The sequence below is a fragment of the Anopheles coustani genome, chromosome 3 (genome assembly GCF_943734705.1).
Source record: "Anopheles coustani chromosome 3, idAnoCousDA_361_x.2, whole genome shotgun sequence".
Lineage (NCBI taxonomy): Eukaryota > Metazoa > Arthropoda > Insecta > Diptera > Culicidae > Anopheles > Anopheles coustani.
Window position 1 is genome coordinate 34,952,559 of NC_071288.1, and position 273,839 is coordinate 35,226,397.

Sequence of the window (273,839 nt, forward strand, 5' to 3'; positions counted from 1 at the left end):
TCTACATCTCGTCCTCGCACACTACAAAAACATCAAGTAACGGCGCGATATACGTTCCATCAAACTGTTGCTCGCCGATGAGCACACACTTTTGCAGCTCGAGAACTTGGATGCCGCCATGGTCCTGCATTGAAGGTTCCAGCTGGCACAAGTAGGACGATCGAAGGACGAAATCGAATCCCGGACGCATTACACGGCTCGTATGTTTGTGGCTCATTGCCCGGGCGATAAGAAACGGGATGATGGCCATCCGCTTGGCTTCGGGTTTCGCCAACCATCGCCCGGAAGGGACCGGTCTTTGTTTTGGTCACCCCGCTGTTATGTGTTTGCTCTTGGATGGGTTGTTTTCCTGTTTTCCTTCCCGCTTAAAGTGCGCCTCCGTACGATTACCTCACACATTCGCAGCAGCAGCAGCTGTTCGGCGACGTTGTCGATATTTTCCATCCCATCACACACGGGACGATCAACAACCTTTGGCGCGGGGTGGGGGGGGGGGGGAGGTTTTCTCGACCCTTCTCGGGGACCATTCGGGGCCTGGTGAACCCTTCTCGCCCTCAAAATCTTCCTCACCGTGCACCGCGTGGAGCACCGAACACAAAGTTTTCCTGGCCTTATCGAGGCGTCCGCTTTCGGTTTCCGATCGAGCGAATATGGCGTTGGCGGGACTTCTCCATGGAAATTGTGTCGCTTTAAGTGTTTTCCACCCTGCCTTCAATGCCCTTCTTTCACTTTTTGTCTTCCACACGCACACATACACACACACACACATGCACGCACAGTTACAAAACAACAAATCCTTCCCCTGAGAGAGAGAGAGAGCTTCGTCCCGCGTCCGGCATTGCTGGTGGCTTCAAACTGCAAGCAGTGTTTTCATCCTACGGACACACGGAAAAGGATATAAGGTGGCGGGACGGGCGAACGGGAGCAGATCCTTTTTCCGGGACAGATATAGCGGGTAGCAAGTGAACTCCAGAAAACTGAACCGTGATGCTGGGATAACACTTGTCCGGTGGCGCAACGTCGGCGGGGCAACCGTTTTTCCGAACTGTACAACCACTTACTACGACTACGGCTGAGGGTGGAAGGATGACGGAGTAACTAACGGAGTAAGGGTTAATGGAACGGGAACGAGAAGTTGGGGGGGATACAGGAGCTTTAGCGTTCCTATTTTGCTCGGAGATGGACAATGTTTATTTGCTGGCGAGTTGTTCGACACTAAACCTGCCGATGCGTACTTATGACATGAATGATTTGTTTCATTGAACGACGTCGACTGATTTGGAAGTTTTTCAATACCTCGTCTAATCCAGAATCTTCTTTTGATTTACGTTTTACCTTAATATTTTTATCATATATTAATTTAAATTAGATTTGTTATTCCCGCATTAAAAGGCGGTTTATTAATGTATCGTTATTAAAAATTTAACTATACGTAGAACAATTTATACGTGTGTAACTGTGTGTACACAGTTTAGTGCTTTTTTTAAACTACTGAGTGAGTAATTATTACATTTATGCTTTAAGTTCGAGTGATCCGATTGAAAATTTATAACATGCCGAATGTTTACGTGTAACCACATTTTACATTCCAAAATAAAAAAGCGGTGGTATGAAACACGCAAATTAGTTGTTAAGCTTTATTTTTGTACTAATTTTGATGCTTCCATAAGTTGAAATTAATAAATATTGATAAGGTAAAAATTATAATATTTTACTCTGCATTTATGCAAGAGCTATTTTTAAAAACCGCTTTCTCAAATTCTACCTGGTTTGGTAATTTTATTATCAGTATAACTGATTCCCAGCGCTTTATGGCTGGAATGTTTTACCAAAAATATTTAAAAGTATGCACTTACACAAGAAGATTTCCTGCAGTCAACATTGTTTAAAAGCGACGTGTTGGTACTGTTAGTGTGAAAGTTGTCTAGGGTGGGCAAGGCACACCGCACCTTCGGCATCAACCGGGCTGGTGGGAAGTGATAAACTATTACCACAGCAAAGGCAGGGAAAGGAAAGGGCACCGGGCGAGCAAAGAGAAAGAGAGAGAAAGTGTATGCACTTGTCGACCCGATTGACCCCTTTCGAGTTGGTCTGGCTTGGTTTCACCACCCCACCAGAGGTGGAAGTTGCAATGTGTGGGAAAAAATGCAATCCCGAGAGCGAGATTCGGGCGAGAAGGGATAAAGAAGAGGCAAGCGACGCGGGAACGGCTGCCCCAGCGGACCATCTTCACCCTATTCGCCATTCGTTAAGCTAAGTGAACATAATAAACGGAACGTAACATAAACATACATACATACAAAGACGCCACACACGGGCTGCTAGTGGAGGTGGAAAGCGCGCGTGTGTTTTTCCAACAGAGTTCGCGGAGGTTGGGGCCCTGGACGTTGGTGGCCAACATGTAAACCAACACCAGACCAGAAGCCGCACCAGAAACAAGGTGCGGGAAGAAACAATCACGCTTCTGCAAAGTAAAACCATAAATTACGTACTGCATTCCCCCGGAAGGGCCGGCGAAAGACATGAATCATGCCGAACCCGGAGCGCTTTCCACGGGGAAGGGCAAGGGAAGCGGGACGAGGGACGAGTCCACGAGTTTCATATGATACGGAAATCACTCGACACCGTAGCGCTCTACACACCTTGCAAACTCCAATCGGCTTCCAGTGTATATTCCTGCACGTTCGATGGACCTCGTTCCGGAAGTACGCTGTAGGAATCCCCTTTTTCGAAATGTGACGAGGATGGTGAGAAAGTTTCCCCAGGGGATGGCGGAAAAGGGTGACCCTACGGTGGCAGTCGCACGTGTGACTATTTATTTTCTTACTTCCACACTCACTGGATGCGATTTCTTTGGAGCACTACCGGACACTTAACGCGAGCTAATGAAATCGCTCGGTGGAAAACGGCTGCGTGGAAAACTATTTCAAATTTTCCTACTGCTCCCCTGACTCACTTCTTCTCATTCACCCCGATACACCCCCGGTCGGATGGAAATCTTCGACAACAACACTGTGTCTAGGGCTGGCTCACCTATACACCGACCGCCAGCAAACCACACGGACACTCGCACAAGCACACTATCCCTGGAGTGACCCGGAAGGGGAAGCAGACCCTCGGAACCAACTGTTGGCGCGGCGTGCAAATGGACAACTGCGAGGCTGCTGATAGGATAATTCAATTGAACGTCCTTTTGGCGCTCGCGCTTGCAGCCACCCAGTATCACCTTCACCTGGCCTGTCTGCTGGCCGAGGGGCTGAGAGTGGCCGGGACCGGAAACGGGATAGCCACGGACACAGCTCGGGCACAAACACCACACAGCACTCGCAGGACGGTCAAACGCTGGACAGCACCCCGGGGTCGTCCGTATCGCACGAGCTGCTCACAGGAACTGAAACTCGAATGCTGTCACACCGATCCAGCCACCGCTTACAGCAGCCACCGTGCAGGGCAGAAAGGATAATGATCCGCCGTGGCGTCCACCGAGGACTACAGCTGGTGCGTTCTCTCGCTTCAATCCCGGAAGGATGCAGGGCGCCATACGCTCTCGCAATCCCTTATCTCGAACCGGCCAGCCGAACCACTCTCGAGCTTCTTCAGCTGATAGCAGATGGCTCTTCTCTTGGTCTCTCTCTTTCTCTCTATTTCTCCAGCTGCTTGCCCAAGGAGAGGGATCTCCGCGACCGCTCTCGCACGCTCCGGACACCTTCTGGGATATCCTTGCTTTGTCCGTGCTTGACTGTTTTTAAGAGGATGAGCCGGAATGGCGACGTCACTCGCCGTCGCGGAACCGTGGGCTCAAGTCGAGCCCGCCGTTCTCGGAACCGGGCACAGATCCGCTGGTAAATCGCTGCATCCGCTCACGTTCATCTTATCAGTGGAAGCCGAAAACGCCAGACCAGCAATAAGGAAGCTAAACAACGAAAAACAGTGTTTCACGGACGCTTTCGAAAGCAGTGGTAGAAGAAATGGAGATTATCGAGATTTTAGTATTTTTCATTGACAAGTGAACATTTTATAGCGATTTTACACCCGATACAGTAGGATAATTGTTTAGCAACTATCCTTTAATTTTACTAATACTAATCCTACTAAAATTTTAAATAAAAGCACTACTAACAGCTAAAACATGAAGTATTACAACGCAATGAAGCTAAAAATAATAAATATTACCTTAGAAATAAATAGAACACATCAAACACTTTATTTAACCAATAAATAACGAGTTGAGTTCCAACAAGAGCTTTATTAGCTCAATGCGAAAGGACATCACGATCATATTTTACTGTTACTATTATCTTAGCTTGTTAGTTTAAAAAACATGCTGTTCTAAACAATGTTTTGACTGATTTCAGCCTGGCAGCGTCAACCATCAAAATACATGCTTTTGATGTCCATAAATTCACTTAGAAGTCGCAATTGTACACTGAATTTAAGTAGTTTTCATCTATTTTTTCAAGCTATTCAGAAGTTGTATGTAAAACAATGCTGTAAACAATCCAAAATAAAGAGAAGTGAAAATCTGTGAAATTATTGTATAGCCTAATGATATCTTCATCATCACCAGAAGTGTTCAACTTTTGAAATAAGTTGATCGATTAGAATATGTTAAAGCTGATAGATATTCACTGCCTTAATACTCCTGGTAAATAACAGTAAATTAAGCTCTAAATCTTTCAACTATTCTGAGGCGATGCTAAAGTTATTTTGACGATGATCCGTGGTATTGACAAAATTATTCGGTTCGAACATAAATTTCCTAATAACATAGTTTTTCGGTTGGCTTTCACTTTCAGTAATATATTCCACATTTCGGATAAAGCTGGAGGCTTATTTCCCATAATCTAATTGATCGATGCCCCATTTTATTTCATCGACTGTGTGAAAAGCTCATTCGAAAAGGGATATTAGAAAGCTTCAAAGTTTACCGTGCTATCCTGTGCTTTAAAGTTGCAAAGCACTGCAGCTGAACAAATCTTTATTCCTTAAAGCTTTCCTTCGTCTGTAAAGCTCTTTTAGAAAATAAAACCATTGGTTGAACATGTTGGCGCAAAAACAAATCAGATCTGGAAAACGAGGCATTTGTGTTGATCATTCAATCATTAAATCAAAATTTAAGTTGTTGCTTAGATTGAACAAAATTAGATTTATGCTGACAAATACGAGGGAGATATCATTACATTATCAGAAATACAAAGAGATCGATCATTGTTGTCCTCTACTTTCACCACGAGTTGGATTTGAATTCTTCGGCTCACGATGATAAAATAGAGTGAACTCCTTTTTCACCAACAATGCGTTTGAACGGGCGGTTCAAAATGGTCCATTGATTGGCCAGATGTTGCATTACGTGGAACAAGCACGATGGATTCGGCAAGTCCATTCCGAAAGCTGAATCACGTCAATACCGTCAGATTGTTTCCCCCCGCTCCCCGCCTAGCACACGATGGATCAGTAAGCGGGAAAAACCAGCCGAGAATGTTCTACATTTTCTTATCGAGATTCTTTCCGGTGTATTTTCCGGACCTTTACCGAACGGTTTGCAGGCAAACAAATGTGGAGTTTTGCTGCTCAAAAACACGTGCTTGAAAATAACATCACACAGCGTCGCACACACGCAAACGAACAGTTTTGTGGCATAAAAGCATCCCCTCTGCCTCGCGCGCCCCATCTGGCAACGATGGTAGCTGGTCGAGTAGGGAAACTTTCCTTCCTCAATGAGCCAATTTGCCGGACGATGAATGGCCGGCGTGGCCAGCAACCGTTACCGATTCGACTACTTTTTGGTACCACGCTCGACGTGACAGGGCCACGAACTGGGGCAGGCGGAAGTATGGAAATGGTAGCACTTTTTCTACCCAGTTCTTTCCCACCAGTTTCCAACCGGTGCAAAAACCGGAGGACGGACTGTGTGGTGGGAAAAAAACACGATGGTTTGTTTGGATATTTGTTTGTTTGTTTGTTTATTTGCGAGCTGGTCGGGCGGAGAGGAGAAAAAAAAATAAAAGAAAATCCATCCCAACCGAAACGTGGCGTGTGTGTGTGTGTGTGTGTGAGTGTTTGTGTTGTGGACACAAGGGAAAAAGGAAACTCCAGCTTTGCAGTGACGACCGTCGGCTCCGTCGTTCCGTTCCATTACATTCTGGCGCTCGTTTCGCTTTGAACTTCGAGGAGTTGGGGCCATGTTTGAAAATAATTGTCGGGACAATGTTAGTGTTCGCACTTCTCCTCCTTCCCTGCCTTCCGCTCGGATGGGAAAAACTCACCTACGCAACATACAACGGCAGCTGGCATCACTTTCCCTCCTCAACGCACCCACCATTCACGGATGAAAATGCCTCACTTGTGGACTTGAACTACTTTGAACGTAAACTAAATTTCTTGTGATTGCTTTCCTTTTCCGCAAGGTTCTTTTTCCCTCACACGTTTCAATCGGGGCTAATATCTCAGACCGTTGCAAGAAGGTAAAAGCTTTAATTCACTGGAAAAGTGCAAAGTGCTATGCTGCCGGTGTGCAAAATTGTTACTATTTTATGTAACACGTAACCATCGCTGCGTGGGTTGGAGTGTTGTATAACTGGTGAAAAGTGTTCATTTTGAACCAAAGGCAATGACGCTTGTGGAGTGTAGTTGCCAATTTCCTGCCCTTTACGGTTCGCTAACTTAGAAAACTCATTAGGAACCCTTGCACACTTGCAATAAAGGACGGTTAGCATCCTTGCAACGAGTCAATAGCTGAACTTGAAACATAAGTTTGTAAAGGACCCCCCTCCTAAAGTTGAAACAAAACAGAACCAAATTATTATATCGTGGTGAATTTATTTCCTCGTTTACGTAAGTGGATACATTCTTCCATTGTTAATTAACTTCCCTGCGATGGCTTTTGATCGTGTGCCAGAAAATGAATTTTTTTTTTGGTTTTCTCATCATTTCATAAGCATGAAAGGTTCAGGAAGCAAAGCAAATAAGCTCTTAAAGTTGGTAGGACTCTTTTTTTTTGCAACACCAACAGGACGTCGAGCCATGGGTTGACTCAGGTTTCGTTTACCGGGTACGTCTAAACGTGGCGCCAAATAAACTACGCCAGCCTCGTGCTGGACCGGGAAAGATTTTACAAAGTTATCACAAAGTTGAATGGAAGCCAGGTTGGGCGGGAAGAAAACTGGTAATAGATACTCTCACAGATAAGCGTGAACGCGCAGGAAAGAATGGAAAACATCAAAAACGAACAATGAAAACGAACATCCTGTAGACCAGTGCTGCTCCGAAAATCCCTGGCCTAGTGGAACTCGTAAATATGAAAAGGATTTTCCCGGTCAAGGGTTAACGCTAAGCGTAAGCCGCCCTTTTGTTAGCAGAGGACCATCGTTTTTTGCATTCTACGCGATGCTTACGTGTATTTGCAAGATTGTTTAAAAATAATAATCTTCCCAAGTAAATCCAACACTCGGGACTAGATCAGTACTTCATCCGATGCTGGTGCTTGAGTTAATTATTTTACCGTCCGAACATAATACTATCAGCTACGCTCTAGCGCAGGTTACAGATATCAGGTTTATCGTACTTCGGTCTGATCGGTTTATCGTAGTCCTGGTATAAATCTTTCCGACGCTTTTCCACTCAAATGTCGAAACGCTTTACTCCGCTCATCGCCTTTAAGCCTTTTCGTGTAGAAATAATTACCATTAATCTACTTCCGTTTGGCGTTGAAGTGTTTCCGGTGCGTTCAAGTGAGCGATTTTCATTGGGAAGAGTTTGACGGTGAAGATATCCGTTGTTTTCCCAGCTGATTTTCGTTTACAGTGTGACATATACGCCGGTAAAACATTACCCAAATCTGTGAACACCGCGACAGTTAACTTAATAAGCGAGTTGACAGGGTTTGCCCTTTGTTTATGCCCGCCTTCTCGGGCTCGGTTGAATAAGTGATTTCGGCGTGGGGTTGGGCTGACTCATCCTCATCCGCGGGAAAATTGATAAATTATTCATCGTGCCTTCGTCGCTTGTCGTGGGCCACCCGGGGTCCTGCAATGACAATGTGTTTGTGCCAATTTCGTCGTCCCATGGTGGCTGCGCTTTTTGCAGCTTCTTCGTTGGCGACCACGGAAACCGCTTAACAGCGCACACAGCCAGCCACATTATCTTCGCCACTTGACGCCACGGGGCTAAGTGTCAAACGCGTATTTAGTCAAACAGCTCTTGACAGCGCGGAATGGAAAATATTTATCCACAGCTGATACGGCGTGCCAGGTGTGTTCCAGCGCTTCGGGAAAGTGTTTGTTTACTGCTCGTGCCATCGATGCGTTAAGTTTGGTGTCACTAGGTTGAGTTTAAAGCTGAAATGTCTGCAAAGGTGACTTCATCTTCGCTTTTTCAACATACCCGTCGCTTCGTCGTTGTATATAGTAAAAATGAAACCTTTGAAAGAATTTTGTTTTCGGTTTGTAAAAAACGTATCAATGGATTCATATTTTCTATGATTGATGGTTATACAATTAAATTATTCCTCAAACGCAATTATACATCATACTTGGCACAGAATCGATCGCCAAACTGATGAAATTTGTCTCGGTGTTATTTTCACCTTAACTTAGGGCTATCTTATTTATTAACTTTGGGATGGCCCAATTAACTCTCTCTCAGTTTGTGCGTGGGGTATTATTATCATTTTTATCGTATTTTACTTATGTGGTAAATATGGGTTTTGAAAACACATTTTATATTATTATATAGTATTATTTGATATTTAAAATATGCAACAAAGATTAAAAGAAATATATGTCAAAAAACGACTGCAATATGTCAAAAAACGACGAAAGAATTTTCAAACGAATTTTTTAAAACATATTTCAGAATTCGTTGATTGTAAATGTTGCATAAATATGGATAAATTTAAAAAGTAATATGTTGTATGTTATGTGCTAAAAAGTAATATTGAAATAGTGCTTTAGCTTTTCCTACCTTTTTGGAATTTTTATAATTGTTTCAAACATTTGGCACGTAAAGTAAAGCAAAAAAGGCAACTTTAAAGGCGCCTCAACGAAATGTAGGTTCGAAACGTTGTCGGAAAACTAATGGGCTTGCAAATATCCTGACGGTTTGCTCCGGCACGGACCTATATTGATTAAGCGACCAGCACTATGCTCAGGCGCTTCCCGCACACGCTTCTCGATGCCAGTCCACTCGAGTCTCGTCGCCATCGTTACGGTCGCGTTGGTGGCACAGCAGAAAAAGAGTTGACCTTCGCCCCTTCGGCATCCTGCCGAGGCCTCATCGATCCGCACGGTAAGTCGAAAGGGAAATGGCGTAAAAAGAAGATCGATGTTGAAGCGCGCTGCGAATGTGAAAAACTGGGCACCGGGAAAGATGTTGCTGGTGCCGGTGGCGTTGTAGGTGTATCGTGTGTCGGGAAGCCGGAAGGAGCCTGGTAGTTTCCTGCAAAGCGGGACACATCCCAGATGCAACAGCAGATGCATCCGTCGATCGCATGGCAAAGAAACGAGAAGTGGAGGAGGTTGTTTGCAAGCCCAACCTCGGCTAGGTTGTGGTTAAAATAGGGTTTTAATGAGTTTCATGAATTTCTTATCTGCCCCAGTTGTGAACCAGTGCTCGTGGGTAGCCAGCCTTCGAGCGGCGTGACACTTCGAATACCATACATTGTGGGATCCTGGCATTGGGAGAAAAATAAACCAGAACCTCACCAACGGGTCGTATTGAATTCAATCATATGCCAAGAGTGTTTGGTACGGTCGCTAGTATGGAATGTTTGCTGATAAATGAATGTTCCTGGGTTCGGTTTCGGTCAGCTGAAAAGGTCAGTCGTTTTTCATGCAGCTCGCATCCAAACAAATGCGGATAGTTTTGAACCGTATGCCAAACCACGCACGTGACTAGATTTATTTTAAAATACTCGCAGCATTATGACTGCCATTGATAGTACAGAAAACTTTTCTAGCATAATGCAATTCCTTCAATGAATGCTTTTCTTTCGGAAGATGATAAAACTCAGCCGGCTCCATTTGCCTTTTGGTATGTGGCAACAAATCGCTGTGCTTAGTTTAGCACGATTTTCGTTCGAATTCTAGGCAAGCAAAACGCGTCTTCATCGATTACTATGCGATCGCACACACAACCTTTCCTCAGTAGACACTCGCTTCATCAGACGAGCACTCTTTTCGACATCGGTTTTGAGTGTCCCGAAGCGCACTGTGAGATCGCTACTGTGGCACTCACTAGCGATGAGTGCAGGGATTTATAATTCCAATTGTTTGTTCCTGACTTGCAGCATCCTGCAACTGGTGTAAATGCGAAAAAGCAACCGTTCTGGAATGTTGTAATATCGAATTGTTTGTAAAGTGTGTTCCGATACCGCTAATGCTCCATAAAGCATGCGGTAAAGCCACGGTTTCAACCGACACATGCCCGTACAAACGGGGAAAGAACAAAATGGACCATTATCGCAATCGAAACTCTGCTTGGGGTGATGAACAGCTCAAGTTTACAATTTATAATCATATCGCTTGAGCTTCTCGTAACAGAAAATGTGTGCGACAGTAGGCGCGAGTCGTCAGCTTCCACGGAATAATAAATAAAATTAAAAATTTCCGCTGATCCGCTCGACGTGGGGGAAAAGTGCGCCGTGTCATAACAAACGGTCGAAACGAGCGCGTTTGCATATCGCATGCCATCCCGTTTGGGGACCTTTTTGTAGCCACCGGAGGACGGTGCTGACTGTTATAATTATTTACGATGCACCCTCATCAATCTGTCGCCTTCCCAGCCTTACCTGCCTCCCATGCCCACACCGCTGGCAGAAGACGAAAACCCACTTCATTCGCATCATATTCCACACTTCATGAAGAGGTGCGTAAAAAAAAAACTGAAATGGCGAGACACTAGAAACGGTTCACGCTTATTACACGTTTCGATTCGATTCCGTTTCGCTGCCATTAAACGTTACGACTGTCAATATATGGGATATATAGTACGCACCGATCGAGCCACTGTATGAGGCGACATCCAAATAGGGGGGAAAGATGAACGCTCCGGAAATTGATGACACTTCAGCGGATGCGGCAATGGGGACACAAATACATGTGTGTGTGTGTGTGTGTGCGTGTGTGTCGCGTTTACGAGCGGACATTTTCGGGTGTCCGGGATCGGGAAACAGATGAGAGCAGTCAGTGAACCCGGTGCCATTTCCGTGTCCGGGTCGTTACGTTGCGAGGCGAAAAACTATTCCGATTACCATCATTAGGGTGTACGGTTTTCGGGGGCCGACGCTTTGAGTACTCCCCGGTGCCTACGGTGGATTTTCGGAAAACTCGATTGTTATATCGCTGGCAATCTTCCACACACATACACACACACACACATTCACAAACGCACAACTGTTGGAACGGGTTGGAAAAATGGGTCGATTCGAATGGAAGAACGATTCGCTTACCGTCAGTTATAACGAACTGCATTTCTACACGTGATCCTCCCACAGGTCCTTCGAAAGAGAACTTTTTGGCCTTATTCCCCCCTCCCTCGCACTCAACTTTCCCTCCCCTTGAGATGGGATCGGGGTAAGGGATCTAGCCCGACAGCGGTTGTTATGACACGTTTGCCCACACGAAATCGTACGCCGTTTAACCGGGAGATCCGATGCAATCAAGTAAAATTATTTACGAACCCGATCCCCTCCGTCGTCCTGCCCACAGTGACGGTCACAGTTAAACACTTTATCCACCGTGCAGTAACGGCCGTACGTCCTCGCCACCCGAACGAGGCAGACGACAGCCAAATGGACAGCCCAAATCTAGTCCCGACCTGCCAGATTCCGACTAATGGACTAGTTGACCGAACCCGTAACTCGATCATCGAGGCGGGAAACCACCACCCGAACGGGGGGCTGGAAGGTTAGCCGGCATCCTGCATCCCCGACGGTATCCGGATGAGCCTTACGGCATCCGGTTAAAGGAGGAGCGCCAGATGTGAAACTTTTGCACTTCCATTTAGTTGTGCGTAATGGATCGCTGCACGCCGTGCTTCCGGACCTCCGGACCGGTTGTTTTTGCCTCCCGGGATTTGCATCGTGGGGCGGGAAAAAACGGGGAAAAAATGGTCTCGACGGGATGTTTCCCAGTCCTTGGGGTGGGTCAACGGCCATCGGTTAATGGGTGCGCCGGTCCACTAAAAGCATCATTTATGTTCGGCCCCAGCATACCGACCACCGATTGCCATCGATTTATCTGATTCAATCAGCGAATCGAAAAACCAACACACACACACACAAAAAACCTAAACTTCCGATACAGCACAAACCTCGGAGCTACGTGGAGCCTGCCCCCTTCGCATTCCTCACAAGAATGGAAGTTTTTGCCGGTTTCTTTCGTTCGGCCCGCCAGCGAAACAACCGCAGCATTTATTAAAAATATACGTGCCACCAGAGGCCGCTCGGGCTCAATTTATGCCGGGAGGCAACCGTCCGACCTGTGCCTGGACGATGATCCTATCAAATTAAAGTGTCTGCATGCAGGCGTAGCATAATTTTCCATTTCTCGTGCCATTTGCGTGCTCCACTTTGCCCTCCACTTTGCTCCGGCGGCAACAACTTCTCTTCACGCTCGCTGGTTCCTTCCTTTCGCAAACCATTTCGCTGGACCGAGCCAGCGACTTGCCTTCCGGCAGCCGTTGAAAGGATGAGGCTCCAGCAAACCGGTGGACAAATGAGCGCGAAAGCGCCAAAGGCATAAAAATAGGTTCCAAAACGGAAGAGAACCGGTGCCCTGAGGGATACTAAATGAAGTTAAGGAAACGAGGCGAATATAAATGGAAAGGTAAACAAGTAGACTGAAGCAAGTGGCGCGACACCGCTGGACAAATACATCGATTATCGGCCGCACGCCCGCGGAGCGGAACGGCTGGTGGAAGGTTCGCCGCCTGGGAAGGAAAAACTGTGTAGGTGCCATTCCATCGCATCCGCTTCGACGCCTATCCGCTTTCCGGTTCCGAATATAGAAACATGCTGGTGCCCCCTTTCCAAATGCCCTCTCTCACACACACACACACATCCACGCCCACCCGGGTGTTGCGGGGGGTTTATTTTTTCCTTTCATGCCGGCAAATTTTCCCCACGCGCTGATATCCGTTGCGGATGACGAAAATTGAGTTATATCTTCATTTTCTATCTATTAGAAAACTGTGGCTCTTGCGGTTTGTTTCAACTTCCCCCGGACTGGGAGTATCGGTCGCCTGATGGGACCCCGATCGGTACGATGAGAATGATGATGGTGATGATGGTGATGATGATGATGACGGAAAGAACGTTGGAGCAAATTGAGAGCTTTACGCCTGGAAAGGCGCGCCATACAAACGCACAGCAAAATTGTTCACACTCACGAAAAAAAAAAAGTATTATTGCGCGGGAGTATTTTAGATTTGTGCCGAGTCGGTACATTTATCATATTCACTTCGACAGCCTTCAGGGTGCGAAGAAAAGCCACACAAAGAGGAAGAAAAAACACGGATCAAAACGGTCGTTAGTTTCATCACGGTTGAGGATGGAAGTACTGATTACAAAAATGAAATAACTTTTCATCCATTCGTCAGAATCCGGCTGCAGCATCCTCACGCTGGGAAGCTAAACGCGAACGGAAAAAGGAAATTCCGACTAATGTTATCGAGCGTCATAACGAGACCACCGAGCTGCTTGATTAAATTTTAACCTACCGATTTAGATTAAAAAACCAGACCAATTCCCTGATGCAGAACGAATGGTTCCGCATGCATATTATGAAACACTCTGTGGTTTGACAGAACGCAACATTATTAAGTCATTTATACTTGGTTACAGTACAACCAAACCGTGGGATACACAATGCATTGCAAGTTGATTTTACTTTTTCTAAAATTTCACGTGCAACCTAGTGGAAAACCATTTTCATCGGCATATTCAATTAGTATTTCCAGTGAACTTTATACAATTCACCGAAATTAAACCATTCTTAAATAACTTACCTTTTTGAATCACATAGAAATTTGTATACGTTGAGTGATATTAAGTTTCGCAGGAAACTTTTACAACAATCATCTTTTCATAATCTTGTCCAGTTTCACTCAGTTAAACTTTGCTTAAGGTTTAAGAAACACTTCTGGGTTTCAATTCTGGCCTTAGTGTTTTTAACAAAGTGTTCATTACAGGCTATGCAAATAGTAACACATTTCTGAAACTTCGAGCTATTTTAAACTTAACAGTTATGCCAAATTTCTGCCATTCGAAAAATGTAATGTCCTATTTAAGTTATTTCAAGTTTTGAAAATACTAGAACATTTGTTGACTTGTATTTACTTTTTGCCTTTCTGACGCAATATCAATTTGCAGGGGAATTCATTGTCCCACTCTACCAAGATAAAAATGTACGGCTGCCTGATGTAGTTTGGAACATTTCAATAGTAATCATATCTATAAAGAGGTTTTAAAATTAATCAAGCTGCTTAAGATCACATTCTGTCGCATTTTTTGCAAATTCAGCAGCATGCACACGATAAGAAATCCAAGAATTTCTCCGCTCTAAGGCGGTTGATTATTAAAATATTTGATTATTCATCTTTCGCTGGACTAAGCATAAATGTAGCTCTGGGATCACCATGTTGGACATCACATCCTTATGTTTTATGTACTTCGCCGAAAACACAAAGCAGCTATACATGTTTTGAAATAAATTTCATCCAACATAAACAGAGCAAACAACTTGGACTTCGTAAATTAAATTTTATGACATTCCTCTCACGATAACTTTACTCTTAGCAACATTTTGCTTTCATCCTATCTCTACGTGATGATGGGTAATGTTGCGGAATAGAGTACGATGGACATAACTTCCAGAGTGTTTACGATGGTTTGAATAGAAAATTGTTCTTTAAAATATGTTTGTTTGTTGGATGGTCATCATAAAACAGTTTGAAACAATCTATTGTAGAATGGTTAAAATGTCCATTGTGCTTGAAAATAAGTCAATATCAAGGTATATATATACCGAAATATTGTCGATATAAAACCACTGCTGGTTTCCGGAACGATATGAGCTCTTGAAAAGGCAATGAGATATCCCATATCGGCGAGGTTCTTTCAAAATATAGTCCTTCTGCAATTTAGTAGTTGTAGCCGATCCCACAATGCTCTCATCGGTCATCTTGGATGACGGTTAAGTGAAAACTGAAGCATATGATTTATAGGATTATGTGTCAAGCAGTCTGTTGACTCCCATCACGCATCTATTTACTCGCCTTGTGTGTCCACCAGAGGCTTCTTCCGGGACGTGCGAAAAGAAGTTGCCTGTGGAAGTGAGCCAACATAAAAATAAATAAACAACAAGAGCGAGCGATTCGAAAGTTCAGCACCCGGTTTCCCCCAAAACGTGGGCAGGATGAGCTGGACAGGACATGTCCATGAATGGAACCATGTATGGCAGTATCTAGAGCGGCTCCCGGGCCACAATCCGGAAAGCTTATTACCGTCCCATGTCCGTACTCATCTGGCCATGTTTCCGTTTCCTTCATCAATCATCCGCCTGGCGAAGTCACAAGCCGAAGCCCGAATCCATCTTTCACCGATGGCGACGAGAACTTGTCGAGCCGCTCACCGACTCCGTAGTTGTTCACCGCACACAGGCGTGCACACCACGACACAGCCGTGAATCGATCTGTTGGCTTGGTTGTGGTTATGACAGGCCCGACAGCTCCCGTGAAGGAGGTGCTTGCTTTTCATAAGCACAATCCAGACGGATTATGAGCATCATTTAATGGAACGTTATTACGACACCTCACCGTGTGGTGCCGTCCATTGGATGTAAATCCGTCCACCAAGCACACCGGAACGGAAGGATGGCAGACATAAGGCGGACCCTGCACATCCCTGTACAATCAAGTCTTCCATTTGAAAAGCTATCGTGGCCAATCCTTGCTGCCTGCTGGAAGGAAGGGACACTTTTCTCGTTGAAAGATTTAAAATTAGCTTGAGGATTTATTTTGTAGAAGCTGTAAGCAAAGCAGCAATTCCCGGAAATATTTGATTAAAAAGTAATCCGTCAAAATGAAAAATCAGCTTTTATTGCGAATCAATCAGGTAAAAAATTTATAGAACATAATCTAATTTTATTATTCTAAATAGTATGTTAGTCTTTCGCAAAATCCAAAGTTTTATGTTAAAACATATTTCTATTAATAATTATAAAAACATTGAATGAACTAGTCAGAAAACCCCATTTTAAAAGATGTTTCCTCTCTGTACAAGGTATAGGTCTCTCAACAAGGTATTTAACTATGCTCTGCTCCAAATGTTTGCGGATTCTTAAGCATCCTAAAGTGCTGATATTACACCAGCGTTCTAGCCTTCTCTGGGCTGCCCAACCGCAGCACCACCGTATTCACAATGAACGGAAAATGGATTTTCCTATTTCCGGTCTCGGTTGAAAGCGGTACGAAACAGGTCGTACCGTCTCATAAATCCTTCACCACATCCGCACCCGGGCAAGGTGTGCCCATGGGTGAGCAAAGTAGTTGGTGTCCCGGAAGCTTTGGCTTTATTTTCAACCAACCAACCTCCCTTCGGCACGCAGGATAGGCAGGATTCAATGGAGTGAAATCGAATAAGATGAGTTAAAAGTTTTGCCTCAGAGTGTTCAGTGCATCTTCTAGTGGGATTGGTTGGCCGAGAGCATATGCGGCGAAGTGTAACTACGATGCTAATAGTTTCTCGGGCCGGATGAAAGTGGTATTGACCACAACGTCTCATGTGCTTAGTATTTCCGACATTATCCATGCTACCGTACTCAATAGTTTGCTGCGATGGAAAGCTCGACACGGCTCGTTGGTCAAAACTATTTGAGAAGTGGATGGAACTGTATTCTCAAAAAATGTGAACTAATGCTAACCTATGACTGGCAGGTTGATTATTCCAGTGTTGCTTATTTAAAAATGTTATGACAAATAATAATATAGTAGTACAATATTGATATGTTCTGTATGTATGGGGAAATGGGGAAAAAAAATCACAAATTTGAAGTCCTTTTATTTTATATAATGCCATAAATCTGTTTCAAATCATCGAAAAATCTATCCCATGAATGAAGCAATCCTATGAAGCTATGAAGAAATAGGAATGGTAGAGTATATATTTATTTTGATTTTTATTCTCTTATATTTTTATTCTTATTGAAAGTACTCCCTATACCCAGTTCGACAGTGCTTGTGAAAACAGCCTCAATTTGTGGTAAAACATAGTTATCAAAAGACAAGTCGAAGCTCCCTCAACGATGTTGGCTTTTAACAAACCCGACACAATATGTATTTACTTTTTCATGTTTACGTCACTATCACAAGCGCAACATCTGTAATGATCTCTAACTTTCAAACTTACCGATTGAAGTTCCCTTGAACGTACCAAATATATGATTGCTTCTATGTTCTAACTCCAATCTTTTTACAAGTCACAATTCATCATTACATTTCGTTCTACCCAAGACGAAATAATAGTTGTGTTAATTTTATTCTGACAAGCGATCGCTGAAAGAAAGATGATTATCCTGGTTTTTTGTTTTGCTTTGCGATGTACAATATTTTTACAACTGTCGGTTGTTCGTCTCGCAACATATAAAAACTCCCAAATGCAAATTAGATTGAACGGATCGGCGAACTGGCCGCTTTGCTTGGACTTGCCCGAACACACCGAAGCACAACAATGTTCGTGATTTCGTTTTGCAGAAAAACATGGCGGTTTTTGTGAATAAAGCTTCTCCCTTGGAGCTGGACGATACCTTGCGGAGCTCGGGTCTAGTGATGTTTTGCCGCTCGGCCACAATTACCATTAGTTTGGCATTGTAATGTACTGGACATGATAACAAAAACAAAAAATTAAATGAGAAAAAAAAACCCATAATTGAACGCTACAAATTGTTTCCTAAAGAAATTCACCTTAAACGCGGCGATGGAAGTTTGTTCAAGTGGTCAGCAAAAAAAGGCGGTGGTGGGTAAATAAATAAACGATTCTCGGCCCAAGGGTCTAGTGCTGGTGGATTGCTTCTTGTTGGAACAGCTTGCGGATTCTCATCGGGCAAAACCAGCGTAGGGCCACCTGGAAATGAGCTCAACATGCTCGTCGTCTGTAATTCGCAAGCAATTCAACCTAGGTGTCACTCCGCGATATGCCAACATCTGATGTCGATCGGATGACACTCGACGGAATCGACGTACGGAGCAATTCGTCGATCAAGCACGTGGTACAGCTACTACTTCCTACTCTGCTACTACTACTACTATCACTATCGCTGCTGACCACAACCCATCACGACGCCCAGAGGGCGACTCGTTTCACTTTTCGCAACGGCGGAGCAACGCACGGAAGTCGTAGCCGCAACTCCCAAAGCGCTCGAACTGGGCCTGACGGCCGGAACGAATCTTGTAATGTGCTCCAATGACGCTCCAAACGAGTCGCCGTCCCCCTTCTCACAGGCTACGCGACGACGGAAGTGACAGCCGACGCCACATTGCTTCGATGCTGACCGAGCGCGTTCGACGTTTCGCGCTGGTCATACACGCACGTAGCGTTATGCGTTACTGATGTGTGTTCGATATAGCACTTTCGGTTGATTTTTTGTTGCCCCTCTGGGGCAACTGGACAAACTGCGCCGGCTGAAGCCACGCGCGGAAAGGGATGGGAACACGAAACTTATTTCTGGTTGGCATTTCTTCATTTTTCTCTCTCTCTCTCTCGCTTCCATGCCATTCTTTACACGCGATTTGTTTCCCTCGTCTCGGACGGTAATGTTGTTGTTTTGCCCCGTTTGTTGGTTTCGTATTGTTTTTTTTTGCCACTGTTGTTGGAAAACTTTTCAGCAAACGTTCTTCTCGGCCGCCATCAACACCGACCCCAGGGCCACCAACCCCTCCAGTGCCGTAGGATTGATTGATTTGGCAGTTGTTTTGAGCGCCGTTTTCTCGCTGTTGATTTCGCGAGCGCGCGCGCGCGTTCACCCCGCGGCCGCTTGAAGTGCTCTTCACCTTCACCTTGGGCTGGGCGGCGAACGTATAAAAAACCAGTAAAAAAACAGCTCCCCAAAATAAATGGAAGAAATCGCACCGAAAGAAGGAAAAAAAGCGGCAAAACACCCGGCTTGATGGTTTTTGTGTTTCGCCCTTCGTTTGAGATTTCCTAGCGCTGACCCCGTCCGGCCAACCACAAGGGCCAAGAGCTCGAATAGCACCGCGCCGGTTGATGCTGGGAACAGCCACGCGGGAAATCAAGCAGTCGGAAAAGCAACGTACCTTCCCCGGCCGCCGGCTGTGAACCACACACGACCAAACAAAGAGATCACTGGGAACTGGGTCGAAAAGACAAGCGCTCCGAGCAGGTTCCAGAAAAGGACGAAGGACGAAGAGGATCGCCACGACCTGGGGTGTGGAGGTGGGAAAAATCGCACTTCATCGAGCCCACACGACCGGACGAACGTACCGTTGGGCGTTTCTCGACTGAAAGGAAACATCACACGAGCGATAACCCCACGGGGCAACACTACGTCAACCAGCCGGCCAGGTTCTCTCTGGTGGGCTTATCAGGTGTCCCTGTAGGGTTGTATGTGAACGGTTGCTACTGCTACTTTCTTACGTATTTTCCCACCACACCGAGCCTGCTTCTTGGAGTGGCAGTAATCGGAACACCATTAGCAAGGCGTCGTCTAGTTTGTGGTAGCGCCGGTTTCAAAAGCGGCGGGAGCAGAAAGGTGTAAAAATTAACCTCGAGCAGTCGCAGCTCTGGCCACGTGGTGACATAATACGGCTTTCATCTCGTCTCCTTAAGAAGACACATCGCATCCTACACCTCCATTACCTTCATTTCCTGGCGAAGAGGTGCTTTTCATTTGATGTTGGTTGATTGTAACAAAAAAATAAGCCTCGCACGCCTTCGTACCAGGCAGCACTGTACGAGGTTCATGATTAAACAGCGTTCTATCTCCTAATGCAATCACCTTCAGCCGGTACTGCTGCCGTACGGCGGATCCGGCGAAAATAACACACATCTTTTGATTGCTGTTAGGTATTTTTTTTCCCCCGAAATTAATCAGATCGGCCCGAGCATGATCCAACGAGTTTGGTGCGGATGTTTTGCTGATTCTTAATTCGTTCGTTGTACATTATGCTGTGCGAGCAGAGCGTCTGTTGGAGATCTTGTGATAAATTGATTCCACCGGGGAGCCAAACCATGTGTGCAGTGTGTTAGATTTCATTAGAGCCTGCTACGAACTTCTCTCCTTACAAGCTTTATTTTGTACAATTGTTCGACTTTGATGCTTTAAAAATGTTGTCCTCGTTTATTCAAGCACGCTTACCAAACATGTTTCGAAAAAAAACATGCAATGATACGAAATAGACACCTTCAAAATCCAGGCCATCGAGGGGGGTTATTTAATGGGTTGTTTTTTTTATCTTTACCAAATCTTTATGGCGTAAGATTTGAAAACTTTTCCGGGGGTGGTAAACGCATCCATCATTTTCAAGTTTTTTCTAGCAAAATCGTGTACTTTCCGTGTTGCGTCCTCCTTCTTAGGTTTAACTGTCTATGTTAAAATACCTTAATACAATTTGATGAGATTACATTTGATTCGCATAACCACCGGTTCTCTTTCACAACAGCATACAGTCTCTCATTTTTTAGAGGTCTAGAGTAGCTTAGAAATCATAATTATCTCCAACCGAATGTATTATACCAATTTTACTCAATGCTACTAGGATTATTGCTGGACAAAATACGGTTACAGTTGGATTTTTTTTTTCGGTGGAGAGTATTGTTTCTGCTTGATTTTATTTTGCACCAATCAATGTATTATCTATTAGTTTATATTTGGTTTATCGTATGTTGGGCCTAACGAGGCACAAAAATCGAGCAAACAGTACAGAATACAATTGGCAAACCTTTCAGAAAATATATAGAATTTCAAACAAGTTCGGGGGAGTTAAACGTGAATTAAGATTTCCTAAATTCACTAACGCAGAGCCAATTCTGTTTATCAACGTAAAATATGCGGTAAGTTGGCTGTCGTTGTTAAATTTGCTAGTTGTAATTTTGTTTTTTAAATCTTTCTTTTAGTTTTCATTACATTTTCATTTATTAGTAACAAAACACCTCCAGAACATAACCGTTGTTGTAAACCCGTTTTGATTATTGATAAATATATTTCACGCAAGCCGTATGACGATTCTACGCCTACGGTGTGCGTCTTTAAATTCTTACCTTTTCCTCATCGATTACTCATAAACGAGATCGGATGGAAGCAACTTAGGGAAGCAAACACCACCAAGTGAACAGCGAAGCTTTTATTGGAATAGATAACGTTTTCAGCCAGCCACACAAAAGCCGGCGCAGCTGGAGAGAAGCAGCTTTGAGGAACGAAACGAGGAGGAGTAGTACTTTTAAAGTAATCACGTTCCGAGAGTTCTTCGAGAGGCCCGATATATTGATGGCTTGGCATGCAAAGAATCACGCTTCATTCAGCCACGAGGCCGTGTCGCGTGAATCCGGATCGGGACTGGTTCGAGCAGCCCGGATCGACCTGCAAGTAGGGCAGAACTTTGTCCGCTATCGAACTTTTATCCATACTTCCCCTCACCCCCAAGCCCGTGCCCTGATGCTTGTGTTGCTCTGCATCACGGTTGGTGTATTATTTGCAAACGAGTAGAAGATGGAAGGGAGGGCAAGGGGGAACGGCCGACCTTGCCCTGGCCCTGGCAGAGCGATCCGGAAGATATCCCTCTGATCCTTCACCGGATCCTTTTGCATTCCGCCTGGCTTACGCTGGTATTTCTATCGGCACCGACAAAAGGCACGTTTCAAAGATTTGCGCTTTCGGAGGACACATAAATCAAACGCCAACAATGCGCCCGCAATGGCAGCGGCGGCCGGGAGGATGACCATTTGTGGGTTTTGTGTGCGAACGGTGGTGCGAATGTGTGCCTCGGGCTTGGGCTCTGTTCGATTCCGTTCGGTCTCCGCTGCGCCCGCCACCATTAAGAAGCGGAGCGGTTTAATTGAATTTCCTGCGGACCACATTATCCATCGTATTCTAACCGTGAATCGTCAATCCATCGCCAGGCATTCTGGCGGAACGGGAAAACAACCGCAAATAACGATGAAAAGCTGCCAGAACCAAACGGCTACCAGTTTGCGCAAACTGGAAAACTCATCTCGATTTGATGGTTAATACATTCTGACAAATTTCTTCCCCGTCCTCGGTTGCTCAAATAAATGGCCCCGGCCAGGCAAACGCTGCAGGGATGCTCTAACTTATTCCGTCGATCAGGACCTTCGACAGGACGGGCGGAAAAGTGCGGCCATCAGCAGACCATTGTGCCATTAGCGAAGGCGCGTCGTATTTGTAGTAATGATTTGCTCGTTTGATCACCCGTTCGACCCGGTTCGGGCCCTTTACGCGACTATCGCTTCCGGCTGGATTATGGAGTGAAAAGAAGCACAAATTACGGTTGGATTTATAATTTTAACGAACCAGTATCGATTGCGGCCGAGTGTAACGAGCGAAGGAAATTGAACCGTTGCGAGCAATCCGAAACAAGGTAATTTGCTGCTAGGGTTACAGTTAGGGCGTTGTGCAATAGTAGCAACATGGCTAACGAGCAAGAAGTGCACTCTAATCCAATTTGGTAATCTAATTTGCAAGACCGGAAGCATAAATCTGCTAGCAATTTGAACAAAATGCATATTTTGTGGATTTAACGAGATGCAATTAAATACCACAGGTTTTTTTCGATTTGAGCATCGATAATTGATATGCTTTTGAACCAGCAACATAATTGCCACAACCTTTATTATACAGTTTCATTATCAAATCTCATTGATTACGATCGATCATCATTATTTAAACAAATCAGCCACCAAATAATTCCTTTACAACTCTAATATTGTTAATATCTCCAGTTTGGAAAACCAAAAATGAACCTAAAATTGAGCAAAAATTTCTGCTATCAATAACCATCGATTTCAAGAAAGAAAATCTTACAAAATAGAATTAAGATTGATCATATGAATCAATGTAATGGATTATCTCTGGCATTTGTACGAACCAAAAAAATAATCAAATTCCTGTACTTCCACCAGCACTTACAATATTGCCGTTGGCGGAGAAATACTTTGTGTTAAACGATCCGCATCCGAACCGCGCAACATGCTTTACTAAAGTGGCAATTAATCAATCCTCGGCCCAGAGCCTGTGCGCGATTATCTGCACATCCAGTGGGTGTATGCCGTTTCCGCAAAATCCATTCTCTCCACCCGTACCAGGAACGCTGCTAAGAACGAGGCGGTCGAATGCAATCCAGGGCGGGATGAGTGATCACACATGCCACTGCAACATGCCAAGAATGCACAACGGAGCGCTTTCTTACGAACTGGCGGATAAAATTAATGTTTTGTATCGAGTGTAAATTGGATCGTGCGACGATATACTTCATCTCAGTGTTGATGTAAATATAAATACGATAACGTGTAATTTCAAATCATTTGAAAAACAATGGATAAACTCACGAAGAGCCATGACCTCAACTTTTGAAGGTAAGTACTGTAAAATTTCATGATTTTAAATGTTTATGCTCGCCCGGGGATTAATAATCAAATATAAAGTATTCTTTTAAGTATCAAAATTCTGTTTTAAACTACAAACCAAACAAAAATTATAAATACAATTTAAACGACAAGTATTTATTTCTTTACAATAAAGCAACAATTGCTTTTTTATCAAATCAACAATTGATAATTTGACCGGATAATTTGTCTTACTCTTACTGTCTAGTTTTACTCGTAATTCACCCGTTAGATTACTAATAACTAATCTTAATTCAGAAACATGCGAATTATGCAGTCGTTCAAGTAATTTCAATTTCAGATGCTTTAAAATTGTTTCATTTATGTTTTATTTGTATAGTTTTTTATTTGTATACACATATTATGATGTTTTTATCTAGTTGTTTTGTGATTATTTATTCTTGTCCACCACTCTGGGCATCACAAGATGAAAAATAAGTACGTTTATTACAAACAATGCTTACATTCTAACAGTTAGGGTTCCAAAAGTTTTTAGTAAAGCTACATAAAAACATAAGTGAATCAGTGTGCCTCATATGGTACATCAATTTTACATTTTAGTAACCTAACAATATACATCACTTTAGCCTTCTCTTGACGATTTTCGTTTATAAGGTTTCGAAACCTAATAACAGGCATTTCGTCCGTCTTAAGACTTTCTCAATATGTTTGATCAAATGACCCAAATTTGAACTAAACTGATTGAATATAAGATTTCTACTAACTTTTACTCATACTATCTGAAATGTCGTAAACTTTCAGCAATCAAAAATTGGCAAAAATTTTCCTCTCTTTATTGCCATAGTGGTTTCTCACTAACATCACATTAATGTGCATGCTCGTGAATAGCGAAAAACGGCGAACCGCTTGCACCGACGTTGCATTCGCGACCGGGTTTTACCACTTCCACTTCCTACTAGCGCTGAAACCATCATCATCCCATCCAGGGGCGTTTTTCTTGAAAGTAAAGGAATCACATTACTCGTCGGTTCACTCGCTCGGTTAATGTAGATATTCTACAGCTTTAATCGATAGCCGGTGGAGGTGGAAAAGTTGGGCCGTTTTTTTCCCCCTGCCATTTACCAAAACCGAACTAAAAATCCATTCACTCGAAAAGCCTTCGAAATTCTCGAAAGCCTTCGATTTGCGAGACAGGCAGCAATGGAGAAAAACCTATATCTAGCAGATGCTGGCACGGAACGTTTCGTGCCGGGCACCCATCGAACGGTGGTCGTCGCCTTCGTTCGGGTTTTTGGAACAGATTGGAAAAGTCGCTAGGATAAAATGAAATAGAATGAAACCAAACGAACGAACGGGGTACGAGGGGGGAAAAAATTGAATCGAAGGAAGAAAAAATACACATTTTACTCAAAAAGCCTCCAGAAGCATTTATCTCTGTCAGCTCGCTGTGGGGCTTTTCTTTTGCTCCACCTACCCCTCCCTTCCTACCCCCGTTCCATCACCGGTTCGGAGCGCATTTTTGACGGAGGTGGTCTCACACGAACGTAAAGCAGCGGCAAACGGGTATCATCATCGCCGTAAAGCCAGGCTAGTTACGCTAGATGGAAAACCCATCCTTTGACCATCCAGCTATAGAAAAGGCTACAAATCACCGCAACGGCCAGAATTGTTCCTTTCCCTTTTGTGTGGTGGTCTGGGGGGCCACGTGGAAATCGATACATAGCGAAACAAACGGACTCCTCCACACATGCCCAAAAACACAGACACACGCTCTCGCCCGGTCGATTGGGGTCGTTCGAGTGGCAATAAGCAGCCAAAATTGATCCAGATTTAAACACCACCACGTTTCCTCTGCGAGTTGCCCATCAGTGCGGTGTCTTATTTTCCACTTGCATCCTCCTCCCCCCTCACCGCGGTTTATGAGCAACCTGGGCCACCGCAAAACCACGCCGGCTTCTTCTACGGCGGCACGCACACTCATGCACGGGCACGCCGAGGGAGGAAAAAGGATAACACGCCGATCGCCCACATCTGCGGAACAATAAATCGCAGTTTAAACTTTTATTGCCCCGCATTTGGCACCGTGAACATCTGTTGTTCCGGTAGATTTACGCCCTTGCCCGACGATATCGGATTTCGCTCGTGCATTTCGACCGGCAGGGATGCTCGCCATGCAGCAACATCTAACGTTCCGGCCTCCTCCCGGGACCGGTGCACATCGATTGTTCGAAAAAACGCTTGAATGTACTACCGTACGGAAAAAAGAACAGAAATAAATGTAAAAGAATGGCAGCTCTTCGAACTGCCTCAACGGCAAGGATTGGTGTGGTTCGGCGATATGGGGAGGGGGGATAATAATATGATTTTTCAATTCCTCTACCGCACACGCGAGTAGATAATCCACTTGGGAATTCAATTGCTAGCAAAGTGGTAGATCACCGTTCGCGAAATGTGGCAAACGGGTTGTTGATGTTGGTGGACCACATTTGTGTACAACCCGCCCGGTTAATCCTACCGAATCTGCCTCCCCACCCGTTTAGGTTCATTGCACGCTGGGGAAGCCGGAGACTGTTTTACCTGCCTACCAGTGGAATGTTGTACTCACGAGTATAAAACTAAAGGCTAAAAGAAAAACAAATAATTATTGGCATAGATAATAAACAAAGATAATAAATAATAACAAAAATAAACAAAACATTGCTCTCAAAATAATACTAGCTGTTACTACAATACTCTGCTGAAACTATTTTTTCATTGAAATTGAAATAAACGCAAAATGTCTTAAATTCGTAAAGCCTTCTCGAAACTGAACTTCGTAGTTTAAATCGAGCGAAGAAAAATTTACTTGAAAGCAAATAAAAATTCTTCGCGTGTAGCAGAACATACGACAACACTTTTGTTGGTATTTTGGCATGGGCTTGTTGGTTCTGCCCTTTATCTAACAAATATACCGTCGAAACGAGAAAGTATTGAAAACTATCAATTATAACAACCGATAGTTATTTTTTCAAAAATATGTACGCACAAATGATGTTCTCAATCCCAAATGTCGAGTTTTATTAAAATTATGGATTTTTTTCTAATAATTGAATTTCATCAACAAGATATCTAGAACATCTTTAACGATAAACGTGTGTGGCTGTGTGACTAAACAGATTTTTTTGTTAATTTGAATTATGTGTTGCTTCCTTGCAATTATAACCTAATTTAAAGTGATATTAAATTTGACCCGCCTTTAGTAACATAAACATTCACCTTAATTTGATTTGTCTTCCTCTTTACTTTTCGAAGACCGACATTCGCGTACAGTAGCTTTTGCTCTGAATTATTTTGAATGAGTATTGGTTTCTTAGAGTACCAAAAATTATCACAAATAATATGAGTTTTTGGATATAGAACGGCGAACTAAAAACCAATATGATGGAGGCTTCTGCCAACGATTAAACCCAGAGTAGATTAATGTGTGAAAATTTCATTGGGGAAATGTAACATACCCAGTTCTTCGACCAGATATAAATCGACCAAGCTAACAATTTATTTACCAAATTAATGTCGTTTTATGTGTTTGTCAGTTTATTAATGTTTAATTCGTTTCTCTAAGCCCCTCTATTTTATTTTATTTTTTACATTTACAATTACATTATTTTATTTACATATTTCAACGCACCCAACTCGTACTGTGCGTCCAGTTCAAAGCTCGTTACTCTGGACCGTTGGTGAAAGAAGTGCTTTCTACTCACTCGACCGTCTCGCTGCTAAGTAGCCGAAGGCCTTTTTTGTGTGTACTTTCTAGTACGATGAGACTAATTATGGACCACCCTGGCTAAGACGAGCGAAGACGCCTGGGACAGCGATGGGCTGGCCAGGTCCGAGCAACGAGCACGAGCACGAACTGAACGAACCCCAAACCGGCAATCAGTTCAAGCATGTTTGCAATGCTGTTGACAACCCACACCGCATCGTTATGGCTGGTTGCGTGGTGCTTGCGTATCGTTGCGACCGTGTGTTTGGCCGCGGACGGACGACGACTCCGGCGGACAAGCAGCGCGCCATGTGAGAAGTCATTAGAAGGCATTAATGGGTGAAGAAGCATCCGGCCGCGGATAGAAGGGATGGATTTCGGTTGTTTTTTTTGTACACGCTCATCGGCTGCCCCCTCCCCGGTCCCGCAGCAGCGAGGCCTGGTGACGAGTTGATTGCGCCGTTAAGATGTGCCGGTGACTCGTCGAAAGCAGCTTGAGGCGTCTCGGCGGGCTCCGGCAGAATGACTTTGGAGTCTAATGTGCTCCATCTCGATGGGATTTATTTTTTGCTACCTTGTTACATTCGATTAGGCGTGCTCTCGTGCCACCTTGCACGGGCGCTGGTGTTTACCTCATATGTTGAACGGTGGGCACACACCGCGGTGCTACACACAGTGAAACATCGATTCGATTCGCCCGGTACACTTGTTCCGACGCCCCGGAGACGACGGGTGGTATTTCCCAAAAGTGGCAAAAAAAAGTGAATAAACCACCGAGAACAAGACTAATACACAAAAAAGAAAAGCTCCCCGGTTCTCCACACAAACACACTTCGTTCCCTTCTGGTTCAAGTGCGCACACACAACGCCAAGATGCTCCGGGCAGTGACAGAACTCTTTTCCACAGCCGGAGCTGTCCGTAGTTGGTTGCGTGGGCACGCTGGGGGAATTGGGCGGATTTGTTCTTCTATTGCCGAGTGAAATTTGGGACGAAATTGGTCATCGTTTTCTCCCGAAACCCCCGAGGTGGGGAGGTGGAAAATTCGGTTGCCCCGGCCACAGTGGGAGGGTATTTAGCAACCGAAAACGACACCTCCGGAAGGGCGAACCCGACGGGGGCAAGTGATACCCTCACGTTGGACATGCTTGAACATAATTTCGCTGTGCTCCCAACCGGTCACTTAATTTATGGGCAGAAGATGGTAGCAAAGTTTCGCAACCAACGGCGAACAAGACGTCTAACGTTGCTTTGCCCGATGGTGGCCATAATTGAAATGTTATGATCAAAAGTTCTAATAAAGTTCAGATAGTAGGAGTTTGATAAATCGTAGCTATTTATATTATTTTCTTAAGAATATTTAAATTCTCTTCTTTTCATTTCGCTATCGATAAGACAGACCTTTGCTTTTGTACTTAACCGTAGGACTCCTTTGAAATCACCAATAATTATTGGAAGGTTTGTTCGAACTTTTAAAGACGATTTAATCGATTATTTGTTGAAAAACAATCTGACGGCTTCGACTTTCTTTGAACTATACCCTTTGTACCCATTCCTAGCACTGTTATTATTAATATTGTGGGTCTTAAAAAAATCTACACAAACACATTTTTTTTGAGTCTCTTTACTTTTCTTCCATGCACTTTTGATCAAGATCCCTTTTACTGGAACAATCAGAATAATTTGGTTTCTACCTAATGCTTCAAATTTCTTTATGCCTTCAGGTAGTAGACAAAGTTCGATAACAGGTTCAGCAATCAGCAATTTTATGAGACGATGTTTATTTCATTTTTCATACCCACATAAGTTAGTCAAAACGTAAACCTAAGAACAAACGAACCATACCTTCTCGGAACGTTTCCTTCTTTCCGAAAAGCGCCACAACGCGCCCGACCGATCTCGTGCGTTTCCACGAACATCGGAGATCTCGCGGCGTGGAACTCTTCGTCGAGTGCGCTCGCCGCCCGAGATTGCGAGTGGCCGGTGTGAGTGGTCGGCTATACGATTTTGCAGCAGCCGCCCGTCGGACCGTGCGGTGAGTGTTCTTAGTGCAATTTTTCCCGCCGAACGGTGTGGACGTGCGTTTCGTGGCGTGTGGCCGGAAGTGGTTTAGAACGTTACCATTAGCTTACCAGCGCGCGTTAGTCGTCGCGAACTGTCCCCGTCGAACCTAACCGAGTGACCAAGTGTGTTCGAAGTGCGGGGTACCCTTGGTGCAGCGGGAAAAGTGCATCGATCCATCACCAGCCTGGCACGGATACAGCCGCTTGGCCGTGCGCTTGGCCGAACCCAAGAGGTGAAGGTAGAGATTCGCGCGGTGCTGGTGCAGTGCCTGTATTGCGGTGCATGGCGATTCCCAATTTGTCAGTGTAGGTCGTTAGTGCAGCTCGGATTCTCCGTGCGCTTGACGAATTCCCCTCGAAAAAGCGCTTCTTAGGCGAATCACGTTGACAGCGCAGCGGTGCATTCGCTGCTGCCGAAAAACCTTTCGCCTAGTGTCCTCCTTCCCAGGCCGTGGAGTCGGGAGATTATGGGGAAAAGTTAGACCGAACGTAGCGTGTGCCAATGCGAAGGCCCGGCGGCGATCCCCCGGTGAATGTTGCTCACCGCTCCTTTGCGGAAGTGGTAGATGACAACCAAGGGTGATAGGCAGGCCGTGGTCCCCAGAGCGGGGTAGTGGGTGGTGAATTGCAACATCGTTTCCTTCATCAATCTTCAGCATCTTGCGAGCTTCTAGGATGGCGAAAATATGGTGACATGTCGTGAATGCTCCGTAGAGCACAAGTGATCCTCGACGTTCTACCGGATGCTGCGCTGCTTCCAGTTCACCCTGTGTGTATGTGTGTGAGTGTGTTGGTTTGTGCCCACGTGTAGATATGTGCAGTAGTTCACCAAAGCCGGTGGAGCCCGCCGGGCGTGTATAGATTCTCGTCCGCCCTGTCAAGCTTGCGATGATTTCCCACCTGAGTCACGCCGAGTCGAGCGCTCGAGTCGGCCCCTATGAGTTTTCCCCGTTCATACATTGGAAGTTGCCTAGCGGCGTCTGTATTCAAGGGTGTCCATGTGTGTGATGTGTGGTCGTCTCCGTGAGTGTGGAGGATAGTGCAATAAACATCCTGTCATCGAATGCAACCGGATTAATGGGGAAAGTAACCACCGACTGAAAGTGCGTCCCAGTGAAAGCCCATCAAAGTAACGACAGATCGTTCGATTGCATCGAACACATCTCTGTGAAGTGAAAGAAGCGACAGTCTCCATGTAACTGTCCGTAAGGTGTAAATTAATTCGACCAACGTAGTGTTCATTCCAGTGAAAACCAAGAAAAAATTGTCCATCAAATCATTTACAACGTATTACTGACCAACGGGGCTCGCCGTATCGCGACGATAGAAACAAAAGTAGAGAAAAGTTGAATAAAACATAAACACAATTCGCATCGACCACCGTCACCTGCGTTTCGAGTCCAAGTGTAAGTGTATCCGCTCGCCTCAAGTGGCGGCTCGAGTGGCCGGGTTCTGTTTCGACCCAACTCTACAGCAGGAAACGATATTTCACCAGCCCCCCCGCCAACTGCACCGCACAACTGTAGCGGAAAACTGCACCCACAACAATGCACCGACCCTTCGCAACTTCTTTGCGCCGCGGTTGGCGTTCTTATCGTTGCCGATCGCATCAATACCTGTTTGTGGATATGGTTTGTTTGTGTGGACAGGTGCTTGAGCCCACGCTCGGCCACCGATTATTATGAGATGTTGATGAGCTTGCAACGGTGGCGAATGCCGTTGGCGGCACGTTGTCACTATTGAGTGTCGGTGAACAGCTGCCAACCTAGTGCGAGTCAAGCTGGGTCGGGTTTCTGTTACCGATGTTAACAACAAACCTCCCAATCGAAGTTGCTGCTTGTAAAATGAAAATCTCAACAAATTAATATTGTTTTCCCCCTGATCTGCACCGATCAATTTTGTTTGTTTGATACTTGAAGTGGTGTCAAGTGTAAAAGGCAGAACATAAGTCAAACAAGTACAGTGTTGAGTACACGGGTACAGTTTGTTTCGTCTAGATTTGCCGCTTCCCTGAATTATACATTGTTTATTGTATTTTAAAGTTTGATTTTTTTTATGAACACAAGTACCTTAAAGCTGCTTTATCCGCTGTACTATCGCTTTCAAATAATCCACACATGTTGTATTGAAGGAGTAGAGAAGAAGTTGATCGATTGTTTGGAAAATCATCAATATTTTATTTTTAAAGCAATCCTAATTGCACACCATACAAGCAAAAACTACTACCAAATTCTGGTCTAACATGGAATCGAGGATATTGGGTTTTAGCATATTTTTTGCCATAAATTAAAAATTTCAATTTTCGTTGTCGCGCACTGAGTTGGAATGGAAAAATTTATCTTTTTCTGTTGTATTAGCTTAGAAGAATACAAACTTAACGACAATTTAGCAACTGTGGCGTAAAAATTTATCTCCAAACATTGTTTTCATAATCATTCACAGTAGATGTATTATCTGACGATGATTCAATCCGAGGCTGGCAGTCGATCAAACCAAACCGCGCTGTAAAGCAAAGCATCGGCGCTTCGCATGTTTTTGCTCACAAATAAACGATGAAAGCACACTTGTCGATCGAATTAATTAAAACCAACGACACTCAATGCTTGTCGACAAGCGTTTTCAATCGATACCATTAAGTCTTCCGTTACGCATACCAATGGCTCGTACGACATGGCGGGAGGATGAAACGGGGTACGATTTTAAAACAAATAACAGTTTCCCTTTTGAACGAAAATTGAACAACAAAAACGAAAAGAACTGCTATGGGCCTTATAATAAATTTGGTGTCGAGATAGTTTGCGCAGAAAAGCGTTCGATTTGGAGAGCGCGGATTTGTACCCCATTTAAATCAGCGCTTGCCGATCGCCCAAACGGACATCGGACGTACGATAATGCACTTCTTTGATTGGGGTTCATTTTATTTTCCCTTCGCTCCACCGCTTGCACCGATCAGGTCGGCACTCGAAAACTGTTTCGACCGGCTTCCGGTAATCCGTTCGCGTTATCCCTTTTTTATTCGCTTCCCTGCTTTTGGCAGCTGCGAAACCCTATTTTCTGCGCAATTAACTCTGATTATTGCCTCCGATAATAGCCGACAATGATTTCGGTGTCTGCACGAGGTTGTTCGATTTTTTCACAATTTGGTGTGTCGGATTTTCCCGTCCCGGAAGGATGCATGCTGTGAATAGGGAGGGAGTTTTCCCTCGAATTATTGCCACGTGTTTCCCGTGGTAGTGGGATGCTAAATTTACGGCGCCAAAGAGTGAGAGCACCAAGGGCAGTACCGGAATACCTTTTACGCTGCCGTACGACCCAACCAAACGCTACAACGCTCCAGTATCCTTCTCGAACAACCCTTCAGTCTGATCAATAAGACGTTCTTAATACTACCTATTTTGCCGAACCCAAAACCTTCGTCGTCTAACAGGAATTGGCAGGTTTTTAATGAAAACTCCACGGTATTTTCCACTCTCTACCGCTTCAACCAAAGTACGCCGATCAACCGTGTTAGCTTTCTCGCTACAACGAGGATATTGTACTTTGACCCCAACGGGTTAAGCGAGCACCCGATGCTAAGAAAAGCAACCTACTAGCGGGGCCGATAAGAAGTTTCCACGGCACAAACCATCCCGCATCCCGCGGGCTGCCGCGAGCCGTAGGATTACGTCGGATTATGTCGGCGGAGAAGCGATACTCTAAAAGCTGCCCCTTAGGTTGACTTTTGAGGCGCCATGTTCGATGAGATTTTAATCAACGGACAAGGGTGCTATCCGAAGGTCGAACGGCCGTCAAAATGAACCGGGATCGTACTGGAGAAAACGTGGTTTCCACCCAAGATGGGGGGTTGACCCCAAAAAGGGGGTGGTTGAAGGAAAGCACATCTGCCGGACAACTGATTGGTTCGGGAACCTATCGAAAGCAATCAAACTTTCAGTTGTAAATCTCACTTATCCGAAGTGTTTCCAGTGGATAGATGAGGCCAAAAACTGTCCATCATTGCTAGGGTTTGTTTGGAAGTTGCAATTGAATGGTACTACGTAACAGAATATACTACAACCTGAATAATAAAAATGTTTGAGAAAGGATGAATGCCTCAAAATTGCTTATTGCCTATCGCCTGACACATGAACTAAAGGTAAAAGCTTAAACAAAATCTAGGTAATCATTTTAAATATGCCTTTGGTAGATAGAAACGAGTATGTTGTGGCATCAGCTAAGCTTTTCATGCAATTTTAGACTTGTAGCCCATAATAATCTTCACGAATTCAGTAGACCAGTTCTCCAGTAACTAAAATTTTGTCTTTGTAATAACTGTAACTGTAACTGAATTGAAATTATCTTTCAGCAAAATCCACAACCACTATGGGGATCTGCAAATATTGAACGCAGGATAGTTTCTAGAAGCACTCAGATCATTTGATTCTAGAAGGGTTCTAGGTTTCTAGTTTCTAGAGGGTTTTCCATTGAGCCTCAATTGGTGATCTGCAAATATTTTACGCAGGATAGGTTCTAGAAGCACTTAGATCTTTTGGTTCTAGAAAGTTTTCGGTTTTCCATTGAGCTCGATTCGAAAGACAACAATACCATCTAGATTCGGCAAACATCAAACAGACAAATACGATAGTGAAGTGGCACCTTGCTCCACCTGTGAATAGTACGTGGAATCGAGATAAACAAAAGCAACACAACGAGCATCAGTTGCAATAAACCGGCCTTTCGCTACCCGATTGATTGGGCAGGTAACCACACACCACTCGTTACAAACTAAAGAGACAAATCTCGGATAAGGTTCATTGCTCAACATTTCGGTGGATGAGAGCCTAGACCTGTACCCCGTGCCGTTTGCCAGAAAACATTCGCCTTTATTCGGCGGCATGCATGTGCACTATTCGGATAGTAAGTTGATTGCAAACTGTTGTACCAGCAAGCTTCAGCAGCTGACGAAGGATCTGGAGACTTTTTCACAAAACAAACTCAATCGTGCACGTTGGTTAGAGACGGAGTCATTCGTGTTTGTTGGCTGAAACCGGAAGAACAAACTGTTCGAAAAACATACTTCAGTTGAATATTTCATTGCCATTGGCAGTTGGCTCTGCAAAGTGAAACACTGATAAGTTTGTTTTAGCTCGATTGCTGGAACTTGTCGCTACCGAATTAGTCTGCTTGCGTACGGAAACTGTTACGTGTTGGCGCTTCCTATGCCATAGTCTTACAAAAACGAACGAGTACCTTCGGAGGGGGATACAACCAGGACAGCTCTCAGCAAAACGACGGAAAAAGTTTCCGAAATGTAAGCGTGTCAGGTAGAGTTGTTTTGATATGACGATATGAAATATGTATTATGAAATTTTAAATTGGTTGCACGGTTGGAACTTTGATCAAATCAATCTTTATGTACTTTAAATTCATATCGAAAATGATAATTGTGATAGAAATGTCATTAAAAACTGTAGTTAGATAACATCTAAATTAACCAACCAAAAATGACACTGGTGAAAGACTTGTAAAATGTGCTAGTAAACCTTTTCCCTGAGGGTTTGTTTCCTTATCGAATTCACATTCAAAATTAAACGAAACCGCACGCTCCAGATACTTCGAGTACGATCGTCGGTGGTACGACTATTAATAGAGTTGCTTCAAATATTGAACATTAACGCTGCGTGCGGACGTTTTTACATCTTTGTTTTTGTCTCGCTGAAACAGATAGCGGTGTAGCTCGTCGAAACTTTATTTCGGCTGCTTGCACGCCGATAGGCTTGCTCGTTTTTCTTGCTCGTATCAGTTCACTTTCCCGTGGATGGTGTTTCTTGGACAAACAAACCAATATTGATTTTGCTAAATTTTCTTGTTGCTAATAGTGTTCATTAGGCCAGGGCATGGGAAGCGAAATTTCACCTTGAAGGGTAATATTATTAGGAGATTATGACACGTAACCCCATGGCAGGGGAGTATTAAAGAAGGAGAGCTAGTAATCCAGCAAATGTAAAAATATATCCGATACGTGTATTAGAATGAAATAATTTTTATACTGTATATATACGTTTTAAGGTTGGAAGAGCTCATCATACAATCGCAGAGCTTTAAATTTTATGTACCGATTTCATAAAACAATTTACAACTTTTAAGACGATCTCACACTTGTGAAACTTTTCTTTTCTTTTAACAGGTTGACACCATGAGTATTCATTGCACTGTTTTAGTACAATATTGTTTGATAAAATTTGTTTTTAAAATTCATGATGATGATGACATTTATCAAACCAATGGATTTCGAATACCATGCCAAGATCTAAATAATGAGTTTTTAACCATAGTTTTTATGTAACATTTTCAATTACTTACGGAACACGGAACAAGTACTTTTTAGAATTAACAACAGATGACTAGCAAAAATGAAAGTCATGACAATCAATTTGTTAAAGCAGTTTTCTTGAGTTCTGAGCATCTGTTTCAAAATGTTTAAACATTTCTATTGTGGTGACATCTTTTTTTAGGCGCTTATCTTAATGTATTTATAACATTTTTGCACCATATGTTGGAAGTAAAAATAAATATCATATTAATGATTAATCAAGTATGGGTAGGTTTAAAAATACTAGCAACCACACTATCAAAACATTTTTAAGCTATTTCATCAAGTGTCATGTTGAATAAACATGTTGTGTACGTTTAATAATGTATCAAAAGGGAGTTCAGAACACTTACGATTACAGGTACAAAATACAATATTAGACCTTTTATGAAGCATATGGTGAAAAAGCATGTTTGGAAAACAAGTATACGTTATTTTCTACTTCCAAAGCAATAGAATAGCGTTTCACCTCTAATCACATGGATCACACTGGTTAAAAAAAGAGATTAAATCCCAATACAGCGTCGATACATTCAATGATGTAATTACGAAAATGTCACAAACGATAACCATTCTATAGCAAGCTTCGTTAAAAAGTGATTGCAATAAATGGATTCGATAAACAATTATCTCCAACTGGTATGTCCGTTAACACCGAGGGAAACAAATAATAAATCAATTAAAATTTATGGAAAAAGTGTCGAACCAATTCACCGAATAAATTGGAGCTATTAAAATTGTATCGCACTCCACCACAAACGTACGAATCAGGGATTTGCAATCGCCCATTGAAAAGGATGCCTTCCAACGCCGTTCGTTTGTGGGTTCTGTGGCATAAAAGTGTCGCCTAGATAGGGGAAGCTGTGTCGTAGTGGGTGGCACTGTTCGCAAGGGGTTCTACATTCGGTTAATCAATACGGTAGCGACCACACACCGTACGGAAAATCGGACCAACAAAGCGCACCCGATGCATTGTGGTGGGCGACGCTGACCAGAGCGCTGACCGTTCAATGACCAACGGAACAAGGTACGGCGGGACGGCGTTGCATGGCTCTCGACAGTGCACCGGTCATATCGTTCCAGGCCCCCGCAATGATTACCTTGCGCTGAATAAAGTCGCCCGTGGAAGAGTAGGCCTGAAACCTAAACGGTATATTATACAACCTCGAGGTGCGGAAAGCGCCACGTGGGGCGGGGTGGCCGATGGCGGCAGCTCCAGTTTCCGAGCCGGAGGCCAAGCACGTTTAGATATGGTGATAGTCCACAGCCGCCGTCGCCAGTACGAACGCCTCCGCCACCAACCGATGCCGGCTGTGTAGATAATCTGCGGTTATGTTTCCACTTTGTACCTCGTTGATAGGCTGCAGATTAGAGATGGTTCCGGGGGTATGCACATACCAACACATACTCACACACACACAGACATGAACCACAGCTCCCAATGTCGTTGGCAGTTTTGGCTTACACTAGCCGCTTGGAACGAGCCTAGAGGGGTGGGGGGTTCTCACGCCTCGACAAGGGAAATGCAAACTCGCGGTTTTGACTGCAAGACGGTTCCGGACCGGGCTAATGTTACACGCCTGTAAAGGGCCAAAAAGAGTGGTGGGGAGGGGGGGTGGGGGGGGGGTATCATGGCAACCACCAAGATCTCGTGTGCCTCGTGTGGAGTTATGATGCACAGCGCGAAAGGCATTTGCAGCCGGATTTTGCGGACAAAAAGATACACGTGTGAAGGAGGACCGAGGTGGTGTAGATCGATTTGTACTCGGCCTGGTGTATGTGCACCGGATAATGGTTTGCGGTTGCTTGGCATCATGCACGGGCTGGCGACCGGCGTAGGCTTTGCAGCTCGTTTACAACATGTTGACGCTGGCGGTTTCCGCCCGACGAATGCTGGCGCTGCACCTCGCTGGGAGTGTACGGTTCTCTCACCCAACGGCAGAGCAATCTAGACTTCGTCTCCTCTTTCATGTTTGTGTGCGCGGCGTGCTTTTAGCATCACAATAAAATAAAGGAAGAGCCTTTTGAAATAAACAACCAACTCTACGAATAATGAAAATGTAGGAGTAATCAACACATAATTGACTGGGAAAAGTGTCTGACAGCAATGAAACTAATTTGCATTTGTTTTCTTTCCATTTATTACAATAGTAGTGTGGTTGATAAAAGGATTTTTTCAGAACAATATGTCACATGGAGGTTTCTTTTTTGCAGAAACGATCTGAAGGAGTGATCGAAACTTGTATTGTTTTAGTTTTTTCAAGTTGTGTGAACACAACTGAAAAATGATATAAGCCATTGCATATAGTTACATAAGTTTTACTGACGATGGAGGATATCAATAGATAAATTGAAATCATTAGAATTCAATAGCTACTTACTTCAATTTTCAATTGAAAAATGTGCTTTGAACATTGCTATGAACACTTCTTATGAAGCTTTCTCTTTCCAACAGTCTTGTTGTTTGCAGGGTAATATGGGCAACAGTTGGAAAATTTATTATCCTTAACCCGAGACAGTAGTATGATAAGAGTACCTTTCAAAATACCCAACTCTGTAGGTTCGTAAATCTGTCTAATACTCTTTTCTACCCTATTTGAACCCTCTTTCCATTCGTTTCTGTACTAGTTCGAAAGAGTTTAGTTTTACCGTTTACATCTGCAAATACAGTTAGTAGAGTGTTCGTAGAGACAATGTTAAAACAGGATAAGCCATTATTATTTCGTGCTGTATCCGTTACCGAGTCTTCCAGAGAAGATCGATGCTTTCAGGCAGATGATTTGAAAAGGTGAACCAATTAGTCGTAGTTAAAACGAGTGCTTGCGAGTCGTAGTTAAAACGAGATTTAAATAAACTTTTAATGATGTTACGGTAAAGACACATTGTATAAATGCCGAATAAGCATTATTTTAAAATTGCACTCCCCCTCCACTAACAACACATAACTGTGTTTGAAACATATTTTTACTTTGTTTTCAATAGTTAACACTCTTCAATGGGATGAAAGAAGACATAAACTCTTGACGAACTACATATTCACATAATGGCAACATGGCTTAGTTCAAAACCCCCATTCTTGTTAGTTTTGAGTTTAAGCGCCGTGACTAGGAAAACTCAATCACGTCGAGCAGCGTGAAAATAATGGTCGAAATTATAATTTTCTGCAAATTGCCACCCCGTGGCGACAGCCTGTGAACAGTTGTAAGGGATGGGTCGTGAGGTGTTGTGTTTCATAAATTCCATTTATTACCGTTGACGAGTTTATCAAACGTGAGTTGGTCAAATCTCCGTCGTCTACACACAGACTCCCATCGCTCGCTGTGGCTCTCTCTCACTCTTTCCCGCTCCGTTACGATCCGGACCACTTTCACACGCTGGTCCATGCGTTATGCAGAAGGCTGCAGAGGGCGTTTGTTGGTGCATGTGGTTAGCGCAGGGTAATGAATATGGTTGCACGGCCGACGTGTCGGGTCGTCGAGTCGCACTCGATGGCGGTGAAAAAGCAGTTGGTGCAATGGTGCTTGGTGACGGGGCATGGTTGTCGACTACAGGTGCGATTTCAATTTAAATACTTATTAGGCCCACTTTGCCTGCCGTTCGCAGAACTCGGTCGGTGCGCACGCTGCCGGCCTGGCTGGCTGAAGGATAGGGTTAGGATGGATCTGCGTCGTCATCGTGTGCGCGTCAGTGCAGGTAGAAGCAGCAGAGTCCAGAGCGGCCACTCCTCACCGAACCTCGACTAGGGCTCGGAAGCGTGCGTGCGTGCGTACGTGCGTGGCGGACGATGGTCGAGGGCGGGACGACGGGGCCGGGGTGCGACCATTGGCGCACGTTCCGCTACCTCGTGTCCTGCGCCAGCTACAGCAACACCTCCAGCTCGCTGCTCTGGGGTCCGGACGTTCACTGCCGGTTCGGTGACGGCCACGTGCGCTCGGACCCGCTCTCGAGCGAGCTCCGCACCGTGGGACCGCTCGCGGCCGGTGCGGGCCCCACTCCACCCCCGGCGCGCCTCTACCGGGCCGTCACCGAGTGCTACCAGACGTTCAAGTGCGGCCTACGCTCGCTCGGGGCGACCTCCTCCGAGGTGCGATGGAACGACGCCCTGTACGAGTGTGGTCCGGAACCGAGCGCCCTCTTCGACGGCTGGCAGGGGGCGGCGGCGGCCAGTAACGCCTGTAACGCCACGGCCACGCACAACGTCACGCTGGTCGGGCGCCACGTGCTCCAGCCGGTGTCGGAGCTTCTGGTGTCGCTGCCCAAGCTGCTACTGCTGCATGCCGGGGGCGAAAGCGACCGGCACCACCCAGGGGACGTGCTGCGGTTGTCCTGGAACGGTAGTGAACAGCCGCAGTATCGGCTCGTGTGCGGGAACGCGTCCTCCGCCGATGGTTCGTTTTTCGAGAACGACGCGTTCGAGCTGGTGAACGCGTCCCTGCTCGAGCCGATCCAGTGCTGGATGGACGTGCAGCTCCAGACGGCACTCGTGGGCCAGTGGCAGAGCGGGGTGGAGCAGGCGGTGGCCGCGCTGGCCGGCTGGAACCAGACGCTGCTCGCCGACGAGCTGCAGGAGATGGGCGCGGCGGTGGCGACGGCCGTCGATGGGGACGCGGCCGGCCGCTACGACTGGAGCTTCCTGTTTGTCATCCTGTTCATCTTCGCCGGCGGGCTGGGCAACATTCTCGTCTGCCTGGCGGTGGCACTCGACCGGAAGCTGCAGAACGTCACCAACTACTTCCTGCTGTCGCTCGCCATCGCCGATCTGCTCGTCAGCCTGTTCGTGATGCCACTCGGCGCCATCCCAGGGTTTCTCGGTAAGTGGGGCAGTGAAGTGCTGTCAAAAATATTCGATACAAACCTCTTCCTCCTTCGTCCAAACGTGGCAGCGTGCCAATACTGCTCACAAATTAAACATTTCATTTAAAAGTAAAAGAGAGAAAGCGCATCGGAGAAAAGTTAAAGCAAACAATACAAATAAATCACTAATAACATAACTTTTTATGTAGTGTAGCATTCAATTGCACTTCTATGTAGAAGTTTCTGTTCTGTTTAAGACTTTGTTTTTTTATCGTGAGAGGTGTAATTACAACAGTAAATCAGCATCTTGTTTTGCTAACCTACTCAACGGCACTCTACTGATTTTGATAGCTATGTTTCGTAGGAAAACATAAAATGTTCTTATTAAACAATTGTTAAGATAATGTCCATCAACAATAGCTGTTTTATTAGAAACTAGAAACAAATATTAAAAACGCGAATTTTTATTTTAATCACCTGTCATGACTTCGCGTTTTACAACACGCGCTCTTTATTACCGTTGTAAAACAGGAGCGCTGTATTCTACGCCAATTGTTTACCAATTGTTTACTATTTCGTTACTACGTGATACGGTATACAGTGTGCTTCGCAAAAGGATCGTTGAATAAAAGAACAACCCTTACCACTAAAATGATAAAGAAGATGAATATGTTTTATGAAATTGAGTATTCAACATAACTGAAGCTACGATATCATTCCAAGTCAAGTGTTACAGCTAAAGCTTTAACAATCAGCGGGAAAGGAATGTCAAAGTCGTTTTTCTTTCTAATAGCTAACTTTATCGGAAATCATCATACGTTTGGGCTATTTTGGACCAACCTGGCAACAGTATCAAGCCTAAAGATCGCTGGCAGTGTTGAACCAATTAAATACCATCAATATACCCAACACCAATAACCCTCCGATCGTCTTTAAATTATTCATAATAAAAAAAACCATTGAAAAATCTTACCCTCAGGGTATATTTCAATAATTTTAAAGCCCATACGAAGCAGCAGGTGGTCGTGAATGTTACAGAACAGCTGAAACACATGCCAACAAGCATAGTTTGGTCAGCGACGGCAAACATCCCATAAGGCCATCTGACTGGCTATCGGTATAGTGTTTTGAAGTGTTAGACTTGTAAAGGTTTACAAGAAAATTTACTTCATTCGATTATCTTGCGTACTGTTTGCCAAAGCCAACGATATTTGGTCCATTTTTTGTTTAATGTATACGTTGTGAATTACTAGTTTTTTGCTTTTTGATTATTTTTAAAATCCTAGAACCGCAGGTTTTTTCAATCTAAGTCCAAATGAAGATTCTTTGCGATGATAGATGATCGAATTCAATGACATTTGTTATCCCTTTGATCATACAAGATATTGAAACTGATATAAACAACCCAAATACGCTTCAAAGGAACTGTTGCATGTTAAACTTCATGAGCTTTACATAGATAAGTAACTTGAATGCAGAAAGTTTGCATAGTTGCAATACAATTCACATTCCACCAAACATTAATTTATGGAGGGTTTGCTCGTGAATAAATCGTAAAGATTTATTCCATGGCTCGTTTCCGGTTCTTCCAAAGGGCGGACACATGCGCGTGGGAAGAGGAAATGGTTTTCCGAACATTGCCTGCGATATCCGAAAATAGCAAACACAACTTAAAAGAATGGCTTTCATTGAACATATCAACGCCCCGTCAGATAAATACAAATCATCATTAGTGTTGACAGTTTAATGCGCGGGTCATACACTTGGGAACACTCACGAACTTTCGCTAGCGACGGTAAATCATTCTTTCTATCCCAGCTCCGTTTTGGGTTTGATTTCTCTAAAAGTTGTTCCGCTGTTGGCCATCGTTAGTCTTCGACGTTAAGCAATTGCGATATTGCTGGGTTGTTCACGTTGACGATCAAAATGAGGTAGTTGAATAGTGCATACAATTAGCATTGGGAGACGTTGGTGTAGTTTGAAGGGAGCATTCGTAGAGGGTTTTCAATTTGCTCACAAATATGCTCCAATTTATGCAGCATGTAAAATGAAAATCAATGATTTTCATCCACTGTGACCACTGTGTGAAAGATATTTTGTTTTGTTTTTATTCCCAGCTGGATTTATACGGGTCTTTTTTTTGTGTTTCGTAGTGTGCATTTTATGTTTTCTTCCATAGTTTTACCTTTTGTGCTACAAATTTCCCCAAGCAACACAAAAAAAGCATTTGCATCACATATTTGTATTCCTTCCACGGTTCCCTTTAATGCTAAAAATTTCAGTTGTATTGTACGTGTTTCAAAACAACAAACAAACGGATAACCGAACAGAAAAAGCTAAACCGAACCGAAACGAATGCTCCACTTCCATTCTGTTTTCAATAAAAACCCATTCTGTCGGCGATATGTGCCAGGAAAAACAGATTGACTCGACAAGCGATGGGGAAGTGGAGGTACAAAAACCTATGCCCCGCATTCCACAGTTCAGTGCGCACCCAAGGATACGAACAAAAACGAAAAAAAATTGTCGCCATGCCGTGGCGGAAATGTGTACCTTTCATCTACGCGCTGGTCGACGATGGAGGCTTCCGTGTGCGAAACGTAATCACATGGCGTAACCATATCGTGGACGTGAGCAAAACTTACACACACAAAAAAACAGCCTCGTGAAAACAAAGTGACGAACCTTTCCACTCCCATTCGGGAGTGATGGGAGAAGAAATGAGAATTGAATTGTAAATCCTGCCACTCGGGCATGGATGGAGGCGCCTGGTGCCGCACGCACGCTGCCATTCCGTTTGAAGCCACTGTCAGCATATGATGATGGCGCGTAAATCGGCGTTAGTTCGGCGCGCTTCATACAGCGCCTCGATGCGGCCGGGTTTGGCTTTGCCAGCGAAAGATTTATTGCGTCATGTGCCGTTCTTTCCCCCCATGTGCCATTATTTATATCACGTTTGTGGTGAACGTGAAATCTGCCCACCATGCCAGGCGCCGGTTGAGCCACTGGCTCACAACACTGCTGGCCGCCACAATCACCGCCACAGCTTTGAGCACTTCGTTACGGAAACGTTAGCTACGTGCGTCTAATGCCATCGGTTGCGAGGTGGTTACGAGGTGGTTTCGTCGAAAGTTACATTTTTTTTGACTCGTCTTCCCTTCGCAGGAAGCGCGTCGAGAGTGTCGAAAAAATCTGGCACCGGTCCGTGGACTGAGATTTATACACCCAGGGGTGGAGGCAATCCGGGGAAACCCGTACAGCCCTCGAAACTGTCTGTTGCTGAGAACTGTTACTTTTTCTTTGTCATGCAAAATTTCGCGATCAACCGTCAGTTGATCCCTGAGCAAGCCGAACGACTCAGCAAAAATGTATCCCAGCTTGCATCGGGTGTAAGCTTACTCTCCAACTTTCGAGGTGAACGAAGCATCGGGTATCGGTTCGCACAACCCCCCCTAACAACGGCTCCCGGGAGAACACTTTGCTATTCAAAAGTTTTCCGAACCAACCTTTCCAAGCGCAACCCTCGGTCGAAAACAATTTGACAAATCTTTGCCCTGCCTTGCTTGCCTGCATGTGCCGATGTGAGGATAGCAGTAGGTGTTTGTTTTCTGCTCCCGTGAAGGACGGCATAAATCATGACGTATGCAGCCGCCCTCGGTGCGAGTCCTGCGACGGTGTGATTTGGTGCCGGCATGAGATGTGGGTTTTTGTGTGGAGAAAAGTTGTCCCACTCGGTCGGATTATGAGATCCATTAATCAAGCCGCCCAGGGTTTGGCGTGGTGTGCTGAGTGGTGCTAATACGTTTTGCTACGTGTTGCCATACCGTTCGCATCTCGGTGTCTCGGGATGCCTGGTGCGTACCTGTGCGCGCACCAACGATCCCACCGGAAGTGCCAACTATGTCTTCCAGCGAAGCATCTCTCACCCTCCTCCTGGCTTGGAAGGGAAAAATATTATTTGGGTCAGTGCAAACACATTACACCACATCGGTCACGTGCCGGCTTTGATTTTATTCATAAATTTCATTGATTCCGTGCCGAAGTTGGAAGCGCCTTTTGTTCTGCTAAACGAGCTCATCTATTCATAATCAATTTATTTCCACCATTTCGCTTGGTCGTTGACAAATCGGAAGGAATCTGCCGTGTTTGAGCAGCGCATTTGCGTTTTGCTTTGATCGTCCCGTTTGTCACACAACCGGGACACCGCAAGCACAATGGTGCGAATGGTGCAAAGGTGTAACATTTTAAATGTTCCTGAAAACGTACCCGCTTTATGGGAAATTCCCGTTTTACATTTCCCCTAAGCCACGTTTGACGGAAAAATGAATTCATTTCCGTTACTCCGTAAACTCGCCGGCGTGATGACGCTTTTATTCATATTTTAAACCTTCACCGACAGGACTGGTACCTTCCGGGCCATCAACGCCCAAAGATTGGCAGTAGGGGAAGAAGAAGTAATATACACTCCTCGATTGATTTGTTGCATTTCTTTCAGGACATTTTATTTTTCCATCTCTTGTTCCTGACCATCTATAAAAGAGTTTAACATATAACAAAATTCTGGATTTATTAATGTTAACCAAAACACAGTTATAACACAAAAACAATTATACGAATTTTAGTAAGTGAAGAATGTGTTCAAACCAAATACATACTCTTTTTACTACAACGAAGATTTCAGAACATGTTTTGACACGAGAACACGAAATATGATAAGATTGATAACTAACTAATAGTAGGTCCGGTAGTCACAACTGCAATATGATGTGCTATTTTTTAAAAATGTAAATGCTTCATTATTACCTGTTCTATTATAACACTTCTATTCTAATTAAGTACAGGAAAAATATTGAGAGTTTTCAAACCAAAACCCACGATTTCATCGCATAAAAATGCTGAATTTAAATGTAAAATCACAAAATTAGTTTATTGAAACCATACATTTTTCACTATCGTTATGTATTTCCCTACATTCTCCTACATCGTTCCATTGCAAAGGGGCGAACGTGAAACACGTTTTCTGCAGAACTTTTCACCCCCGCCGAAGCCGAACGCGGCAGCGCCGTTGTGACAGGGCAAATGTTTGATTTTCCTCTCGGCGGCGACCGCTTAGCATGCATCGCGGGGCCGTTTTCTTTTCGCAAGTTCATTTTCGCCCCACGCGTAAGCCACCGGTTGGAGGAAATAAATTAAATTAGCTTCCTTCCAGCTCGTAGCGTTTATTTGATTTTTGCGCAACGAACGCCACAAAATCGCACCGAACACAAAGTGGAGCGTTCCATGAATGAGAAAGGCGCTTTGTCCAAACGGTAGCAACAACATTACAAAGTTTATTCTCACGCATCGGCGTTACGAAACAAACCTAAAGTAGTAGTAATAAAAGCTTGGCAACATTCAGTCTCGTAAGCCCTGTGCGAGATCCATACCAACATTCTTTCTGAACTCAATTTTCATTGAAGGATGGACAAGAACATGTTGCTTCTTAAGATGTATTTGACTGTAGCTATGATAATGTCGAAATTTCAAAAATTGCTAAAGTCAGCCTGATTTGCGTCTTATATCAGAATACAAAGTTTGATTTTATAAATATGATTAAAATGTGGCCAGGTTTTATAATCGTGGACTTTAAATAAGTAATAAGAACTAATAATCTATCAATCAGAAATTAATTATTGTTCTTGATGTTCGTTAAATAAGGAAAAAACTCACTAAATATTTTTTTAAATCTAAAAAAATGTGTGCATATTCATAGACTTTAATAATTATATAATTTTTTTTCAAACATTTTGCACCAAATCGTAAGATAACTATTTAGGATCAGTTGTGATCAAAATGTTCTAAAACACAGGTATTCTGTGGAACCACGTTTGTGCGCACTGCATCATAAAACACTTCCTTTGTTTGATTGTTCCATGTTACAAAAAGCCGTACGATAGCAAACATGAAACTAACAAACTAGGAATCCAGGGGTGTATTGCACGGTGTACGAATTGCACGGTATAATTCTTTTATCAGCAGCAGAACTTTAATTTATTTAGACCAACCTGGAAACTGGTTCCTATGCGAGTGAACAGGACCAGACGGATGACATATTCGTTTCTTCGTACTCTGCAACCCAAATTCTACTACACTCGTTACGATTTACACTGACTTCTCCTGGTTACTGAAAAACGTATCCAAGGGAAATTTAGCAATATACATATGGAATACGTTTCCAAATTGTTGAAGGAATGATTATTAGTTTTCCACAAAAATCCGAAAGCAGTTTTATGTTTTTGCGAACCATCTAAATTTTGCTTTAGAATACCTAAATCCATTAAATAAAACTCTTTACATAACCAAATTGAAATTGCCGGGAAAATGTTTTGCCGATTTATAACAAACTTGGCTGCAAGGTAGCACATTTTCCAGGGAAAAGTTATTTGAACTTCAATTGAGCGTTCTTAAGATAAACCTTCCCACTTCGTAGTAGAGTCGCTTCAAAATATATATTTTCTGAACAGGTTATACTGGTATGCTGGATTCCTAAAAAAAATAAATTGGATGCCATAATTTCCTTAATGCTATATCTCACTGTAAAATGCATTGGTCTAAGTCTTAGACTCTAAGACAATAGACCCATAGAGCAACGATGTTTGAGTAATTTTGCCGTTCTGTATCAAAATATGTTTCAAATATAAATCACAGGTAAAATACCACAATTATAAACACAACCGACTGAGATGCACTAAACGATTTTTTTTGAGTATTTTTCATGGTGTACAGTGACAATAGATGCTTTTTAGAAGAATTAAGGTGTTTCGATCATAATTTGTATAAATATGTCCAAATACCATTTCTTTTTCGTTTTCTTGACCATTATACTTTACATCATATTGTTACTTAAATGACTAAATGCGACACCACTACCCAAGAACGGTATAAATGGTGCGAATAAAAAAGTATGTAATTAAACTATGCTCTTACTATAACATTCAAATCAGGCCCGGAAAGCTGACATGGCTTTCAATATGTTCAATTGTAGCAGCATGAAAAATTCCAATGTTTAGCTTTTTCTCTGATATATTTCCCTTTTTCTTTGTTTCAACACCAATCAGGCTACTGGCCGTTCGGAGTCACGTGGTGCAATATTTACGTTACATGCGACGTGCTGGCCTGCTCCGCGAGTATCCTGCACATGTGCTTCATCAGTCTCGGGCGCTACCTCGGCATCCGGAACCCGCTCGGCAGCCGGCATCACTCAACCAAGCGGCTGACGGGAATCAAGATTGCGCTGGTCTGGCTGCTGGCGATGCTCGTTTCGAGCTCCATCACGGTCCTCGGTAAGTTGGCGATCGGTTTGGGAAGGGGGAAGGACCAGCCCGGCGGCAACCGGTGATGCGTCGTTAATCAATCCTAATCGGCACCGTTTCGCCTCCGTCCCGCCCGCACAGGTATGATCAACCGGAACAACATTATGCCCGGCCCGAACGAGTGCGTCATCAACAATCGGGCGTTCTTTGTGTTCGGTTCGCTGGTGGCGTTCTACATCCCCATGGTGATGATGGTGGTAACGTACGCCCTGACCGTGCAGCTCCTGCGGAAGAAGGCTCGCTTCCTCGAGCAGCATCCGGAGGGCGAATTGTTCCGAAGGTAAGGTGGAACGGTGGCGAAAATCACCGCCAAGTCATTCCAAGCGTGTCTATCAGCGGGAAGTATGCATGGAAGTGACTCGTTCTATTGGCTCCGGATTGCAGACAATCAAACAGCTCGCAAACATTAGCCCACTCCAGAGAAATGTAATCAAGTCGTTAGCAGCTTTGCTTCATGTTCTGAAATAAATTAAAAACAGCGCGAACTAACGATGCATTACGAATCAGCGTTGCACGTACAAATTTAGCGATAATCATTTTCATTACACAAAAGACCTTTTGATTTATTTTAAACAGTTTCTTTAAGATAGTATTGTTAGTGGTTAACAGAAGTGTGCTAGTAATTCCTTTTCTCCTTTTGAAGAAAATGTTCTTGCCTTCAAAGTAAGTGGAAATGAAACAAAAATGAAAAATTATCACAGATAAAAAATCCACATCCGCATAGAGAAACGAAATATCACCTAAATGGGTTATTTTCTACCATGACGGCACTCAACGGCAGTTTATAGAATGTTCGTTTTAATTTAAATCTACCTAAAAGGGTGTACGGGTAAAACAAACTGAATGCTACGGCACAATCAATGGAGTGCCTATCGTACACACTCTCCTAAATGGACACTTAAGCAGGCACCTTGTTTCGCTCTTCATTCCGCCACAGACTGGGAGGACGGTTAGCGTCCTCGAAACACTCCAACAACTCTCAAAGCGACGGCTCGTCGACGTCCAACAAGGCGGTCGAGATGAAGAAATTTACCGTCAACAACAACAAGCAGCAGCCGTACGGCCAGCAACACGACTCGTCGCCTCCGCCATCGATGTCCTCCGGACCGGCAAGGCACAGCGCCATCCCGTGGCGGTGGCACGGTACTACCAGCAGCAAAATGGACAGGTTGGTATAGCCGTACACGAATCGGATTGCAGCAAATAGGGGCATCGGAAGAAAACATACGCTCCCACGAAGTGTAAAGTAATGAACAAGCAAATGTTGTAGCGATGCAAACTGTCACAAGTCTATGTTAGAGCAACACCCATTTATACGTGAACTGCAAGCATGGAATCGCGTCATGCGACCTTATTGCATCTCAAGTAATTATATTGACAATCTTTTGCTCGAATGTCGAACAATAAAACTTTGCATTTATTAAAAAACAGATCAAATTTAATTTGTTTGTCTCGTTTTAAGCTATAGAGAAGAAAAGACAGCGCCTCGAGTTTAGTTTTGAGTTAGTTTTCCTTTATTTTTACCAATCGTCTGTATTTATTCTCAACATGTCCCGGTTTGAATTATGTCAGAGCCAGAGAACCAGCGCTAGCTCTGGGAACGCTTATTGGATTTTTTTCTCTGTTGGAAGAAAAGAGGTTCATACGGGAAGATGGAATCAAATATTACAATGGCATCTTCGACTATCCAGAATTGATTACTTCATCCCAAGGGCACTACTCGAATTGCCTCAAATGGTCCTTTTGTCGTTTGGTGCAGAAATAAAATCATGCTCTCCTGAATGAAGTTGTGGTTTTAGAGTGGTTTTTTTCCTTTCTTGACGTAGAATGAAATAAATGTAAAGAAAAAAAAAAACATCTTGAATCCCTACGTTCCGCCAGGGTGCGTTTCCGTTCGGTGTTGGATAGTGAAGGAACTTGCCGGATTCTTGCCATCCGTCGGCACGGACGAAGTGCATGGAAATTCGATTTGTGAAAGGAGTTTTTATCATCCCACGCGGCAAAGCTGCATCCCGCCGCCATGCTTCTATCCATTTTTCCGCGACTGCGGGCATTCTTTTCTCGTCATCCTTTGACTGGCCGGTGGCGAAAGTGGAGCGACGGCTTGCCCTCTGCGCTCGCCATCCTCTTCCCAGTTACGCAGTTCATCCGAATACAATGTCAGGGTGGGATGGTCGGTTTTGAATCAGTTCACTCCGCCAACCCCTCCAAGATAAGGGCCGGTGGGAAAGGTCGCACATGGCGCAGACCAAAACCGCAGCCTGGCGCCAGCTCAAGGACCACCGCAGGTCCGGTGCCACTTCGAACCGTTCGCATGAACACGCAGGCCGGATAGTGCGATGTCAAGGCATCCTCCCGATTGCCGTCCGTTCTTTTGGATGACAATTTCACCGCTGGCTGGGAAACGGAGCTCTCAACAAATCGCTCAACTATTTGGTCCAACTTTCAACGGATCGGTTGAATGAATCGCTTGTCTGTGCATCCTTAGGCGAATGCAATAAAAAAACACTCAAATGGCACACGTACAAACACATACACGCAATCCCACTAGCTTGTCAGATGGTGCAAGGAAGGATTATTTTATACTCCCATCATCCGTGGTTTCACGTTCGTTACTTTGCTGGTGAAAGCAATTTGACCACCCAACTCAACGAACATTTCAACCAGCAAACACGCGGTCTCGTAATTTCTTTTCATCCTGGCATTGGTCAGAGGCATCAATCGAGCGCTGCATTCTCTAGGCAGAATTCTGGACTTAAAACTCGGGATGAAAACTATAGAAAATGCATCACAGAAAATGGTTCAGATTGGTTGGTTTTCATAATATCCTTTCCATATGATTCAGCAATGTTGATAACATTTCATAGCACAATTGTACGAGATATCGTCTTTCAAAGTTTCTAAAAGATAGAAAAAGAAGTTGTTCGTATATTTGTTTCTTTTTAAACAGCCAATTTAAAGTTATTTATTACCTAGTTTCCCATACATTTTATACGTCGTTGCAAAGGAAATTTGGTTGGCTCTATGTTAGTGATGAGAATAACGGTTCGGTAAGGTGAGTCAATTTAGAGTGAGGGAATTTTTGATTTACTCAGCATGATTTGACTCACTCTAAATGAGCCAATTATTTCTGGCGTTGCTTTCTAAATAAGTTTGCACATCACTAGCATAAATATAAATTTTTAAGAAGGTACGCTGAATAAATTGGCTGAAAAATCAACTACCATGGACAGTTATCATGGAGTTTGATTGAGAGTAGCTGCTGGCTTCGTACTCGCAGAAAGTAGGAGCTAGTAGCAAAATAGAAGAAAGATTGTAAACATCAACGACAAGTATAAGGAAAAGTTAAAAATGTTAATAAACTAAACTTTGGACTAATATCGATGTCTGTTCGTTAAACAACCAACCATTTTTTTTAAATAAAAAACGACTGAAAACTGTGTGAAAAATCCAGGAGACCGGACCGCCCCTCTGGCTCAGCCACTGCGACTCAATCGCTGGAAGCTTGAGTCGTGTCGAGGCGAGAATAAGTCCCGATTGAAAATCTTTTCTATTCCACTCAAAACTATAAAGGACCCATTTTGATTTCGTCACCAGAAACTGCGAGCCACGAAGCAAAAAAGGAAAAGCGACAATTTTAATGTGGAAATGGAACGACCCGACGGCACTCCACCAACCACCATGCGCCTCCATCAAACCACCCAGCTTTCGGGTCGCATCCGTTGGGTGTCAAAAAAGAGCGCGCTCCGTACTAATTTATGACTTCCTTCTATTTGCTGCCCTTTTGTGTGCGCTAATTACGTTTACATTCTCCAAGTCATAAGCATTCCTTTCTCTTTCGATCTTCCCATTGCACATCCCGCCTGGCGCGCCCCGCCCCCATCCGGTAGAATGAGCTCCATCAAGGGCAGCATGTCACATCCGCACCTCGGCTACACCAACGGTGGTGGTGCCCGCACCATCGGTGGAGGAGAAGGAAGAGGTGGAGTAGGTGGAGGAGGAGGAGGAGGAGGAGGAGGAGGAGGAGGAGGAGGTGGAGGAAAACGGTCGCGAACCATCGTCTGCGACCAGGGCACCCAGACGCCGGACAGCATCGAGCGGGAAACGCGACGCCAGAAGTTCTGCTCCTTCCGGATACACCTCAACAGCGTGCCGACGCCAGCGATAAATTTTAATTTGAAATTTCTCGGCAGCAAAAAGCGCACCAACCTATCGGCGAACGCGGTCGCAACCGAGCAGAAGGCCACGAAGGTAGGTTGAAGCGGGCCGGGCCAACTGGGTCGACGGGGAAAACTACGTCCAAAATCAATTAACACTACCGACTATAATTGATTTATCCTTTCACCCCTTTCGCCTATGTAAAAATCGAACCAATCGTTTGATCTTGCGTTTTAAAACATGAAGTGCTATTAAAATATTACATTACAGCGATAAATTAATTTCATTAACATCTTTAATAGATGGCGTTAATATATTCGTAGTAGTAGTAGTAGTATAGTTTATTGGGTAGGACATAAAAATACAATAAAATGTGAATAATAATTACATAGTTACTGGGTTCGAAATAAACATCTTTCCTCATTGTTAATGAAGTTTCATAGCTTTGCTAACTTTAAATTGAATTCCTTCTTAGGAGTCTAGAGATTGGAGTGGGAAAAAATTTTTTATACCTAAAACCCACCACAGGACAAAGGGAAAAAAAAAAATATATTTGAATAATATGAGTTTACTCCTAACTAACTTAATCTAACTAATTGATAATCATCTTTTGAACTTAAGATAGACTGTTTTTGGATGTTTATCCTTAGCTATGTTCGCAATAGACCAGTGACTAAGGAATATGGATGGTAATGGATTGTGACTGTGGATGTAACCAGATTTAGGGAGGGTGGAGGGAATTTGTTAGTAGGGAGTTAGGATGTGAGGATGTTTTTTCCATGTACTTAGAGTTCAGTTTATTAAGGAATGTATCGATCTTATCTATGTTGCATATTGTGTGTAAGGTAGATGTTCGATACCACGGGACTACGTTTAGGCAAGCTTTTAGAAATTTGTTCTGGGTTTTTTTGTTAATATATTCAATTACTCGATTCATGGATTAAATGAAAATCAAAACCAGGTTTAATTAGATTTGGCGATAAACGAATATTTATAAAGCGAGATCTACTCGAAGCGCATGTTTTGTTCATCGACCACTCCCTTATCATTGAAACTTTATATAGCTATAGCTATAATATAGCTTTAATTAAAAGGTTTTTGAGATAGGTTTCGCCAATGTGATTTTCACACGACAAATAACCCAAAACGAAAAATCAAATATTTGAAACCTTTAAACGTTACTTAACGCTTCAGGATAGTAAACTTTTGCCACGCCTACCTCAAATAATTGGTACATTTTGCGTTCAATCTTAGTACTATTTCAATTACATATATATAATATACTATTATATAGTATATAGTATATAGTATATATAGTATAAAGTAGTATATCGTATATAATATTTTGTGTGAAATTGTTAAAAAGTGCTGGAACCAAGTTCAGTGCAGTTCTGTATATTTATTCCAACGGTTCTAAAAATATTTTTACATTTTTAAATAGACATAATTCAACTTAAACTTAAAATGAAGAAGAAAGTTTTTATTGTAAACAAGATAATTCTTAACCAGTTCATTCAAGTGCGTTAAACAATCTCAACAAACTATTATATCCTTTTACTTTTGACTGTTACTTGTTTGATGTCCATAAATCAATCGATTGTTGAAGAAGCATGCATTTCGGTTTCAGTTAATTAAATAGAAAACATAAAAAGGTCTACAAAAATAAATGAACCTCATCTGTAGCCATATCCAAACGTACTGGTTACTGATGGTCGTCGATTTTTCAAATATTTTCAATTGCCGTCAGAGAGTAACAAAAACTATATTTTTATGCGAGTCACTCGGTGGCCAACTTACCTCCATCACATCAAGTGTCGCTTTGTCTAATGAAAACGCGAATGAAAACTATTCCAGGAAATGCTTTTCCTCTATGGGTGCTGTTGCAAAAGCAACCGCTTCGTCCCTGTGGTGTAAGTGGTGGTAAATAAAACTTATGATTTTTAGTTAGTGTTATTGTTAGTGAAAACAATTTCTCCTTTGTTCCATTTTCTACCGAGCGTGGGAAAACTAAAAGTTTGTATTAAAAGTGCTGATCCAAAAGCAAAATCCTCCTGGGCCTGAATGATCATTGGTTCACCAGCAGCGCCACAACTTTTCAGCATCCCTTCGTATCCTTTTTCGATTGGTCATCCTTTTGGCTGGCAATTATTTTAAAAACTTCCTCATCCACTCGTAACATCCCAGTCCTACTGGTTGATGGACGTGAGCACGAAACAAAACGAAAACCTTTCATAATTAATGGAATGTTTATGCGAGCTCCTTTTTCGCCGCTTCAACACCAACTAACCGAACACCATCATCCCAGGCGGCCAGTCCAGGCGACAACTGTTGCCGCGAAGGTGTTCAACAGGAAGAAGCAAAATAACAAACCGGGCGACAGGCACTGTGCAGTCCCGACAGTCTATCTTCCGGTATTGTTTGAATTCATAAATTGACTCCGTCCCGAGATGGGTGCAAAAGACGAGGGAAAACCAAAACGAGACAGTAGACAGTCGAGCATCGAGACTGTCAAAAAGAAAACCGGATTACACTGGGAAAATGAAAAATTATTTTCTCTTTCGAATTCACCCATTTTCCAGCCAAAGTGCTACTTCGGGTTGGAATGCAATGGTGCGATGGGGATTTAACTTTAAAGGCTTGGTGAAAATGCTCGACATGAGAGAAAATTGTACAATAATTGTTACTGATCGATCAGTTTAAACATTTTCCACACTGCCGAACCAGGAGCTTTTAAATTGCCCTAGGCATCATTGAAATATTATAATTCATGCATGTTTTAATGTCACTACATACACATTTACAACAACTAAACTGACGTATGCTCATTTGATCTTATTTTTAACTTCATTCAAACAGATTGGGGTGATATGAAAACTCTGATTTTGATAGTTTTTCAGACACTAGGCACCCTTAGATGTCAAAGTTTTGCATTGATTATATTAATCAAATACATCATTTTATGGTCCTGTAAATATCTTAAGCTTTCTTTGAAAACATAATTTAATATTTTGCAATTGCAAAAGACGGATGGATATCTCTAAACTGCACTTTATTACTTTTATTAACATAGACTTAAAGGATTCCAGTTCCAGGAGTCTCGATTGATGGGGTATTGATCAATTTTCGTTAACATTTTGATGAAAATTAAGCCCGATACAATTTCCGCTGTTTTGTGTCAAGATTCCAGCTAGCAACTCCCAAGCGCCAGATTTTTGCTTGTAGTTCGCACACTATAATGGCAACAACGCTACACCCATACCATGAGAACATTAACGTTCTAAAAAGTCACATTCAATATGTTGTTCAACCATGTGGATAGCAAGTACCATGGCTTCCCGATTTTTGCGCTCGAATCAATAGCGAAGTTCGAGGCAACGGCTCTGGTGATCAGATTATTTCACGACGATTCGAGTTTCGAAATTTTACGATGAAGTATTAGCTCTGTAACATGATTGGTGTGGATGAAGTCGGTCATTTTCTCTTGGTAGTAAACATTCAAAACTAAGAAAAATACTAACTGTTACAAATTAACAGTTGCCAAACATACCCTCCAGAAAAGTTTCATTAGATTTCCCCATTGTTTAGAATGGAGAAGCAAGTTCTAACTGGCACCAGCTTTTCCGAGCCCGGCACTCTCACAGGCGTGACCTTTGAGGGACTCCCACAACCTTTGATGTCAAATCGCTGCAGGATACTCCGTGAGACAAACAAAGAATGTTTCCGACCCATTTATCACCTGTGGCCTCGCGAGCAAAGAACGAGCCCTTCGCCAGCGCACTCGAAAACTTGTCTGCAAAACTCAAGCACACAACAACACACGGCAAATCACGCCCGTAAGCCATCTTCCACTTCCACTTTCCACTAGGTTGCATGTTGACGGTCACACCAACAACTCGGGCGTGTGTGTGTGTGTGTTTACGTGTGCACGGGTGGTGCCGAAAATGAAATTAGAAAGTAATTTAAAAGTTTTACGCCACACCGTTCATCGCTCCGGCAACGAGTCGCTGAATATCTCAGCCGAACTCAATGTTTTGGGTGACCTGCGGCCCGAAGGTGCGTGGCGAAGGAAGTTTAGCAAAGAACAATAATATACGCGTTACGAGTTACACGCTTCAAAGTTCCTTGATAAAGACTTTCGCGCCCACCTACTCCCGGGGAGGGTTGAACATTAATTTAGCTCGGCATGATATCCTATTTAACATTTGGGAGGGTGTCGGTAGCAGGTCAGATTGGTGCAATAAAGTCGTCTCCGTGGTGTATCATAGCTCTTTCAAATAAACAAGCACCGGTTAGGAGGGATATACAAATACACGAATACTCAAATATTTGGTATAACACATTTGGTTTTTTGAGAGCTAGTCTGACACTTTAGTAGTTGCTTAAGTTACACTTTTGGGAGAGGAAAATTACTCAGAACAATCTTTCGACTTGGTGAGTTTGCTTGATTATTCATGCATTCTACATTCACTTTGATCCGAACATCACTCATTGAACTTTATTAATTCATCACATTTAACACAAACATAACATTAAATTATTTTATGTATAATTTATAGATTATATTGCACTTGTGTTATTTTATCTTAATACACTCAGTGCTTATGCTACGTCTTCCATCTATATGTTTTTTAGTCGTCTTCTTGATCCTGCTATCTAATATTTTAGTTTGTTTTATGCCACCATGCCATTGAAATTTTTTGTAAATTTAAGTTTTTCATTTAAGAAAGATATATTTCATTGTCACAAACATAAACAGTGTTCTATTAACGATAAACTTTTTTCAAAAAATACCAAATAGTGTATGCTGTGGTTCATGGAAATTTAAAAAATACTTTGGTGAACAATTCGCAAAGACGTGGTTGATGTTTGGCACACTTTTCTAAACTATGTGAACTGATCACATCTTAAATCCTTGCCAATATATAATATTTATATTAATTTAGTAAAAAACGAATATTCGAAACAAACATCTCTTTGAATTCTACCTTTTTCTGCCTTTGTAACACTCAATTTTTAACTTATGCTTATACGTCAGGGTGATAAGTTCTGTATAATATCATTTTTCGAGAAAAAAAAGTGTACCTAAAAACAGTAAAAGCATCATTGGTCAACGCTAAAAGATCCATAAGTCTTAAAGCTTGTATAAGTCTAGATATATTTCATGTCTGAGAAATCCACCTTCATTCCAACCATAATCGAGAATATAGTTCAATATCGCGGAGGAAAGCGGACAGTATGTCAATTCTCTTGGCAACCTCTAAAGTAGACGAAAATAAACACATTCATCGTTGGAGCATTCTCTACCACTACTAACCTGACGTCCCTCTCATCCCCAGGTACTCGGGCTGGTGTTTTTCACGTTCGTCTTCTGCTGGGCGCCCTTCTTCATACTGAACATCATCTTTGCCGCGTGGCCCGAGGCGAAAGTACCTGAGCGCATCGTCAGCATCTGTCTCTGGCTGGGCTACGTTTCGTCGACGATAAATCCCATCATCTACACGATCTTCAACAAAACGTTCCGGGCGGCCTTCATCCGGTTGCTGCGCTGCCGATGCGAACGGTAAGCTTGCGTTTTTCGTCGCATTTTCTGCAGATCGTCATCGCTTGCGACGTTGCGTTGGAACAGAGACTAAATCACTTTTTATTTTCAATCTTCCTTCCACCTACTGCAGCTCCGGACGACCGCCACGATATCGTTCGGTCACCGACAGCCGAGGTGCCATCAGTCTCTGCACACCGTCTGCCCTACCGTTGGCCATCTCGCTGCAGGGTTCGTCGCTGCTGACCCCTTCCACGACGCAGGCGACACCGCTCAGCGACTTCCGAGGAAGTTACGAAATTACGGACGACGACTGCTGAACCGCTCGGGGATGGCACTTCATCCGATAGCTGCGCCATCCGGTTCCCCAGGTCGGGGTCGTGATCCGGACAGGCGCACCGTCTCCTATCTTAGTACTTAGTGGTATCGACGCTCGTATTAGCGTCCGGCACGCAATCTCGTACAAATGTGCACTCATCCCCGCACTGCAACCTCCCCACCCGTCCCTTGGCGATGGCCGGAGCGCCGTCCTTCCTACCGATAGCAGCTGTACTTACCGATGGACGGCAATTACAATCAACTAGGATACCGTAAACTGTAGCCCGCTAAAACGGACACCCGGATTAATCGATAGCGAAGTGAAAATGACAGTATTTTGTAAGGCAATGAGAGCGATTAGCGATGTTGAAAACTGTGCACAAAACCTAAATGTGATTTTATATATATTGAGAAAAAAAAACTTACAATTTTTGCTGGCACATTCTTTCTCACTCCATCCGAAAACTATCACGAAAGGTTTAACAGATTTAGACGCGCTGCGGAATCGTTGCAGCGAAATTAAGGAAGACTAATTTTAGGGTTCCGCCCTCAAGTTTTACGATATTTTCATTCCTGACAACAACGATCAAAACTGTTGAAAAGGATAGAAAAATTATGATCTATCCATATCTACTTCGTTCATTTAAATTTAAAACTAAACATCAACATAGTTTCAACAGTTCCATTACCTTCTTTTTCTTGACGTAACGACCATCTTCGGTCATGCCAACCGAAAGTTGGGTTGTAAGCCTTGCGCGCTTTTGTCCGTGGTTACTTCAGACTTCACGAACGAGGGAGGAACCGATAACGGTTGGGATTCGAACGCCGTCGACGGAGGGCCGATTGGTCGGTTTTCTAACTAGTTAGAGGATAGTCAAAGGTTTAACATTGGTTAAGCTTAATAACGAAGCGATAGATTTTAATTATTCTCTTTTCCAGCACGTATTCGATCAGAGTTACAGCGCTTTGGTATTGGATCAATGCGATAAATCGAATTGAGTGATACCAAAATTTCGAACATAAAACTCCATCTTAGCTTGAAGTACATATTTTACAATGTATGTGAATGTTTTATTTTAATGTTACTACATCTATTCTACAAACCCTATACAAAATCCTTAGCTCAAAACTCAACACGCATGGGACACGGGTTCGTGTCCTGGGAAAAATCCTGAAAAACTAATAAAAGCACACCCTGAAAGCTTCATTACAATTGCAAAAGCTTTTGCGGGCTCATCGCTTTTGAACGGTGAGATGATTTAGAACGAAACAAATGTGTGCCGTCTCACCATGGAAAAACATCAACATTAGGTTTTCCACATTACGGCCAGAATATTTCTCCGTAATCAAGCTGCTAAATTTTACTCGTCGTTACTTTTTTAATTATTGAATTCCAGCATAAAAATGTTTTTTAAATATCTTTGTATTTGTATGTAACTCTCATCTCTGGACGAACACTAAACGAAATACAAATAAACATACTTGCTGAATATGATGAAGATACTCAACAACACATAGACGTCGGTACCAAGGAAATGAAGTACCAGGCGGCTCCATTAGATTATTTTCCGTACACTGCACACTCTCCCGTGTTCGTACAGTTCGGTCCGAATTTCCCCTGAAAATGAACCGAAAGCCGTGAGCCTGAGCGTGGAGGTGGAAATCACGAACACCCGGACGGATGCGCCCGATTTGCGCTGATCGGGATGAATACTCGCGCCTCTCCAGTCCGAACACCGAAGCTTTGAAGCCGAACGTAACATACCGGCCGAACAGCCCGTCGTTCGGTGCTCCAGTTTCAACCCAGTGCGTTTTGGGTAGCCGCTCCAAGCGGTGGAAATGTCACTCGACTTGTCCGGCTTGTGGTGATGTGGGAAATGATGGTTTTTGTTAAACCTTCCGCCGCTACGGAACCTCTCCTTCCATCAGGATAAACTGCGGGATAATGCTTCGGCTCGTTCGTCCTGACCCATTACCCTTCCGCTACCGCTTTTCCGAAGGGCAACGCGTTGGGACGCTGACATCCATCACACTCAAGCAGTTCCCCTGCTGGTGCGAGGGCTTAGCAGCGGCTACTAAGAGCACTCACTAATGCTACTATAAATAAAATAAAAAAGGGTACCCAAGCTATTTGGTTTAAATTGAACCATTTTTTTTGTCTTTGTTTTGGGTTGTCTACATTGCACGTTTTTTCCTTCCCACGATGGTATACGTTCGTTCGCAATGTTTTGTATTTTTTCCCCGAACTTGAACGCACTCTATCGGAATACGGAAATGGCACCTATAATGATCGTGGAGCAACGGCCCGCACCTGTCAGCGTAATCCTTGCATCTACGGTGCCCCCACCGACCATCCACCCACGCACCGATGACGCGATTTTCCAATGGGGCCAGCAATGGGGCCGTTTTGTTGTTTGCCAAAACACAGATGCTTCGAGTAACGAGCGATCTACGGGCTAGCCGTGTTCGGAAACAGATTCAAACGCTACCTGATAAGAATATTAATTAAGACGGGTTCAACCCACACCGTCCTCGTACGCGGTGTGGACCCCCCCCCCCCCCCCCCCCTTCCACCACCCTCCACAATGGTGAGTGTATTTCTTTTCCTTTTTTTTTGTCGTTTGCTTCCTTTTTATCGTTTTGGTTTTTCGTTAGCATTTCCTTTCACGCAGGCTCGTTAAAAGTTCCTCGAAGCCGACCAAACTCTCTTCTTCCGGAGACCTGTTGGATGTGCTCGAATGGCCCAACTTCGTTGCGCCCTCCATCGAGGGTGGTTCGCAAACAAGCCCTCGCCTTCCGGCCCTTCCCCCTCCCCCCCCCCCCCTCGCCACGGGATGGTGGGTCTCGTTTTTGGGGCCGGTCGTCGAAATTGCGGTCTCCACTCCGTCCGTAGGTAGGGAAATATATTATCAAACTTGTTGGACCGTTCCAGACAACAAACATGCGTGCCCGTGTGCGTGTGCGTATTTGTGTGCGGATCCACCCAATGCCCTTTGCTCACTTTTCCCTATTGCTGGTGGCGTATGTCCTCGCGGTTCATTCAGGCGCTTGCATCCGTTCCCAGCCACCGGAAGACGACAGCGAACACTTTCACTAGCGCACGGCGAGTGTTCCGTTTTTCCCAGCGATCCGGTCTTGTAGCCCGCAGCCACGAAACCGCAACGTCGGAAGTGGACGACTCTGTTCTCGTGCCGGCATCGAGACGAAGGCGACACCGTGACGGGGGAAACCGTGGCGGTTCAACGCTGGGAATCCTTGCTACCTTCGCCGTTACGCAAAACTATACGACAGGCGGGGCTGGGAAAACCCAACGCTTCCCGGAACCATCGGGCAAACCGAGCGAAACCTTTGCCCCGGTGCCTCAATCAGTCTCCCGGGAAAGGCGCTAGCGTGGCGTGGCCAAGAAGCGTTGGCGCAGGGAAAAGTTTTTCGTCCTAAATGGATTTCCCTTTTTATTGGCACCCATACTACTTCCTATCTGTGGAGAGGGCTGGGATGGGTGGGAAGAAGCCGGGGTAGGGGGTTTCCCGATCGATTCTTCCGCGAGCGGCATCGCAGATCAGTCATCAATTTTCCATTTCAAGTGGAACATCGCCGTGAGGCAGTGGATGGATATTGAATATCGAATGCGTCAAAATGACGTACTTGATACTACTTCCCTTTCGTTCCTAGCGCTCGCATAGGTTTGTGTGTGTTTGTGTGTGTGGCTGGAGAAAGGAAGGCGTGCGATTGGCCTTCTCGTTTCAAGCATCCTTCGGCTCACGAGGCCCGCTTTCACACTAACACACCGGGCCGGTGGGACCGGGCACGGGTTTGTTTGCATCGAACGAGCATGTTTTGTGCCGTCGTTTATGTTGGGACACATCCTGCCAAACGCTGCCCTTACTCGCCCTTCGCCCCAAACGATAATAAACCAGGCATAAAAATCATTGACCAGGGCTCACCAACAGGCACGTTTCGTGCAGCCGTTCCGTTCGATCGTTCGGAATGGTTTGGATAGGTTTTGGAAGGATTTTCGTACATCTCACGCCTCATACCGACCGCCTCACAAAACCCCACCGGCCGGATCGAATACCACCCTAATATGATGGGCCGAGCCGGAAGTCAACCGAGCACCCGGGTAGCTTTCCGGTCGCATTAATTATTGAAACCGGTTCGCTTTCGGAGTCCTGTGGTCGGGACGCTAACGGTGACGCTGGTTCGAGCAGCACGATATTCGCCTAAATATTTGAGACAATTACTGTTAATTACAACACTAAACCCGGTCGGTTTTGGGCCGCCCTCGGTACCCGGCAGGCTGGGGTTTTCCGCTTTGCTGGTGCCACCTCGATTTTTTTTTTTCTGCTACCAAAGGCTACATTTAGCCTTTACGGCTAACTAGCCCGCTTTGCTAATGCAAAATGAGTGCATAATCGATCGGTCCGGCACGATAATTACGATGCAACGTTCATGCTAATTTGTATCGAAAATGTTGATCTTTCTCGGTTTGTGCTGATGACTTCTACTTGCGGTTCAACCGTCTGTAACCAAAGTGTTTATTTAGGGTAAATGGCAAACAAACATGTTTAATATGCAATGTTTTTACTGAAGATCCACATAGTGGTTTTGCCATTTTAAAATTGATATTGCAGATGGTCTGAAAGTGGTTAAACTTTTAGCATTTTTTACTTTTAACTTGAAAGAAAGAAATCGGAATAGAACGCCAGGAAACACGGATGAAAACATGTAACGATGAAGGAAACAAGTACCTCGGAAACAAGATAAATTTCGAAAGGTTTAAATTTAAAAACATAATCTAGGCATACAGCAGTTCCAGTTAAATAAAACTAAGTTGAAATAACAAATTTATGAAACATAAAAAGACGCTAAATTATGCAATCCAAATAGACACTTTTTTCACCCAAGTTTTTATGGTTGCAGACCACTTTGTGATGAAATGTTGGCTTGTGGCGATCATCAGTTAATGCCTTACTTGCTCAACAATAACGGCGTGGTTAAAGAAAACTAACATTACCTTTTTGTTCAACTGAGTGAGTGTGAGAGATGTTCGAAAAATCTAAACCAGCGCAAAGTTTATCAATATCTCAATATTGATCAAATCAAACCTACTAAAATCAATAAGTATCCTAAATAATTAAAAATATTATAGCATTTCTGGCAAACTTTCCGATGATTGTGGAACTACATTTTTATGTTGTAAAAGATAGCTTCATTGAAGATAAAGGTTGATTTCGACATAAGCTGATGACGAACATGTTTTGAAAATCCGGTTTTATTAAATAAATTAACTAATACTAACATGATAACTGATTATTCTTGTGAATAACCGATTTGATACGGTTTATATATTTTCATTTCCTTTTTCTTTTCTATTCCATATGTTATAAAAATAGCCGACTATGGCTGTTGACATCTTATTTTAAATAAAAAGGATGTTTTCTTCGTCACGGTTGGAGTCGCTTAACGACTAATGGAGCAGCTTTAAGCACCACAGTGAATCAATATAAAATATTATTACTATCCAGCAGAACAACAAGCTACCTCGGTGTATGGCAAAAACAGGTTTCCAAGTCGACGCATGTTGCACACGGATATTTATGGCAAAACTGCTACCCTACCACTCGCGGGTGTTATGTAAGACTGCTGTAAAGCAACATAAATCAGCATCACAGCTGCTGCGGTAGCAATAATTTCAATTTCATCCACCAATTACGGTTGTTTTTAAAACCCATTATTACCGGTGATCCATCAGAAAATGTTCAGCGCAGCGCACGGCAGCCAGCCAGTTTCCGCCTTCGGCAAGGCAGCGCCAGAAACGGCTGATTCACGACCTCACCACCAGAAACCACCACGAGAACAAATGGCTTCGCGCAATTCTTCACCCACCAAAAAAATATTTTAAAAAAATACCCCGATCCTCGGGATTTCCCGCGTGTAACAATATGCCGGCAGCAACGTCGCACCCGCCGCGGGTGAACAAACCATCCTCCCAGTCCTCGGGTTGGACGTGGAAAATTGACCATCTCGGAAGCGATTCGTTTCTCAGCGAAGTCTGATACCTCATTGTTTCGTTACCTCATTGGTAACCAGCAGCGCGCCATTCCCAGCACCATTTTCACGTAGATCAAGATAGGAAATAATGGCCCAACGCAGTGGTTGGCAAACATCGGAAAAATGTTCCTGTCGCAAGAAACAGCACAGAAACATAAAGCAGAAACCCCGTGTTGGTTTTGTCAATAAGATCTCCGGATTTCACTGCATGTCTTTATTTTTAATTTAAGAAACAAATAAATTATAATTTTAATACTCAATTTCTGAATTTTGACGTGTATAACGAACCTCTTTTAAGTCAAAAATGGTCAATGTCCAAGAAAGAGGAACGTTATACACGGGTAGCAACTTCACTATTTGTACAGATTGTGATGAAAAAGCTGATAACATTGACGATTGCCTCATTGATAATGTGTTTGAAAACACCGGTGAGAAAGAAATGAGATAATACTATGAATTATAATGTTACTTATAAATTGAAACAATAAAATTGTTATAGTTTAATTTGTTACAATACGTCAATCTATTGCTAAAAAATCAAATGGAAAGATTTAGTGCGAGAAAGGTCTGTGCACCAACACTGTTCGAAAAATATAAAGAAATACAAACATTCAACAGTAAAACTAAAAAAAAACAGTAGGAATAAGTAGGATCACAAAACCTACTTTCAAATTTTGAAAGACAATTTTAAAAAATATGCCTAGAAATGTCTAGGAATTTCTACAAGAAAGATACATATTCCAACAGGATAACGAACCTAACCACACAGCCTTATATACCAAGCTGTGGCTTTTTTATAATGTCCACGGAGTCCAGATATGGACGCAATAAAACATCTATAGAAGATCTTAGATGATACTATTCGTAAACGAGCAATCATCACGGCAAATTTGGTCAATTCCACGTGTCATTAAATCAAAGGGATACCCTACAAAATATTGAATCTTACCACTTTAATCTGGTTGTTACACAAATAGGACAACAATCCGCAATAGACATAATTCATAATAAATGCATTTTTTTGTAATATTTTTCCTCTTTTTATCTATGTTTTTTTTTATTTTTCTAGCAAATTTTAATGGTATATAACAATTGAGCAATTCTTTCCCGAATATGACAGTTTGAATTAATTTCTTGAGCCTAAAACACTCCAAAATATAGGTTTCCCAAGAAATTTTCGTCAAAACGAATACTTTTTTACTCACTGTAGATTGTAAAAAGTTTTATAAGCTCTAAAATACGGTATCATTTAATATCAAACCCGAAACGAGATATCTCTCAAACATTTTACCAACACAAACAAGAAAACAAGGTTAGAAGAAAACATAAACAAATGCCAACCATACTATCGCACTGGAATAATTGTATTTTAATAAACCTAAATTAATCGGCAACTCAGCTATATCTTAGATGAAGGAAGGTACACTTTCGACAGAAATGGTGGTGCCGTCTGAAATTTTCTGTTCCAAAACGTGTTTGCCAACCCCTGGCGTAGAGAGTCGAAGCTCGTCAATCACAATCTCTTTTGCGACTTAATTGAATCGGACCGCTGTGGAAAGAATAACCCTCGTGAAAATGGCGACCAGAGCACGCTCTCGCTTCTTCGTTGTAAAAGAAGCAACCGAAGTAGAACGACGAAAAGAAACCTGGATCCGTCCGTCGGTATCTGCCGCCGAGGATCAAATGTAAATGCCACACGCAATAGAACGCATCAAAACGCATACGACCAATGCCATACGATTCAGTCAATCATCGTCATCCAAGACCCTTGCCGATGGAGCACCCAAGTACTTATGATACCAAACCCAGTGGACGAGGGGCCCCTCATATCCGCATCCGGCATGACCGTAACGTCTCGTTCGGGCTTTCATTGGGCCGAAAGTAACGCTCTATTTAGCAAATTGCCAACTTACGTGTGATTCAATTGAAAGGGAAAAAACGTCGGAGCTCGACGAATCGATACACCATTCAAGCGAGTACTCAGGGTATCGCTCATATGAGGTTTGTGTTGCGAAATACTTAAAAAAAAACCCCCAGCCCCGCAAGCGATTGTAAATGAAGCTAAACGAACTAGAAACGAAGCAAAAAGGAAAGCACGGCCACTTCCTAGAGCACTGGATTTAGCTGTTTTACTTTTAGTGAATTCATCGTAAAGATACGAGATGGGGAGATGGGCGATAGAAAGTGTTTTCTTGCGGATTTAGTTTTTCCACCGGAAAAATTAATGAAACAACTTCGTTACGGGTGGAACGAGCTTCCTGCACATGCTTCAGTAATCATGGCACAAGAGACCACACTCGAGCAACAATGGAGTAGCGCATGTCGCAAGGTAGCAAAAACAAATTACATACCAACCCTCGGCGCTTGGCACTCGCTCTTCGCTTTCGAAGCAAACCGAGCCGGTATAACCGAGGCACGAAGGCAGAATAATAAACCTCACAAATCCGAACGCGGTACACTAGACAAGACGGGTGACAGGAAACACCAGGGAGGGCCTCAGTTTCGTTCCGCGTCTATGATTCACCAGTCCAGCCGGGCCCCCGAAGGACGGTCTTCGGTCCGTGGGAGTGAAAAAGGAATCCGTTCGGCAGCGAAAGTCGAGCGGCCCGCCATCCGATACGACGTCCCACAGTCCCATCACAAGCTGAGCAGTTTTCCAACCGTCCGAAGGACAAGATTCCGCCCAGCAACGTCCAAATCCATCATGTGCGCCCTAAAAGCGCCTCATAGAGGGTGCGAGTGAATGGAGGGATTTGTTCGGCGATGCTCGAGAAGCATCGAGGCAGGCGGACGTGCAGGCTGGCTAGCGCTGGCTCCGAATTAGTAGAATGTAATAAAAATGAAAGGAACGCCCGGCGGAATGTTGAATCAAACAAAGTGGAAGCTCAAGCTTTTCCCTTTCCCTCCCACACCCACAATCCGTGCCGAAGCTTGCCGCCTGCGTTGCCTTGGTTACAAGCATCGGCACCGGCACCGCGGTTTGGAATCAAGCGAAAGCAAAAGAGAAACCATCGGAACCACATGGCAAACTTAACTCCGACTGTACACTTGTACAATGTTTTCCGACGTCAAGGCAGAGATGAGAGCCGTCACTGAGGCCTTGTTGCGTTAGGCATCTCGTTGCACCAGCGTTTTGGTTGGCACGGTTGCACCAATGCAACGATGCATTAATTAAAACCCAGTAATTCGTTCTCGCTTGACTTTTAACAGTACTTACAAACTAGAGAAGCTTGTGCTTGAAGGACATTCCTACGTGTTTACTCTAAACGTCCATTGACGAGTTTCCCGCACTGAAACTACAATACTGCCAAATGATTTCCATCCGCGTTTATCATTTAGCTATGGGACTAGTTTTCACTATGTTTTGAAATTGGAAATTGAAATGTTTTTCAAGGCACTTCGCTTATTCGTGTGTTTTACCTAGAAAAATTAAATACGTAACGCAAACATTTCATTGTAACAATCTCCTCTCTATCCCCCCTATTGTGACAAACCTAAACCAACTATCCACGGTTAAGAGCATTACTTTGGGTCCAGAAGTTCCTAGGACTTGGTTCCCGAAGTTCCTTCAAATCTTGGGACACGCTGTCTCCAGAGCGACACTACCGTTTTCATATATATCTACGAACTGTCTTGGGTCAACATATTCACAGTACGAGAACAATCAATTCGATTTGTACTACCGTGGTTTTCCATTGCAATAATGTTGAGCTTACTCTTAGTTCGATCTTGTTGTAAAGTTGTAGCGTTGTTCTAAACGCGGGACTCGGACAACGAACTTAAATGATTTCATAACCATTCTGACGAGAATGATGGTTTTGGTTGAGCAAGCCCAGTATGGTTTGATACAATTTAAACCAACCGGTGGTCTACCGTGGCCTTCCATACCAAGTAAAAAATGGCATGTTTTCATTTGGTTCTTGGCAACCATTCTCAAGGCTGCAGCAGGTTGAATTGATAATTGGTTGGTTTTTCTTTTCCAGTGGTTTCTTCCGATATGATTACACTCTCTTTCCTGCGAATAGCCGTTATACAAACCGTTGCTGTAGTAACTAGCGCTGGATTTTCTCGAATTAGTTAGAGTTTAGTCACAGTTCTTGAAATATGCGAAATGTTCGCAATGTTGAGGTTGCAACTGATTCTGAGGTAAGACAATTTGCCATAATGGTGTCTTGGTAACCACCGTTTGCTTTCTTTGCGATTTGCACTCGCTAATTTCAGCTTGCTAAAGCCCTGAAGTAATTTAAATTGATAATAGCCCTGTTCCATTTCTATAGAATTAATTGAAACCATTTTAAATTGGTCAAATTTCAATCCTTTTCAATTTTTGAGAATTAAAAAAAATTGCTACTTTTTCGTAATAATCAGAACTAAATTTAGACCGTACGCAAGTATAAGAAAGAAGTTGGTATAATAAAATAACAGTAAATCGAATTTGCATAATACTATCCTTTTTATTTAAACCAGTTATCTTAGAAGAAAAGGGCGATTATATACATACACACACACACAAATGTGGTCATTCGATTCGTAATTCGCATCTTTTGATACGGGATGGTTACGAGTAGGTTAAAAGAAGTCTTTAATTTAAACATCCTTTGATAACTTAATAGTGTGAGTGTGATGCACTTTGCCATTTGCTACACCCGCCGGTGAATTACATGGCTTTTGAGCCCATTATGGAAAATTTGCATAAAGCTCCGGTGCGAGATCAAAGAGACCACGCTTTTCCACTGCTTCTGCACATAGCGCACCAAAAGCGCTTTTCAAATTTGCATAGGAAGCTCCGCAACTCCCACCGACATATGAAACTCCCTTCTACCTTTAAATGTTTGGCGGAAGGAAAAACTTTAAATTAACTTCCGAATCGTTTTACAAGCTTTTGCTTTTGCTCTCGATCCAACCACCAACAACGGGACGAAAAAGCCTTTTGACTGCACCGTACGTACAGCCTTCCCCTCTTCTCTAGTATGCTTTCTTGTACATTGTGTCACGAAATAAAACAATGTTGGTAAGAACAACAGCTATATTTGTGATGAAAACATTCTACGGTTCTGTTACATTCTCCATCACGGGTTGCCTTATGCATCAGGGTCTCCGGCCGTGACGCTTGGTTGGTCCGTACCCAAACGGACTGCTGGGCAGGAAACGAAAGCAGCTGGTTCCTCCTGGAACACCTCCACCACGCTGCTGTCGCTGTGTGTGTATGTGTGCGCGGTAAGTGCATGCAAATAGCAGGAAACCGCTTGCGAGAAGTGTAACGTTGAGTTATGACAGTACCATGTAGAAATAAATTATTAAAACTGACAGCGCCCGCAGAATGAGACCTCGCCCGGTTCGCCCGGTCGAGGTTCCGGGCCCACGTTCTCAGCACCCACGTTGGGAAGGACCGAAGAAATTTACGGGAACCGGAAGTGTGACGAGCTTGAGGCGGTGCTTTCTGGCGGGTAAGCGTTTGCTTTTTCCTTTTCCCTTTTTTTGGGTTTGCTTTCCTTCATGCAAGAACATCTAGCAAAGAATCAGGGAGGAAAACACCGTTAATGTTGTCCCATCAGTTACCATCAGGGACTCGGGGTGCAAAGGGAAGGGTGTGCGAACGATGGACATACCTACCGTCTTCTGAGCATTCACTGAAATGCTCCCCCACACCGGGTCGCTCTTTGCAAGACTTCACGAATCCGGAGTCCCTTGCCTTCGCCCAGTACGCGGGTTGGTTTTCTGGTTGGGCGGATTTAGGTGTTTCCTCATTCTTTTTTTCTACTTTGTTGTATTACGAAAATCACAAATCCATGACGCGATGGTGGCACTCTACATGACAAGCGAATCGACCAGATACAACTCCCCGGGTCGAACTCCCGCCGGTGATGGTGAGCTTGTACGGAAAGGTTCTAAAATCGGCCTCATTTCGGTTCTGGACACTCAGATGGGGCAGGGCGGTGAAGCGGTGCTGAAAGAAAGTGTGCAGAAAGTCGCTTCAAGCGAATGATAAATCAATTAAACCGTTTTTGATTACCTTTGTTCTGACTTTTCCAAGACAATTAGCCTCGGACGTCGAGTTCGTTGTCACCGGGGCGGAGCGGGCAGGACCGCAAGCGGAAAAACGTCCCGGCTGGGAAGGAAACTGAGGTCGGATCGCTCAGGACCGGGACGACCGGCGTTAGGATTGTTTTTCGTGATTGTTTTCTCTTCTTCCTTTAACTGTAGCACTCCCATCGGTGCCTTCGCCCGACATCGTTACGCAATTAGTACGACGAAGGCGTAAACGCCGCCAGTGGGAAATTGTGATTTCATGAGTTTCCGAAATGGAACTCCCTGCCTTCGGATGGCAAAGCAGTTTCGCTCCCGACCGATGCTCCAATCGGATATTTTAAGTTCACTTCCTTCCTTTCTTGCTTCAATTCTTTCTTCTTTCAGACCAAGCTTCTTTCCTTCCTGCCTGTCTTCCTTCCTGCCTGCCTTCCTTCCGTCGTTTCGGCTCATTTTCCCATTTACCGTTCTGCCGGCGCCATTTCTTTGCACGAGTCTCGTCGAATGAAACCCCCCAGGTCGTGATCGGCGTTTGTACTTTACCGTCAGCCCCGTGCGGTCATTTTAAGTGTTTGGGAAATCAAACTTTTCATCCCGATGCCGGCGGCGAGGATAGCTAAAAAGCCATTATGCCAAATGAAATCCAATTCTATGCAACACACAGTTCGATGTTTATTCGGAGGAGCGCACAGTTCGATGCTCACCATCGCTATATTTCTAAAATGGCATACGAGTAAAGGTATCAGTGATTGGGACTTGTAGAACCATTAGCTCTTTTGTAGTAGAAATGCATTTATAATAATATAATAACAGTCATAGCATATCATCCAAACGCAAATATTTATGTAAAGTCATACTGTGCTAGTGTCCAGTGGCCATTGCGTTGCCCATTCTGTAAATAGTCAAATATACCTTATATTACCATGTTTTTAAATGAAAAAACTCGTTTTATTTATCGTGGTTCGGTGGGAAAATATCGATTCAAATTTATATTTACAGAAACAACAAAGTGTAGAAACCAGAGTGGTTCCATTGAAAAAGGAAATATTTTCTATCTATTCTGACAGAAAAGGAGAGGAAAAATGCATACTGCTGCTAGTTGTATGTTCATCAAACTTCGACCTCTCAACTATGTTATTTAAAAACCCTCTCAGTTCCATTTAGCTTTTGAAGATAAAATAAAGTGTTCGAAAATAATGATGCGGATAAATAATAGCAACTGACTCATTTAGCGAAAATATAAGGATACTTAGATTACCAAAATCCTGCTGAACATTGTTTTTTGAAAAAAAAAATCAAATATTGGCCCGATATCAAGCTCGGGCATTATGAAACACAACGAAACGGCAAGCCCTGCAGTAAAGTAAAAACAACGCGAAACATCTAAGGTTCTTCGTAAAGTTCAATACAAAACCAATAGCAAAACTCATAGCACAAAAAACCCTATACATAAAATAAAAATAGATTATTGAACTTAATCTTTAGAGCATAGTTTGCTAGATTGATTTACAATCGCACAGTTTCCACAACAATGGTTAAAAAAATGACAATTTCTTCCCAATTGAACTTGCAAACAAGGTTGTTTCAATTTTATATTTGACTGAAACTTCATATTTCACATCCTAGATAAATTTTACCTTAAAAAATGCATTCAAGGAAAATAAGAATATATATCATGTTTCATGTGTTTGCATAACTGGTTAGGTGGATCAGTTTTATCACATTCTAGAATTGTTCTTAAATAAATTTTACTTCGATAATAGAAAGAAAGCGAACAAACCTATCTGGTTTTGGTGAAAAATTAATAATCATCATACTATTCTATTTTTAAATTTAGTGCAGAAAGTATTACTAATGTGCTACGGAAATCCTAAAACCTGTACACCATTACAGCAGAAAAAGCATTACCCTGTTGGCTTGTCGAATGCACAATACCTTTCGGCACGATTGGATGTTCCGTGAATTGAAGAGTTTTACTGAAAAATGAATCTACGTATGTTGCTGCCCTTCTTCCGCGACGTTGCGAAAGTAAAAAATCCACCAGGTCATTCTATTGTCGTTAGCGTTAATCGATACGGCGCGATCCTGTCGGCGGTGCTTTTCTTTCGTTTTTCATTAATTACACCTGAACTACGAGTGGCCCAAAGCGTTGCCCGTCGAAGGTGAAAGGAGAAAAATATGCCCATGCAGCCCGCCCACCCCCAGAGCCGTGGCAAAAGAAACGACCCAGCCGGCATATGATTAATTGAAAGCTTTTCCCCGCAACAGGCCCCAACGCCCTTCGCTCGTGAACGGGATTCACCGATGGTAAATGCGATCCCACACCCGAACCCCAAAAATTGCGCGAGCGCTCCGTTTCGAACGGCGGTGGAAAAAAACACCAGCGGCGCAAGGGAAAAATAAACATTGTAAAGCGAAAACGGACCAAACTGGTTTCGCACCGATCACATTTTCCGCCCGCGGGATAAAGGAAAGTAAAATCGATATCCGCCGCTTGCCACGGTTCCGTTTTCATGCTTTCTTCCCTAGCGTTTGAGCGCACGTTTGATGATGGCAGAAACAACTTTGTCCCGCAAAGCTGGTTCCACTCCATCCGCAAAGCCTGTATGGTTAGGTGACTAACGCCTTTCTATCTCGCCGTTCGCTTTTCTTCGCGATTACGCACACAACCTTCCCTGACGGCAACGATTTCCTTCACCGGGACACAACCCTTTTCAACCGGAAGCATCCTTATCTCCGGCATTTCCCCAGCTATTTCAAAGCAGTTAACGAAGGAAAGAGGAAAAAAAACACCAACAAAATTCACGAGATGGCATCTTAATGCAATTAGGCGGTCATTCCATTCCGGGATGGAGGCTGACAACGAGCCTCTGCCGGGACGGCGGTTTGTTCAGAGTTTATTGAATTGCAGCGGCAACTACAATCAATCTCACTTAGTTCCGGTTAGCGTTCAAACATTTTAATTGCACACGAACATCCCTTGGGTCAGCGGTGCGGAGAGCCACGAGAAGAGAGCAATATGTTGCCCAAAGGACAGATTTTGGGTGCTTGCACGTGCGCGGTTTGTTTTCACCCATTCAACCAAAAAAGAAACCAAATCTACAAAAACATTCTCCTGAAGGTCAGCTTTTCAATTGGTTCGACTAGATATATGGACATAGCCACGGAGCCCGCGGTGCAACCAAACACAACCACTCTGGCATCTCTGGTAGCCCCGAAACAGCTGGGCAGCAATGCACGGGTCGTCCATTGCGGGAAACACGTCATACCTTTGAACCAGGTCGGGGCACGAGGCGCCATCGTGACGGTTGCGATGTCTGCAGTCCAGGAAATGAATGGTTTTCAGCTTGCCAAGAAACTACACGGTGGATAGAAATGAAGGGATGGGGGAGGGAAAAGGGGGGGGGGGGGGGGGGAGGTTGGTAGGGAATCAACCGTACGGACAACTCGTAACAAAATCGACGTAGCACAGGCTGCCAATTCCAATGGCAGCCAAGTTCGTGGCCTTAACCCTTTGCGGTTTAGAGAACTTTTATCTACCTACCAAACAACGTTACCGAGTAGGAAAAATAAAATCAAAAACAACTATTCTCTGGTGCAGGAAATTCCGAGCATAAATTCGTTTATTGAAAGCTAAATTCTAAAACGGCCATGGCTAACATTGAGTATAATGGCTCCGAAACCAAACCATTACAAGATATGTATCACTTTCTTTTGTTTACTTGCCTACACCCCCTTACACTGTCCTCGGGAACATCCTTACGTTCGAACTACTAAGCTCAATCGTGTTACCCTCGCTTGGCCTACCCCTAACACCAGGCCGAGTGGGTCGACAATGGGTATATAAAGTTACCTGATGGCTCGACGTAACGTTGCCATCTCTACTAATGCCGTGTTCTGCGCTGCCTCTACCCTCATCCGCAGTCCAGTCCAATCGCTGCCGTTTGCAGCTGATTACCTCCTGCAGGCAGACGATGGTTCGTTTCCGACATCTGCTGGCACTGCTCCGCTTAGCACTGGACAACTTCGGGGTGGACATGTGTGGCTCGAAGTGGTGAGACAATGCAGCACCCAGCGACGGCGATCCTCGGTGTTCAACGTTCACAACGAACTGCTGTTTAAAAGGTGCGATCGGTGTGAATCCATGTACCGTATTGCTAGGGGACGGCTTCTGTAACTCGCTTTTCGGTGTACCCATGAACGCTTCCACGCTGTCCAGCGAAACCTCCTCGTCCGTACCGCATCTGTCCGATGGCCGCGATAGTACGAAATCGTTTGCGGAAAGCGGTTCCATCAGCACAACTGGAAATTTACCCTCGCACCAAGATGTATTCGAATCCTTCGATTCCTCTGAGGCGGGTTTCAGCGATCGGTTTGATTTGGGCGTTCCTGTCGTTAGCGATAGTGACAGGTCGAATAAATCTTTACTGTATTTTTTCGGCCGTGATCGCTTTCGACCAGAGCTCGTTCTTGCGATGCCATCTTCTTCCAGTGAATTGTCCGTGTCGTTGCCACTGTGCTCCGATGGACTTTGCGCAATGAGTGAATGTTTCGTTGGACTTTTCCCAGTGGAGCTAGAGTTGAGTAAAATGTTCGCATCGTTGCCATTTCCTTTCTCAGCTTTGCTAGGAGAACATTTGTTTCTAACCTCATCCACGTTTGGTGTATTTTGCGAGCTCGGTGAGCTAGATGAATCGTTCTGGAAGCTTACATTTTCTACCACAGCAGACTGCTTGACAATTGAACTAACGCGCATATTTGGTATCCACCGAAGACCCATTTCCTTGACTCTGGCAGATTCGGGCGATCGGTTTATACGCACTTGATGTGCCTCCACAGCCCGCCAGTCGATGCAGATTATCGGCCGATTGGTGCGACAGCAACCCTTCTTTTGACCCCTATACTTGATGAAGTGCAGCTTCCTTAGAGCCGTGACAATGTCGCTCACGAACATGCCGGTATCCCGGGATATTGTTTTCAGCGTTAGGGGTGCGTCACGATTGAGGTACAGGTACGAAAGTATAACCGAACACCAGTACTTATGGTAAGATACGCGTCCCATATCGGAAAATGGGCGCTCGGGTGTGCCAGGCTTCCGCTCCACACGACTTAGTAGGTAGCTGAAATCAATCAGAAACCGCCCATAACCTTGCCGTTGGCACTGAGGCATCGTCAGGATGCAGGACACGTTGTAGCTCCGCTGGTTCATCTTTTCCTTCGAAAAGTATCCGACGATATGCTGCCCGAGCCTATCGCGTTTGGTCAGGATGTAGAACATGAACGGTTCGACGTCGAAGTATAGCGTTTTGTGATCGAGAAATAGTTTTGCCAACAAGCATAAGCTCTGGCAGTACAGCTTCTGCTCATTTCCGTCCACCTCAAAAACGGATAAATCATCGTCGCGATAAATTTCACCCCCTGGAGGATGTCGTAAGATACACTTGCCCTGGTGACGGCGCAGCTCATTGTCCGTCTTCATGTACTTCAGGCAGAATTCACACATGTAGAGCACTTTCAGTTTGGCATATTCCTGAGGGAAGGGGCTTGAGTACCACGATTCGATTTCGTACTTGCCGAACCGAATTGCTTCCGGTGTACGAGCGAGATTATCCGTTTGCAGATGGCATGTCTGCAATAGTACCATCCGGAAGATATCAAAATCGTCGGTAGACACCTGTCCAGCTAACTTTATCTTCATCGCCTCAATACGTCCATCAATCAGGTCAGCTTCCTTGGGTTGCGATCGGGAACACTGTGTACCGTGCTCACTGGACTTATTTAAACCAACACTTTTCTTCAAGTTCTCTGCACCGATGCGCGAACAATTTGACCGATGATCAGTTCTTGATTTTTTCGCATCGCATTGCTTATCATTTTGTGAACAATCGTCGCACTGCCAGGGCGTTCTACTTTTCCACTCGCTGGTCAATGGTGGTACCATGCACTGAAAGTGGAACTTTCTTGCACAATCGGCACATTCCAGCAGGCAGCATCGAGCTTGGCTCAAACTTGTGATCCTGGTGTTACAAGCATCACACGGTTGGCAACAGTCATCGCAGAACCAATTATTTCCCACCGATACCAGCTGGGACAGTGGGACGGAAGTTTCCAGGCCATTGAGTTTGTTGGAGCAACTATCGTGTAGCGATATCCCGCACCGTTCACACGAGCTCATCGGTTCCGGCTGATCATTGGGGCCTTTGATGCTAGTTCTGAGACATTCGATGCAGATCGCGTTAGGAAACGAACAGCATTTCCGGGAAAGATGCTCCCTTCGGCGCCTTGCTTTGCCTTGAACCAATCGATATATGGGAGCATCGCGCACAAAACTCGCCTCGATCAGGCCACTTGATTCAGCTTCCTGTAGTCTCGCAGCGATCGTTTTTTCTTCGAATATGTGGCGCTTGCGTATTGCATGGCATATGCTGGCCATCGTAGGACGCTGTCTACTAACTTGAATCTTCTCGATGGCGTCCATTATCCACTCGTACCACGTTTCCTTACTGACTTGCTTCTTTCTAGCAGGCATTATAATTGCGACGCGGATGAAAACTTGTTTTCTATCGAGAACCACTCCGAATCGATGTTTAAACGCCACTAAATAGTTGCATTCAATTGTTTCCATAAATATGCACCTGCGTGTCAGCAACGCAGGTTTTGTTTACCTTCCGATCTACTGTGGTAAAAATTCCCAACACTAGTTACCTCTCTGTCTATATAATACTAGTTATCTCTCTTTCGTTTAGTATGAAATTATTTTATTCGGCATTCTGTACCTTACGATTTCATAAAAAAGGTAATTTTAGCGTAATTGTTTAGCGTAATTCGTCAAAAACTGAACAGCATATCTCACCTAGCGATTTCGCTAAAACTAAAACCTACAGAAATACTTCCTACTTGGGGGGCGTGCTAGATGTGTGTAAAATTGTGACATGATCGCAGTTATACGTTTTTACATCTTTTTGCATCAGTCGCAATCATAGTTGACATCGCGTGATTACATTTGTTTTCTTCAAATATTCCACAGCGGCCAATTCATGTCTGACTTCGACAACATGTTGGCGCGCAAGAAGGAGGAAAAGTCCCGTCTTCGGAAGCGGAACGAAATCGATTTGGTCAATGAAAACGACGATCTAATTGCGCAGCTGCTGCAGAAGATGCAGCACGCAGCAGAGGAAGACCGGCGGCTGAACACTGAGGGTAAACCGGCCACGAAAAAGATTGCCATCTTAAAGCATGTGATGTCCCAGCTGATCAAGAAGGACTTGCAGCTGGCTTTCCTGGAGCACAGCGTTCTAAACGTACTGACCGATTGGTTGGCCCCACTACCCAATAAGGCTCTCCCGTGCCTGCAGATCCGGGAAAATATTCTAAAGCTGTTGGCTGATGTAAGCTACTCGAAGTATCGCATTTGCGTGCGAATCTTTACTAAATTTGGCTTTCGCTTCCCAGCTTCCGGCGATTGATAAGACATACCTGAAACGGTCGGGTATCGGTAAAGCCGTAATGTACTTGCACAAACATCCGGATGAAACGAAAGCGAATCGCGATCGGGCTGGTCGGCTGATCTCTGATTGGGCTCGCCCGATTTTTAATCTCAGCGCCGACATCACGGCAATGACGCGCGAAGAGCGGCTGGAACGTGACTTGCTGCGGATGTCTCAAAAGCGCAAGCAATCCCCTGAGCCATCCATTCCTGCGCACGTCAACGACAAGGGATTACCGTTTGACGACGTTGAAAGGTACGTGAACATGTTCTACTTCAAAACGTCGTCTTCGTTTTGGCAGTAGCTTTGTTTGAGATTTTTCTAATTCAAATTAATTTCAACGTTCCCTTTCAGGGGTGCAATTCGTCCAGGTGATATTGGTTGGATCCATCGAGCCCGTGTACCTATGCCTTCCGATAAAGAGTACATAATTCGGCCGAAATCAAACATAGATACGGATATGAGTGTAAGTACATGCGCTCCCCTCTAATGTGGTACAAGTTTCTATCATTGCGTGTTTTCCCTGGTTGAACATTTCTCAGGTAACAAAGAAAAAGTTGAACCGGTATGAAATATCCCTGAAGAAATTTCTCTACAAGAAAAAACAGAACTCTAGCTGTCGCGCTGCGAATTTTTCGATCAATGAGAGCAAATTAGGACTCTAACCGCTTCACTCCTTTTTACTACGGCTCATCAATCAAATGCTTTGCTGTACGTTAATTGTTTTTTTTTCCCCGAAGCATCCAGCATTTTTAGTGTAGAACCCAAGCACTCTAAAGATCTGCTAAAGTGCCGTGCAGCGTCACCGCTCTTGACCTTATGTTTTGGGATGTAAGATATGGAAGGCCGTAGCTGTATGTGGGAGGTAGGCATTAATAGTAAGTGTGCCGTAGTTCTTTGACATCAGTAAAACTCCAGCAGCAATTTTATGCAGAAACAAAAATTTTGACGCTTGCGATTTCATAATCATCAACTTACGAGGCGCTCTGGTTTGCTGGCCATAAACAGTGCCAAACTCGTGGATACCGCTAATGGGAAAACCCACGGTTGATCTGGCAGAAGTAAGTGAACTCTACCGTTGTGGTGGTAACGCCATCAGGACGCCATCCAATCGGAACGGATTTGAATATTGAATGAGAAAATAATTACTTTGGCCTGCTGAACGTTTTCGTTCATTCATAACGTTGTCCGAAAAGATGAAAGTCCGGCTGTCATGCTCACAGCACGCAGGCCTTTGCTGCCCTGTCCTTCGAACTGTCGCTTGCAAGACCAGCCCCGTTTCCGTTCGGGCCCGCTCTTGCCATGCGGTTGCCACTAGCGCACTCTAGCACTGAGCTGCATGAAAAAACCGGCAGCATGAACGGAAAGCGAGCGAGAAACAATAATCCCTGTCAGAACAGCAGCTCCACCGTTGCGATAGTCGGAGATGATTCCATTGTAATTTTACTTAGTTGAACTCATCCGTAGGAATTGGTAGCAGACATTACTCTCTACCTCCAATGCTGGATTTCAACCGTCCACTGCTGCTTCCCTTTTATTTTTGTCGCATCTTCCGCCACGAACAGCACTTAAATTGGTTCCCGGATTTTAACCTTCAACGTCCTTCATGGCTTCCTTGCCTCGGTGAATTGTTTCCATATTTTGCAGGCGCTTTAATTTAGCCCAAAAGCCGATTCTAAGTTTTCACTCTCCTGTTTTACTTCATACCAGCGCAGCAGGAAAAGTCAAACAATGTTCTTGAAAAGTGGGATCCCCGTGCGATTCAAGGATCCTTTCCCTTTTTTTTCGCGTATCAACCCTTAACAAGTAATTGATTCCCACCGGACGGTTCGGCAAAAATTCCTTTGTAAAATAATCCCTGAATACATTCCCTCGCAGTGGGGGGAAAAATGAACAAAAACGGGCAACGGAAGAGAAAGAGCCATCGGTTTTCTTTAGGAGATCCAAATTACGTGCCAATGAAGATTGGTCGGTCATGTTGGTTGCTGTGGCGGTGCCCGGGGTACGGTTTCCTTTTCCATCCCGGTGCTTACTCATTGATTGGAGCAATCGATCCGGCAAGCTTCCCGGCGGTCGGGTTATATCTGGCGTTCCGTGAATAGAATAGAAGGCTACGGAGGCCAAGCGCGGGTCGAATGAATCTGTAATAATCATCAGCGGAAGTAGATTGAGTTTTAATTATGTCTCGTTTGTGATGCTGTTTTTAGTGTCTTACGTACAAACGCGATAATGATTGGCCAGAAATGGAATACAGTATTGACGCTAGAAGCCTATAAGGACAAGCGCCATTTCAAAATTCAGAATTTAATTTCCTTTGCAATAACTGTTCTATCTAAAATATATTCAAATTATCTTCCTTAATACATTGATATTCCAATTTAGTTGATTATGCTTTAAAATGTCCTCAACAATTTAGCCATGCAAACTAAGCTGTACTCTTAACGGTAAACAAATAGGTTTGCTGCATTAATAAGTGCCAGATTTACGCTACAATTCGTTTGCTACTGCTAATTTGTAGCATACTTATGTTACATTTTCCCAAAAATCTTGAAAATGCATGAATTAACGAGTGGTACGCCTATATATGAATAGCGTATTGATCAACTTGCTAGTTAGCTGGAAAGCTGCGAATAGGTATGGAAAAACTCGAACTGCCGAACTGCTTGTAAAACAAGCTCTGTCTCTTTATTCCACTTGTGGTTATTGAGTGATAGCTTATGTGGTAGCCCAATGAAAATGTTTCAGTAGTCATGTCCGTTTGTCGGGTTCAATCTTCACGAAAGGGACGTCATATATGGGGCATATAGCTTCCGAATAATTGCATCTTCTCCGACAGTGACATGTTCTCGTGGCAGTTTCTATCCATGTCACATGCTGCCATCCTATGGGCACATAGGATGGTGACGTTGATAGTGATGATGAAGACGACTAGCCTGCTAAGTTTTGGTACGGTTCTGGTATCTACCTCCGTTTTCCATGGGATGCGTACCTGATATGAACAGTTTAAATTCCATAATTAAATTTGCTGCCAAGCCTAACTGAATTGCCGTCACGTTTCATTGTGGAAGTGTTAACCGTAGAGCAGATCGGCTGCGCACAAACTCGTTGAAAAGCTATGCACCTTACTGCCAATCGTGAGCCTCGCTGCTCGGGCAACGGCTATGCTTAAGGAGAAAGCACATTGGACTTGGGTTGGCGGTGCGAGGAACGGTGCAGTGGGAACTACTTCATCTTAATCAAATTCAACCCGTCGCACCAGGACCTGTAACGTTATTTACCGAGCAATAACCGGTAGACGACGGTGGCATAGCGACGCGTACACTACTGCAATGTACGGGCATTCTATTTCGACGCAGAAGTTGGAAACTTTGTGGCCAGGTTACCAGGAACAACTAAAAATTTGACTTCCGTGCAATTTCTATCAGAAACTTGCATAATATTTTCATTAGATGTGTACCGGTTGGCCACGAACAATTAACATTATGCACCATATTAAATATTGTGTACGTCTGCCCCACAAAGAATGTATGCGTACTATTTTAATGTGATGTAAACGACTAGTAAATTACGTGTTGCAAATTTTTGTTGTGCGCATTCAGCTAACATACTTGCTAGTTAATTACAATTCAACAGGCAACAGTTTACGGATGTTGTTCGTAACTGCAATGTGCGGTTTTATACTTACACTCTGCAAATAACATAATGACCTCGCTTTCATTCTTCAGCAAACGGTATAAAAAAAACAATTAGCAATAGACTTTCAAACGAAAATTGAAACGTTGCCGCATGGTCATAAGTTTAGAAAGTATAACTCTTTGAGAGCATATGGTCGAATGAAATCACATTTAACGCTCAAAAAAGTGCACACACATGAGCATAAAGCAGACATACTCGGCGCACGAAAACCGACTATTGGTAGCACAGATGGTGAGCAAATCTTTTTGCTAAAGGAGATGAAAATCGACGAGCAACCTTTTGGGCGGCCAACTGGACGGACAATATCAATTTTTCAACGAAACATCAATGGCGAGTTGTAAAAGGAAACCATCGTTTCCGTTTTCTCGCCTTCGTCCGGGGTTGCGAAGCAAGAGGCCCTTCAGTGTCAAACATGCTTTTCGACCTGATGTCCGTCTATTTGTCCTCGGAACGATTTCATCCGACGTTTCCTGCTGCCCAAGATTCGACTCATCGAACATAAAACGAACGTGTCCACGAACCAGTGGCCTGCACGAGCACGAAAAGACAACGGGATGCCAGCATCAAATTACCGGTCGTTGATTGATCCAGTTTTTGCCCACCCTTTCAAACGGAAAGCACAATCGGTGCGTCGTAGCTATTTCAAGTGGAAGGCTAGTGGAAGCTGATTCGGTTGTTGGAAGGAAGAAAAACTACACATCCCAATCATTCCCTGTTAACAAGCGACGGAACATGTGTCGGGAGGATTATTCCGACAACGTTTCTGTGGCAGAATGTGGTGCTTCCGGAGAAATCGGTACATTTTAAAACAGTAGTTACTGTAAGCTTGTCTCGTGGAAGCAAGGACACATTATTAATTACTACCAGCCCGTTCAGTTGTCTTTTCAGCTGACTCTTGTGTAATCCGCGCAGTTAACTGTTTAGTTATTCACGTACATAGTCTGATACCAAATCAAAGCAAACACTGGTTGACATACGTTGGGGCAGGTTTGTAGTCACCGTGGATTTTAATTTCTATACAGATAGTACGAATTAAGTTATTTGTCCTTTCGAACGAAACAGCATCACAATAAGAAGCACGATCGAAACTTGCTGGAGATAACATTTTTGGGGAAACCGGAGAGCATATTCTGCAGAACAGAAGCTACGAACTATAGAAAACGTTTGTGTTGCCAGTACACGTAGCCTCGCAGGGAGTTTGGGATCGCAAGTTATACGAATCAGGTATGGGAGTATCAACTACATTTTGCTGGGTTGCGCTGGAAAAGTTAAAATTATCAATATTAACAGAAACCCGTTTACTTACTAATTGACCTTCAATTCAATGAAATCAATTCAATAATATTAACTGAAAGTATACACACCAGTTGACCATTCGATATGTTTGTTTTCAGAGACACTTTGCAACTCCCTATGATCAGAGTCATAGAACGCATTGTAAATCACCACGATCATAGGAAAACAAGAAGCGGAACCGATTGGACGTGGAAGGAATAGGAAAACCAAAACGTAAGTTTGCTGCCAAGAGAATATAAAACATTTATTACTAAGTAATACTACATACACCGTACACGCTACGAGTTTGGGACAAGGTAGGCCAGTTTCGCCAGGGTGTCGCATACCCACCGGCCGCTAGGTATCAAAAACTATGTGCGTTCGCGATCACGATTTCTCACCGAAACCTTCCGCTGGCGAGTGCGCGGTAGAGTACGTTGCTAGGAAACTAAAGCGGCTCGCTGTTGACGAGCCGCGAGACCACCGCGTACTAGCTGGTCGGCTGCCAGTGGCGCGCCTTGAGGCCGTAGCGGCAGAGCAGCACCTTCCGGAACGCGTCCCGGAACGCCTTGTTGAAGATGGTGTAGAAGATAGGGTTGACCAGGCTGCTGGCGTAGCCGAGCCAGGTGACGAACTCAAACACCCACTGATCGATATTGTCCTCGCACCGCTGGCACACGCTCGGGAGCAGGTTGAGCACGAAGAACGGTGCCCACAGGATGACGAAGGTGAAGAACACCACGCCCAGCACCTTGGTGGCCTTCTGCTCGAGCCGTATGATGCGTCCGTGGCGCGACGAGTTGCGCGAGATCATGCTCGAGTTGCGTGAGTGATGCGACCGGACGGCGCTGCCCGTCGTCGTCGTCGTCGTGGTTGCCGCCGCCGTTCCCGCCGGCGAGCCAGCCGCGCCCACACCGCCCGTCTGGTGCTGGATCAGGCACGGCGAGGAACTGTTCTTCTTGGGACTTCGTCCGCTGCGGAACACTCCAGCCTCGGCGCCGTGGCCGGACGAGCCACCCTCCAGGGTGGACTGACGCAGGTTGATCGAACGCCGCAAGGACACACTCGACGGGCTCGCTTTGGTGGGGGTGAGCAGCAGCGAGGTACGCGCCCCGCCGAAGCTGGAACCGCGCCGCTGATGGCGGCGTTGGTCCCAGGTCACAACCGAGATGCCCTTCGGGGCGCTGCCCTTCCGGCACGGGGAGGCCAGCGCTGAGGCGGGCAGCGTCGACAGACTGCTCGAGATGGAGCGCGTCTGCTGCGAGGTGACGTTCGAGCTGGACGAGATGGAGATCGTGCTGTAAACCAGGCTGTCACCGGGAGCCATGGCGCTGAAGTCGGAACTCGTCTTAACGATTTTGATTTCCGCCGGGCGCAGAAACTGTTGCCGGCTGGCTGCACCTTCGCCGAAGAACGGGCACTTGCACGGTGGGGGCAGCTTAAGCGTTTGGCCGTGACCGCCCGAGCCGGCGGGCACATGTGGGCCCGTCCCCACCGCTCCCTCGCTGCAAGATTCACTATTGCTGCGACTGCTGCTATCGTCATTTTCCGTGCGGTTTGTCTGCTGCTCGAAGTCGACGGTGGTTGGCTCAGGAGGACGCCGGTGGCCAGGCTCTCGTTCCCGCATGCCCGATAGTACATGCTCGATGAACTGCTCGTCCACCTCGATCTCATCCGCCTCCGAGGGTGGGATGGCGTGCGGCAGGCTCTTGAAGCGCTTCCGGACCAGTCGAACCGGCGGTGGCGTGCCCGAGTTTCGACGGTTGATCCAGGTGGAGGTGGAGCTGCGACGCTTCTTCACCAGCACCGGGGACCGCAGGGTCGCCATCGTCCCCACGGCACCCTTGTGGCCGGTTTTCTTTCTGGCGGAAAAGCGAGCATGCGGTAAGAGAAAGAAGAGAAAACAAATGACACATCATCTAACAGGAACTCCTCCATTGTGCGTCATCATATACATTAACGAGCAAACCCGTGAAGGTGCGTCCAGGCACGTTAAACATTACTTTTCCACCAAACCATTCCTCCCCACCGGCTGCTATCCACCCAATCCAGGGACGGAAACGGCGAGTTTATTACCGTCGGTGGTAGAAAAGTATCGCATCAATGGTCATTTATCGAATCATAAGAGACATATTAGTTCTCACGCGATGCAAGCCATTTACAAGAAATGTACATTTTCGCCTTGTGGTAAAGTAATCATCAGATTTTCCACATTTTCCCTGTGTCCAAGTGTTACATATTGGGCACTTATACGATAAGGTTTGTTTACTGCCGGTTTACGTAGCATTTCGAGAGTGTGTGGATGGGAACTCGTGTATCTGAAGCAGTAAACACTTCCCCAAACTGTGGTCCCGATGAAATCCTGATATGTTAAGTTTTGTTTGTTTGTTTGTTCCGTTTCAGAATTAAAGCAAACAAATATAGCATGCAGAACTTAAACATTGTATAAGTTCCATTTAAGTACGAAGCAGAAATCTGCATCGATTGTTTCATAATGTATTTGAGAGATGTTATAGATAAGGCTGGTGTATTTGACAATAATAATTGTTACCGGCAATAATAATTGTTCCGGCACACGAACTCCTAAAAGCTACAGATTTAAAAGGAAGTCCAAGAGTTTTTGACACACAAAAGCAACAAAATAATTATTTTTTATTGTGTTATTTGACGATTTGCTTTCGCTTCGAATATACATTTCCTGCTCTTTCCAATGGTTTCAGTAAAGTATTTGATTTCCCTTTAGCTATTGAGCATGTCAAACACAAATCATGTTGAATGAATCATAACAAAATTGTCATTGTAATGTATCTCCTGAAAATGCACGCTAGGCAGCTACACTCAATGGGAATCAAAAACTTACAATTGGTTTTCCCGGTGTGTAACAAACGCAAACAAAGCATTGAGTTGATTAAAAAGGCTCGCAATTGTCCTTCGAGATATTTGAACAATGTGTACTTTGTATACAGCAACGCTGATTACATTTTCGAAAGCACTTGCAGTGAAATTAACCTGTTTCATGAGATGGCTAATTAAAGTAACAGCCTCTCGAAGTACTGAAAGATGGCGTACACTGACGCCGAGTGGATCACCAGCTTTAAATTAGTACCAGTTTGAGTGTGGAGTCGCTCAAGTTGATTCGTCGAAGGCAATTCCATCCCATGATCGCAGTGCCGAACATGGTAGATTTGCTTTTCAGGCACACAAAATAGTGACACACAAAATACATCCCTCGAGAGCAGGCCATCAATATCCCCGTTCTATATTCTCCGCACCTCTGGTGTCTCGTCTTTCACCGAGAAAATGTCACCGATTCAATTTCAATGAGCTCGTTTTATCCCATCGCAGCGCAGGGGAAAGCGGTAGGAGGCGCTCGAAGCTCGAAACACAGGAAACACGAGGCAGCATTTCAGTAAGAAATGCGAATCAAATTGTCGGAATACGATAACCATCGTGTAGCTTTCGCGCGTCGTACTCACTTCCCGGCCTCGGCCGTCATTTCCGCTACCGCTGACGCTGACGAACGTCGGTGGACGATGACGAATCGGTAAGTGAAATAGCGAATTTGTCACGTTAGGGACGATATAATGAGGTTATTCGTTCTTGGGCGAAGCTTCACGAGCGCCCGCACGGCAAGCGAGAGACATTTCGATGGATCATGATCCGCCGTTTTTTTTCCCGGCGACAAGGAGAAAACAGTCCCCAAAGCGAACTCCCAGCGGGGTAGAACACGCAACAGCCCCCCTAAAGAAGTGAATCCCGGTATCTCGATGGGAAGATAAATGAAAAATGTTTCCATCGTATGTCAACGTATCCATCAAACTGGATATTTCTTCGGAATCAACGGCACAAACAGAGGAAAAAAATCCCAAATGGCTCGTCCCATACCGTTTGGCACGGTGAACATCGGGAAGCGTTTTCCCGGAACGTTTTCACCAGCGACGGGGCCAATCGAACGCATCGAAGTCAACCCTTTCGGTTGCCATACCCGCGTCCCGCACGCAGGATGTAATTTTTTATGACGGTATTAGAGCGGGCTTAGATGGCACGATGAATCGCACATCGTTTCCCATGGTAGCCGGGCGGGTCGGCGCATTTTCACGTCCATTCCGCTCCGGTGGCCAATCGACTCGCACACCATTGCCCACCAACAGCGTCCACATCCGGACGAAGCCGATGTCCTACCATGTAGGGATAAGTGATGACATACCTAAAAGATTGCTGAAATTTTGCTTCCCTCAGCATTAATCTTGTGTCATCAGTCAACCATCGGCGAGCGCACGATAAGACGCTTTGGCTCCGTTGGCCGCGGTGTGCCGGATTTTCTCGGTGCTTTTTTGTTCAAACGGAGCGTTATTCACTCGAGTGAACCAACGGGGGTGGAATGAAAAGGGCGTTGTTTGCAAAACGAACGAGAAGATGAAATAAAACAGAGATAAATCCTTCGTCTCCCATGGCTTCTCCTGCTGTCGGTGTTGTTGCCGCTGCTGCACACAACAGCATCTGTGTACAAAATCGGCACACAAAACCGTTGGTGGCAGCATTTATGTAATGTACCAACGGGGGCGAAAAAAAACATGGTATTTCACTCAACAACTTTTATGCTTTTTGTCCCATTGCTCCAAAAGTGTCATTTCGGAAGCTTTAAGCGTTTTAAAAAACGTACCCTCTCTTCAACGCAGGATAAATGTGCATGAAACAAAAAATAACAAACAAGGATATGACGTAAAAATAAGTCCAACTCAAACTGCACTACTGCTTACATTCGGAGTGGCTTGTTTGTCTCGTGATTCTTTCTCGATTCTCATGGACTAAAGTCGATGTTACACCATGCAGCGGCTGGCTCGTATTGTCACGTTCAGGTTCGAGCAAGGGCAAATGTAAGCAACCCGGAAAATGTCCCGTGGTGTCGTGTGGGTAATGTGAGCAAGATGTGCAACAGTGTTGCAGGGACGGTTTGTGCAATTGTGTTTTCTACCACCCGGGCTCGTTCAACGAGGTTCAACATACGGTTGGGAAAATATGTGATAACTTTCCCCCCCGCGTAGCATTCACTTGCAGAATCATAGATTTTGTCATATGCCACAGAAGAACGGGATGTCATCCCGTTTTGCCTGTCCATTGCCCGCAACTATATGTGTTGTTTGTGAAAGCAAATTTACGGTTTATTTAGTACCGCAGTGCCGTCATTCCTGTGTCGGTGGGCGCACGCTTTTAAACAGCACCTGGAGTAAATGAAACCTTTTCCATCTTTGCTTATCATTTGTGGTTTGCGAAAAAAAAACGGACATGGTATTTCCAACGAAGCGTTACTCTGCAACCCCTTTTTTGGCCACCGGCTGGCGGAGCTGGTGAAGTCAATTTTACAGCAGAACAATTTTGATGCGTCCCACTCGCAAAACCATCCGTCCGTGTAACGACGGTGTGAATCATATTAAAAGCTCGTTTGTGGCGTTGGGGTGCCAATCGGCGTGCGTATTCTGCTGGAAATGTGTGTTTCGAAGGTTTTCCAAACCCAACCCAATGTGTAGTGCCAAGCAGCAGAGCTGTTTGCCCGAATGCTTAAACTGAATCGCGCCAATCTCGTACCTGAATTTAATGCTTGTGCTGTTCTGTAAACCGGCTTCGAAAATTATGTTTCTCGAAATAATCCTAGCCCTCGCGGACGTGCATGATATGGAACGTGATTTTCTCAACAATCAGCCCTAGCGCACACGCTTGGCTACATTAGCGTACTGTTGTCTCCAATTTCAGCTACTGACGAATATGTTTTGAGCATTCATCCCACGTTTGGCGGTCGCCACAGAATGGCGTTTTGCGGGAAGCGCGGAAAACTATCTTCACGCTTACGGTCTGGTAAACTCTGGTGAAACAGGCCCCGCGTGTGTTTACATAATTTTTCAACCCCACATTCTACGAAATTTCTGGACAATTATGCAACAAGATGAAATGTGTAGCATCATAGTTTTCAAAAACAATTTGAAAACTGCATCATAGTTTTCAAAAACAATTTGAAAACTGCTGTGTGAATTAGTAAAGTTTCAAGTGCAAGGAAGGATTCTAGGAATATACCACGCCACATGTTAATGTGAATAGTTGTCTGCTACATATTTAAGCTTTTTTTTATGTATGGAGTTCTGTGCACACTTAAAACTCGACCAATATTGTACCGTGGCTTCTGAAACTTTTCACACATTATTTTTAAGTACTGCAGATGTTGTTGAAGGTTTGTTTGATCACTATTTTTTTTGATAAAATCATCTGAATTTTACAATTTAAACTCAGTTTTACTGACACAAACAAAACAAGCATGTAAACAAATGTCGGGGTCCGCGACAGCCGAGCGGTAGCGCCGGTTAGAAAATCGGCCCATGAGTGCCGGGGCTCACCACCTCGACGGCGTGGGTTCGAATCCCAACCGAGACCGGACCCTCCCCTGTACGAGAGGACTGACTATCCACGTACAACAGGGAAACAAGTCTCGTAAGCCCTTAACGGGCAGGCATGACCAAGAGGTCGTTACGCCAAGAAGAAGAAGAAACAAATGTCAAGGTGTATCCACCATAGTTACACTAAGGTTTATACATCACGGGAAAATTGATGAAATATCATGTTAAATATGTCGTTATTCTAACTATTAAATTCAAATGTATCTCTCAAGTATTATAGTTAAAACCATAATAATTTTCTCAATCCCTTCTTCACCGAGCATCGCCGGGTCGTCAAACTAGTTGAACATATTTGTGTTTATGTGGCACGACATCCCCCTAGTAGGAGTAATAGGGGGGGCTCTCTCCAAAGAGAGTTGCGGTGACCGAAAAACGATATATTATATCGATCGATGGACAGCCGTTCGTAATACTGGAGAGGGTGTCAACACTCGAGATTCGATCCCACACCTGCGGCGTGGTGTTTCCTCGCGCTACCGATGCGCCATGGGCACCTCCAAAGTCATTGAACATATACCACAACCATATTGAACATATACCAGATGTGATTAGTTGTTACACATATATCAACAGATAAACATCGGACAGTTGATGGTAACAATTAGGATAGTAGAGTGTGTAAATGCGCGTTTGACATACCTAAACGGTTCCTGTTCGTTCGCCGATGCGTCGGGTGCAGGCGGTGCTCCATTTGTCACCCGGTTGCGGTCACTATGCTGCGCCACTGATTCCAGACCCTGGGAAAGTTTCAGCATTTCTTCGCCAAACTTTTGCATGGCAGTCATCGTTATCGAGCTAGGTTCCGGAATGCTGGAAGGTGTCACCAGATACGTTAATAAGGCGAAACCACAGTGCAGCCAGGATAACAGTTTGAGTAACTGTTCCACTAAATACCAGAGGAACAAAAGAGAGAAAGGATCCTATTTTCCAAATGATGGTTCAATCGCTGTTGCATGATCGATTAATTAAGTTAGAACGAAATATGACATATTGAAGAACAAAACCTGCCCGCTGGATAGAATACCACACAATTTATAATACTGATTGAAACACATAGTAGAATGACACCACAAAGCTACCGCGAACACCTACCTGGACTCTAACAGCCACAGATCGTGATTGTCTAAGGTGGACAACTCCGTGTCGGTGGACGCCGCCGAATGCGCATGTTGGTTCTGGCCGGTCGGCAGGCTGAGCTTGATGATGCGTTTCCAGGTGTTCCGCCGGTCGAAGGCCGGTGCCTGGCCGAGCCAGCCGCTGGACCAGCCGCCACCGCTGCCCACGCCGCCCAGGTTCTCGCTCTGCTGCGCCAGCAGACGCACCGTTAGCGTGTAGGTGATCAGCATCACGCAGAGTGGTATGTAGAAGCAGACGATCGAGCCGACCAGCTTGTACACCGGATCCGGTATCTGGCAGGTTCCGTTCACCAGGACCGAGGCGTGGTTCTGCAAGCAAGCGAATTGCGTTACGCTCCCGTGGCCGTTCAGCCCCTCTGTAGCCCCGACCCCTTCGCTTACCTTCGAGTACATCAGGCTCAGCGGGAGACTCATCGCGATCGATAGCAGCCACACGAAGCTGATCTTCAGCACCACGCGCCGACGCGTCTTATTACGCCCGAACTTCATCGGGTAGCGGAGCGAAAGATACCGATCGACCGAGATGGTGCAGAGATGCATAATGCTCGCGGTACAAAACAGCACGTCCAGGCAGATCCACACGAGGCAGTACTCGGAGTCCAACGGAAAGCGTCCTTACCAAAGGAAGAAAACGAATGCAAAAGTTAAGCAATAAATGTTTTGAAAAAAATATCTGGATATATTATAAATAGCGGGTCATGAATCGTGTATCGTATTTGGCTAATCAATGTATCCAACCGAACCATTCTCTTATAACATTTTTTTTTTCTCAGCATCTTGAAGATTGGGTAGGCAAAAACACTGTAGAAAAGGTGAAAACAGTATTCAAAGTGTTTGACCACGAGTCACGAGTGCTGTTGATGGTATATTTGAAAACTTATGTTTTCAATTGAGTACTATCGTGTGTCTTTTGGAGCCGGAAACAAGATTTGTGGCATTTGTTGACGCCGTCTGTGAAATATGGCTTGAATGTTGTTAAGCTATTTTAGGTAAAGTTCAATAAGGCTGACGAACAAGGTTGTTCAAATGGCATTACTTTACTCGTAGTTTTATTATGAAATATAAAGCTTACTATTGAAATAGTAATGTGTGCCGTGAATCGTGCGACTCATTGATATGAATTTTGAATCCGAAATTTTATGTACAACCACGTAATAAAAACTGCCTAGTTTGCGTAGTAAAAACTTTCGTTCAACTGGTAAAAATGGAACAAGTTCTAGCGTTATTCATAACTCTTTGAGGAACCACAATTCTGGCGAAAATCGTGAATACCTTTATAAAGATCCAGATTCAATAATTCTATCGAAAGACAACAGTTACCCTACTTCCAACAGTCATTGATTTGCTGTTGATCAAAAATTTAAAATCAAATGAGAATAAGAAAAATAGTCAAAAAAAAATCAACTTTAAAATTCCTATACATTCCTATATATTCCAGTTTTAGCAAATGAAACAGGATCATTACTCAATCTCGTCTCTGTCGAATTGCGAGAAATTTCGGAATTCATTTTGGGCGAGGAGTAAAACTTGGATGGAAAACGAAAACATTGACTAAAGCGATCCCCGTGACGAATAAACATAATTGCACCTCATTTTGTCTCCCTAGAACACCATCATCTACCGGAAAGTGGTAATTTGCTCGTTAAATTATACGGAACCGCTTAACAAGAAAAGTTGTCCTTGGTAGCACCGATTGACCTGGCCCGGAAACATAGCATTCAGTATGTCTGAAATGTTTTCAAATCATGGTTTTCCATATTTTTCCAAAGTTCCAACCTCACCCGTGACCTCGGCCCGTTTAATGCAACGGCGAAGCGAAGGTGGGGCATTCCCAATGTTTGTCTAACTTTTAAGTAACTTTGCAGTAGTGGAACTGCAATCTGATCAGTAAGGGGAACATGTGGTTGCAGTTATTTTGCAACGTGCTGGTTTCGAGCACCCACTGAGCCTGTAGACCCCAGGACTATACAAATTACCCATTTTCCATCGCGACCCTGCCTCTCCGAACGCCAAAGAACCAAATTAGCAAACAATCGGTACGGTCGGTTTGTCAGAAGGATCACAATTTCCGCACAACGATCTTTGAAAATATAACGCTTGAGTTCGAAGGAAATTAATTAATTAGTTCCAGTTTCATTGTTTGGTCGGGCATTTCCCCATTTTTCCGTTGCCCCTTTTGGGCTCCGGTAGGGCATTGTTCAAACGCTGGAGATTGAAATGTGCTCTGCGGTGGGGCTCAATTTCCTGTTAACAAAATGAGCTCGTTGGCGATTTGCTGCTACAACTATTGAAAACGAGTTTACTAAGTGTCGATAATGAATGGTGCGCGTTGCAAACATTCGTAGGTGGAAATGAAACTCAAAGATATTTTTCATCCCATTGAGAAAAAATCGGGGAAAAGTTCGCCATTCGTACGCCATTTTAAAGAAGGGTAAGCGGTTATAAACTAACAGCTGCGTAAGTAATACGCAAATAGAAATGGATTCTGTTTTGATTTGGTATAAATATGGTATCTTTACGGAAATAATTTATAACTTAATATTATTTAATTTTAGCGGCAGAGGCTTTTCGTTCGGATTCTGTTAGATGAAATGAATAGAGCATGCAAAACTCAGCTCCAACAATACGGCAGATTTTTCCACAAAAAGCCGCAAGATGATTAATACCCTTTCAATATTTGTTATGTTACAATCGCTTTTTATTAAGTATTTTATGATGATTAATATGCAACAGATATGTAATGACGTATTTATAACCATTGAGCAACATCGGTGTTTGAGTCATTTGAAAAGTATTTGACTGCGTCCTGGTATAGCGCCACTTTCCCCTATATGGTTTTACACCAGCAACGAGATTAATATCAAGGCATTACACTGCCGCTATCGGGTTGCTCGGCTAGATTGAATGAAACCATAGCGGTGTTTTCAACGAGCAACGAGTTGAACCGAATACCCAACCAATCGACCAACCCACAATTTTATTCCCAGTACGGCAAATATAAAAATAAAAACTACCAACGTGGCATGTAAAAAAGGTGCAACACCTACGAAAATATATGTTCCTCCTTCCGGCAAACGTTACCGTTATCGACGGACGTAACGAAGGTGGGTGCACTCAATCATGGTTAGCACATTTATAATCCATCCAATGGCAAAAACCCTGGGAACCTCTGAACGTCGTACATTATGCGACTCGAGCACGTAGCCAAACGTAACCTTTGCACCCCGGGAGGGTTTTTTTTATACTGGCGTGTAGTCGAAAGGTAAATAAATCATGTTTATCTAAACATAACCATTCGACAATACAATCGTGCATTATTACCAACTTTTATGGCCCATTTCTCTTCTGGTAAACGTTTATGTAACACTTGTCGCTCTCAAATGAGTAGCATCAGTTGTAGTAGTCATTATATTCTCGTACAAATTAAAACATCAATCATTTCATAACACTAAGTTGGCCTATGTTTTAATTGAAAGTTAGTATTTTTATAGATTTATTAGAGCACATGTGTTTGGAATCACACCGCCACCTAACCGTAACATGCGACACAGTAATACGCTGGCACATTTACCAGGTTGACAAATCAATATAGTATATATTGCCAATAATTATTGACTAAAATCCAGTAAAATTTGCCCTTCATCGATTATGTATCAAATAGGCTGCGTTTGATTTTTTTCTTATCACAAGACTCTTAAATTGCATCGGAAAAGACAAACGCTTTGCGAGCGTGTGTCAAAAGTAGGAGAGTTTATTTTTTGATGATTACTCAATCAATTATTGTAAAACTGAGTCAAATTCAACATTTTTTGTCAGCTTAACCTAGTTCAACTATATTATTTTCATCGAGTTAGTACCCTGACGGCCTTAATCCCTCCTCGAGGACTAACTTATCGACCAAAGCTGTTTCTGCTTCGGTCATCAAACCATTAAATCCAACTATACCGTCAAGTGGCTCGATATAAATATTACGTTATATTTCCAGATTCTTAAAATGCTTCAACATACTGAATGGCTGCTTTCCTATCAAGTTTTGTTTTTTAATCTCAACCCGGCACTTTTTCATTTTTTATCATGGATGAACAGTGAATGATAAAAATTAAACATAAGTTTCAATGATATGTGTTAAGGCAAGTAAAAGTTTAGAAAAATATGTAAACATATACGAATTGTATTGGCTCTACTACGGCTCGATGAAAATAGTGTACGGTACTATATTAGACACCGTGTATGTCATTTGGGAGGACACTTTTTGAGGTAGACATTTCCCGGAACTAGAGGTTGACTTTTCCTGTAAGCTTTGACGCAATTGGGGGTCCTTCTCTCGGAATTTTCATGATGCTTTAATGATTTGCAAGCGAAATCTTCGATTATGAAGCAATGGAAGGAACGCTGTTTTTAAGCAGGTTGATTAGTTTATTCTTATACACATTTAAAAGCTGTTTCTTTCATCTCCAATAGTTCCCGACGCAAAATAGTTGTCACCCCAATCGCTTTAAATGCTTATTAATTATCCACAAACTTACATACCCATTCCATCCATGTCGTCAGGATCAAATCGTGTACGGGCCATTAAACCATTATTTGTCCACACCATTATCTCTATTCTTCTCCTCATTCATAACATAATTGATTGATTGGAACCCTGGGGCGAGGAAGCTTTAATGATTCATTTTTCCACCAGCACCGACATATTATCCTTTCCAACGATCACATGAAGTTGTATAATTTATGCACTATCCCTCCCACTGGCCCGATAATGCAATCTCATTTGGGATCGTGAAAATATAATTCAATCGGCGCTATCAAATTGTTTCATCAAGTGCTAGCGTGTTGCTCGCGCTAGTAGATGAAACTCCCGGCCAAGTGCCCGGATGCTAAACGTTCACCTTTCGCTATAAGAACCGATAAGAAGGAGAGATCGACCGGAATTGGATCCGCACCTCGACGGGGTGGGTGGGTGGGTCGCGGAAGCGCGCGTTTCCCCGGTAATGAAGTTATCACTTCGTGATTGAAAATCCTTCACGCCTGCTCGCCCGGAAGAAAAGAACGCCCCTAAGCATGGGATAGGGGCCGGGTGGGCGACTAATGGTGGACAGGGGACTGGCAGGCGTGTGATGTTGCTATTATTTTCTCAGCACGGCACGGCACCATCATTAATTAAACTGGAGCGATGCGAAAACAATTGCTCGTGTAAATGGTTCGCAGCTTTCGAAAGCAGCCCGCAGGAAAACTATCAATGAACATCGTAACTGGAGGCCCGGCGTTGTGGCCTGGCTTTCTTTTTTCGCGGGAAATTCGAACAGCCAGGCGCGAACTAGACACTGGGTGTGTGTGTGTGTGTTTATGTTCGAAAGTTGTGTCTGTGTGTATGTTTGATTAAAGGTTCGCTTCCGGGCACGAGTTTCCGGGCCGCTTGGCTGCTGTTGGAGCGAAATGTAAAGTGAAATCATTTTTCATTCACTCGCTCTTCACAAACTTCCTTCCGGGGGTGAGCTTTCTGAGGTAGGTCAAAGCAGTAGTCAAGCGAGGTTATGGAGAGGGGGGAATCGGGCGAAACGAGAGTGGTGCAAAAATAACACCCGACGGCCGGATGATTCGCCGGAATGTTGGACGGTGCGGTGCGATAAACAACGCCAACACAACCGACAGCAAGCGCAAGATTTGTGTGCTTCGTGTCAGTCAGCGTTTGACAGATTTTTGCCTGCCAGCGATCCGGCGCTGCTGCGGTCTCGGGCCTCGCTGGCTGGGTGTTGTTTGGCCGTGATTCCACCGCGTAGGTAGTCACTTCGTTTGATGCCAATGCTCTGTGCGATTGTTTCTGTCGGCACTTCCTTCCTGCGGCTTATGCGACACGCGCTCGCCTCTCAGTGCGGGCCTCTTGGTTGAGGTTCCGATTTGACTCAGCCTCGTGGAGGCACACATGCCGGGACACTCACGGGGGAAGCGAGGAAACGCTCACCGATCCGCAGGACGAGCTTCGAGAGCCTTCAGGCCGCCAGGCGACAGGCTGGAACCGATGTATAAATATTTCATGATTCGAATTTACATAATATTATTCGTAATGCTTCGCCCTCACACGATGACCTCGTGTCCTTCGCAATCCCGTAACGAGAGGACGGGATGTCTGACAAAGCAGGCAGGCAGGCAAGCAGCCGAAAGGACTTCACTTCGTCCGCACCGCCCGGGCGACAAAGTGTGTATAGATTTTAAACAACATACTGAAAATTGCTTAAAACCATTCGACGGCATGTGACATTCAGTTCTTCCCATGCGTTCCATGCCAAACGGTGGCCAAACCATCGTCTGCTAAAATGGTTTACGTATCGGGGTTTCTTCAATCGCATCATTTGCCCCCACAAGACTTCCATTATCAACCTTTCACATCAGGCTAAAGTTGTCTTGCAATGATTGACACTGTTTGTCGATTGTTTAGCTTTTGTTTTTAAATCCTCATTCATTCCCTTTACCGTTGCACTTCCGAATGCAATCCAATTCACTGAAGGCCAAAGTTTGCCTCTAAATGGAAATTCTTTTCATGCCCGCGAATGTTAGCCTTGGGTGGGGCCATTTTCTCCAATTTCTCCGGTTGGCTGTAGAGCTTTTCAATTAACTTAGTTTTATTCATACCTTAAGGCGCCTGGTCGGGAAAGCAAAAACCTGTGTAATACCGACGTGGCTTGTTGGCCATGATTTCCTTTGGGGTAACAGGACAATTTTGAAAGTGCGGATATTTTTGTTCCTATTACTTTTGACAAGCTCTTGATTCCGGAGTGCTTTATTTGCTCCTTGATTGTAATTTTCCTCTAAATCCTCCTCTTATAGAGATGTTCTAGATTTTTCTATAAATTATTCAAGAGTTGATTGTAATTTTTTACTAAGTTTTCAAAAGGTACTCAAATATTGAAGGGTAGAATCAATAAGAGAAAACCGAATTTTTGGGCTGTTTCGTCTTTGTTTATATCACTGTATATATGTTTAAGAGAAGATGCAAAAACGGGTTTTCTGAAGGTTTTCCATGAACCATACCATCAATCATTACTATACAACTAACAGAAACTGAAATGTAAAATCTTACGGAATTCAACGTGTTTGGAAGAAAACAAATTTTATTGAAAACACGATCACAACCGATAAAGGATGTTAAGTGGATCTTTTTTGGTTAGCCAGTTATAAAAACTAAACTATACTTAAATCTGGAATCTGGCGGAAATCAATAAGGAAGAAAATGCATCATTTGAAGGAATTTTTGCACAATGCCACTTGAACAATAGTACATTTTTAATTGCTTTGCCGACAAAAAGAAACATCAAATAATTTCTTAAAATTGTGTTGTTGCTTTACACGTATTCTCTATGCGAATGTAGAAAGGTACAAATTACCTCATTTAAAGAGCGTAAACCATCAGGTAAAAATATTACACAACAATAGACATCCGGTTCAGCTGATGATATATTATTATTTTTAAGTTTATTATGCTAGCTTTATTTTTAACAAAAGTACTTGAGTATAAGCGTATCGTTGCCACAATACGACATCAAAAAGGTTTCTCTGCAATATTTGGTTCAAAAACAACACATAAAGAATGCTTCCATTTTTATTGTATATCCTATTGCTTTTCACATCAGTACATCTTTTCAACTGGACGGTAAATGCTTTTCCTGGTCAAGCGCGAGGATTTTTTTTATTCCGAACCCAGACTACGAATTGACAAAACATTCAAACCATAATGTAAAACTATCTGAATGAAACTCTTATTACAATGATGTCCGTATATGTTCAGCGTTTAAAGTATTGTTTATCATGTCTTTAAATTTTCCAAACTATCAAGATTATTGTAATGTCGACGGTGCGAAAACCAAACCAGCTATTGCCAGAATGAGCGTTGGCCAAAAGGAGCTCTTTGCGGTGATGAAAATCGTTCCATGAGCATCACACGCCAACGCACGCCGCTGTTGACCTTTGCGTCCTATGAAAACATATTACAGAATCCTCTGCCAGTTTCTTTCGCCGGCAAACAGCGGCACCAGCGCCCGGAGAAAAAGGTCACCGTTAATAAGACCAGCCCCTCGGGAGCGTTTCCCTCGTTTCGGCCGGGGGAATGATTGAAAATGTGTGTTTTAATCGCCACTTCACAGTTACATCGTTGCTGAGCGATCTTTGCATGTGGGAAAGGTTTTTCTCGCGCCGTTACCTTTTTTATTCCGATTTGGAAAATGGGCGCGAATACATTAGCGTGGGCCAGGGCCGGCTGGTGTGACGGAGGAAAAGTTACATTTTCCCATTAGCGCGTGTGTTGGACGTGTCGTACGGAGGAAGTGCTTGGCGATTTTTGTCGGCCAGCGTTTTGCCTTCTTTCCCACCACTTCTCACCCACATAGGGGAGGGTCTGGGAGGGATCTCAGACTGACCGGGAAAATTGCTGCCATATCACATCAACCGGCGACTGCATTCCCGCGGGGCATTCGCCATGGGAACCGTGCAGAAATCAACCCGATGGGAAAGTTTCGTATTCCGCTCCAGTGCCGGCACCGGCCCCCGGAGCACCGGAAAAAACTTCTGCCGGCCCACTTGTGACTAGCAATTCGCACAAGTTGACCGCCGGTCGCGTATGGCGACGCAGCGGGCCGGGTGAACCTAAAATAAAGCAAACAGAACCGAAAGACCCACTTCACCGACGAACGACAACCCAATTAGGGGCCAGCTTGTCGGGTCGGGGGAAGCGTTGCCGGGGAACGGGGGAGTAAACTGATGATGCCCAAAAAGTATCGGAGAAACATTTCCCTCCGGCTGCCGGTGTCCTGCCGTCAGCCAAATTCTACTCCCTTCGGGGCCGCTCGTTCCACACATCTAACGTTTCTCGTGCATTCGATTACGTTCGATTGATTGAGCGATCGATTTTCTGTAGTTTATTCAGTTGTTTTCCAACGGCTCCTCAATGGTATTGTCCTTGCTCGTCTCTGTTTTCCATGCATGCTTACAAATCGTCGACATGCTCGAGTGGACGTCACATTTTCCGGTCACAACATGAGCCCCGGCCGCTCGACGGAGCCGACCGATGGAGTGAAATAACATGATTATTTTACTCCAATCAGCGCACCGGTGACCGCAACAAGCTTCGTTCGGTGTTCGATGCTCGACACGGTCGGGCGGACGAACGGAAATGCGACGGAACGTTCAGCGTTGGCTTTGAAGCATGCCGGGAAAATGGCACACCACCGGCCACCGGGCCCGGCAGGCGTAGGGAAAGCCCCAGGCCGACGTTGTGATGGTTACTCTATCCGTTGCTCTTCCAACTGCTCCAGTTGAGCCAATTATAGCACACAAACATATACACAGCCACACATACGCATAAACACTAGCAAAATGGCTCCGGACGCTAGGCGAAATGCATCTTACGAACGATAAACACAACACAACACATTCGACATGATGAAAGAGCATAAATCAATGGTCTATCACCCAACTTGTGGAAAAGCCCAATGCAACACTATGTGCCAGCGCTGCTTGTGGAACAAATGGAGCGACAAAAGCAATTTCTAATGTACTGCACCGGTGAAAGGTAAAATATTGAAAAAACGAACGCATTGGGAGTTGAAAACAAAAATAAATCTAACAAAGTGTTACTTACGCCTAAGATGGTAGAAGAATTTTCATGATCGACTTTTACGTACATCCTTATTTACCAACGGGATCGGGATGGGATTTATTCGGGATCTAGATTGAAAACCTTTCCATGTGTTTATCTTAGTTTTTGCTTCGAAAAGCATTGAAACGCATTGTTATTGTGTTAATTGACATGCTCTTAATTTAACCTTGATAAAATTCAATCTTGAAATTTAGATTGTATCGTGCGACATAAAATTTACCTTTCACAAATAATCATTGTTTGATTATCCAATTCAATATTCAATAAAATAGTTCATACCAGTTATTCAATACTCATCATCTCAATCATGAATTGATCAACAAAATGCATTTGAAAGATAAATTTAATTTATTTCATTTCATGGAAATCTGGAAAACAGTAATTTTATTCAAGTTAGACTATTCTATATACTCCATTCTAACGTATGCATTAAAAAATAGACAAATTTTAATGACTTGACATGCAAAAACGGAAAACGCTAGCAACTTTCTGTTAACAGCAAAATAGAGGGTAGCATTTCTTTTAAATTTAGAACAAGTTTGACAACTGTACCATTTGAATTGAATCCGTCGTGGTCAAAACATTAAACTAACTACGTTTTATCATGTGTTAAAACATCCAGCTTTATCGCGGACCACGTGACCAAAGATTATTTAAAGCCACATGGCAACAAGTGATAAAAATCCTCGTACTTTATATTGCTTTTGAAGTTTGTTACAGTATATTTAAAATGTGTTTGGGTCCCTTAACTCCCATAGAACGCCATATCGTTCGGCAAAGAGCATCGGAGGAGTTGAACGGGTCAAATATAATTGAAATACCCCACACTGATAACCCTTCTTAAGACTATCAACAACAACCAATCGAAAAAACATTTACTTATTATTATTAAGGTAGGACTTATTCCAACATTTTAAAGTCTAAGCATTAAATGGAGTAGCATTTGGTCGTTAATGCGACACTAAAACTTAGAAGCATCCTTAATTGACCGGTTTTGTCGACAAAGGCTAAAGTTTTGGCCAAGAACCATAAGACCGGCTTACTGGCCATCGGAATATTTTTGAAAGTATTAAAAAGTATTTAACTGTACAATAAAATTTATTTCATTCAATTTGGTTTTGGTTAACTTTTTTCTTATCATCGATGAAAATTTGTCTATTTTTTAAATGCAAACGTGAGTATTTGTCGATAAGTAAAAGCTCATGGGATTATGTAGAATTGGCGATACAGTGTCGACGTCATTTGCATTAATATTTTATCGCTTAAAACATGCTTTAACATTTCATGTGCAATAACATTTTATCTACGTCATTTGCATCCAAAGTTTTCCCCTTCAAACAGTTTTGCTGGGCTCAAAAGTGAGGTTTTCTGCATAATATTATTTTGCCACTTTTCACTAAAATCACCCTGCTTCTTGAATAATGCAACTTACGGTGCACAAAATTGTTGGAATATTTGAAATTGTACGTTCCACAGTGATAAGATTGTTGTAGAATCTGGCACGCTCCCCATAGTGCGGGCTCCACCAACCGAGAGGGTTTCTCGGAAGCGCAAGCGAGGCTACTTGGCGGAAAGCTGGCGGATAGTGAAATGCTGGTCACCGGACAAACAGCCAAGAAACGGATCCTTTGGACGATATTGGCTTACCTTTGACTAGCGTCAGAATGCCGAGTGGCATCACGGACAGGGCGACCATCAGGTCAGTGATGGCGAGCGACATCAGGAAGTAATTGGTGACGTTCTGCAGCCGGCGTTCCCAGACGATGGCCAGGCAGACGAGGATGTTGCCGGCGGCCGTCCCAAACACGAGTATGATCGCCAGCAGGGCCCAGTAATTGTGCAGGACAAGCCGCGCGTCCCCATCCACGTCGCTGTTCGTCGGGTCCTCGCGCCGGTCCTCCTCGCTCGGGTCGACGCTGACGGAGAAGTTGAGCCGCTGCATGTACCCCACGTAAGCGCCGGTCGTTACCGAACCGGCCGGCTCCGGGAACGGTGCCGGCGGCAGCCGGGCGAAGTGCACCGCAGGCCGAATCGTTGGCCACAGCCACACCTCGACCGGATCATCGTAGAGCGCGCGGCCCATGGCCGTCCGGAGGCGACGTTCGATGGATCGAAAATCGGTACCACTACCACCACCAGCTAGCTTCCCCGGTGGTATGAGGACGTTTGTCGATGCACCTCCCCGTTGGCACTGATTTTTATTCTGTTACTGCCGCTGCGTTAGCTCGAGCCACACTAACGAAGATACCAACTGTTGATTGATGCACTTCTAGGAACGGGTCGTTCCGCACGAGTCGGTGCGGCTCGAGGCTTGGCGTGCCATCCTGCAAGCAAACAGCAGAAAGAAAACACACATTTTGATCATACCCACAATGGTTATGTAGTTCACTGTCGCACGTTGAGGGCACGGCGTATCCAGCCTGTTGCTCGAAACGATGCAGTGCCTATGGAAACGGTGTCACTACTCGCAACTGTCGACAATATATCTACGGGGCTTCGGGTTGGATCCCCACGGCATGTACGAATGCATCAATGCGTAGGACCATGGTTCCCCGTGCACGCCGGATATCCGTATTTCAATGCAGGGTATGGCAAGAGTCCTTCGTAATTGAAAGCCTAATGGCACCTACCTTTTTGCTTTTCCGCAGGCATTTGCAACACCGTTGCAAGTTTATTATTCGAAGTGTATCAATAAGGAAGTGTCTCCGGTTGTGGGCTAGACTTGTTATGGGTAACCCTTAATTACATTTGAACTTTAAACCTTCGTATCTTTTGTAGAGTTGTATAATTCAGCTTCAGATTCATAAATCTGAATGATTCTTTGCGTTTTAGAGATTCATGAATCTTTTAATGAGGGATTCATGAATCCCAAAGATTCATCAGCTGATGAAAAGTGATGCGCAAAAAATGGGCGGAGGGATTTCCTTTTTTTCTGTCGCATGATCCAGGGCAATGAAAGAATCGTGGAGATTCGTTAAAGATTCATGAAAGATTCATGATGATTCAATAAGGTTTCGAAAGATTCATAAATCCATCTGAATGAATGTTAGGTGAAAGATTCATGTGAATGAATCAGGCACAACAGCTTCAGATTCATAAATCTGAATGATTCTTTGCGTTTTAGAGATTAATGAATCTTTTAATGAGAGATTCATGAATCCCAAAGATTCATCAGCTGATGAAAAGTGATGCGCAAAAAATTAGCGGAGGGATTTCCTTTCTTTTTTGTCGCATGATCCAGTCCAATGAATGAATCGTGGAGACTCGTTAAAGATTCATGAAAGATTCATGATGATTAAATAAGGTTTCGAAAGATTCATAAATCCATCTGAATGAATGTTAGGTGAAAGATTCATGTGAATGAATCAGGCACAACACTAATCTTTTGAACGTAATCAGCCGCAATACCTAGCGTTAACTACCATTTCTTCGAGCATAAAAAACAAAAATAGTTAAGAAAGGTTCCTGTTTCTAAATTTGATTGATCTCTTAAAGGCGACAATTTAAAACTGCAAATAAGTGTCATACATTACAATTTAGTACGTCAAATACTTGACTTGTATCGTGATGTCAAATTTAAATCAAATGTGTGTGTCATGAAGCTTGGTTGAACAATATGGCTACCATTCCCAGTAATGGGCCATCACTGAGTGTTCTTGGAATCATGCACCTGTGTTTTTGTGTTCTCAGGATGTGTTTGCAATAAAATTATTCTGTTTTTCATCAATTGTTTGACATTTTATTGCATATTTTAGAGTTTCTGTCTTTTTTTAAGATGGATTTTTTTTGTGGTCAAAAACAGCTCTTTATATAAATATCAGCAACAGTTTACTGTTAGTAGTTCTGTATAGTTACATCGGAGAAAAGTTAGCTTTGGTCTCTAGCATTCCATTGCTGTTCATATCATTCCTTAATTAAGTACAAAAAATAAACTAGGATGTTTTTTGAATCTAGAAAACTCAGAGAGAATGTACGAAAGATCAAAGAAATCGACATAATAGGAAATATTCTATGTAGATCAGTACCGACAAGAACTACAACGGTCGGTCTAACGAAAATACACTGCGTCCCAAAATGATAGCCTCACCTAGTTTTTTCTGTGCAGGGCGAATACCGAGCATATAAATTTTTCCAAAAAATTCACAAATATTTGTAAGTATAAAACGACTACTTTGCATAAATATTGTTGAAGAAAACGAGAGAACAATCCCTTTAGTACCAAGAAACTAAAATCAGTGGTGTCCCAAAATGATAGCCTCACTTAGGATTTTGATTAAATTATAAACAAAAATAGCATAAATGGATTCAAATATCATGATTTAATAATCAGTGGGCCCCCCATTACGATTTATTGCTTGGAAAATTCGTGATGGCATGCTCTCCGATAATTTTTCTAACGTATTTACTGACAAGGAACGCCAAGCATTTCGGATAGCAAGTTTAAGGTCCTTTAGGGCCTCGCAATGTCTCCCATCTTCATAAATCTCTTGAACGAGCCTTCCACAAACATTCTCTATTGGATAAAGGTCTGGGGAAACGGCTGGCTAAGACATTGTTTCGATACTAGATCGTGCATGGTGAGTTCTTGTTGTCTTGCTTGCGTGCACGGCAGCATTGTCTTGCTGAAAAATGAGCTGTTGAGTGTTGTGATTTTCCAGATAAGGCTTTAAATGATTGTCCAGGATGTCGATAAACATATCGCTGTTCATACGTGCTGGTATAATGGCCAATTCACTTCTACTAAGACCGCTGAACGCAGCCCAAATCATGACTGATTCACCTTCAAAATTGCGACGGTAGAAAAATCGTGCTTTCGTCTCAAATCTCGCCGGTAATGGATGTAAACATCCGATCCATCAATATTGAACATTTCTTCATCATTATAATCCACCTAACATGACTTATTAATTTAAAATTCGAACAATACTGCAAACGGACAACTTACGTTTCTCCACTGATTCTTCCATGTCATATGTTCTGTAGCAAACTTCAACCTAGCGACTTTTTGGTGAAGTTTGAGGGCAGAAACTTTCTTCATGGACTCTCTTACAATATCAGAACATTAATTCAAAGCTCGCAACACAGCATTTTTGTGCACATTCAACCAGAAATCGTTTTTTGTCCTACGGCAACCTTTGGCTGCATTGAAAGCAACTTAAAAAATCCTCCGATTATCACGCGAGGAAAGATTTTGAAGACGACCAGGAGACTTCTGAAGCCTATATTAACTGGAATCTTTTACATAATCGTTAATTACGTTTGTGAATCTATTTATTTGCACACCAATCTCATGATTTGACTTGCCATTAAAGCGATAAGCATCAATTTGACTTTTTTCTCGTTCCTAGAGTTGTTTTCTGCTTCCAATGTTCAAATTAAATTACAAATTAAAGTAAGAGAACTTAAAAATTACTTTTGGCAACTGATAACGTAGCTAGGAACTGGGTTGCTTTGTTAATTTGAATGATTTTTGAAGTGAGGCTATCATTATGGGACACTCCATTTTTTAAATTTTTGACCAAAATGTTATAATTTTTTTTTTTCTGATAAATTAGAAGTGAAACACATTTCTTTTAGATTAAGGAATATGTTTCTGTCGTTTATTTTACCTTGCGATCATTTAAAATAGCATATGAGCGAAAAAACTGGGTGAGGCTATCATTTTGGGACGCAGTGTACTAGAAAAACGTTCAAAATCATCCTTTTGCATGCAACGTTTGGTGTGCGTTGTTCGAAACGCTAGTCCCCGAAAACATGAAAAAGGTCATTTCAAACAATAAGAACGCGAAAATGTGAAGTTTTGCTCCTCCTCGAAAACTTGAGAAAATGGGTGTTAAACTGGTTTGCAACCCCTATTATTCCCGTATTAAACAGCAAAACTATTAACGGCCTGCCAGGAAAATCGAAAATCGTGGTACAACATAATGGAAAATAATTGACAGAATAAATAAACCTCCTACCTTGAAACGTGGGAAAACATAAAAACTCCACTTTTAACCTTAAGCATACAGCTTAGTGATACGCTTTCATAAATCGAAATTTTTGCAAAAAAATGGGTGGAATGAAAAAAAAACCAATTGTATCTTCGCATAATATTTCCAAAATCAACATGATTGAAAATTGCTGCAAAACAAAGCAACTAAAAGCCCGCCTATATACCAGTTGAACTACAATCGTTGTAAATGAAAATGTAATTTACTCCGATTGCTTGTAAAAGTAACTATCACAAAATAGCCCAATTCCTAGCAATCGACAATGGTGTCTGCCATGGTAAAAGCTCACTTCCGATTCGATGGTTACTCTCTTCCATTTGCGAAATGCGTTGAATGTTGTGCGCTACGCTTCATCTCGAACGGGAAAGTTTAGCCTGTAATCCCGCTTACACGGCGTAATCCGAGCGTCGCGCCGAAAGGTGCAATTAATTTGCAAAGATCACTCGACCACACCGGGCGATGTAAATTCCACTTAATACCAGCTGATGATCAATATCCCGCACCTGGCTCTGGGACGGCCTCTCCACCTTCCTCTCGGTTGGTGCCGGAAGGGCGAAAAGGGGAAACGCTATTAGCGATTAATTTTGTGCTACGTTTCCCCATCCGGGCTGCTTTTCAACACCCCCAGCGTGAGGAGACAACTTTCCCCGATGCGGCAGGCATGAAATATGACACCCGATGGGTACCGGGCGGCGGAAAACCGCGGGACAAAAAGGTCGCTCTGAAGATTATTAGATGGCCCAGTTTTATGGCCTCCGGCCTCCGCCCCGGTGGACGCTTCACGTCTATTAAGGCGGTAAACCGAACCATTAGCCAGCGGCACGTCGTGGGGCGGTCGGCGAGGGTTGGCACGGCCGAAATGCATCATTACAAGCGGATGATCACGTTTAGGCACGTCCTCGTCCACGGGCCATGGTGCCCTAGGGCACCCGGAATGCCTGAAAACGTATCCATCGGGGCGGGTAAGTCGTGTTAGCGGCGGTTCCGTTCTAACTGGAGGCAGCCTATTTTCGATATCTCGTTCGCTGCGTGCGGTTCCCAGCAGATGAGGCACGGACAACACATCTTTCCGGGCGAAGGACAACTTTGTCGGCGAAAGTGAGTGAAAAATACGATTGGGTGCACCTGGTGGATATTGAAACCAACTTTGGACATGAACGAGCATGTTGCACGATGGAGGCGCGTAGTTTTGTTACATGAAATGTGTCGCAGTTAGAAAACTTTTTCCAAACCCTTTAAGGCTTAAATAATAAATTTAATAGCAAACACAGATAAGATTAGTTTCATCAACAATATCGCATGGCCGTTTACGTCTCACTATAAAAACATAACATCCCTATGTATCAAAATTAATGCGCGAACACAAGTAATAGCTACTTAAAAAAAAAAATAAATGAATAAATAAATAAATAAATAAATAAATAAATAAATAAATAAATAAATAAATAAATAAATAAATTAATTAATTAATTAATTAATAAATCAACAAATAAATAACCAAATAAATAATGAATGCGATAAAATGCAAAATTATTTTATATTTGTTTATCTCTGGATTTTATTTGTATATGGTTTTTTAACGATTACACACAAAATATTGAACTTAAATTCTTCCTTTACAGGATAATCCGCGCATGTGTATCATTTCTTGATCGACGTAATATAAATTGTTCATACAATTTCAAACATATATCTTCTCCTTCTTTTTCTTCTTCTTCTTCTTCTTGGCGTAACGACCCGCCATGCCTGCCCGTTTAAGGCTTACGAGACTTGTTTTCCTATTGTACGTTAATAGTCAGTCCTCTCGTACAGGGGAGGGTCCGGTCTCGGTTGGGATTCTAACCCACGCCGTCGAGTTGGTGAGCCCCGGCGCTCATGGACCGATTTTCTAACCGGCTCTACCGCTCGGCTGTCGCGGACAATCTTAACAAGATTGCTGATTTTTTGAACATTTTCAGTTGGGGGGCGCCCAAAACGAGGTTGGCCTCAGTTTCACTAGGCCATCTTACATTATCGCCGATAAATAGAAAATCGTTTTACTGGAAAAATTCTCAAAGGCGAGCGGATGGACTCACAGCAACTAAACTTTGCATACTGATCAACGAAATGCTAAGCTTTTCAAAAAATAATATTGAACCCGATCCCCTTTCCCGCCTCCCTTCCCTACTAAAAAATTCCCGTTACTTCTGGGCCCCCCCTCGTATATACACAATCGTTAAAGGGACAATCCTTTCACATCAGTCAAATTTGCACTTAGTAGAAGAATGTTTAATTTCAAATAGTTTATTGCTTAGTTTTGAGGTCAAATATCGTTGTGACGTTAATAAGTTTCCGGGTCCCAACGTAAGCTCAGTCCACGCAGCCTGGTAAACCCAGTGCCGTAGCATTGCCCTGAAAGACATCCCCATAACCCTCTGTGTGCAGTGCATGACACACACTAACGAGTTGTACGCCGCGACACTTACCATAGCTTAGTTCTTTCACCGAGGGGCAGCATTTCATTTTTCCGTATTCTACAAATTTCAGCACTCTAAAGTGCACTTTGAATTCAACACGTTTCACTGGGATCAAAGCTCTTTGGTCGCACTCCCTAAGTGCGATTACATTTTTATTGACCGATGATGGTTGTTTTATAAGTATCGCTTTACACTTGGTTGGCGTTAACACTTACTGTGTTAATGTAAGTTGGCGTTAACACTTGCTGTGTTTAATGGTATATCGTACCATTCATTAATAACAATGAGAACACACGTAACACCATGTAATGCAATTATTTATTGCACTTCCACTTTTGCTGCACCTTCCTTTTGGTAAATGGATGCAAAAATGAGGATTACTACCCACAAATGCTGGCCACAAACATATCACGTTTCATTTATTCGTTTCCATGGTTTCATTTTTTTGTAATTTAATATCGAGAATATTCTCGATTTTGCTGCCACCCCGCGCTGGTGACGCCATTGAAATTTATTCAGTTTAATCATTCATTATTTAAAACACCTTAAGCTGAAAATAGCACACTCGAGCGTCCTTTCGCCCCACGCAACCTGTGTTCCTCCCCAACCGGTCGGATCTCACCACTACACGCTCATTGGCAGGCAGCTTTTTACTATCACGCCGTGGCCACCAACCCGACAATGCCCCCCAACGCGCCAGGATACACTACTCGAAGCCGGGACGCTCTTCAGTGCCATCCGCACTTTCCCATGTGTGCGTTCGAATGTGGGTGGCCGTGTTGGTTGGCGCGAGAGTGCATACGCGAATGCATCAGCCAAGTGCACTATAAAGACTCTCCCGAGGCTCACGAGCGCACACTGTGCATGTACGATGCACGGAAGCGGAGCTTCAGCGGAACCGGAACCGTATCGGATGCTCTCTTGCTCTCTTCTTTACGTTTACATTCTGCTCCAGAGATTCACAAAGTATGTTGCACTAAATGTATTTCTGTGTTGTATCTTTGTATCTGTATCTTTTTATCTGTGTTGTATGTTGTGTTGTATGTTGAAAAGTTGTATCGAAAAAAAGGTAGTACATCACGTTGGAGTTATTTGTGAATGAATTCAAATGCATTGTTCAATTTGAGCACATTCTTTTCAATCTAGAAATCAATCTTTCGTACGAATACCGTGCCAATCCAAGCGGCATTGATGGATGAGATAAGAATTCGTTAGTGTAAACCGGTGATGTATCACCATTCGATTAATGCCACTCGGGAAAGGCTTACTGGAATCGGTTGCTTTCCATAAGTTAATAGACCTCTTGTAGAGGAGCCTGGGCCTCGAATAGGAATCGCGAAGGTGGACCCGGACCCTCAGAATATCAGATAGCATACATAGTCGCCGGTTGAATCCGTGTCAGTGGATTGATAGGCAATCTCACTTATCTAGAGACCACTAAGTCTCTAAGCTTTCGTTATAGCTTGCTAGTCAAACTCTAGTTGTGCACTGCACATAGGTTGAGAATCACTGCTCTGAGACCACTGTTGAGAGTGTGATTGAAGTAGGATCTGGTGTACCCGGACCCGGAACGTACACGGAATGGCACTTTCGCGGAATGCCAATTTCCGTATCCCATTCACTTTCCTTTCCTCTCACCACTCACTGTTTTCCTTCCCGGTGCACGTTAAACTCTGTTGCAATCCATCGTGCATGGAGAGCGACCGCTAACGAAGGATCTGTCTACTCATCAGTACCGAGCAGCATCCTGGTGCATCGGAAGTGCCTCGGGCCTCGGCGGGTTTCAATGCAATCGCTACTCTCCGATCACCAATCCATCAACTTGTACTTCAGCCATAAGCAACATCCTCCATACGATGTATCCGCAAACACGCGAACGCGAACGAAGAGAAAAGTCCATCCACTCGAGATGCATGTCCATTCCTTTGTCTTCCACGTGCCAGGCAGGCTGTGGGATCGGGGTTTTCTTCGATATAATCCGTCAGCCGTGCCCCCAGCCTGTGCCCTGCATCCCAGACACTCGTTGACGATCGAGCGCTTTATCCAAACGGTTCGAAAACAACTAGCTTAAACACTTGCCACACTCAAACACACATACACACCACCGTTGTTGTGCAGGCAGCTGCATCCAATCGCATCCAATCGGATGGCGTGGCTGGTTCATCATGCATCCTCATGCCCACATACACCTACAAACACACACACACACACACCCAGCACACCTGCACGTACGCAGCAGGATCCCCGGGAGCAGCACTGCACTGGGGCCGACGTGTAAACACGGCGACGGACAACTGAAGCAACCGGATTCGAATCCTTGTGGCACCGGTGGAAGCAAACCGTAGGTCGACCGAGGCGTGTGCCTAACGATGCCGATGATACGGCGCCTCGAACACAACTGATCCATCGGCTCGGAGTCGCGTGCCGTTTATGGCCGCCTTTCGCCTTCCGGAGACCGCGTGCCGAAGCCGACCGTGTCTTCGGTAAGGCTACCGAGGTGGGGAAATGATAAATTGGGAGGGGAGGGGCACACAAATTCCACCAGCCGAACAGGAAAATGAACACCGTAGGTCGGTTTCAGCAGCATCGGTGGAGACGCTCGGTCCTTTTCGTACCGTATTGTTGCGCCTCGGGTAACTGTTATGGTTTGCTAATACTTTTGTGCTGGTGTTTACTTCATTTCGTACCAACTCAGTAAGGGCCATTGAAAACGGCCACAAGCACTACGCGTGTCGGACGGCACAAGCTTCGGAGGCTCCGAGCGTTGCATTGCTCCCAGCCTAAATGAAGAAAACTATTACACTGCACTCTGAAAGGTTATAGACAGAGGCAGACCTACCGATTACACTAGCTAGTACGCGTCGTTTCCCGAATCTTTGCTTTTTTATTTTGCTTTATAATTCCTAATTTTCACATATAAACTCTTGGTATGTTTTCGTTTCTCTGGTTTCAGTCTGATCTTATCGTTTTCCTCCAAATACCTGGTATCTGGGGCCAAAAGTGTGTATTTTAATTCTAAGCTAAATTTTCTTATCGCATTCAAAATTTGAATCAATCACACTTTACAAAACAGACCCTCTATGAATCAATCCAATAGCATTCATTTATTAAATTATAAGATGAAATAGCCTGAAATTTATTGGAGAAAAGTATATAAAAGTGCAGCTTTCAAAATACTTTTTTAGATCCATTTGCATAAACTGAGACGAGATTTGTTGGTCAAAATACCGAAGTGCTTATGTGAACATCATGATTTTTTCATATTTATATATTTTCGATGAATTTCAAAACTAGGCTATTGATGGCATCATATTACAATGTTGTAAACATGGTCCTGATAGAAACATTTAGGGTAAAATGCACGGTCTGGAGAGCCCCCGATTATCCCACCGCTTGGGGCCCCGGAAAGGATCACCACCTCGACGGCGTGGGTTCGAATCCCAAACGAGATCGGGTCCTCCCCTGTACGAGAGGACTGACTATCCACGTACACATAGGGTAAAAAGTCTCGTAAGCCCTTAACGGGGCAGGCATGACCAACAAGGTCGTTACGCCAATAAGAAGAAGGATCAATTATTAATGTATCGGTTAATACTCTCTAAAGGATGGCAAATGTAATAACAAAAAATTCCGGAATAGACAAGAATCTCTAGCAATATATTATTTTTAAAATTTGCTTGACTCTGTTATAACATAAACTGAAGTCTGACAAAATATCGGGATCGGGATACTTGAATCAATTGCATGATTGCAAAAACGTGTACAAACTTTTTATTTATGTATATGTTGTGCTTTTTCAATTTAATTTTTGTCATATAATATGACGGACATAGTATGTTTACTATCAGTATGAAAAACATAAGTGTCATTTTTGTTTTTTTTTCTGAGCAAACCAATCGGTATAAAATCATCTTTGATTAAGGATCGTTTTAATTGAAGGTTTTTTGTTTGAATTATTGTTAACTACATCCTTAATTTCCAATACGCATTAGTTACTGTTAGTCAACAGTTTTATTGAATTTGATCGTTTAGTATATATCTTATTGAATAAGTTAGGACTTTCCTTCAAGTTTAAAAATCGTCTTTAATGTGGTTCATTTTCCGCATGACTTTGTAACAGACTTTTTCTGTTTTTTACTTGGTATTTTTGCTATCCTTGGGGACGCGGAATGGAGCCCAAGAAGATAAGATAGTTTTATTTATTTTTCATGGCTATGCTACGGCATCCGGCTGAAGCATCGTCACTGCAAACTTTATGTTAATCGTGAGTGACGTCTCTCCTGGGGTGCGCAAAGCTGCTACTGCAGCACCTCGAATGGCGTTCCGCGGGAAACGGGCAGCGCAGCGGGATACTGCACGTAGTTATCCACCCACTCCTGCAAGTTTTCGTCGTCCCGGCGGAACGGGTACGTCCCGAGCGTGATCGGGATCCGGATGGCTTCCTGGCGCTCCATGAGATTCGGTTCTATCAGCACCTGCGGCCGTGTGTGTTTGTGTGGGAAAATGAATCAAATTGTATATTATTATACGTTCACCAACGCTGCCCATGATTTTCCCATCCCATGGTCTGTAAGCTGTAGCTCGCCGTAAGGTGTCGATAATCTGTCATGTCCATGTGTGTCCGTACGTAGGGAGCCCGAGACGGGCGCTAGCGAAATGGTGCAACTTACACAAACGCTGTACTGGACTTTGATCAGATGGCAGCCGAGCAGGTTCGTGGGCGGTAGGGGTGGAACCGTCAGGTGGCCATTCTGCAGGACGTCTCGCCCACCCGACTTGATTTTATCTCGCGCGATTGCATCGAGCTCCCGGCGCTCCTGGTGGACCAGCTTGCTGTGGACAAAGTATTTCACCGTCTTCCGGCGGACGTGGACGAGGGAGCAGATTGAGAAAACTTACATTAATCCATCGGCTCGAGCAGGTGTAATCCAATACAAAACGGTGCTCATCCCTTCCCCGGCACAATTAAGTTTTTGTTTTCGTTCGCCGTCGACATCATAGCTTAGATAACAGACACATTTTACACAGAACTTTGCAATTGGGAGTTGCATCTACTAGCTACGAGGAGCAAAACCTGATACATGAAAGACCCCAGAAGTGTAAAATATTCAATAGTCAAGAATGTTACAGTTTGGTTTGTTAGAAGTAGTCTTTATAAATGGTAAACGGTAATACACGCAAAGTAAGTGGTTCAGATCTACTGTTAAGCAACACAACCTATTATATAATTCTCTAATCAATCTTAATTTGGAGTATTTTTTTACCTATAGTATGCTATAGACGCTGAAAAGCAACCCAGCTGTGTTATTTTATGGATTAACCTTTCAAAGTGCAGTTGGAAAGCAGCGTTAACGAAGCTATTTTTTTTTATTAAATAGCGAAACAGAAAATTAGACAATCTTTGTGGCACGCATGTGCCCAGATAATTTGTTACCAACAAACCATTTTTGGTTATTACTCATTTTTTACATGGATTCGATATCATATCCTCTCTGATACCCCTTAATTCCTCTTAAGCTAGTCTTAAGTTGTAGTGTATAGCCTCAGAGGCAAACAATTGTACAAATAAATGTAAATGTAAATAACTTTGCTTTCGTTCCTATTCGTACAAGTATTTGCATGGTTTGCATGGTTCAATCTTTCTCGAAGAAGTTTCGACTTTTAAAAGTGTGAAATGAAGTTTTATACGTCCATGCTAACCAAATGGCTAAGAAGATAACTTATGGTAACATGTGTAATTTGTCATTGGTTCTAATGTTTTCAAAATAATTATTTCAACAATAAGACGGACTAACTACAACCAATAATTATTTGCACTAATAGTTATTTAATTATTAGTGCAAACTTTTTGGTAGCGCCTGACTTGATAGACGTTAAGTTACAATAACACCTTAAGAACCTACATTAAAACAATTAAACGTTAAGTTACAATAACACCTTAAGAACCTTGACAATCGGAGCTCGACAGTTCCATTTCATCAATTTTATATTTATCCATAAAGATCCATTATGTTTATCCATAAAAGTCCAAATCCTACCTAATTTTGAAAATTTTGCCATCTAAATCTGTCTCAAGAAGTAATTTTCAACCATTATAAAATATGATGAAAATGAAAAATATTCAGTAGCTTTGTAATTACGGCGAACCACATACTCGTTTCAAACTACCACAAGGCATCGTTTCGGACTACCAAAACTGTGGGGAACACAGAAAAGCCTATCCACTGGTGCTCATTATAGCCCACCACTTTTTTGTTTGTTGTCGACCTCATTAAATTAGTACCGTTTTGTTTCAGCAGGATACTCATTTGCAATGCAGCATTTCAAATTTCAAAAAATGAGCCAGTAAACTACCTACGTTTTCAAGAACTGGTACTATTCGAAAAGAATCCACAATTTGTCCGGAAGATGGGAAAATTGTTTAGAATGGTGATATGTTGAAGTTCCACTGATTTGCTTCAATGGAAAAAGCAGACATTTTCAATTACTACACCTTACTACAGATCGTGTTTACAATAATCTAAACTTGTCCCTCACAAAAATGCTGTTGAGGTCCGTTATTATTATTGTTGTTGTTGTACTTTTTATGTGAATCTAAGAAAACCTTTCACATTTCTTGACCAAGTAACTTAATCCAAATCCAAAGTTTACCATATAATTTGAACCTCCGTATCAAGCTTTAATTAGTGTACCACCGAATAAAGTTTGTATTCCGTTTTTGGACGCTGTGCGTCGGACCACTCAACACTCTAGGAGGATCGACCCGTAGCGGATTGTTCATCCGCGTATGGTCGCGGCGCGTGGGACGGTTCTCTTACCTCGATGAGGGCATACTTGAGCAGCTTCACGGTCACATTCGTACGGTTGTGTACCTCGCCGGTGAGCAGAATGCTCTCGCCGGGCACGTAGGCCCGCTTGTCCAGTCCCACGTTGCAGCGCACCGTGCCACCAATGTAGCCGACGCCCACACGATGATCCACGTTCACCTCCAGCGGAGTCTGCGGAGCGGGGACACCTCAATATTAATACTCCACCGGGTACCTTCAAACCAACTCGCACGTCACAGCTCGGACGGACGTCGGTTTGAAACTTACGCTCATGATCGGCACTTCCAGGTTTAAATCGATGGGATTCAACACGATGAACACCTGCTGGTTTTTGTGCGTAATGCCGGACGTTTCCTGTAGGCTCGTCTTGCAATAGTACTGCACCCAGCCGTGCCGACCGAGAAAGGTGGAGGGCAGGGACACCGGCAGTCCGAGCTTGAACGGGAAGCAGTGGATGCCGGGCGACAGCAGGATCGGCTTGTTGTCGAAGTCATCCAGCAGCTTCATGCGAAAGTCGATGTAATTCTCCCGGTCGTGCGACCTATCCCGGCGACCCTTCGGCACGTGCACCGTACACTCGCCGAGGACGTGAAAGTGCAGCCCAAGGACGGCCGTGTTGCCCTGCGTTTCCAGCAGCACACGCCCGGAAAGCACCTGCCCGGGAAGGTAGAGCAGGGCGCCCCGATCGAGGATGATTTGAAATTTAGTCAACTTTTTCGACATGGCGATTGGGCACCAACCGAACACGAAACGACGGAAATGGCTCACGGTCGCAGTACGCCGTCAACGATTTATAAAAGTCGAACGCGTCCCGGTGCGAAGACGAACTTTAATACCGTCTCTCGTGATCGAATCCGAACCGACACTGACTCGACGCGCTTTGACGGGCCGCCGCCGTGCCGTCGTGCGGTGGCAAGATGAGAATTTCTGTCGAGTGGGCGTCCACCAACTCCTCCTCTGTCCGGAACCGCTTTACCTTTAGCGCCGTTCGGTTGGAATAATGTAAATGAGAAAATGGCAGCAGCAAAAAGGTAAAAATTGGCTGGTGGTTTCGCGCCCAGGGAACCACGACTAATAAAGAAATAGTAATTAAAAAGCTACCGCGAACGAGGTAAATGCTTTAAGTAGATTTCATTGCTACAGCACCATCATCCTCCGTTGGGCATCCAGTTGGTTTGTGGTGTTGTGGTTTCAAGCGATAGCACTAATGCAACGAAATTCCCAGTATCGAGAGAATTAGAAAATACTCTTAATGACGATTTCTGTATAATTTGGATTCCTCATCATTCGCGTATGATGGAGTTCAACCCAAGCTCCGTTGGTTGGTGATAGTTAAGTGCAAGGTCCATAGTTATGTCTAGTCGTTAACATCGATGGCCAATTCTTAAACTATAGTTAGATATATTAGTTTGTGATCCAAAAAACTTTTCGACACTAATTTCTAAATCGGATGTAACGTGGTTGCTCGGTGAGGGTTCTTCACTCGTCTGCCCTCGTTTTTCGAATGTCGGCATTATGCAAATCATACAAAAAGATAGCCCAAAGTATGGTTTCATATGTTAATTTTTCAATAATGTATTATTTCACAATTTATTGTCGGGATTCAATTTCACATGCATAACATGTTGCAGTTATTTGAAAATCAAAGACCTGTCCAAAATTTAAACGTAGGCGAAAACCACGTTTTCCACCTTTCAATGCGACGTACAATGCTTTTAATTAATACTATGAACTCATCGTAGACAAAATCTCAAGATGGAAAACATTATTTGTACCAGTAAATTGTTGGCAGAGTTGAGCACAACCTTTGCACATCACGCCGAATAGTGGTAAAAGATGTAAAATTAAATTCCTCGTTTTAGTGTTTAAAGTCCCCAGATCAAGGGATGTTGTCCTCGGTCATGGTTGGGCTTAGTCTGAAAGAGCTTTAATTTTGAAGATAGAGGTGGAAGAGGTTATTTGACCTGTTCCAAACTGGGTTCTTTTCTGACAGGAACGGATCGGGTAATGTTTTTCTTTCTAAGAAAGTACTAAAATTGTTAAACCATAAATCTAATCGTATGAAAAAAACATATGCAAATTCCTAGCAACAATTCATGAAAATAACCGTCAATATTGGAATTTCACAAAACTTTCGCTACACCTCCGGCAATTCATCCGGAACGTGCTGAACCTACTGGGTACGGGTCGGAGTTTCCAACACTATCGTATTTATTGATTAAAGTGCGAGCTGCCGGGGTTTTGTTGTGTTGTGCATCCCGATCTTTATGAGATTCTCATTTTTAAGAAGAATGTCGTTCGTAGATCTAGCGTGTAAGTAAATCATTTTTATCCATCGTATTTTTCATCTTGTAATGATTTGCAATTACGTCGTTCTTCCCTCCAGCGTTAAGGATAAAGTACAAATCAGAAAAGGAGATCTTTCTAGAATCCAGCATCGACCGCAAGGAACCGATAAGCCTATTTCGCAAGTGGTTGCAAGAGGCATGTGAAACTCCGGAGATAATTGAACCGAACGCTATGTGCCTGGCAACAGCAACAAAGTAAGAAACGATTGCACAATGGTTTAACCACACTTATCTTAAGGGTGTGGACAATCGCTGCAATGATAACGATGCAAAACAAACTCCCTTTCACTCAGGGATGCTGTACCATCGGCCCGTTTCGTGCTGCTGAAAGATGTCACGGACGATGGGTTCACCTTCTTCACCAACTATGAAAGTCGCAAAGCGGACGAACTGGCCGAGAATTCCAATGTGGCGCTCGCATTCTACTGGCTTCCGCTGAGACGCTCCGTTCGCATTGAAGGTTCGGCGGAACGCATTTCACGGGAAGCGTCAGAGTCGTACTTCCACCAGCGGCCCCGGGCAAGCCAGATCGGTGCTCTGGCGAGCCCGCAAAGCAAACCGATACCGAACCGAGAGTTTCTCGACGCGAAGGAAAAAGCCATCAAGGAAGAGCTCGGCCCCGATCGGGAAGTTCCACTGCCCAACTGGGGTGGCTACCTAGTTCGCCCGAAAGCGATCGAATTTTGGCAAGGACAAACCAATCGCTTGCACGATCGTATTCGATTTCGCAAGGAGCTCAAGGCGGATGATACCATCGATGGGGAACTGTTGCACCAGGGTGAGAACGGTTGGGTATACGAACGTTTGGCGCCCTAATCAATTCCGGTGTGTGTGTGTGCCGCATATTAAAAGAAAAGTCTTCCATCGTTCTCGCTAAGCGCTTTGTGTTATCTACTAGTTTCGGATATTGGATTGAAGTATGTGGATTCCTCTGGTTTGTTGCCTTTCCTTTATTTCAACGGATCGTTTTTAAACTGTGGCCCTCGAGCAGAGTAGGATTCACTATTTTTCCATATTGTTGTAATAAATTTGTGTGATGCTTAATGGAACGACTTGCGTTGTGCAGGAAATATATCTTCTTCCAAATTTGTATTTAAGTATTTGCTTTATCCTTTTGGTGGGAAAAATAAGTCCAAACTATTTGAAACTACTATATTGTTGGTCTTGCATGTTGGACAACATCCATCTCTTATCAGCACTTCTTTTAAACGGTTTATAATAAGTGTCAAGTGAACTTACAAGAGGTGTGGTTTCAGTGCTCGGTACTTCAGGAAGGAATTGTATTGGAATATCGGTGATCGAATCCCACTGTTGAGAATCTTCTATGTGGGCCATTCGTTTCGTTGCGTTATTGCATATTACCATTAACCTTTGGGTTTAAATTCTATAGTTGAAAAGTAGTTGTAGGTTTAAGATTTTCCAAAAACGTGTAGTCTGCAGCATTATGACTAAAGAATACAATTTATCACAGAATAGAATTGTTGAACATGATCGCAAAGGGAGCAAGCACTAGCAAGAATGTATTCACGGTTTTACATCGTTTGTGTGAGGGCAGAAGGGTTCCTTTAGTTACCCTGTGTAACTTAAGAAAGAAGCTGTTTGATCCGCGCAGTGAGGAAAAACAAATTTTATGCTTCTGTTGCATTGATAACTGTATTAGATGATGATACTCGTATGTATGTTAAACGATTTACGGTACTAATGAACAACCACTACCATGGTGCACTAATCTTTACCCATATTTATGACTGAGTTGATACTACTTGTTGCAAAAATAAGTTTTTGTCAAAATCAGTTTGTCGTATTTTTATATTTTACGACCTATTGCAATACGTACGCAAAATAAGTAAATTTTCGTTCGGTTCTGATCAAATCGATTGCAGAGTGTTTACTATTGCATCTGAAAATAATAGAGTCGACAAAACGGTGTCATGGTATGATCAACTAAGTAGGCGGTGTGAGCTAACCAAATACTTCAGACCGTTAATTTGTTTTGTTTTTCATGCTTGACCTTCAGTGAGCCATTTAAACTTAATATAACTCCACACATTTGTTCGATGTTTGCAACTATCGGGATGATAGTAATTCTTCCTCAACACTCCATTCCATATAGTAATTTTTTGCTCCTTAAACAACAACATTAAATGTTACTTAAGTTTTGAAGTAATAATGATCTACACGGATGGTTGTTTTTCTCTCAATCTCTCCCTCTTTTTCTCTCTATCTCTCTCCCTATCTCTTCTTCTGTTTTGTTGTAATGTATTACCCGTAGTACTCGACTGCGTTTTGTTTGCGTTTTACAATCAGACGAAACGTAATGATAAAGGGATGCTTCAAACTATTGCTACGTTTGGTTTCAGCTTTCATTTATATTTCGTTCTTTTTGTTACTTGTTTTGTTTTTAGATCTTGTGTGTTTTTTTGTTTCTGTGTTTTAATCTTTTAGGATCCTCCTATGTAACACGGGTTGTGCTGAGAAAAGCGAGTTCTTGTACTGTACATAAAATTGTCTATGACATGGTCAACTTCCAGGCTGGTTATTTTAGTCGGTATTTTTTTTTCGTTTTTTTTTTTTGGTTCTGACGTAACTCGGTAATGAACGAGTTATATTTGTTTAATTGATCGTGAGTGCGCCGTGGAGTGCATGCGCATGCAGTTTGATTTGGTCCTCGTGGTGAATTTAGACGTGCAATACTATGGCTATGAATGTACTTCATTTATTGCACAAACGGTTGGTGATGTAGGCTGACTAGGATTGTGGTATGAAAACAAACTCGTGAACTTGATTGAACGATCATGGAATTGGATTTGAATTTCATCATGAATCGTATGAACTTACGCACCGACCACTCCATACTGCAAAGATTTGTCTTTGGAACGAAAAAAAGTGTACGTGTGTGGTCAAAGTTGGTGCTAACACAAAACATGTACTAACAGATCCTGCATAATTGGCTTCAACCAATTTCGAACTCTAGTTAAATCTGTTGCAAACAGGTTTGCTCATAGTCACTACTTGCATACATCAAACAGACATTAAAGGGAACATGGTTAAAGATATTTGCTCCTTTTATTCATTCATCTTTTCTCCCCAGTTCAGCTCATTTTCGACCGTTCGTCCACGATACTCTGTGTATAGAACTATCGCTAAGATAATACAATTAAAGCCTCCAGGGCTAGTTTTAGTTGGTTTTATCGTAAAATTTCATTCAACCAAGAGTACAGTGACTTCATAAAGTGTTTTAATTTCGTATTCTTAATTAATCCGTACGTTACACGCTTCGGCTAGCAACTACACGATGCCGAAAGTAGTTTTAGGGAATTTGTAACGTAGAGTGAAAATATCTCCTTCATTTAACTGTCATTCCGACGCAAAACAATATCATTACGGAGCAATCGATAGTATACATTCAAAAAAATATTAGCAAACGATGCATTTGCATTAGCAAAATGCATTTGGTTTATTTTTTCCAATATTTGTTCCCGCCTAGAAAAACATTAAAACTTTACATTAGCTCAATGAATCATTTTTATGCAGTGTGAATTCGTTTGCTTTTCCGGTAATCTTTGGCCTTAGCCATGATAATAACACAAACAAATTCGTGAAAATATTAGAAAAACCCCCTCCTTGTGGCTTATATTTGATTATTATTGCATCATATTTGCTTAACATTTGCTTACACCCTAATCATTACAAGTTTATAAAGAAGCATTGCAATGTAATTGGCCGAATTTAAGTAAACCGCAAACTTGATTGTTCTTGCTTTTCGTTCTCTTGTCGACGTCTCAGCGTCAAAATTGCCTAAAATTTTGTTGCATCAGATATCGTCCACTCAGCCGCCCTCGTGTACTTCAACACTCTTAAACGTATTCCTCACAAAATTACAATTAATAAAGTGGTGGTAGTTGGTTTTGTGTTTTATTTTATCCTTTGGTTGTGTTTTCACTGTTGTTCCAGATGAGGAGGTGTCTTTTAAGTTAAGTGGTTCTGAATAGTTAATGTTACTGCACACTATTGGTTCTACTAGTTAGTCATGTGTTTCTTAATCTAACAAATTTATGCGAAACAGTCAATGATCAACATTTACCTGTTTCTTTGCTAACACATGGGTTCGATATAAGTATGTTGCTTTAGTTGTTTATATTTGCTCATTATTTTCTTAGTAGGTTTATATTCATTTTGTTTTTCTCTGGTAATTGAATCATGCGTTATTCTTATCATCTCCGCGTGTCCTCGCAACGTACGCAGTCGCCAGCTCTTAACTGCCTTTCCTGGCAGAGCGGTCCGTTTTCTACATTACAATTTACTGGTAAAGATAGTTTAGTTTTCCACACTGGAAGTCTTGTGTAAATTTCGAGTCGCAGATGAAAATACATTAGAAAAAAAGGCGTCCATCAGATTTCACTTGTTTGACCACAGATTTTAGCCTCACAGGCAACGTACGTTGTAGCTTTGAAACTAAAGCACTCTTAGGATGCAGAGAACCATTCTGCGGACCGAGTTCGTTTTCACCAATATCTTTCTTTGAATTTTTAGTTAACAACACATTATATATAATATATAACTATGAATGATCGCATAAACGCTCTACTTGCTAAGGGTCGATTTTTGGATTTAAAGTGTTTTTTTTTGTGTTTGTGTTCAGTTGAGATTTTTCTTTTTGCTTGTTGTTTTTTTTTTAATTCAATTGTCAACTACACATACAACGATTGTCTTTTCAAATGGAAAACATCCCGATTGCGGAAAGCGTATTCTTGTTTCAATTGAGATTCTATAGCTGATAACACGCCGTTACTTTTCGTTTTTTTTTTTCGTTCGTGCGTGTGATTTTTTGTTCACTCTCATTAATTTTATCCTAATCTTTAACGCATTTTACTCAACAGGGACGAAGGGGGAGGTTAGCGGTAGGAAAAGTTAGATTATTTTTCATATAGCCACGTGGTCTCGAAAAATTGTTTTCGTATGAATTGGATTTTTGTTCTTTCAGAGATGTACCTTCTTTAGACGGGATCTTGTTGTCTATGAAGTTGATGTTCGTTTCAGTTAAATGCTTCATGCCATGGTTTTGCCGCCAGTTTCAGTGCCAAAAACTCGGTCCACTGCAACACTGGGGGTAAGGGATTTTTTACACGCAATTGATACATTTTAAGGGAACAACTACCAACGGTGGCGCGCTCGTTAGAATATAAGAGAAGTTTTCGTGTGATAATCGTTTTTCTATGCCTTTGTTTGTTTTCTCTCGCCTCACATATCTTCCTCGGTTCCGTTAGAAACTAGTCAGTGGTCTGATCCAAAGGACATTGCATCGTTTGGTTGGTTTTCTTTTAAACTGATATTTTGTTGTATATAGCTGTGTTTTGTTACCGGAATTTCATCATCTAGTTATTACATTCCACTTTTGGTTTTTACTTATGATTTTCTTTTGTATAAGTATATTCTAATATATATATAAGACGTAGTATATTCTTACAATATATATATATATTTAATTATGTAAAGTGTATAAGTAGCATGCTTTGATCTGATTTGTTTTTTCATTCGATGAGATAACATTACTTCCCCCCCCCCCCCCCCCCCTCCCTCCCTCCCGACGGGTCCTAGACCAAGCGATGCCTGCCCCAATCATAGGTTTTCGTTAGTTTTGCTTACTTTTTTTCTCCTTCCTCTTCTAACGGGGATCCCTGTGAGTTAGCCTTCTATTGCTGGCTAGAAACATGTTTTGATACATTCTGCATACTTCACTGTCGGCAACCAACATACGAACATACACAAACACGCACGGAACATGTACACACGCACGCACACACACACACACACATATCTCTAAGTACATACACACTAAACACTCAACAGTACTAAACAGGAACATAAAAGGCAAAGAGTGCGAGAGCGCGAAAGATCACCACCGTTTCCCCGTTCTCGTATGTTGATAGATAAAGTTTCGATGTATCCTAAAAAACGATCAGTGTCCAACCCGGGGGACGCAGGTTGGCGATCCTGGCGAACACTGAAAGCGTATATTGGAATGAAAGTCGTTCCCCGCTTCTCGCTACATTCGATGGTGCGGTCACGTCCTGCGCGCGACCCGTGGGTAAGCAGCAGATTCATCGATCCGTTGTATATCGCACACACACACATACACACATACATACACACCCCACACGCAATTCTGGAGCACACACGCACGCGACATTCACTCAAGCGACGATTAAAGGGAGGAAACTGAAACACACAATTAACAGACGTTTGATCTCGTACCGATCGGTTAAACTATGCGTTGTAAAATGTTATCCTTATCGAGATCCTAGCGATTGAACATGTGACATATACGGTAGGCTTTTGCTTACGTCTCGTTATTCGAAGAACTCTTGCGTTTCGTCTCATATTCACAGCTATTTTTTGTTTTCCTTTGCTTTGCACCACGCTTCTTCTCTACAGTTTTGTAACCATAATAACTACAACTCCAGAAGAGTGGATTTAAATAGTTAGTTATTCTTATCTGCCTATATATGTATGCATGTACAGGGTGAGATGAAAAAACTGCAACAAAGTAACAATTCATATATTTTGTATTTATTGTTTAATTTAATCAATGAATGCAAAAAAATGTTGAACAGAACATCAAATTTCAGAATCAATTCAGATTTGTTCGAATTGGCCACCTTTTTCACGAATTATAGTCTTTAGACGGCCTATGAAGCCATCGCATGCTGCCCGAAAGTGGCTCTGCGGTATTTTGGCCCATTCTCGGCGAAGCGCTTGCTTGAGCTGATCGACACTTTGGTATTTTTTAGTTCCAACCTTACTCTCCAAAATACCCCAGGCACAATAGTCCAACGGATTGGCATCTGGTGATTTTGGTGGCCATTGTGCGGTGGAAATGAAGCGAGGAACCTCATTTCGTAACCACTCTTGGGTGGCGCGTGCTGAGTGCGATGGTGCTGAGTCCTGTTGGAATGTCCAAAGTCTGTGGCCAAAATGTTTCCGTGCCCAGGGCTTCAGAGTTCGCTCCAAAATATTTTCACGATAGATTTGCGCATTTATTTTGACCCCACTGTCGATGAATACGAGCGGTGAGCGACCATCGGCGGTTATGGCGGCCCACACCATCACCATGGCCGGCTTTTGAGTTCTGGTGGCCAACCGAAGTTGCAAATTTTCAGGTGACCTCTTTGGCAAGTAAACACGATCGTTTTGTTTGTTCACAAACTGCTGGATAACAAATGGTTTCTCATCAGAGAAAACCAAATTCGGTAATTCACCACTTTCGGCCAAGCGAAGCAACTCTTTGGCTCTCGTGAGTCTAACTTTTTTTTGTGCATCGGTAAGATCTTGAACTTTTTGGAACTTCAAAGGCTTTAGTCCAAGCTCATTTTTCAATATTTGCCGAATAGAATATTGCGATATGTTAAGCTCACGAGCCATTTGTCGACCACTGCGACGCGGATTTCGTTCAAGCCGCTTCTTCACTTTTCGAACCATTTCTGGGGATGTTGCTGTTATTTTTCGTCCACTTCCTTTACGTCTGGCTACGCTACCAGTATCACGGTAACGAGCGATGGTACGAGACACAAAAGATTTATTAACATTTAAATGCTGGAGGGCTCTAACGATAGCCACTTGGGGTTTTCCAGCCAAATATAAAGCAATAACGCTGTCACGCTTGAACTCAACCATGATTAACTAATCTTCTGATCAATCAACAATAAAATGGTCTGGTGCACTTGTATACAATATACTAAGCTGTCACTGGAAGAAATTTGACAGCTGTCGGACGAGCGGTTCAGAAATAACAGCAGCCTGAATTTTGTTGCAGTTTTTTCATCTCACCCTGTATATGTTCACCGGAGTATCAGATAATTTTTGCTAACCTCTTCCGCTCGAATGTTCCTAGTTCCTGTCTTTTGTTTCGTCATCGTGGCCCCACTCGGGTCCCGATGGCCCTGTCCCGATCGGAGTCGAAGGGCGTTGTGAAATGCTCCACTGATATTTTTTTTTAACCTTTTCCCCGGTCTTATCTAGTTTGTAAGGACACACAAAACGTGCGGCATGCGGATAGTTCGTTCCGTTCGTTTGCGTAGAGATTTTGCTGGGTGTAACCAGCGTATGATACTAACGGTTACTAAATGCGTTCCGCCACTAAGTACGACAGTTTACGAAGTCTTTCGGTTGCTTTTTATCGAAGATTTTCCTCTATTCTTTGTTTCATTTCTTTGTGCTAGGTGTTTTCTAGGTAAACTCGCTGCAGAAATTTGCGTATGCGATCGTGATCCTTAATCTGGATCATTATTACCTGATGGCAATAACCCGAGATCTTCACTGTGTAGTGCACAGTGGTTTGCTTCGGCATGGTTCGGTTGCGATTGGGTTGTAAATTCCAGGGTGGAACCGTCCACCCCGTAGCTGGCCTATCCGGACCCTAGGTCCTTGATGGCCTGCAGAATGCGCTTCACGTGGCCAACCTTGGTGACGCCGAGGTCCTTCAGATCGCGGCGCGCCAGCGTCAGCAGCTCCTTGCCGCGAATGTCGTTCTTGATGAAGCTATCGACGTACTCGGACAGCTGCATCGCCTCGAGCCAGGTAACGACCTCGCCCACGCCCCAATTGCTCACCGTCTCGCGGGACGTCGGCGCCGTCTTGGCAACGGCGCCAGTTCCGGCGGCTCCGTGGTGCGAGCTGTGGCCACTACGGAACCTCAGCCAGAACGGTTTCTGCTTCTTGCGGTGATCGACTTCCTCGTTTGGGGCCAGCACGTTGAGGTAGACTTTCGTCTCGCCCGACTCGGCGCACTGCTGGAGTGAGCATTTGCCCAGCTCCATCTCCATGTTGGCCAGCGAGACGCTCAGCTTCGTCTCGAGATCCTCCCGAAGGATGAGACTGTGGCTGCGCTCTCTCAGCAGCTCGCAGGTGTCCTCGTACAGCTGGCGGGCGCACCGAACCTACGGGAAAGCGCATCAAACGCCGTTGAGTTCACCGCGAACCGATCCGCCTTATTCCAGCCACCACTTACCAATTCGGTCAGCTGCCGGCGCAAGTTGGGCCCTTCGATGATCTTCCCACCGGGATGGATGGACTCCAGTGCGTCGGCTGCCTTCGACGCCACCACGTACAGGTTTGGCTGCAGCGACGGGTGCGAGATGATCAGGAACTTTACCCACTTCACCAGCGTGCTGACGCACTCGATGAAGTTTAGCAGCAGATAGGTTTCGCGCTCGGAGAACATGTCCTCCGACGGCGCTAGATGGTGCTCGGATGCCGACGATGGTTGCTCGCGCGCGATACTGATGCTGTGCTGACGTTGTTTCTCCTGCCAGCTCTTCAGCGATACCTCCAGGTTACGGTTGCGGCACAACATCTGCACCCGGTTCTTGTGGATGATCCGTATCATGCCGGGCGGTTGCAACCAGGCTTCCCCGTCTACCTGTATCGGTACACACTCTTCACCTGACGAGATAAAGTAAAAATTGTATGAACTATGTAGAATCGCTCGGAGAGTGTGAGAAAAAGTGAACGAGATTGTGGACATGGAAATTGAATATTTTACAATCATATGAATCAAATAAAAAAACAAGACTGTAGACCTCGAAATAGCGAACTTTTTCACTGAATTCCCCGGACAGACAGACTGGTAAATTTTCAGGATAATTATATATAGAGTTATTAGTTGAGGTCCGCGACAACCGAGCGGTAGCGCCGGTTAGAAAATCGGCCCATGAGCGCCAGGGCTCACCACCTCGACGGCGTGGGTTCGAATCCCAACCGAGACCGGACCCTATTCACGTACACATAAAGTAAAAAGTCTCGTAAATTTGTAAAGGGCAGGCATGACCAACATGGTCGTTACTTCAAGAAGAAGAAAGAATATCTTAAATAATTGTAACAAAATATTACATTATTTAGAATCAACTTGTTGTGCCGTAAAATTCACGTAGGATGTACTAGATACGTTAATCAATACATTACGGACCATCAGTTTTTTTAATGGCTTCATTCAGCTAAAGCCGGTACATCTTGTTCCACTTTCCCCTATATTATTCAAATAAATTTAACAATTATCGGTTAAAGCAGAGGTCGACATACCTTTCTTAAAAAGGGCCAGATGATAGAAAACAAAAAGAAGGTGCGTTCCGGATACCGTAAACTATGATTACTAGTACTAAGTAGTAGATTTTGAGTTGTCAACATATAACAAAAACACCTCGTTCAACAATTTTAATCTTCATTTTTAGGAAGAAAACAAACCTGACACCATGAACAAATCCGATGAAAATTGAGATGGGATTTTTGTATGAAGCACTAAAATTTTCTTATGGACCGGATTAAATCAGTTTGTGGGCCGGATTTTGCCGACCCCTGGGTTAAAGGGTAAATGACTCGGCCTAGATCGTCGTCCTCTTATTATCGGAACGAAATTGATCAACTCTTTTGGCTCCAACCCCAATCCCAACGAACGCACGACCCAGCCTTACCGAGAATGTTAATCTGCACGCTCTGGCACTGGGCGATCCGGTGGTGCTGCAGGTTGATGAGCCGCGAGGCCGCCATCTGCACCGAGCCGAAGACCGCCACCACCTCCAGGATGCGGTCGTCGAAGCTCTGCGCCAGGAAGCAGTCGTCCTCCTTCTTGCTGCCCCAGAAGTTCGTGCCACCCATGAAGCTCGGGATGTTCAGCACCACGATGCCCTGGAGCGACGGTAGCGGTATCCGCTGACCGTCACACTCCAGCTGCACCTTCTGCTCGAGGTTCTTGTACGTCTTCTGGAGCCACTGCTTCGAGCCGAGCACGCCGTACCACATGTAGTTCTTGGCCCGCGATCGACACTTCTCCGGGTGCTCCTCGCGCTTGTTGTGAAAGTCGAGCGAGATCTTCGCGTCGATGCCGATGCCGAAGTAGTTGTTCATCACCGCCTTCTCGAAGTATCCCTCCAGCAGCGTCTCGTCCGGGTCCATCAGCGGGCTGACGGCGGCGCACAGGGTGTCCGCGTTGGCCAGCAAACACTTGGAGATGAAGCCCGTCCCGGTGCTGACGTCTGCAATGAATGCAAAATCAAAATGAACGTCGTGCAACGTTGGCCGATGCGTGCGAAAACGTTCAGCAAAAACTCACTTGGCCACGATGGCAGCCGCACCAGCGGGTTGATGATCGGTAGCTTCTTCACCTTCTCCTCCTTCTCCTCCTTGGTCCGCCTGTCCTCCTTGCCTTCCGCGTCCTTATCGACGCCGAACAGGCCCAGGCTGGAGCTGAAGATGTTACTCTTCGAGCTGCCCAACCCTTCCGGCTTGAACAGCAGGCTGCCGCTGCTGATGCGCCGCGACGCTGCCGGCGAGCAGTTCAGGAAGCGGATGTGCTCCGAGTCGAACCCGAGCAGGTTGGGGTTGTTGTTCGAGTGCCGCCGGTTGATATCGATCTCGCGCGGTGCCAGCAGGTTGGGCGTATGCTCGGAATGCCGCCGGATCTCCGGAACGCGCAGCGAACGCAGCTCGTCGCTGAGGGCCGGCGATGGCGGTTCCACCACGACGTTGATCGTCGGGATGCCCGGCAGCTGGAAGCTCTTCTCGCTCCGATCGTCCTTATCCAGCTCGTCCGCGCCACCCTCCGCCAGCTCCCCTTCCTCATCCTCCTCCTCCTCGTCCTCCTCCTCCTCGTCTTCCTCCTCCTCCTCGCGGTGCGTGTCGTCTTCGTGGCGCTCGTCGTCGTTCTCACTCGACGACCGCTCGCCCAACTCATCGTCCGGCAGGCTCTCGTCCTCATCATCCGCGTTCGGGGCCGACACGAGCTTCCGGTACTCGAAGCCGGACGAACGCACCGTATCCGTCTCCGACACCGACACGTCCGACGGGGAGCCGTGTACCGGCAGGAGGTTGCGCGCCAGTGACTTGATGTTTTCGTACTCATTTTCGCCCACTGAGAGCCGGTTGGTGAACCCGATGGCGGCGCTACCAACGCTACGGCGAGCGCCCCGGGCCGGTCGCTTGAAACTCTTGCGCGCTATATCGTTCCCCTCGACGAACTTGGCCAAGCTGCAGAAGCGAGGCTCCTTCACCTTCTGATCGTCGCACCGGTTGTCGATGTCGAACACCCGGTTCTCGAATCCGCACTGCTCCAGGTCGACGTTGTCGTTGGTCCGCGACTGTTGCTGCTGCTGCTTGCCCTTGAAGCTGCGCCGTCTCGTGTGCTCGAGCGTGCACAGGGTGGTCGTGTCCTCGGTGATCGTGTTGTCCTGCAGCGCGCCGAGCAAGTCCTGCCCCAGCACCGAGCTGATGTCATCCATCAGGCTTTCCCCGTGCAGCGCCTCCGTCGTGTCGCTCGTTTCCGGCGAATCGATGTGGCTGAATCGATCGTTGTCTAAATCCTGCGAAAGGAAAAAAAGGGGAGGAAGTGAAGTGTGGATGCGACCTGGGTGCTCGCCAACCACCAACCTGTATAATATCACCAACGTGTATCTGGGAGTTGTTCTCTGATTGTCTGTCGAGTATTTCCGAGGTAACGCTACACTCTTCGTTGCTTATTGCTGATAGTATATCACTGCCATCGCCGGGTACCTCATCGGACGACGATCGTTCCTGGAGGGGAGGGATGGAAGCTGTACAGTGAACGGAGCTGCCCTCCATCTCTCCCACCAACCCAATCCTTACCGGCATGTCCGTATCGATGATGGTAATGTTCTCACTGAAGTAAATGTTTTCCGGTGGTTTCTCCAGGCTGGGAATGCAGATGGTCGGCACCTGGAGCATGTTGAAGCTGCCGCTCGGCTTCGAAGTCGTCGGTTCGGCAGTGGCCCGCGCCGCCGCCGCCACCCCGAGGGCTCGCTGCTGCGGATGGTTCCGGTAGTAGTTGCGCTCGTACACCTCGATCGGCTGGAACTGCAGATAGCCGGTGCCCTCCGGTCGCTGCTGGGGTGCCTGCAGGCCACCTGTCGTCCCCTGCTGCTGTTGGAGCTGGTGCTGGTGATGCTGCTCGATGGTTTTCTTGAACGGCTTGAAGCCCAACCGCTCGAACGCGCTGTTCGGGTCGAGATCGAACTTGACCGTCTTGGTGTCGGACTCGAACGAAAAGTCGTACGGTGCTGTCGTCGACTGCGAGTCGGACGTGGTGGTCGTGTTCGAGCGCTGGTTCAGCGTATCGTCCGCGTCCTTCGCCTGGTTGTCGGTGTTCTGCTCCGATTCGCCCTCCGCGCCCATCGGCTCCAGGATGGCCGGTTCGTGGCCCTTCGGCTCGGTGTGGACGCTGTTCTCCTCCAGCTCCTCGATGCTGGAGATGCGGTACGATTCCGGCACGCCCGAGCTGCGCCGGCTGCCCCCGTCCGCGAACTGCTTCGGGACGGGCAGGTTCAGCGTGCTGAAGAAGTGCTCGTCCATCGAGTCGCGGCGCATGTCCGGCAGCGGGGAGATGCAGGTCAGCCGCGATGTCGACACCGACGGCGATATGGTGCCACCCGGGGGTGGCAACGTGGCCGGCGATGTGTTGGCCGAGTTGTCCGACGAAGAAACGTTAGCTATGTTAATTATTATGAAAAAGGGCGAACCGGAATTAGAAAATCCGCGCGAAACAAAAGAAATTTTTCTTAAAATATTTTAAAAGCAGCAAATAGCAATGAAACAGAAAGTATTACCGTAGTTTTGCGTGTATTATATCACCTCGGTATTATGCCACTCCGAACAACTTTTTTAATTTTATAAAACAAAGAGGTTTGTTGTATTTCTTCTTTTAAAACCCATTTATAGAGCTTATCTGAAGAGGCCAAATCGCTTTGATTTTTTTTAAACGCATTGATTTTGACAAAACTATTTGCACAATCGATGCTTTCACTTCGTTAACGGTCATTGTCACTTTCATCATTATTTAAAAATTATTAGATACACTTGAATCCAATTGGGCTCTTTTTAAAAATTGAATATAGTACTTGCGGCTACTGACCAAATAGTAACTTCGATTGATTATGTTGATTTTGTCACAGGCAATTTTCATAATGTCGCTTTCGTTTCATGCTCACCGGAACTTTCTACGTTATTGAAACATTTGCTTTATAATTTTCAATTGGCAGCCAGTAGCTTTAGGCTGCTCCAAAAAAGTTTAAATTATATACTACTCTTTCTTTCCTCGTTTCTAACTGTTGGGAATTTTGAAACTTGTTTAAAATCTATAGCAGTAAAACTTATTTCCATATAAATACTACCGCTACTTTTTAATTAATAATTATCGTTTAAATTTAAATTTAATAAATTTTATAATAAATAAAATAAACCATTAAAACTAAAATGAATTGAAAAGTAATATAAGGTGAAACCACATACGCTTTTAGATAAAGAAGCATCGCATGTACCAAGCGAAGGAAAATGAGTTAATAAACCAAGAAAGATTTGTAAAAAATTAACATACAAATTAGGAAAAAAATAGGACACATTGTAGGAAAATGAACGAAAGATTCGATGCACGCAACTGTTCCGTATTCCCGCTCTTAAACCCAACCTCAACGCATGGGATTTGACCTACCTCGTAGGGTGTTCATGGGCACGGACAGGCGCTTCTGTGGTGCGAACGGCGTCACCTTCTCGCTCATCTCCACGACTTCGTGTATTGCTCGCTTGAGGCTGTTGGCCCGGCATAAAAGTGCTTCCTTTTCCGAACTGCGATCTATTCTACTAATGCGTTCTTTGGAATTCAGTTTATCTTTTTCGTTTTTCTCTATTGTTTTTCTGCCGAGGTGGAAGAGACGCGCAAATGAAAGCGAAGGTTAGAACATTGATATCGACCTGCCACGTGCCGGTTCGCAGTCGACGGTGGAAACTTACGTATCTATTGGTCTTTCTGAGGCACTTTTTTGAGCAATTTCTTTCAGTGTTCTAAATAATTCGTCGTCGCCGTGAAGACCAGCTTCTTCGTCCTTCAGTGTATCTAATAACATTCCTAACTTTTGTCTGCACGGGGCGAAATGAAAAGCGAGAAGTTAGAGTAGCATGCAGGTGGGACATTGTATCCTACCCCGTAATTCCGATGCTTACCTTAAAATATCACATTTTATGCTTAATTGCTCTTCGTCCGAGCTCGTCTCCCTTACTCTAGCAATAAAGTCATTGACCGTTTCGCATAGACTCCGCGTCGACTGTATCATCAGCTGGGTGTCCTCGTTGTAGACAATTGACTGCAGATGCCACAGGGCGCTGTCCTCGAACTGCGACAGCAGGGGATCCGGATAGTGCGAGATCGACATCTTGGGGGTACGCGTCGTCGCGATGCCAATATCGCGCTCGAACACCATCACGCTCCACCTAATGACGGTCGGGGAGGTCGGAGCAGGGGAAAGGGAAAGGTTGAGATTACCTATTCGATTGACAGCATAACCTTTGGGTGGGCTTTTCCCCGAACGAATTAATTAAACATTCTCTTTCAACAATCGTCATCCCAGGTCGTGGAATTTAGAACACATTTAAAATTGTTTACACATTTTAAATTGTTCCCCCGGGGAAGATCGCTCAAATTGGGACATTTCTACACACACGCACAATACAACCACACAACCATCACCCAACAGTTCGTCCTGTCCTTACCTGTCGAGCATCTTCGTGCTGGCCTTCTCGTAGCGCTCCAGCAGCTGCGGAAGATGTGCGTCATCGTCGCACGAGCTGCCCCAGCCGAGGACCCGCGCCAGATCGTTTCCGGTTCCCAGTGGAAGCACTGCTATTTGGCATTGTTTCTGTGTGAAAAACACACAACCGAATGGAATGGGTTGGCAAAGACAAGCAGAAAGGAAACTTGTTAACCTCGGGAAAGATTGACAAAATCTGAAAAGTTAAATGAGTGCGTTCTGCGGAAATTGGAAATTCGAGGTGGAAGCGGCAAATGGGAGTCAAACATGTGGATTCGTCATAGCAGCAATGTGTCTTCACTTGCGTACGGCTGACGTCAATTTGCAAATGATCCGGAAGGTTTATGGCGTACACGTGAAGTTGGTTCCTACTGACTCCTTCTTTCCTCCCGGTGACACACGATGAAACACGGGAAATCGTACGCACACACAAGCAAAAACCAGAAAAGACTACAAACTTTCTCGATCAATTCCCCAATCGAAAGCACAAATTAATTCTGGGAAAAATGTTCATCAAACTTTTGCCAACCGAACGTTAGCATTGACAATGGGTTTACTTCTTGTAGTAAAACGGGTACTTTACGTTTGAGAATTTATATCTCACAGGCGAAACCTAGTCAGTGGCGGATTTACACTCATAGAGGCCCCAAGTGGTAAAATTAACGGGGCTCCTATCCAAAACCGAAGAAAATTATAAATTTTTATCTTGTTGATATGGTTTTCAACAAAATCAATGTTATCTCTTTCTTTTAACCTACAATCAATAAGTTTTCTGGCGGACTCTTCGAAGTTTGATTTTTATCAATTTTGTCTAACAATTCTTATTGAATAAATAGAATAGAAAAATCATATTTATGATTTTTATTTAGACTTTTTCAAATATATGGCAGCATCTAACAGGATATGTCAAAACGCATTGCTCTATATCAGTTAGATGAAACTGATTAAGTTTTTCAACACATCATTTAAGCCCTAAAATATTGTTGTTTCGAGGCAAATGCGTACTTGTTTCCAATTGATTAACTATAAAATATGTTTCTTTTGTTACATTTCAACTCTGATCATAACCGGATCATTCTCTCATTATTTCATTATGGTTCTTAGCATTACCTTTTATAGTATACAGTAAAATAGCCCATTATTGTAAGACTGACCCCGTTCTAATTTATTATTTGCGATCATTATAGAAGACTGATGAGTTCTATAGAATATTTGTTTAACTATAAATCTTACAAACTTTGCCGGGGCCCCTTTCTAGTAAGATAGTGATTTTTTTGGTAAAAAAAATTATTTAAAATAATAACAAAAAATAGAAGGTAAAAAAACTTAAACTTGCGCACGGTTTCAATTTTGGTTTTTGTTTAAAAATATCTACTTCATATTCATATTCATTTCATTTCAATTTTGGTTTTTGTTTAAAAATATCTACTTCATATTGCTCTTAGTTGAACATAAACCTTATGATACTTGTTGCATGAAATGATCTTTTAAAATAATCGAAATTTGATAAACACCTATTTAAACTTGCCAACAAAAGTATTACACACATTGGTAGGTTTCTTTTTGATAAATATTTAAGAATATACTATGTGGTGTTTTCACACCTTTTCCTCCAAAATTGACAAATGTTTACGGTATTTTTTCCATTATTACTCTAGTTGATTTTTAACGAAAATAAAACGGGTGAAATGCTAAGGAAAAGCTGGATATTTGAATGTTAATTTTTTCAAATGAAATTGTTTAAAAATCAATCATAATTTCATGTTTTCTTGTAGATCATGAGAAGAATATTTTCATAATATAAACGAGTTCATGCGGAAAATAAGTATTCTTGCAAACACAGTTGTTGTGTAAAATCTCTCAGTATTAGTTCGTTCGAGATGAGCAGAGCACAATTTAGCCCCGCCGTACTGCACACGCGAGCGGGGAAGGGAAAAAGGCCGCTGTCGCCAAGGTGCTTCCTACCTCGTTGGAAATCGTTCCGATGAGATCAACATTTATTGCTTCCCCCGGTTGCCGGCTTGTTAGCGAGCCAATTGAAATACATTGAGATGGAAACATAACGCGCGCGCGGATAGGCGGTGCCAATAAATCACAATAAACTCCCGTCCCAAAGCATTGCCGAACCAATTCGTAAGCTTCCTCGGGCTCCTTTGGGTGCCCTCCCTTAGGGACCTGATAAACTGACGCCTGAAGCAAGCAAAACCCTAAACCCGGTAGTAGGACCCGGTGGGCTTTTGAATGGAGCATAAATTAAACGACCGGCCCCGGTTTCAATGAACCCGAAAAGAGAGAAAAACCAAAACTTAAACTTACAGATCAACCGGAGAGTGACCGGAGATGGAGAGTGTTGCACGGGGCTGGGGATGTTTGGGACCTGAAGGCCTTTCGGTGTCATTTTTGAAGCGATTGCACGGCGAAAGCGATACCCCACCGGTTGGGAACGTGCCAAGTTCATCGAGTTCGAAGCCCAGAACAGAAACCGTACGATGATGAAACGGGACCTGACGCCTGCCACACAAAGCAGAGACTTAAGTTTTAATCCTAGGGAGTCGGCAAGAAAGAGTTTCGGCAAGCAGCAGAAGAGAAGTCACAAAAGTTTGCGCTTACATTGTGCAAGTAAAGGTCAACTGGTGAGCATTGACTTGTTTTCTTCTATGTTTTCCACCCCGCGGGAACATTTTTATGACGGCTCGATGGTTAATTACCATGAAATGAAAAGCTCAAGTTTGGGAAACGTCGTTCCAGTTGCGTTCAGCTGGATTCTACTGGATACCCGATGAAGCGCGACACGTGCAGGTTTCGTGGGGTAGGAGTTCTGTTCTATAATTCTCCGAAAAGCCTGACACTCCGATGGAAACAGAATGGGGGCCAGCTTTTCCGAACTTTAAGCAACAGCGGGTGCACGATTCACGACGACTGTGAACCCTGCTGAAACCCTGGTCAACTTCTTCACACGCAAATGCCGTACACCATTTCAACGGAACAGTTGGTTTCGTTGTTTTATGATGAAGAAAAGTTTCACTGTCACATCTGCAGGGGTAGCAATAAAGCTTTCGAATCGCCTCCAAAACGCAAACATATCTACATACAAATTTCCTCTTTAATCATCGCACAGGACATTGCCTATCCGCTGCCAACACCCTCGGAAGCCTTCCCCGTCCCCGATCACCACACTCCGCTTGCGTACCCGTGTTGCCCCGTACATCCATTAATCCGTAGGTCGCTCATTATATATTAATCCCCGGCCATGACATATTCGGAATGCTGAACATCTCTCTCCTCGCATCAGGAGTACGCTGTACACATCCTTTCCTCGCTCGGTTCCTTACCCACGGCCCTGCGGAGCATCGCATCGATACGTAATTTCGTCAGAACTCATTTCCTGCGGGCGAAATGGGGCGTTTCGTTCAACCGTAAACGGAAAGAAAACGGGAGAGCAACAGCAAAAGGAAAAATTTCAACAACGAAATACAAGCAAGAAAATAGACGAATCTGTTCGAGCCAAACTTGTCGTGTTCATAGCGCTCCCCGTCCCTGGAGGGGTTTTCATATCCGTCTCGCTATTATTTTCCCCGATCCGCCTTATCCACATCACCACATTCCCCCCACAGATCGGACGGGTGAAAATAAAGATCGAAATCAAAGCCGACCCTATCACCGGTCCCTTGCCCCAACAACTTCCCCCTTCCGGGCGAGATTGTTTAGCCCCTCCGAGGAGCCCCTAGCGAACGGATGTAATATCGGCCGGGCTGTAGTTCAAATATTTATTGTGTAAAATTCGGCAAAAATTCGCGAGGTAAAAACGTGGAAAGATGGCACACGTGGCACACCTCGGAGCGGAACGATTTCGGTACGAAACCTGGCTGGTAACAACGGATAACATACACGAAGGAAATAAAAACACAAGTGTGTGCTGTGGCTCGGAAATGCCACGATCATACGGGCGGCGGTTCTGTCCTGTAATGAATTTTTCTTCCCTCCACCGACCGGAAAACCGATACGCTAAAAAACACCCCGAATGGCACGCATCGGCGAGCTTGAGAACGTCCCCACCGTGCCAGGCCGTTAAATTTCATAATTTGTGTCCTTGACATTACGCTGTCCGCCGGTAAGCAAGCCCCGGTATGGCTCCAACTCCAAACTGACACGGCAAAGACAGAACGGTATAGGACGTTTGCCTCGTTGAAGTCGCTCGGTGAGAGTTCTCAACCGTAGCTTACGGTGCAGAAAGAGGGCGAAGGGGAATGATGGGGAGGAGGTGGAGATTGCCCGCTGGCTGCTGAAATGGCCAGCACTTGTTCTGGTGGGCACAAACGGCACGACAGCATGAAATGGAACTTCGTTGTAGCATTACGCTTTGGTAGACCGTTTGAGTGCCCTGAAGGGGAGCGAATGAGAACCGCATTGTTCCGATGGGGGAAATGTTGAAGTTCTTCATTTTTTTTTTATTTAGATAAGACCCTTGTCTTTTTGCACGGAAAAAAGATAGAACCAGACCAACATAGACGCACTACAAACAGCTCGGCTAGCCCGGGAGCGAGCTTATTAGCATACCATTTCTCGGGTGGTTCCTAATGAGATGAGTTTTTCAGTAGCATCGCCAAACTAAGTGCCTCATTTGAGAACGCAGTACGTAGCGGTTTTCTGGTCCCCTATCGTGGTTGCGGTGTCCTTACATAAAGGGGGGGGGGGGGGGGGGGGGGAACCACCGTCAAAGAGAAACGCGCGTAAAAGTACTCACTTGCATGTTGAGATGGTCGATCTCGCTCAGCACCCAGCCGACGGAGCCATCGCCGGAGCAGATCAGGATGCGGAAGGGATCGAAATGCCGGAACAGCCGCAGCCCGAGGCCGGGCCCGCTCGAGATCAGGTCGAACACCTGGGCCGGGTTGAGCAGCTGCTTGAAGCGGCGCAGGAACTTGACGCCCTGGTTGTCGCCCGACTTGGAGTTGACGAACACGAGCAGCGGCGAGAAGCTGCCGTGCGGCTTGCACACGTCCCACGCCTCGTCCAGCCCGATCGAATGCAGCGAGGTCGGCGGCACCATCGACACCCGGGCCGGCCCGAGCGGGCAAGCGTTGGGGGCTTGCGGCCGGCAGGCGGTGTGCACGGTCGACCGGCACCAGATGCATCGCCAGTCCTGCAACCGCATCACGGAGCCGCACGTTTTGTCGCACACCAAGCACTTGGACGATACGGGCAGGTTGCCCTCCATCCACTGATGGGGCATCACGAGATTCTGTGTTTTACAAGGGATAAAGGTCAACAAAGCCCGCCAGAACCAAACCGCCCCCGGAAATGCTTACCCCATCGCAGTCCTCGATGATGTCCTTGCCGACGCTGGCCAGCGTCGTCCACTTGCAGTTGGAGATGGCCTTAGCCGCGCAGCGCTTGTGAACCTTGCACTTGCACACCTCGCAGGACAGTCCGTGGGACGTCACGCCGGACAGTGCCTCGCGGCACACGTTGCAGTAGGTCGGTCGTGCGTGGGATGTGGCGTACCTGCGGGCCAAAGAACAACCAGTTACACACCGAAATACTCCTACGCCAACTAGACCTACCAGTGATGATGTCCGGAGAGGAAGTCGTGCTGATCCGGCGGTCCCGGTTCGAAGAATTCGCGCGCCGAGGCGGCCTTCAACGCTTGCAGCCAGTCCTCCATTTCTCGGCGTGATTCGGCACACAGCACTAGCGAGCGGGTGGGTGTAATTAGCTGGAAAGGGGGAAGGATTACGCTCGGATTAGCAAAAAGAAAATGCACGACAAAATTCGCAGTAACGCTGATTGCAAGATAAATAAAAACAATTCGGTGTGGTTGGTAGTCATTAAAACACCGTTTACAACGATGTTTGAATCGTAATGTATTGCTACTGTGTGAGATTTCAACCTCCTGTCCTTCAACTCTTCCCTTACCGCTTTCTGTTCTTTTATTTTCTCTAAACTTTCCTTTGATCTAACTTGCCTTCTCTCCGGTTTCATCGCTACAGCGTTTATTCTGATCATTCTGTTTGTTATTTAAAGTCTGAGCAAAGTTAAGGTAAAGTCCCTGAAGTTTTTTAAAGAAACATAAAATTAAAATAAGTTACAGTATAACCAACTTGTATAAGTTACAGTATAAACCAGTTCTAGTTGTCCACTCTAAATAACTTTTAATACTTGACAGATATGGCTTATCTAAGTAATGCCTAACTTGAAGTCAATGATCAGACCCATTACCTCGTATTACTGTTTCGGTTTCTAAATTTGATTGATTTCCCAAGTGCTATAAATTGCAGTAAAATATTGAAAGTGGGGAGTTTTTATACTTTTTGATAAATTACATAGAGGGCTCTTTGTAATCTAATATCGAGTTCAAGAGAAAAGTTTATATTGTTGAAGAAAGTCTACCATGGGCATAAAATACAAAATATCGATGATGCGCACCACAACACATCTTTCTCATTCCAAATTTGCTTTTGTCAGGTTTTCCTGGAGCTCTTCAATTATTTCTTTAAAATTTATCTAACCACTCTTCTTATAAATCTTATAAAACCTGCCAAAACAGCTTCTTTTTTATGAGTGGAACAATATCCCCTATTGGAAAAAAGCCAATCGGTTCTTTTCTCATAAATTCATGCGAATTTCATGTCATATTTTCCGATTTCTGAAGGTTTTTAAAATATGGCTACAACCAGATACTAAATTTTGTGCGATCAAAAAACAACACTTCATAAAGCGGTTTCCGAATTATAAAACAACATACTTGCCTCGGAAAAAATGAGCGTACGTTTCAAGCTATCTTGGGTAATTTGACATAGTTAACTAAAATCTTTTTACTGCATTCGACAAAATTGCTCAATACGAAAATAATATTTGAATCCAATTAAATTTTAACATATTTGCATTCAAAATACTACGTTTCTAACGAGTTTATACGAAAAGGATAAGTTTGCATTCGACAATTATTGTCCTTTATTTTTTGGTAATAAATTGAGCCAAATATTTGGGTTCAAACGTGGAATTTGTAACAGTAGCTAGCTGGTCACTTTTCTGCAGGAACTTATAACTTTTCAGGATAAGAAATTAAGTAACCCTTTTCCGTAAATAATCTAACACTTTTCACGTGATCGCTCAATTATCGCGTAAGTAAATTGATACTTACTCACGACACTTCGAATTGAAACAAAATTGGAACGTGTCGCTGTACCTGTTACGTAACGTTTAATCAATTTGGTAAACGCTCGACGAAACGCATTTTGATATAGATTAGAGAAAGCGATCAGACTTATGTGACTTATGGTGCGGGAAAAAAAATGAAAAAAGGAAAATTTTAGTTCATTGTTCAAATATAATCATAAACTTCTCCCCTGCTCATGTCTGCCGGACTGGACTTATCCCATCGCATGCCTGGAAATTCTAAACTATTCTAGTGCTAAGAAAGGGCCATGGTTTGACTACAAAACCTGGCGCTAACTGGCCATTCCAATTCTTCGTACACGTCGTTAACCTTTCTCTCGCATAAGATTGCCTAATCGCCTGCGGTTTCCGGTGACTACCTCAACAATGGCGTAACGTCGATTGAACTCGAATTTGTTCAGCATCACTGCGGCCCGTGATGCCACTCACACACTGCTCTCGATACATGCGCTCGTCATCGAGATTGCAATCAAACGTTTTCGGACTATCATTGCGCGCCATTACATCGATTACGACAGCTCCCGACACGTTTCCAATCGACTCGTTTCAGCACGTCACTGGTGCTGAAATCAAATCAGTTCCATCGGGCAATTAGAACAGAGCGCAGCGGGGAATCGGAAGTCTGTTCGTTAGTCGAGATTTAGCACCCCCTTCCGAGGATCTGCCAGCGTTCTTCCTCAAAACCAACGAAGATTGCTTGTTTCGTTTGCGCTACCGAAGAGGAGTCTTTCCAAATCATAGGCTTCAGCTTACCGGCACCGCTTCGTATTTCCCTGGGTAAAGTTAAGTGAAGCTGAAACCGGGCAATTAAACGTGGGCCGGACGATATTCTAGACCCGGATGCCGCACGCTCACGAATAATCGAGTACCAATCCCTCTACCCCTGCTTCCAAAATGGGTGATGAGAGCCTGCGGGACCTGTGAAGCTCGAGGACCTCGAGCTGAAGCCTTTCCAATTAGCAAACGCTCCTGCACAAAACCCAGGGTAGGATTGTTAACCCATCGCCGCCTCCTCGGTCCGGTGTTGCGGTCTTTGCCGGCCCGTACCCTTCCGGAAAGCATAGGACGGTGCTGGAACAAAAAGCTTTGGTCCTTTTGATGAGGTTGTGGGGAGGGGGTGTTAAGGGAGGATGAAGGAACCGGGAATAAGGTAAAACAAAAATAAGTAAAATCAAGCTGGAAAAATGCCACTTTATCTCGTGCTAGAACCGAGCAAACAGATGGTATAATAGAGGCCCGTGTGGTTTCGTCGCCATTTGCTACGCCCCGGAAAAAAAACCCTTACCCTAGCCGCGAAAACCCAACTAACCCAGGGTTGCGCTCATCCTTTGCATTTGCAATCTAACCTTCCGTTCCGTACCCCGTACCCGTACGCTCTTTCCGCAGTTTTTCGGGACCCAAAGTAAACACCGAGCTCCGGTGCTTCGTTTCACCCGTCCGGTCGGCATTTTCACGAGACACGGGAAAACCTCCGCGCCTCCTTGCGTATTCTTATTATTCCACATTTTCTTTCTGCTGGTTTTCCCTCCTTGCCTTTATGTTGTTATTGCTGCACATTGCTCTCTTTCTTTTTTCTTGCTCTTTGCACTCCTTCCTTTGGATAAACACTTCACACAGCACAAGCGAAAGCTTTCCTAGGCAAACAGTACCCTTCGGTGTGGGGGCAAACCTTACGAACGTTACTACGTACTCCTGGGGTGTGTATGTGTGTGTACCGTGTACCGTCACCAAAACCCTTCGGGTTCCCTTGTGCGCCAGAAAAAGCAGGTGCTGTGTTCAGCATCTCGTTCGTCAACAGGGTATGGTGGAGAGCGAAAAACAGATACACTAAACCAGGGGTCGGCAAAGTCCGGCCCGTAATAAAATTTTACTACTTCATACAAAAAAACCCATCTCAGTGCAAGTTTTTTCCCCAAAATAAAGATTAAAATTGTTGAACGGGTTATTCAATATCAGGTGACTTTCTCTCATTCTTTTCGTTAGACTTTTACTATCGTATTTGTATTATTGATCGTTCTAAAATTTCCTAGCGTCATGAGTCTCGCCCAATTTCCGACGACAATAACTCGTTCACTTTGCATCCAAAATAGCTACATTCAACGAATACAATTTTCATACCCATTACGTGCTAAAGGCTCGCAATTTTATAAACTCATCGAAGTACGTCAATAAAACTAAGATATTTTAAAATAATTTGGGTACAGGATTAATTTTAATTACAATTTTAGAAAGCAATGAGCAGCATACCATACACCAAAATTTATATGTTGATCCAAATTCAACGAAAATAAGCGTAAACATGATTTTTAAAAATCAACGATAAAATTTCAAATTTACAAAAAGTTACATAAAAATTGATCATGTAACTTTATTCTTTAGAAAGTTGATTCAAAAAGGGTATTACTTTGAAATCATCGTTTAATGTATCCGGCTCGCGCTTTCGGTTTCTTTTAAATCATCTGACCCTTTTTGGAAATCCCCTACCCCTGCACTAGACAACCGTAGTACTGTGTGGAAGGCTGTCGACTCACTCGCCACGTGGGAAAGCAACGTGGAGTCGCAAATTTAAATTTTCATCCTTTGTTTTATGGGCTTCTCCTCACTTCTGCTTCGGCCTGATGGCGAAACCCGGACAGGTATCCTCGCAGGAACCGACTGTCATGCAGAAACAAACAAAAAGGACGACGTGCACGTTAAACGGTACAGCGAACAAAACCAAATCCTACAAACGGCGTAACGGTACAGATCGGGAATGTCAGGTAGGCGAGGGATCGGTGTGCGCCGAGGTGCGTTCGTTCGCGTGTTCGACTGACACTCAACCCGCTCGTCCTGATTAGATGGCCCGCTGCTGCCTTTTGCGAGCCTTCCACCCGAAACCGACCGACGAGCATCAAGATTAGGGGCGGGCGGTGTTTGTAACATTTGCGTTCGCTGTCTATTCATGATTTACCCAACAAGGGGTTTACAAGCTTACCGAAGCGTCCTATTTGCTTCGTTTCCGGTACGCCACAGGCTTGAACATTACGCGTGCACAAACTCGAGAAGCGAAAAGAAACGAAACCCGCCCGCTCCCGACGGCGCAATGTTGTGTTGGCCTCCTTTGGAGTGGCTGTCTATTTTTTTTTCGCTTGTCCTGCTGCCATTGCGTTCGTTTCGAGGGAATTCGAGAGTAGCTTTGGGGTTTTGCTGTACCACCACACAACAGGCAATCATGGTGAGATATTGTTTCGCTGAACCATGAAATACTGCTGCCGACGATTGCGAGCGGTTTGGTCGTGCGTTATCGGACCGATGTTGATTTTGGGGCGCCCTATCGTGATTGGAGCAAAGTAACGAAATCCCGGTTTAATTTTTCGCAATTTAACACATGGCTTCGCTAAACGCGATGAAAGGCCGGTGGAAGGTTTGCATGTGTCATAAGGTGACGAATGTTTAACATTTTCCACTCCATTAGCTCAATCTATTTATTCGGTTCTATTTTTCTAGTACATTCAGTGTTTGGTAGATGAGTAAGGTAAACATCAACCACCTATGCGTGGAATACGTTAGGGAATATACCATAAAAGATTTTCTACGTTTAATGATGTTTTAAAAGAAAGGATAACATACACTTTTTTTCTGTACGCTACCACATTTAAGTTATCACGACGTTATCATTTTAAAAAATTGAGAAGGTACAGTAGAATTTTTAAAACTTTTCAAAGACTAAGACTTGTGAACTCTTCTTTTACAATTTATTTTGTATACTTTCATATATTACAATATGCTTAATGCTTAGTGCTTAGAAAATGTGTTTCTCGATCAGCGGGTGAAAAATAGATTTGCACAAATTTGCGCACCTGGTTTGGAGAGCGAGGGGGTGGAAAATAGTTGTTTGGAATGATTTTGTTCATAAGACTTCGATGGTAATATTATCTCTCTGCAGTTTTCTTACAGTTAAATAATCAAATCAACATTCAATGCGCTTTCCTTTGGATCGACTCACGAACAGTAACATCTACACGAAACGAAAAAAGTTACCAGCAAAGCTGGTAATTTCACGTGTATTTTAAGTTCTTTTTCGCCTCGTGTAAAATAAGCGTAAAATCTAACACGTTGACGATTTGCACAATCAACAATAAAAAGAGTTCTTTGTGAAAAGGAAAAACCAGATTCGTTCGAGTAATTCCCGAGGAATAACTGAAAATTTTAGATTCTTCCGTTCATAAACGTTTTTTTTTTTCATTCGTCACTAGAATATTGACAATCTTCGGCTTATTCCCGATTTTCCCAATATTAATCACAATCCGGAGATTGGAAATTTTGACAAATTCACTAATTTTTTCGGGCTAGTCTTTCCCTAATAATCTCCCTAATAGACCCACTTTCGACGAAAACGACTTTTTTGAGAAGTCAATTTGATCCCAAAAAAGTGTTATTCCCCGAATTGAGGCGGCGCGTTAAACTTTAGTTCGATGCCTTTTCAGCAATAAATATTTCTTCGCCCATCCCTTCGCTGTTTGCTGCAGGACAGGTCGTAGCTTCCACCACGGTTTTGAGTGTGTATGTTTCGTTTCTTTTTTTTTTTTGTCAAGTGCCAAGTCCACCTTTTGATGGCCTTTGCCAAACAGAAACTCCCAAACGCATTAGGAGTGTGATAAAAATGTCGTTAACACCATGCAAACATGATGATGGAAAATATAATGGTGCCAATTTTTTTTCTGCCCCACCTCACTCTTCCTATTCGTGTTCGCCCACTTCACCTCTCCGGGGGCACGTGAATTCCGGCACGTTCGCCCGCCTCGCATCCGGTGGCGGCGGAAGCAAATCTTACAAAATGATGATCGAATCGAACACACAAAAGCAATGTCGAATCTGGCCCCGAAGGGTAATAAAGGGCTCGAGGCGTGCGAGAAAACTTTTCGCTCCCATAGTGACAGCCACGCCACTCGATGGCTTTGAGTGGTCCAGGATTCGCGGGACACAAGCGGCAACCGGAACGGTGTATGTGTGGGTGTGTGTATGTCGTGTGTCCTTTGTGGCGCGATTCGCACATCGAGCCACCGGGAAGGGGGTGAAGCGGGAGTCCACCTTTCGGTTGCTATTTTCGGTCGCATGCCGTTTCCTGGAGTCTGCGACGGAGAAAAACAAAACTCCTCGTAACACCCGAGTGCGCCGTCGTTCGGGGCGACTTTGATGGCGCTCGCAATAAACTGGAGTACTGTAAGATACTTCGACGGTTGAGATCAGTTCCGAGGAAAATGCAACGCATTCATTGCTGCTCTTTTGATGTGCTCCATCGTCGCGCGCGTCTCGCGGTGGAATCCGACACGTACTTCGAAAAAATAAAACGAAAATACTTAAGACACCTATTTGTTGCTTGTGCGAGGGCCGAACGATGTGTTTCTTGGAATTTATAACGGGCTTTTAGTGGATGGTTACAGACTATTTGAATTCACAGCTTTTATGTCGCTTAAATCACCCGTTTGCCTCCATCGACGTCCAGAGATGTACGTCCGTTTAATAGACAACACAGGTATTGTTCATTACGATGCATAAAGTGTACTTTAGGGGGCAGTAATTTCATAAACGAGAAAAGTAGAAACAAAGCCATATAAAAATATCGTTATCAGAAGATGGAAGATGAAAATATGTTCCTATGTAGATACATCTTTATAAAGTCTTCGTGTTTAATGGTGTGAAACAAAACAACAGTATGCATAGTAATGATGTTTTTTTATAAGCTCTTTTAATAGCTTTACGTTTTTATATATTTTTCATTAAGCTACTATTTTTACTCGATGTGGGTATAGATGTATAGATGTTGGGGGTCCGCGACAGCCGAGCGGTAGTGCCGGTTAGAAAATCGACCCATGAGCGCAGGGGCTCACCACCTCGACGGCGTGGGTTCGAATCCCAAACGAGATCGGGTCCTCCCCTGTACGAGAGGACTGACTATCCACGTACAACAGGGAAACAAGTCTCGTAAGCCCTTAACGGGCAGGCATGACCAAGAGGTCGTTACGCCAAGAAGAAGAAAAAGGGTATAGATGTATTGTGTTTCAACCAGTTGTTATTGAAATAAAAGTTCGATACTCTAATAAATCGATTGTGTTGCAAGTTACAGCTCGAAGGTCAACATCTTATTACAAAACAAACAATTGCTTGAGATTTCCTTGAAGTGAAAACCAAAAAATTTAGCTGTTGAAATTTTAGCCAGGAGAAACTGTTTTTTTAATAAATGAAATTGTCACAAGACCAGGAAAGGTAAAATCGATTTATTTTTCACGACGAAAAATTGAATTTGCTAACCATAGCCATCGATGGTGAAAAAATCAGCATCAAGATATGGATAAATTAAGTTAACTGGTATGAATGATTCCCAAAATTATTGCAGCATAAAAATGGCATATGTAGTAATTAATTAAACAACATTATACATGAGCAGAACACTCGCATTCAATTGAGACTGTCTGATAAGATTTATTATAGCACCGTGTGCCGGTTCCAAAAAATTCAGGTTGATAAAATTTGTCTATTTATGTTTTATTTTTGCCTCTTAAAATTATCGTACGAAAACATTGCATTAATTTGAAGTTGTAATAACAGCTATAGTAACGATGTTATTTAAAGATGTTATGTCCTGAAGCTTCAACAGCAATGAAAACGCGTCCTAGATTACTTTAGAATTCTTACTGGTTTAGATTAACTATTAAGTTACTTGAATATTGGAGGGAAATAAAAAAGATACGTTTCTAATGGCAAAAAGAAGAATACCAATAAATTATGCCACTGAAATATTACCATCAAGAAGAAAAAGAGAGAAATAAACGGGGTAAAGTAAAATACCAAAAACTAAACAAAGTAATTACTGTCAAAAAAACAACCTAGCGAAACCATCGATCTTCTGCCAGTGGAGGGTCAATTAATTTCGGTTTTAACGCTTACCTGGAAGCTATGGTTAGCATTTTTCGTACTGCACTCCGCAAAGCAAAGATTCGAGAGGTCGATTTCATCGAAAAGATCACTCTGTGCGGAAGAAAGAGAGAATGAAGAGGGGTTAGCTAGAGTTTATGATAAAGTTGGCAGGAACAAATTGCACTGTCAATTAGCATTCAATCGCTGTCGGAAAACACAACGGCGTAGCGCACTTCAGATTTTTCATCCCCTTACTATCCCCCCCCCTCCCCCCACCCCCTCCTCAATTCGCGGGGCGATGGCTCACCGGCACCCAGTAACGTCGCGGCCGCCGGGGTTTGATGTGATTTCAAAAACTTTAATGTACAAAACACTCCCCGCCTCGCCTGCCGGATGGTAACGTTGGCCGTTCCGGATTGCAACGGGATTCTGCCACGCTTCCACCAGATGAAAGTAGAAAACTGTTCGATACTAACGGCCGTAAATTACGATAAATAAAAACCCCTGCCCGGTGGAAAAACACATAAAATGTCCATTTACGGTTTGTTAATTAGATTTGCTGAGCGATCGTAAAGAATAAAGTTAGTCCGGCGTTGGACCTCTGCTCGAGGATGCCGTGGATGTGTCTCCGACGGACGCCGTCCGATGGTCCGCCGGGGAGCCTTGGGAGGGGTCACGGAATGGCCGACAAACTCCTAAATCCTCCATGCGCCTGCTGGTGGTTGACGGCTTGTGGCGCCAAGCCGCACTCAAGTTGCTGAAGTGGTTTGTGCTCAGGAAAAGTACGTTGGTATTAGGGGGGTATTGGAGTCCTTTGCCTCGCAAAAGTTAGCTCGATGGCTGCACAAGCCGGTTCGAGATGGATTCGCACACGAATGATGATCCCCGGCGTGAGAATAAACCACCAGGAAGAAAAAGGGAAAAAAACGAGAGGCACGAGAAGGAAAGACAAGTAGAGCGAGAGAGAAAGAGAGATAAGTTTTAATTAGCTATACTTATCCGATTGCCTTTTGAATGAATAATCTCGCAGGGCACTTTATTTACTCCGCATTTCCCATCCAGCTTTTCCTGTACTCGACTGTCGACGGCGGAGGAGCAGGCCGAGCAGGCAGTAAATAAAGATCAACGAAGACAGAAGGAAGAACGAGACAGGTACGGGGGCCGTACCATGGCGAGCGGGGCTCATCATCGTCCGGGAGTGAGTGTCCTGGTTGTACCATTTTAATGAACCGTATGAAAAAGCATCTCCTTGATGGGCTTTTGTGGCCTCCATCGAGATTCCTTCTCGCCAGGTTCAGCTGCTTCGTGGACCAACCGCGACTCGGTGGCTACATTACCGGCCGTTCACTTATGTAAATACTTCGTGTTCGTGTTGCGCCCCAAATCGATCCATTAGCACGTTTATTATCTGAAGACCTTTCGTCCGGTGGTTCGATGGACCACTTCGGTAAGAAACTTAGCCGTTCGATTTCGAACAATCGCATGGTATTTTGATTGGAGCTCTATTTTATCAGCCTACAGTGACGTGGGATTGTGGAAAAAGACATGTCCGGATTCCAAAGTCCCTGCAAAACCTGTTCATTTGCCAACTATGAACAATGATTAACACGCACACCGCGTGACACGACCTTTTACGGGCACATCATTAATCAACGCAATTTGATGACCAAATATCTCAGGTACCGTATGGACGAAGTGAATTCCACTCCAGGAGATCCAGGAATGTCTTCATTACGACATTAATGACACCGTTACGCATCGCTGGCGCACAAACAGGCGCTCACGTAACTCCGACATTCGAAGCATCCAGGCGACGCGTCTAATCGCTACTTATGTGGGTCAAATCAGGACGCAATAATCTCATTCAATTAGAGTCTCCGATTTGTCTGCACCCGGGCTGGGACTGGTATGCCAGGGGAGATGGTGAGCAGGGAGTGTGATCGCAGGAGAGCCGTCTCTGGAGATGCTCGCCTTTTTGGCGACGGTGCCTTTCAAACAACAAGTGTCAAAGATGCGGCAAATCAATTACGTTAACGTGGTTTGTTTTGCCGGCACAAAAAGCTTGGCTCTTGCGAATTTAAGAAAATTGAAGGTTATCTAAGAAAATGGATCTCTAAGAAAATGAAAGGCACGTTACGTTTCACCCAATCAATGCACCATTATTCCGATGTATTTCGGTTAACTTTACATCAACCAACTACATATACCCTTACTCTTCCTTAATGGCCTTAGTTGTTCATTATATTGAAATAAATAATGAAAAAAGAATATGAAACCATTTAGAGACATCTCTGATTTTGCTTGTGATGATGATTATTAAAAAAAGGAGCTTCCAGATATACTGTAGTGTTGTGCTTAGCGAATCTTTTGGCGAGATTCATTCAAATGGATTAATGAATCTTTCGGGATTCGAATCTTCAAACCTTAATGAATCTTTCAAAACCTTTATTAATCTTCATGAACCTTTCATGGATCTGTCACGAATCTTCACGATTCTTTCATTGGCGTGGACCATGCGACAAAAAAAATAGGGTCCTCCTACCCACTTTTTGCTAATCTCTCATCGAAAGATTCATAATGAATCTGAATCTGAATTACACTGCTCTAATATACTGTGAAAGTTGTGAGGAAATTTACGGAAAATGGGAAATGTCATAGTTAACCAATAAGAATTCGCCTCAACTGTAATTGTACCGGGAACTAATCTAAAACTTATTATAAACGGGCAGTTGTAGAATTACGCAACATCTCCAATGTTTCCCTTTACGAAAGAAAGCCTGTCCGGCAGTTAGTCAAATGAAATAAGTTTGAAGCCTGTCACTCGATTTGCTCCACTAAGCTTCCAATAATACCTGGTTAAACATCCGATAGAATACTAATTTGTCCCGACAGACCATGGACGGACCGATTATGTAAAATATCAACTGCAGAAGACATCTCCACTTGCCGTTGGTTCGCAGGTTCCAAAAACGTTGACCGTGACACGAGTCAATTTTTCCCGCCCGAGCGGGGAACGATCCAGGGATCACGCGGCACGGCAGGCTGACTGGCTGGCTGTTGGATGGATGTTGTACCTCCGCAAGCCGAATCGCTATGAATTATACATTAAGCACGGAATCGACAAGGGTGGGTAATTTAATTATTCGTAAAGCGGTTTAAGGCCCGGCGGGATGATTTCAAGCCCCGGTACGAATTAGTTTGCATCGCACATTGCCGTGGCGTTGTTGCACGAAACTCCATCCGCCATTTTCCACGCTAGACGAAAACCGATGTTCAGCGTCGATCGTGTAATTGTGTTTTCCGAACGGATACACCAACGGATAAAAAATAGCCCTTTCCTACCGGAGTCGTCATGAAAGCAATACCGTGTTCGTTCGCGTTTCGGTTCATTACTAATTTATGTAGCTAAAAAAAATAATAACTCATGCCGCAATCACTACCTGCGCCGTGTTGTACAAAGGTTTTTCCTGGCACCGGTGTGCACGTGCCCACTATCTCGTGATTACGCTGATGATCACCATCTTTGGCGATGGCTCACGGTGTTCACCTTTTTTTCCCTCGCACAAACGTAAACCGAGAACCATGGACATTTAGCTACGTTCGTAGCAGCGATTGGAATCATTTCGTTCCGAGAAATCAAGCTTTTGACACGGGAAAGGTTAGAAGAAAATGTAAACCCCATACCACGCATCCCCTCCCCTCCCCCGTCTCCTCCTCCTTCTGCGCACAATGGTAAGGAGCAAATGCTTGCCATAACATAAGTGTACACTTATTTCGCCATGCGGTGCGCAGTACCCGTACAATCTCGAGGGACTGGCGGAACGAAGGTAATAGCACTGGAAGCACCAGACCCACGGCTACGGATAGACATTTTCCCATCAGGATCGTGTAATTCAATTTTCGTCTCCCGATATTACATTTCACTAATGGTGGCATGAACTTTTGAGATTTTCTTTTTACTCCGTAGTTGCGCGAAGCGAAGGTAAAGCTATTCATTGGAATTATGTTTCATCTACTACCATACAGCAACGTACCAACAGTATGCCGAGACACCGAGATAAAAGTAAGGCGTTCGCTTACGAATTTACCGAACGCTCGAAATCAAACCATCGATCAGCTCCTTTCTATCGATAGATTTATTATATTTGAAGCTTGTTTTCCAGTTGTTTCCATGTACGCTTTCCTTTTGCGCGCGGATCATTGGCATTTTATTTATTTCCTTGCCGTAAGCAAAGTTTCAACCTTCATCGGCGCACTTTCCATTTTTAGGTCCTTGCAAGTTGCACCGATCAGCTGTAAGTAGCAAGTTATACAATTTTATCGAAAAAATCAACAACATTTGAGCAGAACCGGAGCGCAAGGAGGCGCTTAATTCTTAACGGGCCAAAACTCTTCCATAGAAAACTGACCTCTCTTGGATTATGCGGTTCTGAAACTTTTACCACTCGCCTTTTGTGCGGAGAAAAACGCTTAACTTTATCTTTGCCGGGGAAGTTTGTGGCTGTTCTTGTGGGACCACTTTTTCAAGCTGCAAGCGCAGGAAACGGCCATGTTGGAGCAGTGCTACATATATTTACTTATACCTCTGTTGAAAGTTGAGCGCTGGCAGAGAACTGTAGACAATTATTTTCACTACGAACAACCTATCTGTATGGTTATCGGAAATCGTGATTATATGTTTTTCCTACTTTACGCATCCGTAATATAATCGGTTATATCAATAAAAAACAACAAAACATGTACATATTTTGAAATTGGAGCAGTCCAACTTCAATATCATAGGAATCAAGGTTTGACATTTTTTCTAAAAGCATTTATAGAAAAGCTATAATACTCCGCATAACAGTATAGCATATATTGCATAGAGAATTTTGCCTCTTATTTATTTAAGACAAAGGAAACAGGTAACGATATGTCGTTGCTGTCATTCAAAAATTCAAAGTACGAAAACAAATATTTATAAACTAAACCACGAGTTCCATGTTTAATGCACGCGAGGACTAATGTATATGTTCGGCGCAAGACGTAAAACTATCTGTATGAGCCTCTACATTTCACCAAATGCCACCACAAGGTACACAAGAAAAATGGGTAGCTTTCCACGACCTAGATATCGACCAGGCCAAGCCATCCCAGATGTCACTCGGTTGGAGTTGTCTCTGGCCATCATTCCGGTTCGGTTACTAAACTTTTATATCACCTTCCGCAAGCGCTCCCGTTGCGCAGCAGCACTGCAGATTTATCCCGTGACTATTTTTGCCACCATCCAGCGGACCAGGCAATGGGGGAAAATGTTCTAGAGCCATGTGTGTATAAAATGTTTAGATTTGGCATAGGCAGGAACAAAACAGTCGCAGTACAGACCATATTCACGAGCCAGAAAATCAATAGTTTTCTTCTGGAAATATGTTTGCCAAGCTCTTTGTTTTCATGCAAGTCGTAGGACTCCAGCTTCCAGTCAAAATTCTGCAGCTAACGTGACAACGTTAACTCTCTACGCGAGTGTTTGTAATAACGAACTCGAAGAATTTTAATTTCTGCATTCTTCCCACCAGCCACGGTATGGTAAGCAATGTTCCTTCTTACACTTTCATCGTAATTAAAAATGCTCCCCGTCTAAATTCCCTTGAGGCCATCTATCATAAAGACACGCGCGCGCAAATGAAACGTGGCCAAGATGTACACGAAGGCTGCGGAGAAAGTGCTGCAATATGCTGTGCCCTGTTTGCAGTTGAGCACGTTTGTTGCGGCCACTGCATGCCCGCATACCTGACCGATCCGGTACGACCCTTGGCCCTCGTGTTTGACGTCACAGGCTTACCTTCATCCCTCGAGATGGGCTGCCGTAAATCCTACCCAGGGCATCTTTCCGACAAAACTTCTACGGCCGCGCTTCTACTAGGAATAAGCTTTATCCGGCGTGTCATTACTCTCCCATCCAAGACAAAGACGGGCATCAAACGGATATCCATCCATTACACAATCATGGGCACTGAAAAACACCTTAACGAGGCAATCCATCTGAAGTTCGTACCCGCCGTGCGCACACCGAGTAATGTGTTTACCGAGAATTTTGTTGGCCGTTATTAAATATTTACCATTCTTTCTAAGCCACGCTGAGCAGCATTGATCTGTTTTTCTTTTCTGCGATGCACTGTTTCTGCGAAACCATGCGGTCGAGAGTGGGACTGCCTTTGTTCGTAAGTTCTTCACTTTTCACTTAGATTGTCCAATATCGATCCAGTCCAAGACTATAAGTCGTCCCGGCTCAGCTTGTACCGACTATCCTACGAGCGATTTCGTAACCACCGTCCGATGTCACTGACAGTCGAAAGCTTCATCAATCACAAATGTTTAGACCGTGGCCAGAAGTACATAGACGTTGACATCGGACAACCGTTCCTGGTCCGTTGCCATGTTTGCAAAACATCCCAACATACATCGGGTTCTGGGACGCAAAAAAAACAGGCGCATACATTCTACGTGTGCTCTAAACCCGCTTTGAATAACTTTCGTTTCTATGGATTGAAAGCCGTTCGAATTGAAAATTCATTCCCAGGACACTTAGAAGAGAGAAGGGGGGACAAAAAATAAACCGGCTCCGATTGGTACGCCACATACCACCACTTTGCAGCCGGGAAGTGTCCCAACAAATGGCAAGCAAATAAACCGGCCTAAAACCTTGCCGATTGTTGGCAACTCCGGGAAACCACCTTTTCAGTCGGATGTTCCCTCTTCATTTCAGCACTATCCCCTCGGGAAAGCTTCCGCCTGTGATGTTGAGCGTGCCCCGGAAACGGAAGCAGCCCCGGAAGCGAACCTTCTCGGACCTCCGAGTTTAATGTTCCAAAGCGTCGAGCCGGGATCGAACCATCGGGCAGTACCCGAAATGGACCGGATAAAGATGCAACGGAACGAAGTCCGGCATCCCGATGAACCAGCGCTGGATGGTCGTGAAAAGCGAAACATAAAATACCGACGATAAAATGAAAAGCTCGCCTGTTGATTCCAGCCCGATTCGGATCCCTTCTTTTTCCGTCGCGAACGGGCGTCGTCGAGAACGATCCTCAAAAAAATCGGCAAACTGTCCCTCCGAACGAACAGTGCCGTTCGGAAACTGCTACCTCCAAATAATCGGTCAGATTGTATGCCACGTAGGACGATGACAAAACAGCATTCTACCACCTTTCACTACGTTATTGATTGGAACATTTATCAGGATTTTCCTAATGGTTGGATCATAAAACGCACCGAAACAGTCCCGTCAGTGTGAGTTTCAGTTTTTGGGGCCCGCTGCCCGGTCGGTCCCTTCCGCTCATCACAAAGGGGACGCTTTTCCTTCCGACCGAAGTTAATTTAAAGCAAACACACCACTGTTTACTTTACGTGCCCTTCGGCAATGACAAGGCAAAGGATACTTTTTCTTTCCCGACTACGTTCGTTCTTTGTGTGTTTTTTTTTCAGTACTTCTGGAGTGGCAAGAATTGTCGAAGCAACCAACAGCAATTACTTGAACGCTCCAGTGGAAAATGTAAGTGAAATCGTTTTCTCAACCCCATTTTAAATCTGTTTTCCCGCGTTACATCTCAACCTACTGAAAGCCAACATTAATTAGTTCAGTTAGTTTTTTTAAAATACTGTTAGATGAATTTAGTTTCGATCGATAGGTTTCTTTTACAAATATCAAAAATTACCCAACAAAACTTTCACTTAATGCTCACAGGAGCAAATTACATATAAACTATCAAATTAATCGATTTATAAAATCTAAAAATTAAAATAATCTAAGACGTTTTAGTTGTATGTAGAATTTTTTTTAATTTTAGATACAAATAAAACAAATAAAACAATTTTATCAACTTTTAAAGAATTATTCCAACAGAAGAATAAATTCTATATTCATAGTATACGGTTTCAAAAATCAAATGATCAAATATACTGTTCCCTTGTACTACTTGTTGTATGATTATATACTTGTTCCCGTAAAATGTACGAGTAAGCCTATTATTACTATCAATGTTAATATACTGTAAAGTTCATAAGAGCATTCAGATTTTGCTCCATTTTAATACCTCTTTTGTGTAGTATTTGTATCGGAACTTTCGCCTTAATTCTGAAAACACGACCAATTCCATCATGAACCATGAAAGGATTTAAGATCCACCGCAAGTAAGCGATTGAGTACTACTTAGTGCAGTCGGTGAAAAGATTCCGCCCGTCGCTCCATCCTGCCTTCCACTCTCCATTTCTCGTACGACAACGAAAGCGTGATCCTTTCGGAAAACCACCCCCAAATGATATCTTCCGGCGAGCCGTACAAATACGCCGACCGTTCAAAACAGCGCCCTTCTATTCAATCCAGATAAAAATCAAAGCTCATTTACTCTCCCGTCCTCTGACTCATCGCTGGCGCTTGCGGTCGTGAAACTTTTTCTTCTCTCCTACCCGGAGGTCACCTTGCGAACGGCGAGAAACGAAAATTGAATTAATAACGTTGAAAGCTTTCCACCCCAAAATGCGCCGTTCTAATAAGCATATTCCGCGCACACTTTTTTCTGCCATCATCGCCACAGTGCGAAGCATTAATGCTCCTCTCAGCTCGGCTGAACGGCTGCGGTCGGTTGGTTGGCAGCGATGGTGCAGGAAGCATCATCGCCATCATTACGGACTTCTGAGAAACATCAGTGACGTTGCGTGAGAAGAGTAATTTATCCAAATACGAAAATTAATGCTTAACACCAAACAATTACAACCGCACCGTAAACAGTCGTCGGAGTCTCCTAGTAAATGTTAATATGTTCTTTTCCCTTGGGTGTCGCGAGGTTTAAATCAGTACATCCGCCACCATGCGAGTCCAACAATTAAATACAATACAAATGTTCGCCGGGAACGGGTACGGCATACGGCAGGATTTCGGAACTAGCGCTTCTACGAATACCAGCTCCGTGAAAAGGCTTTGCTAGCGGATAAAAGGAAGCTGTAGGATGTGTTGGCAAACGAGCTTTCGAACATATTCAAACATGTACAGACAGTGTCGCTACCGTTGACTTTCCTAATGTTGACGCATAATTCTATGGCTGCACACAGCAGCTGTCGCTTCTTTCGTCTTCATTTTGAAAGTCACGACACAATCTCGTCGGGATTCTTGGAAGGAACCGGAGACTGCCGCCTTCAGCTATCAAAGGAAATATTCTTCCGTGAAAGGAATTTGGGTATCGCAAGAAAAGGAGTTTTCTTTCGCTTGGAGTTTGAAACTAGAAAAAAATATTCAACTTGCTAAAAACCATGTTTCCCACGCTGGTTCAGATTTTACCACACCTGACAAAAACGTTTCACGGCCGCAGGAGAGGATGTCTTTTGCGCGAGGAAGTCGGATGTTGGTAAGCGGATGTGCTGACCTGGTTGGCTGTTGATCCCCGGTGTTTGCCATCAGAGAAAACTCTACCCCATCCTATGGTTGTTGCCGCATTGTGTCCCGCTTCATTCCGGGGAGCTGTTTAGTCTACCAACACCAGCGTAAATTTATTCTTGAACCATACCCCAGGCTACGCCAGGACACTCGGGTACGTGAAAACTCCTGAGCCTATGAGATAAAACATGAATAATTAAAGCTATCCTGCGGAACCGTTAGTTTCCACCATCATCGATAGCCTTAGGCTTACCCTTCTACCGCAAGCTGTCAATTGGAGCGCAAGTCAGTTCGACTCCTTCCTGAATATTTGCTGGCACCAAACTATGGGTAAAATGATATTGTGAACAAAAGAAGAAACCCGTATACTACCATTACGTACTCGAAGGTAGGCTTTAAATTATATAACACGCAACGGGTTCATTTGGGTATGATTTTCCACACCAACCAAATGATGCGGTGGAAAATGTGGAGGAAAAATAGGATAAAAAAGGTTCGACAAGCAAGTTGCAGAAAACACACGCTTCAGCTCTAGCGGAAATTATGTTAGACAGATTGAAGCTCTTCGCAGGATCGATCGAAATCGACGCAAAAACAAAAAAAAACAACCATCGGTAAACCTGTTGGTTTTTGTGCTGCTTAAATTTTTCACACCCTGTATCGGTGTAAATGTAATTTCCTGTTGACACACGAAATGCTTATCTTCGCCCGTCTATCCGTTGGAAGCCGGAAAGCGACGAGTTTGGTGTAAGATTCATTTAATTTCGAAACCATATTTTCTTTGCACGAAAAAAAAACCTAGGTATGTATTCAAATAGCAAACCTTTTTAAGCCGACAGTCAAACCAAATTGTTTCGTTTGACTTTTTGAAAGTTTGTCAAAGCGTTTTTAATAACTAATTTTATATTCTGACCAAATGATGAACCGCGTCGGGATGATGTATCTTCAAAGTAACTGTATACATAAAGTATTGGTATTAATTGGGAATAAATAAATGAATTGTAATGTGTTGTTTTCTTGGTTCTTAATTCCTGTTTCAAACCATCTTTGGCAAAACCTAAAGGTAATTTTCTAAGATTTCAAGGATAGTTGCTTTACACCAACTCAACAAATATGTCATGTAAAATCTCATTGGTTATCCGAATTTTTAAAATCCCTCATACTTTGCTTGAAACTCAATAAATATTAGTCAGATATATTAATTTATAACAACTTTCCACCTAGTCTTATATATTTGGCTAATGAAATTATTTACGAACTAAGATTTTTTTATTTTCCCGTATGCCATGCTGATTGTTTCAACTTGATTGAAATTTTTTGCCTCTATTTTAACAAATTTTGAGACTATTTTACCGATGCTGGCCAAAATTTATAAAAGAAGGGAGGAAATGTTTTCATTATAATTTCGAACACCCACGATTGGCTATTTCACAATCTTGTTCATGTTCATCAATATTTACTAAAAAAGATCGTTGCTCTTTTTTAGAGCATTTACTTCGACTCTTATCGTTGAGGAAACTAGAAAGGTTTAAAAAATAATATTACATAAAAAGCCTATCAAACTAACAAGGAGAAAGAGCGTTGGATGGCGGATGCAATGATTTTAATTAAAACCACACAACAAAAACTTGTACAAAAGGTTTGTTTCAACTCAATCAAGCCAATTAAATCAAGAAACTAGCATCGGCAAATTGCCCCCGCTCAATGCTTTCTTACGACAAATAGATTGCATCACCTCCGATGCAGGTTTTCTTACTGTTGTTATCCTTACAGCAGCAACCACTTCCGATGTGGCTCGATTGTTTCCGTTCCCGATAGGATGAAATTGAATTTCACTTCCCACCCGTCGGCAAAGATTCCATGCGCCCGACTGCACCGTAAATGCACGCAGGCGTGCACGTGTTGGCTTCCGCAAGCCAAGTGCGTCGAAAAGCAAGCTCTCAGGCACCCTTTCGCCACGCTCGTCAACGTATCCGACGGGATGAGCACTTGAAGGAGTCAAAGTTTGCCACCACGCTCGCGTCGTTGCCCACCCAATACGGGTGAACGGAGCGCTGCGCCAGCCAGCAAGCTCCAAACAATCCCATTTCCGATCGATAGTCCCGCTATCATTTCTACCCCGTTTGGCACAACAAACCGAGACCGGCCAACGGCTGCAGCCTGTATCCCAGCACAGATAATGATAGTGCTAACAAGTGTTTATGGAAATGAACACGTCTACCCCGAGACGTTTCTCCATCATGCGGGTAGGTTAATCGTTCGCCTTTTGGGGGATGCCCAGCGAGCACACCAATCAGGACATGGTCCGGAGAACCCACTTTGCGCACATTACGGCAAGTATCGACACGTTCCGATCGCCGTACGGCCAACTCCTGCTAATGGAAGCGTGCAGGTGGGGCTCACGGGGCAAAAGTTTTATGCCGCCATTTCGCTGAACGGGTTACGGAATACGAGCCGTCCGAATGGTTGCGAAACATCTTACCGGGGACCTTACGGAAGGTTCAATGTTGCTAGTGAACAAGCTTAAACGTAGAAATTGCACTTATACTTTTTTTTCCTATATTTTAGGTAGTACGACATCGTGAAGTGGGTTTGTAATGAGGCCTCTTTTCATTGATAACTGCTCATAACAATGGCTATCAAAGGTTATTTTCTAATAAATTCCGACACATGATTATGACCTGCACAACCAATCGAAGTCCCAAAACACAACCACGGTGTTCCACTATCCTCACTTTCCCTTCCCCTAGCTATTGGTCATGATTTATTGGCGAAAGGCGAAAATGTAATCAAAATACGTTCGAACGTTCCGCCAAACGCCAACCATCGCCGCCACACCGGACGGCGGAGCACACTAAAGTGCGGAATCTATTTCAGGCCCTGGTGTGATAGAAACGTCCGAGCAAGTGTCATCGGCGTACGCTTATCGGAGTACACCATCCCAATTATGGCATCATAAAAATATACACGAAGCTACAGCATCAAACGGCGATAGCTGGCTGCCGGTCCAGGGTAGTCTTCGGCTCACACCGCAACGTGATGACGCAAGGAGTGACATTTGCCGCACCGTCGTCGCTCATTTCGTATGTACGTATGCGATACGCTATGGAAAAGGTAGCAAGCAAACAAGAAACAACTACCAAAACTATGTGTTTCCATCACCTGCACGGTAGCTGGCGCTGATGCTGCAATATGCTCGGGAAAACTTTTCCCGGCACAGCACACCGGATCACGGAAAGTGATTCCGCAGTTGGTGAAGCTCGGAAAAAATATATATGCTGGGAAAGTTGAAGGTACTTTGACATTTACTCGTGTGATAGAACTTGACAAACGAACGCAAGGTACGGAGTGGAAGAAAGAAAACCTGGGCAGCTTGCAAAGAAGAAGCCAACGAGTCATCTCCGGTCGGAGGATTGTTTTTCATCTTAGACGAAAAACTATGCTGAGAAAAATAGTTTGGAAAATTCAAACAACATTAATCACCAAACAATTCCGCCCCGTCGTTGCCTTTAGGTTGATTAAGCTTGTTTCTTCATTTTCTCAAAATTGCCTGGTAGAAAAAGCCACGTAAAATGTCCTATTTGTCAACTTGTGACAGGTTGTGCAGGCGCTGTTCACGGTAAACTAAGTTTATATCGAATTTTCCAAACCAAGAGCTCTAACCATGCATCGGCAGAAAGCACACAAAATTTCAAATTTCATCACCCTCTAAACCCAAAGCAAGGCACTTTATGGTGATGGTCTCTGACTTGTTTTATCTCTCTCTCTTTTTCTCTCAATCTCTCCATATCTCGCTCTTTTCCTTTCTTTTTGTACGTCCACAGCAGCCTCCAGCATCAAACTGTTTCAATTGGTGTGTAGGAAAGCCAATGGGAAAACATGTTTGAACTTTTATGCTTTCGGCTACAACTCGCATCCAAAGTCCATTACACTCGATCAAAGCGTTTTTGGTCTGCCCGAATGACGCCGTTGCGCCTCGGAGGCATCGCGGTTTAAGTTAAACATTGTAACAGTGGTGGAATAGCAAATACCTTACTTTTTATAGTATTTAAATCGTTTTAGTTTACCAAATTACATTTGTGCCATAAAAGGTTGATTGTATATCATTGAATAAGGAACTGCAAGATTTGTCCATCCATCATCCAAGAGGCTGAATATATTTTTAAAGAGACAACAAACCTTGGGTTTTAAGCTACAACAAGCATTTGCTGTCAATCAGTACAATATATTGCGAAAAATGGGGTGTTGAAAGATAATTTATTGTTAAAATATGGTGAACAAAATAGCAAATTTTGTAAAATACCTTAACAAGAGAAACATTGCGGTTGTTTCTTTTTATGGTAATATTGACATTTATATTTCCGACTAGGAGATGAAACGTAAAACTAAAGTAATTTTGTGTAGTATATTATGTTATATTTATTAACATGTAGTTAATATGTATGTCAGGCAGTGAACATGTTTCAATTTGTTGCATTTATGATTAAGATCCGTGATGAATATTTATACCCTCCTGACTAACATAATCTCCCTCATAAACCCAACCCAACGGTAGATGGCCCGCACCTTCCCTTCTCGCTTTACTCCTCTTAGTGTTTAATTTTTTTGCACGTTTGAAGAATTTGTCATTCAAGAAAGTTTACTATTAATCAAATGTATTCAGTACATCGGGTTAAATTTACAATTTGAAGATTAAAATGCTGGTTCTGTTTCTATTTCCCGCCTGATGCCTGCAAAGCAAGTCATAACCACTTTACGAACCATTGCCTATTCAACCATCCATGCAAGGTCAATTACTCCGACGGATCCTTCCCAAGCACAGCACCGATGACGTAGAGTCTCGAGAAGTCCGAAGAAAATTTCACATCATTTCTCATCAGTATCTTATTGGAAGGTTTATATTGACGAACAAAATTTCCCGGAAGAGTGCTTTAGATTACGGTGCGCATTCAACCGGTATTGGTCAGATCATGAGAAATACGTCACATAAAACCTTTTGCACATGGTTTTATGCTTCTTCGATGCACAAATTTGTCCGTGTACAAAAAAAGAGCATTTATATTAATACTAATAATGTTTCCTTCGGGGAATAGTCATTGTATCAATATCGGTTGTACCATAGACACCGGTTGGGAAGCAGAGCGATCCATCGTTGTCCGAAAGGCGCGCTGCCCAAGAATACCGGTCAACGGAAAGCCACCGTTAGATGTAATCCATCAGCGACTGTAAGACGCTACCTAATTGCTTTCCTCCGAGGGGATAAGGAAACAGGCCATCGCTATCGATCTTCCGGGACAGGATAGCTTATCCTCGATCTGATAGAAAATTTCCTTTCGGTCAACCCCTTGACCATTCTGCACCTTTCCCGCCTGACGCCCGTGCATCCGCTGCTCTTTTTATAACGAATCATTTTTCAACTATCTTTAGACCTCGCGTTGAAGTGTTCCAAACCCCCCGCTCACCGAGGACCGATAAAAGCAATTCATTCGATTAATTTCAGCCAGCATTACCAGTTTCCCAGCCCGCACTAGATGAAGCGGAAAAATAGCCCCATAAAAGCATAGAAAGTTGATTGATTGAAAGTGCGCGTGGTGACGCATCAGCGTCGGAGCGGTACGACGACGTCAAAACATAAACTCATCTGCCGGTCGGGCTCATGGGGGCGATCTTTGCGGTGGAAGAAAGGAAAGAAACTATAGTCAGTAGCAAATAGTGAATGGAAGAAGAAAACAAACGGAGGGGAGATGGACTACAGCGTGATGGATTTGTCCTTCCACGGATGTGTCGTTTGTAATTGAGGTCGACTGGTCCGACGCTATTTGGGTCATCTATTTGGACACCTGCGGATCGAGCGTCATCCGGGAGTTTTCCGTGAAGCACCAAACCGTATTATACGGCCCTTAGCGTATTATGCATTGTTGACTGTTTCTTTCTCCTTTGACCGGCGTACATCCCGCGCCCGGCCAAGAAGTTTACTCCCACCCGGCAGGGGCGGGGGAAGGGCGCCCCGGGGAGGAAAATCCCAACGATCGGAAACATTTTATGGCACGCCAGTGAGTACGGCACCGATATGTAGCATATAGCAGAAAACGAGAGAAACAAACAACCAGCTAATGAAGACGGCTTCGCTTTTCGGTGCCTTTGTCTTCTAGGGAGCCATACGCCATTGCATGAACCGCATGCTCCCTCCGCAATGGTGCTCATCACAATAACCACAAATTTATCCGGCCACGCAGACAATGGCGGACCCGGGAATGGCACACCAGCGCTGGGGAAAGGTTTTTCGATCCATTTTCATTACTCTTCGCTCGGTGCCATTAGCCGCCATTGTGTTGATACTGGCCGGCGGTCATGGCGGGTATGATAGCAGCTCAGAATTGCTCCGACAGAGGCGTAACGTATCGATGAATGGCCCTTTTATGGCACACTGTGCGATACGATGTGTGAACAGCACATCACCACCTTCATCTCCAAACAACACGTTATTGCAATTTTCGTTCATTATCCAAGCTAATTTTAAACGATGAATCATTCTTTTTCCTTCCAGTTCCGCTGTTTGGAACTCGATCTCGCCCGGAAAAACCACAAAATATTGCACAACTCCCGGAGAGCGACTGGAGTGGAAATCAATCAATATTCATGCAATATGCAAAACACATTGCCGTTTTGTTTTCGTTTCGCTGTGCCTTCTGCTCGGTTCGGATCCGATAATAACAAAACCAACAAAAAAACAAATGGCCAGCATGTGTGTCGGCATGTGCACCGAATGTTCCCGGAAAGACGGGAACCATGCAATTGCCCAGCACCCGCCCCACCGTCTTCATACATTTATGAATGACATACGAAGGGCTGCCCACTTCAACCCACTTTCGGGCAACCTAAGCACGAAGGACAAAAGGAAGGCTAGTCGGAGAAGGGTTATTTTCGAACCAGCGGGTCGACGAGCGCGGGCCCGCTTCCATAATGTATTGAACAATTATTCGGTCCGCGGTCATCATTCTTTCCAGGTCAAGTGGGGTGGAAAATGTTTACGGCTGCACGGCGCGCACGCAACCCTGCGCAGGCAGTTTGATTGTTATGAAAACGGTATTCAATTTTCCGTGCATACGAAAACAATCACTTCGTAATGGGATTGGAAAAAAAACCGGATCGTTACCTCCCACCACGTATTGGCCTCGAAGGTGAATAATGTTTTTCCTCGATCTTCGATAGGTTTTCAAATTCGCCTGCTAATGAAACTCGGTATGCGATTAGTTTAGCTTGGTGCATTTGTTTTTCCCCCAATTCAACTAGCAGCAGCTGGTTACGCAAATTGTTAAAAATAAACGATCATCAGGTGATATTGCTAGAAAAATGAAAAATGCAATTGAGCATTCGACAATTATTTCACTCACAACATTAAACTTAAATGAGGAAAGAAAACTTATCGTTTCTCCCTCTTTCCAGCTTATTTGTGGAGTAAGGATAAGGATTTGGCAAAACTTCTTATGTAGTAAAACCAAATATTTTCTGTATAACCGAACATTCAATAACAGTCATGGAATACATGTAGTTATGAAACTGACTGACTGATTTCTTGAAGGTAAAAGAAATACTTTACCATATATTAAAGTTAGTGTTGCTTTCGTTACTTTCTTAGTTCTAACAACGCATGCTACAAATCTTTATTACTAAAAGCTTATAATGTTTATCAATTTTTTTTAGGATTTTTGTTTTTATTCTTAAACATGATTGAAAAATGATGCATTAAATTATTTCATTTCAACACTTATAGCTTCCTCATTCAGATGCTCAAAGATTGCTGCATATTGGCGAGCACTGGCTTAGGCGGTTAAACATTCACGATTAAATCCATACACGTACGCCACGTCGGCCGACCTCTGGATGCAAGTGGCCTTCATTCGGACATTTTTCTGTAATTTTTTTTTTTACCACAGATTGACGAAGGAACGGATCAAGCCCAGGTTCCGAAACCAGCATGAAAAGGGTCGAGGAAGTATTTTGAAGTCGAATAATTTAGCCATTTTTTTTTGTATTCTGGCACGTTGCGCTAGCGTTCCCAGCGTTCACAGTTATTATCCTTCGCACGGTTCAATGGCACCTTCATGGGTGAACCAAATAAAATAAAGAAAATAGCCTACGTAAAACCCTCGTCGAGGATCGATCTCATGCATGGTTGACTTATCCGAAAACGCTTAAACTAAAATCGATAGTAAGATCCAATTATTTTAGGACCCAACGTTTCACGCTTTGATAATCGGCAAACCAAACGGGCAGTAATATGTTATCGGAAGATATCTTGGGCGAACGGAAACTCGTTCCTTTCAACCTGGATATTGGATTTACCTGGAAAACGAAAGTCCATTGTGTTACGTCATGCTCGCCGACATCGGTTTAAGACCAAAAAAGTATTCTATGCAGCTACTACTAGGATACGAAAGCAGTTTTAATAAAAACTTTCAAAAAATGCCCTCGTCGTGCATCATAGATTGGAATGTACTCAAACGGAAAACACGTGTTTCTAATACTATTCTACCCTCAACTGACCAAGGGCGAAAAAAGGACTATGTCAGGCAGTACTAGAATCGGTGAAAATTTCAAATTTAGTGACTCGATATAGAAGTAACATAACATTTTACGCAATAAATCTAACCTTCACAGTTCCTTACTCACCTCCAATACCGAATAATTTATTTCGTTGCAGTCAACGATAGAATCAAACCCCGGATCGGAACTCACTGGTACACGGTATTGCACATTACCACTACGTCACAACGTTCAACAAGTCAACTCTTTTCGACTGTCTCTTAAGGTAGATTGATTGATTGACGAAGGAATAGCAAGATCTTACCAAACTTTGTATCTTTTTCAGTTTTGTTTCTCCTGCTTCACGTTGGTTCGTTTCTTCATACACTCAACGTCTTGTTATGGTCCGATTGAGATCAGAATGTCCTCTGCCTGTGCGTTGAAGTTGCCACAATATCACGATTGAACAGCTCAACCAACAATTCCACGTCCAAATATACAGTTTAACAAGCGAGTAGCTTCGTTTGAATGTTATTTACCGATATAAACTTTGAAAACTCTGTTAACACTCTAGATAGGGAGAATCTCGTGCGTACCTAACACCTTGCGCACCTATTGCTTACTTTATACCTCAGAGAAGGACACTACTTTAACGGGGCACGGTCGGTTCGTGGAAGAGGGTCCGTCCCCGATCACGTTGTATGATAACACCAATGACTTATCGAACTAGAGTTTTACTCGCTACGATTGCATAATTCCGGAGGCTTTGCTTTGAGGAAGGCATTCACTTTTGATGTGTGTGTGGTGAGAGAGGTGGTTTCGTGGTACGAAGTATGGCACCGTGACAAGAAACGTTGTTGTAAAGATATATATTCATATAGTATCTACTATGTTACAGTTTAAGGAGCTACTGGTGCTAGTTGTTTGCTGGTGCTCGTAATTTGTATTTTTATTTTGACTGATATTGCTTCACTTGCAGTCGCTAGGTAGCGCGTACACGTTTGTTAATCGTCACAGTTACGGTTGCGAATGGCCACTACGGTAGTCTTAACGATACGCCTAAGGAGACTAACGCTACGTAGTTAACTCTAAACTTGGAATAAACTTGGTTGCCCGTAACGGTGCTGAACGGCGAGTCTGTTGGCAAATTTGTGCCACGTTTCACACGCTCCAAGGGAGCATTCCAGCTTGTGCAAGTTCCTTATCTTCCCTTCCTTCTGCAGCCTGGCGCTGAGAACGGAAACACTGACACTCGCTTCTTTCCAGCGCGACAAACACGTTACACCATCCCGGTACGGTTCTGATTGTCCTGTTTGGTCTGAGCACGAGGCTGTTCTTTGGTCCGACGCCACGACTACGACGACGAGCGCGGTCTGGAGCAGTGTCGCAACGCGGCCAGTGTGCAGTGCGTCACTGGCAAGTCCGGCAGCGTGCCTTCGGTTCCGGCTAACCCTAGCAGCAGCAGTACCGTGCGCGCTAGAACCTAGATCCAATACTGACTCTCCGCTCGGGCGAGCGTTCTAGTTTTGATTCTTTCCGGTACACTGCGGCACCAGCCACGACGCGGTTCTGCACGGCACTGCACGGGATCCCGAGGCGCTCTCCGGGAAATCTTGCCGAGCTGCTCGAACGATGGCAAAGAGCGCAGCCCGACCTGCACCGAAGAGGACAGGCCTGCATCCGCTTTTACGGTCCGTTGTAAAAACGGGACAGATTCGACCGGTCCACCATAGTCATCCCTTTTCGATGTCGGAATCTCTCGCGAATCGTCCTTCTCCACCTTGTGCTACTCTCTGTGCTGGTCTTTCTCTCTTTCTCTCTCTCTCTCTCTCTCGGCGATGGCCAGAGAATATCTTCACACCCTACAGAGGGTAACCCGCCGAAAGGTGATGGATTTCCCGAAAAAATTTCTCCACCATCCGCGAGTTGATCGTTAGTCACGCGTTCGCTTCGGTCTCGAGTGGTTCGCGCCCAAAACCGAGCAAACATCTATCCACTGTGGTGGGAAAGGGGGATGGGAGTCGGGGTCGTCGCGAAAACAAAAAACAACAATTCCCAACCATCCAGCCGTACGCGAACACTGTTGCTTCGCCGAAACCACGATGCTGGGTTTAGGTATGGCTTTTTCGGTTCATTTGCCGAGCGCTCTCCCTGCTGGACCTCATATATCACTGGGCCCGGCTGCCTTCTGCCAACATCTGGCCCGGGCCGCCGGGAAAGTTTCATAAATCCACGCGCCAACGTCGCGAGCTCCCTTAGTTTGTGCGTGTGTCTGCGCGCGAAGCCTCCGGAGGAAAGACTTTCGCCCGTTTGCAATTTCATTAAATAACTTTTTCCTCCTCGGCTTCTCGTTTCCCGCGACTTGGCATGGAGATTTACGAGCCGACGCTTAAAGGTCTTCGGCCCATCGGCACACGTGGCTTACGGTGTCCAACGTTCAGCCCAATGTCTTTCGGGCGATGTACGCACTAGCTGAGGTTTTTCCCTCGCGTCTGATAAGAGTCAGCAGTTCCACGCAGCGTGAATTGATTTTTGTTTTTTCGAGGAAACCAACAGATTTGCCTCCGATCCCCGGGAGTAGGTAATGAAAAAGGTGAAAAACCAACCCGACACGCACTTAGAGCAGCGCTCCAAAACTCGAGGCAAACCTGTCCGACGACCCGGCTGTCAGTCAGAAAGGACGGGCTAAATGTTCGTAAATTTGAATAAATTATTGGGTCATTTTGTTCAAACGCGCCTCCGCCACAGCATCCCATTTTTCTAAACCGTGGAACTCGGTCGGTGTTGATGAACGTGCGGGCTCTTTGTTTGCCATCAATATTTGAACGATCTAGTAAGTCACACCATTTTCGGCACTATGAACCGTGAGCGCTTCGATTTTGGCCAGAGTAGGCGGGTGGAATAATTTGGGAATGAAATTGACCGACAAACAAGGCTAATGCTAGGTGATGAATAAATCTTGAAATTGCGAAACGAAAAACATGGTGAGAGGAAAACTGCAAGTTTTCCCCCATCATTACTGGTTTCCAACCGAAGCACATGTGCAAAGCATTACGACGTGCGCGGTCCTAGGGAGGGACGTACCATTTGTGCAATACATTTTCATACTTTCCTCCACCCTCACCACCCACCAATGACCACGAAGCATGGACCCCATTTCCACCGATTCCACCGCTTGACCCGAAATCGATGGGACCGTATTTCCTTTCCCACGATGGAGGGAGCTGGTGATGCTGCTTAAAATTTGTTCGAGCATGATACTAACCTGCCCGCACCTTTATGCTTCCCTCCTCAACCCAACCACACTTTGACCACGTTTTCCTAGCGGTCGATCTCCGAGCTAAGGACATTTCACTCTCCCAACGCAGTGCTCTCCCAAACGAGCGAACACATCCCGCTTCTCTTCCAATGTCGTGAGCTTGCTCGTCTCCTGTCATCCGCTCTCCGAATTCTCTCTTTGGCCGATCAATTATTTATCCCTGCTTCTCGCAGAAACGTCGTGGGAAAACCCGTCCAGCCAAACCCGCGAAAAACCGGCACGAGCAAGACACCAACCTAATCGATATGCCGCTCGGGTCGCTTCTTATCCGCCACCGAGTTTTCCTCTTAGCTTTGCCCTTTACGATGCGCAACACATGATTACGCTGACTTTCTTCTCGTACAAACCCCTCCCCTCCCTTCCCCTTGCACGAGAGTAAGGTCCAGTTCCACGTCCGGTCACGAGACCCGGGCTCGAAGCTACCGAACCCTCTCATCGTCTTTGCTATATTTTTCCGACCATTTTCCGATTGGCAATCGCTGTTCGGCCTCGCCGTCGACGTTTTAGTTAAGTATGGAAAGATGTTCAGCTGCCAAATAGTGCCCGGTTTCGCACGAACGGCCCTCCCCCGGTGTCCGTGCTTTTTTTCCCTCTCCAGCGCCTGCTTTCTGCTTGCAATTTTCACCTCACCTTCCCACCACTGCGCCGGTTTCTCGCCTTCGGCCGAAACCGGTGTGCTCTTACCTCTGGCTTCTTCTTTCTGACCCCCGCACCGTAGCCGTTGCGTTTGCTCACGTGCAGACGTTTTTCTTACGCCATCCGTAGACAAACACCGAACGCGCGCACTCCCGTAATGCGGCACCGTCGTAGTAGTAGCAGTAGTTTCCCGCCGTTCCGGTTTCCTACATCCTTTTGCGGCACGCCAACCACCACGAGGGCCAGTATAAAAGACAACAAAGCTACCATCGACACCATCGTGCTGGTTGGTATCGTCGCATCGGTTTTCTTCACCTCGATGGAGACGCATGGTGGTTGACTGCGTTAACCCTTACGTCTACGACCGAAAACATTCGGTAGGAATTTTCGAACAAAATGCTGATGAAACTTGCCCAATGAAAGTTCGAAAAAGTTAATGCAAATTTTTCAACTGCAACTATGATGCATATAAGCCTACCGTTGACATACTTATTAAACATACCACAGGCAATCGAATCGAATCGAATAACTCAAATTTTTGTTACGTATTATTTATTTTATACCCATGATATTTTTAACAAATGTTTGAAGTATTCTGAAGGGTTCCAAAGTTGGGCTAAAAAGACTATAAGTATCGTAAGAAAAAGACGAAAATCGGTTATAACACAGCCATCGAAAATCAACTGAACGCAATGTGCGCCCGCAGAGCTAGGACGTTGACCATGATAAAAACCAATTTTTATTGTGAAAACTAGTAATAAAAAATGGCACTGATTTCTTTTACTTCCACTGCAATAAAATTCGTCAGTGATGGAATTTAGTTTCTCAAACTTATGTTGTGCAAACTACACACAAACTGCTAGAGCAATCGTTTAAGTAGTTTTAGGCACAAAACAAATATTTTCATCCCATTCACATTAATCTGTAGCAATATTCACTTTAAAAATTTAAATTTTGTAAACTTCGTCAATTTAGCAACTTGTAGACGTTACGGGTTAAAGCGAACGACGCACCCCAGCAAAATTGGGCGTGTTGCGGTCCAGTTCTGACGGTGTCAAAAGAGAACTTTTTTCCCCCATTTCCTAGCCGCTTTTAATCAAACACACTATCCAGCTGCGCGCTTCGGGGCGGACACACCCCCGCCGCGGGATATCGGGTTGATGCGGGCAAACGCTAATGGACACACACGCGTTGCATGTGGCGAGAAAATTCCCGCAAATTCGCTATCATCACGCGAACGCGGTGTCAGGTGTGTGATTGGAAAAATGATGGATGAACATCCCGACTACCGCGCCGTTTCCAGCCCGAGCTCCACTAGGCCGTGGTTTTACCACGTTCCGCCAAGCTTCGTTCTCTTGCATATTGCTTTTTTTCCTTCTGACCAACCGTTTTTTTCCCCCCCATTCATCCGTCCACGGGAAGGCCGCTTTCGGCACTAGGTCAGGGGCAAAAAAAGCGCCCATCGGTAACGGTGCTCGACGGTCAGCGGAAGGTAACGGAACGGAAAAACGGGGCCTAGAAGAGAGCGGATGGACGCTAGAAAGGAAACAAATCGAAACCCCCCCCCCGCCATTGCATGGCCTCGTGCTGACGGAAAAATGTTTATTTTCATATATACCGCGAAATGAGATTATGATAGGTGTTACTTAGCGGACGGCACCCGCACATTACAGCAGCGATATGGAACGCGCTCGGATTTGGAAAACGCGTGGATTAAGCAACACCGCTGCCGGTTTTTACGCCCGTGCATCAATCATTTATCGCGCTCCCTGCTCGTACGCAAGTGTTGCTACATCATAATTATATTAGTACGCCGCAATCAGGCCGGAATTATTATGATTTCCTTCGACAAAAAAAAATACACGCGCGCATTCACTGACTGAAGGAAAAGTGTGCAGTACGTTTCTATTTATAAACCAGTCCCTTTGTAGACTATACCTTTGAACCAAACTCCGTATCAATGCGTTGATTAAAAACATCGAACTGTGGATAACTAATTGCCTTTTCCGTGCTTGATTAAACTTATTTTTGGTATCTGACTGAATGGAAGGGAAAGTCATTTTGTGATGTAATCTACCGTTAGGTGGTACATTCTTTGAATACCGGTTCAAATTAATACGTTCCGAGCCATATTTATTCACAAACGATGGTGCATGGGGCTTTAAAACATGCATGGGGCACAAACGATGGTGCATGGGGCTTTACAGTTTTAAATTAAAATTAATGACACCCCAAGCAAACATCAGTTTAATAACTTCGCAGGAAAACTACCAATAGTAGTTGTATGATTTATTTTGCACTATTTCACTTATGACGATTCAGGAAGGAAAAAAGAAGGACAACACAAACAAAACTTGCACTATTCACGTAATAGGATTTCCCGCGATGCACTTCACCTCGAGCCAAGCCGAGTGCGTGCTGGAGGTCTCATTAATGCCGCCAGAGAAAGCGGTACATATAAGTATAAATAAATCTGCCACGCTTCGACAACACTTCAGAAGTCATTTCCCTCTTGCGGGCGCACGCACAAACAGACAACCATGCTCCGGGACAAGCACCTCTCGTCAGCTTCACCGAAACGGCACACTGCTAACGATCGCTCATTAGTATCGCGCGAACCCGTTCGCTCTCCGGCGATCTATTCTTAGGCAGCGACTCACTCGCCCCGCTCGGATCCGGCAAGATGCCGTTCGCTGGAACCCCGGTTACTCTGGCAGTCAGTCCGAAACGACAGAATCCCTGCATGACGCACTCGCAACAGCATTGCACATTTGTGGCAAAACGATCATATGGCGTCGATATGATCAATCGGCACATTAAGAGCTCAATCTTTCAGCCACATTTAAACGCGCAATTACGGCACGGTTAACTGCGGCCTAAACGGCCGCTGACCTTTTGGTCATAGTTTTGCAAAGTAAAACACTTTAAATAGCCATTAAAATCCGTACTCACATAATTTATTTTCCCTTACACAGCTAAACATTTGAACGTTGCTCGGAGTACTATTACGGTTTAGTTTCATTGCTATAATTAAAATATGATTTGCTCGCTTCATCCAAAAGAATCGCAGTACAGTGATTTGGCGTAGTATAGCAAAATAATTAAACAGCTTACAGTATGTCCTATAAAAAATGTTAAAGTTTTCAATGATATTTTGGGTGGCTTTAACATTATTTTTCCCGTGGTCATGTGTATGTGTAATCATTAGATAACATACAGATCAGATTGATTGAGCAGATAGCTCCGGAAATAGTGTAGCAGAATGTTGTAATCTGCTAACCGAACTCAAGCAACAAAGAAAGAGTTAATCGATTCAAAGAAACACACAACAATGTAAGGGAAGCAACTAACTAGAGATTTCAGAACTGAACATGTCGCAACACGTTCACCAATAATATGTTGCAGTAACTAAACCGAATTATGGATTGATGAATTCACACACAATCCAATACGATACAACATTGTACGCATAAGACAAATAGCCGAAAACAGCGCGAGCACGAATCAACATTGTTGATAAGCGTAGCGTGCTGTAAGATGATGTAACCAATCTTCAATTGTTTACACGATCAGCATAAGATCAGAACACGCGTCGCAGAATCAGAAGAAGGCCAGAATACTACAATGAATCAAATATCGAGATAACTAAGTTCAAATTAAAACATAGTAGTGCAAATCAAGGGTTACGCAACATGTAAAACAAACATACGTCCATCCAGTTACAACAAATAACTATAGCACCATAGCCTTACCAAAACTAACAACAGTGTACACAAAATGTAATAAGTAGGTCACAAAAAGAGGTATAAATAAACTGACCAGACCGAACACGATATTCAGAAAACCAGTCACCATCTAGAAGTTGACCGGACATCATCATAATCAAATCGGCTGGAAACCAAAAACTTTAGTTACAGTGCAGTGGATTATTTAAAAGTTATCACAATAGGCTAAGGAAGCCGATATTTCAAAATCTACCATGCATCGGTTGATCAAACATGATTTGATATGTTCGAGTCAGAGTAAACCGTCATCTTGCACTAGACCGAATCAAACAGCTACGGCTGCAGTTCTCGAAACGTTTGGTGTCAACATTAAAATAAAGTAATACCGTCACCGTATTCTCTGATGACAAAACATTCATCGTTGATTCCGTACCTAACACATGTACAGACAGGTTTAGATCGCCGAAGAAGATTGAGGATGTTTCAGAGAACCTGAAAATCAAGTTTACATTCGTCCGGAGTCATAGATTTTGGAGCAGTTGCTCTCAATAGCTGGAAAATATCTCCAGCATTTATCAAAGCTAAATTAAAATTTAATACTGAGAAAAAAGTCAATTTTGAGCACAAAGCACCGTGACACACCTCAAAAAGGACTCAAGCTTAGCTGAAGAAAAATATGGAATTTTGGGCAATTACACTTGACCTCCCACCAGCCCGGACTTGGATTCTTTTGATTAAACAATATGGGCATATGTTTAGGTTAAGGCCTGTGAACGTTCTTGCCCTATTGCTAGATCCCTGACATCTTCAATTGCCAAAGTTTTTCAATTCCGTCCCCGTTTGGAGAAAGTGATCGAGAAAAATGGTAGATCTATTGAGTATTGTTATCATTAAAAACTTAAAAACCGGTTCCCTAACTAAAGTTATAATTTTTTTTATCCAAAAACTATTTATTCTTGCTATTTTTGACCAAGTATTCATTCTTCTTCTTCTTGGCGTAACGACCTCTTGGTCATGCATGCCCCTTAAGGGCTTACGAGACTTGTTTCTCTGTTGTACGTGGATAGTCAGTCCTCTCGTACAGGGGAGGGTCCAGTCTCAGTTGGGATTCGAACCCACGCCGTCGAGGTGGTGAGCCCCGGCGCTCATGGGCCGATTTTCTAACCGGCGCTACCGCTCGGCTGTCGCGGACCCCCAAGTATTCATTATTTTTAGATATTTCTTGGATCAACTGATATCGGAAGTTCGTGGGTCTAAACTAAACTGAAAGTTCATGGGTTAAGTTATAGAATTCACAATATAATAACAGTCCAAATATCTTTTGGCTGCAGTTATGTCCAAACATCGTTGGTCTTAATTTAGTATATTAAAACAATGGAGGATTTTTTCAAGGAACTGAAATGCAGTTTTTGTAACCAGCACATAAATATTAAATAACTTCGAGCTAAATTTCTAACATGCAAATAAACGAATTATTAAAAATTCATCCAAATGTGTCTTATTCTGAAACATACTTTTTCTTTGTAAAGGTAACTTCCAACTACTTCTGAATACTTTATATTGAATTCCTTTTAATAGAATTATGATGGAAGTTTTACTATTTATAAAGGTGGAAACCATTCATTCCACAATATTGAATACCTTTTAATGTCTCATTTCAGCTAATTAAATTGGCAGCTTTAACCTGCTTACAATAAATGCCAAGTAATGATACTCATGAAATGCAACTCCAATCCAGCGAACTGAAATAAAATTATACGGAGGGTCGTACACAATGGGAAGCGTAATAATTCCTCTGCCTTTCATAAAATCACAGGTGGTAAACTCGCGAACAACCTTTACCAAGGGCGAACAGTGCTTTCAGCGTTCCGGTGCCGGCTTTATGCAAATGTCGAACCGCCCAACGCCCAGGAACAATGCCTCCATTCAGTCAACCCTCGAGTGCAACATTAACATTACCGACGCGAGAATTATTTATGGCAAGTTTCTTTTAATGGCGCATTGAATTTTAGTGTGGAAGCAAGGACCCTTCCCTCCTCGGGCAGGCAGTTACCGAGGAAACTGCGCCCGGAAGGGTTCCTACCGCGCAAACCTAATTTTCCTTTTACCTCCACTGCAGAAAGGATCGAGAGCTGGACCTACCTCGGCGAACATAATGGACTATTCCGATGGCACAGCACGAGCGAAGGCGTATGGGAAACCGCTTTCACATCGTCGCCAATTGTCGCGCGTCGTTGAAATAGAAACGATTTTTCTTGTAGCACCACCAGATTCATTGCATGCCACCGTGTACGGGCGCGCTGCGAGTGTACAGTTTTGTGACATAATGCTGATGCATTTCATCCACCACCGAAAGCCCGGCACTCTAACGAACCTTGGTTCTGGTCCGATGGATCCAGTGACGCGATGTTTGTTACAGCCAACCGATATTGCCAACCCCCACACGACGCACAAACGGACCGAAACAATGACGAACCGCTCCTTCGCATGAATAGCTCATAGAGGACAGGCCACTTGAAAGCAGGTCATCATAAACGCCCGTACACGGAGCACTACAACACCAGCGCGACGCGGAATGAAGTGACCGAAAAGCGGAACCGTTTTACGAGTCCTTGATGTTGTCGGTTCCGGGGCTTCCGCTGGTTTCGTACGTCCTTCCAGCGTTACGGCGCACTGCATTCTTCCGTTTTACTGCCATCACAATCCACTTTACATTCTTACGGTGGGAAATGCCGGATAAGTGGTTTCGTGCCGTAGGTAGGTCGCCGAACCGTACGCCGCTTATCGCTATCGGTGCTATTAATGGCCGGACTAGTGTAGCGCTTATCGCTGCCCGAATATCGCAACTGCCGGCATTCCACGCCCTCCACAAACCGATACGGTTCCAATCAAACGCTTTTCTCCTGGTTTGTTTCCTCGGACGGACGCAGGAAATCATTTTCCAACATAGTTTATGGGTTAGGTGAAACGAAAAGTTTCTTTGGAGAGTAATTTGTTGAAGGACGAATCGTTTTTCAGTCGAAATAAGTCAATATCAAAATGTCATATTGATGTGTCATTTTATTCTCAACTACGATTGGATACTTCGTAGTGCACAGAGAAGTAGATTTTATTTTCATCGAAGATATTTCGTCTGCAATCACGGTACACTTTTTGTGTCTTTCCCGTTTTGGCAAACGATGGCCGATCGAAAAAGGCTAAACGGTCGCTTAGCAGCGGCATTCTAGATTTGTTTCATCGCTAGTCGCAACACAGTTGGCCCCCTTCGGTCGTCGATAAGCGGCCGTGGAAAGGGACGAAAAAGAAACCCACGGACATCGTTGGTCATCGCAGTGTCGAAGGATACGTGAACATGGAATGCAACATGTTGGCTGCCGTCAATCAGCACGTCGGACCACGCCGCGGTGGCCCCCTCAGGGGACCGAGGTGGGCCCGGGTGTGTTCCCAGGGCTGGACCGTCGTCAATTCGACAGATTAGATTCGACCGGAACACGCCATCCTGTGCTTGGCACGCTAGCTAGGCGTAGCCTTCGGCAAGGGCGGGTCCGGAAAATTGGTCAGGGTTAGCAGACCGCAAACCGCAAGAACCGCTTGGAGCAGATGTCAGAGCGCGGTACGACCGAGTGCTATACATACCTTGCTGTCCTTGGCGTAGTACAACTTTTGTCCCTTCAGTCGAAAGTATCTTCGGCGCCAGCGCTGGAACGACCAGGTCTGCTTCATTAGGTAGCCCTCCTTGATGGCGGCCTGCATAGTAGAAGGAGAGGGAACGGAATGGACGAGAAAATCAATCATCAGGATCAGAAAACAACGACCAGCGTAACGTGAAATTAACACAAATGTACCGCAGCCATGTTCGACAACGGTGGCAACTATTGAACGGTGTTGAAAATATGTGACTTGTCTTTTTCTTTTGTAACTACGTTATAATATTTATGAGTGGTTTGAAACATTGCCAACATACGTAAACATTTATTTATGTATAAAACAAACCCAATATTGTTAGCAAAATTAAAAAGTTATCTGTTAAATTTAACAATTAAAATTGACTGGCATATAATTTGAATCTAGTATGGAAGATTTATACCGTAAAGTACATAAACATAAATAAAAAATGAACAGATAAATAAAAACTACCAGCACATCGGTATTGTTCAAAGATTTTATATATTTTTCTTCTTATCTTCATACTTCATAGGTGTTTGAAAATAATGACCAACAATATGATTGCCAAAAGCGAAAGTATGTTGCGAATTTATTTCAACAGTATGAAATTTCAATTATACAACCAACTCTTATGATATTGTTGCATAAAAATCTGATCAATCAGGTTTCCCAGTCAAATCATGTTTACATTCAGCGTTTCAACGAAAGGAATGTGAAATCCATATCCGTATCAAAAATGTGATAGAATCTGCAAAATGATCTTTGAAATAGATCGAGCGCTAACAAACTTGAAAAGAAAAAAATCTCACAACCAAAATTGCATCGCAACGGTCGAAGTGTAAACTAGCATTTTCTACACTGACTTTATGGTAGCATTGAATGTAAATTCAGTTATAACACTGCATAAAGTTTTGTCCACTTGTATGAAGAAAATGCTGGCTAGATTATTTGATTCACTACGAACACTCACCACACTCGATATAGCTCTATACAATATTGATTGAGAATGGTATAAGTATTTCGTATCGTTAGGGTGCAAAGTACGATAAGGAAAACTAAAAACATTCTTCACTGATATAGTATCTCATCGTTTTACTTCAGATTAAAATTGAAAAATAAATTTACAAAAAAAAATAGTTTGTCTATCATCTTCGTTCTAAATAATTCGATTTCATAGTTGCAGTAATGATTAACGACTTCGATTTTAACGGTCCACGATACGAGTACAAAACCACAAGCCTTATTTGTATTCTTGTGAGTTGAAAGATATGTATCCTTTTTAAGTTTTAACTTGTTTCTTGTTGTTCTGCGTGTAAGTGAAATGCGAATGGAGAAACTTGAATAACTAACTGGACGCAAATGTTTAAGACAGAACTAATTCCATTCACGGGAAATAAAATGGCACCCCATTATTATCAACTGGAACAACCATTCATCCGTGCAAACAAAAGGTTAAAAATGGACTACATCCCTCATCGTGTCGGTCGGTCGTTGCCAGTTGTATAATCAACGCAACATTCTTTGTTTCCGACAGCTCACATCATCATCATCATCGTCGTCGTCGTCGTCGTCGTCGTCGTCGTCGTCGTCGTTTCGAGCGGGCACGAAGGTTCCAGAGGATGGGAAGGTGCGTCCCCAGGCGCTCACAGGACGGCACCACGGTACGGAATCGTGATCACGATACGATACTTCCGAAGGGCGGACGCGTCCTATCCAGACGGGTATCACCGTACCGTACCGCTGCAAAACGGAAAATTCGAGCGCTACCGGACCGCGCCACACCACGACCGCAAGGGATCGTCATATCGATTGTTCTGGACAGACCCATTTTAGATGCCCAATCAACCAGGATGGGCGTTCCCATGGTGGTAGCGTGCTGTTGTCACCGCGACCGATAGGAACTACCCTGCCCATTTCGTGTCCCGACTCGAGCTGGTGGTCGTCGCAAGGGCAGCATCCACCTTTTTCCATTGTGTCAACGATACTGAGTGATGACTATGGTGTACTACTGTTCTTCCCACAACCCGCTACCGATGGGGTGTTGGCCCAAGCGTTAAACGACCCATGTAAGACGCACTGGCACCAACGCCAATCTCGTTATTTGAGTACGGTTCACCGGCGGGTTCGCTCGTCGCGACAAGTCCGCTCGCAGCAGCACGCCATCAGTTCCCACTTCCGGACTGCAGGGACTGGATACCATTCGCCCGCAGCGAAACCGAGCGAAGCTGCTTGGAAAACGAAGGCGTAAAAAGACGCAGCCGACGCTCTAATGGGGTCAACGGCGAACACTGGCGTCCCGAGCGCGAACGAAACCAGGTCAATCACAGACACCGAAGGCGTCCTGCTGTCGACCGGAACACGGCTCCAACCGCCATGAAACGCAACCACAACGTCCACCCATGGCTACGAGCCGTGAGAAACGGAAGGAATCGCCGCGCACTGATAACGATGCGCCTCAGCACGACCAGCATGGTCGTATCCTGTTTGAAATTCCAATGAATGGCCAGGCGCTCCTGGCATACCAAACCCATCAAACCCGTAGCCAGTCGGGACTGTCATCTGCAGGCTTTTGAATCTCTTTGGTCCTAGGGCGAACATAATTATTCGTACACCTCCGTCAGGCATGTCGGGATGCGGCCACCGCATATGTATACTACCTTCAGGATAATTTCCTCAGGTCCTTCTAGTCCGACGCTGGTGCTTTTCTCTCGGATCGCATAGCTAAACCCAGGAAGGCTATCGCCACCCGGACTCATTCCATCCCTCGAGCCACGGGCTACGATGCACACTATCATGGCACACTTTAAACACACGCCCACGCCTACAACAGGATTCCATCGCGCCGTTTTCGCTTTGATGCATCATCCGGGCGCGCTGGCTGGGTGGCCGATCCGATCCACAAAGTGTAATTACCGTGATATTCACAAGTCATTCATCTTCCAACCTGCGGCAAAAACACGACCAGCCCACGAGGGTGTAAACATGCCACAGCCCGACAGTCCCGCTGGGGCAGGGAAAGACGCTCTCCGTGGTCGCTCTTTATGCTCGAAAAAGTGTTCCCTTGCGTCCAGCGTATCGTGCGGTTTTATCGCCGTAGCACAGGTCAGCGCGCCGGTTCCCTTATGTTTGCGTGCTTAGCACCACCTTCGTATAACATCACCCCTGTATTTTGGTCAATTTATGTGCGCTCCTAAAACTAAACATATTTATAATACTTTTGATTACAGATATTTTTTTAAATTTATTATGCAACACATTTAGATTACTCCATCACGTATCCATACAGGAACCTTTTTAAACTGTAAGGGCAATTATTTAAACACTACGTTTGATGATCAACCTCTACTTATTTATTTGTTTACCACAACATCACTTTAAAGCCCATCATAGGTTACTAAGGTTCCCTTGGTGCGTACATAAATCGTCCTTTGAAGACTCGTTTCGTATTGGCCACGATTGGGAAATGCCAACATTCATAGATTGTGGTCGAATTGGGGTATCCAGCTCCAAACTATTTGCTTCAAGGGATCACTTATTCTAATGAATAAAGCTCAAGTTATTTGAGGTATTTTCGACATAACAAAGGCTTTATCAACACGACTTATTGAAATCTAAATACAAACAGTAAACAAGAACTCAAATAATTTTGGATTTTGACAAACCACGTTAAGAAAGCCGTCATTATCTCGAGATAACCTCAGATGTGGTATAGTCGAAGAAAATATCTACATTTTTTGTCAAAAATCGTGTATGATTCATGTCTTAGTTTTCAGCAGACTTTTATTCTGGAGGTGGGTATATTCTTACAGCAGGTGAAGTGTATTAAATAAACGGGAAGAAGCATTAAATGTGTTTAAACCATAGAATAATTGTACGAATTATGGAGGATTTATTTATCTAAAATTGACCAATATAAGTTGCGAAAAAGTGGCTAACTCGTGCTATTTTTAGAATTTTATTATTTGTTAAGTATCTTTGATTCTCAAACAATGCTAACTATTCTAAGAAATTAGGTTAAAATTGAGTCTGACGCCGGTGTGTTGATGTTCATCAACATCTCAATATTAGAGTATTAACTCTAGAATATTTTATGTTCATCAGATTATACATGTTTAAATTGCATAACTAATTCAGCTTAATTGCACGATAGCCAGTGAATTTTACCCCTCCTGGATATCTTGACCCGGTGATGTTCAATCAAATATGAAAAACATTGTGACAATATGTCTGTCCTCTGTTTGCCTTGTGGGTAAAATCTTCGAAAATGTGTAGAATTAATCTGCTATATAGCAGATAAAATTCAATTTGGATAGTGTAAAACATTGTGAGGATATAGGAAAAGTGATCCCATAATTGTGCTACTACCAACACTGGTTGTACAGGAATGAAATCTTAACGCTACGAAAAAATAAATACAATAGCGTTATTTGTCCTAGTACGAAATGTTCCTTTAACTTCTGCGAAGTGTTAAAATATAAAGTCAAAATTCATATTTTCAAAACAGGTTGTACTAATATACCGGATTCCTCGAGAATTTATAAGAAATGCCTTGATTTCCTCTAAGCAACAAATCACTACGAAATAAATTGGTCTATGAGACTGATGTATTGGACTATGAGTAATTTTTCCGTTTTGGTTGAAATAACATAAACATAAACTTAAATATTAAATTGATAAGATTGACACATTCTTAACAAAATTAAATTCAAAGTACACACAAATAGGTCTGCACACCGTAAAATCCTACTAATAAATTCCCTCCAACCTTCATAGCCTGGAAAGAACTCACAACTACATAAGTCCACTCCCTTCCATTTTTCCTTAATAAGGACGTTAAGGGACGTTTCTTCGTTCAAAAAACAAATTTACTCAAAGAAAATTTATGTTATTTATACTAAGGTTGAATTTCGTATATCTTTAGGCATCAATACATTATTACTGAAAGTTTTTTAAACTCACGGAAATTAAAACAATAATTGAAAATTTTCTGAAAAGTTAGAAATCAGACTAAATGATGGATCCCGTGAACCACTGGTCAATTGTGACCTAAGTTGAGTATTTTTTTAATTGGATTTTACTTATTTAGCATGTTTATTTCAATGCGTAATATCCATAATTTATTAAACAATATTTTTTTACTCAAATCTCAAATCTATGCATTCTGTAAGTAATGTAAAATGTAAGTCGAATTCATTGTGGTGATGCTTTATTTTACAATTGTGGTACATGTTCTACTTAATAAAGCATACATACTTATCCACATTGCAGCAAACTGGATCCAAATACCAACGTTACCAGCAAGAAACAAGAACAAAACATGTTTATTTGCACTAGTTCTTGCTATCCACATTTAAGTAAGTGTCCACTATGTTACAATGCTAGTCTTACGTTTGATATCACGTGTTGTGTGTGTTTTAACGTGAGTCGAATTCGAACTAGCGTAAGGACACGGCCTTATTCTTACCCCAAAAAGTAAATATAAAGATATTCAAATCGATCATGATGAAAATTTATAAATATTTTACTCACAAATAATTACACTAAACAAACAATTTATTCAGTGACAGGATTGAAATGTATGATAATGGTGATGATGTAAATAAATATGAAAATATACTCCTTTTTATAATCAATCTACATTAGTTTCTCTTTCACATTTTCAGTATGCCTAAGATATAGATCACCAGAACCACGTTTTAGCAAACCTTGAAGTTTCTGGATCTTTGAAAAATTCTTTTTGTTTTAACTTGTTAGAAAACACTAAACGGTCGCTTAAATTTCTTACGTAATCTCACCAACTACGCTTATGAGCAAATAACATAGAAATAAAGAAGAGCAAGTATCCAATAATAACATTTAAATTGAATCTTATGAGACGACATGAAACTCGGTTCCTATCGATGCATCCAGCTATTACTAAAACCACTCGTCCGCAAACGACTATTTTTATACGGTAGTTACTTGTAACCAAGTCGATAACGAAATAATTGATGCAAAATGTCGACGACATTATGCAACTAAAGTGCTACCCCCGTGCGGGATACTGGCAAAGCTGAAGCTCCTGTGGCCTAACGAACCAGCAAACGAAGCCGAAGCCCCGGTCGGGCATGCATCCTTGCACCGGAAACGAAGGAAATTTAATCATCTCCCACTAAACGTCTCCCCCGCCCGGGGCACCTTCCGTTCCGTTCCGCCGGTCGGAAGCGAAACGGAGCGTCACCCGGTGTAACATTATTCCACTTGTATGCCCACACCATGCCAACGCCACTGCAATGCCCTCCCCACTACCCCCCCACAAATCTACCTACCGCTGACTTCACGTCCTTTTTGGTTGACAATTTCCGGTGGAAGATTTTGGCCGGCTCGGTTTCATTCTCGCTCTCCGACGACTCGTCGCCCGTCCGTGGGCTCCCCGGAGCGGCCGCCATACCGGCGTTTCCGGTGTCGTGGTTCCGGTTTCGTGGAAAGGGGAGGAGGGCGGGGAAGCGTTTGACCGAGGCGTTTGACTCGCGAGGCCAGATATCGCGGTGCTAATTGTGTTTACACTGCCGTGCCCGCCGCCGCCGTCTCTGCCGACGCCCTCTCGGACAATGCAACGTCACCAACACTAGCGTGTTCCACCGATTTCCGTTCTCTTTTCCACTTTTGCTTTGTCGCACTTGTTTTGCCAGCTCGCGAGCTCTGACAGGATACACCTGGGAATATTCGGGCAGGACACCACACGTCAGCCTTCGTTCGCTTCACCTTCGCACGCGTCGGTTCTACATTTCAGCGGGTTCAGATCACACAGGCAGCGGAGGAAGAAGAAGCTGAGCAGCGCGTGACGTTCCCCCGGCGGAACGTGTCGGGTCGTGGGCTGATTGTACGTTTTGTCTCTCCACGCGCCACGCTTACTCCAGGCGGATCCGGTGGAAGCACGTCCGAGCGAACCGAACCGCGCGCTGTGTGTTGTGTCCCAGCCGCCCACGGACGCGTACTACACTCTCTGTTTTGACCTACTTTCGGCTCTCCGGCGCTTCATTCCTTCGCGCTAGGTGGTGTCACTGCGCGCGTTCCGCTCCGTTCCGTGGCGGCGGGTATCCTTTTTGGCACACGACGAGCACCACACGCACACACCGACGGACGCAGCCGCTCTCGCTCGGGCCGTACTGCACGCATACTCACGCACACACTATCCAACACCAGCCAGCGGGATCGTGTACTAGCTCTCTGACACACACACACACACACACGCGCGCGCGCGAGAGTAGGACACTAGCGCGAAAGCGGTCGGTTGAGGTTCGCACTTTTCCAAACGCCGCGCGGCCACACTAAGGTCCACCTTCCATTTTGACACCGCCGAAGCCCAACGCCAGCGGAGCAGGTTGCGGGAGCTAAGTAGTGCACGGGTTCATTACTTACACCCTGTGATTGACTGTGCGGCATTGATTGTGACTCCCGCTTTGCCAAAAGTTGAGGTTGTTGCTTCAACCTGCACGGAAGACGATCGGGCACTACCACCGATCACATTCTACATTAGTTCTAACTATTCGGAACGTCCTGCGTGTGGAGGTTGTATTTCCATCCCAACCGGGGCTCACGACGTGGAGCCCGTTATGGCACGCAACTGAAAGCACAACCGCCGGGGCGTGAAATCGAAGCCCACTGGTGCATCGTCACGAAAACCCCCGAGCAGGAATAACGGAATGATTTTGCAAATGCCCGCGTCACAGCCACAAAGAAGACGGGTTCCGGGGTACAGTCTTTCCGGTTCGTGGTTTTACACTTGCGCCCGTTTACACTACACGGTTGGTCCTTGGCCGCTTCTCCGCCCTGTTTCGGTAAGGCGGCTAAGGATGCTATGGTGCTATGGTGGATATGGTTAGGTTTTCCATTGGCAACTCAAGTCTCCCCAGTGTCGACACATTTGCGGGCCCCGACGCTTTTCGTTAGGAGGAGCGACGTGCGTGTGTTTGTGTTGCGCAAAATATCCACTCCAGGTGATCGTTTTACGGCCAATTGTTTCCCATCGCGGTTACCAAACTCGCACGAACCGTGAACTATTGCAATGTCCGCGTTGGGGCGCAGGAAAGCAGCGAAAAGCCATCCCCTGCAAGCAGTGCACACAGCCGTGACTAGCTTTGACGTTTCTCGGGCAGCCACGGGAAAAGCGCAAGTTTCCACGCCAATTTGCAGTGGAGCTCGCTGCAGCGCGTCCTACCGAGCCGAGGCGAAACGGAAAGGGGATATATGGGACACTCGACACTACTGCCTCTGCACTGGCCACTGGAAGAGAGGGTCCACTACGCCAACGGCACGGGTTTGCTGTCACCGTACGACAGCGCCTACACTACTGCCGAGCACTGGAACTCGCTGGACGGCCAGCGTTCTCGTCAGCCTTTGTGTGTCGGCAGGCAGAATCTCCTCGCCCCCACCGACGACGTTTCGCTTTCCCTGTTTGCTGAGGGCACGCACGCACACATACACTCAGGCACCCTCGTAGGCACCTTCCCCCAAGCGGGAAGCAACAGGATACGATGTTGGACGACCCGGTTTGACTCCGGCTGTTTGTGTATGTGTGTTTGGTTGGACTCGGGGTGGAGGGTTGCCAACCAAAGGTACAAACTCGGGAATTTCAAGTAAACTTCTTGCACCTGTAGTCCCTCCGATCACTATCGAAAAGGAAATTGGCGCGCCATGTTGGTTCCAAACCTCCCAAACAGACGAGCTGGGACCCCAACTAACTCCCTGTCGTTCGTAGCTTTGTTCGTTGTGCGGGTTTGGCCAGTCAGACCGCCTGCTCAGCCGTTTGATCTGCCCTTTTTCCGTGCTCCACCACCAACAACGGCGGAACGCTGAACCGCGCGCACTAACACAACCAGCCAAAGGAAAGTAGGCAAACAAAACGGTGGTAAAAATAGGTTGCAATGGGGAACTTTCCGCTCTTGGTCCTTCTCTCTCGCGTGATGGCGCGTCCAACACAACGGAAGCTGCGAAATAGTCACACCAAGCACCGTGTCCACCTTTGATATTTCCCTCTGCCTTACTTGACTGGTGCTATTTTCTCACACAAACGTTTGCCTGCTCGTGAATTCTTTGCACATATCAGGCAGTGCTCGCCAACTATCTGCAGGAGCGGAGACAGTTTGCAGTTGATTTTATTGTTTTGATTCAACATTTGTCACAAAATACAGTTACTACTCTAAACCCAGTTTTGATTGATTGATTTGTGATTTTCGACCATCGACTCCGAAGGCGTGTATTGAATAATTACGTAAAGCATATATTAATTCTCGTATAAGCTTGATGTATGCTCAAACACTTATTTTCCAGTTTCAAAGGGCATAAAAGGCCAACTCACTACTCCTCAGTGGGCAAATTAATCCTGTTTCTCCTTCGCTGAGCTTGTTTATTACGGAATCTGAATTTCTCACTTGGATGCTTTAAGGATGGCATATTCGAGTGTATAGAATCATTAATGAAGGTCACAGACGCGATGAAGGATTGCTAGATGTCATATTCCGTTTTCAAGACGCGATAACGGAGTTCACAAAGGCGATCAACGCGCTTAAGCTTACTCTATCCGTCGTAAAAGGCTGTAAGGTTAGCAAAAGTGTCATTTTTTCATTGATATTGTCATACATTAATAAATAAAATGGATCAACTGAATTTTATTACTTAAGTAACACAACTGAAAACGGTTGTCTCTATAAACAATTTGCCAAAGAGTTCAGTTGATGTTTTTGCCGTGTAAAATAGTGCCAATCCCCCTTTAGTGTTTACAAACATACTAAAGAATGGCAATATGTATGGTGAATATATAAACATGAAATCACTTAAATGATGTAGTCAATAAGTCATATTACTTACAATAATGATGCATGATGTTATAGAAGGGTTGGTAGAAAAAGTATTCATTTTCTTCCTATCTTGGCCAGTATAGGTTCCATCAAAAATACATCGAGTAACTACTGCATTAGCTGTACTAACCTAAAGTGAAGAAGCACTGACATCGCACACCGACGTCGTCAAGCGTAACAAAAAGAGCTGTTACACCAGCGGCACCATGCGCCTCCATCTTCTCTCCGGTGCCAACGCTTTTCCATCACGGGACAACATCAAGAGATTTTACGCTTTCGCTCTCTCACGCGCGCTTTACGCTTCACGCTATTCTGCTCCCGATAAACACACAAAAACACATTTCACACACACACACACATACAATTGCTGTGTGCAAGTTGCTGGAATATCCTTAACCAATCGTGCGCTTTGGTGTGCGTCGGTTGGCGTCCCTTTTGCAACGGGGCCACAGCAAAACACCGCACACAAACGCAGACCAGCCCACTGTTCCCACTAACCGACTGATCCCGATGGCAACAAACAGAAAGTGTTGCCAGCGGTCCAAGCTTCCCAGCGCCGGACGGAGCTGATACTGATACCGGCAAGGTGTGGGTAAGTTACGTCAGTGGTGGGCGCGCTACTAAACGTTGCCGCTCTATACACGTTGGTGTTCGTTTGCAGCTCGTTCCGGAGTGCTGTGGGATGTCCATCGTACTACAAATTTTACGTTTGTTTGGTGTTTGCCTCCATCCTCCAACCCGGTGTCCCACTTGCTGTCGGGTATTTAGACACAAAGTGTGAGGATTTTCGGTAAAACTCAATAACACTCAGTTGATGAACGTTCATGGAATCTTCCTATTTATTCCATGTAACGAAACCATGGTTCGGTTTATTGCGCAAAATGTATAGTTAATTTATAGTTTATTCAATATTTGTTCACCTTTAATGTACGGGATGGAAAATATTAGTAAAGTTAAGTTACGCCTAAAAGTATGCACGCCGAACACCGACCACTACGATTCGCTTAAGCAGTTTGCAGTATCAGGTGCATTTTGCTGCGAATTACTTGAAAAAGATTTTATATCATTGATGTTTCAGTAACACTACATCAATTTAGTTATTTTAAGCAGAGGAACTACCTTTGAAGCTGAAATGTAAAATACTTCGCGTAAGATCACTTATGGCAGTTACCGGTGGTTTTCATTTTACCGTTTTCAACGAGATGCAAATTATCTCACGTATAACTCTTTTTGGAACCATGCGTGGGATGACATTCTGCTATTGAAGGCTATTCAAGGAACACGTGAAATCAATCTATTTTCAATGCACCATCCACACATCAATTCATCCATTATTGTGTGGAAAACGCTCGTTGCATAGTGACTACATTCATCGGAGTCCTTTCATTTGACCATCGTCTAAGCCTCTTTCATTGGTGCCCTTTTCATCGACCGGTTACTCCGGTTTGAATGGTGTATTGTGCCGCGTGTAACAATATAAGCTATTCTTGGCGATTGTAAAATCATCCCATCAGTGAACGAACAATGCCGAAGCCCATATCAACTCAACACCTTTCCGCTTGAACGCTTGCCAATGCAACGATCGAACCCAATTATAACGCAACTATGATGCCACTGTCATCGACACTATTGGTATACTTCTTCGAGTTATTCGCAAAACCGTTGATTCTATTCGAAAGCATCTTTATGATTTTCCGACAAACTTCTCGAGTAGCGATTTATCTGGGATAAAAAAGTAAACGCAAAATAATAAAATAGTCTGGTTCCTTAATTATTTACAAACCTTACCCAGCTTCCATGAATGAGGTACGACCAGTATTCCCAAGAAGCAAATTCGGTGTTTGCATCACTCACGTACGAAGTGAAACTGTTATGTAAAGTGTACCTCTACTTGTTTGTTGTTTTCGATGACATAAGTAACCATAACCGGAATTAAAGTCTTTGCAAAGTGAGAACTACAAATGTGAACTAAATTTTACCACACCATTTTCTGGTTATGTAATGGTTTTTTAAGATAACCATTGGTTCATTTGGTGTTTCAATAAACGATTCATAACTTTTAGTACTGTTTATGTTATTTTAACACCATTCTGTTCTGTTAAAAAGAAAAATCGATATGAATCATGTTTTTTTATGAAATCATACAAAATTTTGTGTACAAATGGCTGATGGACTGTTTTTGTGATAGTGTTTTTATGTGTTATATAATTCTCACAATCTGATGTTCTCCGCAAAATATTTTTTTGCATTTTTGTAACATTACTCAAAATCTCCAGTGTTATGCTAGTAACAACGGTAAATGTTAATGAATCACAAATCGGAACATTCAAGAAATACCATGACTTTTATTTTTCTTTCTCTTTTCTATGTCGAAATGATATGTAACCGTTTAAAACTATTGGTTTGCTTTTGTTTCTGTCTTTGTTTTGTTTTCGAAACTATCCATCATTTCCCCTTTTCGCAAACATATCATTCTCCGCGAACACCTCACTTAATATCGCAGATCTACAGGCCCTTGCTACCTCATAAAATTGACTGGTTGGAATGGCATCAAATGGTTTCATAAATAGCTCTCCCTTCCCCTAAGCGTCACAATAAGGCGACGTTAAAAACAATACTGATACGTTTCCTTCATGCTGGCCGCTAGTTTCGCTAAAACTGGCAAGAACATCCTACAGCTACTATGTACGGCTAATACGAGCACATCACAAGCCTCCACCTGAGGGTTTGTGATCGCGTTTCTGATCGAACAGATTCGACAGGCTACTGTGGCGACTGCGTGGACTGCCGACGGTCGGCTGAAGCCCACCCGGTGCGGCCGATTGGTCCGAGTCGGAGCGAGTCAGCGATGGTCTCCAGCGGTATTGACCCGTTCCGCCAGCACTGACCGCCAGGGCCGAGGGCACCGATAGATGGGCGGACTGCGACTGGTTGGTGGCTAGCGGACTCGGACGTGCCGAAAGCCTCCTCTGCAGTGTCGTCGTCGGAAGATTATGCAGCGACTGGGACGAAGAGTTGAGGTGTGGTGCACCGAGCTGCTCCGTGCCGGGCACTCCCGGGCGTGGACAATGGCCCGGTGGGTAAGCTAGGTTGGACGGACGGACGCTGAAGCGTCTGCGGATGGGTTTCGGGGAGCTAACGAGACCCAGCGTAGGACTACCACCGCCGGCAGGCGACCCGGACACGGTGGCGGTGTAGGACGGTGGATTGGCCGGACGGAACGATGGCCGTCTTCCCATCGGTCCTGAGTCGCCACTTCCGGTGCGACCCAGCGGAGGCTTCATCGAGCCCCTGCGCGAACCGGGCTCGATGGGTGGCGTAAAGAGTGTCAGCAGCGACGGTACGCCGGACGTCTGCTTGCCTGATGAAGTGGTCTGCGTGTTACAGCGACCGCGACCCGCTGACCCATCGCCGAATGCGAAACTCCCCCGATGATTGCCGTTGGATGTCACCGTTTCCGTGTGCATCAGTTCCAGCGCGCGCAACAGATCGCCAATCGTGGTAGTCTCCAGCAGATGCTCGTCCTGCGGAGGCATGGATAGGATGCTGCCTCGGCCACGCGATGTCGCCGTCAGGTAGGATGAGGTCGGAAGGTTAAACATCGAACTGCGACCCTTGCTGGTGCCGGTGAGATACGAATCTAGACCCGGCGGGCCAGACTCCACGTCCGATGCAGGTGTCTTGCTGTTGGCACGCTTTCGGAACGGATTCAATCGGTGAAGTACACCCCGGTTCACTGCATCTGCTTTACCTTCCGGAACCGTCGGTGGCACATTGATCGTGAGACTCGAATCGAACGTGGCGTTGTTCGAAAGGGCTGCCCTTAGGAGATTATCTTTCTGCTTGACCTTCTGGCGAATCTGCAGGATCTGCTGGATTTGACTGTCGTCTCCACCACTCCACGTCCACTCGTTGGCATCCTGAAGCACGAGAATAACAATGTTACATTAGGAAGCAAGTCACTCTTTGCAATAGAGAAGCGCTGTGTGTTACCTGTGGTCCAACGTGCGGCGGTAGTCCAATGTCCGAGGCAGCTCGTGGTCGCATAGGTGGAGCTGTTAGGTACGCACTCTTGTCCGAACCATTCATCGACCAGCCGGACCAGGTTCGCTCGCTTGCCAAAATCTGTGAGTCCGAGAAGCAGTTCACGCCGGCCGTCAGCGATGCACGTTCGAGGATGCTCTGGTTGTCGTCCGGATTGGCCGTGATGTTCCCGAGTGCCGTCACGACCCGTGCCAACAGCTCGGCCGGCTGCACCAGCGCCTGTACACCGAACGTCTTCTCTCGATTGATGCGCTGAAGGTCGGTGTCGGACAGGCGTCGCAGGAATTGTCCGCCGTCGATCGCGGAACGCGATTCTGCCTGCGTCAGTGCACTCTCCGAGTTGGCGCGCTTACGACGAGTGGTCGGCGTCTGTGGTGCCCTGTACACCGACAGCTCCGGGCAAGAGCTGGACCGACTCTTCGAGGTGCCTAGCCACCGGTCCGCGGGCTCATCGTAGACGGGCTATCCGTTCCGGGAGGGGATGGACAAAGAACAAACAAAGAACACGGCCCGATGGCACACACTAATGAATCAAAATGCATAAAGTACACCGAGCGAGAGCTGTCCTTACCCTTGTTTCGCAAACGTGACAGAGGGAATGCAGTGGAAAATGTGATATGTGTTTGATATAGTTATTTCGCTCATTACCATCAAGTTGCTAAATTAAACTACCTTTACGCGCTCGTTAAGATTGTAACTCTAAAAAAAACTGCTCAAACACGACCCATGTCAATGATGCCTGACAAGGCGACGTCATGCATGCAAACTCGTGAAAAGAAAACCAACGAACTACTTCGCAAAAATGATAAACCCTAGTCGATGAGACACTAGGTCCGGATCACAGAAGACTTACCTTGAACTTCAGCATATACACCTCGTTCAGAATCTTGCGTAGGTAACTAATATCTTTGGTAACACCGCTCCACACTCGATGCTGCGTTTCCTTCAGGTTGCTCGCTACCAGTTTTTCCAAATTTTGTATCTTTTTGTGCGAAATGCCTCTACGAGAGCGGGACGAAAGAATAGGCAGACATCAGCGACAAGGTAATGGATCGTCGAACACGGCATCTTACTTGGCGATAAATCCTAGTATCATGAAAATGTAGCCTATACCGGCGAAGAACCACAGGATGACGAATATCTTGTAGACGGTAAACAGCGACCCGAACTCGTACTCCTGGGACGCCTGGAAGGTGGATGCATAGTCACCGAACCCGATCGTCGTAAGCGTGACGAAGGCGTAGTACACCGATACATCATACGGCCACTTTTCGAAGTACGTGAACACGCACGCCGGTGCGAAGATGAACACGATCACGCCGGGTATGAGGTACAGGATGATCTGCCCGATGAAACTGATCCGCTTCGGAGCGTACCCCGCGTTGGCCGACAGCTTGTACGCCTTGTACCTCCGGTAAAGTCGGACGAACTGCGCGAATAAGAGAACATAGTGGCGTAGTAAGCAAAGTGTACTGCGGACCTCAACAAGAGTCGGCTTACCCCACGGGCCCAGAATTCGCCGACGTATGCGAAAAAGAATCCGTTCACCGGCAGCCCGATGAGGGCATAGAATATCATAAATATTCGGCCGAATGTGTTGTGCGGTGAGATGTTTCCGTAGCCTGTAGAAATGCATCAATCGATAAAAAAAAAGACAGGACAACCGTCACGAAATGATGTAGAAAAATATCACCCAACTTACCCACGGTTGAGCAAACGATGAATGCGAAATAAAACGAATGATAAAAATCCCACACGTACGGCGGTACGAAGGCATCCTCGGTATAGTTCGTCACTCGATTGCCACAGTACTCATCCAAACGGCCTATAAGCTTGCCCTGTAACACTATATCGTCGGGCGATAGGTATCTGACAAGCATTTCTGTACAATTGAAATAAGAAAGAATTGGAATCGAAGATATTAAAATATGGTTCCTGAAATATTTTATATTTAAATCATAAATTTGTTAAAGCCTGCTAACATAACCTCTGTGTCACTGTACTAACAAAATATCTTGGCAGCAAGTTTTACATTATGAAGAAGTACATTAAGGGTTTGTGATTCTTTTGATACGTCATTCGATGTAAGTCCTTTTAAGCATTAATTTTGTATTTTTTTTTTATACATATTTTTTTTTATACATTATCAAGAAAAGATACAAATGAATGAAAAAGAATCTCTTTTACCAAACGGATCCCTTACCCTTCAGGCTAAATATAACTATGCCTATGAATTTTTTAATAGTTAAAACACATTAGGAATTTTCGAAGGAAAAACATATACAATTTTCTAAATTACAATACTTCACTCAACGTGCTTTGTCAATAAGACGAAAAGAAAAAACATTGTGCCTGAAAATAAACGTACAACTATTTCTTCGTATTCTAAGTTTACTGTTGATGAAGAAAGAAATTTTGTTTATTTTTAAAAGATTGCTATTTAATTTGACTTGTTGAACATTAAAAAATATACCTGTTATTATAATGAGAAATTCCTATAAAGGAAAAACATAATTTCATTCCAATTGAACATAATCTTCTTCATGGTGTAACATCCAGTTTGGTCATGCCTGCCCTTTAGGGGCTTATTAGACTTTTTTCCTTTGTGTACGTGGATAATCAGTCCTCTAGTTACTAGAGTACTACGGGGTTCGTGGCATTCGCTTCTTGTAAAATAATTTTTAAACCCATCCTAAGTAGATATGATCAAATAGGTAAACGTGAGTTACAATCTATAAGGAAAAAAATTTAATAATTATTAAAAAAAATTATTCAATTTGGATGAAATAAGAATAGCCTAGAAGAGTTAAAATGAGTCTTGGTGGTACTCAAACCAGCACATGTTTGGGTTTTTGAGGCCTTAAAAAAATCCACCCGACAATGTTCAGGCCAAACTCAATCGATTTGACAAAAACTGTGCCGTGAGATTGGTACGTAGATTTAAAACAACGTTGTGTTTCTAATGATTTGAATGAAATACAACAAACTGAATCGAACGTCGATTCAACTTTTCCTTATTCTTTCGAACAAATCCCCAAGATTTGAAACCTTTCAAAATTTTTAATTTAAAACCGTTTGCCACCCACGTTGCGTGATGACAAATCGTGTCCGAATTTTCACAATTTCAAACGATCGTCATATCGTTTCGTTTCCAATGAACACCTCATAACGGTGATACAGTAAAAAATTAACATCGGATAGATCCCCTAACCTAGGCATCACTATTCAAACAAGGCATTTTTCACTTTAGCCTCCGCTGTGAGTTACGATGCCAACGCTAATAAATCGAAACGCTTTCGTTTACGACACGCGCCTCACCGGGGACCCACTAGCCGCTCTCGTGATGATCCGTTAAGTCCACATGATTTGCTTCAGGGTGGTGAAACTCAATTTGAATCCACCCGAAACGCATGACGACAGTCAGTGCAAAGGTGATTCGTATCTTTTGAGAAAATCTTCTAGATCAACACAAAACAATCATCCGGTAAAATCTAACCAAATCTGATCGATTTCATGAAGTGGGACTGTTCGTGTAGAACGAGGTGCTAATTGGAGCCAATAAATGGCCGCTAGAGTGGTGCGTTTTAATAGGCGATTTACACCGTCGAGGAGGATCCGTGCCGAGCGGACATTGTTGTACGTCCCGTTGGTGCCAACGTGTCGCGACCAGCGTGAAGTTTCGCCGAATTGTGCCAATTGCTCTTCCTACATTAGATGCAATTATCGCACCAGTAGTCAAGTGAGACACCAACGTGCATAAGACGTGATACCAGCAACAGGATATTTTATCGACCTGTCTGACGTTATCGAAAAGGCATTTTCTACCACCAATCGGTTTTGAAGTGTATTACTTGTCAAGTTTGCTTTCAAAATCAATTCATTAAAGTTCAAGATTTAGTCAAAAACTCCAAAGCAAATTGTGTTCAGCTGTCCTGACTATGAACTTTCGCAACGATTGGTGATCAAGATCAAATTCTCAAGATGCAAATCAAAATATTGATTCAAGCCTGAAAGTTGATTGGATGATCGGTTTTTTTAACTATGGATCAATCATTTTAATTGTTCAAAACGAGAATCTGCCGATTATTCGTAGTCGTATTTCAAAATGACATAAATCCCCACTGAAACTATGATGTATTTATTACCCCTATTAGTATTGCTCCCCATGAGGTGGCTTTTCGTTGATAATCTGGCAAAACTTTTATGGTCTATCGTGCACACGCCATTGCTTACAACCGTCATACAGCATTCCACCGCAGATTTATAGATCCACAAGCAGATTTTGCATCACCAGTTCCCGATTAGCAATGGACACGCGCCAAGCAGGTTGTTAAAAAAATGCGTTCGTTTTTCCGTACGTGCACACAGCCCGCCATCGCCGGCGTTGAAGTCTTTCGAACGACGTTCGTCGTCTTGGCACTCGCCCACCTCCGGCCCATTTACCGGGACACCTCGTATGTCCGTCCGTCGTTCTTTCCCTCACACGTTCCTCTTCAAGGCATTCATTTTCATATCGTTCGAGCGGTTCGCGTTTGCGCCGTAGGTTGTTGCAAGCGAGTTGCAATTGCCACGCGTCCGAGACGACCAGATCGCTTTGTAATATTCAAATCGGGCAATCGTGTGTGTCTGTTAGTGCTGATTTTGATCGCGCCTTGCTGATCTATGCACTTGACACTGACGTGAATGAGCTTCCATTCAGGCGCACCGTGGTTGATGATTTGCTTAATTGAAATCGCTTCATTAATGTCAACGCGGATCGTGCTGGCGTACGACTCGTCAATGAGATAGCGTTGATCTAGTTCATAGACATTGTTGCGCAAGCTCGCAAGCGGCACGCCGTTCGAGACACTTGGCGAGATTGTTTATTTTCTAATGCTTTCCCACCGCTCACTATCAACGCCATAACGAATCGATCGAGCAAGCAATTAAAATGAAACAGCTGACCTTCATAGTAGAACCCGGATAGAGGAAGAAAATGAAAGAAAGATTAAAAATCTACTACTCATGTTTAATGTTTGTTTACTCAATGTGTTCACAACCAACGTGACATCACCGTGCGATCCTTTCCATTTATAAAACTTTCTCCGTTTTCGCTTGCATATGTAAAATAGCTCGTTAATAACTCTCGACTTTTTCTAGGCCAACTCCTTGCTAAAACGAGCCATTTCAGATCGGTCGGTTTATTTAGTGTTTGTTTGTTTTTTTTTCTTCTCTCAAATATTTCCTCTGAAGCATGATTGGACTCACAAAAGACTTTATAGACTTGATAACTTCCTCTTTTTCCCGGTCAGCTAACAGCATCGAAATAACCCCATGTTCATCGAATCTCTTTTTCATACTTTTTGTCTCGCCTCGCTGGCAAATGCAATTAAATGCCCGCAAACGCCAAATAAGTTAATAACAAACAATTGCATTGGTTTGCTGAGATACACATCCTTGCAGTCGCGATACTCGACAACAACACCCCTGAAGTGACACCATCCCGAACGTGTTCGACTGATTCAATTCAAATCGTCAGTACCATTTGTGCGGTTTGCCAACAAAACGGTGACATGATAAGGTGCAGCAAGTTAGTTCATCTGCAACAGAAACGGAATATCAACCGTGTTTTCAGTGTTTACCAATCTTGTTGCGCGGTTCATAGAAATGGCAGTAAACAACGTTCTCTAAGACACGATTCGGCCATTACAGTAATAGTCGCTAGGGTGGGAAAAAAAGACACATAAGTGAGAAGTGAGGTGATTCGGGATGAGGGAGAAACTATTTAAAAAGAAAAGTATATATAGCAGCACGAGCGGGTGTTGTTTTCTTCTTTAAGTGTATATGGAGCATTTCGAACGCTGCAACTGGCGCTGCACGTGCACGCAAAACTGACCCGTTCCGTCGTGCAACCAGACCGGCTGATAAGAAATGCAACTCCTGCTCGAAACAAAAGGGAAAACATTCAACACCCAACGCCGTGGTCTGCGGCTCGATAATTTGCGCAGCCGGTCAAACTCGAGGGGCAAATGGTCGTGGTGTAAAGTGCGACAACGTCGCTGCAACCCGAGCCTGAACTCGAAACCCAGCCAGTTCCGCTAGAGTCACACCGTCGCGTGTCGCATTCTTCCACCTCCACCGCCTCCATCATCACCGACTACCACGAACAGGGGCGGTCAGGCCGAAAGACTCATTAGAATTTAAATTGTTCGCGAATAAACGAAACCGATAGGCATCGAGATGATCGACTCGCTGCCCGGCAATTTGATGATTTATGAGAAACCGGAAATTGACCACCGCCAATCCCGGTGCCCACGGTCCCATGATGAATGGGTTCGGCATGGGGCGCAGTGATTGAATTAGCATGGGCGCAAAACCTGATACGATCGCGCGGCGAACGTGCGCCGCTCGTTGGACGAATTCGCCACGGTTTCACTTTATCACCAGTAAGATGGATGCATATATGCATCGGTGGCGTGTCACGGGATCGCGCGTGTCCTTTTGAACCTTGTTTTCCGAAATAAAAATAAACACAATGCCTATTGATCATTACTGCACGATTTGTTATTGTACGGTAGAATTGGCACGTGAGCGATAGATAGATGTGGAAATCGAGAAGGAAGCCTGACCATTGGGAATTACTTTCAAATTGAATCTTTGCGTATTAAAAAGTACTGTTTCATGAATGAATCTAAATGTCTAGGAAAAATAATTTTAAAATAATTTAAAAATAGATTTGATCATTAAAATATTGTATCGAACCAATAAATTTAAAAGAGAAACTAGTACAACGTGAATTCTTCAAAAACATTTGATTTAAGTTACAAAAATATAAATCCCTTAACTTTATTTTTATCAACATTTCAAACGTACAGGACTTCTTTCAAAGCCATATCAATTTTAAAGTTTATTGGCAAAGTGCCGGAGCTAACCTTCTAGTATCTTTTCATTTTAAACAGTAAACACGAACACAAACTGAGGTCACTTCAACAGCACTTTCTTTGCAATAGTCAAGTAAAAGCTTAAATTCAAATCAAGTCTAACCAGCCTTAGGTGTCAGTGCTCTGACGCGTCCAATTTCGTCGGACGATATTGTATGGGATTTGGCAGATGAAATCGATGGTCGCATGGTCGTATCCGATTTTATCTGTCAACCAAACAGAATTTAAAAAATCTGAAATTGAGCCTTTAATCCAGAAAAAAGAATTGAATTTATTTAACACTATTAGAGTTTTATGAAACTAACAAAAACAGTTGCGAATCGGACGTCCGAAAAAAAATCGTACGACAAAGCCCTGACACCACTAACATTTTCTTTTGCATTCTACGTGACACGGTTTAGAAATTCTTAAGTTTGTTGATACATGTTTCGAAAAAAAGCTTGAAATGATTTTAATTGTCCTTTTTATACTAGCACAGCTATCGAAAATGCATTATGTAATATGCTCAGGCTAAAGTGTAAAACAACATGAAATAATCATCAGCTCTATTCGTTGCATAATCGTTGAAATGGCTACTTCGCATGATGCGATACCGACGGCCGAACTCGTCGGAAAACTACTTCCACGCACAAACTCACCGTTAATTTCGATCCGCTCTGCGAGCTCCTCGGCGCGCCGCTCCGTTTCCAGGTCGTTCTCGACATGATAGAACACGCTCGCACCCAGGAACAGGTACGCCGCGTAGAACAGGAGCAATGCGAACCACTCCTTGGGCGTCATTCCTGGGCGTACGATCACTGCTCGCGGGTCACCGCCTCAACGGGCTCGGTTATGTCCTTCGGCCTTGACTTTTCTTGGTCCCGCGGAAAAAAAAGGGCACCCGCACCGGTAGGGTCACCGAACACTCTCCCTCGCTGCTGCCCACACGGAAGAGAAAACGCTTCTTGACTTCGAGGACCTCGGTAGCAACGGCACGCTACACCACATCACTCCACCTGCTCCGACGGCGTAATAAACGGTGCGGAGGTCTGCCGAGTGGGTTCAACCTCCCGGCGGGACTAGAATTCCATCCTCCTCTCCAACCAACCGTTCGCGTACTGCGGCGTTCGCATACGCTTACTGGTTTCGATTTTGCTTTTTTCCTTTGCCCCTTTGCTTCGCTCGCGATCCCGGACAGGCTTGTCGGCGTATCGCCACGCCGAGATTCGTCTCGGACGTTTCCCGCCTATGCTCCTGTGCAGCTTACTTGATCGCGATCCTCCACTGACGTCACCAAACAACAAACACCACAACAGCAACGACAGGTCCGCTCGCGATGCGGGTGCGTGTCGATGCGTTCAGGCTCGGAGATACCGGCGATAGTTGAAGTCCTCCAGCCTACACCGTGTGTGACTAGACCTGATCAGATAGTCCTTCCCGGCGGCACTCCCTGCTCAACCCCGGCGGGTTACTCAGATTATGGAATGGATAAACTTTATCACAAAAACGCACACATGCACCTGCACTTGGTGCACCGACACTTCATAACACTTTAAGCGCTGAGCTACCCAACTGACAGACAATGCGTTTGACCGTATCTTTCTTGATCACTTATTCACTTATCACTTGGCGGAAACGCACGCATTTACGCTCCGTACTTGATCGAACCGATTTTCCTTCCGGCGAGATGAAAAACTGTTGCTAAATACGGTGAAGTCACTCAATATCGTAGATTAATATCCTGCTTTGCGCGATTTTCCAAGTTTGTCTCTCGCTAATAACTTAAACATCGATACTACTTTTGTAATCCAAGCATAGCGTTTAGGTAACTCCGTAAACAGCAAAGCGGCCTAAAATGCCTAGAGCATCGAAATCATTTGCAGTGCGAACTGAGGGCCGGACGGCCTTTCCGGCAGATCTAATCGCAGCAGCAGCAGCAACAGTATGCGCACGTACAGCGGCACGGGAACGGAGTTGATCGAATTTTCAGTGCGGGCCATAGTACGTCGCCCGCGACGCTGGTGCCCCGCCGGTCGCGGCCAAGAGACGCCACCCTACGGTTCCGTGTTCGATATCGGGCGGAATATCTGACCCGTGGGATGCGCACTGTTTCCGACGGTTTCCGTATGACGCCAGACGCCTGCGAAGAGAAGGAAAAATGGGAAAAATGAGGCGAATACTTAAGATCAATATTTGATCACCCCTTCGCATGCACAATTGTATGCAAATGGTGTGTAGTTCGGATTTGATCTCGTCAGATCAAAAATTTTACCCCGAACCCCATTATTCGCCGCAATTGGCAACGGTATTTTTCGACAGATAAAAACACACCACAAAACGGCGTTGACCTGAACCGAACGTGCATGATGTGATGGGTTTGCTCGCGCTTGCACCGTCTCGGACGAAACTTCGGTAAAAGACGGCACACTTCCGACTACCAGCTCCATCTTGAACGAGCGTTTTAAAATCCTCCGCGGAACGAAACCAAAACCCGTCTCGAGACACGTGCCACTTTTAACTGCTCGCGACACGCCACAGATTTTAACAAAGCATGTTCATTCATAAGTTTTGCCGCGGAAACGTTATCAAAAAACGGCTATTTTGTGTTTGTATTTTTTTCTCCCCCAATCGTCCACAACCGTACCGAATTTGCATGGCCGCATTATTCGAAACCACGCCAGCCGATGGCGAGTGGAGGGGGTTTTTGACGCCCACAAATCATAAGAAAACCGATCGGCTGGCACACCAAAGATCCGATCGGAAGATCACGACCGCAGCCGGTAACAAACCTCGGTCTAGTAGCCGGGTTTTGCTGGACAGATAGAATGCTCCAAAAGCCACGTAGATAGATCAATATTTTATGGTGATTAAATTATTTCCTATATTTATGTTAAGTAGAAATTTAATCCGGTCCTTACCCCCACCCAGGTTTGCCAACCTTCGATGACTTCATTTGGGGAAACGGAACAGAAAAACGGGGTTTGAAACCAGCCATAATCGTCGTCCCACGATCGGCGAAGAACCGAATCGGAACGTTACCGTTTGCATAGTGCGACAACGTGGGGACGAAAGTTGACCAACGGTGCCGCTAAATCCCGTGTTTGTCAGTGAACATTCTCGGCAAAGCATGTGTGGAAAGGAAGAAAGAAGAAAAAACGCACCTCGCTCTCAAGGTCGGAGGTTGGTCGACTCCGAAAGTGCGAGCCACCATTGCGCCACCGCTTGGCTACAAAGAGGAAGATGGTCGTGTTGTCATTAAAACATTTTATGGCAGCTTCTGCGACCCGAGGCCAGTTTAATTGGACTTCAATTCGGGCGAGATGATGATGCTTGAAGCGAATTGTGTTGAGCGGTTTTATTCTTATTTTGTTACTTTTATTTTGCCTTGCCTTCGCCACATTTCCACACCATCGGAACGTAACATTTGTACGCGAGACAAAACAGACCAGTCAAGTCGTCCTACAGTTGCCAAACGCAACGCCGGAAGTGGCACACAAAGTAACGAAGATGCCGTACCATAAATTACTCGTCAGAACCGATCTAATTGCTATCATTCGGAAGCTCCAACGTGATTAAAGTGCTACTTTCAACCAGTGCGCACCGAATAAGGCTGGGCCAAAGAACGCGTAGTTGCTTCGTCATGGACCAACGGACTCCAAAACTATGGTTTTTTTTATTATTTACGTACACTCCCCAAACGAAACTTCAGAGGGCAGAGGAACGGATCGCTTAATTTATTATTTAATGAATACCTGTGCCTTCGGCCAAACAAGAGGCAGACGCGCGCCGATACTGGCCGGTTTTTGCATGAATTATTGTAACCCGCGTGTGGAAGGAAGTTAATAAACGGTTGACTTGCGATGGCAAATTATAAGGAACCAATAAGGATGGGACTTGAGGCCGGGATCACCGCAACACTCCAAGGAAAAACCTTCACAAACGTCAGGTGATTGGATTGACGATTCAGGAAATGTCTAACAAGACCATCCGATTAATGCCTCGTCTAATCTCTGCAGTCAACTCCCCAGCGATTCTGAAGGACATTCTTAAGCCGCCGTCCCGTGGCGCTTCACTTAATCCCTTTGAACCCCTTACCCAGAGCCAGAGAGAGTCGCAATATCTTGGCTTATCGAAGGGTCCCATCGACCGCAAATCAACCCACGGCTCGAGGGGCACACAGGGCTGGTTGCGGCACGGAACCCAAGGGTAAATTACGCTTTATTACCATCATTACTACCGCTGCATCGGTGATTGATTGATATTCAACTTCTTGCGAATCCACCGAACGGCAACTGATAAGCATCGTGTCGGAACCGGTGACGCTAGGTCGATGCTACACAACCGTTGCATTCCTCCGCGTGCTCTGTTGCTGCGATGTCAGCTGTCGATTGCTTTTATTGTCGTCATCGATGCCAATGAATTACAGCTGTTACGGATAACAGTTATCATTCGATCGGGGTTTCATTTTATGGACATTACTGTCCATTCTGATTTCATAAGAAATGGTAACGATAGGCATCCACAGGAAATAGAAGAAGCCTTTTTGTAGTTCTCCCGTTTCATGTAACGAGTCATTTCTATGCATCTGTTTATAAAGTTCTAATGTCTAATTTTACTAACTATATGTTTAAGGTATATTCTTGAGGAATTTTAATCAATACGAACCAGGAGTATCTTTAATATTTAGCAAGAGTTCCAGTATTATTCTAAGAATATGACAAAATTTCCAGCAAGTTGGTCTATGTTATCCTCTTTATGTTGAGATAAGATGACAAATATTTGAAAAAATGTTCATATTTCTGTTATTTATTTATTCAATTGTGTGAAAAATTGACAAAGCCACACTCAACATGCGACTCTCGTCAGAAAAGTGTTACTACTTTTTGAAAAATTGTACAATTTTCACGAATGATGAAATATAACGATTTCCTTAAAAATATACTATCCAAACTATTTCGACAAAATTTGTGGGACTCGTGATGACTGAGCATTTGGAACAACAGCTATATACGATTGAATGTAGAGCATGTGGCTCTAGCTTCTTTTACTTTTTAAAGTTTACGATAAATTTGCTTATCGATTCTTTCTTATCCCAGATTGACTTTAACGTTATTTGTTTGAAAAGCGAATCAGTGCACAAGGTTAAGCTTGTGGTGTAAGACCTCGACCTTAGCCTAATCTTCTTCGTTTGTTTTGTTTTTCACAGAATTGTTCAACATAAAAAGCAATTACATTTAACAACTCCACTTCATATGTAACCCTCAACCCCCGCCCCGACTTTACCCCCCTCCATCGGTTCACCTTCCGCATGCAGGGCGACATTGAAAGACGCAGCCGTTCCACCACGCGCCAACGTTTATCACGCCGATAACACACCGCCAAGCTCGCAGCACCGGATCGTGAACCGATCTTCGAAACAAACTCCACTCATCCGTGAACGTGTTTTCTTGCACCGGTTTCGCTCCACTCCACGGTGAGGTGAACAGTTTTGCGGCATTCGGCTCTAATAATGTTTGACCCGGAGCCCCAAACTAGCCGTGACCCGACCGACGGCTGGCGGCCAAGGCTTCCCAGGGTGGACATAATCCGTCATCCTTACTCAAATGCCGTGCCACCGGGAACGACCAGCAAAATCCGTCGGTCAAGCCATTGAGGGATGGCGCGCGTGGTGGCGCTTTCTTTTCGCCACCTGCGAATGCCACCGAGAGCTGCACGGATAATTTTGAGAAGTATTTGTGGAGCGGGGATGTAGGCCAAGGCCGAAACCGCCGTGTAGCGAACGCGAACGAACGGATGATCCGTCGACTTGAAGGCAAGACGAATCGGTCGACAGCCACAATAGTCACGAAAGAGTGGCACAAAAGGAGAACCGAGAGAATAAAAAAAAAACTCGCCGCAAACCAATCGCAAAAGCTGCAGCGCCGTTGTTGTGGAGGCTGCGGAGGCCCACCACCCGGAAAGCGCGCCAATGCTAGAACGAGGAAAAAGCTCGATTCTCTTGAGCGCAGCCGGCGTTCGCGACATTGAACGTGAACTTTCTTAACCTGCCGGGTTTGCATCCGTCGTCGTCGTGGTCGTCGTCGTCGTTGGCTTGTGTTTCCTTCCAGATCCACTCACCCGGCCTGATCTGCTCACCCCTGTACCCTAGAAACTGAACGTTCCGTTCGACCCGTTTCACGATTGTTCCACTTCGACTGCAGTGGAGACAGAGACGTTATGGAGAAAAACGAAATAAACGAACGTCAAATTGAGCAAAAACAAGTGGAACCTGCCGATGAACCGAACCGAGTGATGCCGTTCACCGTCGACAAGTGCAACGATGCAAAAGTACAAGTGGGGATGCAGTTCCGACGCTTCTTAGCAAGCACGTTCGGTGGCAACCGAAAGAAGATCGTGGAGATGGCGAACGATTATCGCGATGACGATGAGCAACACACACTATCACCCTGGATGGCGTGTCCGTCCATCGTTTGTCCATTTCTCATGTTTAATACTCATACAATTTCCCCCAGCTGCTTTGAGGGAAGAGGTTGGGAGGAAAGAACCCTCCGCGATTCTCCTACGCAAGAATTAAATGTCCCAACTGCTTGCCCTCCCCTCCTTCCCTGGCAGGAAAGATGATCCGGACACAAACGATCGCCTTGTTGATCTCGTTAGGTAGCACGAAAACACCGCCCGCGTGCAGTGATGCTAACTATGCTAATCAAAAACTAGAGCGGGCGTGGAGCTGGCAGAATTATGAAGCCTTCCCCATCGGTGGGGTCGTCGCGGAGTTCCTGCTACGCGAGGTTAGCTTATTTTTTTTACTTTCGGGCCCATGGGGAGGATGGCGATGGCGACTATTTGCACAAGTGTGTTTACGAAGCAGTTTAGTAGCACGTATTAATGGGCCGTTTTGCGGCTGCGGATTTTTTTTTTCGCTTCTTTTCCGTAGAAAATCGAGCCTCCGATTCGACCACACCACGACGGAGGCCGATTATCGACCTTTGCCGTCAAGCGCCAACCTGTGACAGATGGGAAAACAACCATCAACAATCGGCTACAAGGTGTGAAATTAGTTCTACTATTATTCGCAACGAGCAAGTGAAATCGAAAAAATCGACTTTCACAGTTATTACCGAGCTTAGGTTCTTTTTCCTAATCGTGATACCAACCTGCTCCGCCCTCGGCTGGTACACTTGGTGCATCAACGTGATAACGCTTGAGGAGAGTTGTAGTGGGCTGCAAGGAGCTGATTAGAAGCCCAACTATCAACCCGCAACGAACTGGGACTTCAAAGTACAAGACCACCAGGCAGCCAACAACCAGCACAGGTGCCACCGATGTGAAGATTCGACGCAGGGAAACATTGATAAACATTAATTGCCCGTCGTTGGCTCAGGCACACTACTTGTAAACCATTTTTTTTAAACCGCATTGCATCGTGCGGATTCCGAAAAAGAGCATTTGGACAAGAAAACCCGCTGCATTTATCAACATGTTTTTTTTAACCTCGTCACTTTAAATGCCCTGTTCAGAAAACAACTTCGGTGGAGAAGGGCTTGCACCCATTGTTTTGACTGTGACATACTTCTTCGCGGGAGAGGTGGAGGGCATCGTAGGGTTCGGGGGTTATTAGTTATTAATCAGCGTATTGACGCAATAAACTGCACAGGCTCGGGCCGACATGTTCACCCGTCACGCGATCGTCACGCCGATCGTTCCTTAGGAATGAAGGTAAGAGGCTTAGGCAAAAAAGGCAAACGCAAACAGGGGTTAACAAAAATTCCCAAAAATTTGCCCGAACGAGTTTTCGATGGTGATCGATTGGTGAAAAATCCCCCTCAACACACCCAACCGAAAGTGGCAAGCGTTATCCTTGGTTGACTTTTGTACGTCCGTTTGTTCGACTGTCTTGGCCCAGCCGAAGCGTGACCACTTTGGCGCGTATGTCATCGATTTTGGGTCGAAATACTAAATAAAACAAACAGAAAATACTTTAAAACCCCTTCTTGGCTGACGCGATCACGACATGGAAGTACGACGAGGATCACCACTTGGCACAGAACCACAAAACACTCGCTGGTGCGATCTGTTTCACTGTTTGGCCTGTTGAGCAAGCACTTGGACACACATTGGGTGACATTTCTTCACGCCTTTAGAATTTGGGGATTTTCGTTTTTTTGCAGGCGGTACCAACCCTTGGCAATTGTTTGCCCTTTTAGTCACCGACTACCACAGGACGGAATTCTCTGAACTCTATCGGAGGAGTACTACGCAACGCGCCCGTTGATAAGCGCACGCTCGCACGGGTTTTATGTTTCCGTTTCAACAGACGCCACCAAACGCTTCAAATAGTGGTACGACATACACACACATACACACACACACGCATGGGCTCGAGAATTCCCACCCATTTCACTAGCAGGATAAACCTCGTATCGAATACTCACTGGATCCACTACGCCGGACACTTTAGGTCGCCACGCTGAAGACGACGACGACGACGAGGAACGGTGCGCGCGTGTGAAGCCTTCTGGTGCGCGGACGGTCACTTTGCAGAACCACCGAGCGACCGGCTACGACTGATCGACAGCAAATGCGCCCCGTCGAGTCGGCGCAGTTCGCTGAAGCCGCTCGCAGACGATCGCAACTAGCGCGAAACCGACGACGATGGTGAGCGTTCGCGCAGCCCGAAACCGCGAGACATGGATGCGCGCGTGAAAAGCGGCCATACAAACGCACAAGTGGGGTTTTGCGTGCGGAAATGGCGCCAGTCGTCGTTCCGCCAACGAACCCTTCCAGAGCAGCAGCAACGCACGTGACGTTGTCCTAGGACTGCTAGGAGAGTGTCCAACCACTGCCAACCGTCGCTGCCGCTACGAAGAGAAATGTCTCTCGGGACCGCGGTCTCACGCCGTCTTATCAAGCATGGCCCACTAGAACGGATGAATGCAGCAAGATCCAAATGAAACGCAGTCGATCAGCACTTCATCGCCGAACATCGTACGCCAGAGACCGCCACTCTGTCTCTTCCACAGCCGACCGATTAGGCGCTGCCGGCGGCTTATCGTACATTCGAACATTATCGCCCAGAGCGAGGCAGGCAGGCGCAAATGTGTGACAGCACGCGCATCGCCACGACGCCGTGCACTGGTGTGCGGGCAAAAGGGCTGTTTGACCTACACACCATCGACCCTAGTCGCGGGACGGACCATCATCGACAAGGCACTGACATGACAAAGCGCCAAGATCGGCGTATTGACCGGTGTCGCAAACAAAGCGACGTTATCTGTTCAGTTGTCGTCTGCCTCAGCAGCCAACGTTTCAACTTCCCGATTACAAATTACAGCCTAACCTCGATAACCTTTTATCCATCCTTTGATGAAGATTCATTTAAGAATTCGTGGTCACAAAGAGACAGCGGCAGGAAGTTTTCCCCTGACGGATGACACCCGCGGGAGACACTGGCCTAAACATCCCCTCTCTCCCTCTCGCTCACTCATCAACAGAATTTGAAACGGTAACGCGCATCCTGACAAAGGATCATACAATGTCAGCGCAAACGCAAACGGTGCACGTGGCCGGCTAGTGTGGTTGGGTAAGGTTACTTAAGCAGACCGTAAAAAAGAACACACCACCACCACCCTGGTACAACGTAAGAAACTGGACGCGTTAAACACGTGAGCGAAACACACTGACGATGCTTTCGAACATATGAACAACGCTGCCGTTGGCTTACGAACTCAATGAACGGAACGCACTCGAGATGATGGCTTTTTCAATTTGATCTGTATCAGCGCATGTTATACGATAAGCATGTTCTTACAAGTGCTCTTCCCTACCGCAACCGCGGGGTTTCACCCGTCGCGAAAAGAGCAAACAATGCATACGGGGGCTACAACAGTTTAAACCGTCTCAAGCAGCATGCCCCTGAGTATCCATCATAATTTTGGGGACAAACAAAGCATTAGAAAAGACCTACCGAATCCACGTCCCATTTCCGGGAGCCAGTGGAACTTCCGCACCACTTATCCACACGAACGAATTTGTCATTTTTCTTTTACAGCTTTTTGTGTGATCGAAAAATGCTCCAAACTAAGTGAACGCTTCACTGCGTACACTAAGCTGCACAATAGGGTGGCGGGTTTTTTCCCTCGACACTGACATTGCACTGGGGTGTCATTGTGAGTGCTTCAATAAACTTCATCCCACAAGTTTGACGATCGGTTCGGATAAAAGGAAACAGTTGTGATCGGTTTTGTTAGCGTCCGAAATGTACTATTGAATGTCAATGTCCAGGTAGTTTCACATGCTCGAATGTGGTCACGAACAGACAATGGCCGACAACTCTACTAATCATTCGCATTCTGTGTGACCTTGATTAAGCTGCAATCAGATCGATCTTGCAGAGGATTGTTACTAACTTTATTTCAATATTACATGAGGCTTGGATGATTTTTTGAACCATCCACGTGTGTTGACTATGTTGAGAATAGTTGCAAGTGGTTCACAGTCGTAGTACAATTGTTGGGTATTATGGAAAATGGGCATCTTTCTGAAAAATGTCTGAATTCTTCTGAAGAATTATTAAAATAAATCGGATTAAAATTAATTTGATAAACACGATAAAATCATGCCAAAAGTTGTTATTTTATACATAAATACACAACATCATGGTAAAAAAATCATCCTATTCTCAAACTAATTTTAATTTACTAAATATACTTGCAACGTTTCTAGTTTTCCTACTTTTTATTTTAATGAAGGATTTTTAAGAAGGTCGTGTTGGCTACAGTGATTTCTATAGTTCGTTAACTATAGAATGGATACGATTAGAAATTTTACAATGGACTGATCATCAACGAAATTAATGTTATGCACTTTAAAGTAAATTTTTATAATAGCTCCAGAAAGCTATTTTTTTGTTTTTTCTTATTTATTTTTTTATGTGGCACGTCATCCCTCTTGTCCCACAAGGCCTCTTTCCGAAGAGAGTTTCTGTAACCGAAAGCCGGTATATTATTCATCGGTGGTCAGCCGTTCGTAACACCGGAGGGTGTCAGATTCGAGAATCGATCACACACCTGTGGCGTGGTGTTTCCTCACGGTACCCACAAAGCTATACACCTAGTTAAAAAGAGAAATAATTAATTATATGTTATTAAAATATTCCACCTTTACCGCATACGGCTATAAAAAACTGTAACTTCTAATACAAAAATGCTGAAATTGCATGAACTGCTTACGCCATCGAGCATATTTTTTTCGCCTATTAATGTTTTTTCTAAAAAATTACGAACGAATTTGATAACTGTTAGGCAATTTTCTTTTTTTTCTCGAACCAATCTTCTTCTTCTTCTTCTTCTTGGCGTAACGAGCTCTTGGTCATGCCTGCCCGTTAAGGGCTTACGAGACTTGTTTCCCTGTTGTACGTGGATAGTCAATCCTCTCGTACAGGGGAGGGTCCGGTCTCGGTTGGGATCCCTCGAACCAATCATATGATCTGAATTTAGCTTACATTTGGAATAGGTAGGAAGGCGATGTTTCAGAGGCTTATTTTTCATTGATAGTTCATAAAAATTCTAGTATTTGTGCGACCTAATACAACTGGTAAAATTACAGTGTACAATGAACTGGACTTGGGTTCTTTTATTTCAAGCCAGTTGCAATAATATTCAAAAATTTAACCCGCTTCTTGAAAACATGGCGGAATTGCTCCTTAAAATTCAAATTTGTTATACAAAAATTTCCGAGTGTTCTACGTACCCAGCCCTGTTTTCTGTTCTACAGCTGTTGCAAATCAGCTGGTTTTGACATGCGTTGACACGTCGTTTTTTTTTTCATACATTGCTACCTTGTGGTTTTCAGGTGATTCAGTATTTTCGACATCCTGTGTAAGTAGCAGCTGTTTTTCATAGCAAATTTAGTGTACCAAACAGCTTAAACATGGACGCAGAAAGTCAACAACTTATTTCTGACTGCTTCCTGAAAACGATCGTTATTCCGCGATCCACGTAAGTAGCATAGCACGAATCGCAAATTCTGCATATGCTAATTTGCGTCATCATCATTTCAGCAATACACCAATCGAACCTCCGCCAACCAAACAACCGGTGAAGGCGGAACTGCAGGTGCTCCGACTGAAAGATGAATCGCAGAACCTCATTATGGATACGCTCCGGGCGATACATGGAGAATCGTTTCAACTGGGCGATATTTCAAAGTACGAGGATAAAGGCGGCCGGATGAAGAAAGGGTTCTGGCAAGATCGTGGCAATTTGATCATTCAAGGGGGAATCGATTTCTCGAACGCTCCACGGACCGGAAACAGTAACGAAGACAAGTTCCGCATGTACGCCATCATGAAACTCCATAGCTACGGCTTCCATCGTTCGCACTGCGAGGAGGCACTGGAGCACCACAATGGAGATATCGACAAAGCGTTATCGCTGCTATTTTCGAAGTACTTTCCTCCACCTTCCGATTTGCAGCTCCCGCCGGCTGAATACAACGATGATGAACTCAGCACCATGCGTGCGGATGAGCGGGAAGCTCTGGAATCGATCTACGATAAACTGTTTATTGAGAAAGAACGGAACCGAGTGTGGCAGCTGAAGTTCAAAATCGATCACTTGCTAGTGCACAGTCCATCGGAGAGGAAAAAGCAAGCTGAACGAGAAAAACAGCAGGCCGAGGAAGAGAGGCGTCGGCAGTTGGATGCACTGGCAAAGAAAAAGAAAGTAAAGAAGGAAAAATGTTGGAACTTTTCCAAAGGCAAGTGTCGCTATGGCAATCGATGCTATTATTCGCACGAAACGGATGAAACGCAACCTGGCGAGGAAAAGAAGAGTGACAAAAAAGGTGACAAAGCAGCTGACGAGGATCCGAATGTGTTCTTTTTAGAGGTGCGTTTCGATCCCGGCAACCGGTACCCTTTCGAGCGCCCGGTACTGTTGCTGAAAACCACATGTTCCGACATTCCGGAACAGTTGTGCCTTCGTGTGAACCGTCGCTTAGTTCAAGAGTGTGTCGAATTGACCCGGGATGGAATGCCGTGCATTTATACGGTGGCCGAGCTGCTACAAAACGATGAAGAAATAGGTCAGTACATCGAGCAAGATCGCTATCAGTTCCCAGATGCACGCCGGTCAATTTTTTACGAGCCCGAGCAGGATACTGGCGAAGAAGTGAAGACGGGTGAACTGGCAACGCACCATCAGCGGGGCACAACCGGTCGACAGACTGGTCCCCGTATGGATGTAGAGCAACTGCTAAAGGAAGATCGTAACATCGTGCGTAAGTTCATGGACAAACAAACGAATGGCGCCTACAAGGATATGCTTAGGAACCGACGAAACTTGCCAGCGTGGGCAAAGATGGGTGAAATTATCGCCCTAATGGAGTCGCATCAGATACTCGTCGTCAGTGGTGAAACGGGTTGCGGAAAGTCAACACAAGTGCCTCAGTTCCTGCTGGACAATTGGTTGCTGCAATCGTCGAAACTGGAACCCAACCAAAAGATGCGTCACGTAGAGATTATATGCACGCAACCGAGACGTCTGTCCGCGATCGGTGTGGCGGAACGGGTGGCAGAGGAGCGCAATGAGAAAATTGGCAATACGGTCGGCTATCAGATAAGGCTGGAGAACAAAATATCTTCCTCTACAAGGCTTACCTTCTGCACCACGGGTATCCTCCTGCGACGGCTACAGTCCGATCCAACGTTATCCACCGTGACGCACATCATAGTAGACGAGGTGCACGAGCGCAGTGAAGAGTCCGACTTTTTACTTCTGATCCTGAAGGAACTGCTTACGCAGCGCACCGATCTGAAGGTTATTCTGATGTCGGCCACGCTAAACTCGAACCTGTTCTCTAGCTACTTTAGTGACGTGCCGGTGTTGGATATTCCCGGTCGCACATTTCCCGTCGAGCAGGTGTTTTTAGAGGACATTTTAGAGCGCAGTGGCTTTGTGATGGAGCCTGACTCTCAGTACTGTCGAAAGCTACGCAAAGGAGAGCATGAGATGCTGCTTCAAGAAATGGAGTATTCCGACGTCCAAGCATCCAACGTGTTACCGGCGAAAACGATACGTGATGAGAACCTTAAAATGGCCGATATGTTTGCACGCTATTCCGGTATGTATAGGTTTCAGGTTTTTATGGTTTATTTTAAAACAAATATCTTCATTAGTATAAAGTTATACTACTACCAATGTTTACCCATAACTCTTCAAAAGTTATGGAAATTTGAAAAGTGTTGCATAAGTATGTAACCAGTTAATAAGAATGAATTAAAATCACGGAATAATTGATTTCCATAAAACCCGCTGTCATTTTTGTTTTTTTTTAAATGGTTTTGAAATCTCGAAACAGTCGAAGAAAATAAAATAATTACAATAATTTTGAAAATTCTGGAACGTAGATAATACTACCTTCTAAACTGCATGTTCGTTAAACGGAAATATATCGACCTCGTTTTCATTCGTTACAGAATATTCGAAGCAAACGTGCAAGATGCTTTACCTCATGGACCCCCTCAAGATCAACCCGGAGCTGATCGAGCACGTGCTGACGTACATCGTGGACGATAACGCTCACAGCTGGCCCAAGGAAGGATCGATATTGATCTTCCTACCTGGTTTGGCAGAGATCCAAACGATGCACGAAGCGCTTAGCGAGAGCAGGTTGTTTGGCCCACGTGGCGATCGATTCGTGCTGATCCCGCTACACTCGATGCTCACGAACGAGGAGCAAGCGCTCGTCTTCCGGAAACCCCCGAAGGGCAAGCGTAAGATTGTACTTAGCACCAACATCGCGGAAACGTCCGTCACCATCGATGACTGCGTGTTCGTGATCGACTGCGGGCAGATGAAAGAGAAACGGTTCGACTCCAACCGCAACATGGAATCGCTCGAGATGGTGTGGGTATCGCGGGCCAATGCACTTCAGCGAAAGGGTCGTGCCGGCCGTGTGATGCCCGGCGTCTGTATCCACCTGTACACGAGACCTCGGTTTACGAACCACATTCTCGGTCAACCGGTGCCCGAAATACACCGCATCCCGCTGGAACCATTGCTGTTGCGCATCAAAACGCTTCCAACGCTGCAGGACCGTCCCATGGATGCGGTTCTTGGTGCGACCATCGAACCACCAAGTGTAGAAAACATTCAGGCGGCCAAGAAACGCCTGATCGATGTGGGCGCCCTGGACCTTGAGGAACAGCTTACGCCACTCGGACACCATCTGGCCGCGCTGCCCGTAGATGTGCGGATAGGCAAGCTGATGCTGTTCGGAGCGATCTTCCAGTGCCTCGACAGTGTGCTCACGATCGCGGCTATTCTCAGCTACAAGAGTCCCTTCGTGTCACCGTTCAGCAAGCGAGACGAAGCGGATAATCGCAAGCGACAGTTTGCGATAGCCAACAGCGACCACCTGACGATGCTTAGTGCATATCGCCGGTGGATGGAGGCGGCTCAGCGTAGCCGTTACGCCGGCCAGTGCTTCGCCGAGGAAAACTACCTCTCGGGGAAAACTCTCTCCACGATCGGTGATATGAAGTACCAGTTTCTTGAGCTGCTCGTGTCCATCGGGTTCGTGCCGATTGACCTATCGGGGCGAAGCCGGGCGAAACGGCAGCAGCTGGAGGACCTGGCGCAGCTGACCGGTTCGGAGCTGAACGTGAACGGAGCGAACAATCGACTGCTGGCGGCGATCCTCTGCGCCGCCCTCTACCCGAACGTTGTGAAAATTCTTACACCGGAGAAAAGCTTCGTTTCGAGTGGGAGTGGTGCCGTTCCACGCCTGCCCCAGGCATCCGATCTGCGCTTCAAAACGCAAGAGGACGGTTACGTCAGTCTCCATCCGTCTTCGATAAACGCCAACGTGGGCTACTTCGGATCGCCGTTCCTAGTGTATCAGGAGAAGGTTAAAACGTCGCGAATTTTCATCCGTGAGTCCACCATGGTGCCGCTGCTGCCGATGGTGCTTTTCTCCGGCAGTGACTTACAGATCGAGCTGCACGGTGGCGACTTTGTTATTCTGCTCGAAGGCGGCTGGCTAATGGTGCAAGCGGCCACCCATCAGATCGCCGAGATGATGAAGTTCCTACGGCTGGAGTTGGCCAAAATGCTTGAGCTGAAGATTAGCGATCCGTTGTTGAACCTCTTGCACCATGAACATGGAAAACGGATCATCGAAACTATAGTGCACCTCATCAGCAAGGAATAGATTGTGCGATATTTTGATAAGTTCAGTCTTTACTAAGTACGTGCGCAATGTATAATGTTTATATGTACAATTACTAATAACTAAAATTTATAATAAAAACAAAATGTTACATTTTTATACTGTTCGTTTCCATCACTATTAAGTATATCAAACCATGTATGGTAGTTTATTTACGAATATTCCTCAATTTCGCAATAAAAAAAAGGATGCTTCACTTTTATTCGCATGTTAGCATGCATGCAAAAAAAAACCATAAACATATTATTAGGTTGAAGTAATTTTATTGTTCGCTAAGTTTATTGATTCCTAAAACAAAAAACAGAATGTTAGACACGTTTTGCTGCGATTCTTTTTCGATCATATTCATAATCTCGCTAGGAGCCTAAAGTTCGTGGACAAACACAATTCCGTTCTTATCAAGCAGAAAAGGCCAAAATAAGTGTTGGTTTGACAAAAATAATTTTTTCCGTTGATTTCCACAATCTCTTTCGGTCGAAAGGTCAACGTGCCGTGTGCGTCTAGCCTTTCGATTGATGATACTACGGCCAACAGGGAAATCGTTCAGTTTACAATTTCACATCACGTTTTTTTTTTTTTAAGACACCATACGACTCGCAACACTAATACGAATTCGAATTTCCATTCCGCGTTCTAAATACAACCTTTCTCCTCGTATCAAACCAGGAGACAATAGGAAGAGACCAGCTAATTGCGCCACGGTAGTCCTAGGAAATCAAATAATCCAATGCTTTATGTTTGTTATTTCCGAACTTTAGCAGAGCGTCGGAGATTTTTTCCACCTCGAAGCCCAGATCGAGAAGTTCACTCAAAGGAATTATGTGTTCGATAATCTGCAAATGAAATGCGAATACAAAAGATTAATGCTGCTGGCCATGCAAGCTTCCAAACGACAAGGCTAAACGAACCTTTTTGTCATCGCTGCCGAGCCGCTGCAGAACCCATATTACACGTTCCAATGGAAAGCCCATAGCACTGATTTGTTTAACAAGATGCTGATCCGCCTGCACAAGCTGATTGTACTTCGTGTAATCGAGCCGTTGTTCGTCAGCACTGCTGGATGCTGTGGAGGGGCAAGAGTTTTAAAGTTTAGAAAAGCATTTTGGTTCGCCTTGGCCGTTTGGATAAAACCTACACACAGAGCTTACCAATTTCTTCACCACTTCTGCTAGAAGAAGTAGTACTAGTAGTACTTTGACGATCGCTAATGGTTTGACTGTTATTACGCGTCCTCCGGGTGACTGAATCCTGCACTTCGTCGTTCAGCTGACGCACAATGTCCGGGACGCTTTTGGATTTCGATTTCAGTCCGGACGCTGTATCCGTACCTTCGACTTGGGTGAGATAGGTCGGAAGATACACCGAGGCCATGCCAGCACCCGAAGTTGATGACGCAGACTGGTAACCATGGTAGCCGCCTCCATGGGACATTTGCACACTGTTGTAGCCTACCGACGATGTGGTGTCTGTGGATGCGGTATGATATCCATATGATGATGCATTCGTGCCGGAACCGTCCGAATGCGATGTTGATGGGGCGGTTACGTACGAGGCCGCTGGATGCGAGTGATAGCCGTAGGAATAGTTGGAACCTCCCGACGGTTGCTGGTAGGTCTGACTCACCACGGGAGGCACATGATACGTCGGGCTGGTGTAATTATGCATACCATAACGGTTGTCGGTTGTGTTCGTGGAAGGATAGCAGGCTGCAGCCATGCCCCTTGTATCATACGAAGTGCCGTAAGTGCCGTAGGGCTGGTAACTACCGTAGGATGAAGGAAGATACTCACTGACGCCACTCTTTGCCACTGTTGTTTGAGAAGCTTGCTGATACTGGCCAGGATACATTGAATACTGTTGATTCGTGCTGTATGCTGTGTTATAATTGTCTGTTGACTGGGGGGACAAATGCTGCTGCTGCTGCTGTTGTTGTTGTTGCTGCTGCTGTTGTTGTTGCTGCTGCTGTTGTTGTTGTTGTTGTTGCTGTTGTTGTTGTTGCTGTTGTTGTTGTTGCTTCTGCTGTTGCTCTTGGTGCTGCTGCTGCTGGTACTGTTGCTGCTGCTGCTGGTACTGTTGCTGCTGCTGCTGCTGTGATTGCCCAAGTTGAGGAGAAAAGGAATCCGTCGTTGCTAATGGATACGTTGCCTGCTCTTTCACTTCCACCGGTGCCTCCTGGGAGTCGTTCGGCCTCACACTTTCGGTAACATTCTTGGGAACATCGTTCGACGGGCTGGCGAGCGTCGTGTTTTGCTTTAATACTTGCGCCAAAATGTCCAGATCGTTAATCGTTCGCAGCTCCATATTATCGAACGGACTCGAGGTATCGTTCTCGAAGTCCGAGTAATTGATTTTGTTATAATTATTGTTATTGTTATTGTTGTTGCTCCCGAGGGTGGCATTCGCTAGTGCCGGTGTGTCCGTACCGGCCAGTGTCGTCTTTGGAATGAAGTTAGCATTAGCAGGGACATTGGGGTAGTTTTGCGTGTCCGCAGCACTAGGTACTGCGTCCCGTATCACAGTCGGTACCAGTATCGAGTCGAACTGGCTCATATGATCGAACGGTTTCACATTGCCACGCTCGTCCGACGAACCGGAAGGTGCAGATTCATCGTTGTCCTCCTCGTCTTCTTCGTCCGACCCGTGTGGCACTCTTCTGTCGCCAACACCACCACCTGCACCCCGCCCGCCTTCCTCGGCCTCGTTCTCATCGCTTGCGCTGGACAGTTCGTCCGTGTTGGGGTACGAAATTTGATTCAACTTTCTCTTCTGCTCAGCTTCGATGAATCGTAGCTGCTCCTGTTCCCGTAGCTGCAGTCGGGCCCTGCGTTCGCATCGCTCGCGTTCCCTGATCGCTTTCCACTCGTTGATCCGCTTAAGTACTGTATCTTCGAGTTCGCATTCGTAGCAGCTCTCCCGCAATACTTGCCCCACGTCGTACTGATGCAGGCGGTTCACTACCCCCTGCGGGAGCACAATCTTTGGCGGTGGTTTAAACCGCTCCGATATCTTCACCGGAACCCCTTCCATGTAGCTAGACGGGCTGTACGACATCCCAGCCCCGCTGCTAAACGCTACAGCAACAGTAACTCGACCGCACCGAACCTCATCCGAAAAAGTGTGCGCCTAGCAAATTAAATTATCGCGTACACTTTCTGCTGCAGTGGATCTCCTTCGTGGCCTTCATAATCCGGACAGCTAAGACGACAAACTTCGCACTTACGGGCCTTGGTTATGCGTAGACCATTCTTACAGGAGAAACAAAGGAAACTCAACGGTGAAAGACATTATCGGAAAATATATATCGAAACCCTAAACGAGGTTTAAGGGGATAACTGAAATCTTTTCCCTACACTCAACACACAAATTAACGTTGGTATGACAATATTTTCCTTTCTGTGCTTTGCTATCATTGCAAATCACTATTGTCAAGTGTCAAATAGACAAAAGTCAAATGGAGTCAAGAAGCCCGACGCACGAATCAAATTTGAATAGCAATTTGTTTGTTCCAAAATCTATTTATTGAAACCGATCAAGCTAGCCAAATTCTAGAATTCCTTTTTGTAACTTTAAAGCTACGGTAGGATTTAGTGTGAAACGATACAAAAAACGGTATTTATTCGTTTGTTTGTTGTCAATCCAACGGTTTGACAGCAACTATCGCAGCTACTTTAAATGTTTCATTCGTTTGAATACATTCGTTTGGTATTAGGCATTCAAAAGCATAACAAAGTGCTGGGCGGTCGCTCCAGAGTTGAAGGAATATCTGAACAAACTACAAAGCGCTAAGATGAGCTCGTTTTTCAAAGCCAAAAAACCTAGTCCGCCAAACACCACTGGAGACCCGGGAGCAGCTCAAACCGCGGATGATTTCATCTTTATCGAACGAAGCGTTGCATCGGCCAAGCCCAACGTCGATGTCGTGCGTGAACCTTCGCCGATGTTTCCAGTTAAATCAGAACTGTTTCCTGCCATTCCTGGCCCGTTAGCCAAAGGACCGGCAGTCCGAAAGTACAGTCATGAAAACTATGACCACTACATAAGATTCGTACCATTTAAGCTTCCTCCAGAACTCTGTGTGGACGACCTGAACGAGCTTTCTCGCCTCCAGATGTACGATGTATTGTCCTACATTACGCAAATTTTATACTCTGTGAAACATCAATACGATTTCCGTTTGGAGAAAAGAGTATTGAACGACACGGCAAAGTAAGGTTTTGGAAGAAGTGCAGACATCAAGAGCGTCGAATGAAATAAATTAATAAAACAAGTATAGTAATCGTTTCTCTTCTTTCTTATGAATAATTACTTAATTGTCTAATATTTCCATCAGTCAGTACATTTATGTAATCCTCGACATGGCTCTTGCTGGAAAGAGTGCAATCATAAAGAATTGAGAACAAATAAAAACATTTTACAACAATTGTCACCGTATCGCTTGAAACTAGTTTGAAAAGCTAGAAATCTTACGATGACGCTAGAATATAAACGCATTCGGTTTGGGGCTGTCACAGCATCTTGTAGTGATGGGAAAATCAAATTGAAGCAGGGATTCGAATCTTTTGATTCAAACCATTCCGACATCCGTATCTCCGAATCTGAAGCCCAATCCGTCATATCATTCGCGCACATCGAACATGTTACGAGACATTTTTTCCGAAATTGCCGACATTCAAGGAACCTGGTACTTTGTGTCCATTTTGAAGAATATTACAATGTATACATTTAATGTATGTGAGACATTAAATTTTCAAGCTCGTACAGCCATCAGAGCTGTTTTATTCACAGGTTCAGATTCAAATAACACATCACTAGCTCAACCTTTTTGTCGCTCGTTTCCCAGGCGAAAAGGTTAATTCTCTTCAAGGTGTATAAATATAGAAGGTGACTTTATGTCGCTTTGGAAGGGGTGCCATATTTGAGAAGAGTTGTGTCAAAAGCCCAATCCTTTTCCGATGCCCCCCCTCAAAACCCTCGTGAATACCCCAGAAGTGTTATGTCAAGTCATGAAATGTCATTTTACACTGGACGACTTCACCTTCTATTTTATACACCTTGAATTCTCTTCCAAAAATTCGGCGAAAACAATGACCTCTCGCAAAATCGACTCTCAACCCGTTAGGCAATTTCGAGCAAATCGTCCTAAAAAACGTCCTACGTGACACAAACATCGAGCAGTTTTGTATGGTGAGTAAGACAAGTAGGACGATTGCTCGAAAAACGTCCTCCTTATGTTTCATTCCCATACAAAAAAGGAGGACGTTTGTTCGCGCGTAGACGTTTTGTGGACGATATTTCGAGCTGCCTAGCGGGAATCGGGAAAATTTGACATTCAACATTCATGTTGATTCGTCAACGAGATAGCATGACGAATTTGCACGCTGTGGAACTATTGAAAAATCCAGAAAAGATGATCACTCGTTTGAGGGTCAAGAAACCAAAAAGTCAATTGCTAATTTGTCTTTTACCCTAAATTGCAAACCAAATACTAAATTATTTTGTTCATAAACTAAGAATTGAGGAAGATTCTGTGTTTTACCAAGTTGTTTGTTTTTAAAAGAAATGTCATTTGAAAAACGGGTACAGCGAGTTTTACATTTAATATCTTAACAGATACTCAATGGCCCTAAATCAGTCTCATTACGTCTTATTATAAGCAAAATAATCGAGGTTCTTCTGTATTTCTGTGTTAAAATCGGGATCATGATTACAATCCGTCATGATTCTGATCCGTTCATATCCGAATCCGTCAATCGGGATGCAATCTTTTAGAATCCGCCTAAAGATCGCATCTTTGAGTCTTCAGAATTTCGATTCTACCATCACTAGCGCCTTGGACAAGAAAAGGAATTCGCCATTTTAAAAGGTTCACTTTGTGTCAGAAGTGATGCTACTGCTAGGCGCTCCCTACGCGGAGCGATAATTTTCCGTTTTCTGTGCGTTTCTGTTCTGCACCATGGTGAAACGACCTTCAAAGCACTAGAGATTGCAGCTTTGACCAAGAATTGTCCGTAGAACACTCAGAACTACCTTCTGCACTGGCTATCTAGGATCTGCTAGGTTGTTGAATTACCCGCTTGTACGACGTCGGGCGACGGGCGTTGTACTTCATCACCATTATAGCAGTGCCACCGTAGGCGAGCAGTGTAAAAAGTGCGATCAAAATTGCAGTAAAATAACAACACCGACATCACCGCTCCGTGGACCAGGACTAGGTGAGGCAGTGGGTGAGCAGTGCAATAGTGAAAGCGACCGGGCAGCAGTGGCCTGCAGGGGTGTGTGTGGGGGTGTACGGTGTTCGGTGCCGACCAGACGTCCAGCGGTGCAGGGGAGTTCATCAAACCTGCAGGGGTGGTGATCGAGGGAAGAAAAAAACGCGGAGTCCTGCGACAGGACAATCCAATTCGTCAATATAAAAATCCAAAAACGACCGCAATCTACCATATTGTGCGAACAGAAGTGGTGTACCGCGTTCGGGACCTGCTGCATCATCGTCCGCCTTTGCTTGCGAGGTGTGAAGCATCGCCCCAAAAGGGACAAGTTGCAGCGAAGAATATTTCCTCCGTCTCATTTCGTGGACCCGCGAGCATCGATTTGTCTACGAACGGAAAGATGACGGAGTACAAACTAGTAGTAGTAGGCGCCGGAGGCGTTGGCAAGTCGGCACTGACTATACAACTTATTCAGAATCACTTCGTAGACGAGTACGATCCAACAATTGAGGATTCCTACCGGAAGCAAGTAGTTATAGGTAAGTTCGCTAATGTGTGTGTGTGAGTGTGTGTATTTTTTATCGTTTGCATTTCCTCCCGTACAAATTGTTATTGACGTATTTTACGCTAAATGAAACAATAAAACGCCCTGTTGAACTGTAAAAATTGTTATGTGTGCGATAGGAAGTTTATTTACTTCGTAAACTAGTGCCATTGCACGGTGATTTCTGGAACCCATGTGAAGTATGCAAAACGATAAAAATGTAAACATTGATTAATACTCCATCATTTTTGGCACTAATTCGCACCAAATGTAGTATGTATACAAAGAAAAAGTAGCATATTTCAAAAAATGGTGGTTCGGTAAATCTTATATCTAATGCCATTTCCCTACAAGAAACGGCAATGGTACGAAGGCAGAACAGCGAAATCGTGCCAACTTCATTATTTTCTGCGAATAGTCGTGATGAATCAGTATTGGCCGGGATAGATGCATGGCTCCCTGCGTGTCGGAGCGGCTATTGCTTCTCACGCTAATTGAATATGACTAATTAATTCATTTACATTGGTTAGATGCGTCCTTACCGCACATGACCAACGTTGGCAAGAACGTTCGTCGGAGCCAACATTGCACAAAGTTTTAAGTCATCTCATCCGGTTGATTGTGTTTTTTACAAAAAATATATAAAAACTATTCAACCAAACATTACTCAAGACTGATGATAATCGGTTTGCTCGCCTTCTCCTTACAGACGGCGAAACGTGTTTGCTCGACATTCTGGACACGGCAGGACAGGAGGAGTATTCCGCAATGCGCGATCAGTATATGCGAACGGGTGAAGGATTTCTTTTAGTATTCGCTGTCAACAGTGCCAAAAGTTTCGAAGACATAGGTAAGTTGAAACGGCAGCAAAGCGTCACACGCGAAAAATCCCTGTCGTTGCGTTAATGCTGTTTTTCGCGCTTTCCCCGATAGGAACCTACCGAGAACAAATTAAACGCGTTAAAGATGCTGAAGAAGTGCCGATGGTGCTAGTGGGCAACAAGTGCGACCTGCAGGCGTGGGCGGTTGACATGAATCAGGCGAGAGATGTACGTACAGTGCGAAATTGTTGTTACCATTGTATTGAACTAATGCTTCCTCCTTATCCCCCGTACCGGCTCCTTTCCAACAGGTGGCAAAACAGTATGGCGTTCCATTTGTAGAGACCTCTGCCAAAACAAGGATGGGTGTCGATGACGCATTCTACACCCTAGTTCGCGAAATTCGCAAGGACAAGGAGAGAGGGAAAAAGAACCGGAAGCACCACAAGCTGGTCTCGAGCAGACGATTCAAGTGTCAGTTGCTATAAAGCTGCCTACATAAGGGAAACCGATCATCTAAACCACCAACCAACGTACAGCACAAAAAAAAAAAAACAGAAGCAGAAAACTCCGAAACAGAGATGTCCAGATACACAAACACACCGAAACGCACGCACATGCGGGATGTTTACTCCCAAAATTGAGCAGTTTTCAACGAAATCGCCACCAGCCTGGGGAAGAGAGCCATCATAGTGGATTGTGAATATCGTATTCGCCGCTCGGTGTCCATCGCCAGCAGGTCACGGTTCGACCGACACACGGGGTGGTCGCCTGTTGCAATCCCTAATACCGTACGCTTTTCGTGAATATTCAGCTGAACAATGGGCAAAGCATATGGAAAGGGACTCTTAGCTAGATTAGATGAAAAAGCAGCGGTGCTTCACTGGTCCTATGCGTCGTAAAGCGCACAAACCTCCTTATTTGCATATAACCGGTAGCACTGAATGCCTGGTGGAGGAAGGACTTTGTGGGTGCTATCATCCGTTCCACTTTGCAGCAGTGGGTGCATACCTTCGGATCACACGACACGATGACGGTCAAGTAGCAAGAGTGATCAGTTTCGTCTGCCTAACGGCTAAGCTCTAACAACCAACTCTACCACAAACACCACACACATCCATCCTCTTTTCCTTCCCGACAAATTGGGAGCACAGAAGAAAATGTCTTTGAAAGCCAATGCAAACGCATCGGGACTGTTGGAGCAAAAAACAGTGCAGCAGCACTTCCTGCAAAGGAGAGAGGGAGAGATCGAAAGCGATTTGTTCACACATCCACACGTACACCTGTTTGTATCTAATCTTCTTGCTCTACCCATAAGAGGGAATAAACGTTTTTCACTCGTCTGCCTGTAAAGATCTAATATAAAGTAAAATCTACGAACATTAGGTAATTTAGATAACTCTTTTGCTCTTAAAAAACTCACATGTCTACCTACCAAGAGTGATAAACGGCTTACGGTGAATGCTTCAGCGCACAGTTCATAGGAAAACAAAGAGAGCTAAAGAAAACCGCTCATGTTTGGTGTGAAATCCCGGGCGAAATCCTTCTCGATCCCTGCACGATCCATCGTCGAAGGATCGCCGAAATAGGGTGGAGGAGTGGCCGTACGAAAGCAAAACGCAAAAATGTCGTGCACAACAAAAACGACCAGCACGAGGGCATTGAGCATTAGGAAGTATTTACCTACTAGTACGGAATAGTCACACATTGGTAAGCCAACTCTGCTGACGCTCTGGGAAGCGAAATATATATATAAATCTATATATATAAAAGTATCGTGCTCCACATTTTGTCGTAAAAGAAATGCCAAGGTTCAAATTACAAACAAGTAAACGTGTTCGATGCGATACGTCGGTAGATAAGTAAGATTTCTAAAAGAAACTGAAACAGAGGGATAGGAAGATGCTGATAGGGCAATTGAGCGATATATTAGTAGAGAATGGCAAATTGCGAAACTATCCGTGAATAACCAGATATCTTATTAGTTTTAAAATTATATGAAAATGAACGTAAAAAAGAAGAAAAAAAAACTTGACCCTTACTCCTTTGTATTGTGTTATTTTGTTCCGTTTTATTATGTTTAATGGCTAATATCGTGTAAACCTCTTTGTAACATGTTTGTTACTCGACTGGCATGGCGAAACCGTTTGAGTTTGGTTGTGGTTCTGTTGTGCAGCTTGAACCTTCGGTGGGAGGTCCGTTCAGAACAAGTGTGTTACAGACTCCATCGACGAAAGCCTCTGAAGAGATAATGTTGTACGATTTACATTTTCGGATCACGGAATATATTTTGTTCGTACGTAACGGAAAATAACGTGCAGTGTTGTATTAACGACATATGATTTGCGTTTTGTTTGCGATCACTTGTTAAAAATAATTTATACCGTTGAAATGTTCCTTTGTGTTGCAGGACATTGTAGAACCACAAGTGTTGTTTTGTTTTGCGCATATCCATTTTATTGTGTTCAAAGCCGGCTCGCGTTCCCTCCTCGTTTAGGAGAATACAGGCAAAGTTTTTAGGAGAATTTTTATAGTTGTAGCATGTGCAAAACAGAGTGTGGAATGGAAAACTCAGGCTTAAAAACAATTGAGGGAGCACCTCTTGGCGCAATGGTAAAAATCTTGTGAGAGCATTGTTCAAGTCAAGGTAACGTATTCGTATCGATGGTAGTGCATAATTTAAGTCAAGACTTTGCCTGTAAGGAAGGAACAACCTAACCTAAGCATATACAGAGGAACTACTCTCACAGCTCTTTCGGTGGCGAATTGTAAATCGAGTAACGTGTATAATGATATAAATGTTTCTTTTTCGTCAAATTATCCAACACACTTAACTCAAGGAAAGAATGCAAAAACAGGTGGTGGCAAAGCAGATCCATGTTTCGATTACAGTTTCAAAAGACTCACTTGACGAGGCACACTTGGATCGACGAATACTCATGTGCTCGCAGTACATACGCTTATAGTTGGAAGGTTGGCCAGGCCCCACAAATCGTTCGCCACAGAAAGGACATGCACTAGGAATTGGGTATATGAAAAAATAGAAGCAAATGAGAAGGGCAGATGGGGAAGAAAATAAATAGATTGCAGAGCGGCCTTTTCCTTGTAGATGTCGACAGGTACTACGAAACGAAAATGATAAAAGCTTTTCTCTCATCAATTACTCTCATATGTTGCTATTGAAAATTATCCAATTTAAAGTATGTACGCAGGACATTGTAATACAAACGCTACCATCCTTTGCAACGCGGCAATAGCCTAGAAAAACGTGCAAAACGCTCGAATACACTTGCAGTCGGTAGTGTAAGCAGTGTGTAGCCTATTTCCTCTTGAAGGGAAATCTGTAATACGGCGTAAATGGATAGTTACAACATATTTAAGAAAAACACCCACACACCACACACAGGATTAATCGGCAGACAGAATATTAATGGACCACCCTGCAGGGTAGGTCACAATCCAAATTGTTGTGCAGGACAGGCGTTCGACGCAAGAAAACGATGTCGGGCGACACTATCGCCGTTTCGTCCATTCAAAATGGGTTTTGTAAAGCGGTATAAGAAATGCATAGTAAACGCTTGTAACAAACTGCAGCGCAACGGGAGAGGAGCAAGATATAAGCATAAATAAACAAATATTAAACAATGCATTAACAAAAAACAAACAAGTACATCTACCTACGGTCAGTAATAACAGTATGGAGCGGATCCTACGGATGGTGAAATGATAAGAAATAAAAAAATGTATTCAATACAACTCGAAAACACATTTGATTTTCATTCTCATAATATGGCGAATCTAGAGACCGAAATTTAAAAGAAGATAGTTATGTAGTTTATGGTTCTTGTATTCACAACTATTTCATTCACACTGACACACGTTTACGAGCCTTTCGGTGCAGACTGATTGATACGGATTTTATCCAGTTTGTACAGCTTCTCCACATCGACCGATGGGAATCGCTGAGCTAGCGTTTCCCGGTCGATGTTGGGGAACCGGCGCAATAAATGGACCACCTCATTACGTTCCCTGTTACGCAGCTTTCGCTTCTCGTTGTACAGCCTCTCACGATACATGCGTAAGAATTTCCATACGGCCGAACCACCAAATGTAAACTTGTGGCGTTCGTTCCACTTGCGATTAGCAAACTTTGGAATGACGTGCTCAAACGAGCGATAGAAAAACCGTATTCCAAGCTCATTCGGTCTGACCCGCCCAGGACGTTCACCGTTTTCGCCAGTTTCCAGCAGATAGTATGCACGGTTCCGCTCCCGTACCACTTCTTCCAAATTTTCCATCGACTCCTTTACCTGGAATGAGGACAATAGTTCTTCATTTATCAACATTCAACTCATGTGACGAAACAATTTTGAGCGACGAAACGGCTTCTTTACCTTATCCAACCGCTCGGGACTGGGGAATAATTCCATTTTTTCTTTACATTCGTGCTCCATCGTTAGCAGCATATTACGCTCCTTTAGCAGCACGAACCAGAGTTTGTGCAAGTCGCTGTTGGATTTAATGCGCAGATCATCCCTCGTCCATCCCCGGCCATGTTTTACTTCCTGTTCGCCCCAGTTTTTCTTGTCGTCGAAAAACTCCATCAAATCTTTTCGCGGGCTCGTCGTAGCAATTGTGCGCACAGGTAATATCACTCCTCCAGTCCTGCAGAACCCCAAACGACAAACGATGTATTTTATGTAATCAAAAACGGGTGCAAACATACCTTTGCAGTATGGCGGATGCTTGCTGTGAACTCACTGTCGCTAGGCATTTTGAAAGTTGTTGGGAAATCGGTAAAAACTGTCTGAAAATATTCATTTTGCACGTAAGATCAGCGAATTTCCCGAAAGAAAATGTGTGTTTTCTGCCGGGTTGTTTACAATTATCAAGTACTGTCAAAACGCAGGGTTGGATTGAATAAAAAAAAAATCAAAGTCGCATCAATCGTACGGTAACGATAAATTTCAAATTGTAAACCTATCGTTTGCCGTTGTTTCGAATTGTTGTGTTGAATTGAAAAAAAATATTTTTTCTACGTAATTGTGGATAAAACAATTCTTGTTAGGCTGGGATCGGTTTTTATCTTCGGTAAATTTTAACATACTCAGCCCAATATGGCGCAATGCTTAAAATAATATCATCGAGTAGGACACTGGAACAATTCAAAGCAAAAGTCTAAATTTTCAATCGACAAATAACTAGAACAGTCATCTTATTCTCCATGAACTGAAATTGAAAATTCCCAGGCTTCTTAGCAGGTGTAAGATGCATGCACAAAAAATTGAGTTATGATTTCAATGCTTCAATTTCACTAGAAATCGTTGAAAACATTTTTGTAAAATAATAATATGAGCTACTTTAATTAAGCTAGTCCAATAGTCTCTAGTTTGCCACGATAATACCCCAAATTCTAGTCCTTCTTCGTCTTGTTTGTGTATCGTTTATCGATATTTTTAATACTTTACAACAATGGTATATTGGCACTCTACTTTATCTTGCCACCGATGGTCATCAATTGCCATTCAGTTTAAAATAAATTGTATCTTTTATATATATTTCTTGTTAAGCATAAATAACCATCACATACAAATTTGTGCTCTTATATGTTAAACATCAAGAGAGTGGCCCTTTAATAGAGAGCGACTAGGGCATTAATTTCGACTATTTTTTAGGTACTGTTTCTTCACCTTAACAACGGTCGGTCGGTAGGATTTACTACGATGCTCACGCTCGATGGCACTGGCCAAGGCTGCTTTAGGATGGATATGTTGTGCCAAACGGAACCGTTTGCCAGCTATGTCTATATGATAGACCGCGTCTTTATCCATAATGAACTCAGTAGTTATGGTCTGTAGAGCATTACTTTCCGGCCGGCTAATGTATCCCAGGCAGACAAGTTTTTCCGACGCAAACCCGTAGCTGGAAGGAAAGGTATGGAATCACGACTAAGAAAAAAAGGCCCAGTTATTTTGCTTGTGCCTTATACTTACCCAGCTGAAGTGACGGTACCACAAAACTCACTATTTCGATACAACGGTTCACCTCCCCAAGGCCAAACGTCCTTCTCGATGTCGATGTCTTCCACGTGGAATAGCACCAATCGCTTCTTCAGGCCATCCCTTTTCTGCCGCTCCAACGCTTGTCGACCGATGAAATTTTCTTTTTTCTTCAATTGGGAAATCTGTAAATCAATCATTGCTCAGCACACAAAGGACATGCACACACCGTACTTACATCCAATCGTACCGAGTAAAACACGCCCGCCTCGAATGGTGTCGTCATGCTGGTCAATTCATCACCCCAGAACGGAATGAACTTATCGATGCGCAGAAATCGTTGCGTCAGTGTTCCCACGTCGCGGGCCCCGTAGTCTCTTCCGACGGTCATCAGGCGATCGTACACGTGTAGCGCGTACTCGGACGGAACGTACAGACAGTATCCGGGCATTCCGGTGTGCGTAAAGGACATGATCATTACATCGCTCGCGTAGCCAATGTTGAGCTTCTTGTAGGTGAATGGAGCCAACCGTACGTCCGAGTTGGACAGTTCGCTCATCAGGGGCGTGGACTTCGGTCCAACGACATTTATCACGGTATACATGGAGGTAACATCGTTCAGCATAACCGAGCCATCGGTGGGAAGGTTCCGGGACATCCATTCGTAAATACGCGTCTGTTGCGAGGACGGCGAGATCATGAAGTAACTATCCTCCGATTGTCTTATCAGCATGCAATCGTTCTCATATCCACCACGATCGTTTAGCATTCCGGTATGCACGATATGGCCAACGGTAATGTTCACATCGTTGGCACACATTTTTTGCAGATAGTTCAGCACGGCATTCCCACCCGAAGGCATCTCCGACTGGACGCCCGGTTTGATTTCAATCTTTGAGAACGACGATATATCGATGATGCCGACGTGCTGGGCACATGCTTGATATTCTTTTTCCATGTTGTGGAAGAATTTTGGCTTGTAGAAACTCCCCTCCGGTAGGGAAGGCAGTGGATCTCCTCCTAAGGACGAAAGGGAAATTATTTTCCAATTCAACGACTCTCGAAAAAGGGGTTGGATTAACGAGACGCTTACTTCGATAGTCTGCATCGAAGTACAGAGCCCTTTCGTATCCCATCTTGGTGCCAAAAACTGCCCCCCGGGCTTCCAGTACACTGTACAGCGGGGAACAGCGCAATTTGCGGGAGAATTTGTACTCGCTCTGGTTCGGATAGAGTATGGCGTACTGCCGGCCAACGACTTCGCGGATACGCTGCTGCAGATACTGCCGGTTGTTGTGTAAATCCAAAAATCGTTGCACATTGAACGGCAGCATATCGATCGTGGGCTTCCCGCTGATGATCCATTCCGCGAGTGCCTTCCCGACGCCACCCGATCCTTGCAGAGGGTTCCCGTTCATCCCACACGCTACAAAATAGTTTTTCACCTCGGCCGACTCACCGAAAATCAACCGTCCGTCCGGGGTAAAGTTGTCGGGGCTATTACGAACCGTTGACATACTCATGTCACGCAGCACCGGCAATCGATCGACCGCTTTCTCCCACAGAGGCGCGCAATGCCGGGCGTCCTGGTGCAGATGACTTTGCCATTCTTTCGGGATGTCCTTCGTTTCCTCGAACGCCGGTTTGGCCTCCTTCTCGAACCATCCGATCAGCAGCGATTGGTCAAGCTGTCGCACGTATAGATTGGAATCGTAATCGCGAACGCACGGCAGAAGGTTGTCGTCGTCCGTTGGCAGGTTGATGTTGGGAGTTAGGGCGTAGTAATGCTGTGCGGGATAGGCCGGGATGCGTACGGGTGGTTTGCATTTGAGGCCGAGCTCCCGGGCCCACATGCCACTGCAATTCACGAAGTACTCGCAGCTGATGGTTCCGACGTCCGTGTCCACTGCATCAACTCGCCCATTTTTTGTTTTTATCTGCGAATCAAATTAATTTACATAGTATCAGCAGTGTTGCGTTCATTGCAGAAGTCATTTGAAAGGAATTTTACATAACAGAATATTGTGACAAATTATCACCACCTTTTAAACTTTGTGTGTCTTTGAATAAGTAAATAAATACATTAATGAATAAACGGGTGGATTGTTGAGGAATTAGTTAGTTGTGAATCGTTTCAATTGAAATAGTTAAACAACCTCGACGGCGTGGGTTGGAATCCAAACCAGGCATGACCAAGACGGTTGTTACACAAAAAAGAAGAATTTTTTTTAATACTTTAAGACGGAAAAGTGATATCCAATGATGTCTGAGCCACTCAATTGAAACAGCAAAATTATCCCAACGCGATGTCGGGGGACGTATGGAGAATTACTCCTCCAACATTTATACATTATAGGGTGCGATTGAAACCTATAAGTGTTAAATTAATTTATAAAAAAAATCCAAATAATCTGGCAGCAAAGCCAAGCGTTTTTTTCTTTTTCGTTAAGTCTAATTCGAGTGATAGATCGATGAAGAATCAACTACAAAAGTACAATTAATTGTACGTAGTGTTATATTTCGCTTAATGATTGATAATGATGATGATTTAGTCCACGGATCGCAAAGTACGGCCCGCGGGCCAAATCCGGCCCGCCAACTGATTGTATCCTGTACGTAATAAAATTTCAGTGTTTCATTTAAAAATCCAACCCAATTTTTATAAGATTTGTCCACGATGTCAGGTCTGTTTTCTTCCCAAAGATGAAGATTAATATTGTTCAACGAGGTGTTCCTGTTACATGTTGAAAAAAACATCAAAATAAAACGAAAATAAGAACGTACTCCACTCAAAAGGGTACTACTTTAAAAACATTAAGTCATTGTTTAAGAAATGTATGCCGATCCGTGATTTAGTCACATAACTTACGCTGGTTGGTGGTTAAATGGTTGGTGGCTAAAATGGTTCTAAACATAAACTTTGGTTTGAAGATGGATTATAAATTTGGCAAAATATCCACCAACAATGACAATATTTCAGCATAAAGTTTGTTCAATGTCCAAAGAGCCAATGCATTCTACTTCCATTCACACGATCGCACAACTCTGCGACTCGCTTGACGATCGATCGTGGCATGCTAGTTAGTTTAAAAGGGTTCGCTAATTCTAAACGTGCCAATTTTCATACTTACATATTTCACCTCACAGCCTTCGAAATATTTTACACCCATTCGCTTCGCTTCGTCGGCCAACACCTGTACGACAGCGGCCGAATCCGCGATGCAATCGTCCGGAACATAGACGGCTCCCTGGAGATCTTCGGTGTGCAGAAATGGATGCAGCTTCTTCACCGTCTCCGAGTCGACCAGCTCGCACTGCATACCGGTCGGTAGAATGTACGCGGCCCGCCGTTGCAGCGCTATCATGCGGTCGTGGGTTTGCGCTAAATTAAGACTGCCACATCTTCGCAGGCCAATTTCGTGACCCTGCTGGTGTAGCTTGTGGTATAACTTGAGACTTTCCACCACTATGTTGCGCTCGGGGGTCGGCTTGAACAGACCGATCGTGCCCGACCCGAAATGGGAAGTTCCACTGCCGACCTTGCTCTGATCAAGCACCACCACATTACTCCAACCATTGTCCGCCAGATGATACGCGACGGAGTTCCCCAGAAGGCCGGCACCCGCTACCACAACACGTGCTTGATTAGGGCTGCTTCCATCGCCCGCAAAACGCACTTGTTTCAGCGGCTTCGATCGCGAAACGGGGCCATTTCTTAGTATCTTCAACATTACGACCAGACGCGATACTGCTACTAAATCACTAGTTTGCCCTGTTTGATTGCGCACAGTTTTCGGTCGAATTGGGGCTTACATAATTCAATTTAAATCACACCAGATGACGGAACACGTCTGATCGCACGCGGTAGCGCAGATCGACTCATTAGAGGTCGTGCCAGTCTGTGACACCCGTCGGAAACGTTTTCACACAGTCGACGAAATACAAGCAGCCGGAATCCGTCGCGATTTTGTGACAGTGATCGATATTCAATATTGTTGACATCGTTGGGCAAAAACAGGCCGATTCCTTTCAGCATGCACATGCGCGCGGAATTCCCGCCTACGAAACCATTTTTTTTTGACAACGGATGAAAATGTATATCGTACGGTTGGTGGAAAGTGGGGGTGAGGCTGTGATGCTGTTTGTAAACAAAGAGTAAGGAGAGGTTGTTGTCGTAATTGTTCGTGTTGCACACGTGCTTCTTCGGAATCCTTGCCTGCGAAAAGGTGCGGGTACTTATGGAAGGGATTTAAAAGGAATAAGAAAGCAATTCTGTGTTATTTCTGGAAGGAAGGAATAACATATTCTATACAAAATCAGTTTATTTTTTGTTCAATTTCATTAGTCTCTTTGAAACGCATTTACATGAATGTGAAAAACGAAGTAATCTGGCGATATTTGCTAAAGTAGAAGTATCCATTTGAGACGGTTTTGCATCCATGAAATTTACGAGTTTTTGAGGAATGATGGTGAACGAAGTAATTTATTTTTCTTGATAATGTGCCATTTTTATTCGTCAATCCATTTCATCAGTTCGTTTTGTCAGTTCAAGCCTATGCAGCAACGGCCCAGCTGATTTGCTATGTGTTTATTTTTTTACTTGTTTGACAGCATTGAAATCAGCTGTTAATCAATAAAAAATTTGTACCTTGCGCGAAGCGTTACAAATTGTTGGTACACGTTGAACCCTTTTTTATTCGTGAAATTGTTGTCGTTCACAAATTCCTGTGTAGAAACATGTCATCCATGGAAGTAGAAAATGACCAAAACGATGTTTGGATTTTCGGCTACGGTTCATTGGTGTGGAAGGCAGATTTTCCATACGAAGAAAAACGAACAGGATACGTTAAAGGTTTTCTGCGTCGATTTTATCAGAACAGCATTGATCACCGTGGCACGGCCGAACAGGTGAGTTTGTGAAACCATTGGTGTGACAATTGAAAGTTTCTAAAAATCATGGTTTTTTGTTGTCTGCAGCCCGGCCGGGTGGTTACTTTAATGCGGTCAAACGATTCGGAGTCTAAAGTGTGGGGCATGGGCTATCGCATCGCCAACAAAGACAAACATCAGGTTCTGCAGCATCTAGATCATCGAGAAAAAAATGGCTACGAACGGCACAGCGTAAGATTCTACCCATTTCCGTGGAGCCAGCAGCAGTTGAATGATCCACAACCGATCCTGCTGTACGTGGCCACCCAAGATAATCCATCTTTTGCCGGGCACAACGATGAGCTGGAAACAATAGCGGAACAAATTCTGATTTCGGCTGGCCAGAGTGGTAGAAATCCAGAGTATGTGTACAAACTAGCCGAAGCAATGCGACTGCTCTACCCTGGAGAAGAGGACGATCATTTGTTTGAGCTGGAAAAGATTCTCCTGAAACGTGATCAAACTGGTACTGAAGGAGATATCAATCGATCAGAACTCAGTAAAGAAGGTTAGTCGTTGGGTTTGGAATAACGTGCTGCAGGCGGCACTTAAATAGCATGATTTTGAAAGTAAGTCTATGTGCACTATTTCTCATGTGTTACGAGCTTTTCGTTGCGGCTTTTTTGGAAGCACAGCAAGATTTTATTTCTTTTGATCCAAAACCAATAAATTATCAATGCACTCACATGCAATCAAGAAGAACAACTGCTTCAATAGAAATTTTAATTGTGTTAAAAATGGATGCCACAACCATTCCGCTATTCATGAATTTCTTTCATCTTGTTAATGCGATTAATGAACAATTATATTTGAATTGTGCTGATTCGAAGCATTAATTTATATCGCTGTATTTAACTCGTTCCCGGGTACATTATGTAGCACTTTTCCAGTAAAAGATGCGTTCAGCATTCATATGAAAAAAGATCTAGAGTAAAAAATCAATCGAAGCACTAAAATAGTTGACGGTGAGATAAAATTGCCAGCAGGATGATTTTCATTGCCTCAATCGTGTTTTGAATTTCTGTTGTTCCAATAAATAATAAACAGCCAATAGTTGGTGCACTCGCTCTAACTGTTATCCGCACTACCTCCAAAATCTTCCTGTGCCGTTTCATTCAATACGCTCTTCTCCAGATGGAAATTGTATTCATGTGAGTATAAAATTTGCGTAATGTACGATAAGACATCGTACGTCTGGAGGCGAGATAGCTCGTTCAGGTCGTCCACGCAGAGCTCAGGAGCGAGCTTAAATGGTACTTGGCTCATGAAGTGGGTCAACTTTTCTTCACTGTACTGTCGGGCGACTGGTTCAACTTTTGCCGGTCCTTTGGCTAACGGGCCAGGAATGGCAGGATACAGTCCTGATTCACCTGGAGACATCGGCGATTTTTCACCTTCGGCACCAACGTTGGGCTTGGGTGATGCACCTCGTCGCTCGATAAAGATGAAATCATCCTCGCGTGGCGGTGCCGGAGCTGCTCCCGGTATTGGTTCTACTGGGGTCTGTGTCGGGCTGGGTTTTTTGGCTTTGAAAAACGAGAACATCTTAACGCTTTGGTACTTGTTTTGATGTTCCTTTAAATCTGGTACGATGGTTGCGCACTTTGTTATGGTTTTCAATGAGTCATTTAGTGTTGTACAGAATCGCGATTCGGATGATTCGAAGATTCGATTCCTAGACGGATTCTAAGGATTCGAGCCCCATTTGACGGATTCTAAAGTTTTGATTCTTTTGGGATTCGAATCAGATTTGATTTGTTTGAGTCTTGACTTGATTCCTTTTTTACTTGATTCGAATCTATTTGAATTTAATGTGACTCGCTCGACTCGGGGGTCCGCGACAGCCGAGCGGTAGCGCCGGTTAGAAAATCGGCCCATGAGCGCCGGGGCTCACCACCTCGACGGCGTGGGTTCGAATCCCAGCCGAGACCGGACCTTCCCCTGTACGAGAGGACTGACTATCCACGTACAACAGGGAAACAAGTCTCGTAAGCCCTTAACGGGCAGGCATGACCAAGAGGTCGTTACGCCAAGAAGAAGAAGAAGTGACTCGCTCCAGACACGAAGAAAGTCGAATTAGTCACGTAACGAGTCGATCTAGAGACAATGTGAATGATTACAGTTTACTCAAATCGAACGCTAAATAGAATGGATTGAACTTAGGCTGGTATCATTGCTTTGTCGCACGATGTTTTGTCAGACGACAGGTCCACCAATGTTTCTGTAATTTTTCAAATTCTAAGACGATTAAGTGAATTTTATTATTTTTTCTAAATAAAAACCACAACACAGAGTTTATAAAATCCAACTTGACAGATAAAATCGGATCCGACAGCTTGCAGCTGTCAAATCCCATATATTTTCGCCTATCAAAACCTGACGCGGTAAAGCACTGACACCAGCCTTAGATAGAGTGTTTTGCACCATTTAATTTAGAATCGAGCAAAATTCATGAAACCATTTTTAACAATGAAAAATATTCTCTTAAAATGAGGAAAAATGATGCGTAGTGGTGAGTAACTCCATCCTGAATTGCATAAAACATCTCTCTGGGATCGGATAGCTATAGCGATCCTCAGGACCATTCGCATGCAACACTTGATTGTCTAATTGTTAGGTGTTAGGTGAGCACGCATGATATGACGCATTAGGAATCGAGTTCGAAGATCCGGATCTCAGAATAAATGTGAATAGAAAGATTCGAATCCCTGCAAGGATTTAATTTTCCCATCACTAGACTCATTGCATGATTAATTCCAAATGAATCAGACCTTTGGAACATTCAAAGCAGCCCTGCACTATTAGCTGTCAAAGATTTTGTGATTTTCTTGCAAAGGAAAATAAGTGTTGAGTTTTGGAAAAAGGTTCGAGTTTGCAGTGCGTTTTCTAGTCTCGCGTGAAAAAGTGTTGCTAAAATCAGCTGGATTTTGTGCAAATCATGTCGGAGTAGTGCCGAATGTAAGTGCCTCACTAGGTGACTTCGTATATTGTGCGTCTGGCGTGGAATCGTGGCTCTGGAAAGGATCACATCGGTTCTCCACTATCTTTCATCCCTCTGACCCATTTCTGATGATATCACTTTTTCCTTAGCTTTTCTACGTTTGCAATTTGGTCTTCGTAGTTTTTACCTTTGCCCATCTCGTAGGCATTGCATGAAAAGAACGGTTGTTGCAGGTCGACCAATGTTTGGTGAAGTTTCATAGAAATGGTTCTGCTGTTGTGATTCCGCCTGTATCACCCTGATCATTGACAAAACTGATCGATTAGTCACTTTTTCGGTTGGTTCGATTGTTTCTATGCGCCGCCAGCATTGTGCCGCATGGTGTACGCGGTGAACGGTACCACCGAATGCGTGTAGTGTGCTGGCGGAACGAAATTATCATTGCCACAGTGTTGTTTGCGGATCGTTGGGCAGCAACCGGACGATCTGATCCGACGGACGGAATGTGCGGAAAAGACTGCGTGTCCGATTTGTGAATGTGTGAATCCACGGCATTGAAAAAAAAACAACTGTATTTAGCTGCATATGAGCTGTCCACCCACCGTGTCGCTGGGCTGTTAGTGGTGGGGTCGTTTAGTGGAACACTGGTGGACTGGTGTGTTTAATAAAACAAAACCATATGAAGGGTGGCGGGGGATAGGGTCGTAAACTGGGATCCCAGAAAGGAAATACGGCAGTGGACAGCAAGTGTAGAAGCGATAGCGCACTTAGCCACATCGGCCATGGAAAACAAATCGGTTTGGAAAAGTGGCATATTTTTGGGAAACCCCTAAAAGGAAAGCATTTGTTTGAGAACTATCCAAATTCATTGCCTTGAAAATCTGCATTCGGGGTTACCCAAAAAATCGAGCAAGGCAACCACCAGATTCGATCCTAGAAGACCGCCCGACACTTGGAGGAATTGAATTTGATGGTAATTAAAACCGTATACTTGAAAATACTGCATTAAAATGCATCGGAAATGTGAGTAAAATCACCATTTTACACGAGAAGGTAGAAGAACAACAGCAGGATTACATCCCATTAGTTCAGCATATTTGTAAAAAGATTTTATCCCTTTTATTTTGTTGATCATAAAATGTTAAAAAATTATATTGTTTGGTACAAGGTCTCTGCTCCAAGCTTTTACAGCTTTCATTGTAACATTATTTCCATAAACAACTTGTTCGTCCATCCTGCTGGCCATTGGGAATATTATTTCTGTATTCTGAAGGTTTTTGAAAATCAATTGGAAACTGTCCTTTTCAAAGAAGATGATACGGTTAAACTATAATGCTGTAATATTCGTTTAATGTATATCTATTTCCAATTGTTGGCCTTATGTTGACATGCGTTTTATAGCTGTGGCATCATTTGTGTATCTATAAACATATTAACTTATTATTATGTGTTTTTTAAACCATAACGATAAAAATGATAATTGATAATTTATGCATTGTAATCAAAAATACGCCCAGTGCCGAAAAATGGCACGGCTCAGTGTATGAAATTGAACTGTGTTTGAAACAAACCATTTTTTTTGCATTTTTTTAAGTAATATCAAGTTTTTATTCGCGAAACAGTAAAGTATTTTTTTATCTTTGAACCTTCTGACGTTGATACATGACTGATTAAAATAAATAAAATTCATAAAACATACATATTTGAATATAAGATAGTAAATTGGATATCATAGAAAGATGAGCAACAAACATGCAATGATGGATGCTCATGTTGTCGACATTTTTTAAACTCTATCCTATGAATCGCATTTTGACATTTTTGGAAATTTTTATTTGAATAAATTTTGAAATTTTACCTGCGCCTTCAGTCAACACAACCGAAAACTAGTGAATAAAAAAATACTCCTCAACCATCTATCGAAGCGATGTGCGGTTGCCAAAAAAGATTTCACTTTTATAGGCGGCTGTGGTGCTGCTGCGTTAGCCACGCCAAACAAACACGCCGGCACGGCGTCAGTCTTCCTTTATGGGCTGCCGGGCAGACAGACAAACGGCAGGAGCGATGATGCCAAAACGGATCGTTAAAGTCGCTCCTCTTCAACGCTGTTGTAACCCGGCCCCGGCCCGGGGACCGGCTCGGAGAGGCTCAGCTCTTGCTTAGCTGCCAGCAGCCGGTCGGTCTATGGCCGCTGATGCTGCAAAGTATCATCTAGCTCCCCTAGAGAGTCGCGTCGGATTGGATGGCGTGCGGTGGAAGCATTATCCTTCGATTGCCACTGCCCAAGCGAGTTTGGTATTTAGTGATCTGACGATGTTCGTGTTTCAGCCCCATGACCAATCGGAAGTATCGGGTCTATTGCAATGTATCTTATTAAATTTAAGACCTAAGAAAGTTGCTGAGCTGATGTGTAATTTAGGACACTAGCATTTGTCGCAGGATATACACATGACTGATGATTGTTTTTTTTTTCAATAAAAATGCGTAATTCCTCGTATGAATAGAGTTTCGAGATAAATTGTACAAAAAACGAACCAACACCTTTAATACTTCAAATCTGTTTTGCCTCTTCACACGGCGGTATGGACATCGGTAAAGCTAGGAAATATCTCACTTTTATGTGGCATTTCACTGTTGTATGTACGTTGGAAGCATAAAGATATGCATTGGGCCAAACATCCCTTGCCAAGGTGCCAATAGGGTCTCATTGAAATGTTAATTTCGTTAAATACCGAGCCAAACATCCGATTCCGGCAATGATGGTGTGCAGCAAACGGTTCATAATTAATCATATCATTCCGGGCGGCGCGAACAGACCCGGTTGTTACACAATGTAAAAAAAAGAAAAACGGATGATTATGATAACTTTCCTACGCACGCAGTAGGAAGAACAAATGCTCATGGAGCGTCACCGCCGGAAAACCGGCTCGAAGGAGCAAGACGAAATAAAAACGTTATAGGGTAATGTGGGGCAATACGGAACGTAGCTGGAATGTTCCCATAGTTACGATGATTCGATAGTTTCTATGGAGCAGCAACTTACATATTTTGAACATTGTAAATAATTTGTGTGACGGTATGATGGCAGTAAAAATATCAAGGAGTTCAATAAGTTTAAAATATTGATATGGTTTCACATTGAAGGGTTTTTGAGAACGGTTACCTGCAAACCAATTATGATAATAATAACGCTTTCAAAAACTGTTGATAGCTGGTATTGCTATACAAGGAATTTCAACACAGTATTAGGAAATTTAAATGTCTGTTCCTTGGGACCGGAATAGTCCTGGAGTAACGCCAACGTGTTACTATACGTCAAGCCTTAAATGATTAATACATAAAGAGCAACACAGGAAAATAATATCTATAATCTACCTTTAACTTCATAGGACTTTTTTTATTTGACGGGCTAACCATAATGTCGTTTTTATTCGTCTAAAATTAGTTGAAGAACTGAACAGAAAGTTGTTAAATTTTTCTTCACTGTTTTAAAAGGTTTCCATTTCCGTTATCAACGAAACGTTTTTCAGAGGTTTCGTGGTGCAAACTAAAATACTGCAAGTTTTTTTTGTTTTATTTAGTTTTTTTTCTAATTTACCTAAATTTAATTTATCTACTTGTTTATTTATTTATTAATTTTTTCTTTACTATTCTTTTCGTAGATCATCTGGACTATATAATACATAACACAAATTTGGACATTAAACATTTAGAAATGCTATTTTTTTGAGAAATTTTGGTTTTAATATATTTCTCATAGTATTGCAAGAAAAACTTGAAATTTTCACAATTTGCATTGATGTATGTACATCGTTACGGAATGAACCATCATACATATTCTTAGCTTACCCTAAACTAAGGAAGTTTGAAGATACAATTTTGGAGACAAATACAATTCCGAAAGGTTGCCTTTGGCTCCCCTATGTCCCTTACAGCCTCGGCACTAAACAGGCGAAAGTTCGATCGTTGGACCGATGGAAGACTGCTGGAAAAAGGGATGTGGCCACCGCACCGCAGCCCTCTGTTGTTTGAACCCGCTTTTGGGGCTATAAAAGGCTCCCTGCTGTTGGAACCCGTTCTGCCGGCTGCTCTCGCGCTAGGATGCGCTCTCTTCGCGAGAAGCCCGAAAGCCCACAACGGCACCGAGAGCGACGAACCGGTATTAATGCATCGTGGTCAGTTTTTCCGCCGTTCCGGCGAGATGTGCTGGCGACGCGGTTTTTTAACTTGGCGTTAGTTTCATTCCGAACGGTGTCGCGTGACGGTGGTGTGGCCGCTCGATGCCGAGGTTGCGTTCTGCGTGTTGCAATATTTTTTGTGTGTTTTGCAAGATCATGTTCACTATTGCTCATGCCTGCTCTTGAGTGTCCGAGGATGAAGTTTTACCTTGCCGCGAACGGAACGCGCAGGTACTCGCGAAAGGCCAACCCGACCTATTCGTCGTCCGCTAGTTGCTGTCGTTGATGCCGACAAATTCTTTAAGTTAGTTTTCTTATCTTGTGCATACAAGTGCCGGTGTGTGTGTGTGTGCCGCTCCAAGCACACGGTCTACATAACGCGGTCGTTCGCACAAGTGCGCCACTTTAAACCGAGCATCTCTTCTCTATCGGCCGCAAGTGGAACAATACGTACTGCCGGCGAATTTGCTTGGTTTGTTTTTTTTCGGACCGAACTTTCTGTGTAGCGCGATTTCGGCGTGTGTAACGGTGAACGTTAAACTAAACTGTCCAGCGCCGGTTCTGGGATGCTGCAACGTGTGCTGCCCGGCCGAAAGTTATCCCCCGAAGCGGCTTGTGCGAAATTTCCGCTTAAGCGCTTCGCGATCGTAAATCAATCGGAGAGTCTTTCTTGACTTTTCGTTTTCCGTTCTCCTTTGCGAGAGTTCTGCCCGGCACGAAAAGGACGTCTGAACAAAAAAATAAAATAAATAAAATAAAACATTCCCGCCTTCAATCGATGCCGTGGACACCGTGGATATCCGAATTCCACTGGTTTCGGCTCAAAACGGGCATTTAAAATAATCGACTGTGAGCAATGTGTGGTGTTTCTGTTTTTGTTTCCTTCTTCGTACACCACGCGTTAATTAAAACCCGCGATTGCAAGGCTGCCTGTTTTTATGTGTAACGTTGCTGGTAAATCCATCGGCATTTAAGTGATTTTGCAACGACAGCGACCGCAACGGATACCACAACCGCCACATGGTTCACGCAAAACGTCCCCGCCGAGCAACGAAATCGAAATGGGCCACAACAACGACAATCTGTCACTGTTTCGGTAAATGCAAGTGGGAACATGTTTTTGGGACACTCACTACCACGGCACACAAGTGCCCGCTTCCACCAGATGGGCTTCCTTTATCTCGGGAGGCTAGCAGCAAGCCGTAGAAAACCATGCCCGGTTAGCGAGATGTTCGTTCGTCCGGTCAGCTCACCTTTTGGTCCGGCACCACCAGAGGAGGGCACCGGGTGAAATGGGATACGATCCAGTCTTCGTCGTTTCTCATCTCCTAGCCAGTCCGTCATTCGTCGGACGCTTGGCGTCGTTTCATTCCACATATTTTATTTCGTCCAATTTGTCACCGGCGGGGGTGGTGGGCAGTTTTCACGCAACCATGGAGAGGAGATTAGATTTGGAGGCCCACCATTTAAATGGACTTAGAAACTCGGAGGGTGCCGGTGGAATGGTAGCAGCATTCTCACCGACTTTGGGTTCTTTTTTCTTTCCTTCTGCGGAACCCCGTTGACCATTACCTTGAAAAACAGAACGCCCCCATTAGGTGGTGGCGTAGCATTGAGCTGATGAGGTCACTGTTTGGAGACCGATGGCTGAACGGCGTTCGAGTGACGTGGAGGTTGCCTGTTGACCACGCGGGCGATATAAGGAAAGTTGTTGGACACTAATCGCCCTATATGGCTTCAACGGTTCGAGTGATACGGGTGGGAAACTAGAGACGAGAACTCACTGGTCTACCGGCAGGAACGTCTCTTGTTGAGCGTGAAGACATGCTTTGCAGTTCGAATAAAATATGTTATAAATTACGTTTATCATGCGGTTTTGTTGATGATGGTTTACGAGCAGCGTGCAATAGAATATGTTTTCCAATTGTGTATTTATGTACAAGAACTGTAACATATGCTTTTGTAATATGATCAAGGGATAGAACATTTAATTTTTTTTTGTGTTTATGAAAAACACTGAGACTATTTAATTGGAAAATGTAATTGCAACATGAAGAGAGTTGTGACTCACACACAGCTCTAGAAGATACACTCCTCTAGACGATACTCCTTGATTAAAGTTGCCCGTTATGTTCTGGGAAATAATAATCAAGTGATAACCACTTTATTAAGTATATTTTCCAAGAACGATTTTATCTATAAACGTAAAATGAATGCAAAATTGAAAAAAAGTTTAGTAAATTTGTTGCGATTATTTAAAGTCATTTAAATACCTTGTAAACGTAAAATGTGGATCGATAAATGCGATAGTGCATTGTCATAAATTCAAAAAAGATGGGGAAAACGATTTATATGTTTAACATTTTAAATTTATAATTCGGTCTTTACTTTTTTGTACTTGTTTTTACGCGAACAAAAATATTCAAATGCTATTTGTTTTTCGTTATAGATATATTCGCGACGCTGCGACATCATCGTTGAAGCACTTCCCACAGTTGCAGTCAACGGAAGCGAATCCGTGTGACGGATACAACGAGGAGGAAGAGGAAGCGGAACAGACCGCCAGGATGGAGCTTTCGCACAGTCTCACGCTGAACGAGGCAGCCCTCGCGCAGCTTCCCGAGCAGAAGCGACCGGTGTTCATCTTCGAGTGGTTGCGCTTCCTGGACAAGGTGCTGGTGGCGGCGCAAAAATCCGACATCAAGGGCTGCCAGAAGAAGCTGGTGGAGCAGCTGACCCAGCACATCCAGGGGGCACCGGGGCCACCGACGCGTAAGCTCATAGCTCGCTGCCTGGCCACCCTCTTCTCGGTCGGCGACACATTCCTGCTGTTCGAGACGGTGAACAAGTGCAACGACATACTGAAGAACAAGGATGACTCGCCCAGCTACCTGCCGACGCGGTTGGCAGCGACCTGCGTGGTGGGCTGCATGTACGAGAAGCTCGGCCGCATGATGGGCCGATCGTACGAGGAAACGGTACAGATCCTGCTGAAATCGCTCAAGAACGCCGAATCGCAGTCGCGCATCGAAATCATGATGACGCTGGAGAAGGTGTGCGCCGGCATGGGTTCGGCCATCTCGAACGTGCACAAGGACATCTACAAGGCGGTCCGGTACTGCCTGACCGATCGCGTGATGGCGGTCCGCGTGGCGGCCTCCAACTGCCTGCTGGAGATGACGAAGCACGCACCGTTCCTGTACACGACCGAGCTGGAAAGTTTGGCGTCGCTGTGCTTCCGTGCGTTCGACAGCTGCAACTACGAGGTACGGTGTGCCGTGGCCAAACTGCTCGGTACGCTCATCGCTTGCACGCAGAACGGCAGCTTGCGTAACTTTAGCAGCATGACGGCGTCCTCGTCGAGCACGAAATCGCTGCGCCCGGTGTCGCTGGACGAGGCGCTCGGCGTTCTGATGGCTGGCTTTCTCCGGGGCGGCGTGTCGTTCCTGAAGGGTACCGGGGAGATTATTAAGGGCAGTTCGGGTGTAAACCGCGAGGTACGGGTGGGTGTTACACACGCGTACGTCGTGTTCGTGCAGACCATGGGCGGGTTGTGGTTGGAACGCAACATGCAATCGTTTCTGGTGCACGTGCTCGATCTGGTGGCGAATCCGAAGGCGGCCTCGTCGCACGTGGATGCGGTGTACTCGCGCAAGTGCATCAACTTTATCCTGCGCTCCGTCATCGGGAAGATGCTGGGCGAGAAGGCGCAATCGTCCGCCTGCAAAGAGCTGATCCATCTCATCGCCAAGCAGATGAACTCGATCGATTTCAATCCGGAAAATGCCAAGGACTCCAACCAGGAGACACTGTTCAGTCAGCATCTGCTCGTGTGCGCCCTGCAGGAGCTGGGCAGCTTGGTGCTGCTGCTCGGTACGACGGCCCAAAACCTTCTGGCCGATCAGCAGCTGAACTTTATCGATGCCGTCTGTGCGGTGCTCATACATCCTTGCATGGCCGCTCGGCTGGCGGCGGCCTGGTGTTTACGGTGCGTTTGCGTAGCCGTACCGAGCCAGATCACGCCACTGATCGATCGGTTTATAGAGGCGATCGAAAAGATGCGCACCTCACCGGACGCCATCTCCGGGTACAGTGGGGCTCTGGCGGCCGTCCTCGGTGGGGTACGGTATTCTCCACTCGGCATACCGCACACACGGGGGAAAGTCATCTTTAACACGGCCGAAGAGCTGCTCCGTACGGCTAGTCAAAACAGTCGCCTGTCATTGAACCGAACGCAGGCGGGATGGTTGCTGATTGGAGGCATCATGACGCTGGGCGTTCCGGTGGTGAAAGGGTTGCTGCCGAGGATGCTTCTACTTTGGCGCAACGCGTTCCCACGCTCGACGAAGGAGCTGGAGTCGGAGAAGGCTCGCGGGGACGCCTTTACCTGGCAGGTCACGCTTGAGGGCCGCGCTGGGGCATTATCGGTAATGCACAGCTTCCTGCTGCATTGTCCGGAGCTAGTGACGGATGATATTACGCGCCGACTGCTGACGCCGATTGAAAGTGCGCTGGCCATGCTGATCAAGTGAGTATCATACACGGTGGTTGACGAACAGACAATTTAAACAAATTATTCGGTTACCAATATTCAGATAAGCAGAACATCAGACAGCACTGAGAAGGTTATTGTGTATGGTATAAGAAAAAAAAATACCCAAGGATTAGTAGAGGCAACGATAGTGAACTAAGCGAGCAATCGGTTGGCTACTGTCCTTTTTTTTGCACCGGGTATAGAAACATAACGGATGAAGAAATGAACAGTTTGCGCGGTTTTTATCAAGAGGGTTAGTCTAAAATCGATTCGAAAAATAGCCGTTATCCATATTACCGATACAGTTACTCCCTTCAGCGCATCGTTAAATTTCGGTATCGAATTTATATCGTCGATTGGGTATCTTTAAACTTCTTTAAAAACGTGTTAAATTAAAGGACGTCTGGCTTTCGTTTTTTATACATAATGTATATCTTATTCTTTCTTCTTCTTTCTGGCCGTAACGGGCGTCTTCAGCCATGCTTTACTAGACGTTGGTTGGGATTCGTTCTTTCCAGTGTTGTCTGATGTATCTGAATATTGTAACGCAAAGATAAGACACAATTTGATTAAATTTACTTGTATTAACAGAAGTTTTAAACTAAAAAAAGCAATAATAAACCTATGGTCTTTTCTTCTCTTATTGTTTTAGCATAACATCCGTGTTGAAAACCTACGGACAACACCTGAAGGCCCCGACGGCCATGGTACGACTGCGGCTGTACGAAACACTCTCCCTGTTGCCGGCGACCGCCCTCGAGTCGTCTTATACGCACCTACTCCGGATGCTCGTGTCGGAGTTCACGCTGACGGAAAATCCGGCCAACACGACCACCTCTTTTCTACGGCAGATGTGTCACGGTAACGATTCGATCATACTCGGCACCTGGCTGCAGGACACCGACCATCGCACAATCGAGGACCAGGTGAGTGTAGACGCGGGATTCGATAGGTCTGCCGTGTTTTCCCAGCGCCATCCTTCCGCGTCGTGTCACGCAGTTTTCGCTCAGATATACACGACGCCATGCGTGCAGAGTATATCACCGAACCAAGCGGACCGCGTAAGGGCGGGGAGCGGTGGTGAAGCAACTGCGCAATACACTGTACGAATTGAAATGATTCATGTTGTTCTTTTCCTTCTATCTCTCATCCATATCCGTTGTTGCTCCCTATTTGCGTTACGTTGTAACTTTTGTAAAACACAATCTAACGGTGGTGTGGTGACCGGTAATGGCATGTGTACATCCAAAAACACAAAACAAAACACACACCTATACATATTTTGAACATAATGTACGAACAAAATATAAACCAGATGGAACCGAACCGTAAAGCAGACGGTGACTACGTAAGTTGGAACGTTTCCCTAGTGCCCATATTGTGACATTTTGTGCTTGCAAATCTCCTGCCGGCTTTTACGAGTCTTTTGAAACACGTACATTTCGACTGTCCCGAAATTTCATTTCACATTTTACCGTACCATATCACTTCATACGTTTTCACCTTCGTTAATTTAGAGTTTCACGACACCAGTACCATGTTTTGCTTCATTTTTGTAATGTTTTGTATTTTTCATTCATGCCGGGACGCTTTTTCTGTTTTACTGAAAATTCCAACTGAAAAGAACAACCAGTTTATGGGATTGTGCATTAAAAAAAAAACAAATGAAACAATTCTAATAATTTGAAACCTTATGCAAAAGGTGTTCTCAGATTAATGATAACCCATAGGAATAAGTTTGTCATTTTTGAGGTCGTTATGATTTCCTCTTTTCTCGTTGAGGAAGAATTGATTGTACGAACTGCATCGATGCACATACTTCCATTCTACTTTGCATCAGCTTGTGAAATTTGCGTTTCTTTTCAAGTTATGCTATTCCTTTTCCTTGGATCATTCTTTATTTTCTTTTTGTAATTTCTGATGATTGACTAGATATTCAAAGTCAATGTTATTTGTTTAAAAAATGCGTTTACTTCAATCGCTTTTCACTCAAAGATATTTGCTTCTTTACTTCTAATCAAATGATGTATTTTATCTTTAAGTTGTGAAGTTGACTGAAACTATATAATTATAATTTGTTTCTAAATTCTTGTTTTCGTCTTGTAATTTAAATAAAATATGTTTTCATCTTTTTAGCACTTTTACTAAGTTCACTTTCTTGCGTTTGGTTTTCTTTATCGAATTCTAAGTTCTAATGTTTTTGTTTTCTTTTGTGGATAACAAGCGCCTGATGTATATTCCATTTTAGTTCCTTGCATTTTTTCTTAAGGAGTGTGAGGGATAACAGTTTATGTCTTTTCTTCTTTGCACTGGAACGAACTGAATGTGTATCAGAAAAAGTGCACTTACCGTGAAAGCAAATCATTTATTCCATTCATTTTATATTCTCATTTGTCTCCATTCCCACTGATGCTTGTTTAATCTGTTGAGCTTTTAATTTTTTCGTAGAGTGTGGTAGTGTACCCAGCACTCCTATGGTGCTTAAATCATTTAAATACACCTAACCTATCTCCTGTGCGTGCAAATGATATTGATTAGAATTTTGAAATATTTGCAGCTTCAACCGAACAGTGCTGCCGGTTCCGGTGCACTGGAGCATGACGCCTGCTGCCTGTATCGTGCGATCGCCCCCGGTGAGCAGTGTCCGGGTCCGCTACCACTCGGTGTGGCCGTTATCGACATGTCCGTGACGCTGTTTGGGCTGATCTTCCCGAAGGTGGCGAACAAACACCGTCTGCAGATGCTCGAGCACTTTGGCGAGTGCATTAAGCACGCCAAAAGCTCCCGCCAGGAGGCGGTCCAGATGAACATCTTTACTGCGCTACTCAGCGGTTTGAAGGGGCTAACCGAGACGAAGTCGGCCATCGGACAGGACGATGTGAGGAAGAGTGCCACGAACTTGATCATCAACGCGCTGACTAGCGCGAATCCGATCCTCCGTTGTGCGGCCGGTGAAGCTTTGGGTCGTATCGCGCAGGTGGTCGGCGATTCGCGGGTAACGGCCGAGCTGGCACAAACCAGCTTCGATCGGTTAAAATCGGCCCGCGATGTGGTGACACGGACGGGGCACTCGTTGGCGCTTGGATGTTTACATCGGTACGTCGGAGGAATGGGTTCGTCGCAGCATTTGAATACGAGTGTTTCGATTCTACTGGCCCTTGCCCAGGATGGCAGTTCCCCCGTGGTGCAGGTGTGGTCACTGTACGCCCTCTCACTGATAGCGGACTCCGGAGGGCCCATGTTCCGAGGGTACGTCGAGCCAACGCTTTCGCTCGCCCTGAAGCTTCTCCTGACGGTTCCGCAGTCGCACGTGGACGTACACCAGTGCATCGGTCGGGTGCTGAGTGCGTTGATTACGACGATCGGCCCGGAACTGCAGGGTGATTCCAATTCCGTAGCAACCGCACGCGCGTCGTTCCTCTGTGCGGCGGCCATCATGCAGGCGCACTCGGATCCGCTCGTGCAGGCGGAAGCAACCGGTTGCCTACAGCAGTTACACCTCTTCGCTCCACGAAATGTCAACCTGTCGTCGCTAGTTCCTAATCTGTGTCAGAACCTTAGCAGTAACTATTTGACGTTGCGGAAGGCGGCCGTCTCGTGCTTGCGGCAGCTGACGACCCGTGAAGCGAAGGAGGTTTGTGAGCACGCGGCCAACCTGGTGAGCGACGAGGATCGGTACGCACTCTCGGACTACGGGCTGCCGGGCGTTTTGTTCGGAATGCTCGACACGGAAAGCGACAGTCAGATGGTACGAAACATCCACGACACAATCACCTCGATGCTGCAGATCCTGGCGGCGGAGAACCTGTCGCAGTGGTTGAGCATGTGCAAGAACGTGCTGACGGTGGCATCGGATGCTTCCGTTGGGGCAGATGGTGGTGGTTCGAACCCCACCGGAAGTGGTGCCGCAGGGGCAGGAGGAGCCGGAGCTGGTGGAGCTTCCGGATCGGGAAAGGATGGAGCAACCGGCACTACCGATGGTGACGGAAACGATGCCGACGATGACGATGACGACGATGATGATGATGATAACATCGAGTTCCACGCAGAAGACCACCAGGCGACCCATCCGGCGGTACAACCACGCTGGCCAACGCGTGTCTTTGCCGCCGAATGTGTCCGCAAGGTGATCGCCACCTGCGAGAATGCCAGCTCGAACCACTTCGATCTGGTCGCTGCGAAGGAGATGCAGATGACGAAATCGAGGGGCGATTTTCTGGTGCTACACTTGTCCGACCTAATCCGGATGGCATTTATGGCGGCAACGAGCGATTCCGACCAGCTCCGGCTGGAGGGACTGAAGACGCTGCAAGAAATCATCGACAAGTTTGCGCACGTCCCAGAGCCGGAATTTCCCGGCCATCTGCTGCTCGAGCAGTTCCAGGCGCAGGTTGGGGCCGCATTGCGGCCAGCGTTCTCGCAGGATACACCATCGCACGTGACCGCGGCCGCTTGCGAGGTATGTAGCGCGTGGATTGGATCCGGTGTGGCACGGGACCTGAACGATTTGCGCCGTGTCCATCAGCTGCTGGTGTCGAACCTGAGCAAATTGAACAGCCGCACCAATAGCACGCAGCTTTACAACGAAAGTATGGCAACGCTGGAGAAGCTGAGCATCCTGAAGGCCTGGGGTCAGGTATACATCATGGCAATGGTGGGACACGGGGCAGCACCGGCTAGTCAGATGCTGAAAACACTCCACACCGTTTCGGGTGGCCAATCACTGTCGTCGTCAACGGCACAACCGAAGGAATTCAACCGTCTCGCGTTCGACGAAGAGTTTGGTGATTTCGAGAGCCGCGGGGAAAGCTTGCTCTCGCTGGTACAACCCGAACTGGACAACCTCTCCAAGCACTGGCTGGCGGCACTGAAGGACTACGCGTTGCTTTCCCTCCCGGCCGAGTACGCCAGCCAGCTACCGCACGATGGTGGTGCATTCTACACGAACGACACGATGAACCTTTCGAAACCGCACTATCTGATCTCGTGGCCACCGATTCTGTACGCCGCAGCACTCTGGCTGAACGCGGAAGGGTTCGTCAAGGGTGAGCACAGGCTGTCCCAGGAGCAGGAGGAAGACAAAGCGAACGCGAACGATGTAGCTTCGCTGGCGGCACCGGGAAGCAGAGGGCAGTCGGGCTCAACACCGACGGTGCCCACGATTTCGCACGGTAGCCTAAGTGCCGATCGGTTCCATCTTATTTTTGGCATCTGCATGGAAGCGCTGTGCAGTACGAGGACGAACGAAAAGCTGGACAGCGTTATCGCGTGTCTGCAGTCGTTGTACACCATCTTCGACTCGCAGTGGTCACGGGAGATGCTGATGGAGAACAAAACTCTACCGGTCGAGCTGTGTAACGTGCTGCACCGGTTAATCCTGACGCGTGACAGCGTGGAGGTTCAGTATCTGTGCATTTCCATTCTCAAGCAAACGATCGCCGCGGCCAATGAGTGTCTGGAGCGGGAGAAAAATGACGAACGAAGAAAGCTTATGGTTGCAAACGGCCCCAGTAGTGGTGGTGGTGGTGGGGGGGAGGAAGGGACGAAGGGAGAAAATGGGAACGATGAACCGGCGGAGGAAGCTAGCGGAACGATCGATGTTGACTACCTCGGCGAAGGAGGTGAAGAGGGTGAGATCCTTCCGGGCAAGTCGTTAGTGTACGCCGTGCTGGAAGTGGTCCTATGCCTGCTGGCAAGACAAATACCAAACATGAATCCATCGCAAAGTACACGCGTGGCCAACGAGCAGCTGCAGCGGCAACTGGCCCAGGCCCAGCACGGTCTCATCAAGCTCGGTGACGATAACAGTCTGCTGGTAGCGAATGCCATCCAGAGTTTGAACGACCTACCGAAACTCTGCTCGCCACTCGGGGCCCTCTCGATCCTACCCACCATCCTGTACCTTACGACGGGCGTAATCAAGGAGGTGGCCACCAAGTCGGTGCACGACGAGTCGCTGACTGCCGGCACGAACGTGGTGCAGGTGGCGGTGCAGCTACTGCGAACGCTTGCCACCGACCGGTACGGGAAGCACGAGCAGTCCGGCGAAGAATGGCGCAAACTGCTCCAGAGTGCGCTCGGTCGCATAATCGACCTCACGAAGACGGGCTGCGAGGAAACGAAGATGGACGAGGTGACGGTGATGCTGGCGATAGCGGTCTTTCTGCTGCACTCACCGTCGGCCGTGGTTTCGGTACCGAACTTGCAGTACCCGTGCATCAATCACTTCCGGCAGTGCTTTCAGAGTGCGTCGCTGCCGGTACGCCTGAAGTGCGTCCAGACGATGCGATCGATCTTTGCCAACGCCGACCTGAAGGTGTCGACGCCGTACATCCACGCACTGGCACCACGGCTGATCGAGCACCTCTACTCGGAGCAGGCGCGCAATCCAACGAACGAACAAGAGCTAGCGCTGGTGGTCGAAGGCGTAACGACGGTGGAAACGTTGATCGCGCTGGCCGAACCACAGAATCGTAAGTTTATTTTATTCCATTCGTATCTATCTGTTGAGTCAAACTCATTGGGTTAAGGTTTTTAGTTTAAAATATGTTACTTTTCGATTCCCAGTAATTATGTAAATATGATTTGACGGTATAGGGGAAAATGTGACAAGAAGCCACTCCAATCAAAACAAAATGAAAAAATAGAATATGTTCATTGCCGTGCCTAACACATCCTATGTCAGTTTCACGGCTCTATTTAACAGAGAAAACAGGATAAATCTTATTATGCCCGAAACACACTCCCCTACGAAAGTTCAAGCCAAGTAATATATTGCAATCAATAACCAGTACCTCAATATAGTACTTGACGAATACTGAACAGAATTAAACTCACAATCCTTGCATTCTGGCTGTGGAGACAAAAATAAAAAACATTGCATTGCTGTAAATGCTGGGCTAAACACTTAAAATTTTCCCAACTTATTCAATATGGCACTGTCCTAGCATAATTTACTCATGTTTGTACGTAATTTGAATCTGCAATACACAAATTATTAATTTTCGACATTTAATTTTGAAAAACATATTGAAAATTAACTGCAACAAAACAAATTTTGATATGGAGTGGAAGCACATCTAACTAAATATTTTGACAAGGACTACCTTGTGTTGGAATCGCAAATAAAAAAAATGTCAAATTAAAAAAAAAGACTCTAATTAAGTAATTATTAACGCAGTGCGTTCTTCTCCACTATTTGGGCCATTTAAATGCTCCAATATTTTAATGTACGCGTGGTAAGAAGATGCTTTTAAAAATATTAATTTTAATAACAATCTGAAAGTGTTGAAGTCGTTTTTTTTTTTGGTTGCAGAAGAAAGAGGATTAACAAACGGTCTGTGAAGATTTGGATTACTTTTATTGTATGGATTACGAGAAATGAATGTTTTTCACTTGAGGAGGTCATTTTGCCTAACCTTACCTTATTATTTGGGAGACTTTCTTGAACCGTTACAAATTCCCAATAATAAACTAACATTAAAGTGGATTTCCGCAACTTATACGATTTTTCTAATGTTTCATGCTTACAAAAACACAAAAAAGGAGAATTAATGCAAGGTAACTTCTTGAACTAGATGTTAATTTCATTAGTGTAAAGATAACCTGTTTAACCAAAACGACAAATTACTATCAATTCTATTTCTGTTGTTCTAGGAATTCAAATGCTCACATTGCTCGTCCCGATCCTTATCAACTATTTGGACGATCCGGACAAACAACAGCAGCCACAGCAACGAGGAGGCTCCATTAGCGCAAAGCCAACGACAAAGTACACGAACGCACTGAACGACCATGCCATCCAGTGGCTGATGAAGATTGGACCAAAGTATCCACAGGAGTTCAAGACCCTGATGGCGCAGGCACCGGAGCTCCGGCGCAAGCTAGAGGCGGCCATCAAGCGCAGCCAGATGAACGCGTCCCTGCAAAAGAGCAAGAGTGAGGCGGCGAACGCGGCCGCACGAAACAGTGCCGCCCAGCAGCAGAAGCCCACGATCCAGCTGAAGACGGACTTTAGTAATTTTAACTTTGCCTAAACGAGAAAAAAAAGGCCCGGGTTGACGCTGGTTCAACCTCCTCCCGTATTTATCGATCAAACGCCGTGAGGGATTGTGAATGTGTGTAATATGTATGCCCTAATGCTATGTGTTTCCTTCACTCTCTTCCTAATCCATTAGACTTAACTATTATTTATGCAGAAACTACCAGCCCCTGCCGATAATATGGCCCCGAATGTATAACTTACCGGATGGGAACGACGCGCTTTGCCCTAACAGTAGGCAAACAAGCAATTGGTGTTAACTTGGCCTAGGCCTCACGCTCCTATAACGTAAATCAATTTCCCTTCCCTACGTAGACGAACAATTAGTTTAGAAAATAAAATATTAAACGACTCATATAGGATACCATTAGACCATTGTTGGATTTATTGAGAGAAAGAGGGTTGCGGTTTTTTGTTCTTAGATTTATTTTTCTACAAACGCATTCGAACTAGTTTAGTCCTTGCTCTCTTGCTGCGCTACCAGTTCCCGGTAGTGCTCCACGGATCCGACCTCCACGTTTGCCGGCAGTTCTGGGGCCACCACGGGGGCTTCCGCTGGTTTCGGGGAAGGTTGTGCGGCCTCCGCCGCGTCCGTGGCCGCCTGCTCCAGTTGTTCTGCTTGCTGTTTCTGCTTCTGTTTCTTGAGCTTTTCGCGCACCTTATTGCCCAGGCGGGAGGCAGCCATAACTTTGGCCACGCGGTTACTCTTTAGCCAGCGTGAGTTCCACGATTTTTCCTCCTCCTCGACCGGCTTTTCTTCCAGCAGAAGGTTCTCATCGCCGGAATCGTGAATTTCCACAATGTCCGCGTCGTCTTGGGCGGAAGTGTCCAACTGTTTTGTTTGTTCCACCTTTGAGCCGTCTTCCTCTTGTTCGGTGGATGAGCTCGACGAAGAACCGTCGCTTTCGGTATCGGATTCGTCACTGCCGGAGGAAAGGTTGTGAATTTCGGTTTCTTTGTCGGTTGCTTCCGATTGCACCACTTCAGTGGATGTGTCGTCTTTCTTTAAGCCGATGGATGCCTCCTTTCCTTCGTCGGCGTTATTGGCTTGGTTTTCATCCGATTCCATAAGGTTCGCGGAAGTGCTCGGATCTTCTTTTTCTGTCTCATTTTGATCTTCGGTAACAGTGGATGGTTCTTCTGCGGGAGGAGGAACCACCGCTTCATCCTCAGAGATTTCGCCTTCTTCCGGCTCAGTATCTTCGGCCGATTGCTGTGGCGATGGTGGTGGCTTCTCCTTCGCTTGACGGTCAAGTTCCTCAATGTTTGGAACGAAAATGGAAGCCCGTTGCTTCGCTAGACGTTCCTCTTCGGAATCGGAAGATATACAGAGCGTTTCAGGGCTGGCCTCGACCGGTATGACCTCTAGCGAACTTTCCCGATCTGCGTCTCGTTTGGGACTGAGGTTGGTTTCAGCAGGATTCTGTGAAATTGGCTCTTTTGAAGTTTCCTCGCCATTTTCCGATTGTACATCTTTTTGTGCAGTGTCTTCCGTCAGCTGCTCGTTTCCGGCCTCCGGATTTTCTTCTCCGGGCATTTTTTCACTCTCATCTAGCACGGTTTCCTTTTCGGGAGATTTTTGCTCTTCACGTACTTCGACAACCGCCGGTTCTGTAGCGGTCGGTTCAAAAATTTCCACCACATTGTCGGTGGATTTTTCACGCACATTCTCCGAAGCCGGATTGCTTGACGTATCCTGGTCACCGTCGTCATCATCGCCAACCTGTCTGATGCGGAAATTTCTCTTCAACCGCACCCTTCGCGGTTGTTGTTGATTGAGTTGTTCCTGTTTCATTTGCTTCCCATTCTCTCCACTCGACCCAGCGAAGCCGTCCTTCGTAGCGGTACGCCGGTGCGTGACCCCCTTTGCTTCATCGTCCGTGTCAATGTCTCCATGGCGGCCGTCTTCTTCGTGCTCGGAGTCGATTTCTATCTTAGTAACCGGTTCCAGGGCAAGCTGAGAACGAATCGCACGTGCCCGTGCTTGCAGTTCGAGCAACTCGAGCACGGTCATTTCTTTTTCGGCTGAATGTATTCATAATTAATTAGAATTTATTATAATCGTGTCCAAGTAGGCATAGTACTATTGATCAATTACTCACATTTTGCCTCACCGTTTCTTTCGTCTGGTTGTTTGCTGCTGTCACCTGCAAGAAAGGACAAATACGAATCGAAATGACGTCGTTTATTGGTTGCAATGCCTTTCTTTGGCAAAAAATAGCCGTGAATGTCCACTTGGATGCGAGTTTGGATGCACTTCAGCAAGCATTGCGAGATGGTGTAAATTTTTTCTTTATTCGTTGTGGATTCTTTACGACAACGGAGTTGGAAACACTGCTCGACCGGTGTAATGAAGCCATCGAAAATTACGTTAAGGATTGTAAACCGTGGAATGTGTCCATCGGAGTTATATGCGAGCTTATTGATACGAAGCCACGTGTGAAGTTTGGAAACGGTATAAATGTCTTCACAGCAACGGAAGGACAAATGATAACTTTAACTAAAGATGAACGTTACGAAAATCAAGTATTTGACGAAGTTAAGTATGTGAGTAACTTCAATCGATTGAACGTACCCACAGTGGGATGTGTTTTATCGCTGGGCCAAGTCCTGCTAACTGTGGAAAGAATTGTGCCAGGACATATAACGTGCAAAATCCTGCAAGGTGGAACATTCGAATCATGTTGCGAAATTGTGAATCCGTCATCATCAAGCACTTCCGAGGAAGATTCCGAATCATGTTTCTCGAGAATTCGGAAGGAATGTGAAACTATTCTAGAAAGAGGCGCTCGGTTTGTTGTTTTTCCCAGTTTGAAAACATCGAGTGTATCATATCGAGCTATGCTTGAGGTTCTGCTTGCAAATGGAATGGATAGAAAATCTATCCAATTTATTGGAAGCTGTGATGGTAAATATGAATTTAATAATACCAAAGATGAACATTTTGACGCTTTATGCACAAGCGATGGCCAAACGTTAATGCAAGCAAAACCTCGGATTAATACCATCCTTTTTCGATTGACCGCTGACCAAATCCCGCCATCAATGCCAGAGGCGAGCACAATTATTGTGGATATTGATAAATTATCCCATGTTCAAAGCTTCCTCAAGGAGCTCAATCAAAATCGATTGCATTGTGACAGGGTTTCGACATACAACATATCGCCGGAAGACAACCAGCTGGTTAAGTGTATTCATTATGCAGCACGGGAAGCTGACGCCAGTGCACTCATAATAGGTCATGGAGAAGATTGTTCGATACCGATGGCAATGTCTAAACAAGAATTATTCCAAATCGCTTTTGTTGTCGTACGAACATCGGAAGAAGCCAACAAACTATTGCTGCTAAAATATGTAATACCAATTGTCGCACCGCTAAGTATATCGTCACAGGAATCAACGATCCGCTTTGCCATTAGTTATGGCAGGCGGTTTAGATTTCTGCGATCTGGAAATTGTGTTGTGAGTGGATTTGCAACAACACCCGATTTCACAATCGAACTCCGTTACGTGCCGTTGGTTGAAGCGCTGCATTAAAGTTCTCACCTTTCTTATTTCGTTTTCCGGAACGTTTGGCATCATCATCGGAATCGGACGAAATTTCATCCAAAGAAATGTGCTCTAAAAAAAAGGATGAAGCGTAAACCAAATGTAGACTCAGCGACACAAATTTTTCGTCACAATAAAAGAACGCACCTTCTATGTTTTCCACATCGGAGTTCTCCGATTCCGTGTCTGTGGGACACTTGGTGTTGTTGATGATGGAACGCAAACGTTTGGTGGAAATGCCGAGCAGTTCGTCCAGGCATCGCTCCTTGATGACGTCGTTTGATTTTCCCTCTAGAAAATCCGGCAGGAGGTACTTGATTTCCTTCGGCTTTACGCAGGAAAACACCTGCCGAATAAGCTCCAATCGGTCGTCGATGTATCCGGCAAGAGGTTTAATTTCTTCCGGTTCCTGTTTGATGTTGACGGCGGTTTGAGGTTCACTTTTTTCTTTCGCCTTTTTATCCTTTTTCTTTTGTGTAGGCATTGTCCACAAAATCCTATAGCCGCAAAGGACTAGGAATTATTTCCCTGAAATAGAAATTTTTACAGACCAGCAAAACTTGCGTTGAACTTCGATTACAAACAAACAAACGTCAAAAATCGCGAAGCGATTTAGTGTAGGTAAAGTCGGAATTCGGAGGATTCGAAGATTCGCTCCGTAGACGGATTCTAAAGATACGAATCCCATTTGACGATTTCTAAAAATTTGGATGAGCGATTAGGATTTGTATCAAATTTGATTTGTTTGGGACTCGATTTGATACGGTTCTGACTTGATCCAAATCTAAAAGATTTGATGTGAATCGATCCCGACACGAAGTGGGTCTAATTAGTCACGTATCGAGGCGATCTAGAGGCAATGTGATTGATTTCAGTTTACCCAAATCGAAAGTTGGATAGAATGGATTGATCATAGGACCTATTTGTAACAAAGAAATATATCCTATCAAAATGAACAAAAATGGAGCGTAGTGAAGGATAACTCCATCCTGAACTGACATGAAACAGCTCCCCCTGGGAGCGGATAGCGATAGCGATACTCAAGAGCATTAGCAGGTTCGAAATCGCCTTTGGATCAATTCATCTCTAGATTGTCTAATTGTTACTTTAATAATAATAATTATTATTATTGGCAAATTGGATGTGCACGAGTGATAGGTTGGGTTGGGAATCGGATTTGGAGATCCGGATCTATGAATCGATTTAAACCGAAAGATTCTAATCCGTGTAGGGATTTGATTTTCCCAACACTACTTTGTACTTTGCTTGCTTTGTAAACAACAAACGCCGAAAATGTAAACGTCAAAAAATTTGTTACCATAAAATAATTCGAGTAGTTTGCGCGAATGTTGCGTTTGAAAATTCCGTTTTAGCAAATTGATAATAGATTTGTTTAAAAAATGATAAACTTCAATTTCCTTACTGTAACTACAATTCAAAGAATATTAGCCGAACGTTTTACGAGTTTAAATATGATATCTGGAGTATCGACAAATCAACGCCACTTGACAACATCTTGTGCTAGTTAGCGTTGCCCGGTTGAGGGGTATGAAGTAAGTTATTTGCTTTCTAGAGACAAAGCGTTCCGAGAAGTAAATTTGGAAGAAAGTTATGCAAAAATTTGCTGATCTTTTTAAATCTTTTGCATCTAACAATCTGCTACTTGTTTAGCTTAAAACATTGCAGAATCGTTCACTTTTATGATTATAAACTCATTACAAAACCTTGCTTCACGAGAAATAAAAAGATAATTTTTGAATTTCATGATTTTCATTCTCTCTGCTACAAACTTGCACGTTTGCGGTGCTTCCCGGTATATTATTAATACGTCTTAAGTGTTCTGAAGGCGTTAATTGGGCAGATCACGTTCCATCTCGAGGCGTCAGTGTCAGTGGAACCTGCATCCAAAATCGTTGAGTAGGTGTCTTGTTGGAGGCAGTGTTTTCTGCTTAAAACATTGTTTCACCCCGTAGTTACTGAAGGGTCATCAGCAATGAAATCTTCACACCCGCACATTTTTTCACGATTTTTACGGCCGCTCAGAAGCCCAGAGAGTATCGTTTGTACCAGTGTAGTGAACGTCAAGAAGGTGTCAACGAGTCCACGAGTCTGTTGGCGTGAGATGAAAGTCAAGCGTGGCAGCAATGGCCACGAGATAAGGGCACCGTCCTACGTGGAGGGAAAAAAAATCTTCTAAAATTATAGTAATCATCCGCCACATTCTTCGAATGCATTTCGCAATTGCTCGAAAGGCCCTTTTTGCATTTGCTGGCTGCTAATTAAATGATATCACCTTACATCACGCTCTTAGCGTTATTTCAGTAATCATTTCCACATGGACGATTTTCAGAATGATGGCCATCCTACCCCGCGGGACCATCCGCCTCCCAGGTTGAAAGCATTCTGGAGGGGTGAATGTACTTCATCACCGCTGGGGCGAGTGTTTTGACATCGAACGAAAGCTGACAGCTTTATTAAGGCGTCTTGTTTGGAGAATTTATTCCACTGCACGCATTCCGTTGCCGCTGCCAAGACGCTGCGATTGCGCGTTCTAGGAGTTGGAAGCGTTCTTTGGCCTGGCTCGCAACGCGGATCGACCGATTGGGCGGGATGGGTGGTCACGTGGTCCCGAGGCCGGGCGATCGAGGTGAAAATTAGATGTTTAATTAACTGTGACACGTGCTCTTTCGCTACGGTGTTCGGGCGGCAGAACTTTCCTAGTGGCCAGGCGCGTTCTAAAAGCGATCGATTGAAATGCCAACCGCCATGAGAATGCGATAAAAGCAATCTCGCTGCTGAAGTCTGACATGAAAATGAAATTGGGAAAAGTCAATGCATAAGTAATATCGGAATGTCTTTGGATGCGGAAAATATTACTTCAGTGGAATAGTGTTTTTCGAATACTGTAAAAGGAGGGTTTTTATTTGAGTGGTTGGATAAGTTTTCCCACTTTATAGAAATTTTTCTCAATTCGATTCGTCGTATCGAAAAACGTGTGCCTATCCAGCCCCGTTTATCTGCTGCCGGTAGAAAGTACAAGAGATAATCCGACATCGGTAGAATCGAAGCAATTAAAGTGGGATTTACAGATGGCAAAAGAAACTGAAAAAACGCCATCACCCATTCCCTGTCCCATTGGAGGTGATGTAATTGAAAGTTCTTCATCAACGACCCATGGTTTCACTCCGCTAATGGAGCCTCCGGCGGAGAAGATCGAACGAAAATGGCACATAAAAAGCCATAGATAGGTTTCCCAATCTTTGCCATCTTTCCGCGAGGATGCGCCCCGGGCTCTTGACTCTGCTCCCGAAGGCTCCCCATTTGTGCGGCCGATCCGGTCAGGAACGATCAGTAGTTATGGTGGAGGCTCACGCAAGCCGCAATCGGAATCTACTTCGATCTGACTCACCGATCGTGGGGCCCGGGGTCTTATACGGTGGAACGTTCTGTTGGCTACCTCCCCGAAGCTACGGGTGGCACCACCAAGGGCAAGGACATAACGCCGTGACAGAGTAGTAGCAATGGAGGGGGTGGAGAGATAGAGTAATTAATTTTTTTCGCTTTCGCCCGGCTGGACTTTCCATGCGAGCGGTGTCGTCTTCTGCGGGTGGGACCGATTTTCCACCCCGTTCCACTCCCCGAAGCCGGCGGATCCGGACACCACCATACCGAAAGGCCAATGCACTGCGACCATGTGGTATGCTGCATGGGTTCGAGCCATTTTGTTTTGGTTTTTGTGCGATGTTCTATCGCGATCGTGACGTGTCCCCTAATGTCTTAAGCTAGAACTGATCGAAGCCGGACGATTGCGGGGCGACGCTAATTCAGAAATTATTAGCCACCCATTTGGGATCGCGGGATCTTCCGAGCGCGGAAGGGAAGTATCGTATCGTGCCACCGAGCTAATGGAGTCATTACCAGCTTCCAGACGGGCGCGCTGCCTGGGACGTCCGTTGAGGGAAAGCAACAGTCACTAAATGCGCCATCAGCGACCCTCTTCGGTTCCGATGAGGTGTGAGTGTGTGAATTAAACCGACCACCGATCGGACGGTTTCGCCAGGCCGGTGGTCAGCGTCGCAATCGATCCCGGGAAACTCCATAGAGTGGGGGCTGGTATATGATAGTGGCTACTCTCTACTCTAATGACGCATTACGCCGATGGCAAATAGTTTCATACCGGGCCGGCCAGAATACCGACCGGATCGTCTCCCGGGCGAGATACCTGGGAGCTCGTGAGAACACTTTCATCGCGCACCGACACAAATCCTCCGCGGGAGCAAGAACGATTCTCGGGGCGCCGTCTTGGTGAAGTATGTGCGGATTGAAAGTAAAATTGGCTCGTGGGACGTTACGGCGCTCGTAGTGGAAACTTAAATTACACGGAGGCTATTCATTTTTAATGGAAGCGTTTTCCATTTTTTCCAGTTTTTCACTTTTGCCGTCAACACTTTTCCTTCACGTTACATTCTTTCTATAGCCGTTACTTTGGATTTTAACAAAGACGATTTTAAAATGTAAACGAAGTTATATGTACATAATTTTGCAAAGTTCAACATGTGTTTAACCAAAAACAGTCCAGCTTAACAAAATTTACAACACAGTTCTGAGCTTTGAAACCAATTGGTCCTTAAGAAAAAAAGCAATGTTATTCAATATGCTTTTCCAATGTGATTTTAGCCAAGATTTAGTAAAAACCGGAGTAATTTACTATAGTATGTGAAATATATATTTTACTTACAAAAGATAAGCTTGCAAATTTAAAAAAGTGTTAACTGGGAAAGATTTTTTTTGCATATGAGTCAGTTTTCAACTTCAGAGATTTATATGAATAGGATTAGTTTGTCATAGATTGGGAAAGTTTTATTGGTAGTAAACATTTCGATCTACTTTCATAAAAGGAAAAAAAAAACATGTTCAAACAACACTGGCAGAAACTTCATTTTAGGCCCATGTTAACAATTATAAATTTATCGATTAAATTGTTGATGAAGATTTTAAATCAATTTAAAAACATTTATTTCATTGGATTAATATAACCGCTTTTATTAAAATAAAATATGCACCTTTGAACGTAAAATAGGTGTTGTGACATATTTTTTAAATTATTTGAACAAAAACAATGTTAATGTTGGTCAAATAAATTATTTAGATAAAGTTAAAACAAGTCTAAAATCTTTAGCCCTGCAAAGGTAATATAAAATTTCAAGTAAAACATGAAATACTACTGCAAGTTTTGATTCGTTTCAAAATTTGTGGTGTAGTAAAACCTTTTTTTACTAAATGATTTTGTAGCCCAAGTTATCACTTTTGATCTAATTTTGATTTTAATCAGGCTTGTGTTTCGATAAGAAAACATTCTTGAAAACAAACGCATCGTAAAAAAATCAACTAGAATAAAACAAACTAGCACCTGATTAGAATATTTGGTATGACCCTTTGCATTCTTGCATCAATTATCACCCTCCTCGGTGGCCGACGGCGCCAGAATGCAAAAGAGGACATTCCGCAACCGCAAGGAGATATATCACAATTTAGCCACGTTTCGAACCCGGCGTCGAGTGCCCACGGGTACTGTAATGAAATTTTAATTAGGAAGTAATTTCACTGTCACCCTATCGGTCACCGGTTGCCGATTTGGTTGTCGGAATTGCGGTGTCCGGGGGGAAAACCCGGGGCTCGAGGGTACTTTATGCAATTGGCGATTTAGTCAAACAACCGCCCATTCCCGGTCCAGGTCCCAAAGGGCTACCGGGAGGACCGGCTCAAGGCACACGGTCCAGTGGAGTGCCATTTATGGGACGGCACATTCCAGCCCGAATTGAGAGCATAAGCATGCATCGACACGTATGCATGCGTAAGATTTTTGCTGGCGGTTGCTTGCTGTGCCGGGCGGGGAATTAATTAATAAAAGGAAACACCAGCGCGCCCGAAGCGGGCGGGAATTGCTAGCGGCCACCGGTGGCGGCAGGATGGTTACGGCGCCGCGTGTCCGGGCGCTAGGCCTTCCTCCATTGCGCGACCATTTCGGGTTGAAGTTTGTGTGTGTATGTGAGGGCAAAACTAAAGAAGAAGAAAATGCAGCCATCCCAGGGTACACAAATGAAACGAAAAGCTAAGCAGCGGTGAAGTAATCGCTCGAGCCGCCAAAGCAGCGAGAGCGGAATGTGGTGGGGTTACGGTCACTGTGCGTTGCCAAATTGGAGCCAAGCCAGCCGGGTGGATGTGGGGCCTCTGTTTTCGTAATTTAATGTGGCATGTGCGATGCAACCGATGCGGCGTAGACGTCGATGGCCCGATGAGCTGCAATGCTGCCAAATTAGATTTGCAGTTTTGGGTAGCGAAATGCGCCTCACGTCCGATTCCGACGCCGGTCACGACGCTAATGGCTTCTCGGGGGGGAGCTCGTGTCCGATGCGTAACCGTCGCTTGGTCCTGCTCGCGTAATTAGACTACCCGTGGAGTGCCGGAGATCGCGCCGGATTGAGCAGATCGTGCCCGGACTACCGAACATCGTCGATCCGTCTAAAGGTGTGCGGTTGGGAAATGCTCCTGGCGTTGTCTTTTTTGTTTTCCACAAATTATTCCACCCCTTCCACCCCCTCGAACTAACACGATAAATCAATGAAAGTGTATTTTAACCGGCTGCAAACATCACGCGTGAATTAGAACTTCAAGGCTGATGGTAATGGTTCTGGCTATTTGCCGGCCGCATGATGTCACGTCGACAAATTCCGTTCATTATTTGCCTTCTGGCCCCGGTTGTTTGCGCGGGAGACCGTGTGACTATGTAAATGAACAAACACGAGCATTGCCAGGCGGCCATTTTTTTCTTTCCGAGTGAAGGATCTAGGAAACGGTTCGATCAATCTGTTGCCCGTAAAGCGAGGAAGCGAACCCACTCATGCGCCACTGCCGACTCGGCAGACGAGTTGTTGGCAATTCCTGTGTGTGTTTTCTATTTTTTTATTTTGTGGCAAAACGATGATATGCGTATGTACGGTTTGTAGCTGTCCGTTCATCGACGCCACCCTCCGCCACGGTTTTGCAGCGATCCGGATGGATAGTTTTCTACAAAACATCGAACAAGGTTTGCAATAGTTCTGGCTGGAGGAGCCATCCTACTCGCACCGTATCGGAGTGGCCAAATGGAGTAATTGGGAAAGTTTGTTACTTGTTTAACATGTGTTTTGGGTTCCTCGTACGCTGATCAGCGAAACGCACGGATGGATGATTAGAGTAGTTTCACCTTTTTGCCCGGTTTGTTCATGCTTTCGTTTTACTAAATGGGGTTACGTGCAACGGAATGCAGTCGTCTGGAGTAGGTATAAAAAGAAAAACAAAACTAAAGTAAAACGTTTTCAGATGGTTTTTTGATCGGAGCGTATTACAAGCATGTTGCTAGATTTGATCTTGCTTTAGGAAACGTTTTTAATTTCATCCAAATTTTGAATGGGGAAATAATGTATTTTTTTAATTCATCAAAAAAAAAAAGATCACATGGATAGCAGGATATTAAAAAACTGAAAATTACCACACACTTATGCATTTAGTTTTCTTACGATCACTCTTTAGTGTTATTAATACAAATTGAGAATAATTTACATTTTTGTTTGTTTTTGAAGCTACATTAAGTTTTAAAATTGTTAAAGTTAAAACCTACCATTATAATACGTTGTTTATTTTTATTATTTTTCTTTGACATATGAGTTTCCTCGAAAAATAATTTGTGAATAAAATATGTTGATTTAGTAGTTGTTACTGTATTAGTGACGATTCGAAATATGTTTTATTTAAATTTGATTAATTTAAAAATTGACGATGAAGACGACCTATTAACGAATACAAGTGTGTGTCTTAGATTCAAAATAAAAACTACTTTCAAAATACTGTCGGAATGAATTTAAAATGTTAAACCTTACTTATTAACGAACGAGGTATATAGCAGCAAGAATGTTAAATTATGTATATAAGTAGAGGTTGGAAGCTTTGAGCCTAATAATGAAGCTCAATTGCACCTCAAAGATAAATGCTTTCTAGTATGTTAATATTTGGTAGCTTGAAGGCGAACGTTGGTACCTGAGAAGCATCGGTAATACAAACTTTGCCAGATACTTCTCATCTTCGCATGTTTCAGATACTTCATTTTTCATTAATTACTGTCTGAATTTGTGTAACGTAATTTCTCTGCAGACTCTGTTTTATGATTTTAAGAAATTTTCTTTCAACTTTTACACAGAAAAGACACGAAAATCCCGTTCCTGATAACAATTTATGCATTCATTTCAATCTAAACGTCAGTCGCGGTGATTCATGCTCGCCTGGTTCTCGATCGTAGTAAGATGCAGGACGGCGCATTGCTTCCAGCAAGCACGCATACACACACACATGCGGTCCCGATAGCCGCCAGCAACGTTTGGAATGGCCACCGGAGAGCGGCCGTCTTTCGCTGCCCAACTTGTGCCCCAACCGATAGCGGTAGGACACCTTTCTCCACGACCAAAGTCACCACCACCAGCACGCGGGAGGGCCCTCGGGGGCCTTTTCTGTAGGCTTTGGGGTGGCCGCAGCTATCCTGGCACTTCTTTCTCTCTGGGCCCTTTTCGATCACCGATCACATTCGGCAACGCGCATCTGGTCTTGAGCCGTCTGCTCTCCGCCTTTTTCTTCCGGTCGAAGGAAGCTCGGTGGCACAGCGACAACAAGCACCTACCCACAAACACACACACACGCACACACACGCAGGGTAGTTCAATGACTTTCTAATTCGTCGACCGGACCTACGCGACCGGCATCATCTTGGTCGTTCGCTTTCTCACTTGCTCTGGGCCGTTGGTACGATCGCGCCAGACTTTCTGTCGAGCAAAAGGCCATCGATGGGCGAAATTTTTTTCCCACCCGAAGACCTCCAAGATGCGCACGCGCGTCCCTGGGCAAGTGCGCGCCCGCGTGGTTGTGTGTGTGTGTGTTTAAAAGAAGGTTCGGCAGGCAGGATTATGCACTCACGTAATGTGACACGCGGTATCGTGGTGTTGCTTCCTCGCGCCAAACTAGTTCCCCTAACGGGGGAGATGGGGACAGGGATGGACGACGCGAGACTGCAGATTGGAACGTCGTCTATTGGCGAGACCGGCCCTCCGTATCGCTCCGGAGCCGTAGCTCCGGCGAGAAAGGCCAACCGAGCCGGTCGCGATCGCGGAGAAATCGAAGATGATAAATACTGGACGGAAAACCGCGAAACCTGCCCGCTCGCCCGCTCGCCCCAGCTCGTCGGAGTGGGTGAATTATGCGACGTGCTCACGTCATGGCACCGAGGGCTGATAGCGCAGCGAAAGCGGATTCCCGGCGGGGGCTTATCAGTGATCTTCGGTGTTTGCGAATTAGCCGAGCGCTCTCGGGAAGCTGCATAATCGTGTCAAGCAGGCAGCAAACGAGTCGGCACCGGCGACCTATGACTTTCTCCCGCCGGGAATCGAACCGGCCGGGCATTAATTTGTATTCCGCACCGATTTTGTGTGTCCGATTGGCTGATTGGCGTTCGGATGTTTTCGCGTCGTGACGAACGTTTATGTGTTTATTTATCCACAAAAAAAAAGAAAAAAACTCGCCAGCTTATTGTATAAGTTTTCGCTCATTATTGAAATGGAATTGAAATGTCAAAATGTGTAATAATATCGTCGCAAAGGCGGCCACGCGTTTGGTAGTTTCTTGTTTGTTTTCAAACGATACGAAGTTTTCCCAAAAACACACAATGTGATGTGACTCTCTCTGGAAAAAGTTGTGTCAATAATTCCGGACACAAATTGATTAAAATCATCCTGCTCATTAACGTAAGCACTTACAACGGAAAAGTAAAAGTGATACAGAATAATGTGAGATTTTAACAATGCCCTTTGCCCCCTACCCATGCAACATAATTAGCTGCCCCATGTTATGTTGGCATACCCTATTCGCACACCCCGTTCGCTGCTGGGGCCGGTTTTCTCCGTGCCAACTCGCCCCACATGCCCCCATCATCCGCTGGCGTTAATTAAGACTACATTTGGGCACAATGTTGCAACAACGATTTCTAACGTGCCCTGAATGCCTTCCATTGCGCCTACGCCAGCATCCGGGCAAACGAAGCAAATCATGTTTTGCGCCTCGGACCGCTTCCGAAAGGCGAAAGACTTCGGCTGGTTTCACCAAGCGACGAACCTTGTTTCCGTTTTCCGATGCATGTTCACCACCCCGGAGGCGGTGTGTGTGTGTGTGTGCTGTGTGTAGTTGCGTAAGAGTGAGCACGAAATCGGAAGTGATAGCGCAGAACAAGCCGAACGTAAAAAGCGGCTCGGCCGACGTAGGATGGATCGGTTTTATTCATCACTTGCCATTTTATGGTCTAATGGTTGAACAAAGTTTTGACATTCGTCTTTCAACGGCCCGTGTGAAGCAAGCAGGTGTTCATAAAATTGTTCATTTCTTTGACACGGCAAAACTGTCTGGCAAACGATCGGTAACGTATTCATTAAAACAAAAGTCGGCTATCAACATGAAAACGGAAATGGTTGTGAACAACTCCGTGTGCCGGCCCTTGCGCGTGGAATCCCGACATAGATTGAAACACAACGAACTGCACAACTGATAGCATACTACTTGTGTGTCGGAAGGCATACACATTATGAAAAGTTATGCAATTCCTTTTGATAGCTCTGCGGAAACTCATTGGCCTCAATATATGTTGTTGTTTCCTTGGTTGTGTGAGTAAATTGACTTTAAAGTCAACAATTGAAACAATTGTTTCAATGGAAGGCGGGAAAACGCTGCTCTTTAATCGCATTTTGGCGTATCGTGACGATCGGAAATACTTCTACCGTCCATTAGGCGAGGATTATGCGGGGTGGAAAATCGGTTTCCTGCTAATGGCTGCCCGTTGCCGACGGTTTCCAATCGGTCCCCGGGACGCCGAAAAAAGTGGCCGTACCGGCCTGGGAATACTTTTCAGGAAGGTGTGAAAATGGTCCGCCCGATCGGTCACGGTGCGATTGTGTGGTGTTGTGGGCAACTAACATGGTAACTAGCACGTTGCCAAGTATGGCAGGTGTCGTCGCTGATGGGACTGCGGACACTACGTTTGCGATGTACTCCACGTCCTGACGCACCCGAACCTACCGGGTGGTCGATGGGCACTCCGGGGTCGTACGATTTGCCGACCGTTTCGTTATGCAATTCCCCATCTCTCCCGTTTTATTGCAACGTTTATTGATGTCTACAAGGGGGGCTCGTGCAGGCGAGGGTAAATTAGCGAGGCTTCGATGGGCTGTAAACACTGCATTATCGATAATGTGCCGCTAGGGGATATGCAACGGGTTTGACACAGTTCCGGTAACCGTCAAAGAAGTCCGAAGAAGTCGGGTCGGGTCTGATAAACCAGTGTTTCTTCCCCTCTTCGTTGATTGCATGATGTAATGGTTTTTATTTTTAGATGTGCCACCTTTTCGGTGTTAGCATTAGCACCATCGCTTTACGGCGATCGGCGAATGGTGTTGTGTAAATTGTTTCCCATTGCACGCGATCCACGTGTCCACCGTCAATGTGGCCGGAATGTAAACCTGGGAGCACTCGGAATATGTTAAACCATTTGCTCCACTTTGAGTTCCGTGACTCGTGACTCGTGAACCCTCCTCGAAACACTTTGGACAGTGGAATGCACGGCACCATCGTGCACATAACTATTCAACAGTTTACTAATTGTGCTGACCAGTGGAAAAAAGCAAACAAAAATCACAGAGATCGAAAGTCGCGAAACAGGTCTTCGGTACTCAAAATTGGAAATTTTATGCATTTCGATGTCGAACGACGCACACGACGGGTTGGCAGTTGACAGTTGAGAAGGTGTGAGAAAAATGTTGCTAAATGTGGAGTGGCGGCGTGCATACGGAACGAAACGCCATCCACCACCCCCCGCACACCTGGCCCTTCTGGCATCCCAAAAACGCGGCAGCCACTTGTTTATGCGAACTGTTAGCCAACGGTTAGTGCGATTTTACATAACGTCTAACCGCGTCTGTCCACCCCCGGCAGAAGGAGACTTTCTCGGAGGGAGTCTGCAGGGAGTTTGCATTCGTTAAAAGTGGGACTGATTGAGCGGTGGAGATTTGTCGAACCGGATCCGCAAAGAACGAGAAACGATTTTAATTGCGCAGTGAACCTGAAACAAGAACACAGGTACAGTTCTTTGGTTTTCCCCCAAAAACGGACTTTAATCCCAATAAGGAGGGGAGGGCCAAATATCTTACTCGCGCGGTTTCCTTTTCACACATTGCAGAAAATCCCCGATGTGACAAGAATGTTGCGACGTCACCGGGAGAGGAATCGCGTCCGAATGTACCGAATCGGGACCATTCGAGAGGGCTTCGGTGCCTCGGAAAACCACAGGCCGCAGTTTTCGGCTAAACGCCAGAGAGCACGATAAATGGAATCTCATTAGAAGTGGAAGAAATCATCAATCTTCCGATTACGCCATGGGGTTGCGCGGTTTCGTTGGGTCGGTGTTTTTTTTTATTTATGCTCTCATTTTCGTGGTTCGTCGTCATCGCGATTCCTAGAACAGAATCTTTCGTCGCTGCGCAAAAGATCGTGTGACTTTCCGCTGAAGAACAGGAGAGAGAGAAAGGGAAGATTCGGGGAGAAAAAGCCAGGGAGAGGAATGACAAATTGCCCGTTTCGGGCGAGATATTTCGGGATCTTCGGTGTGTCTTGAAGGCGCGCGCCTTTCGATTGTGGAGTCATCCTCTTTTCCGCGGTTTCGTGTGTCTTCGGTTTCACACCACCGACGTTCACACGTGATAATGTTCTGTGTGGTGTTGTTGTAGCGAGCGTGCTTGCGTCGCCTTTCTTGATCGTGGACCGTTTGGTACAATTCTGAACGCGGGCCGAAGGGACGCCCATGGGGTGGAATGAAAAGGGCCGATAATGACACCGGTGTTGAATGAATCGCGCATGCGATGTCCCGTGCCAAGCCAAGGGCGAAGTGATTAATTAGCAAACGGAACGACGCGGCATCTTAGGGTCTCCGGCAAAGTTGACAACGATCGAGTGCGAGGGGACGGAGCGGAGTGAAGCGGGACGACGGCCGGCTCAACCTTGCGATCGATCCACTTGATCCATGCGCGACCGGGCGGCTCAAAATTCATCAGAAATCGATCAACCGTTCGATGACCCTGGAGGGAACCGGAGCCGGAATCCGGAGCGATGGGCAACGGCTTTGCTTAACCTACATTCCCAAAGCAGAAGTGATAGTAGATCTACGAAATTGGCGATCGGTTAGCAGTTTTATTTTTTTCCTTCCTTCTGTGGCCCTCTCACTTGCGCGTCCTTCCTTGTGCGGTTGGAACTAGTCCGGACAGATGTTTATCGCCGATGCACTATGGGCTAATGGATCGGTGCAACATGATCGATTCGATGCCTCACTCAATAAACAAATTGATACGATTGAAACACTGCGGTTTTGACTTTTAAGTTGTTTTTTGTATTTTTTACAATTATCTATAGCATTGCTAACTATATTCTATTTATAGTTGTGTTTAGATCTGAAAATAGTATTTGTATTAACGAATTACTCAAGCGCAAAACAACGTTAAATTATTTATGTAGGTAAATTAAAAATTTATGCATAAATCAAACTATCAACTTGAATTAGTAATTTAAAGCTAAGAAACAGTCAAATATACTGTCGTAGCTACTTTTAAAACGATTTTAGCCCTTTCCAAACCAATTAAAACATGGACTATTAAAAGTTAGCATATTACTCATTTTACCCGTTTTTTGTTACTGGCAAGCGCTAACTCTAGACTTTGCCTTTCTTATTGCAAAACTGAACTTCGTTTGGTGGAGATTATCGTAAAGAGAAAATGGTAAGACATTTTTCTCAAGTCAAAATCCTACAAACCACCAAAATCTAGGATCTTTTATACATTTTTACACCAAGTTAAAAAAAAAAAATAGATGGAAGGAACGAATTTCACCTAGAGAGTTTAAAATGTCTTTTCATTGTGTTCTAACGGGTTCCAAACAATCGGAAGCCGATTAATAATTTATTTCTTAGGCTCAAAAGTCTCCACTGGAAATAAATAGCAAAGAAAGAATAATAGTAGAGAAATAGCAGACAGAAATTTATCCCTTCTATTTATCTGTTTAATGTGATGCGTGATTCAACGGAATTAAATTTAATGCATAGGTTGAACTCACAAGAATTGAAAATTAAATAACAATATTTTTCCCGGGTTAATTTTAAGTAAAATCAGTTTGACAAATTTTGAAGAAATAAAGCTTATCATTTTGGAATATCTCATATTTTAGTATATTGCAATACTCTTAGTCAAATTTTTCGACATTCCTAAGTTGTGACCATTCCCCACGTTCAACGATCCTACGGTGCGCTGCCCATAGTCGGGTTTATGGCAACGACGCTATTATCGGATGTGTGCATGTGCAGTTTTTGGAGTCCGCTCCGCCTAGGCTGGACCCCACACGGATGGCCATGTCCGGTAGCCACCGAGACCGACCGGACTGTGGCCAAAACGAACGAAAGCGAAAATTGAAGATCAATAAAACGACCGGTTTCGAGCGAAGCAAGCCCGAGCCGGTTGTCCCGGCGAACTGGAATCTGCGTGGCCGCGTGTGCCCCACGGTAGCCCGAGCCCCGCGAAGCCTTCGGAGAGGTCGTGAGCTACCAAATGGTTTGCCTGCCTGCGTTCTCTCTGCGTGTGTGCCCGTGTACCTTTGCCATGCGCTTCGAAGGCGAAAATATTCTTCTCCCGCCCGTCACCACCGTCGCAGCGGCATCGCTTGTTTGGGCAAGAAGAAAGTGAAGTTTATCTTGAGTGACAAGTTGTTTTCGAGCCAGTCCGCGAGGTCTCGCACTAACGGGCACGTACCGGAACAACGGACCGCCGAGAGGGTTCCCGGTTTGATGGGTTTATGTTTGCCGTTTTGCCAGCTGGTACCGTTTTTCCTCCATTTTCCAAGTGTCGCTCCGAACACGCTTGGTTTGCCGTTGTGCGGTTTGAAAAGTGAATGAATCGCTGGTCTCAAACCCGTAATGGCCAGCCGAGGTAACACTGGCTGCTATTAATGAAATGATTTCTTCAACCAGCTTCAGTATAGGTTGGTCTTGTGGTACTTGTGCTGATAAATAATTGGAGAAAAATGGACACACGCGTCGAACGGTACAATGCGGTTACCTAAATTATTGTTCTGGGAATTAAAAAAAATAAAAATCATACATGACAAACATGCCTCATCTCTCCGGACAAAACCCCACAATCAGATGGCTGGAATCAAAAGAATACGACGGTCGTGCTGCGGACACACAGCATCTTCTCTTCCCCGTTCTTGATTCACCGCTTCGTCGACGGTGGCCCAAACGACAGTTTAAATACACGTAGCCCGCCCGAAGGTAACGGTTTATCATCCGCGCGATGATAAACATCTCGCCTGAAGGGACGCTGGTCCGTTGGCCGAAAATCGAAGGTGCTGCCGGAAGAGCGCCCAGTGTCAACTCGCCCTAAAGAAGCGTCCCTTTCGCCGGGCAACGGTCACGCAACCTGTGCAGTGTGCGGGTTGAACTAATCGACGACCCTTCGCAACCCGGCCACAGATGACCCCAATGATGAAGCCATTATGGAGCATAATATTCCCCTCTCCCTGCCTCCCCTCTTTGGCGCGCAGAAACCTCCCGAAGAAGCGGCACTGGCGAACAATGAAATGCCACACACTCAATGGTCCGAAAACGACCCAAAACGGCATCCCCCTATGCAAGTACTCGTGTCCACGTCCACTGGTAATGGTAATGCGAGCGATCTAATGGGTCAGGCCTGCGTGGCGAGATTCCGGGCGAGCGATTTGTACACACCATTACCCGATGGCGCACTTTTGCAGACCGTTTTCGCGGGCGAAATCGGGCGATGCGAAGGGAAAGGAAACTGGATCACCGGGTAGAAAAAGATCACTGGAGCAAGTGTAATGATACGCTCCACCCCGGGGGCATGTGCACACCGAGCGGTTGGTCGCGAAACCCCTCCGGAGGACAGGTTAGCCGTTGTGCTGGAACCTAACGCCGGGGACAGGACAAAAATCTGCAAACTCCTTCGGCAAACAACCAATCGCCATTCGGGCTAAAGCCATCCGACCGGTTCGGGCCCATCGTTAGCAGCATCTGGTTGACCCTTTCTTTCGTTCGGTTTGTTCACCGTGGAACTTTTTGTTTTTTATCCTATGATTTAATGGAAACTTTACCAAATGCTAATGGCGGAGTTGCTGCCGATCATCGCCACCGGCCGAAGTCCCCAACCGAATGGCCGAAAACATTAGCCTACCTGCAGTTCGCCAAAAAGGTTGTTCCACATTTCCCTCCAAATGTCATTGCACCGGGGTGTCGTTTTGGGGGAGGGCTGCGTCTGCGGTAGCTCCCCCACTACCTCCACACCGCGGGCCGAAAAGTGGATTACGCAAAAATGCGGTACGTGGATTATGAATATTAATATCACAGCTCGCATAGCCTCATCAGGTGTAGCGCGAAATGATCCGTTTACGTGATGACATCTAATGGTCAGCGTCCGCCCGGGCAAGGTTTTCTCCTGTAAGTAGATTTAAATTTCTTCGCTCGTTTTGATTTTGCTGGTTGGTGGACAGACGGATCGAAATATCAATGGGGTCAAACTTTTTCGGACGAACATTTGCGGATGATGAATGGATTGCGAGAGAAGTTGAACGGAATGAAAATTAAACGAGCTGACGGTTTTGCAGTAGTTTGAAGTAGTTTTGTTTATTCAAATACACTCATTACTTCGGCGAGACGACATCGAATCGCGCCTATTTCAGCCCTAGACTTTTCTCAACCTCCGTATGAGTGTTTGTGGAGTTTCTTCCATCGCGCGGTCCTACCCCGACGACACCGAACGGTTTATTTTTCGCTTAAAGTAGACGATTATTTACATACACAAACAGTACCGTGGGAGATGATATACATTTAACCGTTTGTCAGTTGTTTTTGTTTTGTTATTTTACCCTTTTTTCTGCGCCTTTCGTTTTCCACCCTCTCGTCCGGGATTATAATTTTCCCTGCTCTCCGCTTAGCGTGTACAGTCCTTTGAGGGGTTTTGGTCGTACGCTTAGACGATCTGTTTCACACTCTTTCCATTGTCTTTCCCTCTACTCCCCTTGCTTTTTACGTTTTGTTTTCGCTCCATCTGTTATCTTTTAGCCGGGACCGGCCGCCCACAACCTTTGACGTTGCGTTATCTAACTAAAAGTCTTCGTTAAAGCTAATTACTTCATAACAGTTTTGTGTGTTTTGCAATATGGAACGTAAACTGGAGCATTTTCGTTCTCGTTTTGCACGTCCCGAGGGCCTTCCGAAAGGGAATGGACAGGAGAAGGCCCCTTGCATCTACCTGGTTTGTTTGGTTTTCCGCGCACGAAAACCTTTTAACTGATGCCGCGCAGTTCATATTAGTTTGCGGATTGCGTTTACAATAATTTGGCATATTCTTCTTAAACCTCCATCCACGGTTGATTGTTATTGCGCTCTTCTAACCTCGATCGATGAGGCTGTGAAATCGATTACAGTTTTCCGTTACTTTTCACGATGCTTTTCTCTTGCATCGTAAACTTTTGTCGCAACTGATGTAATCAGCTGTAGGAAAGACGATCGGGCTTCGGCCGCCGGGTGAATGAAAACCCGAATGGATGCTGGGCAGTGCGCACGTGTGAGTGTGTGTGTGTGTATGTTCGTAGCCACACATTCGGGGCCAGTGGATCACTTCACTACTTAACATTTCAAAAAACGTTGTATAATTGGGTGATCGATCGATTTAAAAGCTGCTGCCCCGAGCCGAACCGTTTTTCACGAGCATTTTCATGCGGCCGTGTGTTGCCCATTTCCTTTTCTTTCTGTGTGTGACGAGTTTTTTTTTTGTTCGTCAGTGTTTTCATTCGCTTCACTTTTCCCCGGCGTCACCTGACGCAGTCCGTACGGTAAACTCCGGCTCGCCGATTCATTCACTTGCGGGGCGCGCACTCGACGAGTCAATGAGTTTCCCAAACAACGCTCTGTTCCAGTTATCTAATTGATCTGATTGTTGCTAGCTAGGTCTGCACCCCATTTCGTTCTCTCCCTCTATCTCGGACGTTTCTTGCACACTATCGGGTGATCTAAAAACAATTTTCTTCCAGTTTTTTTATCTCGCACAGCACACTTTTTCCTTACGCCCAGAACGCGCGCCCGGGTTCGGCTGATCTACAATTTGGGATCGGTTGGAAAAAACAAAATTCAAACGCCCTCACTCGATTGTGTGCGTGTGTGCACCGCTGATCGATATACTGTACGTCGAACAATTAGCCCTGCACTCAGCTTCGGTGTTGTAGGTTTCCACGCTTGCAGCATCGTTCACGCAACATTGTAAGAAGTTTTCCTAACGTCGATTGATTAAAATCAACAAAAAATTCACAAATTTCTACATGGTTGCGTGTTTGGGTTAGCCCAATTTGTCGGAATTGGATTCGTAAAGGGACGGGAAACGATGTAAAGTTTGGAGCAAGGAGCTCGAGCTCGCAGCGAACCGAGGGAAAGTGAGTCACAGACCGGAGGAGCCACCTCAATTACTCCGCCGTTCGATCGATTCGCTTGAGTGGTGGCCGACCGTATCGATCAGTATCGGCCGGTGTGTTGGGGTGCCACGGTTTTAAATGGTTGCCGAGATTAGATCGGACGGAGCAGAAAAAGGCCACACGGTTGCATCGGTCGGTGCACGGTCTTCAGTCTTCAGTGCGGACTCGGGCCTCGGTTCTTTTATCTGCAATC

The 273,839-nt window shown here is 44.5% G+C and overlaps 18 protein-coding genes across 21 annotated transcripts; 8 read left to right on the top strand and 10 right to left on the bottom strand.

The window, feature by feature from the left end:
• Nucleotides 1-39,532: 39,532 nt before the first annotated feature.
• Nucleotides 39,533-58,288, top strand: LOC131259980 (D(2) dopamine receptor). Its single transcript, XM_058261603.1, has 8 exons — nt 39,533-40,559; nt 47,640-47,864; nt 47,976-48,174; nt 48,832-49,062; nt 51,785-51,858; nt 51,925-52,145; nt 57,389-57,612; nt 57,725-58,288. The coding sequence occupies exons 1-8, from the start codon at nt 39,533-39,535 to the stop codon at nt 57,909-57,911; spliced, it is 2,388 nt and encodes a 795-aa protein (XP_058117586.1). The 3' UTR covers nt 57,912-58,288.
• A 15,435-nt stretch (nt 58,289-73,723) lies between these two features.
• On the bottom strand, nt 73,724-76,516 carry LOC131259992 (histone acetyltransferase KAT6B-like). Its single transcript, XM_058261615.1, has one exon. It carries the CDS (start codon nt 76,514-76,516, stop codon nt 73,724-73,726), a length of 2,793 nt encoding a protein of 930 aa, XP_058117598.1.
• Nucleotides 76,517-76,900: 384 nt separating this feature from the next.
• LOC131259995 (protein IWS1 homolog) lies at nt 76,901-78,139 on the top strand. Its single transcript, XM_058261631.1, has 5 exons — nt 76,901-76,914; nt 77,015-77,375; nt 77,440-77,741; nt 77,829-77,940; nt 78,017-78,139. Exons 1-5 carry the CDS (start codon nt 76,901-76,903, stop codon nt 78,137-78,139), a joined length of 912 nt encoding a protein of 303 aa, XP_058117614.1.
• Nucleotides 78,140-82,693: 4,554 nt separating this feature from the next.
• LOC131271620 (uncharacterized) lies at nt 82,694-101,759 on the bottom strand. The gene is made up of 5 exons (XM_058273113.1): nt 101,324-101,759; nt 90,409-90,641; nt 89,984-90,336; nt 89,531-89,701; nt 82,694-84,307 (listed from the first exon to the last, which is right to left on the bottom strand). The coding sequence occupies exons 1-5, from the start codon at nt 101,757-101,759 to the stop codon at nt 82,936-82,938; spliced, it is 2,565 nt and encodes an 854-aa protein (XP_058129096.1). The 3' UTR covers nt 82,694-82,935.
• A 10,461-nt stretch (nt 101,760-112,220) lies between these two features.
• LOC131271626 (arrestin domain-containing protein 2-like) lies at nt 112,221-115,710 on the bottom strand. The gene is made up of 4 exons (XM_058273120.1): nt 115,220-115,710; nt 114,944-115,123; nt 112,796-112,981; nt 112,221-112,600 (listed from the first exon to the last, which is right to left on the bottom strand). Exons 1-4 carry the CDS (start codon nt 115,673-115,675, stop codon nt 112,424-112,426), a joined length of 999 nt encoding a protein of 332 aa, XP_058129103.1. The 5' UTR covers nt 115,676-115,710; the 3' UTR covers nt 112,221-112,423.
• Nucleotides 115,711-117,180: 1,470 nt separating this feature from the next.
• LOC131271629 (pyridoxine/pyridoxamine 5'-phosphate oxidase-like) lies at nt 117,181-118,392 on the top strand. Its single transcript, XM_058273123.1, has 3 exons — nt 117,181-117,265; nt 117,339-117,495; nt 117,594-118,392. Exons 1-3 carry the CDS (start codon nt 117,220-117,222, stop codon nt 118,114-118,116), a joined length of 726 nt encoding a protein of 241 aa, XP_058129106.1. The 5' UTR covers nt 117,181-117,219; the 3' UTR covers nt 118,117-118,392.
• Nucleotides 118,393-125,705: 7,313 nt separating this feature from the next.
• LOC131271615 (diacylglycerol kinase eta) lies at nt 125,706-182,669 on the bottom strand. The gene is made up of 16 exons (XM_058273107.1): nt 182,550-182,669; nt 176,212-176,322; nt 146,991-147,071; nt 138,449-138,600; nt 138,194-138,389; nt 137,629-138,126; nt 132,847-132,992; nt 132,301-132,567; nt 132,091-132,216; nt 131,792-131,994; nt 129,934-130,793; nt 129,718-129,861; nt 128,405-129,650; nt 127,767-128,327; nt 126,308-126,741; nt 125,706-126,236 (listed from the first exon to the last, which is right to left on the bottom strand). The coding sequence occupies exons 1-16, from the start codon at nt 182,667-182,669 to the stop codon at nt 125,706-125,708; spliced, it is 5,676 nt and encodes a 1,891-aa protein (XP_058129090.1).
• Nucleotides 182,670-188,424: 5,755 nt separating this feature from the next.
• Nucleotides 188,425-197,824, bottom strand: LOC131271618 (open rectifier potassium channel protein 1). The gene is made up of 7 exons (XM_058273111.1): nt 197,683-197,824; nt 191,827-192,006; nt 191,625-191,746; nt 191,198-191,553; nt 190,978-191,125; nt 190,074-190,586; nt 188,425-190,000 (listed from the first exon to the last, which is right to left on the bottom strand). Exons 1-7 carry the CDS (start codon nt 197,822-197,824, stop codon nt 188,786-188,788), a joined length of 2,676 nt encoding a protein of 891 aa, XP_058129094.1. The 3' UTR covers nt 188,425-188,785.
• Nucleotides 197,825-208,909: 11,085 nt separating this feature from the next.
• On the top strand, nt 208,910-213,493 carry LOC131271616 (putative ATP-dependent RNA helicase DHX57). 2 transcript variants are annotated; one of them, XM_058273108.1, is made up of 3 exons: nt 208,910-209,019; nt 209,082-211,144; nt 211,500-213,493. In XM_058273108.1, exons 1-3 carry the CDS (start codon nt 208,952-208,954, stop codon nt 213,233-213,235), a joined length of 3,867 nt encoding a protein of 1,288 aa, XP_058129091.1. In that variant the 5' UTR covers nt 208,910-208,951; the 3' UTR covers nt 213,236-213,493. The 2 variants fall into 2 exon arrangements, with proteins under 2 accessions (XP_058129091.1, XP_058129092.1); XM_058273109.1 differs by lacking the exon at nt 208,910-209,019 and having other exon boundaries at nt 209,265-209,357; nt 209,497-211,144.
• Nucleotide 213,494: 1 nt separating this feature from the next.
• Nucleotides 213,495-216,592, bottom strand: LOC131271635 (myb-like protein P). The gene is made up of 4 exons (XM_058273129.1): nt 215,962-216,592; nt 214,393-215,895; nt 214,162-214,316; nt 213,495-214,086 (listed from the first exon to the last, which is right to left on the bottom strand). The coding sequence occupies exons 1-4, from the start codon at nt 216,302-216,304 to the stop codon at nt 213,961-213,963; spliced, it is 2,127 nt and encodes a 708-aa protein (XP_058129112.1). The 5' UTR covers nt 216,305-216,592; the 3' UTR covers nt 213,495-213,960.
• Nucleotides 216,593-216,719: 127 nt separating this feature from the next.
• Nucleotides 216,720-217,522, top strand: LOC131271634 (uncharacterized). Its single transcript, XM_058273128.1, has one exon. The coding sequence runs from the start codon at nt 217,041-217,043 to the stop codon at nt 217,461-217,463; it is 423 nt and encodes a 140-aa protein (XP_058129111.1). The 5' UTR covers nt 216,720-217,040; the 3' UTR covers nt 217,464-217,522.
• Nucleotides 217,523-219,127: 1,605 nt separating this feature from the next.
• LOC131271632 (GTPase HRas) lies at nt 219,128-222,868 on the top strand. Its single transcript, XM_058273125.1, has 4 exons — nt 219,128-220,001; nt 220,716-220,856; nt 220,940-221,055; nt 221,139-222,868. Exons 1-4 carry the CDS (start codon nt 219,863-219,865, stop codon nt 221,313-221,315), a joined length of 573 nt encoding a protein of 190 aa, XP_058129108.1. The 5' UTR covers nt 219,128-219,862; the 3' UTR covers nt 221,316-222,868.
• Nucleotides 222,869-224,636: 1,768 nt separating this feature from the next.
• Nucleotides 224,637-225,680, bottom strand: LOC131271628 (large ribosomal subunit protein uL29m). Its single transcript, XM_058273122.1, has 3 exons — nt 225,554-225,680; nt 225,222-225,492; nt 224,637-225,137 (listed from the first exon to the last, which is right to left on the bottom strand). Exons 1-3 carry the CDS (start codon nt 225,646-225,648, stop codon nt 224,709-224,711), a joined length of 795 nt encoding a protein of 264 aa, XP_058129105.1. The 5' UTR covers nt 225,649-225,680; the 3' UTR covers nt 224,637-224,708.
• Nucleotides 225,681-226,481: 801 nt separating this feature from the next.
• LOC131259997 (pyruvate dehydrogenase phosphatase regulatory subunit, mitochondrial-like) lies at nt 226,482-230,557 on the bottom strand. Its single transcript, XM_058261646.1, has 5 exons — nt 229,958-230,557; nt 227,920-228,763; nt 227,065-227,846; nt 226,821-227,011; nt 226,482-226,749 (listed from the first exon to the last, which is right to left on the bottom strand). The coding sequence occupies exons 1-5, from the start codon at nt 230,555-230,557 to the stop codon at nt 226,482-226,484; spliced, it is 2,685 nt and encodes an 894-aa protein (XP_058117629.1).
• Nucleotides 230,558-231,479: 922 nt separating this feature from the next.
• LOC131271631 (putative glutathione-specific gamma-glutamylcyclotransferase 2) lies at nt 231,480-232,514 on the top strand. The gene is made up of 2 exons (XM_058273124.1): nt 231,480-231,734; nt 231,804-232,514. The coding sequence occupies exons 1-2, from the start codon at nt 231,564-231,566 to the stop codon at nt 232,266-232,268; spliced, it is 636 nt and encodes a 211-aa protein (XP_058129107.1). The 5' UTR covers nt 231,480-231,563; the 3' UTR covers nt 232,269-232,514.
• Nucleotides 232,515-232,554: 40 nt separating this feature from the next.
• On the bottom strand, nt 232,555-233,379 carry LOC131271633 (uncharacterized). The gene has a single exon (XM_058273126.1). The coding sequence runs from the start codon at nt 233,298-233,300 to the stop codon at nt 232,824-232,826; it is 477 nt and encodes a 158-aa protein (XP_058129109.1). The 5' UTR covers nt 233,301-233,379; the 3' UTR covers nt 232,555-232,823.
• A 1,222-nt stretch (nt 233,380-234,601) lies between these two features.
• LOC131271614 (HEAT repeat-containing protein 5B) lies at nt 234,602-251,811 on the top strand. Of its 3 annotated transcripts, XM_058273106.1 has the most exons (7): nt 241,365-243,402; nt 244,061-244,334; nt 244,724-244,756; nt 245,966-247,283; nt 247,332-248,921; nt 249,027-249,885; nt 251,048-251,811. In XM_058273106.1, the coding sequence occupies exons 1-7, from the start codon at nt 241,442-241,444 to the stop codon at nt 251,442-251,444; spliced, it is 6,432 nt and encodes a 2,143-aa protein (XP_058129089.1). In that variant the 5' UTR covers nt 241,365-241,441; the 3' UTR covers nt 251,445-251,811. The 3 variants fall into 3 exon arrangements, with proteins under 3 accessions (XP_058129087.1, XP_058129089.1, XP_058129088.1); XM_058273105.1 differs by lacking the exon at nt 244,724-244,756; XM_058273104.1 differs by lacking the exon at nt 244,724-244,756 and adding an exon at nt 234,602-234,713 and having other exon boundaries at nt 241,324-243,402; nt 245,966-249,881; nt 251,065-251,811.
• On the bottom strand, nt 251,812-255,567 carry LOC131271621 (protein starmaker). The gene is made up of 4 exons (XM_058273114.1): nt 255,146-255,567; nt 254,996-255,070; nt 253,552-253,596; nt 251,812-253,474 (listed from the first exon to the last, which is right to left on the bottom strand). The coding sequence occupies exons 1-4, from the start codon at nt 255,480-255,482 to the stop codon at nt 251,904-251,906; spliced, it is 2,028 nt and encodes a 675-aa protein (XP_058129097.1). The 5' UTR covers nt 255,483-255,567; the 3' UTR covers nt 251,812-251,903.
• Nucleotides 255,568-273,839: the final 18,272 nt, after the last annotated feature.

Excerpts from the sequence above, each read along its gene's own strand:
- LOC131259980 (XM_058261603.1), top strand. The coding sequence starts at position 39,533 with ATGGTCGAGGGCGGGACGACGGGGCCGGGGTGCGACCATTGGCGCACG. Across the intron at positions 40,560-47,639 it reads CGCCATCCCAGGGTTTCTCG|GCTACTGGCCGTTCGGAGTC; the intron begins GTAAGTGGGGCA and ends AACACCAATCAG. Across the intron at positions 48,175-48,831 it reads GAGGGCGAATTGTTCCGAAG|ACTGGGAGGACGGTTAGCGT; the intron begins GTAAGGTGGAAC and ends ATTCCGCCACAG.
- LOC131259992 (XM_058261615.1), bottom strand. The coding sequence starts at position 76,516 with ATGCCTGCTAGAAAGAAGCAAGTCAGTAAGGAAACGTGGTACGAGTGG.
- LOC131259995 (XM_058261631.1), top strand. Across the intron at positions 77,376-77,439 it reads TTCTAAAGCTGTTGGCTGAT|CTTCCGGCGATTGATAAGAC; the intron begins GTAAGCTACTCG and ends TTCGCTTCCCAG. Across the intron at positions 77,742-77,828 it reads GTTGAAAGGTACGTGAACAT|GGGTGCAATTCGTCCAGGTG; the intron begins GTTCTACTTCAA and ends GTTCCCTTTCAG.
- LOC131271620 (XM_058273113.1), bottom strand. The coding sequence starts at position 101,759 with ATGGGCCGCGCGCTCTACGATGATCCGGTCGAGGTGTGGCTGTGGCCA. Across the intron at positions 90,337-90,408 it reads TGAGCCTGATGTACTCGAAG|AACCACGCCTCGGTCCTGGT; the intron begins GTAAGCGAAGGG and ends GCTTGCTTGCAG. Across the intron at positions 89,702-89,983 it reads CTGTGGCTGTTAGAGTCCAG|CATTCCGGAACCTAGCTCGA; the intron begins GTAGGTGTTCGC and ends GACACCTTCCAG.
- LOC131271626 (XM_058273120.1), bottom strand. The coding sequence starts at position 115,675 with ATGTCGAAAAAGTTGACTAAATTTCAAATCATCCTCGATCGGGGCGCC. Across the intron at positions 115,124-115,219 it reads TGGAAGTGCCGATCATGAGC|ACTCCGCTGGAGGTGAACGT; the intron begins GTAAGTTTCAAA and ends CCCGCTCCGCAG. Across the intron at positions 112,601-112,795 it reads AAGTCCAGTACAGCGTTTGT|GTGCTGATAGAACCGAATCT; the intron begins GTAAGTTGCACC and ends ACACGGCCGCAG.
- LOC131271629 (XM_058273123.1), top strand. The coding sequence starts at position 117,220 with ATGAGATTCTCATTTTTAAGAAGAATGTCGTTCGTAGATCTAGCGT. Across the intron at positions 117,266-117,338 it reads GTCGTTCGTAGATCTAGCGT|CGTTAAGGATAAAGTACAAA; the intron begins GTAAGTAAATCA and ends TCTTCCCTCCAG. Across the intron at positions 117,496-117,593 it reads TGCCTGGCAACAGCAACAAA|GGATGCTGTACCATCGGCCC; the intron begins GTAAGAAACGAT and ends CCTTTCACTCAG.
- LOC131271615 (XM_058273107.1), bottom strand. The coding sequence starts at position 182,669 with ATGGCGGCCGCTCCGGGGAGCCCACGGACGGGCGACGAGTCGTCGGAG. Across the intron at positions 138,390-138,448 it reads CTCTCCGGACATCATCACTG|GTACGCCACATCCCACGCAC; the intron begins GTAGGTCTAGTT and ends TTTGGCCCGCAG. Across the intron at positions 126,742-127,766 it reads CGTGCAGATTAACATTCTCG|GTGAAGAGTGTGTACCGATA; the intron begins GTAAGGCTGGGT and ends TTATCTCGTCAG.
- LOC131271618 (XM_058273111.1), bottom strand. The coding sequence starts at position 197,824 with ATGACGCCCAAGGAGTGGTTCGCATTGCTCCTGTTCTACGCGGCGTAC. Across the intron at positions 191,554-191,624 it reads GCGAATTCTGGGCCCGTGGG|TTCGTCCGACTTTACCGGAG; the intron begins GTAAGCCGACTC and ends TTATTCGCGCAG. Across the intron at positions 190,587-190,977 it reads TGTATATGCTGAAGTTCAAG|CCCGTCTACGATGAGCCCGC; the intron begins GTAAGTCTTCTG and ends CGGAACGGATAG.
- LOC131271616 (XM_058273108.1), top strand. The coding sequence starts at position 208,952 with ATGGACGCAGAAAGTCAACAACTTATTTCTGACTGCTTCCTGAAAACG. Across the intron at positions 209,020-209,081 it reads ATCGTTATTCCGCGATCCAC|CAATACACCAATCGAACCTC; the intron begins GTAAGTAGCATA and ends TCATCATTTCAG. Across the intron at positions 211,145-211,499 it reads TATGTTTGCACGCTATTCCG|AATATTCGAAGCAAACGTGC; the intron begins GTATGTATAGGT and ends CATTCGTTACAG.
- LOC131271635 (XM_058273129.1), bottom strand. The coding sequence starts at position 216,304 with ATGTCGTACAGCCCGTCTAGCTACATGGAAGGGGTTCCGGTGAAGATA. Across the intron at positions 215,896-215,961 it reads CGAACTGTCCAGCGCAAGCG|ACGGGTCGGACGAAGAAGAC; the intron begins ATGAGAACGAGG and ends GAAGAGTGCCAC. Across the intron at positions 214,087-214,161 it reads TCGGCAGCGATGACAAAAAG|ATTATCGAACACATAATTCC; the intron begins GTTCGTTTAGCC and ends TTTCATTTGCAG.
- LOC131271634 (XM_058273128.1), top strand. The coding sequence starts at position 217,041 with ATGAGCTCGTTTTTCAAAGCCAAAAAACCTAGTCCGCCAAACACCACT.
- LOC131271632 (XM_058273125.1), top strand. The coding sequence starts at position 219,863 with ATGACGGAGTACAAACTAGTAGTAGTAGGCGCCGGAGGCGTTGGCAAG. Across the intron at positions 220,002-220,715 it reads CCGGAAGCAAGTAGTTATAG|ACGGCGAAACGTGTTTGCTC; the intron begins GTAAGTTCGCTA and ends TTCTCCTTACAG. Across the intron at positions 220,857-220,939 it reads CAAAAGTTTCGAAGACATAG|GAACCTACCGAGAACAAATT; the intron begins GTAAGTTGAAAC and ends TTTCCCCGATAG.
- LOC131271628 (XM_058273122.1), bottom strand. The coding sequence starts at position 225,648 with ATGAATATTTTCAGACAGTTTTTACCGATTTCCCAACAACTTTCAAAA. Across the intron at positions 225,493-225,553 it reads GCATCCGCCATACTGCAAAG|GACTGGAGGAGTGATATTAC; the intron begins GTATGTTTGCAC and ends GGGGTTCTGCAG. Across the intron at positions 225,138-225,221 it reads GTCCCGAGCGGTTGGATAAG|GTAAAGGAGTCGATGGAAAA; the intron begins GTAAAGAAGCCG and ends TCCTCATTCCAG.
- LOC131259997 (XM_058261646.1), bottom strand. The coding sequence starts at position 230,557 with ATGTTGAAGATACTAAGAAATGGCCCCGTTTCGCGATCGAAGCCGCTG. Across the intron at positions 228,764-229,957 it reads AAGGCTGTGAGGTGAAATAT|ATAAAAACAAAAAATGGGCG; the intron begins GTAAGTATGAAA and ends TTTGATTCGCAG. Across the intron at positions 227,012-227,064 it reads TTTACTCGGTACGATTGGAT|ATTTCCCAATTGAAGAAAAA; the intron begins GTAAGTACGGTG and ends ATTGATTTACAG.
- LOC131271631 (XM_058273124.1), top strand. The coding sequence starts at position 231,564 with ATGTCATCCATGGAAGTAGAAAATGACCAAAACGATGTTTGGATTTTC. Across the intron at positions 231,735-231,803 it reads ACCGTGGCACGGCCGAACAG|CCCGGCCGGGTGGTTACTTT; the intron begins GTGAGTTTGTGA and ends TGTTGTCTGCAG.
- LOC131271633 (XM_058273126.1), bottom strand. The coding sequence starts at position 233,300 with ATGTTCTCGTTTTTCAAAGCCAAAAAACCCAGCCCGACACAGACCCCA.
- LOC131271614 (XM_058273104.1), top strand. The coding sequence starts at position 241,442 with ATGGAGCTTTCGCACAGTCTCACGCTGAACGAGGCAGCCCTCGCGCAG. Across the intron at positions 244,335-245,965 it reads ATCGCACAATCGAGGACCAG|CTTCAACCGAACAGTGCTGC; the intron begins GTGAGTGTAGAC and ends AAATATTTGCAG. Across the intron at positions 249,882-251,064 it reads GCTGGCCGAACCACAGAATC|GAATTCAAATGCTCACATTG; the intron begins GTAAGTTTATTT and ends CTGTTGTTCTAG.
- LOC131271621 (XM_058273114.1), bottom strand. The coding sequence starts at position 255,482 with ATGCCTACACAAAAGAAAAAGGATAAAAAGGCGAAAGAAAAAAGTGAA. Across the intron at positions 255,071-255,145 it reads CGATGTGGAAAACATAGAAG|AGCACATTTCTTTGGATGAA; the intron begins GTGCGTTCTTTT and ends CCTTTTTTTTAG. Across the intron at positions 253,597-254,995 it reads CGGAAAACGAAATAAGAAAG|GTGACAGCAGCAAACAACCA; the intron begins GTGAGAACTTTA and ends CCTTTCTTGCAG.